This window comes from Hippoglossus stenolepis, chromosome 11 (genome assembly GCF_022539355.2).
Source record: "Hippoglossus stenolepis isolate QCI-W04-F060 chromosome 11, HSTE1.2, whole genome shotgun sequence".
Lineage (NCBI taxonomy): Eukaryota > Metazoa > Chordata > Actinopteri > Pleuronectiformes > Pleuronectidae > Hippoglossus > Hippoglossus stenolepis.
Window position 1 is genome coordinate 16,871,960 of NC_061493.1, and position 250,665 is coordinate 17,122,624.

Consider the following 250,665-nt stretch of genomic DNA (forward strand, 5'->3'; position numbering starts at 1 on the left):
TTCAAAAGAAGGAAATTACAACAAATTATCCCCAGAATGAAAATAGCATGAGAGCAACAGCAAAATTACAGTAAAATAACAGTTAAAAATAATACATATATAAACATGCACATGTGCTGAATTGTGACGTAAAGTGGTATTTAAAGACTTAAATTTTGGGATTAGGGAGGACAAGCTCTTTAGGCTGGTGTCCTTTTACAAATTTGTCATCACAGTTGATGACAAATTAATGCAGGGATTTATGCTAATGCTGCAATCCTTCGTGTAATTAGAAGCTGCTCTTCAAACTGTCTGCAGCCAGATGAAGAATGAAGTTGAGTGCAACGTGAGATGGGAGGAGGAGGAGGAGGAGGAACCACTTGTTGCTGCACGGGCTCAGTATGAATGCTGATTGCTGTCTGGTGAAATTCTCCTGCTTAAGTGATATTTTTAACATCATCTCAAGGATCGACACAAGTACGTCATCACCGGGCTGCGTCTACCTATGCTTCACTGGTTTGTAGCCGGGACTTAGATATTTTATTCGCTTTTTAATACAGTGCATAGAAAAAAACTTATTTGAATGAGAAGATGAACTGGTTCATTTAGACAATTTCGTTGCCACTCTAATATCATCATGTTCCTACTACCAGCAAAGTGATCGTCTTTTTCATTCAAACAGTAAATTATAGGAGGTGAAGGCTACAAGCAATCCTGAAACCCACTTCCTTTTCTTCTTCTGTTGTTTAATGATGTCTCAACTTGCTGCAATTGGTCCAAAAATCGGTCCTATAAAAGAAAATGACTGTTTTCACACTGCTCCGATCTGAGCCATTGTTTTTATGATCCAGACCGAGACTTCCTCTCACACCTGTTACTTTGGTCTGGACCAAACTCAAAAGTCCAGATAAATGTGAATGTGCCCTCAGACAATAATGAATAGGAAGCTGGATGGAGGCCAATGTAAAACATGGTTGTGCTTCCAAGTTTATAATCGCAAAAAAGTGATGTCATAGATTTTCAATTTGGTGCTTAAAGGCTGCTGTGACTCTTTAGTTAATCCTTATCTACTGTTGATGCTGTATCATTAATAACATCTCTACATTTAATATCACTCTTGTTTTCATTACAACTATTAGTCTGTCAGTGCTGAAACATTCTCTCTCTCTCTCTCTCTCTCTAGGCCGCCCACACTGAGTCTCGTTCTGTTGGAGGTTTCTTCCAGTTAATGAGTCACCGTCGCCAAAGTGCTGCTCATTGTGGGAACCGTTGGGTTTCTCTATCATTACGGTCTCAACCTCACTATTTAAAGACCTTGAGGCTATACAAATAACATTTTATTTATTTTGTTTTTCACGTTTATTGATGTTTTATTTTTGTACTTGTCATTCATTTCCAATCAAGTCTATTATCCACTTCACTGTTGATTCTATTTGACACTTGCAGTAGTTGGAAAAACACTGGTGGATTCATGATTGAATGCTGCTGTCGAGCAATTACAGTTCTATTGTCATCGTGATCCCTGGAGACAATGCAGCTTTCATTGGATGCCGGTTTACGGAGCGTTTCATTATCCCCCATTTCAAATGAGATCACCGGGGGGGGCAATTACCTCTGGCCACCTATAATAAGTTTGCGTGTTTCCATTCTGTGATAATCAGGACTCGTGTTGAGCAATCAACACTTACACAAATGATCAATCAGCACATGGCTGCATATTATCTACAATACCCATGAGGGGGTTCGGCTCAGTGATCTGGCTCTGACTTTAAAGTGTACAGCTATTTGTTTATGCATCGGAGTGAACACAACATGTGCAGGAATGCGTGTCTGTGAAGATTAAATTGCAGGTGATGTAACCACTGTTCCTACAGTGGAAAGTTTACATACATTAGTCAGCAATAAACGACCACATGATTAAATGTTAACTTCATGAATCGTTTCATCATGTTGAGAATATAACAGCGGTCAGACAAGCATCTAGCTTATTGGTGTTAGATGATACCATGGATATAGTAGGTTATAATTAGTGTTGCATTATAGGAGATTTATTTTCACTCGTTCCTCTGATGTGTAATAGTTTTGTGTGTAAGCTCCTCTCTCCCACATAACAGTGATCCTAAAACACTCCCAGTGTCTGGTCTGAATAGAGCCAGAAAAGCGAGAGTGGAGACATTTTCTACATGTGCTAGAAGAAGACGCCACAGCTTTGGAGTTTGAATCAGTCCAAGGTTCGGTACACGGTACGTCAATCACACAGGCAGAGGTTTCCAAGATATGAGGCAAAAACAGGTCAAAAACACAGAAAAGCAGGTAATACACAAACTCTCACAGCAGGGGAGAAGCTGGTATGCTAGTCACGAGGGATCAAGAGGAACTGGCAACAGACACTGAGACTAAATACTCTTGAGGGCGGGCAGATAATGAGACACAGGTGAAACACGTGAGGGCGAAGCAGGTAATCAAACACAGGGGCAGGAAGTGAGCATCTGAAGTGAGACAGAATGTGATTATACAAAATAAATCAGGAGGACAAATAGAGAATAATATAAATAATATGAACATGACCCTAAACGCCAGGGCTGGATGTGACAGAAACATTCTGAGGAAAAGTTGCAGTGCAGACGGAGGTCAAGCTCATCTAATTGTCTTTATGAAAACGGAGCTGAGCGAGCTTTCATTTCCAGCAGGCACTGAGGATTCAGCTCAAGTCTTCCAACTTTTAAAAGCTGGCTTTGTGTCTTACTACTTTTCTAGGTTCCCTCCTCCCCTGTGTCTCCTGTGCTCCCTTTTGTCTGTCTCTCTGTCTCTCTGACTCTCCTGGTGCTGATTACATTCTGTCAACCTGGAGTATATCTCCTCCTGCTCTTACCCGGCCGTTGCCTCAGATAATGTGGTAATAAATGCTCCGGGCGACTGTAGAGAACCAGTGATCTGTTTCCTTGTGGTATCTTCCAAGTTAATTGTTATCTCTCTCTTTGCTCCAGGGTCATTACTCATCTGCCTCCTCGCCTTCCCGTTTGCTTACCGGTGTTCCACGACCGCCCGCTATACTTCCTATCTGCTGCGCCATTCTCCCTCCTTCAGCCGACCTACACCTGCCTGCGAAGCCATTCCTCACGGCCCCTCCGCCCTCTGCCTCAGCCGGCTCATTCCACCTCTATTCCCCTTTCAATTAATCCTCTTCATTCCCTCACCTTCTAAGTCTGCCCATCTCGGTCCACAATGCAAATAATTGCTAGGTAGAAAAAATAATTAAATTCATTGTGCCGCTAAGAGGCTGTACCGGCTGCTGCTGCTGCTGGCAAGATTCATGGAATATTTTTCCGTGTTGCTGAATGCATGAGTCGACTTTTTATGTCAATATAACATCTTTGGCCATTCCATTTGTTTTTAGCGGCTCTCTATAGACTCAAGTTGTGATTTGATCTTCAAGCACTTTACATGGATTTTAAGCTGATTATGCAAAGTGCGAATGCATCTATATCCTTGCTTGGAGAAAAAAGTGGCAGAGCGCTGGTCTGCTGTGCTCTGGCAGGGTCACATGTGTATTTGCTAAGGCAGCACCTGCAGTTTGAGTGTCTATATCCTGTGTGTAAGTGACGCATGATTCACAGAGCATCCAGTGTGGCACACTTCATGAGACAGTCAGCTGATTAGCTCTGCTGCACCAAGAACACACAATACGAGTGATAAAGTAGACCTAACAAATTATTATCGATGTGCTCTTTGGATGATTGGTAATTCTGGACTCATAATATTCATTGCTATCACTAGAACAGCACTCTATTCGGTGAATACCTCCGAACAAGAATATCCGATTTTTTTTTACATCAAGATTATTATTGAAGGATTATTTGCTGTGAAATTGATGAAAATGTAGAAAAAAATTTCGATCTTGTAATGTTGAGGGAAGTAATAAGAAAATCCACTTCCTTTTCCAGGATTGCTGCCAAAATGTGACAGGTTCTTCCTTAGCCAATGTCACATCCCAAGAATACAAATAAATGAAAAGAGTCAAAACATAACCTCCTTGGCAGAGGGAACAAAACTGGTTTTCCTCTACACCATTCAAATTAATGAGGGTATAGGATAAACAACAGAAACACCTCTCTGTACAATGTAATACATTTCTACAGCCTGTGAGATACACCCTTCAAAAGGATCATACAGTTGAATCTAAAACAATCACAGCGTTCATGGAGGTCGGCTTTTATGTGGGCCGGTTGTATTATTCTGCATTAGTTTCATTCAACTGAGAGCATAAGATGTAGCTGACAGTGAAAAATGACACTAATTATCCTGTGCTGTACCACAATGAAACTGCACTGACCCAGACTGTGTCATCATTATAGTGAGATGAAGTTATTTAATAGCAAAGATGATCACATTCGTGGAGCTGCTGAGGAAAAAAAAGGCTGATCAGGCTGTTAGATGTGTGATGATTATATTTTAATGACAAAAAGTCATCACATGGCCCATTTTAATAATTAATATTCCAATTTCCTCACGGTAAATAATGTCCATTCTTATAACTGATCAGATTAAGGTGGATGGAGCACATTTGGGGAGTTTTAGACAATTTTGATTTAAGATTACGGAGTAATTGGTCGCACAGTGTAATGCTAACAATCTGTAGCTTTGCAGAAATGGTGGATGGTGGAACAAATACAAACCTCTGCACCCAACGTCCATCACACAAACCATTAGAAAGTGATATACAGGCCTGTTTGAGGAGGACTCACTAATGACGAGCAATAGGCTGTTTGGAGTGGGCATTGCACTCGCTGTCTAAATTGTGACTGTGACTGTGAATGGTTGTGTGTGTCTGTGTGTTGTCTCAGTGATCGGCTGGTGACCTGTTCAGGCTGTAGCCCACCTCTCGCCCGATGTCAGCTGCGATTGGCTCCAGCTCAACCCCTGCGTCCCTCAACTGATGAGCGATGTAGATAATGAATGGATGGCTATTGAATGTCAATAGCCAATAGCCCCCCCCATATCACTTTTCAGAAAGACAACATATTCTCACTTGAGTTTGTTTTCATGGTCGGTCAGTGTTGTGTGCTGTATGTTGTCGGAGATAGTGTTATATGGGGGTGTATGTTGTATGGGCGTCTTTCTCTTTGTAGGTGTCAATAAACTTCCGGTCATCTTTTTCTCTTACCGTATAATTTTGCATGTGCTTATCATGTGTTTGACCTTTTTAAAGTACTTTACAAGTCCAATAACCAAGCCAAGGAGCTGACGTGAGATCTCGACAACAGCTGGAGTTTTACATAACAATAACACTTTTCACGACAATAACACTTCCACTGCCGCACTGGGAACCCACACTGCGTGATTATGAAAGGTGTGATATTTTCATTAATCATGCACGCCACTCTTGTGTTCTGACGTCATCTCCCCGCAGTTGTAAGTGAAGAGCCTCTTGTGCATATATTTAGTGCCACTGAGTCCACACTCACTGACTGTGAAGTGGCTTTCTAGAGCTTTTTTAATGCATTATAAACAATCCCTAAAGAGAAATGACAAACATGGAGCCCTGCAGTGTAGCGTCAAATGGAACAAGTGGCAGACTGTTGTGCAGAATGGACAAAAGCCTTTTTTTCCAGTTATTTGTTTATTCAGTAGCATCATATTGCATTAGTCCTGTGGTGAAACACTTGCTCTGTTACCAAGCTTTTACCTTATTCTCATGAGAACAGTAATGTCGGCTAAATAAAAGAATAATGATCAACATAATTCCTGTAAATCAACAAGTTCTGTTTGATGCACCACTCACTACAGACTAAAATATCTCATCAACTCTGTCGTGATCCCCAGAGGATTAACTGTACTGACTTGTCTCCCAGTGACACCATGAAGTTGACATTTTTGTACATTTGTAAAAAATCTCTCAACAGCTCATCAGGTGGATGATTCAATTTCATACAGATGTAACATTCCCATCAACCTCAACTGTACCTTGTGTAGGGTGCTGATCAGTAAATGTATCAGCAGTTAGCGTCGACATTAGCATTTAATTTAATGCATTGCTGTTCCTATAAGTAAAATCTCACAAATAATGTTTTTATATTATTGTGACTATTGCCTGAAACCTCTCAGTAAAAGATTTAACCATCATTAAGCTATTTATATATTAAACATTTCACAATATAAACTGCAGGAAAACACAATATCAATATGGGTAAGTAGGGTTTAATTAAATTAATTATTAATAATATAATGTGTTATAATGTCACAGTAATATAACATTAATATGATATTTTTTTTATTAGAAAATGCCTGATTACAAAAAATATAATGTTAGGACATCACCTTAGAAATTATTTGAGGTATATTTCTCAAAATGTTCCTTATGTATTTATTTATTTATTCAACATGTACTGTACAAACATCATGTATTGTACATCTGTGACAGACAGTGACGAATTCAAAACGTTGCTTTTTGTACAGATATGTGTCTCCGTTGTGTGACCATGGAAAGTTGCTGGGTGGTGAATCATGTCTGCAGTGAGACAGAGAGTGTGAACGATTCCCTGCTGTTCCATCAAGAGAATTGCTGTCCATGTATTTCTCCTTCACGTCCTCCAGACACTGCGACACATCAGCTTTTGTATTTGCCTGTGCATGCATGGCGAAAGTGTGTGTGTGTGTAATTGCAGTAATCTGCCCAGTGTAGAAGAAATTCATCTTTTTTCGCCTGTGCTTTACAATTCTTTAGGTTTGTCAAATTGGATTGATTCAGACCGTGCAGTCTTCGCTGGTGTGAAAGTTGTCGACACACAGAACGAGAGACGCCAACAGGAGGATTTAGCAGAATCCAACATATTTCAAACTGATTAGAGGTTCAAGAAAACCAGAGCTGAACTCCAACAAACTACTGAGTGTGGGATTGAACTTTAAAGCTCGGCTAAGTCCCAGAAACGCTGAGAGAGTCAAAGAGGGAGGAAGGCGGATCCGTTGAAGTTGGAAGTTTGCCTCTGGTGTCAAACAGAGTTAGGGATCAGATCTGCAATCCAGCGTCTGCATCACATCACACACACACACACACACACCTTGTATCATTATAAAATGCAGAATTTAAATGCTCAACAGCTGTATGCAAAGAAAACAGTTGTAATTTTCCGTGTTGCGTTCTACAGCAGCAACCGAAACCAGCAACGATGGTTGTTTTCTTCTGGAAGAGGGTCATGTGATTTGACCCTGAGGGTCAGCGAAGGCTACGTCGTGACTGAAAAGACTCAATCAGCAAGCGGTTACACGTCATCGTTTCCAAACATGTCTGTTTCAGCCCATCCAGACTCAAATGCTGCCCCAGAGTTTTCAAACTAAAGCCAACCACATTTCCAAACTTCTTTTTTCAGCTCCAATACTCTGGAGTAGTGTGGATGCCAGATGTGTCCACGGCTTCCTCTACAGAGCTTTGTGCAGCCCCTGAAGATACCATGACCTGGGTGGAAGATGTATCTCTGTGATGGATGGATGGACACACACAGGGGTCACAGGTTATACGTTCTTAATTATCATAATATTAATATTTAGTCATTTCCAGCACCTCTGCCAAACCACCTCTGATCTCAGACAACCTACTGAATAAAAATGATTTCCCACCTGAGGTCGTCGTGCTTGTGCATTTTATAATAATTCACACGGGTATTCATATCAACTAGTTAAAAGGAATCTAATTTTCTGAATTGCACTTCCCCATGAGGAGGGTAAAATGATGAATCTACCCTCTATTATAAAAAGTCAATTAAAGACAGAATTTTGAATTGGTCACACTGAAGGTTCAGAAAGAATAGAAATGGGAAATCATGGTGGAGGGTATACATGAATATATAAAGGATACATTAAAATATGTAACAGAAAATATGCAAACATGTGAAGATCACGTGAAAATAAGGCAACATTTTGTATGTAAATGCCTCGCTGTGATGATGTGAGACATTTTCCAAAGAAAATATTAATCCATTGTTGCCCTCTGCTGGACACTGGTCACAACCTCTGTGAGGCAACAACACAGACTCTGAGTAACGTTGCACATTAATCACACACACACACACACACACAGACAGATTTTTTTTTATGCAATAGTATAGAAATGTCAAAGGGAGTTCTTATGAAATTGGGAGTCATAAATCCCAGTCAAACTCAATACTCATACTCTGTCATCTTTAGGTCATCAAATAATGCAATGTTGTAAGAAAAATATAGACTAGAACTGAACAGCTGTAAAATGACATATATAGTCTGATGCTTTTTAATAATCACGACGATTTCTTCGCCTTCAGGTGTTTGTTCATGTTCCTCTGCTTCCGGCTTTCAGGCTCACTTCTGCCTCATTACAGCTCTCAGTGACGTGGAAGCCCGTCACTTAGAATCTATGCAGACAGAGAGAAGTCAAGAGAGATACATTTCACAGTGAAGCCCATACAAAACGATGCTGTTGGAACCAGTCAGCTCAACTGGCGGCAGGGAAATAAACTCCGATGGAGAGCTGTGCAGGGACACGTGATGACATAATCAATTTACTGCATTACGCTGGTTTGTTTGTATTATTTTGGAGCAATGATGTATGAATAACATCAGCTGTTTAGGTTAAATATACTGTGGTAGTAAAAATAAAAATGTCATAAAAAAATGAAATGACAGATTTGATTGCCCATTCAAGAATAATCTCTGGGTTTTAATGTTTGTAAAAAAAAACAGTGGGCTGGTGGGGAACTTGTGTGCTCAACAGCGGTAATGTCGTCTTCTGCTGCAGCACTATTTCCTTATGAGTTTTTAAAGGGTTAATCCATATCCATAGCACACACTGAACGCTACTTGTTGGTCAGTTCCAATGCTTTGCCATTTTTAATCTGAATAACTTTCCAACCCAGAAGAACAAAGTGGCCAAATTTATAACTGGTTTCATCAACAGCTAGGGTGAGTTTACAGAATTAGTGGTCTGTGTGGCCTGGCTTGAGTTATCATTTCAGTTCACGGCTGATTAATACCAACTGTCCTGCCCTATTTATGAAATAAATTTGTTTTAATTTAATAAAAACATAAATATAAAGAACATAAATAATACTTTTTCAGGCCAGGGGGCACTTAGGGCATCCATATGTGTCAACTATAAAGAAAAATAAATAATGAATTAAAAATGCGACTGACAGATGTATAACAGGGTTAATTTGACCTGAACACTGCAACAGAGCAGCCCTTTCGATTCTTCTGCAGCTAAAAATGCTAAAAACTCCACTTACCTTAACCAACAGCCTACAGACTACTTAAAAGTGTCTCATTTAGTGTTCACTAGAGGGCAATGATGGGGCTGGGAGACGAGATTCAGAGCAGACACCCAGAGGTTGTTTAAAAGTGCTGATCCTTTATCTCATGTTGCAGGAACATGGTGCATATTTTGCATCTCACGGTGGATCTGGAATGAGTGGAACTCGGATGGAAATGAAGGCGTCTTGATTGCTGTGCTTACCAAATGAAAAAAAGAAAAAGAAAGAAACGCCTGTTAGGAAACAGCCATGCACATGTTTTGCAATCAATTGGTATAATGCAGAGGAAGTTCAAGCTCTCTGCTATTTAAAGTTTTTGCACAGCGGTAAACAATAGATCTATTCAGGGGGGAAATTGTTTGGGGCATTATGTTGATTTCAGTGGAGATGGGAGTCAATCTGGCCTGTGTCACGCGGAGCGAGCACTGTGTGTGTGTGTGTGTGTGTGTGTGTGTGTGTGTGTGTGTGAGTATTGTATCGCAACAGTCTCCAACCTCGGTCACACACGGGACCCCACCCTGTTGCTATAAATGACTCCCTGAACTCCAATGGCTACACCATCTGGTGGAGGTGGGGGCGCAAATCCCTTCTGCTTATTCCCCCGTGTGTCGTTTCCCAAGGTCAAGGGACAGTCCCTCGGACGGCAACAAATAAAACATAATTTCACTTACTTTGTTTCTTTTCTACAAGGGTGGATGCGTGGGCATGTGTGGACGAAGGTCGGGACAGAACACACAGTAACTCCCACAGGATCACAGTCAAGCACAGTCTGCGGCTTCTCCCAGCTCCTGAATTACCAGATGATGATTAAACACTTGGGAGTCGTCAGCCCATGCAACTCAAACCAGCGGATATTATTCAACAACATGGCAGTTTTGTCAGGTTGGTCTGACCACCCCGGAGAGATACTCAGAGCTGGTGTTTGACCTCATGGAGGTACTGTATCTTCGGAGGCGTAAATAATAAACACACTAGTTTCATTGGCGCGTTATGGAGCCATACTCCCACAGGCAGTGTGTGATAGACCATACCCAGCAATGTGTGGAATTTAGGAGGTCCAATGAGTTATACAACAAAATTGTAAATACAGAAAAACCTCTGTCATTTGTCATTGGGAATCTTATCCAGGATGTTCTCAGGAAAACTTGCAGTTAAAGTTACATCTGTCTCTCTTGAACTGAAACTGCGTGTGATCTCGTGTGGTCTAACTTCTATCAGCATTACTTAGAACGATGAAAGATTTCTGTCCGTTTTCCTTGGTCAGCGTATCGTGGACGTGATCTATTCAATGACTGCAGACAAGTTAACAGCCTTGTCATTCAAAACTAAAACTAAAAACCAAGCATTGGTGAACTGACAGAACATTCTCTCTGTCTCACCCCGAAAATAACAAGGGGGTGATGACTGAGCTTTTCCATTTCACTTTACACTGATAAATAATCAAACATCATTCATGCGATGCAGCTTCTTTTCACTGACGGTGGAGAAAGAAAAAAACACTGAGGTGAACTTTATGCGTGGGGGCCTTACGGAGTTATGGTGGATGCGAGGTATGTCCTGATAGCTGCAGAGATAAAGAGTTCTCTATGTGGCCCTCCTGACCTGTGAGGCAATCTGCAAAGGCTCCTCTGAACGGCTGAGTCGTATACAAAGATAAGTTCCTCCCCTCAAATGATCACAGGTTCATCAAAGTTTTCAAACCACCGTTTCTTATGTACATGACCTAATGGAAATCTTGTAATGAGCTAATTCTAAGTATTTACATGCGATTGGTAATTCTAACAGTGCTCTCCCCCCATCCCATTTTACAATGGCAGGATACTGAGCTGAAATAACATGCAGCCCATACCTTCCTTATTTTGAGTTCAGCAGAGTGTTATCCTAATATTTGTACAAATACTTTGTCAATAGTGCCGTTTCCTGTCCTCCCATTTGACTTTCCCTGAATTAACCTTATCACGAGAAAGCTTGTAGCAAATTATGAATACTGCAGTTCTGCACCATTCGAAGGACCTCATGTCAGGGGGGCATCAACAGGAGCAGAAAATCAGGAGTTTGGTTGATTGGTTAATCTTTACTTTTGTTAGAATGTGCGTTTCTTTGCAAAGCCGGGGGAAAAGGGAGGCGAGTGTGGAATCAGCAGTTTAAAACACTTAGCTACACACCTTTTTAATTAAAAGAGCTCAGAGCATGTGCCTCATATAATATTATCACTATATAAGTCTATAATTGCTTATTCCACATCAGAGTAGGCACAGTGAGCATATTATTATAGTCACACTTACACATGCCGAGTTTATCTAGTTATTCAATATTCAGTGTTATTTCATGTTCCTTTCTAGACTACGCATGTGCGAAGGGTCCAGAAACTGCCAAGGGTCCACACACCCCAGACCTTTGTATTATTCATGATATAAAATGTGTATAATGAATTAAATAATCGCCTAAAATAAATGTTCTTTAGTACTGAAGATGTTCTGGTATTAAGTGTCAAAATCAGATTTTCTCCTATCACTGGCATTAATATTTAATCTTTACCCTGCATGGTGGCTCTGAAAGTGAAGCAAAGTTGAAAAGCACGTTAAAACAAGTACCACGGATATTTAAAAGCCTTTGTTATATCCATAGGGGTAAACCAGTAATATTTGTATATGCAGACAAAAAATAATGAAAAGACTCAGCTTTGAGGAAGTAAGATGAGGGACAAGATGAGAAGGAAAAGAAAGAGAGAAGGTGATGGAGATGAGAGCAGGTTCAGCCCACTGAGCCAAATGGAAACTGACTGAACTGATCATGATCAGAAGAACTTAAAGGATCAATCTAACCACAATAGAAACCTCACATTACTATGGTGTCTAAGTGCAGTATCATTATATAAATAAATGATATTATCAAGTAACCAATTAGGCCTAAAAAATTAGTTATCTAAAGTATTATATTTTGGTCTCTGGTATATGGGCTGTATATGGAGTATGATGCAGGTTTGTTCATGGGTGCTTGAAACAGGGAGGGGTGCCCTAGTATCCTAGTAACAGCACTGAGCAGAGATCAGCTGCTCTGTGCGAAACTTGCCACTTTATCTGATGCGAGGGGTTTGGATTGTTTCAGGTCTGTTGTGCTTGGCCTGGTCCAATGGAGTTATTTTAAGAAAACATGTTTTATCTGTTGCCTGGTGACAAAAGAATAAGTTCAGTGACACAAAGCCTATAGTTTGTGAGAGAATGTCGGACTGCATTTCTGTTTTAAAGACCTCAAATATGCTTCCGGTTCGATTTCGCGATGAATTTAGTGATATCATTAGGCCGCTTATATTTAGCTGAATAAGTTAACTTATTTTTTCTTTTGACGGTACAATTTTGTGTTTCTGCGGAGGATCAAAAACTCATCCGTAAAATATACAAGTGACACATACTCATGCTGGTGGATGGAGCTCATTAAGCTGCCCACTGAGACAGGATGCAACGGACCTATCAGACTCTGTATGAGAAAACAAGCCGCGCCAGTCCAGCCTCGCAGGCGTGTTTTGAACTTGGCGAATGGTTGTCACAATGACTGGCCCCATGCCTGATAGACTTGGATTTGAAGACAACATCTGCTCAATTCTTACTGTAATCCACTGTGCAAAATGTTCCATGGAAAAGAAATTGCCTAAGAAAGTCTGTCACATGGTTCAGGATTCAGATTTTTTTTTCTTTCGCTTTCTGGTCTCTACAGACGTAGTGTGTAACTGGAAGTGACCCTTGAACCGCCTCAGTGAGCTAATGGGATGGGATCTCTAATCAAAGCAGTGGTGTTATGTGTGCTTGCGTAGATGGAAGGATCGGCAAGGAAATATGACAAAGAAAGGTATTTTTAAATACCAGGAAGGTGGGTCAATTGCAAAAGCCCTTTTCATGTCCAGTACGTCAATGCTGAAGAACTGCATCCATTAATGACGTGTATGAATTATATAGTGGTATGATTTCCTCAAACTAAGTGACAAAGAAGAATGGAATGAGCTGCTGCAGAAACAGCCTCTTGGCAGTGCCCTCTCATTAACATACAGGTCCGAAAGCAGCCTTCTGCACACACATTTGATCCCTTTGTAACTAAGGGGCCTTACACCCAAGTTGCCTCAATAGCTTTTATTCCTCTCTATGGGGGTTTGGTCAGAAACCAATGCTTTAAAAAAAAACGGTCACAGGTCCTTTCACTTCTGTGGCGCAAGAAAAAGAGCCAGCAGCGGTTTCGATAACAAAGAAGAAAATTACCTTTTCAAATACAAAGGACTTTATGATTACGCTTTGTGATGTTTCTCATTCAAAAAGGTAAAGGCTGACCAAAGTGGTCACAGTTCTTTATACCCATGCCAATTGCAGTTTCCAACCTTGTTCTCTGCAACTTTAAATTATCTCTTATCATTTGCCAAATTAGTGCTGTGGTTACCAGAGGCTTCACATCTGAGGGTGTTGATCAGTCGCTGTGACATTCAAAGTAATGGCTTGACAAGTGCGCCTCTGTGACACCATTTAGCCTGTGGGCAGAGACAGAGACTATTGTGACTATTTGTTCAAACTATCCGGAGGGAGCGGTAAGGCGTGAGAATGTGTTTTCTCGTTTTTTAAGGGTGACATCTTTAATTGATCCCGTACGAAGCCTGTCAAGCTTCCATAGCAGCACGGCACAGATATGCCTCCAAAATATAACAGTGGCTGAGTCACCACCAGGAACTTTTGAGTCAGTGGGTCTTAAATGTCACATGAAGTTAACAATGAAGGCCGAGGAGTTTGACAGCTGAAACGCCACAAGGAGATATTATTCACTCCCATTGCACAAGTTTGAAGAACTGACTTTTCTAAATCAACAGATGATTTGGTTAAAGATTTGTACATGATATAATCATAAAAGACTGAAGCTCAAGCTACATATACTGCTAAGCTTTGAAAATCACAGTATTAGGTAGTGAGCCTCATAGCCTCTAATGTAAATGGTCTCCATTCAAACAGTGCTTTTCTAGTCTTGATCACCACTCAAAGCGCTTTTCAGCTTTTCAGACTGGGATCAAACTGCTGACCCTCTGGCTAGAGGACAACCGCTCTTCCCCCTCAGCCACAGCCATCCATTTTCTGTTCAGAGCTAATAGTAACTGAAGTTAGAGCAGATAAACACAGTTGTTCTGTAGTTGTTGCTACAAAGGCTGTGTTATACTAAGCCAATGGATTTGATTGAGTCCAATTGGCTCACTGACATATTACTAGAGAATAACTTGGAGAGCAGCAGATATAAATCCTGGCGTGTTGGTAGGACTATTAGCAATAGCCATAGAGTGGCTTTAAATATGTACCACCAATTTGAGAATATATCTGTAAGTATGTTCCTCCTTCTGAGAAGTTGCACCACTCCCGAGAGAGGAACTCCCAAAACGTCTTCTTTGTGGTTGATCAAATTTGGGTAAAGTATCAAGCTTTCAAAGTCTTGTAACTGGACCCACACGGTCCAATTACAAGACTGAATTTGAACTCCTTGGCCCGAGCTGCTCAATAGCAGGATGCCATTAACCAGAGAACACTAATACAGCTTTCACTATTCAACCTTTCAACAGCTCTCCTAAGCCCTTTGCAAAGTGTGGTGCTCCGCTCCAAACATTGAATCCTCTGTCTTTTCTCTTTTGCTTTAAAATATGGATAACAGTATGACTATAACTGGAGGATATCATCTGATGTCAGCGGTAGTTGAAAGTGTCAGTGATAATAAAAAAAGGCCAACTGGGTAGTTATCCGTCCAAAAAATGGAAAAGGACGTCCTCTGTTCCTCTACCAAGTTGGCATAGTGGGTTTTCTGGCACAACCGATTGCCAGAGGAAATGAAAGAACAGGCCTCTTGCTATGCAGCTACACAACTCGGCTGTTAAATGGCTATCAGGTGGAGAGACAGTCGCTTATAGTGCCGGATAAAAAAAAAATATCACCCTGGGTTTTTTAAAAGCACCAAATGTGGAAACTGTGTCTCAAGGAGCTTTTTGGGAAGATTCATGTGAAAGGGGCCTGTGAGGTCCCCCCATATTTCATCAGGGAGAAAGCTGCAATGTGCATCGGCAATGTGTTTCCTCTTTAATCAGCAGTCTGATATAAAGTATATACATCCACAGCAGCTACTTTATAATCTCACAGTTTCCTCTTTGTTTGTTTCCTATGAGTCGAAACAATTGATATTCCTCAAAAGCACAAACCTTAAACAAACTTACTTAAAGCCTCCCCTAACTGTTATCTTACTCCTGCTGACTAATGCAGCCTCCTCTCACTAGGGGGAACAGTAACACAATGTAGGGAAGCAGCTCCCAGATTACTTCCTTCCCTTGATAAGGCAGTGGCTACTACAGAATGGGAGACAGGAGAGTCCTTTTTGCACCCTGGGGAGCAGCACTGTGTGAGAAGATCCTGTGCCTTTGGAGCCAACACCTGCCCCGTTGCCACCCATGCACTCCCACTTCATTTCCCAGTTGACCTACGCTGATTATCAGTCCACGGTGATTTCCACCTCTGTGCGCACAATGCTTTGTATGTAAGATTTAAGGCTGACACTCGGGCTTCTAGGGAAATGCTTCCACTGTGATGTAATTGTCTCTCCTTGCTTTTGGGTGGAATGCAGAGGACATACATGTACTTAGTTTTTTGTTTGTTTAGACAGACTGGTCAGTTGGTAATCCCCCAGGTTGCATAAGGGTCAAATGGACAATATACAAATAACATCCTCATACTGAGAGCAATGTAGATTCTTTTTAAAGACTTCTTGAGATGAATTGGTCGATATTTTGTATAAATGCACACAGCTGTACTTAAAGATGATGCAGACCAACCAACATCAATTCAGAAGGTTTCATCATTGAACAACAACAAAAAAGACAAGAGATTTAAAAAATAAAATATGAAAAAAAGCCCAGAACTTCTCTCGCCTCTCTTGCAAACAAAACCAATCTCTTCATCCAACTGTATCTTCACTTTGCTGAATGCACTCACTTTGCAGAAGTATGGATGCATATAATTTCCTCTGGATCTGAAGCGCTTTGAGCAGGGCGACAACACGACACGCGTGAGTATTTTTACATCATAAAAATACAATGGAGTCACTGCACATAATGGCTCACTGTAATATTTTATGAATCCCTATAGGGCAGCTTTGTATGCACTTACGTCAGGTCAGGAGCTGGCAGGGATGTGCTGCCTTGTTTAAAGCCACATGAGGATGTCAGACACCGATTAACACACATGATTCCGCCACTTTCCCCATGTGGTTCAAGGACAGTTCCTTTGACCGCAAGGCCACTAAGAGGAACCCGACTCCCTGATGTGACTCTCTTCCTCACCGAGGGGGCTTCTACTCAGAATGAAGCCATTGATCATTGCTAAGACCTGGCAGACAGCATGGGACACTGTCCAACACGCCAGTCGCCTAGCATCCCCCCCACGCTGCTCTAGCTGCTGATTTGTATCACATCAAAGGCTTTGACATCCGTCACATTTGAGGACTTGAGAACCTGTTCGGCATGGGAAGGGAAAGAGGGGTGCTTTCTCATTTTGCAACTGGCAGAATTGTCTGTGTAAGTAGGAAGAGGTGGATGGAGTCATGCAGACAATGGCTGATATTATTACATTTGGTGTAAACAACAACTAAAGATGAAGGGTCATTTAGATCATACGATATGTCGGCTTAATGTTGCCTGTTATTCTCTATCATGATTTAAATGTACAGGCTCAAAATCATCTGACAAATCATCTTAGTCATTGAGCATATTTCAGCAGTGACTGACAGAGAGTCGGTCGGTTTGGTAAATCCGAAGGGGAAACCACAGCGTTGTCAAAACATCAACATCAACAAGACAAAATACAGCTGTAGTTATACTTTAAACGTATACAATTACTGTAATACAAGCAGTGGCACCTGAGGAGTTCATTGATTCGTACTTGTTTCCTTGAACTGCTTGTCCCACGGCCATGTAGCACCTTCCACTTCCCGGTTTGATTTGTTCTGTGCGTGCACTGGCAGCAATCCCCAATTCCCTTCATAGGAAAACAGACACCGATTTGACGTATTTCGCCATTGTGCTATCTGATCTCTCGCTGTAACAAAGAGCTCATTTCAGATCAGATACATCTGCATCCCAATTCCTTGTATTGTCTTTTAATCAGGGCGGCAAAGTCCCCTTCCATAGTCACACCAACAATGGTCAAACAGCCTTAAAGCTGCAACGAATTGTACCAGCTTCCTCTTCAAGTCCGAAAACATTGACATGATTCTTCATTTTTTCATGGGCACTTGTGCACAGTCAACGAAAAGCATAAAAATATGCATCTTGCAAAATGAGAAACTTGACAAATGTTTTGAAACAAGTATTTAAAGACGTGAATACTTTGTAATGATGTACTATAGATTAAGTAGACAGACAGACAGACAGACAGACAGACAGACAGACAGTGTCTATCTGTCTGTCTGTCTGTCAGATAGATAGATAGATAGAGAAAGAAAAGTATTGTCACATAAATAAAACTGAGCCTTTACATGCAACAATGAACATCAAGTAAATTATCAATACATAGTGGCGACCGGCTCCTCCATCACTTAGGCCAATGCAATACACATATTGATGCATTGCTATCAATGCAATACCTTAAAGAGACATTAGCAGATACTAAGGAGTTGACACAGTACGATACAATTCACCACTGTTGTGATATAATGCAATTCCACAGTCTGATCTGATCTCTTTTGGCTCTTCTTAAGCAGACAACAAACTATAAATCAACTTTTTCATATGCTTGTTTGTCTAATAGTGTAACTCAGTAATTTATGTTGTGTATTTTGTCACTTCTATGAAGCACTTGGCTCTTTCACAAACTTTTCCTCACAAGCCTTTTCCAAGTCCTCTGTAGTTCACAAAAAAGCGTCTCTCACAAGAGATAAAGCAAAACCAGGTCTGGTGTTCAACTAACCATTCTCTTCTTCCCTGTGTGTCTCGGGTTACATTTTCATAACCTCACACGAAAACATTTTGGGATTTAAAATTAAGCACAGTGCAATAAACTGTAAGTGCTGCCAGCAGAGCGATGTGACAAAAACACTTTCAGGGGTAAACAGCGTTGCAGCTAAATCCAATACAATGGAAGTTAATGGTAATTGATTCTTTAAACGTAAAAGAAACAACAGGGAAAAAAACTTTAAATTCCTCCATACCGCTCCTATCAAAGTGTCCGTAAGCAGATATCGTCCGAAAGCTGTTCTGTGGACTCAAACACAATCTGCCATTCTTATGAACCCACAAGATGTTTGACTACTCTTGGTCTTTTTGGGTCAGTTTCATCACGCAGCCACAACTGCAACACAACTGTTCCCATCTTGGGAACCACAAGGAATGACAATTTATGGATCTGTTGTGTTGGGTGGGAATGACGGATTGAGCTTCAGCAACAAATGCAAATTAACAAATATTTGAGGACACATTCCTAAGTATTGCAGACAAATTGTCCTCCAACCACTCACTAGATAGAGACAGAGTTGTATCCCAAGCACAATGTCTCTCCCAGTAGCATGCGTGGTATATTGAGAACTACTATATGGTAAAGAAGTCAACGTTATTTTCATTGTCTCTGGCCCCCATTTAAATGTGTTAGGACAGTGTCTAATTGCGTTTCATTGTTCCCCTCAATGTGAAAACAGATGGCCCCACACACCCCTACATGCACACACGCCCACTGATAAGATATGCTGCACGTCTAGTGAAGCTGGACCTAGTGACCCATCATCCATCCAGACACGGGCTTGAATTTGTCTCTTCACACTGAGCTGAGGTCATCCAGATGTGGTATCTCCTGTTTTTAATGAACCATAGTAGAGTATAAGGGCCAGGCATGAGAAACAAAAAGAGAAGAGGGAGAAATTATTTTCTTTTCCAGTTTGCATTGCGAGAAAAAGGGTAATAAAGTCAAACTAAATCAAAGGAGATTTTTTTAACATGGCATATTGAGATTTCATGATATAAGTCGAAATTTTTTGAATATGCCTAATATTTTTGGCATATAGGGTTAGGGTTAAATATGTGTTATAGATGGAAAATTGTTGAAAAGGTTTATCAGAATCTGTCCATTCTCTTTTAGTACCCTAAACCTTCTGAAATGAACAATTTAACCATTCAATCCCAGGATGCACCGTTCCGGCAGCTTGCATAGTTGCCAGTCGCTCCTCTAGCTGGTTTTGATGGACCAGAGGTGTTGACTTAATCCGAACATTTCAACTTCATTCACGAAAATTGTGATTCAAGTTTATTATGAGCAACTTTAATTCTCAAAAATCTTCCTCTGATTTAGGTCAACTTCATTCTCAACATTTCGACTAAATTCTTGAACATTTGACTTTATTCTTGAATCTCTTGTTTTATGCTAGGCCCTCGTACTGTTACGTAAAATATATAGCGTGAGCGTAATCATATTTAATTTAGCACGATGGGGCGGAGAAACCCAGATGACTGTCTCACAACAACTTCAGAGGTAATTTCCTAAGAGGCATTTTTGTACAGTGGCTAAGCTGCAGGAGTGTCAGTAAGACGGGAACCTTCATCACAAAGCCCAGAGTGAAAACCTCCCATGACTCCCTCATGTTGAGTCATTGCTCTATTGCTGACACAAGGCTTCGACCAGTGACCAAACCAAGATTACAGATTACAGGGTGGCTGTGGCTGAGGCGTAGAGTGGACGTCCTACAACCAGAAGGTCAGCAGTTCAACCCTCAGTCTTCCCCACCTGCCCGCATGCCGAAGTGTCCCTGGGCAACATACTGAACCCCTAAATGGTCCCTCATCGATCTTGAATGCACTAATTGCAAGTTGCTTTGGATAAAAACGTCTGCTTGTAATGTAATTGCACCATCACTGTTGTTATCACAACTGTTGTTATCACAAAAGCTAAATTCCATTTGAGTAGAATGACGGCTGAAGCAATAATAAGCAAAAGTTTCAGTTGAGCAACCTCTGACAGAGCAGATAATAGCCCACTCACAACGTTTGAGACTGTGGCCACAAATGCAGACAGAGAAATTCTTTCTGGTATCGAGTATGACTCTGATGCAACACTATTGATTGCTTTGTTCAGCTCAACAATATTCAATTATTTCTCATATTGACATTTGTGTGAAATGTTCATCGAGATTAGGAGGGAGTGATAAGTACTATTCTGTTGCAAAAACATACCTGAGCATCTCTGCAGTTTCATTTTTATTTTGTTATGATGCGATACAGCACGATACGGTATATTACGAAAAAATACAATACGATATGGTAGGGTACGGTACAATATGTTACAGTATAGTATGACACAATACAGTACGATACAACACTGTACGATACGGTACGAAACAATCCAGTAGATTACAAAACAGTGCGATATGAAACGATACAGTACGATACGATAAAGTTAGATACAATACTGTATATTACGAAAAAATGCTATACAATATAATAGGGTACGGTACAGTATGACACAATAGAGTACGATGCAATACGGTACGAAACAATACAGTAGAATACGATACAGTGCGATAGGATACGATACATTACGCTACGATACATCGGGATACGATACAATATGATACCTTAGATGACACTCAGACACACTCATGATCTCGCTCTGCAATCATCATTCAGTTTAGTTGTGATGAAATGTCTCGGTGTTTCATTCAGATTATTTCTGCCGTGTGATGCTTTTACCATTGAGCTTTTATTAGGAAGCACTCAGATTTATTTATAGTTATCACAGAATAGTTTTTATCTCAGTGAGTATGTCTGTAAAATGCAGATACGTGAAGGATAATTATTTGATGCCGCCTTAATAGGATGAAATAACTCGGCTCATGCACTGGTACCATCGGTATCTCTAATCTCTTATCTCAAGCACTTACAGTTTTGGCTTGTTGTAATAAATGGTGAAGAAATCATCCCCTATGCCACTGCTAAGATTTAGTGCACGCAGTAAATACAGAATGTTACTGTGACAAGGGAGAGGCCTTTTCCACAATTTACAATGTACTAACTAATACTTACCTAAAGTATTATCTTAGTATTTACATTTCGCTGCTCTTTTATATGACATCAATCACTGCAGGCAAACTTTTAGCAAGCTCGTACTTAATCAGTTGTCCCTGCCCAAGCTCGGTGCCAGGCCCAATGCAGATGAGATTTCAGTTGGCATGAGAACAGGAGGTGTGAGGATTTTTAAATTTCCGTCTATGAAAAAATTCATAAAAAGATTGAATCCGTGATAATAATTCAAACTGAAATATTCTTTCCATATAATGTTAATTAAATAAAACCATTACATTAAAACTGCAAGATTTCTTGTTGGGAGTATCAGTTTTTTTCCTGTGTGTGCAGACTGTTACCATGTCTGTACAGTGTGGTTTTCAGGGTTGGTGTGGCCTGTGATGGTGGAGTCCATGTAATATCTTATCAAGGTGCTCAACATGAGGTATAAATTATGATTTTTATACAAGTCAGGGTTCTGTTATTGTGTAAGTATCAAGACAGCAAGTAACTTAAACTAATCAATGTTTCAATATGAATTATGAATCAAATAAAATGTGAAAACAACTAATTCCCAGATCATTTTCTACTCATTTCAATTTTGAGTTGTGAAATGCAATGCGTTATAAATCAACCTTATAGATAAATTAAAACAAATCTCCTCCTTCAGCCCTTAATCTGACTGTCACATGACAAGGAATGTAAATAAACACAAAGGCATCCTACCCATTTACTATCATGAGGCAGTTTGGGGCTAATGGTTTATCACTATCTCTATTGGGACATGCAGGGATGAGCCTGACAACAGTATGAAGTCCATCCTTATCAGCCGCAACTTTGCATTTTATTATTTTATTAACTTGTTTCGAGACAGTTAATGTTGTCCCAACGCATCCAGAGTGTCAGCTCGTCATAAAGACACAATAAAGTTCAGTGTTATCTAGGGGAGAGAAATGTGTAAAGTCATTTCAAAGGAATTCTTTTATTTTGTGTTCCACAGTAAAATTCCATCATTTGTGCCATCGGTTCATCACATAGTCGGTTTATTTAAAGACGTGAGCTTTCATGATATATGGCTTCTCATTTCAGAAATCTATAGTGATCGACTTTACGTCACGGTTTTCCTGTTGGCAACCTGCCGCTGTTCAGCATTGAGCCTCTGAACTCCCCCAAAATCCTAATGTGGTTAGTCAGCAGGGTCTCCTTGGTGATCTCGCCACAGAGATGCGTAGAAAACATGATATGGTTCACGAAGCGGGAAGAAGTCTATGATGTCGGAGCTGTTGTCATGGCATCGCGGACCCCTGACTAGGCCTTTCAGAGATGTTTTTGTATTGGTTTTGTAGAGGTGGGGGACACAGGCAAGGGGCTTTACAATGGTAATAAATAGGCAAAGTGCCAGGAGTCACACGTAACAATTGAGGGGAACTGATCCCCTCTAATAAAAGGCCCCTGATGGGTTTGCAAGTCTGCCAGTCTCAAGAGAACTCACTGAGTGGAAATATAAATCTCTTTTGAGATGGACAGATAGAAGCATCAACCTATTAATGCAACCAATCTCCAAAAATAACCAAACAAGTATCTGTATTTCATCCAGCGATCCTCCCAAAGACTAATCAGTTAATGGTTATAAGTTATATGAACCCACCACAGATAAGACACTTTGAAGCTGTTGCAACTATTGTAACACGTGGGAGCTAGAAAAAACTCATTTTGTGCACTGGAGCGGTTCAGATGCCTCTGCTTTGCACAGATAAAGACGATAAACGCCCAACCCAGGTGTTAGAATGAGTTATAATGTGTTTATTTCTCCACACAGATGTTGCACCAAAACAGCAGATCTCCCCAGTGGACCCAAACGAAGCCACGCAATGAAGACCTGCCAAAAACCGGTGATCAATGGTGTGGATTGGCCGTACAAATAACTGTTCCTCAGCCACGAGACACTTGCAGAATAAGAGGATATCCCATCGTGGCTGCCGCAAAAAATAAACACTTTCACCTTATAACTCACTAATTACGCTCTCACTGGGGAAGTCAGATAAGCCAAAAACCATTAAAGCGGCATTAGACCTGCTAATGTTTCCTATCCTGAAAGAGCCACCCCAGAGGTTACACCTTGGATATTTTATAAACAAATAAAAGACACGCGGGTGGCGACAGGAAATGTCTGGGGTGTCATAAGTCACCTGTCCCTGCAAACAACCTCTGGACTCAAGGCTGTTTCGCCCACATTGACAAAATCTGATCAGTCACGTAGACAAAAAAAGCCGATGTTAAAAATAGCTCATTGAACGCAGCACGCCTGAGAAACCTGCAGGAATTTGTTGGTGTTTATCTTTTTTCGGGTGATTCTTTTGTTTAAAGCACCAACAATGGGGAACAGTGAGTGGATAATAGGCTAATTCCAGCCTCTTTATTTTGAGATGCTTCATTTTCGTTACATAACCAAACAAACTGAGGCTCAACAGCTCGCCGACCCGAACTCTTTAGGCAGAATTCGTCTCATGACTGTGATTTTTTTCTAGCTAATGCTACTGTCTCCTGGGGTTGAATGGAAGCCTTTGAAGGAAGCTGCTCACCGGTGATAATTTCAGTATGCAGGGGTGTGATGATCGGTGTGTGTGTGTGTGTGTGTGTATCTGGGTTTTTTCAGGGCAATGCACAATGACGGCCGCACACATGGTGAGGAATCTGAGCCGTGGCAAACCCTTTGATTGGTCGTTTGGCTCTTTTGTCGCTGTCCGCTTTCACACGCCTGTCGCTGAATTCCTCTTCTTGTCAGTGTGGAGAATGACCTCTCTGTGTCCCGCCAATCCAAACATCTGGTCAGGAAAAAAATTGATCAACCTCATCCGCTGCTGTGCTCTTAACAAAAAAAAAAAAGCGGTATAATTTTGAAGACATGCGGGCGATGATGTGTAATGTGCCATATCTGTTTTTGCTGTGGGGATTTTTCCTTTGGACACAAAATACCTTGTGATCAAACTGCAATTAGCTAAGTTTGAGCAATTAGTAAAATGAGTTCCTAACTGTCACAGGCGGTTTTGCGGGTCACCGGATTTCTGTGTTTTTTCCACGTTCCACCACCTTTTAACCTTTCGGTCTGTTTGTTCAACCACCAGCCCACAGTATTCCCGACAAACACCCTCAGCACGTTTACACTTTGATTCCCGTTTTCCCTGCATCGGAGCACTTTGAATCACTTTGGGAGTGTGGCAGGAAAGCGAGATTGTCGATGAAATGATGACTATTACGTTGGGGCTTAGAGTTATTCATCAATGTCTTTGGATTGTGGGAGGAAGCTGGAGGACCCATAGAAACCCACGAAGAAGACATTTATTCCACGTTCTCAGTCATGACTTTTTCGCATTTGCTGAGCCACCCGCACTAGGATTTGAACCAGGAACCTTCGCGATTGCTACTCACAGCAGATCAAATTAATCTAAACAAACACACAATTTATCTGTCATTCACTGTTTTATGTTGCACTTTTCCAATCCTCCCTTCTTTTCCATTTCCACAACATTTTTTCATGACTTTTCTATGTTTTCTCTTTTCTTTTCTAAATGAACTTTTTATCAAAAAGACAGGAACTAGATCTCCTCACATCCACCCAATGGTAAATGTTTACTGCTGTCAAAATGTGTAGTACTGAAACAAGAGTCTCAGAAGATTAAGCAGATCTACGCAACAATTTAGGGTTTGAATAGTTCCTCTTGAATACACACACATACCTTTGTGAGGGAGAAAAAAATGATTTGACCCGACGTTAGAGAGGGTTTCACTTTTGCATGGATGGTTGTTCTGCATGCATGGTTGCATTATGGGGTAATAACAGCAACCTCTGCCTATGGTTCTTCTCACCTTTGAACTCAAATACCAAACAAACGTGTCATGTGATTATCAAGCCCACCATGACCTTCCCCTCCCCTTGACATCTACCTTCTGCTCTTGATATAGCGGGGGGGCTCCATTAGCTGGAGATTTTTAAAGGTTTTTTTTCACCTCTTACATAAATCACGCCCACAAGTGTTTATACTTTTATGTGTTTTTAAGCATTCTCCACATTCCTTTTAATAGTAGTCCCAGCTCCTCACAATTCAATCTGATGTGTCGTCCCCTTCGGAGGTTTGTTTTGGAGAAAGTCTAAGCAGAGGCAACGCAGGAGTGGTTTCAAAGTCTGATAAGATGTAGAGATATCAATAAGAACTGTAAACTGTGAAAGATTTGTGAATCGTTTACCGTAACCGAGGTGAAAACAGGCCACTGCTGACGGTTATTGATGTTCATCTTCCACTAGGATGCGATGCCACAAAATTTAGAGAATTTGATTTTTCTGAATATGGTAGATCGTTGTATTTATTTCTTTTTTCTTTTTGTTTCAAATGACTTCAAATTGGGAGGATGTCTAATAAAAGTATAGTAAAGTATATTTATATGGATATGTAATCAGGCCTTTTAAAATAATATAAAGATTTAGTCAACAATACTTTGCTTCATTATCCACTGAAATAAGTGCCTTTTGTTGCTGCATCTTTACGTCCATACATTTCAATTTTTCATAATAATAGTCGGCAGAATCTTTAGTTCTTTAACTGATGTGATCTCTGTGGCACACGACGGTGCCATCGAGGTCGCCCACACACAGCCAGAGACAAAGATGTTTCTTTTCAGCATCTTTTATTCTGTCCACACAGGTTAAAACATAAATGGAACCCTACTTAAACTTGCCAGCTATTTCAGCTCAGTGTCTCTCACCATGTGTGTCCCTCCTCTGTCTCCCCTGGCCGCTCTGCTGCTGCCTTTTGAATCCAGGCAGAGCTCTTTGGTCAACTACTCTCAGCTGTGCCACTCAACTCTCCCTGGTTCACCTGGAGCTGCTCACCGAGCCAACTCCACCATCTCCTTTGGAAATACTAGAAATTGTGCAATGCTCATTTTGTATCTGTGCAATTCAGTTAGATTAGATACATTCTGTTTACATTGTATATATTATTTATATTTTATTCTTTTTCCTTTTGTTTATATTGAATGTTTACTTATTTATTACCTCTACTGATCATTCAGTCATTCTCCGTTGTAAATTTCCCTTAAATGGGACCAATAAAGGAGAATCTTATCTTATCTGATCTTATCTTTATCTTATCTTCATACCTTTGAATGATCAGTGTTGGCAACTTGTCCCTGTTTGTTGTTTCTCTGTTTCTAAGGCAGAGTATATATTTGAATGATCTGCCAGATTAGTTCTTTTATCAACCAACAAATCAATTTTTAACACTTATAAGTCATTTTTAATGTTAATAGGTCACCACTCTGTTGCGAAGCTGTCAGATCTCAGACAGTGAGCTGCTCTTAAAAGGACTGAGCTGAGTTTATATGATTGAGTGCGAGTGTTGCCAGTCTTGACAGTTTACTCTTTTTTCCAAAACCCTCAACTTATTTCTGACTGGGCTGATTGTGCCGTGTACTCCTCATGCACCATGAGCATACCAGACTTTCACCACTCCTGCACACCCACACTTTATCATGTGTTTCCGTTATGATACCAACCCTTGACTTAGTCCTCAGGGCAGACCTGTCCTGGAACTTATTGCTCCTGCTACTCTTTAACTTCAGATCCAAAGAGTCAATAATAGGCATTTCACTTCAACACATCAGGTAAACAGGAGCAGACCAGGAACAAAATCTGCACTGAACAATTATAGCTTGAGAACTGATCTGAAAGAGGTTCCCCGATTTACCGCTCAACGTTCATGAATCCAGTTTGTGTCACTGCAAGTTAGAGATTAGAGGTGTTGCATCAGTCCTCACTAGTTGGTTCCATTCTAACAACTTAACTGAGTTAGTTACTTAAGGTCTAAAACAGGGTGAACCTGGATAATCTGGCACCTTGTTCTAACCTCGCAGTCTTTGATTTGGAGCATGCTCTGGTTAGGGTTTAAACGATGACATGCAGGAAATAATATTTATATTTTAATCAAAGTCATCAATGCCACAAAAATAGAATTACATTTCCTTATAGTGTTGTACCACTTCATCTTCTCGAGATTAAACATGTTGACGTTTAAGCACCAGCACTAATAACCTCGTAATACCTCTGCAGGGACAATCCTGCTGGAAACAAATAACTTTTAATAGTTTTATTACACTTTTGCTGATAATACTTTAATATATTTACTTTATTAACCACTTTACTTTATTATCAACTTTATAATAATAAATAAATAAATATAAACCCATGCACTTAACTTCTAATGAAGTGTTTTTGCTGGATGTCAAGTATGTTTGAATGAAACTGTATATTGTGCAGGAGTGCGGAGGATATGCCATTATTCCTTCTGACATATGATCCTTATCTACGTCCTGTTCCTGAGCAGCAACACACACTCAAGGAACGTACACAAATAACTGAGCTTGAAATAATCCCAGGACTCAGAACAGGTATCATTTCATTTTTCTATGGTCTAAGATACAACATATAATATAATTTAAAGTTTATTGAAGGATAAAATAAAAGTATACATGCACAATAAGGGGAAAAAAAGGCATATGTTGAATTTTGGATGATGTGCAGTTAGAGGAAAGGACTTAATGGCGTCAGTTTAATCACAAAGAAATACGTCCTCATGCTCCGAACACGTCAGAGAACAATATTGTGTTGAGCTAATATGAATTGATGTTAAAAAAAAAAAAGCTCATGTTACACATTTATTTTCTGATGACACAGTGCTGAGCTCAGTAGATTCACGTAGCGTAACACGTATTTGAGCGTTAGTCATTGTACATTAGAATTTTGCTCCATGTCGACACCCCTGTCACCGGCAGGAATGTTCCAAATATGAGCCCAATAAGCTCATAAAGTACAAACTGGCACAGTTAATTATTAAAAGGTCATAACGTTTCTTTAAGGACTGAACACTTTGTCTCATGATGCAACTTAAAAACCCTTTGATAAATATGTGTTCCAATGACACAATCAAAACTTTAATTTATTTTGATTTTATTGTATATAACTTTGATCAACACCAAAGGGAATCACGCGTTTGGCTATCCGTGTTTTATTTGAGTTGACTCAGACACTTGAGTTAAAAAATAACCTGACTCCTGTGAGAAAAGATCACAGAAGTAATTCCAGGACATGTTCTGCTGTTTGTTGGCACACCCCCTCGAGCCGCGGGCCAGGTGGAGCAGGCAGCTCATTTCTCAGAGTTGATGTTTTACTCCGCTGCCAATTTGTCACTCACTAGAACATCTTAATAATTATTTAGCAAACATCCCTTCAGGTAATAAGTTATTGTTACACTATAGGAAATGTGTCCCATTTCTAAAACATACTCTTTTTGCACATTAGAGAATAATGGTGTTTTCCTATTTGTCACATTCTACACATTTTATTATAGGTTTCTAAAATGTTGCTATCTAGTCTCCATTTACCTTCTTTGAAAGTTACAAATTTCATTTTATTACAATTCAAAATACAGATTTTTACACTGCATTTTTATACTTTCAACCCTTTTCTTTGTGCCGAAGTGTGTCCCCGACATGTGAGATGTCAGTTGGGTGGTCTTGTAAAACCTTTTCAGTGTAAGGAAGGGTGAGACCCTGAAATGATTACTTGGGAGTTGTCTGACTTCTTTCTGGCTCTCCTTTATGTGCTGTCAGCGATCCGTGGTGTAATTAGGTCCACGGCAGCAAAAGAATTTTTTTTACTGCAAGTTGTTTTAATTCTAAAAAATTTTTTTACAGCTAAACCACAAACATAAAAAGGACAAATTAGATCCAAAATGCTTCACTTGGAGTGGAAACATATTTTCCAACTGAAAACTCGATTAAATAAAGGTTACTGCAGTAATACTGAGTGGGAAATGTACCTTTGGTTGCAGCTATTTTAGGACCCAGTTCTTTAACTAACAAAAGTCCAAAGACCAGAAAGTGGTGCACATGGAGTTAGTGGGAGAGGGGCCGGAGGACAGAGAGAGGAGGAGGGAGGGTGAGGGAACAGAGGGAGGGAAGCAAGAGACCAGTCTTTTGGATTTCTCATTAATTCAGTGTGGCCCTCTCTTTCAGTTTTTCTAAAAGCCCGCCCACTGACCATTATCAGCCCAGGCCTTATATATGCAGCCTGTTGCTGTTGTTTGTGAGTACAAGACACTTTAGAGAGGACCAGCTCAAACCCACGGCCACACAACCACCATCATGAGGGAGATCAAGAGCAAAGACTTCTGGAGGGCCGTTCTGGCCGAGCTGGTCGGCATGACCCTTTTCATTTTCCTCAGCATCGCCTCGGCCATCGGGAACAAGAACAACACCAGCCCGGACCAGGAGGTGAAGGTGTCGCTGGCCTTTGGACTGGCCATCGCCACGCTGGCCCAGAGTTTAGGCCACATCAGCGGAGCCCACCTGAATCCTGCGGTCACTCTCGGGATGCTCGCCAGCTGCCAGATCAGCGTGTTCAAGGCCGTCATGTACATTGTGGCCCAGTTGCTGGGCTCGTCCCTGGCCTGTGGCATCGTGTTCGGAGCACGTCCAAGCGACACTGCGGCACTGGGGCTCAACACTGTGAGTAAAAGCTTTCATGATGTTGCTGCTGACAGAACATGTGATCACGTGTGGATCACTGCTCAAAAAATGTGATGTAGAAACATGTAAGCGTCCTGTTTTTGGCTAAAGTTGAAACTTTTGTCAGCGCTTTAATTAACACAATTGGTTTGTGTTGTTCTTTGTACATTCTGTCATTGCTTGTTATTGGATAGTGATGACACACCACACAGTACCACACTGCAGCTTTAAGAATTTGCAAGAAAAAAAAATGCAGTGTCAACAGAGTGACATTGCTCCTCAGCTGTTTTGGTAAATTTGATGTGTTGCACACAAAATCCTGGAGATGCATTAGTTTTGTGTTAAGTTATATCAGTCATCTTCTTACCGAAAAAGCTAAATTCTGTTGAGAAATGATATCCTCCCTCTGTGGTTAAACTGCTCCACCCCACACACACACTCACACACACTCACTCACACACACACACACACATACACAAGGTGCACTAGAGCTAATTTATACTGAATAACAGTGTTGCACAAATGAAAAATTAATGAGCTGTCTCGCCCTCTCTGCCAAATTACTGTCAGACGTCCGGGGCAATGCCAGTGGCCGCTGTAAGTGGGAAGTGGCTGTGGTGGGAAACGATCAATCTAAACTGACACGCACTGACAGACCCTTGTTGTTTTGGATTCCTCTCTGACTCTCGCAGCTCAACGGCGTTACCCCCAGCCAAGGCGTGGGCATCGAGCTGCTGGCAACCTTCCAGCTGGTGCTGTGTGTCATTGCAGTCACTGATAAAAGGCGGCGTGATGTCACCGGCTCTGCACCCCTGGCCATTGGCCTCTCGGTCTGCCTGGGACACTTGGCAGCTGTAAGTTGCACCTCACATTCACCGCGACTGAGGCAGTGTATTATTTATCCAGGTTCAGCTTGAGCCATGTAAGCCAGCAGCAGACATGATAGTGCTCTGTGTGGTTTGAGATAATGCCCCCTCACGCCTGCCAGTCTCGATCACAACACCAGAGCGGTTGACTGGACATATCCGCTCATGTCATCTCTTTGTTGTTAATTACAGATCAGCTACACAGGCTGCGGAATCAATCCCGCTCGCTCCTTTGGTCCGGCTTTGATCCTGAACAATTTTGAGAACCACTGGGTAAGTCAAAAAGGAGAGCACACAAGCATTTTACGCATGCCTCACATTTTTCTGTACGCACATCAGACCATGTCAAGCTTAAATAACACCAAAAATTCCATAACAGACCGATGATTCCTTTACCTTCTTCCCCAAGTTAATCAGTTATAGTCAATATTTCTATTGTTGTTTCAGCTGAGGTATTGAAAAAAGTAAAACTTTCAAAATGGCCTGGAAAGGAATTCATTGATAAGAACGGTTTGTCCATGACTCAACTGTTGGCAAATACCGACCCGGAGATTGATCCAACTTTCTCAATCCAGGTCTACTGGGTGGGGCCGATGTGCGGCGGCGTCGCAGCAGCTCTCATCTACGACTTCCTGCTCTCCCCCAAGTATGACGACTTCCCCGAGCGCATGAAGGTCCTGGTCAGCGGCCCCGTGGGCGACTACGACGTTAATGGAGGCAACGAAACCACAAACGTGGAGATGACGTCAAAGTAGCGCCGCGCCACCACTCGGTGCCGCTGCACGTGTCCATACTCCTGTAAAAAGCTCTTGAATTTAGTGTAGGAAGCCGGTGTTGTTGTGCTCTATTTGTTTGAAATACCAATGAGGATTGTGGTCAGGGGTCAGTTGGCGTCTCATTGTCATTCACTCCTTTGTTTGACCCAGCACACAATTTGTATTCAAACTGATGATCAAACATACGAGACAAGGTGGCGAACGTCTTGACGGAGCAGTGTGTTGAATTTATTTCCCATATCAGTATTCTATGTTGAGCCAAGTTTGTTTTTTTTGTATACTTATTTCTATTTTCTTGTATCACTTTTGGTTTCTGATGGATGATGTATTGTGTGTGCACTCTTGAAATGTCCCTCACTTTTTTAAGTAAATAAAACACTTGCTGTTAACTATTGTTGAGCTGTTAACTATTGTTGTTCTTATATCAAAGATAAAGAGATATTAGAATCAGTCATTATAGAGTAGATGGTTTTTTACCTCTATGCAAACTAAAGCCTTAATAATATATATATATATATATATAGATACAAATATCAGCAATACCAGATAAGTTTGATCTTGTTAAAAGACGCAAAATCTAATTGAAAATGTACAGATTCATTCAAGGTCAGACAAACATTTCAGGGCTTCAAGGCAAAGCAAAAAATGCTAATGTCCCCACCACCCACCATGTTCAGTCCTTTGTGCTTTGTGTGTGCACCCTGCTGCTTCCAAGTTCAAGGCCCAAGGTCAACAACAAACTAGTAATGGCCCCACGTTTACTGAATGTAAACTGGTTTGATAAAACTTAAATTGTAAAAAAAGCACCAAGTTAAGTTTGATACAGAACCCCCGAATGAAACCGAATAATTCACAGCCTACATTAGTTGATATTGTGCTTTAATTTGATTTAAATTACCACAACAGGTTTGCAGGTCATGGAATAACTATGACCCTCTTGTTTCTGGCATACCTGTAAAGTAAACCTGTGATCTTTAGACCCCATCCAGGTCTCAAGGTCTGAGGCCCCTGAGAGTTCATCGTCTGGTAATCTAGCCTCGGATTTATCTGATAAAAGTGAATAGAGGTCTCCTGAAGTCGTCTGACATATTGGTCAACATGTTTCATCTGTGGGCTTTTCTCAACTAAACTAAACTCAATAGTGATAATAATAATAATAGTAATAACAATTTTAATTTGAAGCTGTTTTCCAATATTTTAAAACCGCTTTTTATATGAACATCTTCAATTTGTATTTTGTTTATTTTAATCTTATGTGTGCATATATAAATGTATATATAGTTGTAAATATGGTGTCTTGTACCTGATCCAAACCTTTCTGTTATTTTTGTGAATAAACCTACAATTTATAGCTTGGAAATTACTGGTTTGGGCCTAATTAAAGTTTAATTCTAGTGTATATCTACTACTAAATATGGTTTAATGTGAAATAAGAGCTTATATTTTGGTCCTGGGTGCAGTAAAGCATCCAGTGCCAGGTTGCCAGGTTGGTGAGTGTGTCCTTATTCCAGCAGCCAAGAAACTGTTCATGCACAAGATTTCTCTGACTCACAATCTCACTCTCTCTCTCTCTCTCTCTCTCTTCTCCTCCCTCACTCCCCTGCGGATTAACATGGTTGGCTCGAGGCATCGTGCCATCGGAGAAAGACAGAAAAAGACTGAACCGTTTTTTGGGGGTTCAACCCTGCAGCCTTTTTCTCATCCTTTGATGAAGTGTGCTGGTATTAAGCCTCCATCACGTTCCCCCGCTCAGGAGCAGAGTGTTCTCACCCGTGAACTTTAGGAACTGCTGCACAAAGGGGAGCAGGCTCAGAAAGAGCAGCCGTAATAATTAAAAAGGAGGCCACGTCCCCCACATGCAGGGTACGGACAGGAGACAGACTCATGGTGAGGCTTATGAGAAAGACACCAGGTGCTATCATGTTTTTTTGGAGGACGATGAGTCATATTTGCAAATATACATCTTCGTTATGACATTAGGGCAAAAGGGAAGATGGAAGTGTCCTTTTAAGACAGGTTTCCTCAGAGGGAAGTTGTTTTGGATTCATTAAAGCAGAATGGCCAAGGTCATTTGGCCATTTAACACATTTTAGCACATTTTAGCAAATTTTACATGCTGATACTTCAACAGCTATATTGGAATCACTGGATCACCAAAGAAGAATCCCAGCAAAACGGTCTCTAGAAGTGACTGGTAAAGACTTTGGATCGGAAAATTTCTACCTTGTAATCGTCTCTAAGATAAATTAGATGGCACCATAATAACTTCCCAGGATTATAAACCCTGATTGTAAAGTGTTGTAACCCACTGCACGTGTGTTTTAGTATCTGGTAAATCTTCAAACTCGTGAATCTGTTTTCCAAACTGGACATCATGGACCACACTTCATCCAGGATTTCCACAGAATGACATATTTAACAACTTGTTCTCGATACTGTCACATTATAACAGGATTTGTCACTTTATTTTGCTGTTTTTTATTATGTCTGTACAAACACATTTATGTTTTTTTGATTTTTTTTTGTTGATATTTTTATCCAATTTTTACAGTCTTTTCTTATTTTAACTTTTTACTGTTAATTCCATGTTTTTTGTGTTAATTTTATACTTTATGGTCTTAATTCGTGTGTTTTACCAATTCTTCCACACAAACTGTCATTGTACTTGTACAGTGACAATAAAGATTTCTCTTTGTTTAAAGACGCTCACTCAACCTGAATTTTTACATATTATCTATTCTCCCTCTCACTTGTTTTGTCTTGTTCTTCATCCACCTTCCATGTAGTGTAAAACTGAAAATCTCCCCAATTCTGCAGGGTGAGAACAGAGACACTTGTTTTCCAAAAAGAAAGGAGCAACGGTTTTCTGTGACTCTCGGTATCATGAGGTATTTCAAAGTTTGCGTTGGCGCTCAGCCTGTTTTTCAAGATAGCAGCAGCAGTTTTCCAAGAATTTCATGTCCTTATTTCATGGTGTTTTAAATGGTTTGCTTCAGCTTCTCCTCCCTGTCTTACGCCTGTTAGATCCCAACATATTTCATATTAATGCCAAGTTATTTTAGAAAATATAGAACCTGTGTGAATCAGCTCTGGTCTTTCAAATAAAAGTAGAGCAAAAGTAGAGTATTTATATCTGCTGTGTTGATCCATCTTTCTTTGCCTACAGGTTATAATATTTGTACTGTTTCTAAACAGACTCAGGATGAAGAGCTTGTGAAAAGACTAATTCAACGTGGACTCAGTGAAAAACTCATTTACCACCATTCAGACAATCTGTGATGTTTTTCTGGGGTCATGCTTTCTGTTTTTCACCGTGATATGATTTCATGTTTTCACTCTTCTCCAGCAACTGGAAGGGAACAACCTTTGAAGCTGTGAGTACCATTTTACTGGGCTTAACAGAGCAGCAAACTTATTGATTATATACTTGACTTGCTTCCATTTCTGCGTGAATAAACGCTCAGGGTTCATCCTATAATTTTTCTGGAGTTGAGTTAAAGTCCAATACTCTCACGACACCTGCATCACCGGGTTATTTGTGTCTCTGCAGGAAGACGAGATTTGGGGGATGAGTCATGTCTGTGTCGTATTTACATGTGAAAGACAGGAGGTGGGGGTGAGCGTCATGGGTGAGCGGAGGCCACTCACGTGAGGAGGTGGTCTTACTGAACAAGGGGAACAAGGGGGGGTTGCTGCTATCTATAAGACTTTCCTCAACCAGAATCGAAAGCCTTTTCTTTATCTCTGACTAATCTTCTGTTCTAAAATAAGTCCACCTGCCTGGTGAAATGTTGTGACTAACCTGACCACATGTAAACATTCTAACAAAGATACAAACCTTGGTTCAGACCATCGTCCAGACTATCATGTGTCAAAACGCCCCTTAGTTGAATTACATTTTTTATTAATGCAACTTCTGAACAGCATTTACGTTTTCTCAGGCTGCTGAGAGCAAGTGGACTTGGAGTCTGTGCTGTGGTGGAGCCGAGGCTGATGAATGATGTCGTCAATGGAGGATTACAGTATCTGATATGCATGTGTCAATTAAAAAGAAAGAGTGATTTTCTTTTCAACAAATGTTGCCCTGTACTGGTGAGTTGTAAGGTCAACAGAGCGGCTCCTGCTCACAGGGTTAGAAAACGTGACCTTTGTCCTTCCTGTCTGTTCTCTGCATCATTACTCCTCCTCCATCCTGCTCTCCTGACATGACGAATCCTGTCCTCACAGTTATACTGTCATCTCTGTCTTGTAAATGGTTTCTATACTCCTACAATACTGTAGTGGGACTTTCAGATACGTGACAGAAAAAGCACTGAATTAAATAAATCAGGGAATATTTGGCAAAAAGGTCCAAGAAGATATAAGGAGAAATGCAGGTGTGTTTAGTATGAAGCGCTGTGGCCCCGGTCGAATGTGAACCTTTGACAAGTCTCTTTTCTCTATTTCTGACAAGAAGAGAAGAAGCACCGGAGCCCTTTCACCTGTCAGCTCTTTCACGGAGAAAATACCCGTTTCCATGTTGTGAATTCAAAAAGTCCCATTTCCTTCCTACAGTGGCAGATGACTGATGTTCACTTGAATGCAGCCGACCCTGTGTGACACATGCTCAGGATGGGATAAGTAGAGGGAAAGTTAAGGAAACCGTTTACAAAGACTTGGGCTACAAGCTGCAGGGCCGTGAGTGTCCTTCACACATCTGACGGACATCCTTCCAGCAGCTTTTCTGCCTCGATTCCTTTATATATATTTTCGAGCCCATGTTAGAGCAATAATATTTAAATATAAATGAATAATTTTGAAGTAGATTATATTCCATATATAACTAGAATGGCAACAGCCCCTTTATTAAACTATTTCTCTTTTGGATTTACTGCACATCATCCTTTTTCATCAAGATCCATGAATAATTCTCTGAGAAATCACAGAAAATGTTGGAAATAACCTCTCATCAGTTCTTCCCTGACTCCCCCTTCAAACAAGTTTGGTGGTGATCATTCCAGTAGTTTTTGTGTGGTCCTACTAACTATCCGATGCAGATGAAAACATAACCTCCTTGGCATCAGAGGCCTTTTCAGGGTTCAGAGTCCAGGGAACTTTCTGGAGCTGGGGATGGAACCAGCTGTTTAGATCCACTGAGCTGCAGCCACCCTCCTGTTAAAGGTTCAGTGTGTAGAATTTAGTGACATCTAGTGGTGAAGTTGCATGTTGCAGCTGAATACCCCCTCACCTCACCCTCCCTTTCCAAACATGAAAGAGAACCTGTGGCTGCCTTCAGTTCAAAACACAAAAGGTGTTTAGTTTGTCCAGTCTGGGCTACTGTAAAAAACATGGCGGCCTCCGTAGAGGAGACCTGCTCCAGATGTAAATATAAAGTATTTAAATATAAAGGGCCGACTCGAGGGTAAAGAAAACAATAATTCGCACAATTTAGATGATCACACACTAGTGAAAACATCACTAGGATTACTTTATATTCAATTTCTGCCAATAGATCCCTTTCACCTGCATTTTACACACTGAACCTTTAATTGTCTGAATTTATGCACTAACACCTTAACCTGCTCTGTTTGTTTTATTTCTAAAAGCACACTTCCATCATTTAACACATTTCAATGGGACATGTTTTCTAAATTATTGAGTTGACACTTCATCTGACACAAACCAGCAGTTTGTTGTGGTCTCCCATGAGAGTGAGTGCGAGTATCAGCACCAGGGTTTTGTGTTGCAGCAGAGGAGCAGAGGAGCAGAGGAGGCGGCGTGGTGGAGGTCGTTCTCACTGGTTGAAACACGCATCTCTCAGCTGCTTCTAATCAGGCCTGATTCTTTAAAGCCTGCACTCACTCTGTGAGCGTCACTCACTACGTTTTCAATTTGGCTGCTTGTGCAGCCAAATTGAATTTTGTACCGTTTAAACAGACTCCCCCAAAACAACCTGCTGGCTAGCATGAGGTTATGTGAGTAGCCATGTCGGACATTAAAACATGGGTGTTCTGGAGGGCCATCCTCGCAGAGTCTCTGGGAATGATAATCTACGTCTTTATCGGCCTCTCGTCTGTGATAGGGGACAAGAATAATCCGTCCCCTGACCAGGAGCTGAAAGTGGCATTTGCCTTTGGCCTGGCCATTGCCGCCATAGCACAGTGTATAGGTCACATTAGCGGTGCCCACCTGAATCCTGCCGTCACCCTGGGCCTCCTGGTCAGCTGTCAGATGAGTATCCTCAGGGCCTTTTTCTACGTGATAGCTCAGGTTTTGGGAGCAGTGGCCGGCAGTGCTGTTGTGTACGGTATCGGGCCGGAAACCACAGATTCCGTCGGGGTTAACAAGGTGAGGAGGAACCTTGTGTGCTATCAATTTTCCTGTGTAATGCTCCTGTGACATTTGGTGCTCTACTTGAGTGGCGTTCGGGGAATTGCCTGCAGCCTAATCTAGATTGTCTGTGAAAGCCAGACACTCATTGTCTGACGTTTTCTCTTCTTATCTCAAAGACTTCCTCATTTGCAAACTGCCAGTGACGGGTTGTTCAATTTGAATGTCAGATTTTAATTAGATGTTTTTAATCCTCATCAATACTTATGTTTTATTTTGCATGATTAGCACCAGTTTTATGATTTTAAGTGTTTTTTTTTTTTATAATGCTAGAGTTTCATAAATGTAAGCAAAATAATCTCCCAAGCAAAGCTGTTTACTTGTGGACAGCGGAGGCCCGTGACTAGCGGTGTGGTTCCTCTTTGCAGCTAAATGCCATCACCCCATGTCAAGGCTTGGCCATTGAATTCCTGCTCACGCTCCAGCTGGTCCTGTGCGTGCTTGCAGTCACCGACAAAAGACGCAACGTCGGCGGGTTTGCACCTCTGGCCATCGGACTCTCCGTGGGGCTGGGACACCTCGCTGGGGTGAGTGCATCAAAACATTCCCCTTCCTCATTTGTTAGATGGGTTTCTCAGTCTTCCTGTGGCCCGATACAATGGATGTGCGTAGGATGAACTGGCTGTAAATCAGGCTTGTGTGTAATCTGCTGATGTACAGCCAGAGAGGCAAGCAGTGTTTTCCTCTGATATGGGTTTACAGGTCCGCTACACAGGATGCGGTATGAATCCAGCTCGATCCTTTGGGCCTGCGGTTATACTGGAGTCTTTTGATGATCATTGGGTATGTGTTGGGAAGCTTTAAAACAAAAAGTGGCTTGTTTTCACCAGTTACGGAAACGGGTCGTGCTCGTCCTGCTCTTCCTTTTCTCAGGTATTCTGGGTGGGACCGATGAGTGCTGGTGTGGTGGCAGCTCTTCTGTACAATCATCTCCTGACCCCCAGAGACGAGCCCTTCAGTGAGAAAACAAGAGGCCTGTTCTGCATCAGCTCCTCAGCGGACACTGACACTCTGGAGCCGCTTCTGGACGACGTTGAGGATGTGAAATGGTCAAAGAGTTCGGCAGAAGTCTGAAGTGGACTTTATTGCTGTGTACTGCTTATTTGTGTCACATAAAATCTATTTCTGTCCAACTTCTAGTGCATCTTTTTCCTGGTTCATCTCTTCTCTCCTCCCCCCTCTGCACACAAACCTCTTCACTATAAATACTGAAGTAGGTGACATGTTGGGGTTTTCACAACAGACGCGTTAGGAGCAGACATGAGGGAACTGAGAACCTGGGTGTTCTGGCGGGCCGTGGCTGCAGAGTTTCTCGGTATGTTGCTGTTCATATTCGTTGGCTTGTCTGCCATCATCGGGAAGACCAAGAGCGGCATTAAGGAGGAGAACATCGCTCAGGAGCTGAAGGTCTCTCTGGCCTTCGCGCTGGCCATCGCCACTCTGGTTCAGAGTTTGGGGCACGTCAGTGGAGCTCACCTGAACCCTGCAGTCACGCTGGGCCTGCTGGTCAGCTGCCAGATCAGCGCCCTCAGGTCTGTGTTCTACGTCCTGGCACAGATGCTCGGGGCAGTTACAGCGAGCGCTATAGTGAATGGATACAGCCATAAAGATTCTCTTGGGGTTAACGAGGTAAACACCTGACTTTCATTTGACCGAACAGCAGAGTTTTATGTAAACCAATGATTTCATTCAGATTGGGTCCTAACTTTTTGCCTTCAGCTGTAGTTGACTGTCTTTTTCAGCTAAACAAGGTGACTGCAGGACAAGGCTTTGTCATAGAGTTCCTCGCCACCTTTCAGCTGGTGCTGTGTGTGATCGCTGTGACTGATAAGCGACAAGCGAGTCATGTCAAGGGCTTTGCACCGCTGGCTATCGGGCTGTCCGTGGGGCTCGGCCACTTTGCAGCTGTAAGAAGTCACACTCCTATAATTCTGTTAAATCTGTAGAATTTTTTTTTTTGTTGCAGCAATTTTGACCAAGTGCAGGTTAATCCTGAAATATCTAATTTCAAGAACAGTGTCGATGAGGGTTCATAAGAATAACAATTTTGAGAAATGATTTTTTTCAAAGTTTTCTAGAAAACCTTTTTCAATGTTGTAAACAAAATATCCCCTTCAGTCTAAATATTATTGAGGACACTGTTTTCCTGTGTTTAGAAATAGTTGGTAATGATTCAAGACTTTTTTTTTTTTCCTCCCTCAGGGCTACATTATATAATTTCGCTGTGTGTGTGTGCGAGTGCATGCAGCTGATGTGCCAGCAGTTCAGTAAGCGAGTACAACAAATCACAAGTTCAACGGCAGCTACACAAGTGTCATAAAGTTAAATGCGAATTAGCAGCTTCAACTTTGATAAATGTCTGGCAGCTGCTCTCCTGGCAAAATATGAAAAGTTGCACTGAGTAGATGACTGGTGCCAAAACTTACTTAAACAAAGGTCACGATAGACAACTGTACTAAGGGGTTACTGTATTTTATGCATTTATTTTTCCTCTGAGTTACTTTTTTGAATAATGTTATTTACAGATAAGTTTCACTGGATGTGGCATCAACCCTGCTCGCTCCTTTGGTCCGGCTGTAATCCGAGGTCGCATGGAGAACCACTGGGTAATGCCAGAAAACACTTAAGAAGCATTTTGTGGTTTTCCTTTCTTTTTTTTTTACATTTTTTTTACATTTTTTTTACCGCAGTTTATTTTGTCAAAAGACAAATGTGACTTCCTTCATTCTAGGTTTACTGGCTGGGCCCGATGTGCGGAGGAATGGCAGCATCTCTTATCTACGATTTCCTCCTGTACCCACGAACGCCGAACTTGAGAACTCGTGGCCAAGTCCTGCTTCATGGTCCGCAAGAGGAAAACCGTGCAGCTGAACTAACTGGGGAGGACAACGGCAGCCCGGGGCCGAGTCAGTGGCCGAAACAATGAAGAGCATGAAGCATTTTAACTTTTCTGGCTGTCGGCACATTAATAAACAACAAAGATGCTTTTCACATTACAGCTGGTTTCCTATTTAACTGTGCAGTGTGCATTTTCTTATCAGTGCATTTCATATAATAAAGCTCCATCCTTTTCATCCAATGTCTGTGTTTTCTTATTAAACTATTTCCTAAATGGCGTAGGTCAAATCAGAGTTGACACATCCACACCAGAATATATTTAGAACTGAATGACCTTGACATGGGTTTCTTTACAACGTATTACCTACTGTGTCCAGTATCGTTCTATTCAAGGTGTTTGGCACCGGTCCCAAACCTCTCGACTGTAAAACAACACGAGGATGTGGATCAGCTAATTACACAAGAACCTTTTAGATTCTTTTTAAGAAAATGCATGATTAGACAAGATGAGGCCATCATGGAGATTTCCTGTTTGGCTGTGTCACAAGAATGTCCCTCCAATCTACGCACACGGCCCGTCTGACATCCCGTTTTATGGCTTATGAGCATTTGATGGTCCCCCTAACCCTGGGCTAATCATTGAATAACCATCAAATGACTTCAAACCCGGCAACCAAACATTTCCCAACCGAGAGGCTGCAGGTCCGAGGGCAATCCAGCCAAGGTTGTGAAAGTATACTTGCAAGTTATTGTGACCTAATCAGAGGCTGCATGGCCGCCGCGGTTGGATGCACATCCCCTTGTTGTGCATCGACCGTTATTGTCCTGGGCGTGAGATGATCATTAACAAAATGTCAGTGTCCCAAATAATTTTATGATGGCCTGTGAGGGAGGGAGTAAAGGTGTATTGTTATATTGTCAAGTCCAACTTCCACTTGCTGCCCAACAGCTGAAGGCAGGTGAGATCCACGATGGATAATCGCTCTGATTTACTGAAGCACAACACAAGAGTCCATGGTAAATGGTCTGTATTTATTTAGTGCTTTTCTGTTTATGGGCAGCACTTTTTCTATCAGGGGCAATTTGGGGTTCAGTATCTTGCCCAAGGACACGTCGGAATGCAAATGGGGAAGACTGGGATCGAACAGCTGTTCCATTATGAAACCAGGTCTAAATTCACTACACCTGGATTCTTTTTGGATTTGCATCAAAATGCACATACTGATAAATATCAGTTCCCTAAACTTGACTGAGAAAATCAACGAATTATTCGGCGAGAAATCAACAAAAATGCCTCATCCAGAGTTAATATAATATAAACCATATGTATGAATTGTTCTCAGTCGAGCTCATGCCTCCATCAAGGCCCAACACATAAAGCTGCACCAGTTTGCACAAACTAAGATTTGTGCTTTCATCAAGATCCATGAATTATTATCTGAGAAATCAATGAAAGTGTTGAAACACGCCCTATCTCACAATTTGAAAAACAATCCTGGATCCGCCCCGTGATCTGGAACCGCAACAAACTGTGATGGGTTCCTCTTTGGGTCATGCCCCACCCCTCCGCAAAATTACATGGAAATGGTTTAAGTCCTTTTTAAGTAATTATGCTGACAAACACACAAACGCAGATGAAAACATCAGCTGATTGGCAGAGGTAATAAATTCAACAGGCTGAAATGGGGATGGTGTGAGCAAAGGGAAGCCGCTGTATGAACCTAGAGCCTGAAATAAATCAACAAAGTATTTCTTTAATTGCAAATGACTGGATCAGATTAAAACATTCATCTACACTCAGTCTGTACGTCTTTCTCTAAGTCTCTCCTCCCTTCAAGGAGGAATATTGCTTTGCTCTGGTTTAAGTTACCTCAGCTCGGTTAGTGTGGTTCGTCAGGTGCACGTTTAAATGTATCCACGAGTTATATAGCTGATGGGATGATCTCACTTATACGACTCGACACTTCTTCACATGATATTTTTTTTATGGTGGAATCTCAGAGGTCGGTCTAACAGTCTCCCTCCTTTGTGTGCTTAACCTCAGAGGGCAGAGCATTGTGTTTCGCCTCTTGTTTTGAAGTTTGTCCTCGACAACACAGACAATGCTCTTTTTGTTGCCACTCACTCATTTTGTCTGCGAGTGGCCTCCATCAAATTATTTGGCTCTCGTGCTGAGGCTTGATTATTCCATGATTTGGCACAGGAGCGTTGTGCTCTCATTATATTTATTTAGACAAAATAAACAGCTATGGTCCCATTAGATTTTCAAGTGATTTCAGAGTGACATGTAATTTTCATCTCAACAAAATGTTCTATTCAATGCGACTTCTGAAGAGTCAGGTTCTGTCATTAAGTTTCACTTTAGAAGTTATAGAACCACGATGAGGAAGGCAATATTCAAAATATTTTGACTGTCAACAATTCTCATCAAAAGACCAAAATCATTAATGACTCCTGTCAAATATTGTCTCTCCAGCCAAAGCCCAATATGAAGTTTTTCTGAGCAACAGATGTTTGTTGAAAACAGTTTATGCTGCGTTCCATTAAACCTCGGAGCTGTGCCCTCAGAATGACATCACAACCGATCAATCTGCAGTGAATACAGATTCAATTAGTAGGAATAGGGTTTTCATCGAACGGAGCAAAACATGTGACAGATGAAGTTCAGAAGCACCATGAAATAATTCAGCCTTTTTTCGAAAAATACAACCAGAGGCCTGTTCTTGAAGGTTAATGTAATTAGTAGGAATAAATTAGGTCACACTCCCAGTTTCATTGTAAGAAGCAAAGCATGTGAGGAACATCTCCAACTGGAAGACTAATTGCCTTTAACCGTAATCTTAACCCCGCCGCTGGCCCTCTTCACCCCGTCTGCACATGCTGACTGATACTGGGGGCCCCTATCTGCAACCCGAGAGCGAGCCACCACGCTCACTCCCTGTCTGCTTTTCGTCAGTTTTTGGCAAATGTTCAGCGAGTGCTGTGTCAGAAGAGGGAAGCTGCGGGGGGGGGCAGGGGCGCGGGGGGCAGCACAGTTAGATATCTGGTTGAACAGTGCGTACGAGAACCGAGTTGCCAGTCAAAACTGCAGAGTAAAACACTTCTCGCTTCCCCTTTTTAAAACCGCAGGGATCACACCGACGTGACGAAAACGACCCCTCAGCTCTTTCTACGTGACAGCACTGGCCTGTATTTTCACAGGTTTAATGTTTTTCTCCAAACATCAGCACGACACCCTAAGGTTCAGTTAACAGCCGTCGTAAGTGCGCGGCTATAAACGCTTGTCACAGGGTGCAGAGGCTGAAGGATCCCACTGGTGCAAACTATACTTCAGAGGTCCTGACCCGTGAAACTGCCTCTAAACATGGGTCAAACTGGGCCAAAGTGTTCACACTGGTTCTGTCAAAGGTCCATGATTCATATGTAAACCAAAGGGTCAACACCAAAATCCCAAACAACTAAATTAACACTATAAACCCTATCCATGTTTTTTAAAGGTTTGTTTACATAAGTAATGTTTGGAAATACATCATTAGCACGGGGTCCTATTTTCATATTGGCCCACTAAATGATAATGAAATCAATCACATAGTGCAGAGACCTTGAACCCACGTCAAAAAATAATTCACCGCTTGGACCTTTAATGATTGATGTCACATTGTTACGCCTCATTGGTTTTTATGGGCTATGTGACATTGTTGAACAGTAGATCCCATCTGTAAATTCAGCTCTGCAGCTCAGTGGTTGTACACTGGTTGTGTCATCATAACCACGAAGGACACACACAGAGTAACACGATCGGACCAATAATTCAGAAGTAAAATAAATATTCTCCTCAATTGTGAAAACAAAATTGAAAACAAATCTATCAAATGAGTGAGAGAAGTGAGACAGACGGTCGTCTTGTCTCGTACATATTCATAGGTTTATTTACTGTATTTTTATACAGTGTGAAATGCTACAGGGTTTAATATAAGGAAAGGGTGGATTTCTGGTTTGTCCTGCCATGGTACAGAACTCTCTCTCTCTCTCTCTCTCTCTCTCTCTCTCTCTCTCTCTCTCTCTCTCTCTCTCTCTCTCTCTCTCTCTCTCTCTCTCTCTCTCTCTCACACACACACACACACACACACACACACACACACACATCTTTTCACTATAGTAGGCAAACATTGTGCAACACTGACGCCCTCTGGTCTAAACTGGCTTGAGGCCTGTTAGTTCACAGTCACTTTTAATGGTCACATCTGCAGTTATAGCATCAACAAACGTTAAATACAAAACATTAATTCTTAAAAATGAATCTTGATGAAGTGTGGAATAGCAGATTGTATTGAAGGACATTATTTCACTTTTTTGCTCCAAAGTACCTGAAGAACTAAGTTTTGCAGTTTTGCAACAACAGGCTAAATGGTGCAAGAACAGTTTGTATAGGCTTAAAAACTTTTTTCTGAAGAAACATGCGATCAGCTTCTGTTTATATATAACACAGGGTCTCATAACACATTCATGTTCTCACTGTTTCTAAATATTTAACGCTCTTGAATTCTCCTGAATGCCCCTAAACGCACCTACTTTCTCCTGACTGCTCCTGAACGCACCCGTCCCAACCGGAAAAGGTCCAGTGGCACTTCCGGTTGTAAATGTGCAAAGATGTCGACGTCTTTATTTAATTTTGTCGAAGCTAAAGACAAATTCACGGTGAGAAATCGTCTGACATGTCGTTGTTGTTATTTCATAATGAATCCGGTGGTTTAAATCACAGCTGGAAGACAAACACGTCGCCACAGCTTCATGCTAGCTCCTGCTGTGTTTAGCAGATGCTAAGCTAAGCTATAGCCTCGCTCGTTTACAATGGACTTTCCGTCTTAAACGTGTTTCTTCTTCTCTCTCTCTCTCCTTCAGGCTTCTGCCGGATTTGCTCTGACTGGTAAAACCAGCAAACCGCTAATAACCGCGTTCAACCAGATCCCCGGCAGGTAGGCGACGCGTAGCTAGCATCTGTATCAACGTGTAATGAAAACAGCTCTTTAAACTTCATGGATTAAAGTCATGTTTATTTAACAACCACGTGTTTTTTGTATCTGTTATGTTTCAGTGAGACGGAGAAGAAAACCACACTGGACCAGGCGCTGAGGGGAGTCCTCGGGGATCAGATTGTAAGAACATCAGGGTTTGTTTACTTCAGTTAATCTGACTTGGTGTGGAACATTAGAGCCTGAATGGAGTCTCTGTCTGCAGGTGGAGCGGAAGGCGATCTGCGATAACTACCTGTCCCTCATCTACCTGAGCATCGATGGAGTCAAGGAGGGTAGGTTCCTCCTCCAGGGTCACACTGGAGCCCCAAGTGTGAATGAAGCCTTGAAGCAGCTGACGTTCGTGTTCCAAAGAAAGATAAATCCTCGCTGCATGTCCTGTACTCTGCAACGCTCTCTACACTAAATCAGAACTGGAGATAGATACTTTAGTGACCCAGAGGGAAATGTAGGCATCCAGTAGCTCACAAAACAGTCAAATACAAGAGCATAAGAATAATGAAAGGTCAAAATGAGTCAAGAATAAGTTCACTGCAGTGAGATGAAAGTCCAGCCACCAGAACTACTACAAAGCTGTCGCTGTAAAGAAGTGTGTGCTAATGGAGATATTGACAATACAGATATTTTAAGTATAAGGTGATTTGAAAGACACAAGTAACCGAGGCAGAGTATTGAAGCCAAATTATAGTAAAACTAGCTTTACCAAGCTTTGGTGTCCCTCCGTTTTGCAGGTATCTGCTCTGCTACAACACCCTTCATTCTTCTGGGAGACGTATTGGATTGTCTCCCTCTCGACCAGTGTGACAAAATCTTCTCCTTTGTGGAGGATAATGTCTCCACCTGGAAATCGGTAAATGAGCTACATCCTCTCAGTTGTTTTCCAAACATAAACCAGATCATTTGATCATGACCGTCTCTCCTTCCTCCTAGAACTCCTTCTATTCGGCTGGGAAGAACTACTTGTTGAGGATGTGCAATGGTAAAGATCACATGAAACTCTTGTTCATTAAAAAGACGTGTATATTTAAATGATGTAACTATTCGTGACACGCCTCTCCCCCTGTGCAGATCTTTTGAGGAGGCTGTCCAAATCTCAGAATACTGTGTTTTGTGGGCGGATCCAGCTTTTCCTGGCACGCCTCTTCCCTCTGTCTGAGAAATCAGGTAAAAACAGCAACATCTGTATGTTGTGTTTGAATAAATACAACAAACACAACAATGAATAGTTAATTATGTTGGGTGACCGTGTTTTCAGCTTCTCTTATGTGCATGTTTGTGTTTTTTTTCAGGTCTCAATCTACAGAGCCAGTTTAATCTGGAAAATGTGACTGTTTTTAATAAAAACGAACAAGAAAGCACTCTCGGCCAGAAGGTAAAGTGTCAATATGTGACAGTGATTGTAAACGTTGTGAAACTAATCTTGAAAATCACTTTAATCATATTTAATGGCTCCATGTTTGTAGCCCTCTGAAGAAAAGGAGGATGGCATGGAGGTGGAGGAAGGAGAAATGGGAGAGGATGATGCTCCTGCACCATGGTAACTTCAAGTCTCTAAATTACACCCTAAAATGTATCTGTGTTTTAAGTCAATTAAAACTGAATCTAATTTTGTTTTCAGTTCCATTCCGATCGACTACAACTTGTACAGGAAGTTCTGGACGCTGCAGGACAACTTCAGAAACCCTCTGCAGTGCTATGAAAAATTCTCGTGGATGACATTCCTCAAGGTAAACAACCTGATCACGAAAGCAGAGAGGGTTTTATATCACTGAAGCAATCACAACTCACTGCCGATGTCAACTTCTGTGTGTCCTGCTCAGTACTCAGATGAGACCTTGGCAGTATTCAAGAGCTTCAAGCTGGATGACATGCAGGCGTCTAAGAGGAAACTGGAGGAGCTCAGAGCGTCTGGAGGAGAACACGTCTACTTTGCCAAGTTCCTCACCAGCGAGAAGGTGAGAAAACAGTTTTTACCCTTGGTCATAACTTAAGAACCCATTCACTAATGATGACAAAATATCACACAAATGTCAAACAGGATAAAATGATGACATTTTATATCGAAGAGATTGAAGGTCAATGTAACTATGACATCATCATAATGTTCTGTAAAAACACTCATTCACTCAACAGCATCACTCTGACACAGAAGGGGAGGTAGTGACCATTTCTTGCGACTTGAAAAAAACATTCTAGTTATTTAAGTTGGGTACAAATTGATGTTGAATTTGTGAATCCCAAATATTAATATCAACAACAGAAACTTAATCAAATGAATACATGCACATTAGAGTTTATTCATTGTAAGAGCAAACTAACCAAGCCCGACCCGAACCCAATAGACATTGTGTTTTCCCCGATTACAAAAACCAAGTAGTTGTCCCAGTGAACGTGACTGAACCCAAATATCATTGTGTTAAAATCCAATGGCCACTATTTAGTATTGCAGCAGTATTTAGTATGTTCACCTGTATTTACAAGTAAAGAAGGAAGATCTCACACTAACATGGGTCCTGTCTTCTCAGCTGATGGACTTGCAGCTCAGTGACAGTAACTTCAGACGACACATTCTGCTTCAGTACCTCATTCTCTTCCAGTACTTGAAGGGTCAGGTCAAGTTCAAAAGGTGAGAAATTAACCTCTGTTAACGTTGGACATTAAACACACGTTAGTTTGTGTGTTTAACAAAAGAAGAAACGTGGATTCACATTCTGTGTCTCTGTGGCCGTGCAGCTCCAGCTGTATGCTGAATGATGACCAGGCCGCGTGGATAGAGGAGACAACTAAACTGGTTTATCAGGTCAGTCCTGAATCTCATTGACATAGATCATACCCACAATTAGCTCTTGTAATCCATAAACAAACAAGCCTCCCTGTCTTTCATGTACCTGTTTCTGTTAAGATTAACCTGGATGTTTATAGACTTACTGTAGAAACTTAGAGCAGTATAACTCAGCAGTACTTAGCCATGCTGATAGAATATTTTGGATTCAGGGAAGGTTCTGCAATATCTGGTATTTAGTCCGTTCTGCTTTTTCTACTGGCATAATGTCGAGAGAGAGGAAAGCAAACCTGTATCAATCTGTTGACTGATAAATTATTAACTCTGTTTGTAGCTGCTAAAAGAGATCCCTCCTGATGGAGACAAGTTTGCCACCATGTTGGAGGTAAGTCACGTTCTGAGATAAGAGATACATTAAATGATGCGTTCTCTTACAGGAGTGATTCTATAAATGTGTCTCGTGTTTTCACAGCACATCCTCAACACAGAGGAGAACTGGAACGCCTGGAAAAATGAGGGATGCCCAAGCTTTGTGAAAGAAAGGTACGAAAACATAATTATTATATTTTATAATAAGACACGGTGGACACATTTTCAGATTGGAAATTGAGTTGCAGTATGTTTCTGGTTAGGTTTAGTAACTAATGCCTTTTCAACTTCCTAGTGGAAATAAATATGTATAATTTGACTTTTGTTGTGTATTTCCATCGCAAGTTTCATTACTGTGTCTTATACATATTTGGTCCCACTTGTCTCCTATTGAACAGGGTAGTAGATGACAAACCCAAAAGACCCACCAGGAAAAGACAAGCACCAGAAGACTTCCTTGGAAAAGGACCCGACCGCAAGATCTTCATGGGAAAGTATGTTTTAAAAACAGAGCTGAGTAGAGCAGAAGGAAGAAAAGTGTTATTATATAAAGTCTCATGTTTACTTCATTAACTAAAGCTCTTCTGTGTTTTGTCAGTGACGAGTTGACTCGACTGTGGAACTTGAACCAGGACAACATGGAAGCCTGCAAGTCAGACAGCAGGTCAGTGGTTTATAAAACAAGGTGGAACTTCTCCTCTACATCTGCATTCACCCTTCAGTTTGAATGAAATGTTTTGTTCTTTCAGGGAGTTCATGCCATCGCTGGATGAATTCTTTGCAGAAGCCATTGAACAGGCCGACCCCACTAACATGGTGGAGGAAGAGTACAAGTACGTTCGCTTAGTCACAAGTTGTGGGAACTTGAGAAACAGTCCATTGTGTTAGGGGCTTTATTTTCAGCTTCCTCACGTGTTACTTTTCTTCTGGTAAATCTTTGCAGGGTTGTTCGGAACTCCAACTACGGCTGGCGCGCTCTGAGGCTGCTGTCCAGGAGAAGTCCGCACTTCTTCCAACCGACCAACCAGAAGTTCAAGAGCCAGGCGGACTACCTGGACACCATGGTCAGCAAACTGGCCAAAGAGCTGCCGGTGAGGATTTATTTACTAACCAAAAAAACAGTATTTATTACTATACAAACACTGTGTAATGCCCAGAATTACTGTTGACTAATATCCTGACTTGTGTTCATGCAGAAGGACATCCCTTCTGAAGAGATCAAGACAGGAGAAGAGGATGACGATGATAATGGAGACAATCTCCTCAAGGACAGCAACGACAGTGAGTTCCAATTGTCGCTCATTAACATGATAAATCACAACCGCTAATCAATCCCAACATGCATCTACAGCTAATTGACCTTGTTTTTGAGGACGTAGTTATAATCAAATCACCTCATCCACTTGTATTAATTTCCTTTTTACATCCAATCAAGTTTCAGCCGTCTTTCTTCCAGGTCCGAGCATACAGACCAAGATTGTGAGCAACCAGCAGATGGACGACATCGCAGCCAAACTCGGCGCTCAGTGGAAGTCGCTGGCTTCTCATCTGGAGATGAAGGCAGCAGAGTTGCGGGAGATTGAGACAGACAGCGAAGACGTGGACATGCAGGCCAAGCTGCTGCTGGTCGCCTGGCAGGACAGAGAGGGAGGACAAGCTACTGTGGAGAACCTGAGCTCCGCTCTGAATGCGGCCGGGTTCTCTCAGATTGCAGACAACCTCAATGAGGCTTAAAGTAGATCATAGGTAAATGAATTAATACTTGAGTTTTACTGTTGCAGCTGTTTTGTACCAAAAATAATCAGAGATGGGAATTTTTGTATGCAGCCGAAGACTGTTTTTTCACTGTAGAAAAGCCAATAAATGTTTTTTTTAAATAAAAACTTTGACTATTTGGTCCATTCTCACATAAAACAGTCACATGTTTTGGTATAACAGTTTATTTTCATCACCTCTGGAAAGCAATCAGTCAATAACTTATTACAGAGTGCTGATGGTTGGGTCTTACACACTGTGGCGGGATACGGAGAAACAAAGTGAAGCACAGCGTTTTCAGAGAATGTCAAAGTCTAATCAGTGTCAGCGAGAACAATGTTCAAGGCTCGTTGAGTGAAACCATCACGGTTAAATCTCAAATCTTTAAATGCACACAGTTCTCCACTAGGGCAACCTCTCCCCGCCCCCCCCAAACACACACTCTTTTGGCAGAAATAATCTCATCTGTCGAAACATCTGCAAACGACTCCGGCAGATGATACGAGCGAAGCACTTGAGAAAAGATGTTAGACCGCATATTTTATAAGGGCCGATTACATCTGAGAAGAGGAGAGAAGCCAGAATGACAAGTACAGCTCGCCGAGGCATTTTTTTTTTGTACATGTTGATTAAATGACTAAAGAGAATATTTTTGCATTATGACATGAGCAGCTCATCAAAGGCTTTAAAAAATATACAATGTGTATAAAACATTTAATGAAACGGCAGAGCTCGACTTCAAAACCTCTTTCAAGGATCCAGGCCAGGGATTGGCTCTCGTCAATCTCCATTTTCAAAGCTCGCCATGGTTGAATATTTAACACCAGTTAACAGAATTTGTTTTACAAGCATCTGTGTTGGTTACGAAAAAGAAAAAGAAAAATTAACATATCTTTAAAGACACCTGTTTTATTGCACATCTATGCAGACAGTGCGTGGAAATGGCAATTTGTGTGTGTGTTGGATGTCGTCTTTGTCTTCTAGGAAAAATCTTCCACAGCTACTGATCCTCTTCAAGTATTTCCAGCCGCCGTGGGCCGTACAGTAGAACATATGCTATATGCCAGTCTCCGCCTCCAGACAGTCGCAGGATGTCATCCGGAGACACCACACTCACCTTGTCGTCATCGAACTTCACCCACTCATCTGTCAGAGGAAACAGGTCCAACTGAACATCTGAACTTGAGTCACAGCAGAAACATGGCGACTGTGCAGCAGTGAGAAACAAACTGTGGTTACCTTCTTTCCTCTTGACCCATCCCAGGTAGTGACCTGATGAGCTGGAGCGGCCTTGGTGTGTCAGCACAGCCTGCAGGTCGTAGTAGCCGCTGTTGTTGGACCCAAGGTCTAGAACAACATCAGATACAATCAAATGTATAGAGCTTGAATGGAGAAAATTTACATTTCAGTTGTTAATGAAAGATATAAACATTAATGCAAATCTTTCCAGCATTGTTTCTTCTGTAAAGTACAAGTTTTAATAAAAGGCACACATCAGAAAACAAAGCGCAGAGACCAATAGTGAAAGTGTTCTGCTAGATAACAAAGTTTAATACTTGGCATTGTATGAATGTTTTGTTACAGTAATCATGACCTTTGTAAAGTGAAGGTTCAAAACTGTTTTGGCAGTAAAAGAAAATTGTCTATTAATTTACAAAATGTGTGTTTATTACTCCATGCTTGAATAGAAAACATGTTTCACCTCATATGTGCTGAAAATTTCACTTAAATGTCTTTGAGTGAACAGAGGCCGTCAGTGTTGTGTCTCAACTTACCGTCAGTGAACGAGAAGGGATCGTACTTCACTTCCTTTACTGCATCTGGCTTCTTCACCACCTGTTGTAAAAAAGTATTGTGAGACACTGTATTGACCCGTCAATACCACTAAAGCAGGAAATATTCTGCTCCCTAGTCAACTAGTTAATAAGCTACAAAGCTGTAGATTGTCCTTTACCTTTTGCTGCTGTTTCTCTGTCTTCTTGTCCTCAACTTCCTTAAACTTTGACCTGATTGGCAGCATCTTCTCCTGGACCTCCGCAGTGCACAGCTCATACACATCCAGCATCAGTGGGAACTTGACATCCTTTAGAAGAAGAGACAATGTGGCGTTGATTCAGAGTCACACTGCTAATTACTGTGAACTCTGTTGCAAGAGATTTTAGAGACAAACCTTGAGGACTTTTGCATTGACAGACTCTTTCTCTTTGTAGTAAAACCGGACCATTTGAACAGTCAAGTAGGCAGGGAGGCGGCTGAGTTTTGACTAGAGGGAGAGGGAAAAACCAAGAAGGTTAAAAACACAAAAGGACACAGGATCACAGTTTTTAAAATTTCCACATGGAAGAAGCACTTACAGATTTTATATAAAGGGCATTTCTTTCCAAGGATGGAGACATTTTTGTGATTTCTTCCTGCAGTCTCTGCAAAGTTAAAACACAGACTAATTAGACATTACCCAAAAAGACACATGTTCCACTTGGTGTTTACATTTCTTTCTAATTGGCAAACACAACATCCATAGATTTAAATATCAAACACACAAAAGGTGCATGGCAATGTGTAATTCATGAACAACACATTAGTCTGGACACATACCAGCCTGAGTCCGGTTGCCAGGTATTTAACCTCTTGATTGATGAAGCAACTGAGCTGGAGCTGATTTTCCTTGCCCTTAATCGGCTCCTCCTCCTCAGCCTCTGTACATTTCATGCTGATCAAGAGAGTTAAAGGAAAAATCTGACAGAGTGATGGTGATAGTGTTTTTCACACAACTACGATCCTACAAATTGATCTCAATTATTCATAATTAAAAAAGGTCAAAACTCTACTGAATCGTTACAACTGCAAGGATACGAAGTTTCAAATTCTACGCCAAAATACTGGTCGATGAAGTTCTTCTTCGAAGAGGCGGAAGCGGCTCCGCTCTCAGTGTCGGTCTTCAGATGAAAGAAGCGTGGTAATTATTAGTAGTCATTTCTTTTCAACACATCAGTTACACCTAGTGTTTCATTATAAAGAAACACTAGGTTGAAAAAAAAAAAAAAAACACCTGTTTACCTCCATGGAAGTCTCTGGCTCTAGTGGCTCCAACTTCTGTTGAAGCACTCTCATCATCTGCAGCCAGCACTCGTTCGCATCCTGAGAACACACACACACACACACACACACACACACACACACACACACACACACACACACACACACACACACACACACACACACACACAAAGGGCATTAATTGTTTTACAACAACAAAAACTTAATCAGACATCATGGGTGACGGTGAAGCCGTGTGCCAATCAGGACAAAGTTCTGTCCCCACAGACGTGGTTCCCTGTCGTTAGTAGCTCAGAGAGCAACGGCAACGCTTGGCTCCCGTTGACTGGCTGCCATGTTTTAATGTTATGTGACCTGGTGACATTCTGTAGCTCTCCAGCGAAACTTACAAACATCATGCATTCTTTTAAGTCCAGCATGCATTAAATTTCAGCACCACATTAAGTTGAATTTGAGTTACTGCATGTGACAGTTCATCGGATGTTGTGGAAGGTAGATCTCCCCTCTGTTTTAGCCAAAACAAGTGCATGTGTGTGTGTTTGTCACCGGAGTCACAGTACTGCAAAATCCAGGTCATGGGAGAACATGACACCAGTGACAGAACCAGTAAACTCACCACCCCTCATAAGCAGAGGAGACGTGTAATGAGTTCCTCACCTGCTGGAGGTACTGTCCCTGGTCCCCCTTCTCAGCAAACTGTGGAAAGGCCATATGAAGGAACTGCAGCAAAATAATAGGCGGGAGGCTGGAGGAGGTCTTTTCCATGGTCTCATACAGGTCACGAAGGGCTGAGGAGGCAAATATATATTTTAGGTGCATTAGTAAATTTAAGACATAAATGTTAACATGTGATTTCACACGGTGAACAATTCCCCACGGCTCATACCTGCTGTGATATACTGTGATGGTGCATTTGCCCCGGAGGATCGCAGAGCACCTGAATACCTGCAGAGGGAGACAGATGAGTTCAGCAGGAGAACAATTGCAAAATAACAACAACACAAAAAGAAAAGTCACTAAGGAGACAGAAAGCTAAATTCAAACATCTCAAACTCCTGAATAAATTGCTGATGAACACAATTAGAAAACCCACCTTCTGAGGGCAGTTTTCAGCTCTGGCACAGAACGCAAACACTGCACGGTGGCGTTCATGTAACAGGTGTTGCCCAAGTTCGTCAGCCCACAAGGCAGCTCCATCTGAAAATAACAGTTGGATATGTGATAATAATAAGTTCCACTGTAAAATACAGAGAGAAAAACACATAATATAAAACCAAGCTTCATTGCGCACAGACTAGTTTGTCTCAGTGATGAAGATACACGTCACTTGTTTCTTTTACAAAGACATGAACACACCCTTAATGTGTTCATACTGCAAAATCATCCCACGCCACAGCAATTAAAAAAATGTTTATTAGTTCACTTAGGTTTTTAAAATAGATCCTTAATTAACAGATTTATTTCCAGTGTCCCAGAGCTCGCATTAGCACTGAGTAGCAACAGTGAGTCATTCGGCTAAAAGGACTGGTTAATAAATCAAACCATTACATTTGTGCAGCTTTCATTGAAGCTGCTTTAGATGCCGGCATTGTTACAGGTAATCAAATCAGTGACTCTCATTCCATTTCAGCTCAGAGGAACATTTTAGAACTTGATATTGGGTAGAATAGAAATAGAAAATCATCAAGCACGCAGCCAAAATCATAGACACCACTCAAACCCAAACACAGCTTTACTGTCAAGCAGTATATATTAAAAGGTAGACTCCATTACTTAAGATTTTTCGGTTACTCCCATCAAGCAGAGGCCAAAAAGAGGATCCTCCCCACCACAACATCCATCATAAACAAGGCTGAACAGACGGCCACTACTTTTGTATGAAGCTTATTCGTGGAATGGTTGCCAATTGCAGTCTTAAATTGGTGCATTTTTATAGGATATATGGCTGTTTCTGATATGACATTTGACAATGCTTAAAAAAAAAATGTAATCTAACAGATGAGACTGTTGGTGATTAATACTCCACTTGTTTCTTCAGTAAAATATTCTGTAAACAATGCAAAGTGTAATGACGACTGGAAGCACACAAATGCTTAGGTGATGGAACATACAGAAGTATATATCTTTAATATTATGTTCTCTACTTGGTAAAAATTATATTGAGGAAAACACACTTTAAAAGCTATGTTAGCGCAGAAAGCAACAATCAACCATATTTGTTTTAGGCGTACTGGTCATCTTGGGGCTTACTCACCGCTGAGGCCAGCTGCTCCTCAGTCATGTCCTCCACAAACATGGGCCTGACAGCAGGCTCCTCAGGCAGAGCCTCGGCTGAGCCCATCATCAGCAGAGTCATTCCCTGTAAACATTAGAAACACACTGAAACTTGCTGATGCATTTGTTAAAATGCTTTACCTACAAAAAACATCTTTTTACATTATATTCTTCCAAAACTAAGCTTAAATACTCACATTTTTCAGTTTGATGTTTCCCCACTCATCATCCTGGAATTGAGATAACACATAGATTAGCTCCTGAAAAACTAATATTAATGTCATTTCATTATTTGTTAAAGAACAAAACCAACAATGTGTTAATGCGTACCTCAATAATTTCCAACTTCCCTAACCAGTCCGTAGCAATCAGCTCCATTCGTTAGTACTGATACGTAAATCTGTTTTCATTTGTTTACTTTTTAAGTTGTCAAAAATTAACAGTTACATTTTTCCAAAAGGCTCAATCAATTCCAACAGCAGCTCCGCACCATAGTTTTTAAACAAACACTATTCAACTGAGATCAAATTGTGCATTTGAAAGGGACTATTTTCATCTGGGACTTAATAAACATTTGGTGCTTATTGTGTCATTTGTGGGATGACGACACCAGAGCTGTTTGCAGGGGACTCATAAAAGGGATGAACCCGCCTGTGTCTGTATTTGCATGTGTTGTGACTTTTTGCAGCGCATGTGTCGTCAAATTGATAAAGTAGTTTTCTTAATTTGCACACGTCTGTTCTATTTGCACGTGTTTTATTAATTTGTAGTGCGTCGAGTTCTCTCGGCCACCGGAATTTTGCTATAACAACCTTCCTCTCTCGGTAGGATCAGTTCATTATTAGAATGATTGTTGATTTGGGTGTTTTCACAGCATTTGTTGACATTAGTATAATATGTGTATGGCCGCCCTTATCCTTCACTGTGAGTGAAAGTGAGGCGCAGTGTTTGATCCCTTCAGGACCGGCGTCCTGTGTGTTGTTTGGGTGGATACCTTCAGGGTGCCTCCCTTCACCATGACCTTCTGTCTGTCTGGCTGAACTCCTGTCAGGGCGAAGAGCTGAGCCTTGAACACCATGGGAGGCTCCTCGGTGTTCAGCTCGACTGCGTCAAACTTCTCTTTGCCCCATTTCACATTGACTGGAAGCCGAGACGGTGGAAACAGAAACACACACATGTCACTTCCAACTCCGTCAACCTGCTGCCATGTACGACACAGCAGCTAACGCACTGACAGGCTAATAAAGTGAAAGCTAACAAACACACACAGCTTTTAAAACTGAATATTTAGGACCCGATGGGACGTGACTTTCAAAAACACACATAAGCTGTAATTAAAAAAAAGTCAAACTCGTATCTTTTCAGCATTGTTTCCCATCTGGCTACATTGAAAAGCTCACGAACTGTAAACTCATGATTCAGCGAGCTAGCTTTGTTAGCAACGCTACCCGAGCTAAAAGGCGTGAGTCGGTTATTTTCACTCTGCTCTAAAAAAAAAATTGACATAATCGAATTGAAATGACGAGGGAAACAATCCGAGTAGCTTCGCTGTGGCAGGAAACGACGACTTTCCACAACTATTAAAAACCACCGTAGCTAGTTCTGCTCTCCTCGGCTAACACGGCTAGCTGACAGTTAGCTAGCTGTTTTCTGGGCTGTGTCAGATTAGCAGTTAGCATAGCCGGCTTCACGCAACACGTCCCGTAAACCCGCTAATAAACAGCAACACGGTCCAGACAGTGTTGCGGTGTTTTATGTATCTGCTCCGGCAACATGTTCTTTGTTATTAACTCCACATGTGGCCCAAAGAAGCTCGCTGCATGTTACTGTTAGCATGCTAAGTGCACATCACGCTACAGCTAGCTAAGCTAATGTAATGTACGCTGCGGCTGCACTAAACAACACGTGTAAGGATTCGTGTTTTTCTCCTGTTTTCCCGTGGCAGTGCGCGTGTCGCGTGGCAGTGAGGTCCTACCTGTAAACACCGGCATGTTTGGCAACGTTTCACTTCCTCGACTCCTTGTTTGTTTTGTCCCTGCTTCGATCCACCGGGGCGCGAATGGAGAGTTTGGCTAATTCTCGGTCTGAACTTCATTCAAACACAATGACGCTGCAACAACACGCTGGGAACTTATCGACGCGCTCTGACATCGACCCTCCGCCCTGCTGCAGACTGCGCACCCACACTAAACCAGACTAAACACACCCAGAGAGAGTTCGTCCGGATCATCCAGGAAACCATCACAACCATAGACTGTGTATTTAAATTATAACATAACACAAAGTTAAAAGTTAAAGTTGCCTTAACAAGTGTGTTCTGTCTTTGATGTTCCCTTGATGGGTCAATCTGCTGGACCCACATAAACATATAAGCAAAAAGCTGAAATAACCGAATTCAAACTCATATATTTTCTCTAAATGTGCCTGATTTTAATTCCACCAAGATCTGTAAATTATTCCCTGGGGAAAATGGGGAAAAAGATTAAAACCCTATCTGGCAGTGTTAAAGGAAAGGGGAATTTGAATGTTGGGGGCTTTCGGACACTCTGATGACACCACAGGAGCAGCAGGAGGCTTTTTATGTTTTATTCAGCTGATTTTATACGTTTGAAGAAGTGGTCGCCATTTACTTCAACTGTATTGGATTTGGCTGCAAAGCCGTTTACCCCTGAAACTCCAAGTGTTTTATGGACTCAAACACTTCACCCACCACCTCCATCGTTATAGTTCGGAGTAGATAATGAGTCAATTTTCATTTTTGTGATTAAAACAAACCAAAAGATTAATGGGTTCTTCCCTGACCCACACTTCATCCTTCCACCAAGTTTTGAAACGTTTGCTGTGTAAAGTTGCTTACTATGAAACTAACCAGCAAATAAATGGACGGGTGAAAACACAACTTCCTTGGTGGAGGTAATTCAAAGATCCTAATAGTAAATTTGGGCCAATAGAGCCTCTTTCAGACCTGGCTTTAACATTTTAAAATGTTTTTATAAAGATAATCCACATTAGGGCCCCTGAAGTCAGATACTGCACATCTACACAACATATCCCCAGTTCTCAAGTTATATAAATACAAACCAGATGGCACGTAGTATGTCTGGAGTCCCTGGGGCAGTGAACCTCTTTGCTTATTTAGTGATCTACTATTAAAATGGTTCCATGTATTAGCCTCCTAATAAAAAACAAGCCATTAATGGGTAGCTGCAGTGAAAACTAGAAAACAATGAATGATAAAGATATGTTTATTGACATATCCATCAGTGCGGACTCCAATGCAATTAACCATGCAAATTATCCAAGACAAGAGTAGATCATAGTTCCAGTGCTTTTTTTTTTTTTTAACTGAACAAAACGTTACAGATGAAAAGATTGTGGCAGTATTCCATAATCCTCATGTCTCTCTTATTATATACACTGTGGGGGTCTGCATTAACGGGACATTACCGTGCTAGAGACACAACTTGTACTTGTAACAAGGACAATCATTGACACAGGTAGAATCGCTTTGAGTACACCATCCCAAAATTTGTCATGTGATATGAACCCAGTCTGGGGGACTTCGTTTTGACACACTAGCTCTATTGCAGTGTGTCCATAAAGAGGTAATCTAATATATATATATATCATATACTTAAACCAGAGAAAGTGAATTCTGATAAAACCACAAATGTGTGGCGATTTCTTAAAAAAACAGATGGTGGAAGAGTTAAGATTTGTCTTGTTTTTTGGAGAAAGAAAATGAACAAACAAACAGATATGGCAGTAAAATCAATATCCAAACGTTAAGGCACTAGGTGGGCCAAATGCTACACCTGTTTAGTCTTCTACAAATAATTTACAATTCAAACAGTGCAGTTTTACATTTGTTAACTTAATGTTTTCCTTTTGAACCATGTATCTATGAATCAATGTAAGGCAATACATTACAAAAAAAAAAAAAAAAATGAAAAATATTACAATGTACCAAATAAACAAAAGAAAATCAATTAAGTTTCAGGACTCCTATATGCCATTACAATGGAATATTCCTTATGGCTTGGAGCAATAAAAATAATTATAATAAAAATAATGCATAGATTTAAATGATGATCTTGCATGCTCCTCACTCAATACTCAAAACATCTAATACTTGTGTCCCAATACTCCCTCCCAAACCTGATAAGTGACTCGCAGAGTGATAAGAATAAAGGCAAAAAGGGCCAGAGACGTTAGATGAAGGCATCGGTCATTTTTCTTTTCTTTTCTTTTTTCTTGAAGCTGAAAACAGATGTATGCTTGCATGTAGCTCGAGTATCCGTCAGGTGGGGAAAGAAATTACAAAATAAGATATTTATTTTCCACCCCTGAGACACAAACCACTCACTGCAGATCTGAAATCCCTGTATGACAGTACCTTAAACCAAACACACAACCACAGGAGTCCCAGCAAAACCCCCAGTTTACCTTCCTGTTTCCATCAGAACTGTCATATGATATGAAACACAGAATGGCTCCAATGACATGAGTCTATATATCGCTGCACAGTCCACGTTTAGTTCCAGACAAGTGTGCCATCTTCTGGTAGAAATGGAGAGCTGCAAGTTTGCTGAGTTGGATGATGGTGTTTCTCTTGAAGAAAGGCCTCTTTATGTCCACGATGCCTTGTGTCTGACATGTGTTGCAATTCTCCAGCGCTGTTTTTTTTTTTTTATTGATATACTTTTTTTCCTTTTAATGAATTTTCTACGTAATACAGGTTTCTCCGTTTTTGAGGATGAGGAACGGTTCAGATGGTTAGCTGAAAGAAAGAATAGAGACAGGTGTCCAGTGAAAGGAAGAAGGAAACATCTCAAAGTCGGTTAGTAACCCAATCTGAGTCAACATACAGCAGGAAAGCTTGTTTACAGACACAGCTACACCGTTAACACCTTTGCATCATGTTCGACAGGTATTTTAAAAAATCCTTAATGTGGATCATTCTAACCAGAACTGTACAGTAAGTCTATAAAGTTAGTTACTGAACCCAACAACACATTAGTGCCAATTAGAAAAACAAGAATCCACAGTGTCAACTGGAAAGAGCCCAGGAGTCCAACCAACCAACCAACCAACCAATCAGGAAGTGTCTCGTGTTAGAAGCACCCGGTAACACAATTAATAAATAGACAAGTTTAATGCTGGAGACAAAAGTCTTAAAAAAAAAAAAAAAATCAACACTTTCTGAAGATGTTCCTGTCAACAAGTGCTGGATGTTGTGTCTGCTGCTTGGAGGCTGGACTGCGCTCTGCTACAACACAGGAGACAAACAGCAGGTCATGTGACTGACTCGACCACATCTCAGCCCTCCAGACGGGATAAAATAAGATTTCTGACCTCAGCACACCCTCACTTTACGGCCAATATAACAGTGCTTGTATGTAGGTCATGCAGTTAGCTATAACTATTTGAACATAGTGACTGAAAAAAAAAAACAGAATGAAAAAATTATTAGAGACAGTTCAAAAGCACAGAATTTGTCAAGTTACCTCAGCTTTCCTGTATTGCTTTTAGGGTTCCTGCGGAAGGACTGGTTTGGTCCAGAGCGAGTGGACATGGAACGAGGAGAGGCTCTTGAAAAGGTAGATGGCGGGGTCTTGGGAATCTTCTTTCCCAGGTGACCAATCCATTTCTTCTGCTCGTCTTGTGTCAGGGCGAGCAGAAGCATGTCCCGGGCAGAGGTCACATCGTAGTTTACTGTAGGGCACGGGGAAAGGTGACGTGAAGGAGAAATGTCAAAGCACAAACATCAAAGGTTTAACAAACAAAACTGACACATTTCAGTGGTTTGGTTTGTCCAATCTATAGTTTAAAACATTTAAAGAACCAGTATATATTTTTTTCCATGTGAAGAATGGCTCAAATTATTAATTTCCTATCAGGATATATTGAATTATATAAGAGCTTATTGACAATTTGTTGGATTTGTACTTCATGTTTAAGTTAAATAGAATTTCAAAAACATAACACATCGGAAGATAAATGCATAATGCATACATCTTACAATTTAAAACTATTCACAAAGACTCTTAATGAGTTTGGTTTAATCTAGGCAGATTTCTTGCAGCTTTCAACATTGCTTAAATAAGAGTCTTTGTGAATCTTATCAACACTTATACAGCCATGTCTACTTTATGGCTTCAACATCAACTGGACAAGTACCTTAAACATTAATATTCAATGACAACTCTTTAGCTATAACTATAAAGTAACTATATGTATAATATATAAAAGCTATTAAGAGTAAAACTGTGTTTATCACAACTTAAGACCAACACAAACCAGAGTGCTGGCTGTTTACCTTTGCAAGGAGCAATAACATCCTCCTTTTTGTCGAGATGGTCCTTGTGGCACTTGACGTGGCAGCGGCGACACTCCAGGGCCGGAGGCGGCTTGAAGACGTGCCACAGAGGCTTGGAGCAGGCCTCACAGTTTGAAGGGAAGTGATATAGCGTAGGGATGAACTCGTGACCTTTGTGTGGGAGGCAGTTGGTCTTGTCGCCTTGAGGGACCGTCTCCATTTCCGCATCCTTCCTGCACTCCCCCTCGTTGGCATACAGAATCTGCAAACAAGAGAAAAAGGAGCGTCTCGTCAGAAACCCTGACTTTAAATATGCCTTTCTGAGGCTGAGTGGAATGTAAATCGGACATCAGATGTAGTAGCGGAAGAGACATGACAGAGAGACGACTACAGGACAGGAAAGAGCCTCGTACCTGGAATATCCTTGGAATCTCTTCTGTCTCAGCCCGGTACACGTCTCCTTGAGTGACTGGTCTCACATGAAATAGTTTACTGCACAAGAAGACACAGAATTAGCAATTACACATCAGTAAATCTGTCAGAACTTCTGACCTGTAAGCACAAGCCGTGCAACATTACCTCTGTTTTGTAGAAGTACGCATGTGACAAGGACAGGAACAAAGAATACTTACTCTATATCTAGTACCATTGAAGGGTTGGACTGCTCCTTATCCTGCTCGTCATTGTAGAACAGAATCTTCTTACTGCTCACCACCACATACTGCAAATGTTAAAACACATTAAAATAAAGGCTGACATTGTCCAAGGCGATAGCAACATAACATAACACATGAACTGTCAAATCAGCACAATATACCTGTTTCTTCCATCCGTATCTTTTGATATTAGCACGATTAGGAATGGACAGCCAACCCTCCAATCTGGATTCTGAAAAGCAGCCCAGATGTAGAAAAAGTTATAAATCAATGCGATGTGCTTAAAAAACACTGGCCATGCAGTGATTCAATCCAAACTCAACTGGGGGGGGAAAAAGTAGACAAAAGTAATTGTTGCATAACACCAGGCGAATCCCTGATGGAGTTCTGCCAGCGTTAAGGTAACGGCACTGGAGTAGGTGACAAGAGAGGAATTTAGATGCTGCTACTACACACTCCCCATGCTGGAGGAAAATATTAGAGAATATTAGACATCGATCCAACTTCTTGCAGCATGTTAACAGAGCATGGAAAATCTTATCATTCATAATCATGTTAAAAGTGTTATAATAATAGTTTTGCAGCAGGAATTTGTGCTAATTATCTTCAGATAAGCTTGATCACGCACTCCTTCAATAGAAACAAACAGATTATTTGGTGTTAAATTATAATTCCAAATGCATGCAGCTGGAACAACACAAGCTAAACAGGAGCAGTGAACTAACAGGGGCTTGTCTGCTAAATGTGACGCTGTGAGGGAGGTCTCCAAAACGAGCAGCACTTCTGGGTGAACATGCTGACAGATATATAAAAACAACAAGAGTGTTAAGTGTTTGAAGCACACAGTGCCGTGAATTCAAAAAGAAAAAAACACTTTCATTTTCAAGACACGTTTTGAAAGGCGCTGAGAGTGATGTGCTTTAAACCTCACACAGGGTGGAGTCAGCAACCGCTCATCTACTGTGGTTACTTCACCATTAGGGCTGACGTTGTCATGGCACGAAGCAAATTCACTGCCAGCATTTGTCATTTAACATCCTGTTAACGTTAGTGGATAAATTTGGTTGATCAGAATGCTTCGACAGCTTATAGATATCATTTACGAGGCACTCTGTAAGACTTCTTTCAAAAGTGTTTCATGAATTCCCCCCATCAGAGATGCTTCTATCACCTCTGGCAAAAAAGAGTACTAAGGAAAGTCAGGGGCAAAAAAAGGACAAACACACGACAGCTGCAGCACAGGCCAGGCAAACGGAGCTCGTCCACTCAGTTACTCACAGAGGGAAAGGAATAGAAGTTACAAAGATAAGAAGAGCAAGGAGAACCAACTGGACATGAGGGGAATAAAGAGAGAATTGTTTAACCACAGACACCAGCAAAACATGAAAATAGACCTAGAACAAGGTACCTTCATATTCAGTTAGATTTTGTTTCAGGAAAAGATGGAATTACCAAACATGGGTTTTGTGCATATGGCAGTAAGTAGATCAGCTGGGCTTGAATAAATCTATGATCATCTCAGCTTTCTACACGTGAAAATCTACCAAATTTAAAGCCCAAAGCATTTTCTGAGGGTAAGAATGTCTTTAACTCACTCAAAGTTTAAATGAAACACACAAAGAGGGGGACAACAGGTTTTACATGAAGGAACATTTAAGAGCCAAAAGTACCAAAAGGAAGAATCTTAAAAATGTATTTGTCTTTGATTTATTCACATTAATCTTTTATCCTGTCTGCATATAGTACTACCTGCATTGACCAAGACTCAATACATCAAGATCTAACAAAAGAAAACTTTACCAGACTATATAACTGGCATATGAAGTATGTTATTTTAAAAACACAAGCGGAGGAAGATGAAAACAACAATTTCTTAACTCTATAGTAATCAAAAATGAATATTAAATATTTCTACATTAAGGGGAATCCTGTCTTTGGTGTTAATACCAGAAGCAGTTCGCGTCAACTGTGACCTTACCTGCGATGTTGCTGTCCGTCTCATCTGTCTGCAAACTGGTGACACTTGAATTATCCATGCGCAGTTGCAGGTCGTTCAGTTTCTCCCTAAGCTGCTCGATATCGCTCTCCTTGCTGTCCAACTGCATCTGGAGCTCGTTGCGATACGTACATTCTTCTACAAGTTGCTGTTGGTGCGAGATGAAGATATTTTGGTTGTAAACAAGGTAAAAAGCACCGACAGGAGCCACCAGCAACCTGAGATGTTAACTTACCCCCTGCATCTCGCTCAACTCCTTCTGATACTTGATGGCCATGTGGTTGAACTTCTCCTTCTCCTGGTTAAGCTCCAGCTGAAGTTTGCGGTGCTCTTTCTCCTTCTTCCGCAGGTCGGCAGTACTGGCCTTTTTCTTGTGGTCCAGCTTCATGTCCTTGCGATTCATGATCTCTGCCAGCTTGTTTACCGCCTGATGGATTCAAGTAGATATATCAGTCACCATTCTCCACTTGCGTTACCAGTGTTCACCGTCTGAATTGAAACGGTTCATCTTTACCTGAGTCTTCAGTGTGCGCTCTGTGGTGAGGACCTTGTCGTAGTTGGCCTTGATTGTATTTGTAATCTCCTCCTTCTGGGCTTCATACTCTGTGAAGGAAAAGGGAGTCAGCTAAGTACAATATGGCAGGGAGACGTAAAAGGTAATCACGGGGATCCCACTACTTCTTTAACATCAAATTCCAGTACTTGTCAGGGAATATCTCTGAACAATTCCCTCTAATTCAAGAAGCAAACATCATGAAAATTCAGACCGTGGCATTTAACCACTAAGTAAAAAAGTAAAAAATTGAATTTTTAATTGTAGAATCAAGCATTTTCTGTGTGTGTTCTGTGTATCAAAGGGAAAGTACCTTCTTCCTGAGTACTAAGCTTCTCATTCAAATCAGTCTTCTCTTTGCTGAGGTGCTCCACATCTTTGGTCAGAGTTTTATTGGATTCCTCAAGCTGCGCAGAAACATGAAAGTAGAAACAAAAAATGTATTAATATTTCATCTGACCTCAAAAGAACAAAATACTGTTGTCATGGCGGAGGGGGACGATAAACTACTTCAGGTTTTGCTCACCCGTGTTATGGTACCCTCCCTTTCCACAATCTCCTGTTTATGTCTGGTCATCGCCTTCTTGTTCTCCTGACTGAGCTCAAAGTACTGTTCCTCCTGAAGGGCCCGGGCAAGCTGCTCTGACTCGGCCTTGGTCACTGTCAGATCCAGCTGGGCAGACAGGGAGTCCCTTTGTCCAAGATAAAAGAGATTTATATTGTTATATAAAACAGGACATATTAGACATGAACAAAACATGACATTAACACATTAGCTGGTCAATAATCAATACTGGGATACTTGAATTTATGAAAGCAGCGAGCATAAGGAGAATTCAGTTTCTTACCTTTCACCACACAAATCCTGCACCTTTTTGTGAGCTTCTTGTACCTGCCGGTTCCTTTCATCAATCTCCTCTTTGAGTTCCTTGACCTGAGTTTTGTAAAGCGTCTGAAAGAGGACAGAGATGAATAAGACCATGGATTTCACACTGAATAAGTGTAGGTTTCATAACTGAAAAGGGCAGATGTGGGGTTTTATACTCACAGAAAAATACTGTTCGGCCTCCAGTTGGTCCTGAAGTTCCCTCATCTGTCCCTCGTTGCCTCTGTATTGTCTGTATCGACAAAAACATGAGGTGCATAATTTCCATTTCTTCATTAAATCCATGTTTCTGGATGTTACACACTCATAAGTCGGACCACTTCCAAAACAAGACTCTTATCTGGGCAAACAGAGCTGGCTTCTAAGTCAGCCTCTGTAGTAAATGCAACAAGCAGCACAACAAGCAGCACTGGCTGCTGTGCTCGCCAGGGGATTAGCCACAGAGTGGACTCAAAAACCTTAATCCTGCGGTGTAAACGCAGTCACAGACCAGCTTTGGCATAGTCACCCCCTAAGCTGGAATAATAGCACTTATTTGAAAATAACACGCAATTGTAGGGCAATTTACACCTTGACTTCCAAAGAGCATTACCGGGCAGTGCAACGATAACAAAACGTAATAATTCCTGGCTGCAGATACTGTTAGTTTGTTTGAGAGTAAAAATAAGAAGCACAACTGCCTCAAATGTTCCTATTTTCCAAGAAAACATGCCTATTTTTTGCTTCATTGAACACACATTAGACAATGTCTTGAGTGATGTAAGTAGTGGATGGCCAATAAATATGCAGTATTTAATGGGAAAATAAGATATAATTCAATCTAACTAGAATTTGTTTTATCTATTTAATGCATAAAGATCACTCACTTGGTCAGCTGTGCCAGCTGGAACTCCAGCGAGCGTTTACTCTCTAGGGCTGTGTTGATCTCCTGTTTGAGCTGCTTCTCTGAACACCTAAGGCGATCCACCTCTTGCGTGCGGCTCTTCAAGTCGTTCTGAGCTAGGACACGTTTGCTCGACTCCTGCTCTACCTGTATCCGCAGATTCTTCACCTGGAGAAACACGACAAAACAGAGGTAAGATATCACATGCAAACAAAAGCTGCACACATCACACATCTTTATTTATTTAGCTGAATATTAAAAAAGGACTGATAGGGTGAGAAGGAGTACTCACATCATCTTCCAGCCTTTCCTTTTGCTTCATCAGCTGCTCCATCTTCTGCACAGACTGCTTAAGGTCAAACTCAAGCATTGAGCACTGCTTCTCCACCTCCACTACCCGGCTCTCAGCTCTCATTCTCGCTCCATTCTCCTCAGACATCTTCACCTGAACAGCTAGAGAAGCAAAATGAAAAACAAAGAGTCAACTCTTTCCTGCTGTCAGCTGAAAGAATATCAGGCAAACTTAACACCTCGTGTGATGATTTAAATCTTCTTTACGCTTGGTAACCCAGAGTTCACACCTAAAAATGCATCTTTCCAATATGTAACACATCTGACACCGAACAATGAAGAACAAGAAAGGGCAAGAACACTATGTGACAATTTCTAACAATTGTCACAATTTCTTTTTTTTCCACCAAGTGCATATTCCGAGCTCTGTTTCAAAAGAACCTGGTTTAAACATTTTACTAATTCCAGATTTACTGATGAAATCTGTACACAGACAAAGATGAGCCAAGGAGAGGCTGGACTCCTGGATTCCATCGAACATTAAGTGGAAAGTAAAAAATCGCCTGGACAGATCATCATTATATTGTCAAAAAGAGTCCAGCATTAATATGCAATGAGGCAGTGTCCTGACATGCTGACTGACTACTTGAATTCCTCGCATCTTTACCACCCCTGGAGGGGAATCTGATGCAAGTGCAGGAAAGAAAAACAAGACAGGAAGAGGCTGATGGTGTGAGGAAGAAGTTGAATAAACTAAGGGTGGAAAGTAAAATATAAAAGAGAGAGAAGATAAAACAGGATGGTAGAAAGAAAAGAGCAAGTTGGAAAAACAGCGAGTAGGGCATGCTCTGACATAGGACTGGCATACCATTCATGGCAGCTGATTTGGCTTCTTCGATAGACTCATATTTGTCAGTGAGCTGAGCTCGCGTCACCCTGTGCTCAGTCTGTTCCTGCTCCAGACGCTGCTGCAAGGTCTTGAGTTTATAGTTCAGGTCGATCTCCAGGTTGTTCTTCTCCTGCAGGGCAGGGTGAGAACCAGGCAAACAACATGAAGCAAACGCAGCTCACCACTTTTCATATATATCTTGTTCAAAACACACAAGAGTAATTCTTATTATTCTACAGGGTAGAAGCATGTACATAAAATGCATAAATACTAATACTTTTAGTGTAGTAAAGTATACCTTCTCCAGGTTATTGGTTCTCTCCTGGGCCTGTTTACGTTCTGCCTCCACTTTAGAGAGGCTGAGCTTCAAGTTTTTGTTATCCTCTTGCATTCCTGCCATCCTCGCTGTGAATGAAAGATAAAGACAAACAATCAGAATTATGGTCTTCATTGAATGAAAATCTATTTTTCTTAACCAGCTATTCAGATGTTTCAATTTGATACTTCTTTCACATACTGTTTGAAAAAGAAAATTACTCCAGTATCCTTAGATCTCTTCTATATTATAGGACTTTCAAATTCTTGTTTCCCATTAGAAGATGAATGGCCGACAGATAAATCAGAGATGGGTTTGGCTGCGGTGGGTGTTGTCAGTGCTTGTCTGACAAGCGTTGGAGATTGAAATCTGGTTTATTTTCAATATACGGAATTTGTTCAGCTTTCTCAAATGTCTGAATGAGGGTGAGGTTATTAGTCTTAAAGAGGGATTTGGAACAAGACTGAAATGGTTTAAAATATGAATATTTTTCCTGAAGGTTGATACATATTTTCTTTCCTCGAGTCTGGGTTTTACACTTTCCCATGCAGCACTTTAAAGTAAACTTTTCACTCTGTTGTGATCAACATTAAATCAAATTTTACAATATAAACTCTACAAATGTTAGCAAGCTGTCATGGTTTTTAGCCAATGTTTTTGACATGTTGGGATCACATATGTCAGTGTCACCTTGCAGCTCCCTGATCTCCTCAGACCCCTGGCTGTAGTTCCTCCTCTCAGAGTCCAGCGTGCTCTGAAGAAGCAGAAGCTCTTTCTCCAGCTGCGCCTTCTCTCCGTCTGCTGCACGGCTCCTCTCCTGCAGATCACGGTTCAAACTCTCCAGCTGGCTCATCGACTTTGCCACCTCAGTGTGGCTTTTCCTCAGCCTCGCCGCCGTGTCCGACTCCACACGCAGCAGGTCGTTGGCCCCCTCCAGCTGCCAATCAAAAACAAAGAGTCAGAGGAAATACAGTTTTGTGCTTCACTACTCCAGGATATGCTTGTGCGTGTGCGTAATGTACCTGATTCTGCAACTGGACGATCTTGTCATTCGAGGCCTGCGAGTTCTGGCTGATCTTCCTCATATCTTCAAGCTGCTCCTTCAAAGTTGACACTATTAAAAAACACACAGGAAATGAATAAGACAGAGAAAGCCACAAATTCCTGATATCATGTGCACAGTATATCAAGTCTTCAATTCTAACAGCTTATAGTCTGTTATTCCACTTAGTGCCACCTTCTGTAGCAAGTCAATGGGAAATCTAATCACATCAGGATACCCAGTAATCCATGTGGGGCAAATGTCTTGGCCACATCAAATGGTGGATGACCATGTAAAACAAACTATGTTCAAACATGGACTGAACCACCGCTTCACTCTGCAATTACACTTTAATTGCAAAGTGTCTGAATCATACATCAGCGGCACCTCATTATCTTTACCCTCATTCTCCAAATTGCGTCTCTTCTCTGCGTCCTGGTCAGCTTTTCTTTGGTACTCTGTGAATCTGTGCTGCAGCATGATCTTGTCCTTCTCCAGCAGAGAAATGCTGGTCTCTGAACTCTTCCTCTGGTTTGCCTGTGGTGAAGAACGACAGAGCAGTTGTCATATGACAGGAACAAACCACTTCTCAATCCAGCCTCTGATTCGTAACGTATTCAACTTAATTTCATTACTAAAACGTAAAAACTGGAGCCTCTGTGTGTTTCTTAATATGTATATAACTGTAAAGCAGCCAACATCATGAAATTATAATCTAGCCATAAAAAAGAGAAATGTTGTCAAATTAACCTCTTCATCCAGTTCTTTCATGATCTTGTCGATCTTGGTGTTCGATGACCTAGGAAGAGCAGAGTTAGAGACAAACATTTAAATACATGTAATGTCTCTTCACACACACACCACAGACTGTAGAGGTTACATGGAAATGAAATAATGTACATAGCTGCGTGCAGAAGTCTGGTTTTAACTTGTCTCTGAGTCGAAGAATATGCATCAAATTTCCTGTTTGTTTATGTAATCAGCAGCGGTTTTTTGTGTATGAATAAATGACGCGTTTCATACCTGCACTTCTGCTCCAACTCATCCTTCAGCTGCATCTCACTGTGGAGCTGCTCCTCCAGATGGTAGATTCGTTTCTGCAGGTTTTCCAGCTAAACAGAAACATGTCATTTGAATGCATGAGATGAGATGGAAAATTGGCAGATTTTCTGTATCTTGAGATTTGTTTCCCAAAAAAAATTGTGGTCTTCTACTCACATGAGCCTTGTCTTCCTTTGTGGAGCTGCTACGCTTATCACCGGTCTTTGTGGCGGTGCCGCGCAAAAGGCTGAAAAAATAACACTTTTTATGGGCATCAAACTAAAAACCTTTGTCAAAGTAAAAACCTCAAACTGACACTATTTCTACAATAAGTTAAAAAGTATAAGTATCGTAATCATGAACACAGAGTGCAGTGTGGCAGACTTACTGCTGATTGCTGTAGTAGGTGAAGCCTACAAAGGGGAGCTGGTTGCCCACAAAGGCCTTTGGTATTGGAAAGGTCTCCTCCTCGCCTCTATCCTCCTCAATGTCGTCAAAGTTACTGGTGTCAACGTCACTGCTCAGTTCAGGCACCACTGGAGCAGCCGCTGCACGTGGCAAAAGGAAATGGTAGATTCATGATGATGCAGGAAAAAAGGGCCATCACATTTCATCATGTTACTATGTGGTGAAGACGCAGTCCATAATTCAAAGGGCTCAAATGAGTGAAAACAGCAGTAGAATGAGACTTTAATATAAATCAGATCAATTAACTATCAAAATGTATCATTCTCAACCTTTTAAAAATCATAGATTTAAACTTATATGATCATATTAGGCCATTAAATGCTTTGGTTTTCTTATTTTTCTCTCACACCAACACACATCTTCTCTTTGTTATCTGTGCTATATTTTAAGGTTCATACCTGGGAGAAATAAAAGACAGAATCCAGGGAGTTATTCTGGATCACAGATTTCTTTTGAAACTCTCTTTAAAGCAAAGCAAGGCAGCCAGCTCGCAGAGCTGATCAGCCAGTGGAACAACAGGAGGAGGGCGAACACCAAAGTGCTGACTTCAGCCTAGTAGAGTATTAAATATAAAGCCACTAAAGGACGGACTCCTGCTACTGGATTTAGCCCTACATTTCTAATCGCTCTCTCTGCTCCAGTGTCAATCCCAGCGCATTAACATTTGCATTGAGCTACTTCCCCTCTTGTTGGCCCCAAAAATGCTGCACTGCCAGGAATCACTTTTAGTCTTGGATAGGATGCTGAATGAATGGCTCGTCTACAAGAATTTCCTGCAACTGTCTGCAGTAGGTCAAATGGAAAACATGGTCGCTGGCTACACAGTTGCAATAACAAAGAGCAGACTGCCAACTGAAAAGGAAGGTGTGAAATTAATCTGTTATCTCAGCAGTGAAAAGGTTCTTACTCTCTCTGATGTTCTCCCATGTCCATTGGTCATTCTTGAAGAAAGGATGCCTCTTGATCTCATCTACACCGTTACGGCCAAGCCGGACTTCCCTAAAGGGGTTAAGAGGAAAAATTGAAAAAAGGAGCAGCTTCTATGGTATGAATATTTCTTTCAAGATTCTTTCCACAGACACTCCTCTACACCAGAAAACACTTGACAAGAGAGGGTTTACAGATAAGGACCCTCTTCATGATCCAGTTCTGGTTTTGTAGTTCTCTGACCTGTCAGTCAGGAAAGCGCAGATGAGATTCTTGGCATCGTTGGAGATGTCGCTGACATCAGGGAAGGTCAGGGCATTCTTGTGGTTCATAATTTTGCTGTAGGTCCCGACCAGTGAGTCTGCATAGAAAGGCGTGTCGCCTGTGCACAGCATGAGACAAACAAGAGCCGGTGGTTACTGATGTTTCTACAGGAAATTCAATAAAGCACACACTCTGGAAACATGTGTGAAAATAATGTTTTGTGTTTCATATTCAAAATAGTTTTTGTTATCATTTATAAAGAGCAAATTTTCATATTGTGGGTAAGATGTATGATTGGTATAATAACTACAGCTTGGGCAATGATTTTAAGGGTTAAAAGATTTCCACTAACGGTATATATGTTTTTTAAAAATTGCCAATGCTTCTTAAGATGTTGTTATCAAACCCTTATGACAAAGAAATGTAATTGAGGCTTGATATTTTACAGTTTAACCATTAACTTTACTAAAATAACTAAAAAGAAAACAAATACAACCAAATGTATTGTACTTGAATTTGGACAATATGTTTTTTTTCATGACGTAGTAAACTTTTCGGCAAATTGTTCATTCTATAAAATAAAACTTTTCATATTGCTGCATATCATCAAACATCAACAGCGATACTGATATGACTGAGAAAGGCTCATATCAAACGATAATTCAGTGGAGCTCTAATAATAACCTCAAATCGTTGAATTTTTCGGGAAATACTTACCAACCAGCATTTCGTACAGGAACACTCCCACCGACCACCAGTCGCACTCTCTGCCGTAATATCCATCTCCTCCTTGGGATTTCAGTACCTCGGGTGAAATGTAGTCTGGAGTTCCCACTGCTGTGTCACATCGTACCATACCATCCTGAGGACAGAGAAGAGATTCAAATCGATCTTTATACAAGTCTCTCAATGTTATCATTCAAAAAGATGAAAAATATGAATGATAAGCAACCTAATCATAATGACTTGAATTGATGTACTTTAAATATATTTCGTCAATGTAACGTGAGGGAAACTGATCGTGATACCTTGTTCATTTTCATGCAGGTCCCAAAGTCCGCCAGTTTCAAGTGGCCTGCTTTGTCGAGCAACATGTTATCAGGCTTCACGTCCCTGCAGAGGCAAAAAGAAAGTGATAAACGAATATTAATACATCAAACTCAAGCATATCACAAGAAAACTGAAGTACTATGCAGGTTTGTATGTGTGCAGTTAAGAAGGACTTGAGGGAACCATTAAACGAAAACAGCTCTCCAAATCATGACTGTGTGAAGGTGCTACACTGCAGCGATAGGTCACATGTAATGAGGTATGAAGGGAGTTGGGAATTGAGCGAGGGGAATTTATGTCTTTGTGAAATTTCTTTTCGCAACAACTTTCGGCAAGCTAATGGGAAAACAGCAGAGAACTGTTTAATACATCTGTCACGGTGAGAGTTTTCCACCGCTGCAGCTGTGCAAAGAACTCAGTGTGAAGAATAATATTAGTAACCATTTAATAAAAGGGAAATAAAATATTGTATCCCTGTTGTATATTGAAATTAAGTGGCGTCATCCAGTGCAGAGAGATTTATTCCCCTAGTAGTTCAGAGATATTAAAGATCTAGAGGCAGCATCATGGAAATAAATTGAACAGAAACAACTCTAATAGACCATTTAAATCTTATAAATCATTGTCGAAAGAAAACAACATTTACAGGAACTACAACTCATTTTAAAGCCTACGACTGGTTTGAGATTCAAATGGAGAAGTGTTACATTTTTTTTTAGTTCACATCAAATTCTGAGAAAATGGCTCAAGTCGATGGAGTCTCCGTTTTGAAAAGTAGAAGTGTATCATACAAAAGATGTAATGTAGAGAACAATAATCAGTAGACCACCAGCTAGCATTAATGCTACAAACTTGTCTTTGTCCCAGGACTACTTCCTGTTTTTAAAATAGGTTAACACCAAACCCACATCCTACTACATATCTCACAGTTGTCAAGGACCAAAACAGATAAATGATCCCAGACATTTGCTTTGGACAAGGTTTCAGGAGCTCTTCCAAACAGACAATAAAAACTGAAGAACTGCCTCACAGAGGTAAGACACATCTGCTCCAGTAGAAATTTATCACATCAATGTGTTTGATTGCAGCCAATTTAAAGAACTAACCAACAAATAGTTTCGATTATTATATTTTTCAGCGGCAGCCAGGGGCAAGAGAAAGGTAGACTAGCAAACTCTTTCTCAAATTCTTTAATATTCAGCTCAACTCCTGGCGTACAAGTGTGCACCACCCAGGTATAAAAACAAACATCCTACAGGACACACTTACAGATAAGGAGAAGTTGAATTATTACCTGTGAATAAAGCCCATTGAGTGGATTCCATCGAGAGCCAGCACCACCTCAGCTGTGTAAAAGCGGGCCCACTTCTCGGGGACATCATAGTTGCTCATCAAGTTAACCAAATCGCCACCGGGCATGTACTCCATTACCATGTAGAGGTAGCGATCATCTTGGAAAGCAAAAAAGAGCTGTGGAATAAAAAAAGAGAAATTATTAGAGAAAAACCAATTCATACCTCAAACAAGCATTTAATTGTAAACTCGCACGGAACTGGATTTGTGTGTGTTCTCTGCATCACATTAAACAACGGTGAAATAGGTTTGAGATACTTTTTGTCTGACAAATCATACCTGCACTACCCATCCGCTGCTGGCGAAAGCCATGATGTCCCTCTCCTCCCAGAAGAAAGCAGAATCCGATCTCTTGATCATCTCAAACTTGCTCAGCAGCTTCATGGCGTATACTTTGCATGTGGCTCTGTGTCTTACCTGTAAAAAGAGCACAAATCAAGTCAGAGTTACTCAAGATGTTCTCACAAACTTAAGGTGAGCAGAGAATAAGAAATATATTATTTTTCAGAAAGTAAAATCTATTGAGTGCATTGGAAGTTCATAGATAGTTGAAAAACAACCAAAATCAAAAAATGGCTTACTTACCAATTGCACCTCTCCAAACGCACCTCTCCCAATAACTTTAACTACCTCATAGTCTTCAGCTTTCATGCGTAGATCACGGATTTTACTTATAGTTTCCTTATCTGACAAAGGGCAGAAAAAACAAGCAAAGGCAGATGTTAAAAGAAAATTGAATTTATGTACGGAACAACGCTGTGACCTCTAAGAGAAGTCTTGTGCACTGAAGCATCACAGCCACAGTTATAGTTCGCAATAATCAATGACATCAAGTTGATACAGAATAATATGCCTGAGGGAGCTTGCAGATTGTTCTTATTTATATTTTAACAGTGTGTAGGGGTTATCTGTTAAATGCAATATCACTCTCCCACTCACTGCCACCCTGTTTTCATTATCTAACATTAGGTGTCATGCTAACATGTGGCAGAGGCTGACTTTCATAAGAACTTCCAGTATTCTGGAAAACAGAACAGAAAAAGCTGACAGAGCCTCTGCACAGCTGAGAAATGTCGCTCAAGCAAAGTTTGTTTCTTGCTGAGAGTAGGCCTCTCCCTGATTTAACAATGTTGGTTCCCTGAGGGGAGACAGTATTCAGTGTTCACCCAAATTTGGTCATAGCTGGATGAGAGGGATAATTTTTCGATTCACATGGGTCACAACTGGCACAGGAAAACATGGAAAAGGGGAGTTGTGCGGGGGCATCCAAGTTCAATTGATCTAAAAATAAAAAGCGAGCCATGTGCTATTAGGATAAGAACATTGGAGAGTGAGTCATTTCCACTGTGTGCAGAGGTTCCCGGGATCATAATCCTTCCTGAAATCATGCCAGAGGACCGAAAAGACACACAACCCATGTTTACAAATGGTACAAATAGGATTTCATGTTGCTTTTGCAGATAACATACTGTATGTACATGTATTAGTGTGTGTGGGGGGGTGGAGGAGGATTATTTCTAGCAGGTCTCAGCAGATATACAGTAGAGCAATCAGCTGATACATTCAGGGTGCAAAGCCTGTATGGAGTAAAGAATTGAGACAGAAGAGCCCCTCAGGCTGTGCATGCAACTGAGGTCCAGTGTCTCACAAGACAAGCCAGTCCATTAGTCCATATCCATCAATGCATTTATAACACGCTGGTGCTACACACAAAAGTCCAGTAACCAGAAAATTGAGGAGATGCCTAATGGCAGTTTTTGCCCAAGGGTTTAGGAGCTTGCGATCATATTTCAAATACAGCTCTCTGGTGTTTAGTTTTTTCCTCAAACTGATAAAATGCTGATAATAAGATCAAAATAAATAAAATCTAAATAAAATGTTATTATCATATTACAATCTGGATTGTATCATAAATAAATACATGTTATACGACCCCCACAGATTCATATTAATGTCGTAGTGGCAGTTTAGTTTATTCAAATTTTCTATGTGGAATTTGGGAAATCAAATACATACATCATCGAGATATAACACTAGCTCTTTGCTGCCACCTCAGGCATGCAGAGAATGTTTCAAATATAAAAGATCTGTAATGGAAAGATAGATTCCCCCTCACTCTGTCGTCGATTGATACTTTTTGTTTCGTCTAAAACATAGTTATGGGGGTTCCCCAGTCTGTGGACACTGAAAAAGAGAAGCCATAGCGATAGGCACCATGTGGGTCACCAGCCATTTATGAAAGCCCCTTTGTTGGGGACACTAAGCAGCAGACACCTATTGTGTCCAAGCCTACATAGAGGCAGTGACCCAAAACGGCCTTCTTTTCTGAGCCTAGCCTTACACCCACATGTAACAGGGGTCTGCAAACACAAATGGTTATAAAGTGAAAGACACGGCGAGATCAGGACGTAAGGAGAAAGCATGATGTGAGCTACTTACATCTATTCAAGAAGTTGTCAATGCTCTTGTTTTTCCTCAGGGCAGGAAAGTCAAGGTCATACACCAGTGCATCCAAGCCGTCCTGAGGGGAGAGGAGAAAGGTTAATAAACAAAGCTGCTCCAGCTTCATCCCACACTACATGTAAAATGAACAGTGCCCTGTAGAACCGCTCTGAGTGTAGACTTTCAAACAAATGGAGCTGTGGGATTCCAGCCTGGATTAAATTACTAAAGACTAGGAGGGTTTTAGCTTATTACAAATACCCAGATTTTAGTCCTAATGTAAGCATGCCTTTTTTTTAAAAAAGTGATTAATAACAGATCTACTGAAGGATTTGTCAAAACCTGGTTGTTTATTGAAAGGAGCTTCAAATTATGTCTAGCATGACATCTGACATGGACAGTACTAAGATTTATTTACAATAACATTTGAAAAAGCTTAAATAAACTGAAGGGATATCTGAAGCACTCTTCTGTGTTTCTACAAGAAAACTTAAGCATCTACTATAACAATAATAGAAATACACATCTGAACTCTGAAGAGACATTTTAAGACATGAATATGTCCAAAGATTTGGGTCAGAACATTCTCCAGACGAAGGCAATACGTATCATATAAAATCCGCTACGGAAAGTTTGTGTTTACAACACATTGCCACCTGCCCTTATCACCAAAAGCTCTCCAATCTCATTGTCATCAAGTTGACACCTTCATCTGTGTTCTATGTGTATGGCACCTCTTTTTCATCCTGAAATATTTGTGTTATTTTTGTTTTAGCAGTTTTGCATATGTCACGAGTTAGAAACGTCATCAACACACCCACTTCTCCAGAAATGTTCCTGCTGTATATTCTCACATGGGCTCACTCGGACATTCTACAAGGGGGGCTGAGAGGTTATACTGCAGAGAATGACATTTGTGTTCTCACATATAGCCCCTCCAGATAATTTCAGGAAAATATCCATAGTATGTCTGAAAGCAGCAAAAGTCGGCTCATGTAGCACATGTATGCTGAGAAAGATCGATATTTCAGTGCTTGAGTCAGATAATGAGATGCATTCCATCAGCAACACTACTACAAACCCATGAATCCAGAAGGAAAGCTTGGACACTGTAAAAAAGGAGGGTGCTTCACATTAGTGCTCCAGTTTTTTTCCTGTCCCTGGAAGATTATAAACACCCACCAGTCATTCTGGCTGGATGACGAGAAGCTGCGTTTCCCACCCTGGTCTCAAAGTTTCTAATAAAAGCAGCTGGTGAAACTAAGTAGCTTTTGATGACTGAGGCATCAGGGTGGTGCCTTAGAATAACCATACAGTGAGCTCAACTGTGTGACTTTACAATACATAGCTGCAACACCCACTGGAGTTACAGGAGCTACTCCCGTCTTGACAATGTCTGACCCTCATTTGAATCCCTTTCATGACTGGGCCAGTACCTCCTCTGTAAACTGTAAGAACAGGGTTAAGGATGAGGTGTTGTTGAATGAAACTGAAAAAGGGACAATGCATAAATACCCATATGATAGTTACATTACTGGCATTTCAAGAGTTGTAAACAAACACACACACAGTATAGGCTATCTTGCCTCAGGCTAGGCAGGAGCATAAGTGCCACTGGCAGGATTTAATCTAATCTTCCATAATCCAGAATGGCTGAAACAAGACAGGCACACAAGCACTTGAATTTAAAATACTGTTATGGATTCAAGTGGGAGTGAGCTAGGTGTTGAAAATTAGCATTTCTGACTCTGTACCAAGTCAACTAGCCTACATGTTTCTCCAAAACTCATACTATGGCTGAGTTACCAAACAAATGACTCAAATTACCCATAAATTACATAAGAAAAGTTGATTTCATTTGTTGACATAAACTATCATGTGTGGCGTCACTATTATTGCAATCCTGTCAGTCCTGTAGTGTGAACGATCAATGAAATAATCTCGTGTTTCTTTTTGCATCTCTGAGCAAAACAATGATGACACATGGTGAATCAGCAGCTCAGACGAGGCGAGGAATCCTCTTAAGTAACTCTGCTGCTTCTGCTCAGCAGAGGTCAGGGCCATACCCCCCCATGAGACATGAAAGAAGCACACGCCCTCTGGGATGGGTGGAACTAGGGGGGGAGGCAGGTGGGAGGGAAAGAAGTAAAAATTGGAGGTGAAGAATAGCTGGTGGGACAACAAGAGCGATATAGACATTCAAGCAGAATTAAATTCTAAATTAATGAGAGGATTGCTGAGCTGAGAGCCATCATCTGCTCAGCTTAAAAGAAAAAAAAAAACTAACTTTAAATTGAGTTTCAGGAGGGAGCATTTACACAAGACAGACCATGTGCAGGGAGAGAAAAGGGGCCTTGTTGGCCACACAGTATCCAGCCAGCCTGCACTGGAAAAAAAAAACGCTGAAGAACCGAGTCCTTCAGGACCCTAATCACAAGGCTCTGTGCTCAGCAATGCACGTTTGCATAACTTCCTGCCGCAGAGAACTCTGGACAGCCACAGCAACATTCCTTAACAGGACTGTACACGTCAGAGAGCTATTTTAGGTATGTGGCCAAACAAGTTCTCAACAAAAAGTGAAGGAAGGGAGAGGAAAAAAAAACTATCCCTAGTACAGAGTCACACATAGTGAGACTTATTTTCAATCAGTACCAGTGCTTAACACTGACGGAAAGGAGCGGGGAGTGGAGGGCTGGTGCATGTGGGGCTGGCTAGTCCAAAAGTAGAACAAATGAAGGAAAAAACAAAGAAACTCGGAAGGCACGCATGCTGAAACAGTAGTGTGACAAAACAGTAAGGTGTAAAAAAAAACACATTGTTGCATAAAAGAGGACATAGCTGACAGAAGAAGTTAACAGAAATAAGACATAGAAGACTATATCAGTAATTTAAAGCAGTAACAGCGCAGCTCTGTTGTGGTGTCTAGCAGCTATCCTTTTAGAAACAGGGGTCACGTGAAAATATCAGGGGCATTTGTGTTCAGCGATACAGAGGTGGTAGGAGTGGAAAATACAGATACGATCCTCTGATTGAGATACTGTATATAATGTTTGTGATATGGTAAAATATACAAAAAGAATCAAGCGAGAAACTGCTAATGGATAAAATGATCAGGTTCAAGAGTCTGTTTTGGCCAAATCGAGCACATACAATACCTGACCACGATTCATGCAAAAACACAATGTTGCCATAGTTTTGCTCAAATTGCAAAACCTCTATCTTTACAAAAAATGATATGTCAAATTATAGCTCATTAAATTCAGACAACTGTAAAGTGTACCTGAATGCCTCACAGATATGTATCTGCAATATCAAGAGTCTCCTTTATTTGTTTGTACATCTGCTTTGTTTAAATCACTATATGCACACACAGAAGCAGGATCATCAGATTATATATAAGAGACATACAGTACCTCTGGTGACGGATTTATGATCATTGCGGCTGTTTGGGTTTAGCTATCAAACTACTCTCAGCCCCAGGCTATGCTAACAAATATGTAAGTAACTGACACTGGCAAAGTTCTTTCTCAGCAAGTAATTGAGATATATTTCCAGAGGTGAAACTGTTCCTTAATGTGTATTTCTACTGCAGCTCTGAAATTTCCAATGGCTCAGGGGTTTGTTTGAGTCTGTTTTCCACACAAACAGTAGAAAAAAAAAATGCATCAATGATTAAAATGTGCAGAAGAAAATGGAAAAATGCAATAATAGTGCAGATAACCACCAATGATCTAAATCTGAATGCATGTGGCTCTAATCTTTGGGCAATGAGATAACCTCTTCCAATTTAAATTTGCCTTGAATCAATGAGGCGAGAGCATATGACAATCTATCAAATTTAAAAGAGTCAGCATAACCAAGGAACGCACACAATAGTCTCACAACTTACGAGAGACGGAGTAAAACCATGCATATGATTCACTCATTGCAACAAGCACTGGGCGGTAGCAGTCCACAGGCTATGTTTCATTATGTGGCAGTCTTGGGGGAAAAAAATAGCTGTGAAAACAAACCAGAGCTCGCAGGGCTCCATGTTATCCTATTTCTGCTGATGCTGCTTCAAGCAGAGGGCGACACATCCCAGGGATTACTAAATAATAACATGAAAAACCATCTCATCGCCCTGTTAATGAAATGTGGTCAATATTTTTTTTTTTAATGTATAGTTACACAACACACACAAAGCCAGTGGTTGACATTACATACGGCAATTATTTCTTTAAACTTTAGGGGAGAGAAATCCACACAACACACAAGCTCTTTTCCAGACATTAAAGGTCTGAGTTAAAATTTCCATGGGAGTCTCAGCCACATCATCCCTTTCTGCATGCCAGCACAAGGCATGTGGACTGGCCTGAGTCGAGCCCCACTTCTCACTTCCTCTTCTGCCACCTCTTCAAGACAATATGCTTTCCACATGTGAGCAAATGCGCAGACAGCCATTCAGTTCACCATGCAAATAAAGGCAGGTCCATGGCAGGCTGCAAATGTGATCATACAATCCAATGAAGCCATTCAAAGCATGAAATACCACATTGCTTCCTCGCTACTAACTTCCATGGACGACTTTAGGTACAAGAAGAAATCTAGGGGGAATACATATCCATGTGCTCTGGAATTTATTTATGTGGTACATTCTGGAAGCCACCAGTGATATTTTCACTTGTCTATCTGTAACTAAGCAATCGGTCCAAACTCCTTTTGCACACTCCTGCTGTGCTACATAATATCTACTGACAGGAAATCCCACTTACCTAGAAGGACTTCATAACTAACAACTCCACTGGATAAGCGGCAGTGACAGTGAACCCAGGGGTGGCAAAACAAGGGCATTCCATTGAGTCCCAGTGAGTGAGAGCCACTGTCACAAACGCTTTCATGTCAGAATATAATTGAGTTATTTCAACAGCGGAGAGCCCTCACGTGTTTCCACTGACTGAGCTCTGGCTTCTCAAGTTTAGAAAAAAAAAAAAACTCTTGCTGTCCTGCCTGTGCTGCCCACGATTTATGACCTCACCCCGGCAAATGAGCATCTTATTAAAACTTCGACTCCAGTTCACTTCTACCATCTTCACTGGACAGGGGTCGCAGAGTCGACTGTAATTGGGACAAAACTAACTGGCATTGTAGCCCTTAAGAAATTAAACGGAAAAAGGGCAGGAGACTGGAAAGGTCAATTGGTGAATCAAAGAAAAAAGCATTCAGCTATTAAAAGACTGGATCATTTTTAGTATGCATTCCTGCACATAATCAGTCAGTTGAGGGAACGCAGAGCTACAAATGGCTCGGCCAATTGTTGTTCTCAAAGCTGAATAGCTGAGGAGAGCAGTTTAACGACTGGCAGCCCCAAACCTTTTTGACAATAGGGAATGACTACATGCCGACTACGACAGCTACTACAAACACATGCATTTCCCCTCAAGATGCTATTCGTCATTCAATGAACCAAGCTTGGGGAGTTCCATATTTAAGACAGTTAACGACAGATTATACATAGCTTGTATAACTAATGATGATTTTCTTAAGCATATGACAAGTTATTAGCATTGTTGTTGCTTCCGGGCAGTATGTCATGAAAATCAACTTGCAGAGACTTACAACACATTTCGAGAAGATGATCCACCACAATGAATATACACTTGTCAGTTACTTTAGTCTTGCGGGATGTAGCTGTGAGAAATAGCCATTGGTGCATCCAAGATTCCACTGAGCTTTCAAGTCAGTGTCACCTGGCATTATTACAAAGGCTATTTATCTCAGTTATCATAAATGTGTCTCTGTGCACAAGCAGAGTGAATAACTACATATGCTAAACCCTAACGTAGCATTTAGGTCATGTACATTTTCATTAAGAACAAATAGAGAAGGAGATGACTGGACTGCAGTGACATTACTCCCTTGAAGGTAAATCCACCTAAAATCTTATGGCATGCTTTATTAAAAGATCACACGACTAAGGTAGACAAATTGTATGCAGTACACAACTGTACAAGTTTTAACATAAAACCCACCCGTATGGTCTTTCAAAGAATAATACTTTCACATCTCATGGTAACTTAATGACCAAATATGTCTAAATGAGATTATATGATATGACTTTACTAAATCTTTGCAGTTTTACACATAGGTTATATATGAAAACTACTGCATGCATGATGTAAAAATATGATGTAGTGTCTACACTCCTGACTGACTGAGATAACTCGCTCTAGCAGAGGGATATATACACACATATATGTGCAGACAACACCTTGCAGGTAAGGCTTGTCCAGTAAAGGCAAAGGTCACTGAGACAAGGGCAGGGACTCAACAAAGGCAAAACGAGGATTGATTGTACTCTGACTGTTCGCACACTGAATATGAATATGAAAGGCAAATAGGAATCGATCAATCTCAAGGCTGAATTCTAGGCAGTAGTGACTGAAGACTGCCCTTCTACCTGTCAGTCACATTTATAGGCTCTGGTTTTGCTGTATGATAGTTTCCTTTGAATATCGAAACTCTGAGAATTGAGCTAAATTTGCTTCTTATGACTGTAACTGTAAAATGCAACCTCAACAGCTTTTTTATGCCACTCAGCACCATTAATTGGTTACAAACACATGGACACTGTGATGTGCTGCAATGAACTTCAATCAATCACCACAGACACTGTGTGATGAAATCTAATCTGAGTGGTAATGACTGGCATGTGTTGACCTACAAAACATGCATTAATAGAACAGTTGTTTCCACTCATAACTTTAAAACCGTAATAACTAATTTAGCCTTTTTGCAATTTCGGCAATAATAAGACTACACACCCTAACATGTAAATGCAGCATTCACAGTCAATCACTGTCTACAAATGTGGTTTACTGGCCTTGCAGTTTCCTGTAATTACCCTTATTACAGATTTGGAGTCCAAATAGCAGATGAAAGAGGGATCAAAACGCAGAGAGACTAATGTCCCCCAAGTGTCAAAGTAAGAACAAAGACTGTGCCAGGAAGCCTTTATATTTCTCAAATAGGAGGCAAAGCCCTTGCAAAACAAGTTCAAACATATCAACTCAAACATGCTAATTTACCAAATGATAAACAGACTGTGCCACATTAGGATCAAGTGCAAACGCAACTGGGAAATTCTGTTCTGTGTTTTCGCAAGCGCACCATTTCCACCATGCTCACTCCAGACACATCAATCGGTAGAATTATTTGATGGAAGTTACTGACGGCTGCCAACAGTAAGACATACATGGGCAATGCTCAGTCCCCTTATGTCAGTGAGCATTCACATCACAATGTCAGGAATTCTGTCTGTTCAGATTGGCTCTTAGAAGCATGTCTAGAGGATAATGATTGGAGAAGGGTCAGCCCATCCAGATAAGGCACTCTTCTCTACTAGCAGGATTTATTCTCTGGGTGCAGATAAGGGCGACAGGGCTGGAATACGCTGCTCGATAGGCCAGCTCAGAGCTGAGTGGTAAGGTGCAGGCCATGTGTCGCCGTCACACAACACAGGCCGGGGTTCTGTGGGAAAAAGTGCAAACCCAACAGTGCTTCACTTAAGACACAAAGGATTGGCAGCTCAGGACCCAGGTACAGAAACATGGCCAGTAAAAGGGTTGTATTGTGCTTTCTGATGGAACCTATTACTCATAGCCAAGCATGCTGGCTGCTTTATGAGTTAAATGTCCTGATTCATAGACTTCAGAAACATGAGTCTTCAGTCCACATAATTTTGGTTTATGGGTAGAGAGCAGAGCCCACACCCAGCTACCTCAGAGATGCCTGCCTGCTCTCAACTCTCTCCAGACGTGCAGAATGGCTTTGGGACACACATGGAACTCCAGGCCAGTCAAAGACAAGAGGTTATTTGATTAGCATGGAATTTTATTAAGCTGTGGGTGGGGTTGCATGGTGGCAGAGAGAGCCTCAGCAAAAGGCCTCCATTCATTGATCAGGGGGAGATTGCAGAGAGGGGTGGGGGTGGGGGGGAGAGAGAGAGAGAGAGAGGAACAACACCCTTGTGTGTGTGGCTGCCAACAGGAACAGTCCCCACAGCTTTTTGCCATTAAAAATGCAGAACGTGTGCACTTTTAGGTGAGTTTAATTGGTCTTTTCTGCAACAGGATGGGAGGTCATGGAGACTAAGCAAGTTTTGCTTTTCAAAAGACAGCTATCTCCAGCAAGCTAAACACAAACACTCCAAGTTGGGTGGGTGGGTGGGGGTTTAGGACAAGCCCCCTTCCCAAAACAGACTGCTATCCCAATATCACTTTGCCTGCTAATATGTCCCATACCATACATTAAGATAGAGGAATTAATAATCAAGTTATGACCTTATGTGCACAACACCAAACAATTACAGTGAAACTACTGTACACAGAGATCATCCCTTGCTTGTTTGAGCATTGAACCTTAGGTGAAAACTTAGTCATACCTGCAAACGTAAAAGGTAAATGCCAAAGATAATTTCCTATCCATCCATTAACGGTACGACTTTTGGCTTAATCACCCATTCATCAGCAAGCAAACCGCACCGATGAGTCACTTAGAGCCCAATCCTTGAGAAAACACACAGTGGCAGTGTCACCCAAGCTGAGAGGCTCATGATATCAACAAACACTTGACACAACAACATTCCCCTTGGCATCCACTCCATAGTGAGTCAGTTCCTGGGATTGCCTCCGCGTAAAATAAAACCCATGGAGGTGTTGCTGTCCGGTTTAGCACGTGGCAGGAGCAGCCCTCCTCCCTCAGACAGGAGAGTCACTTGAGAGTTCTTCCGCCTGTAGACAGGAAGCAGACTCCAGCCAACAGGTGTACTGATGCAGCTGGGGTGGGGGTGGGGGGGACACAGGCTACAACAGGCTCGCATGGCAGCCCTTCGTTTTAAATGAGGCTTCAATAAGTGAATGTAGACATAACAACACACCTAACCACCCACTTCCTTATATCTGCAAGCCACATCAGTGACGACACAAGCCATCATCAGTGTGTGGGGGTGGCAGGGGAAGCTGATCAGAAGTTGATCAGACTTCATGGCACGATTTGTTTTACCTGGACTGAACCAAAGTGTGTGTGTGTGTGTGTGTGTGAAGGGATGCACGGCTGCCATCTGTCCGTCATATTCAGTTACCACTGCTTCTACATGTGTTAATCTCCTAAAGTGCAGCCAGGTTATCAAGAGGTGACAGCACAGTGTTGTTGAATAACAATCCCTTTGCTGGCAATTACAGTTTCATTGTTTATGGCTGTGAGTGGATCTGACTGTATGAAAAATGGGTTTTTTCAAAGTGATGCTTGTGTTCTGTTCTTATAACCTTACATGATATACACACATACATGTATCTGGAGTTAAGCATGCGAGCCAAAATGGCCTGTTGGAGTCTACACACTTCTTCAGTGACAACGACTTGTTGGTCTCGGAAAGAATCTCTGCTCCAAGGAGTAGACTGACCCCGAATGGCTGACTCGCTAGCTACCTAGCCGGCTAGCAAGCTACAAACTTACCAGAAGACAATCCGTGTTTATTTCCGACTTGGGGTCCTTCAACATGGCATCGATTTTTTCGAATCGAGCCTCCACACTGTCCCCGGCAGACATTTTCGCTGTCATACTGAGTCCCGGTGTTTCTGGGGGGCTTGCGAACAAAAACAGCTCGGTGGCGAGGCAGAGGGCTGGCTAGCTAGCTTTAGCAGCCAGCGGTAGCTAGCTAGCCAAAATGTTCCTTTCTTCGCGTGAACTTCACTCCGCCGCTTCACAGAAAAGACATTGTTCTCCCGGAGCTTCCACACACGATGAAACGCTTGAGGTTGCGCTGAATATACAAAAGCCACATGTTGGGCGTCGAAAGAGGGTTTTTCCTCCACCTCCCCCCCCCGGTATGAGTGACAAAACAACTTCAGAAGCAAAACGATAAACGCGGCGACAGATTAGTCAGCCTCCGCAGGATGCCACCGGGGATAAGAGCTTAAAATGTTGGTGCATCCAAACAAAAGCCAGTTAAAAAGTTAGTCCCCCCCGAGGAGCGGCGTCTGTGTCAGTCCGGGCCGGTTCCCATCCCGGAGCCAGGCCGCTGCACACGGTCGAATCTGACAGCTCAAAAGTAGAAGTGCTGCGGGGGAAAAAACTTCTGCTTCTTCCAAATTGCGATCAGTTTAACCGAGGACTCGTAACGGCGCTTTGACGGCTGTCCCCCCGCTGCTTCCCGGGCACTGTCACCGGCTGTCGGCTGGTTCCCCTCCGAGCTGCTCCGTCCCTCGGATCGAAGACTCACAGGTCAGGTTCTGATTTTTTTCGGAGAAGAGAAAAAAAAAACAGCAGACGGTGCCCGATTCTCTCCCACAGCCCGACCAACATGTCCGCCTTCCTGTTCAAACACCCCGGAGAAGCGACTTGAAAATGTCACGCAGTGCGCATGCTCCGCGTGGAGGCGCATTCTCCGAGCTCAGCGGCTGAAGGAGGAGGAACCACGGACTGAGTATGAGGAACATCTACATACTGAGTATGAGGAACATCTACAGACTGAATATGAGGAACATCTACAGACTGAGTATGAGGAACATCTACAGACTGAATATGAGGTGAATCTACTGACTGAGTATGAGGAACATCTACAGACCGAGTATGAGGTGAATCTACTGACTGAGTATGAGGAACATCTACAGACTGAATATGAGGTGAATCTACTGACTGAATATGACGAATATCTACAGACTGAGTATGAAGAACATCCACAGACTGAGTATGAGGAAGATCTACAGACTGAGTATGAAGAACATCCACAGACTGAGTATGAGGAAGATCTACAGACTGAATATGAAGAACATCTACAGACTGAGTATGAGGAAGATCTACAGACTGAATATGAAGAACATCTACAGACTGAGTATGAGGAAGATCTACAGACTGAATATGAAGAACATCTACAGACTAAATATGAGGAACATCCACAGACTGAGTAAGAAGAACATCCACAGACTGAATATGAGGAAAATCTCACTGCACTTATCAAATGTTACAGCTCAACTAGAAGAGATGACAACTATTTATATTTAAGACTTACAAATATATCATATATCACCATAATCAGTTCCCGATAGTATCAATTATAATGTAATTAAAGTACTATTCCATTCAGCTATACCCTAGTAAAGGTAATTATGATTTCATAAAATAACCTGTTCTGTTCTTTTCAGCTTTTCTAATAACAATAAACCACAATACAATTATAGTTTTATTAGGTGTTCTATTCTATTCTGCTTTGAGTCCTTGACAGCATTTTACTATAACATCATTAAATAGCCATTTTTCTATTCAATTATGTTACAATCTATTATCTCGATTACTGATCTTCTTGTTTTTTGACCATTAGTAATATATTCTTCTCTATTCTGGTAGTTAATGATGGTCATGACTAGATATCACACTCTAATCTATTCTTTTCCTTTGAGAAATGAAAATTATTGATATAGATATTAGTTCTCTTGGTTATTCTACTGGTACTGTTCATGGTTGGGTAAAGGACCAGTATTCTATTCCATTCTATTCTATTCTATTCTATTGCTGGGGTGTACTTGCAGCAGTGCTGTTCCATGCATCACCCAAGAGGACAGCTGTCTTCTGTGAGTTACCAGAAAAGGTCAGATGGTCATCAGTGACACTTAGAAGGCCTCAGTGTGCCTGTGTTTTCATTTAGCGCTTTGATATTTAACATCCTTGGTTGAGTTCCAAGTGATCAATCATGACACCAGGTTACAGGATCATTTAACCTTTCACATTCCTCACCCAACTTTTAACCGGGGAAAAATATCCATTAGACTAAAGCCAGATATAAAAATTCTCTCTGGGAAACTCATGATATTCCTACTGATAATTTCATAGTATGTATATTGGCTTATCAGATGGTTGCTGTCCATATCCTATAGCCTGCATTGGCTTTTATTTAAAGTAGAATGGAATCAAATCATATTCAGTATTCAGATATGACATGTGACAGGTTTAACACCAGCACTACTGAGGTCACTGTAACTCACTTGAGCCCCTGCTTTATCAATCAGGGTCTGTAGGAGACTGGGAGTAAATATTAAACTTCATTCACCCCCTTTTCTACTTTAACTGCAGTATAAGGTTAATCCTCAGGTCACATAGATTTATACCTTAATAGCCCACAGTTGGTTGTTTTCCTTTGTTTTATTTCCTTTTCAATGAGCTTCGGGAGTGAAACGCTCGTCTTAACTCAACTTTTAAATCTGTCTATAAACTATTTCTCCCATGTGATCACACGTGCAGTTCTGCCAATGAACAAATGATGAACAGGAAATGCTTCGGACTTGCAGTCATTTGCTCCCTGGAGAACAGCAACTGGACACATGCATGTTTAGTTTTTTTGACTATGATTTCCAGAAGATTTATATTCATTTATTTTATATAGATAATATGTATCTTTGTTTTAAAAGCATTTTTAGAACACATGCCATGAACACATCTTTTTTTTTTACATATGAGTGGTACAACTACCTCTAATGTAATCATTTTTAATACAACCTTATGACCGCAAGGCCTTTCCAGAGACTTTGATCATCCTCAGTCATTGTTTAAAAAATATTTTTAGCATGGATCCTCTTTATTGTGTCCGTCTGTTCATCATATCAACCAACAGAGGGCAGTCTTGCATATGCTCAGGAACTTGAACAAGGCCTGTGATCTTGACAATAATGGCTCTATACTAAAGTGTTTAATGAGCCTGCTGTCACCTGCATCAGTTTCTGTCTATGTGATTTATTTTTCATTTTGCTGATAGTTGCAGTGATCGTAGTGTTTGGGTAACAGGTCACAGAACGTTCCCCACAGCTTCTCTCAAGGTTACAGCTGCAAACAGAAGGTTATACTACAGAGAACATTCAGGACCAGGACGCACGGCCTTCCACAGATTGGCCCATGTGATCACGCTGTATTTTCCAATAGAGCAGACGCACACCCTGCATAGATACCTCATCAACACCTCCACAGCTCACGACACACATCCATGCGTTGCCCCAATGGCGAACGTTACTGATTTTCACACCCCCTTGTTCATTTGTGCAACTGTCAGTTTTAATAAATCCCATTTCAGTGCATCGTTTGTCTAGACACCCTCGGTTTCACAGTCCCAGCTCAGTAGTTATATCATCAATTCCAACTGATGTATGCATATTATTCATTTTAATCAATTTTTGTATAATCTGTTCTTTCCTTCTGCCAATTTGTGTGACATAAATGATTACCCACAACAGTTGGTTGTTTTGATTTCAGTTGTTACTTTTAATGTGCAAACTCAAAAGCCTGCAAACCAAAAACTGTAGAAGATGAAGTGATTCATTTGTCAAAGCGACATTGTGTTTTAATTACTTTCATCAATTTTAGTCTTTCATTTGTGAAACGGGTTGGTCACTATCAATTTATATTTCCACATTTATTTTCAAATAAATGATGATTAAAATAAAATTATGTTCTGAGGAATTCAATTTTGTGTGTAACATTACACAGTACATTCTAATGAATAATATAAAAAAATCAACAAAGTAAATAATCAAATGTCCCGACAATACCTGAGTCACGTAACTTGTGTTATGGGATCCAAGGAACGTCCCCTCACCTTGAACTGAGTGTAGCATGAAACCATTTACATTATAACCTGTTGAATCAGTGCATCAATTCAGTATTTCTACCAATAGAGGGGGATGATCTCCTAAAAAACCAATGACTGTATGATTAAAAACACAAAGCTGGAGAAATACATTTGCTGCTTTAATGACACAGTTTAATGTAGCCTATTCTTGAATGCTTATATGCACTATATAGTATTTGGACATTGTATGTACAATTGTGTTTTATACCTATGTATGTATACTGAATAGTGTATGTAGGAGTTTGTATAAACGTGAGCACACATAATTGCTTGTATGTATGTATGTATGTATGTATGTATGTATGTATGTATGTATATGTATCATTCAATGAGTTATTACAATGTTTGCATGTATTCATTTCATATTTAGTCCTGCAGTTTTTTCACCATTTGTTAGTTAATCTAATTTCTAATATTTATATTTTTGCTCTTGACATCAGTGAATCAGTAATTGATCCTTTATTTTGTAGCAGTGCTCTGTCCATTGACCCCTCTCATTGTGACTCAGCCTGTGGATCTTATCTTAAACATCACAGTATATAAAGTTACACTGGGGGGGTGCACTGAACTAGAGGGGGTTCTCTCCAGTTTACTTTTAAACTTCTATTTGGATGATTTGATATTTAGCTGGTGAACATTAGGCCCCCTGTGTGATATTTTGATGTATTTATTAAGTGTCTCTCTCCTCCCATCACATCAGACTGAACTGTACGTGCAGTAAGTCCCTGACGTCAGTTGGCGGCTCCCTCGCCGTGCGCAAGTCAGCTGTGGCGGAGCGGAGCGCACGGAGAGCGGACACAGAACCGACACAGAGCCGAGGAGGCGGCGGTGCATGGAGCTGGTGTCGACAATCCGACATGGACATGGCTTAAATACGCGTTTCAGTCCGGATAAAGGTAGGCGCTCAGGAGGCTGCTCCTTCTTCACCTTCTCCCCCGAACACCTCTTCATTCTCTCATGTCACATTGAGGAGCCTGGGTCATTGTGATGAGCTGTGTGCTGGTGACTCTCTGTGGGTGATGGTCTCACTTCAGCCTGTAGCTCCGCCATGACCAAGACGTTCAACTCCACAAGTTTATTTCATCCTCAAGTGATGCCTCGATGAATGTACTTTTATTTTGAAGGGGAAGTTTAAATGTGACATGAGGTGATTGGGTCATTTATTGCATGCAAAGTCAACAAAAATGCAATTTAAAGCAGTTTTTCTTATTTATTTGCCTGAATAAACGAGCCTTGTTTTATGCCAAGGGCGGTCTGCTGCAAATGTGTGCAACAGACATACATGTATTTGCCTAATTCGTGTTTTAATGAACACATTTTGCAGTGACATATGTCAGTGGGGCCTTTCTAAAGCTGTGGCAGTAAAATAAGTCTGCTCACACTTTATTCTTCATGAGCACACAACCAGTGTATTTATGATTCTTCAAATATGCTGTTCTGCTTTCATTCCTGAACATGTCCCTCCCGCTGATGAATCATTGTTAACAAAGTCATGTCAGGTACAAAGTATAAATCTTGGACAGGGCCGTGAGTTTACACGTTTGTCTGTTGAATTCAGTTACAACTGCCCAAGGCTCGGTGTTGAAACAGGCTTCAGCAGCTCTCAGATAGTCAGAGATCAGATAAGCTCGGCCAGGAGATGCCTTTGGTGGTTTGTCATTGTAATCACAGGCAAACCGGTCCGTCTTGACAACGTCTTATCTTTCCATTCTTCCATGTTTGATGTCCCAAAGGTTGCGTTGCACGCCTCCTCAATAACCCCCAGCCCCCCTCCTCCAAAGTGTCATTAGAGCTAATGACAGTTGCATGCAAAAAAGACAAGAAAGAGGAGATGTTGATTTTACCAGATGCAAACTGGCCCTTCATATGTCAACATCATTCCCGGTCATGCTGTACTTTCTGAACTGCTACGTTTCATGTAAAAGCAGCATTTCAATCCTGCTGTTTCTGGTCTCCTGTTTCTACAGAATTGACACATAATTAGAAATACTGCCTTCTATCTCAAGTGTTTGCTTTTGACTGTACTGTCATATCAGACAGCCATGTTTGTTTTCTGCATCGTATGGAAAGAGAAGCATCCCTCGAAGTCAGCCAGGTAGTATCTTGTAAGTGTGCACACTGTACGAGCAGCGTGTGTCACGAGTTCGCTGGGTGGCCTGTCTCGCCCTTAGAGCACGAGCAGCCAATGACAGAGAGGGCTGGAGGGGTCAGGGGGCTCTGAACGCTGACCATCTGGCCGTTGGGGGGGCTGGTTTCCTCATTGGCTGTCTTTGTTCCCAGCAAACAATTGGGACTTAATCTGGGAGGAGATAAGTAAGGCCCCCGTGACACCACTCCTGTGCTCGGACAGGTTTCGCTCTTTAGCCTTTAAGGAGATGTCTCTCTCCCATGTTGCTTTGTGAAGGCCTCAGGTTTTAGTGCTGGGAATTTGTGTGTGCGATTTCTGCAGCATCTTTTTTTTTTTTTACCAGCAGGAGTGATGCATGTGATTGGAATTTGAGTAGGATACAGTTTGGATACAACTTGCTTCAAACAAAAATGCTTTATGTCATTAATGAGGAATAAACACATCAGGTTCTCTCCTCGCTGGGAAAAACATGCAGTTTTTGTGACCTATTTTACAAGATGTCTCTTTAACTCTCAAAATACAGTTTCATAAACCTTCTATCTTGTTATGATAATGGAGCCTCCTCCATTTCTTTGCCCCAGCTCTCATTCACAGTTGTTTGATTTTGATAAAAACCTGCTCTTAGGCTCAGAGATTCTCCCAAAAAAACATGCACCATAACATTTCTCCTCTAAAAAGCTGGACCACGCTGTGGATAGATGACTGTTTCATAACCATTTGTACATAAAGTGAGTGTCACCAGGGTAACAGATTAATTTATTTTCTCTCATTCTTGGCTCACTGTAATTTGGAGCACACCAGGGCTCCAGTTTTTACATCATATGTTTATTTCTTTATTTAGAAAATGTAGCAGCCTGTTTCAGCCAGTCCAAGAAAAAAAGATAGGGTTAAGGTTAAAGGGAAAAAGGTAGTAAAAAAGATAATAAGTCATTACTTTTAGATATTAAGTAATTTTTTTAGATCCTACTCCATTATTTTGGGATATTAACTCTGTATTTTAAGATACTAAGTCATTATTTTGAGGCATGAAGTCAATATTTGGAGATATTAAGTCATTATCTTGAGATATTAAATCATTATTTTATGATACTAAGTCATTATCTTGAGGTATTACGCCATTATGGTGAGAAAGTTTGTCATTATAATGGGGCTTCCTCAATAGGATGTGTGTTAATTTGAACATTAATCTTATTATGTTATGACCAGTGTGTGATAGATCACTCTTAACTTGTGTTCAGTGTCATAACAAAAAGGTTTACATCGCCATTGATTACCAATCCAGTCAGTGACTCAGGGGTTTCACTTTCTGCTGTGGCCTCAGCCAGATCCTGAAACATTTCATTTAAAAAAATTGATCTACGAGACAAAATCTCAGATCATTGGGAAATTCCGGTTTAGATCATTAACACATCACCGCTCTGGACGAGTCAGCAGTGCAGGCAGATGCTTCTCTTGATCCTTTCAGTGGTTCCTCGCAGTGAATGTGGGCTTTTCTGATCCAGGTTGCAGATGGTCAAAGGGACAAAATCCCAACTAGAGAAGGGATCAGTGCTTTTGTTTGAAACTTTGGTTTTTGACTGGGATGTGACAGGACCCAGAAAACAGGTGGTCCTCAAAACAGCCGCCATTCACCAAACTGCTGAGGCAGCAGTCAGGAGCCTCTTTTCAAAATGTCCCTGGTTATGCCCCATGTTTATGACACATGTCATTAAAACACAGCTAATCAAATGGCACATGAAGGAGGAAGTTTTCAAATCTTTAAAAATATCACAAAATACATTAAAATACTGTGTATTCATTAAGTTAAACATGGTCTCTGTGCCTGTTTTAGTATATACTCTATTATTTGATTAATATCACATCTGCATTAAGCTATTGGAAGTGATGCTAACAGTTTTATATATTACTGGTTGATTTAATCTGTTAGGCATCATGTTTTATATGCAGATAATATTTCTGTGAAAAATATATTCTGCAAAGTGAATGATATATAAATATATATTTTTCGTTTGTCCTGTCAGTGTATTTGGCCCATCCATTCTTGGGATTATAAAATGCCCTTAATTTACACATATATCTTCTATCTTGTATTACAAATACAAAACATGTGGAACAAGGAGGAAAAAACACACAAATGAAATCAAATTCAAAATGAATACAGCTCAAAGAACTATTACATATACATTTTAATTTTCTCCCAGGCTTTCTGCAGATAACAGGGTAATTCATACGTTTTATATATAAACAGTCAACTCAAATGACGTTTCGTAAAAAGTTCATTATTTCCCAATGAAAAGATGTATGAAGAGGCATGAAATGGAAAAACTCGAGTGAAGGCCATAGTGAGTACAGGAGTATTACACTTGAGCTGGTACTTGAGTTGATGTAGCCACTGATCCACTTTCAAACGAAACAGGATTGAAATTTTTTTTTTTTGTCAAACACAAATCAAACAGATAGAAATCACAGATTCAATCATTTCAGTTCCTGTTTCGTGATTCTTAACAGCATCTGTATTTCTTTAGCAGTTACACTGTCGGCTGTAAGAACCATTCTGGTAAGTAATGCTTAGAATCAGAGTAGGACAGACACAAATAGTTAATTCCCACAGCGAGGTCTGTCATTACATATCAGATATAGTGACCGTTTGTCCGTCTCAGTTAAACATCAGGATTAAATGTTTAAAAGAGCGTCTCGGTGCTGATAAAGCCAAAGAGTGTAATGGCACTGTCAGCGTGGGATGTTGCAAGTAAAGGAATACAGTTAAATAATGTTTCTATAACTGAATAGTTTAATTGTTTGCTGTAATTGAACGGTTCTGTCAGTTTCCATAGAAACACATGCATCAGAGTACCTTAGAAAATGGCCGTGTTCTCCTGCCTGGCCTTTGGATTGACCAGATCTCTCCTCAAAAATGCAGCATGAAAGAAGAGGGAGGGAAAGCACAGATAAGGCCTGCAGAGGAGAGGGAGAGGGAGGAGGCTGAGGAGGGGAAGAGATGGGAGAAGAGGTTAAAACAGATGTGGGAGTGATGAAGAGCGAAACGAGGCAGCTGGATGCAGACAGCGAGCGAGACACAGGGCGATGCTGTCGATCCAGACCTCGCTCTCGTGGCCCGCCAGGTTCAAGACGACGAAACGGACGCCGGGAGTGTGGCGTGTGGCGTGTGTGCCGCACGGCAGAGCAAAACCTGAGTCCAACTGTATCTACTGTATGAGTGTGTATGACAGAGTCGACAATTGGATCATTAAAGCCATTCTCACAAAGGTCCCCGCCCCTCCCCCGGCTGAAAGGAGATGTCAAAGGTCTGTGACCTCTTGCATTTATGTGCATTGATCCCTCTGGTGGGGGAGGGGCTTCCTCCTCAAAGCCTTCCACCATCAGCTGTTACATCTTAGCTTCACCTGCAGGAAGTGGATGTCACATTTTATTTTATTTTATTGTGGCAAATGTGCACACTAACAATGACCAGTGCTTGAGGATATTGTTCCTTTACACTGGACTGGAAAGTGACAAGAGGCTGTTTATACGCAAACATCTCATTTTTAGATTCAGTTCTATGTCGACTAAGATTTAGCTGTGATGTGTGTGTGATGTTGTTTAGAGGGTAAAACAGTCAATCAATTAAAATATACAGAATGAGGCAGCTCAGGCTCTGAGAGCATGTGACACACACTTACACTGTTTTCAGTCATTTTATTAACGGAATACTTCATTGAGAAATTTGTAGATTAATGGAAAATGACAATAATTAGCAGTTGCGGTGCTGCTATTGTTTTTCCGTAAGGCAGGACAGGCACACAAGCTTTATTTATGTGGTAACTTTCATTCCACGTTGAAGCACAATGTGCAGCACAAAGCACGAGCTAGCATGGAAGCTGTGGAAAGTGTAAAGATAAGAAAAAACAAAGGAATAAAATCTGATTAATTACAATGATAGCTTTACCAATAAATTATTCGACACATGAAATCAAAAAGGGATAAAAAGCTGAGGAAATATTTTGGAACGTTGTCTCCTCTTTGTCACGTCCTGGCAGCTGCAGTGTTTTCAAAAACTCAGTTTGATCAGTGAGCAAACATCTTGTATCGTGTCCTTCCATCACAAAACAGTGACAACCCAGTGACAATAAACTTAAGTTGTTATTGATAAGGAATTGTAGTGCTGTGTGTTTATCGTCGATTATTGTGTGTGGAACAAATCACTCCTGGCTCGATGTCTTGACCATGAATTTGTGAGTCCACTTCGTGCCTCAGTGTTTACAGCCGACTCACAGTGAAGTGAGGGAAAGGTTGAATGACATTCTAAGCAAAACAAAACAAAAATACGTGTTGCTTTCTCACAGTCCTAGAATGTGACTTTTAGTGATGGATGGAAGGAACTAACAGCCAGGAAAGTGGGACACGCAGTACAGCCAAAAAGACTGGCCTAAACATCCTGCTCTTTTGTTACAAGGGAGGCTCCTGATGCTAATTGTGTGTCTGTGTGTGTGTGTGTGTGTGGGTGTTATGCATGAGTGGAACGTGACCCTAAGTAGATGGCACTTCCTGTTGTCCTGTTAGTTATCACTGATTGTGACATGCAGGACAGGTTCTTATCCGTCACCACTGAATCTCCTGGTTGACCCGGTCCCCAGTTTATTTTAGCCCCCTGTCTCTACAACATAAATAATACTTCCCCCTATTCATGCAACAATTTTTTTATGGCTGTCCTATGGAATATTTTTGTGAAAATGTCGAAATAAAAGAAGCATAAAAATATTTTGCGTTTCCCAAACTTCCTCCATTGCCCTAATGTCTCTGTGCCCCTCACCCCCAGATCAAAGTTGAAATAGCTCCCTGGCAGAAATGAATGGAACTTATCTGTACGTGCCCCCAAGTCGTCCATCAGGAAGCGTGTCCGAAGCAAAGTCAAAGGGTCACCATTAACCGCACGCGTGTGTGTGTGTGTGTGTGTGGGGGTGGTATGTCAAGGTGAAGGAGGAGTTTCAGTCCTGTGTTCCTCCAGTTGAACGCTTTCAATTGCAGCCGCAATAAACAAATGAGGTCAATAACCCTGACACCTGAGTAACCTTGCCTCGCACATCACATCCCAGCAGGACGGAGGCATGAAGAACTCATATCTACACTGTTCCTCCTTCGTTTTCTTGTATTTTTTCCGTGGCCTCCATTACACCGACGTGAGCTCATGAAGAGCAAAGTATGCGTGCGGCTCTGTGGAGAGCACTTAGTAATAATATATCATCATTCTGGCCATTGAAACCTGGAAAGCACTAAACCGAGAATTCCTCCTTGCACAGCGCTGTTATGGAACAGTGTGTTCTCACGGAGTGTACCTCTGTATTCCCTTCCCCCTGTGCACAGATGCCAACCCCAGTGGAACAGTACCTGCAGCCAGAAATCACTGCATGCAGCTTAGGTGTTCTTTTTAAAGAGTACAGTGTGTGCCATGGCACGGGAGAGGTCATGTTACTATGGTCTGCAGGAAAGTTAATGGTTGTTTTTTTTTAGGTTGAGGTTCATTGTTTTGGCCTTTGCATCAAGTGTCAGATTGTTTTTTTTTATCGATGTGGACATCAGACACAACTGAATATTTTCACAAGTGCTCTGCTTTTGATTACAGGCCACATCTAATATGCATGAGGCAGCTGTCAGAGACAATACACAGGGAAAATGATGTGTTTCAGAAAATCTTTGACTTGTCACATATTGGTCGATTGTAATATGAGTTCATACCCCCGTCTAGATTTAATAACTTTATTGATATCAACAATATTGATGATCCAATAATTAATAAAGTAAACATTTTTGCTTCATCCATTGTGATGATTCACTGTTTCTCTGAACTATCTTTAAGTTTTGGACTGTCACTCAGGCAAGACAACTTTTAAAAACTATTTTGGCACATTTTTTATACAAGATTATTATTGATTATTCCTACAAATCAGCTGTTTAATTGATAATCACTTTGACTTTATTGCAATTTTAGAATTTATAGGTAACACATCAGTTTTTTAGCAGCTACGAAAAGTTTGAACAGTCAGCGGTAGACAGGACATGTGCAAACAACAGCTGGAAACACTCAGGCTCGCAGCCAGATTTCTATGACAGCATCGTTAGCTTTTGCCCACATGTATTGTCCCAAATCTCCCTCCCTGCACACACACACACACACACACAAACACACGTGCGCGCACATCGAAACACAAGGTCACAGTTTGTTGATGTTGCCAGCCAGGGGTTGTGGGGGAGAGTGCTGTCTGTAGCAGAAGGCTTTTCCATATGCTGTCACAGCTTGTCCAAGGCTACGGTGACCAAGACCCAGCCCTCCGCTGCGAGGACTCAGCGTTCCTCTGTGGCAGGGGAGGTCATTCTCTCTCTCTCTCTCTCTCTCTCTCTCTCTCTATCTCATTCTCCCTTCATGAACATTTGCAATTCAAGAATAACCGGAAAACACATCAGACTTTAAATAGATAACGACTATAAAATGCAGAACTCTTTACAGATTTCAAAGTAAGATTTTTTTAGTGGAGATGATCCGATACCGTTTTCTTGTCCTGACACCGGATTTTGGCAGATAACGAGTACTGATCCGATACCAGTGCATTAAAATAAATACCAACTTATATCATGTATTTTAGCAGCTGTATGCTACTAACCCTGTATCGGAATGATGATACTATCATATGGCCTGGATCAGGTTAAACCCTGTGAAAAACAAATGCATACAGATAATTAATACCGTATATCTTCTTTTATCATCTAGTTTGACAGTCATAACTTAAAAAGAACAAAAATCTAGGAATACACACCAACAAACAACATGTTTGTCCGTTCTCTTTCTCTGCTTTGCTTTGTCTTTGATTTTATCGCATTGTTGGATTGTGGTTTCCAAAGTTTGCTGCTGCACTTTGTCCTTCTTCCCCTTCGCCTTGGTGAACTCCCCCTGTTCTTTCATGTGATGCTTCTCCACATGCTTTATGTGTTTGCTGTAGTTGTAGTTGGCAGAACTATAACGTCTTTCATACGGCACATGCCGCTGATTTACTTGGACTTTCCAGCCTGAAATACTGCTAAATTGCTGACATGTTGGCCTCGAGCTTCCTGTCTTTTCTGTCACATCTGCCAGTTGGTTCAGTGTCCATCTCTCACAGGGATCAGAGCGGGATGAAGTGGCACCGGTCCTGAATAGGTTTACTGTCACTTTTTCTCATCAGCAAGGTTTGTGTGTGGGGGTCAAGCCCACAACAAAGCTCGACTCTGCTTCCATTGTCCCGTTAAGACAAAAAAAAGAGTCCTGCTGATGCTGAGGCTCTTGCTGCAGTAAGGGGGACTGATGGGATTTAAGTGTGGGTCCGGTCACCGTGGGCAACCTGGTGCTTATTAATCGGGACGTTGGGGGATGACGGAGTGAGAGGGGCGAACGGGGGTGGGGTTGAAGTTGATGCAGCAGTGCCGCCTGGGGTCAGGAAGAAGGGCATGATGGATACAGTCGATCGCCCGGTAAGGAAGTTTGGAGATAAAAGGGGAGGAGGCTCTGTCGTCAGGACATTAAGGAGCCTCTTTGTCACCGTGTCACTCAAATGGATTCAAGGTGGCCGGGACTTTTTTTCAGGCAGGAAAAGAAAGGAGGGGTCCCATTGTGAAAGGTGGGTCTCTCTCTGGATGCCTGATAAACACAACAGACCCCTTTCTTATGTCCCCTCCATGAGCACTCAGTTCTCCTGCATGGCTAAATTAAGTTGGTGTGGCAGAGGTCGGATCTTTCCGGGGGAAGACTGTCGACTGGATCCTTTCTATTGTGTCAGCAACTTTAATCTACGTTACTTCTCTTTTAAAGCTTAACGCATCTAAAATGTTTAGTGAAGATCCTTAAACGCAGACAATGGATGTCTTAATCTCCAACTTGTCTCAGACATTTAGAATTAGTAAAACTGGGTATAGAGCTACAACCTATACGACGACTCTTTTATCCATTAATGTGCTAATTACTTTCTTAATTAACTAATTAAAACCCCTATAGGAGAAAAACTGTGCATCCTTAATAGTGGAGAAGCTTGAACTTGGTTTTGTTTTCTATTTATTGTTACATCCATTTTATCTTACATACTTGAATATACATTTTCTATCCATCATTTAATTAATTGCATAATCTTTTGATCATTAAAGTATTAAAGGATTTTTTTTATAGCTACAGAGCAGCTATAGCATCAAAAGACTGTTAAAAGTGATCTCATACTGAAATATGGCACTAAATCCTTAGTTAGATCAATAATTAATACAATATTTTTGATTTAAAACATTTTTTTATGAGCTTTATAGCCTCCATGCAAACATATAATTCAACACATATATAGAATACAACTTCCAATGTATAATAAATGTGTAATGAATTTTTAAGTTTAAAACTTGAAATTAGATATTTAGAGAAATAACAGTTTACCTAATAATTTCTAGTTATTTAGTTTTGAGCCACTTCTATTTACTTATCAAGAGTAAGTACACAAAAAAAGGCTGATGCCAAAAAATCCAATCAGTGGATATTGATTTGAAGTTATTTCATCACACATACCTAATGTTTTGGTTTATGTTTGATGCTATTGAAAAACATAAAACAATACCAAGTGATGCATGAGTATTTATTTTTCCATCGGTGATCATCTCCTCATTGATATCACGTCCACCCCCCCGTCTGATGATGATGATGTGTATGCATGTTGCAGCTCAGGCTCCTGGAAGCAGAACCTGACCCCTGAGCTGGTCATGTCATCTGATAAGAGCCGATGTTTTGATAGTGCTGCCCCTCTCAACATGATCCATGGATCTCCTTTTACACCCCATAACAAATAGGGCTGTCTAAACAACAGTTTATGGCCAGGACAAGGCCTGGTCAACCATCATCAAAGATCTGCTCTGGGATGAGCCATTAGGTGTGGACCAGATGTTATAAGCTGTGGTGATGGAGGAATCACTTTCTTGCTTCGATTAGGACACAGTCAGGGAACTGGTTTCATGTGTCTTTGCAAAGGAGGTTAACGCATTTGTTTTGTTTGCAGGATTACGCAAAAACATGCAAAAATAACCCATTATATTTCGGTGCTTCTCCAGATCATATCAACAGTAATGCATGGATCCTGATGTTTAGGGAAATTGTAGTTTTGAGTGTGTGAAATTTGGTGCAGATCCTTAATACTTTTTCATGTAAGGTCAAACATAATTTTTGCATTTGCAGACAAAATTCCTTCAATCTACATTTTTTTTTTGAAGATCTCAGTTTTCCTTACCTCCTCTTGCCCTTTACCATTGACCAGCATTTGACCGCTGCCGCTGACAGTTTTACTGTATGAAATAGAACTCATTGTTGTCTTATTCAATATCGCTCCCCCTGAATAAGTCCATAAATGCATTAGGGTCCTGTGTCTCTCCCTGTTGTTCCGACTCAGGCTTGAACTGGTGTTCAACCCGGCAGCGTTGTAAAATGCAGATTGGGTTGACTGACAGGGCTTCCATTTTATTACACAGTCATGAACAGAGCTGTAAACTGTGACTCATCCTTCACGTTCATTCACTTATTCCATCAGGGTTAGGAGTCATGAGAGCAGATCCCTCTGAACGCCGCTCACATCGTTTGGTATTTTCTGGAGATGAGATGATGCTGTTTGAAAGTTTTTAAATGTTTTAAGTTGAAAATATTGGTCCTGTGATTTATGGCACAGACGCCCAAAGTAAAAGCATGAGTCTTTATTTGGCTTTCAAGTTTGCAAAGGATGAAATTGAGAGAAAAGTGTATGTTCAATTTCTTCAGCCGTACTTAAAGCATGGGTAATAGCTTACTCATTAGTATATCATTAGTTAACAATACACATAAGGACACGAAACCTTTTGTAGCTACTAGCCATGTCCAATGGCATTGTTGGGACCTGTCTTGTCGGCAACTGTTGTTTTGCATGATAAAAATACTTTAACTTTTCTTTTTTTTAAATTTAATGGAACTTAACGCTTGAACCAAAGACATCCTTTAAAAATGTATACTTAAAACTTACTGTACAACATAAATATCACAAACACATTATTCTGTATGTATAGGACGGACATTTACATGATTAAACAAACACTAACTTGTTCTTTTGGTTAAACAATAAATCCTTGAGTCAAAATGTCAGAATATAAGTAACAAAAAACTTGAAGTCTTAAAAAGAAAAATAGTCGTTCTATCATAAAGAACTGACAATTTACAGCAAACAATCTTAAAACCCCCAAATTATCAATTGACTCTCGACAATTTTGGGGGAATTTTCAAGCTTTAATCTTCAAAATATTATTTATGATATTTCTAATCATGTTGTTAACCAATATTTAGAGTCTGTGGTGTCATTCGGGTCAGAGCTGCGTTTAACAAGGTTTGATTTTCATTTGTGCTGCTTCAGTTATCCGCTCTGTGGACCTCTGCCATTAAATCATGCTGGCCTTTGTCCGCGGCTCAGATTCAGTTTAAGGTTAAATGCCTTGCCCTTAAACTCATCCGCCGGGCCAAAGTGTGTGGCAAGGTCACCGTTCCAATCAACTGAGTGTTAACACAAAGGCTGCTTGTCCCCTAATGGATTAGCTCTACAGTGACTCAATGAGTCCCTGCACCACCCCTCCAGCCCCTCGCGGGCCTTCCCAGCGCTGCTCTCCTTTCACACGCACCACCTAGCCCTTAATTTTGAAATGAGTTTTATAACTGGACAGTAAACTTCCAGTGGGTTAATGATGATGGCTTCTTCATCTGCCCAAATGCTCCTTTTGTCCGCCCCTCCTCAAGCCCCGCACCCTGCCCCCGTTGCCTCTGGTCACACCAGGCCTTAAACCTTGGTTCACCCCACTTTATAGTTCCACAGATAATCCCCTAGAACACACACACACACACACACACACACACATGCACGGACACGCACACACACCCACACACACAGCCTCAGGCCATTATCTCCACTGAGCCTTGCACTGGTGTCTTTCTCCCACTCTTTCTCTCCCGACTTCAGCAATGGCATTCAACTGGAATGTTTGCCTTTGTTTGTGTGGCCTACTGGAAACCCATGAATGGCCTTAGCTCATCTGCTATCCTCACTAGCGCCGATTTGCACTTCAGGGCCCAGCAGGGAGTCCCGAGCCGAGGGAGGAGGGAGGGACTCGAAGGAGGCCGTGGGGCTTTTATAAGGAAATTAGAGCCGTGGACTGCCACCCGGACAGTAAACAACGGTGCGAGTCCTCACACCCTTGGCGTCACGTAGCCCCGTATGAAACGAACAGCGAAGGGCGTCCTGTTTGCGGGAATTTTCACATGGTCGCCATTTCGGTTTGTTGTTTTGCTTTTTTGACAGTTGTGCTGCGGGATTGTTTTCTTATTATAAGAGTGTGACGTGTTAAGTGGCACCTCGGCCGCTGTACTTCCTCCCCACCTGATACTCTCAGTTTGTCGCTGGAACCTCATCCTCATGTGCTAGTTGGGTCGATCAGAGGAGCAGTTTAAGTTGAGCTAGGTGATTCTCTTGTAGCTCTAGGCCGCCTCGAACAGCCATCCGGTGTTCGGCATCTGCTGAGTCAGCTAAAGACAAAGCTGTGGCACTCATCTGGGAATCCTAAGAGAGCGAGAGGAAGACCCCCCCCTCCCCTCTTTCTCTGAATCTAGAACAAGATCTCCCCCCACGGCTGATCACGTGACTCGTCTTTCCTCAGGTGGCAGGGACACTTCCCCTTTGTCAGGGATTTTAGCAGGAGCTCAATGCAGAGGTGAAGGATGGGCTCGGGGGGCGGGCAAGCATTCAATCCACACTCTTTTGTTTTCTTTCCCTTTTTTGAACTGTGTCTTTTGAGGCCAAACAAAAAAAATGCCGGGGTTTACTCATTATCTCCGTTTTAAATGGGGCCATTTAAGACGGGCCATGTCAAAGTCAGGGGCTGAGGCATAAATCACGCTGACAGCTCTTTTCCCTCAGTTGAACTTGTGTCTTAACGGACGACCGGAGAGATTTCCCTTTTGCTTACACCTGATAAAAAACTCTCCATTAACAGCATCTCCGCCACGTACCGTCACACAGAGTCCGATGTGAGGCCCGAGACCCGGTTATTTGTCTTGTCTGTGTGGTCTAAATCAGCAAGAGCCGGACAAATTTCACAGTCAAACTCAAGCCCAATGTTTGGACAAATGTGGCTGATTGGGAGAAATGGGTGCGTGAATGCGCCGTAAGGACTAATGGGGGCCCTGATTGGCTGGTGCGGTGGTTTACAGCCGCCCTCACACTGACTGTGGCCTCATATAACCATTGGAGGGGAGGTGAGAAGAGCTGCACACGACTTGATTAAAACAACTGTTGACTGTGTCTGTGGTAATGAACTGGAACATGGGTCACGCGGCCCGGTGAAGCAGGGGATGTGGATAACGAGAGAGTTCGTGACAACGGAAATATAGAAACTGTTTATTTCAGACATTATTTTTACATTATTTAGTTTATTTATCAGGTCATTTGTGTGTTCAAGTTGGTATTTAAAAAAATCCACCATAGTGTTTCTCTCATCTCAAGAGTTTGAATCAATCAAATCAGTGTGTTTGGTGGAAGATATCGGCAAAATGTAGAGACTCCGGTGATTTGTAAATATACCCTTCTATCAAGTAGACGTGAGTTTACTCAGACTTACTGTTTACCTGACAAATTCTTGCTGACTTTACTGGACATTAAGTAGTCTGCAAGAAACCAGACAAAGCAGCTTAAGTATATTTCATAGTGCAAATTTAGTTTGTTATATCGGCAAAAATTATTAAATCACTTTTTTCCCTTAATAAATTTGGTAGTTTTTCCTTATTGTAGTTGAGGGTTAAGGGCAGAGGATGTCACACCTTGTTAAGCCCTTTAGTCAAATGCTATTTGTGAATACGGGTTATAAGAATAAAGTTTGATTGATTGATTGAAGAACAAGAGGTTCAATTTCCTCAAACCTGCAGAAAAAACAAACACTTAAAAATTATGCTTTGCAAATGCAATCACTGACTATGGATTGTGAACTGGAAGAATGAATGGAAACGGACTCAAAGGGGAAAAGGCGATTTCTTACATTTCAGTAACATTCAAGTTAAACTTAAGAAAATATAACATTCAACCGAAAAGTGGTAGATGTGTGTTTCCCATCACTGATGCGACACATTCCTAACTTCACTCAACCCACATTTACAGTGTCATCAATCTTGATCCTTGGTTATTTCCTCAGAATTTGTCCCCTCTCTTCCTGGCAAAGTCCTGATAAGGTGCTAGCGCTGATCACTGAGCTATAATGACACATAATCCCCCAACATCTGCCAGCGCCTGTTGATTTGCGGTGCATTCCCGTTTATTTATTTTGACCAGATGAGCCTCTGGTATTTACAGCCGGAGTAAAAGCCCTAGTGTGGGGTCAATCCTGGGCACGGCTTCCAAGACAAAATGCTCAGGCTGACCTGAGACGAATTCTGCTGTTGTGAATTGGCCCCCAATAAAAAAAAAAAAAACCTAAAAAAAAGAAGTTGGGTTCGGCAGCGAGAGGCTGAGTTTTTGGTGTGAGAGCGAAAGTTTAGAGATGACCTCGCTTCCTCGAATGCATCCACATGACAAGGTGCCCTCGGACAGATGTCGTTGGCGTGCTGGGGGTCACGCGTGGCAGGGCGCCGTGGCTGTGTGGCGGCGGGGAGATGTCGCTCCCCTCCTTTGTTTCCCCCCCCTCCTCGACTCTGCAGGCCTCCAAGAGCATCTGTCACCACAGGGGGTCAGCAGGGCCAAGATGAATGAGCCCCCGGTGGATTCCCCCCCCCCCTCCTCCTTGGCAAATGGCACAGGACAGAGGAGGGCATAGGGGACTTGGGGGAGGGGTCTGTGTTTGTGTGTGTGTGTTTGTTTGCATGCCAGTGAGAGAGAGCGAGAGAGGGAGAGAGGGAGAGAGAGAGAGAGAGGGAGGGTGTCTGCTGTACTGAGGGGAAGGAGTGGGATTCCCATTTCTCTCCATAGAGGATCATGACAAAGGTGACCCACCACAGAAGAGTGAAACTCCATATGCTGCCTGGATATTAGGAAATTCCTCCCACCAGGATTTATTATCTAACATGGACTGCATTTGAAAAAAAAAAGGAAAAGGCTGCCGTCACATTTTGGATTTACTGCATTTGAATTGGATTTGATGGGTTTCCTGTGCTGCTCCGAGGCGTCATGGAAGGTACAGGAGAAGTTTTCTTGTGTGTCACGTCACGTAGCATTAATGAGATGGGCTTTTAGCACCTAATTTAGAGAACATGCAGAGATGTTTGTCTTTTTTTCCACCCCCCCCCCCCCCCCCATCCACTCTCTCTCTCACGTCTGATGGGCATGGGTTGTCTTTTCTGATGTGAAGAGTGTGCTGAGGTCTTTCCCGCATTTCAACCACTGGTATGGACTTTAACACGTCGAAGCATAACAATGAGGTGAAAATGACCTGAGATATTTATCAGATTTCCATTAACATCTTATCTGCTGCTCCACCGGGGACTGGAATGCTTCAGCCCACAGCCAGTTTTAATTAAGTTCTAGGTAAATCCTGGATAAACCCTTGTTTAGTGGCCTGCAGTTTCTTAATCAGCTAAATGTTAAACCGGGATCAAATGTCAAGTTAAACAGTTTGGAGGGAATGTAACTGCAGGTAGAGATTTCTTCACATTTCTGTGGCCTTTTACGTGAAGAATCTGCTGATTCAGAGTGAGATCAAAACTAGGTTAAGTCAATTTAATCCTGCTCCTCACACCACTGTAAACACTGTAATGTTATTATGCAGCTGAGGGAGAAACAAAGGGACCAGAGAGAAAGAAAAGGCAGATTTGAAAGTAAAATCAACTCAGTAGAATAGAGATAAATAAAAAAATGAATTAGGTTAAATGTCTTGAGATTTAATCTACAACATGTGATATTGGGAAGACTTTTATTTGCTTTACACATTCTAAAATTGTGTCCTTAAACAACCAAACCAATTCCAGATGTTTTAAAATGTAATTTCATGCTTCATTAGTTTTATCAACTTTTATATGCAACAATTATGTCGACAAGTTAAACAAACTGCTATAGATTACTATTATTTTACCTCATGGACTAATTTTACTATCTCAAATTAAGGTCTCATCTTTCTTGTTACAATCTTAAATATAAAATGTAAAAAATGAAATATAAGATATCACTACAGATGGAGGAACACAAACAATGTTGCACACGTGGAACAGTGTATAAACAGATGTTCCTTTTGAGTTTGATTAAATTCCATTCTGAATGGAGCTGTCTATTTTCTGGCATCAAATAAATCTTTTTACATACATTTTTGCACCATACTTATTAAACACACTCAGTCATATGATTGTGTTTATTATAGGAGTGTGTGTCCATGCACATGTATTTGCACTTGCAGTGAGAAAGACTATACGCTGTAAATCTATTTGTCTTTCTCCGTCGCCTTGAATCCTGTCTCAACAAAACAGCACATCAGCCCCAACATGTCCTCAAATGTCATCCCTGGAAAACCAGAACCTGACCAAGCGCCTCAGGGCCAGGCTCGTGCATGCGACTAGATTTACGGCACCTTTCGCCCTCATCTCACGAGACATCTGCGTCTCCTTTCGGTGTCGTCTACCCCCTCGCGACCTGATAAGCATCCAAATATTTCAGGACTGTGCTGCCTGGCTAATTAACAGAATGTGAAACCTCAGGTGGAGATTCATATCCTCTGTGGGAACACCCAGTGGAAGAGGAAGCCCGAACCTGTGCTACTTCATACTTAAGCTGGAACAAATTTCATGTCATCAATGCTATTTTATGTCAAAGTAAATTTGCCGTCAGCTTTTCAGTTCCCCCTTTTTTTTTTCTCTTTCGTTTTCTGACATATTGACATTTTTGCTTTAACTCTTCAGTTTGATAATCTGTATCCAGCCGGCTAATCATTCACCAAATAAGTTCCAGTCAGTAAATGCAAGTTGAACCAGCTTGTGTACACTTGCTATTCGAAGGACTTGGACCCCAGAGCGGCGTCGCTCTTACAGAACGGCAGCACACAGTCAGAAGTGATGACGGTCGGTGTTGAACAGAGAACTTTGCTTCGGCTATATCAGACACTGAGTGGCTAAACAATACTTTGTCTAGGGGTCAAAGTAACTGACGAATCCATTCAGAGAGTGACTGCGTCCAGTGAGTGCTGCTGCAAAGTAAAGCACCCAATTGTGTTTCATGAAAATAGCCCCGGGGGCTGTGGTATCACGTAACAGCCTTTTAGCCTCGCAATAGTGAGTACATATGTCACGGTGTGAGTTTGAGAAGCCATAAGTGTAACTATTCCCTTTGTGGAAGTGTTCCTCGGACTGTGGTGACCTTTAGTACAATGTCAAAAGAAGATTGTTTCACCAACGTAGTCATTGGGGAAATAAAATAATCAAGAATTTTGTTCAAATTAAAGTTATATTAACGCAATTCAACTTTAATTTGAAGAAACTGAATTAATTTGAGTGTTGCATATGTGTTTCAGAAAAAAAAAATTGTATATGTTCTTGAACTCTATAATTACATTTTCTATGATAAAAGTTAAAACTGAACGTGGACACTATTATTTGACCTCTTTGCGAAGCACTAAAATACCATAATAACAGAAATACTTTGATAAAAATGTCCATTATTGTCCAGAGTAATAAAACTTCAAGAAAAGACAGATTTCTTAAAATGTGTAAAACTCTTAAAAGCAGGATAGGAACTAGAATACGACTCACTGGAGTGTAAACCTCCACCAAGGCCCAACAGTCCCCTTCAATTCAAACAAGCTGCATCAAAATAGATCAGTCCCCTAAATATGTTATATATTTCATTTAGATTTGTGCATTGTTCCCTGCAACTGGCAAAGAAAGCAATTCTTTTGCCTGCATGTCCCGTCCTTCCACCGTGTTTTGTTTAAATCTGCAGTTGTTTTTGCGTAATCCTGTTGAAAAACAAACTACCTAACTAAACAACAAACACATGTGCGTTGCTCAAAACACAACATAAGAGGTAACAAGTACAATTTTGTTAGTAGACTCGTTTTATGAAAAAGAAAATACTGTAACCTATTGATAGCATTATTGATTTTTGGGGATTTCAGTCCTGAATCTCTTGCTTTTAATTTCAGTTCAAAACCTCAGCGTGCTACAGTGTCCATATCTTTCAGCACAGGTCCAAAATGATTCATCTGTGTTTCTCTGTGTCACTGATAGAGTCGCTGTGTGAACTAATCAGAAATCTCTCTGCTCTCCCCCAGGTCTGGAAGCTCTGAGAGAAACTTCTTCTCTGAAAGTTTCTGCTGAGTGTTAGTGACCCAGCATGTAGCAGAGGTGAACAAGTCCCTTCACGCCTGGGAACGATCTGACAACGTAAGTCCCCTTGTTTTTATTTTAATAAGCTGCTTCATGTGTTGTTGGTAGAAATTCAGCTTCCTTATATTCTCCTCTTTGCTGGTCGTCCCAGTCCAGTGAGTGGAGATTAGTGTAGCTTATTCTGACCCGGGGTCAGATTCATGCAATCTGTTGATGCCACCCAGGAGGAGAGGACTGGCCTTGACTGAACATCTGACTGTTGCAGAGTCACCACTCGCTCACATGAACACTCCCCTTTTTTAACCATTAGCCACCTTGAGCATTGCGTCTCCCCCCCGCTCATGTTTGACCATCTATCATGCAAACAGCCGCTGCTGACTCACCACCTTCCCCCCTCGCCACCACAGCTGACCTTAGCAACCACCTGAGTCACACCCCAGAAACATCCGCTAGGCGACCTCTGCCACAGTCACGCTTTGTTTTACGTTGTGCAGGTGATAAAAGGTCATTCTCTGTGTTCACCTCCGGTCTGCGCAGGGTTAATGACAAACCAGTCCTCTGAGGCTCGAGGGTCAGTCGGCTAAAGAGGCCTCCGGAGCCTCCTTTAACTTCACAATCGAACAGGCAGCGGCTGCTTTAAAAAACGCCCTCAGGCAATCATTTTCTTTTTTGTCTTTAACCCCTTCTGTCATTGTTTCTCAATGCAGCCCCGGCCACCTTCCTCCCATCAGTTAAGCAAGAAATACTGTAGCTTCATTCTGTTAAGCTGCTTATCTCTTCAACAGCACAGTCAGGCACTGTTAATCTTGTCTTTTGTCTGGGTTGGTCGGATTCCTCCCCAGGAAGGTTGTTAGGTAAACACGGGGTCTGGAACCTGCCCATGCGTGGGCAAGGTCAGGACCAGAAAGACGACTGCAACCGCATTCCCACCCGGCCTAATAAAAATACAGAGTCAGGGGAAAAGAAACAATAGATGATTCTTAACTGAGTGACGGAAAAGGTTGATTGAATCCCTGCAATGTCTATTTTAAAACAAGCCTCTGCCTCCATGTTCATGTTTTTAGATCATGTATAAATTAAGACATTAAGACAACTCAAAGTTTTTGACAGCAAAATATGTTTATTGATTAGTTGGATTAGGTCAATGACTGTGTTAAATCCTTTACCAAGCAAAAAGTCCTATAAAATATTGACTCTTACTGAAGAATCTTTGGGTTTTGGGACAAATCAACACATTTATAAACACCTTTGGCATCTTGAATGGATATTTTACTACTTGATGATCCTTTGTAGACAAAGTGACTATATGTTAGGAGTTAAATAGCTTCATTTATTCTGTTATCTGAGCCATGCAAGGAGTTTTTGTTTTCATCTCCATTTGCTTGTCTCGGATTTGGATTTCCACCAAACTTGCCGGAGGGATGTTTTTAACGTTTTGTGACAGTCTTGTTGATTTCTCATTTCTATTTTAAATTATTAAAATTTCTGTATTTTGTGTCATGTTTTCATTTGGCAAATTTGCTGCTGTTACATTTCACATTCAGCCCATTTGCCCTGAACAAAACGAACACGGTTTAAAAGCTGATCCAGTGTTGATGCTGTGCGTCCTGTGAAAGGACAGCCTGGCGTGTGTTAAAACATAACTAAATTATGAGTTTAGGTAACTTGTGAAACCGAACACAGTCAAAGTTAACTTGTGACCTTCTCCTGTTGTCCTGCTCAGCAGCTACAGACGATTTGTCTACGTTAGGACAGATCGAGGAGTTTGAGCTTTTTCCAAACAGCTGAAGTCTGTAACCTGCATCTCTCCACTTGACGGTTGTAATGTTTATTAACCACAACACTGGTCTGCACCTGTCAAATGTTTTCCAAGGACAAGCATGGAAGGCGTTTCAGGCTAAACGTCAGGAAAGCAGCCAAAACCCTCCCTTTATTTTTCTCTTTCAGATTTCCATCCTTTGAAAACTCTTGATAGTGGGTTCGGTATTAAAAACAGATCTGGTGACATGTTATGACAAATTTAAAAGTGGGAGTTTGAGTTGGAAGATGTTTTAATGAACTGACCCACTGAAAGGAGCTTTTCTCCTCACGCTCTGTCTTCCCCTCTTTCTTCTATCTATCCTCTTTGAGAGTCCATGCTCGGCCCTGTGTCCAGCTGCCACCTGCCACCGGAGAGTCAGCCCGGTGCCCACACAGCTGACCCCGGCAGATGTCCCACAGTGGACACTGGGGTGGGGGGTGGGGGGGGCACGGGGGCAGAGCAGGCAGAGTAAAACATGGACAGACGGAGTAAAAAAAAAACAGACAGGGAAAAGCCATTGGCCTTGGCTGTTATGTTTCTGTGTGTGGTCTAGATGTTACTCATTTAGTGGGGACCTACATCTGTTTTGGGAATTATTTATTACAAACTAAAGGGCTGCGGCTAATGTCTATTATTATTATTAATTAACCAAACTTTTGTTTCTAAATAATCCAACCAAGGAGGCAATTCTTTAATAATAAGTATAAGTATAAGTATAAGTCCAACCATTCTGTTCATTAGACACTGCAAGTAGAACCTGACCGATTCAGGTGTATCGGGGGTTATTCCAATACCGATTTTAAAACATTTCCAAAACAGAAATGCAAACCTTTAGTGTTCTGCATTGTTTATTCTGTAAAAAATGATTTCGTATCAGCAAACATAAACACAGATACCTACACGTGTGTGAAAGGCTCATATCAGCTGATTCTGTTAGTTAACTGATGCATCGTTGTGCTTCTGGTAAACTTTGGACAGATTTACATTTTGTAGCAGATCCATTTCCAGAGTAAAACCTCTCCTCACCATGATCGTTGTCCCTTTTCACAAAGTATAAAACAGGATTATAATGTCAGGTCTCTCTCATGTGAACAGGTCATTTGCTTGAGACACCTGTTGCTGTCGTGCGGTGTGTACGGCCTCTCAGGATCTAATCAGTGAAGAGAGACGAACAGCATCATGACCGTGCATGTCTTCTCCACAGATAATGGGGAATTCATATGCCGGGCAGCTGAAGTCTGCTCGATTTGAAGAGGTTCTCCACAACTCGATTGAGGCTTCACTGCGCTCGAGCAGCGGAGATCCACAGCCCATCTTCACACAGCTCTACCTGGAGCCGGAGCCGTATCCTGGAAACATGGAAGGTAGGACCCTCACAGTGAGGGCCAAGTAGGCCAGTGCTTCAAATCAAATTAGTTTCAGGTTCACTCAAACTTTCTAAATGTTGTGTTTCTGTGTCTGAACGGCTGCAGTACAATTAAATGATCAAATTTCCTGAATTATTCCATTAAATTGCCTCATGTTTATTTTGTCAGTCATCTCTGCTGATACATGACTGATACATTATCAATATTGAAATATCAAGTCAAAGCCCTGGTCACGACTTTATGGGTCTTTATTTCATAATAAACATATTTGAAAATGATTTCGAATCTGTCAAATACATTGTTGCCCATTGTTGGGATCAGGCTCTAACGTGATTTAAAATCTACTTCAGACATTAAGCCAAAAGTCGACCTCCATGCCGGGGAGCCCCCGGGCCAAGACCTCATGAACGGTCACTCATCCAACGATCTTGAGGAGCTGGAGGAAGAAGACGACTCAGACAGCAGCAGCCCCCCGCTCCCCTACCTGCAGGCACCTGCACCAGACGGCTGCTGCACACTGGACGGTAACCACCCCCCCAACCTGCACGCCTTAATCCTGACTCTAAAATATAAATACGTTCACAGAAAAGTACTAAAATCCTTACAGAACATGTCATATTTTTACTGATTAATAGACAAACTGAAAGCTTGGCCCCTTTTTCTTTCTTCAAATCACTCATTTGCTTCCTCCTCCTCTCTCAGGGTTCTGTCAGGCAGGCAAAGACCTCCGCCTGGACTCCATAGCAACAGAGCCCATCGAAGTCCCAGCAGGCTTCGAGCTGGTGGGCGCCAAGTCCCCCAGTGTCCCCGAGCACATACTGGTGTGTGCCGTGGACCGCCGCTTTTTGCCTGACGACAACGGGAAAAATGCACTTTTAGGTCAGTCTGTTCCCCCTGTGGTCTGAGATCAGATCGTTTTTATGAATTCGGCCAATCACTGGATTAGTAATAACTATTTCTAAACTAATGCAATAATCTTATTATGTGGCCTCCAGGTTTTTCAGGAAACTGTGTGGGCTGTGGTGAAAAGGGCTTCAGATACTTCACTGAGTTTTCCAACCACATCAACCTGAAGTTGTCCACCCAGCCCAAGAAGCAGAAGCACTTAAAGAACTACCTGGTGAAGAATTCTCAGGGTGCTCTGTGCAAAGGACCCCTCATCTGCTGGAAAGGTACAAAACATAATATGCTGTCTGAGCTTTTCAAGTCTGTGTGATGCTGATTTATTCTCTGACGATGAGCTTGTGCACACAGTGACTCACGGTTGTTGTTGTCCCTCTCAGACTGTAAAACACGTCAGTTGTCCAGCAACGCGTCCACCTCCAAACCCAGCTCGTCCTCCTCGCTCAGCAGTAAAGAAAATGGAGGCACCAGCGGACACAGCTCATCTCCCTTTTCCCTCTCAGGTGAGACAGTACAACAACAACAACAACAACAACACAGATGCACATGATTCAAGCTCAAACAATTTATCGTCAAATGACGATCTGAATATATATTCCACCAAAAAGTTGTCGTTTTGTCTGTTGGTATAGCTGACGGGTTTATGTTGTTGCCATAGAGACAGGTTGTGGCGCCTGAGCCCTGAAAGGTGAGCACAGTCTGACATGTGAATAAAGATGTTCATGACTTAGGTTGTGACAAACAAAGGCTCTTTGCTTGGTTTCATTCCATTTTGTTAGAATTATGGTTTGATGCATTATTCTAGTATCTTAAAATATCTTATCTCAATGCAAAATAAGATTTGCGGTTTATGTTCATATTGTTATTGCTATTATCAGAAACTGTTATTAGCACCATCTGCTTTCTGTTGCAATTTCAGACTAAAAAGCCAATTTAATACATTTCAGTTGCACAATTCTGTACAGAAAACGACATTTCACTACACTTTTTGTCACAAGAGGATGAATCTTAAACAGCAATGTGATGAATTTAAGCCTGAATAATACGACCAGGAGAAAAATATTCTGCCTCTCTTCAAGTAGATGTTCTTCCCTGACTTGTCACAACAGCAGGGCCTCCTTCCCTCTTTGATTGAAAAAGGGCTCCTGGGCTTCTGGTATTGATTTGTTCTGAACCTGGAAGCAGCCTGTCAGCAGAGATCTCACACATTAGTGTGTTAGGTTGCTGACCCGCAGGGCTCGTTGTTGGGATACTCTTTTTTCCTGGAATCTCCTGACTGCGACCTTCAGGTACATCCTGCTCCCAGATTAGGTCACCGAAACTCGCCCAGGAGGAGAGAGGTTGTGCACCGTAGCATGCAGCCTCGCAACCTCCGTGCCAAATTATCCTGGAATCATTAATGAAAAGCAGAGCAGGGGCCTGTTTGTACTGTGCAACCGACGTGGAGTCTGAAGAGCGTGTGCTCATTTGACATGAGTTTGATACAAGCAGCATGAAGTCCAAAGGTGACCGATTGGTCCAAATTGACCCCTCAGAGGAATGGTGGATGTTAGGGCTTTAGTTTTAAGCAATCCATAACGTTTGTAACCGGTCTGGTGCAAAGAAACACCACGCCACGGACAGTGAGAGTGTTTTTAAGTGTTATATGTGTTTTTACACCGTTACACGTCTGTTTTCATTTCTAGATTCCCCCCCCACCAGAACGACGCAAGCATCCTCTGTGTTTTTCGGGGGTCAGGACCTCAGCCGAGACTCCAGCTTCCTCAAACCTCTGGCCTCCACACCTGGAAACAAGACTCTCCCAATAGGTGAGGCTCTTTTCCAGCACGGCAGTAGCTTTTGCATGGTTTCATCGGGGAATATTATTGCCAATTAGATTGAATTCTGCATTTGAATCCATCATATGAAAAACAAAGTATAAATTTTAGTCACACTCCTACGCTCCCAGTTGCATCCGGGCCTCGAAAGTGACATATGTCCAGATTTAGATGCTAATGAGCCTTTGCCTTCTCGTGAGTGACACTTCACTGGCCTTGCCCTTACACTGAAAGAGGTTGCTTAGCTACAGGTTGTTTTCTACGTGGTTCAGCACAAGGGAGATGGATCTGTGGCTGACCGTGGAGCAAAGATTAAGCTCTGCTACGTCCTCTTTAGACGCACACACACAACATGTACACACAACACGCGACTGTGTGTGTGTTTGTGTGTGTGTGTGTGCACTTATTTACGCACCAATCAATACGGAAAGAAGGAATGCTGTAATGACTTTTTAAGGCCTTGCTATCCATTAGCCCCTTTACAAGGTTGTGATATTGACAAGCAAAGACTACACATACGGATCAATGTTTTAGTGAATTGCATACACAGTGAATATGAGATTGGAAAAAGTCCAGTGGGGTCACCGGCGATAGACGATCATATATAGGAAATCAGTACGCAGCTGTCAGTACTGACACATTTATGTATTGTTCCCTCTCTGTTACAGCTGTGAGTATATTTAAAATTAATGTATTGAGTAAAATATTAGACATAAATATTTCAGATTAGCAATTAGGGTCTGTCAGTTTGTCAGTTTGTCAGTTGGTCAGTTGGTCAGTTTGTCAGTTTGTCCACCACATTGACTGGTCAACAACAACTGGATGAGTTTTCTTTTACATTTTCTTTATTTATTGTCATCAAAGGATGCAATCTTTATTACGACTGTGTTTAAATAAAACTTCCTCTAGCGCCCTCATCAGGTCAAAATCTAAATTATATTTTCCAAGGTTGTTTTTTTTGAGTCAGCTTCATCCGTCAATCAGGATGTTTCACCCCGTTTTATAACATCAAATAATCAATTAAAACCAAACTTAACTTAACAAAAATAGCACTGGGTGAAACATCAGTGTGATGAGAGCTAACTAAAATGAATCATCTATTTATTTTATTATATTATTATTCATTTTTTTGTCTGACTTATGATCAATCCACTGCACTTTACTGCAGCCAGCCACCAGGTGGCGATTGAGACGTTTTGGCTTCACTTTTGGAGAGATTCCATGTCGTCCATCTTTAAATACAATCTGTGGGTTAAGTGTATGTTCTATCTGTCTCTAGTGTGTTAACGTGTGCATGTGTGTGTGTCCAGTACCCACAGCTCTGAGGGTGAACGGGCCCACTAACGGTCTGGGTGTCGATGGGCGTCCTCCCTTACTGAGCCCGTCCCAGGTGTCCTTAGGGCCTCAGGCTCAGGGGTATCGCTCTGCCGACATAGGAGACATTCCATGTAAGCCTTTCTCTCTTCTCTGAGAAAACTAGAGTATCTGTCGAAACACAACATGTTGTACATTCATTTGGCTCCATTTTCTTTTTTAACGTAGTTCTCTGTGTCTGTTTGTGATCCTCAGTATCTTCTGTCATGACCTCGGGTCCGCCAAAGAAACGCCACCGGAGCTGGCATCCCACCACGTTAGTTCCTGTCCCACCAACAGCCGTCCCCGTTCCAGCCATCCGACCAATCGTTTGTTCCCCAGGTCAGTTCCTGAACCTCGTCAGGACTTGTCTTTGAGCTGTAATGTATTCTACATGAGTCAGTGGGAGCCGGATTTTAAATTGCCCTTAATATGTCACATGTTTCCTTTTTAGTTCATTTCCCTCTGTGTGTGTGTGTGTGCGTGTGTGTGCGTGCGTGTGCGTGCGTGTGCGTGCGTGTGCGTGCGTGTGCGTGTAGTGTGTTCCTGTGCCTTTCGGAGCAGAGACTGTGTTGTTTTGCTTCCTCTGGTTTGGGGACAGAGTACGCACAGCCCTGGTTTTCTCTGGTCGTTAGGGATGATTCACCGAACATCTCCATGGAGATACAGATGGAGAGTTTTGTAGCAGAAATGTTTTTTAAAATTGCAGGATTGAAGAAGGTTTCTGCCGCATCATGTAATTGCGGTTATATATAAACCAGCACTATTCCAAATAAATTAGATTAGAACATATTAGCACATTAGCAGAACAGCCACAACTATTAATGCAGGGTTTATATGAAAATGATTATGGTCTAACAGATTAGCTGTTCTTATCCAAATATTAACATGTTCATTTCCATGCAGGTGCTGTGTTAGGAGTGTCCTCTCCCCAGCCGCAGGTAGCTGCAGTCATTCAGCCCCAACCTGTCACGGTCGGAGAGACGGTCATCGTCCCCGACAACCTGCTCAACTCTTCGGGTGTTCGCCCTGTCATCCTCATCGGTACGATTCTTTATTCAGAGATCTGTCCTGCAGCAACGTAACCTCATTCAATCAGTGTCAGGAAAACAGAATCAAATTCTGTTTCACCCCTAGAGTAGGACAAAGCAAAATGAAAATTCAGTTATCCAGCTGATGATAATCTGCCATTTTTAGAGGTCAGACAGTGTATTGGTGTAGGTATGAGTAGTTTTTTTTAACTCTAGGCTCATCCCTGCACTTTATCCCATTATTTAGTTTGTAGCCACATATCACACTCATGCAGGATTAAAATGTTTATCTTTTTTTTCAGACCATATTCGGGTGTCCACTTTACTTTGAATAAATTGTCATGTTTCTCATATTTTGACTCCAAAATTGAGACTTTCTAAAAATCGACTTTATATTATAACTAGTTTAAAATTTGTGTTAAATTTCTTTACGGTAAACTTAATATTATCATTGCTTGATATCGTTTCAGGTTTGTCTAATGAAGGCTTCCTCTCTTTTTCAGGACATGGCACTTTACCTTACTTCTATGGGAATGTTGGGGATATAGTGGTGAGCCCCCTGCTGGTCAGCTGCTACAAGAGCAGCCAGCTGACAGAGAAAACCCTGGAGACATTGGGCCTGAACCGGAATCAGCTGCTCAGTGTGGAGACCATGATCCTGCTCACTTTACAGTATCTTGCACGTTTAAGTAAGCAGCAAACACAAAAGCTCACATCTCTATCTATCCCTCCTCTTTGTGTTTTTACTCATCATGTTGCTTGTGAGCTCAGCAGTGGGGTCGATGGCCGTGAGTTGCTCAAGTCTTGTTTAAACAATTAAACGCTCCTGCGAAAACAAATATCTAACTTCGACCATTTATGACCTTTTCTACATCCCGACTGAGGTCAGCTGAGGTGTATCAGGTGTATATGTGAGATTTCATATTCCAAATTTTCCCCTCAGGCTCCAATCAGATTCCACTGCGGGAGGAGCTGGAGCAGATCGTCCTGAAGGCCATGCTGTGCTGTCCTGGGGGTCCCGCCATCTCCCTGTCCCAGCTGCCCTGGTTGGCTCGGCTGGAGGCCAGCGTCTCCGGGGGAAGCGTCCAAGTCGTGGTCACCCACAACTCTTTGGGAGAGGGCATCTCGGAGTCACTGCGCACTCTCAGCGAGGGCCCCCACCCCCAGCAGTGCCTGCCCACCTATGTGGTCATCATATGTGCCTCGAAAATGAGCACCAGTGAGTTCTGTGTGCTCGTTTTGGGTGAGTTCTGCTGCTACTTCCTTATGATCTCGACTAAGTTCTGCAATGTTTTTTACATTTTCAATAACTAAATCTAAAACTATCTGTTGAACGCAGGAAAGTACCAAGCACGGGCCTTAGCTGAAGGAATGCTGACGACTAACGAGTTCCTGAAGGAAATCAGCTATGAGCTCATCACAGGGAAAGTCAGCGTCCTGGCGTCTCACTTCAAAACCACATCATTAGGTGAGTTCTGCACATAATAAACATCATTGTGCGTTTTTTTATTTTATGCAGTGAAACCTTGTGTAACAGTCTGTTGTCATGACACACCTTTAAAACTGTAGATATTTTAATAAAAGGGCTAAATAGAATAAACTAAAACCAATGTGTGTTGAATGTACAATGAATAAGGAAAAAGGGAATATCTGGTTGCAGCCGTACCTTGCATCCCCGCCTGCGTGTCTTTGTGTAACTATGGTGACCGGTTGTTTTCAGGGGACAATCTGGACAAGCAGCTGGTGCGATACCAGCGTCGACGGAAGGGACAGGTCATCCAGCCCTTTCAGGGGGATGTCACTGACCACATCCACTCGCAGGAGGCTGCCAGCATGTCACCGCCCTCAGACAGAGGTAAACTCAACTAATCAGCCCAGTAGCCAGGGACTCCAAAACAATCTGTTTATATTGGACATCGGTTATATCCCTCAGTCCATAGTTATGGTTCATTCTGCAAATATGTCCTCTGTGCAACAGAGGAAACTAAATTATGAGGCAAAGACCAAACACTAAGTAAACACCTTGCTCCAAAGCACCTCTAACGCCTGTTATTTTGATTCAGACTAAACTAAAAAGTCTGGTACAAACTATGCTGCTTTTCGTCATTGAGATAAATATACTCCTCATGTTAAATATCTGTATCACTCTTGTTTTGACAATAAGAGTAATTCTTATTGTAATTCTGTCACATTCGATCGACAACTATTGTGATTCTGTTAACGTTTTCCTCTGTGTTTCCCAGCAGCAGAGCTCCTGGGTAAGGTGTTCCAGATCTACCCGACCCAGCTGACTGTGGCTCGCAGCCTCCTCTCTCAAGTCTGCTCCATCGCAGACTCGGGGACCCAGAACCTCGACCTGGGTCGCTTCTGTAAAGTGGACTTCCTGGTTTTGGTCCCGCCCTCTCACATTCTGGTGCACCAGACGGCACAGCGCATCCGACAATCAGGTCCGTGTTAAGAACTTTCAATTCCAGTGTTGTCTCATGAGGTTGTGAGTACACTTTAATGTTCAAAAGATGAGTTGTGTCGTCATTCGTGGTTCGTTGTGTGTTTTTCCTCAGGAGTGCTTGTGGACCTGGGAATCGAGGACACCTCCTCAGCCTTTCAGAAGTCAGACAAGTACGTGGTGCGTCTGGACAATGACGTTCACGCCAAGATGGAGGCCTTCATGAGGAAAGTCAAACAGAACCCCTACACGCTGTTTGTCCTCATTCACGACAACTCGCACGTCGACCTCACAAGGTACGCCGACCCCAGACCGACCTTGTTTTGCTCCGTTGATAATCTGCGGCTGTTTGAAAATATGAACTGTTGTGGCTGCGAACATGAACCTTGTTCCGTTCATAGTGGAGAGAGGAGAACAGCTGCAAGCAAGTGAAAACAAACACAGGAAATCTTTGAATTGTGGAGAAATGTAGGCCACCTCATTTGAGACCCCTGTGCATTTACGGTTGATGCAGTTTGACAATTGTGAGCTTTTGTTTCTCCGTTCAAAGATGGAAGCTGTTGCTGCTCCTGCCAAGATCTTCTGTGTATTTTATGAGCAAACTGATGTTTTTTCTGGCAGAAGCATAAAATAGATCACTTCCTGTTTTCAAGAGCATTTTCCTCAAGAATGAACCAAAAAACCAAACATTTTATTAAAATGGTAGAATATGTGCAGGAGCCTAAAATATCCAACAATCACCCCCCTCTCTCTATCTGCAGTGCTCTGTCTGGGTCTGTGTGCCATGGCGAGCTGCAAGGTCTGGCTGACCGGGTGGTGAACTGCCAGGAAGTCCTCGATGCCATGAACCTGTTGGTCCTGCAGGTCAGCTGCTTCCCACACACGCAGCAGACGCGTCAGTCCCGCATCAGCATCCACAACGAGGTCCACTGGCCGTCCAGCAGAAGTCTGGTGAGCGTTTTCACTTTACACAGAAGAAACCTCCTGACTTATGAAGTTAAAGGGTTTCAGTGGAATTAGAAATATGACTGAAAAATCAAACAACTGTAAAAAGTTTTGTTGGTATAAAAGCTTTTTTTGGCATATTGTTATTGTAAATGTCGTCAAATCATAACTTCGTCATATCTCACAGAGGCTCATTCGTAACTGAAGTGGTGTAGCTACTCCACCTGGTGGAACAAAATGCACTCACATCAACAGGAAGAGGGGCTGGATCTTCACTTTAACATCAGATAATAAATGAGAGATGTTATGTTATGCTGATAATACATCTGTCACATTACAACCACATGGAGCCATAGAGTCTTTAAAACCATATAAGTGATGGCTTCAATTAATTGAACATTATATTTAGTACTATAATAAGAAGAAGAATACGAATAAGAATAATAATAACAATATAATCAAACAAATTATTAGTGTTTACATTCAACACATAATATTGTCATCAACAATGTCCATTATTAAAAGTATAAAACATTATTTACTTACATGTACATTCTGGTTTCACAGCAACAAAACATGTTATTATATAAGAATAAATCCATGAATCACACTATTTACAAAATTAATAGTAATTAAATGGTAATAATACGAGAAAGCTAAAAAAATCTGGACAGAATTTGGTTTGTTTCTTTTAATTTTTTACTTTTTTTTGTGAATTATTGGAAAATTATATCCCTTCAGTGATATAAAAAAATACTCAAATACGTACTTTTACTTCTGACCTGCTCCCAACACATGAACATTACCATTGACACTTTAAGCGGTCACAAGCCGATTAGGTTTGTAACCAGTGATTTTGATGACAACTTGAATTGACAACATTTAAATTAAGAAGTTTAAACTATGGGCACTTTGGGCCTCGTTCTTCTGGATGCATTCTACCACAAACACTCAGCCATGTACACTTTTCCTCCAGCAGGGAGAGCAGTCGGCCCACGAGCTGGTCTACTTTGGTCTGAGGGACTACAGCAGCTCCCTGCAGTGGGGCGTGGCCAGTCCCATTCTGCGCTGTGATGATGCATTTGAGAAGATGGTCCACACTCTGCTGGAAAGGTCAGTGTGAGGTCAACAGTGCAGAGAAGCTTTCGTCATCCAGCAGTAGATCTTTCACACAGCTACAAAAAACGTTTGCACAGCTTCTCTTTTGTCAAATGCCTCATTTTCAGAAACTTAAAAATATCTGAATTGTATTGTTGATTATGAGAAACAACATAAACACCTGAAAAGCTCTAAAATAAAAACAACAATCCCATTTGTTGTCCCAGACATCCGCACCTACACAGCATGGTGATCCGCAGCTACCTGCTGATTCAGCAGTACACCGAGGCCATGATGGCTCTGACCTCCTCCCCGTCCCTGAGGGACCACATCACCCCGGAGACTCTGGCCATGGTGGAGGACCTGATCAACGCCCCGAGCAGAGAGGGCTCCCAGGGGCGGGGCCACATGCTGCTGGTCCGCGTCCCCTCGCTGCAGCTGGCGATGCTGGCCCGGGAACGACTGGAGGACGTGAGGGATAAGCTGGGGCTCCAGCTGTGCTTCGCCGTGCTGCTGGGGAGTCCGGCCTCCGAACTCAACCTGCACCGAAACTTCACCAGTCGTCTCAGGGTGAGAATGTTTTAATTGTGTTTTCTATTAAATAATATAGGGACTCTGGCTTATTCGAGCAAGATGATATTTAGGAAATCCCATCCATGTGAAAAGAGATTTTAAATAGAAGTATGAAGTAATTATCAGGGAATTGACGTTTTCCTTTGAATTTATTTATTTAGATAATTTTTTTCAGAATATTGACATCAGTATCCAACCTTATTTTAACCACCACGATCAACTGAAACCCTGCAGATATATGTTTAGACTTTATTCTTTCCTTCACCAATACATCAAAATGAGGATATTGGATTATTTTGGCATTATTGGGCTAGTTTTAAATGGCTGGCTATTAAAATGACATTGTAGTAAGTGATAAGGCAATGTACTTGTAAATCAAAGAACATGGGTTCAATCCCCATCCATGCCATTAAAATGTATTTAAACTGCATTTCGTTGTACTTGTACTTTGTGCATTGATAATAAAGTTGAATCTAAACTAAACACTACGTAATCTTTGTGTTTTGCTGCAGGCGTGGCGAGGCTGTGAGAACGAGGACTGGGTTCCTCACACCTACGAGGATCTGGAAGGGCTGCCCTGCATCGTCATCCTCACAGGGAAAGACCCTCTTGGAGAGACGTTCCCCAGGTAGAGTCAGACTTCACAATAACCCCACAGCTCATCAAACATGGCCACAAGATTTACAAATTTTTATTCATTTTCTCAGTAACAATCTTCTTCTCCATGCTCTCCCAGGTCTCTGAAATACAGTGACCTTCGTCTGATAGACTCCAGCTACCTGACCCGTACGGCCCTGGAGCAGGAGGTGGGTCTGGCCTGCACTCATGTGTCCATGGGTGTTGTCCAGGAGCCCAAGAAGGTCAAAGCCCCCCGGGAGTCCGACGTAGAAAAGGCCGCCACCAGCCTGAATGACGGAGATGAGCTGGAAAGACCTCAGAGCAACGGCAGCGCGGCAACCAGAACTTCAGGTGAGTCTCTAACCTCACGAGATACTGAATATTAGCATTTTAACTTTTTACAATGTTTCACGTCTTATTCTTTCCATGTCTTCACTCAGGTTCTTTGGCAGAGAACGGAGTCAGTTCATCTGATGTTGCCGACTCATTCCAGAAACCCTCCACCTGCCTCCCTGAAGGTCCTGCTATCTCAGACATCGGCACCATGACACAAGGGTTTAAGCAGGAGTGCGATTCCCTGGGAAGCCAGTTCTCTACGAACCCCACCAAAGCCTCCAAGGCCCCTCCTTCCCTTTGCTCCAGCTCCTCTTCTTCCTCCCCCTCCCCATCGTCCTCCTCCACCCAGAGGCCCAGCCAATCCACGCAGTGCAGCCGAGAACCCAAGCCCACTCGAGTGTCACCACGGACCGTCATCATGTCCCGGGCGGCGTACAACCTGCTGGCGGGCGAGTTGGGGAGTCAGCTGAGCTCCTACTCCCTGCTGCCTCACGCAGATGTGGCGTGGAGCAGCCCACTGAGGCCCCTTATTACTCAAAACCTGCAGGGGGCAGAGCAGAGCACGTACTACCGCCAGTGGACCATCACCAGGCAGCATCATGCCGATTATGAAGCTCCGACTGTGCCGCATCCACGACGTTTGTTACTCAGTGGACCCCCTCAGGTAAAGTACTACTTCCCCCGAATCATGTGACAGATTGAATCAGTGAATTAATGTAATTACTAGACAATTGACAGACAAACTCTAGATGTGTGTATACAGGCAATTCATACTTACTTTTTTGTCCTTTGCTAGGTGGGTAAAACCGGAGCCTACCTGCAGTTTCTCCGCATCCTGTTTCGGATGCTCATCAGACTGTTGGAGGTTGATGTGTATGATGAGGAAGAGGACGAAGAGGAGGGTAAGGATCATTTTGATAGCAGATAATGACAGATGTGTCTTTTCAATAGTTCTGATTTAGTTTTAATCGTCATCCGCTCACCTTTTTCTCATGTTCAGAAACCTCAGAGGTCACGACTCCAGGAAACACCCAGTGGCCCGACATTGAGGAGGTTCGAAAGCTGCCCTTTGACCCTTACCCCCGAGACCCTAAGTTCAAGGAGGCCAGCCCTGTATTCTCTCATAAGATGCCAAAGGTCTTACAAGGTCAACAGAAATATGCAAACACTCAACAGCAGCACTTCAAATCAACTTTACAATCTACCATTGCAGATATAAATACTGACGATGCATGTTGGGTTATTTATATGTGCGCCTGCAGATTTTAATCAGGAAGGCGAGAGCCAAACGCCAGCCAAGCGAGAGACCAAGTCCATACGTCTGAGCAGGTTCGCCGCCCACAATGCATTTCACCACTGCGAACAGTGTCACCACTACTGTGAAGCGGGCCCCGCCATGCAGGTGAGTGACGTCCTCAGACCAAACATCTGAGGCACTCAACTGCTTATACAATATATCCAGACCTGTCAAAATGCTTTGACACTCGAAAGCTTTTTACTCTTTTGGGCTCTGATGGTAATCACTCTGTGTTAATAATGCATATGTTTGGGTGTGTGTGTGTTTGTGTTGTAGCTGTCGGAGTGCACCTTTCATGCCTTCACCTTCTGCTCGTCCATGCTCGGGGAGGAGGTCCAGCTCCAGTTCGTCATTCCCAAAGCCAAGGAGCAGCACTTTGTCTTCAGTCAGCAGGGCAGCCACCTGGAGAGCATGTGCCTGCCTCTGGTCTCCGGCAAGGTCAGTTCACCTCCCCATGTATGAGCCCACTGTAAATACAAACATCCAAACAGAGAGGGTGGGCCTGTGTTTTCTCTTCATGCTTGAAGTTTAAGGTTCCTCTCAAATTTTCCGTGCGTAGAATCCCGATCTGCTGAAGAGTCCGATCTTCACGCCGACCACTGGAAACCAAGAGCACGGCCTGCTCAACATCTTTCACGCCATGGAGGGCGCCACCCATGTGCACATCCTGGTGGTGAAGCAGTGCGAGATGCCGCACTACAGGAAGTACTGGCCCAACCACATCCTGCTCGTCCTGCCGGCCATGTTCAACCACGCTGGAGTTGGTGAGCAACTTACTGGGAAATCCTAACTATGTGCAGGAAGGTTAAGCACAAACAACAAGCGTATACCATCAGGATTATTAGACAGATCCTATAGTACAAGTAGTGGCTTTAATAAACTTAATTTAACACTTTACACAACCACAATAAATGACATGTCCAGTGTTTTACTGCTATTTAAAAGTCGACTTGAATAAAGTAAAATGTTTCATTTAAAATTGTACATCTAAATAGTTTAAATGCTTCTCATCAAAATACATGAATATTGTCAATCTTCCCGACCTGCATTTCCTTGTTCTCGCATTATAAAGATATTGCTCAATAGCGCTACTAGTGGTCAAAAACTCCTCTCTGTTCCTTAAAGTCTACATCACCATACAACTTATCTCCCTGCTGATAACTAACTGTAAAGTTTTACAGTTAGTAGGTGAGAAGTCCATTTTTCTTCTAACCAACTGGAGAGAGGCATCACACATGAAAACATGTGGCAGAGCAATAGTCTGATTTGTGAATCAGCCAATCAGGTGTCAAGAGGGCCATTAAACTGCTCTATGATCGACAGCAAAGGGTTCAGTGGGTTTCATGGACCCTTGTTCTTTGTGTTGACCCTCAGTGTCAACGTGGCCGCATGAAATATATGTTGGTAGAATAGATCCATTTCTGCACAGCCCTGACTTGCAGCAACTGAAAGAGTTCACTTGTAAACTTGTAAAATGTACACACACGTTGAAATGTCAGAATTCAGCTTTTATATTTGGTTATTCACAGTTTATTGCCTCCTGTAGCTCCGGCTTCTGGTCGAGGGACAAAGTGGGAATTAAAAAGAATACATTGAGAAAGTGCTGTTGTTGATGTTGATGCATGAGATCCCGTCTGTTTTCAGGTGCTGCTCGCTTTATGATCAAAGAGCTGTCGTACCACAACCTGGAGCTGGAGAGAAACCGACTAGAGGAGCAAGGTGTCAAGAGGCAAGATGTGTGGCCGTTCATCGTCATGATGGACGACTCCTGCGTGCTGTGGAACGTCCACCAGTCAGCGGACTGCAGGTACTGATTGTTTGTGATTTTAATATATGGATAAAACCCAGATTTTTATGCCTCCGTTTCTGTCCCTCCCATTGTTGTGAACATGATTTCACAACAATGAGGGATTTCTTCAAATTTGGCACAAACATTTAATTGGACTCAAGGATGAACTGATTGGATTTTGGTGGACGAAGGTTAAAGGACAAAAGTCACGGTGACACGCGAGAGACCCAAAAACTGGCAGAGGCACCCAACCATAGTGCAGTGTTTCTAATTAAACGGTTTTATCCTACAATACATTCTCAAGTTTGTGTACCCTCTCTCGTAGTGAGTCATCCGATGGAAGTTCCGCCCTCATCAACGTGTCTCTGAAGACGGTGCTGCAGCACATGGAGGGCACGCCGAAGATCTCCCTGTACGCCATGTGCGGCACTCGCAAGTGGAGCAGCAGCCTGGCTCGCAGGTCTCCCAGCCACCCCTTCAGTCGGTGTCATCTCCACGACTTTGTCATGCTCAACGTGGACCTGACGCAGAATGTCCAGTATGACCTTAATCGGTAAGTTAGCAACAGAGAGTCTCACCTGCGCCTCCACCGATGTGTGCGGTGTCTTGATGTTTTTGGTGTTGCTGTTTTTCATGCAGGTATAGCTGTGAGGAGGTGGACTTTAATCTAAGGGTGAACAGCAGTGGGCTGCTGCTGTGTCGCTTCAACTACTTCAGCCTGATGAAGAAACACATTCCAACTGGCAGGAACAAAGACTTCCTGGTCAAACCTAAACTCATGGTACGTGATGCAACATTTCTCAGGTTTTATTTTATCTTCTAACAAAATGAAACAACAATCCGATCACTGAACTACTTTCTCCCTCTCTCCAGGAAATAGAAAACCCCGCCCCAATCAGCCCGTCCCAGTACGTCTGCGCCCCAGACAGCGAACAGACCCTCCTAGATGCCCCGGCCCAGTTCCTGCTGGAAAGGTTCCTGCAGAGCTGCAGCCACAGACTGTTTCCAAAGGCTGTTCAAAACAGAAGCAACCCAGTTCTGTCCATCGACAGCTACCTCAACATCAGCCCGGAGGTAAGAGCTCACAGGAGGTCGCAGTTTGAAGGGAAGAGAAAAGACTGTCAGCATCATCCCTTCAACTTAAACCTACAGGAAGTGTTAACAGCCAGAACACATGCTGAATTTGATTTATTTGAACAAACTGTTTCTGGGGTTAACACTAAACCTGCTGAGTTTGTTTTCGAATGATCTCACAGGCCGGAAGAATTCTCTTAACACCCAGAAGCATTTTGCCTGATTTCACCATCTGTTCTGCTTAAGGACATTGTGACCTGCATCCAGGCACATGTGCAAACAGGGAATGCAGACGATGCACATTTGTACTCTACATTAGTACAGATGACGTGTTCACACTCTGCACACCTATGCACATTTCCTTTGTTTCTCCTGTAATGGGAATAAATCATGAGGCCCAGTTCCACATCACACAATCTTTAAATTAGCTCATAAAGATGCACCTAAAAACTCCAAACAGGCATTGTTAGGGTTTCATGAAGATTATTTCATTAATTCTGACCTAAAAAATGGATACAGTTCAAGTTTCATTAGTTGCTTTTGTCTTATCTTTTGTCGCAGATTTCCGTGTGCTACTTCAACTCTCGTCCACACTCCACCAACCTGAACCATCAGGGCCTGGTGTTCAGTGGCCTTCTGCTTTACCTCTGTGACTCCTTCGTCGTCTCGGGATTTCTCAGGAAATTCCGCTTCCTCAAAGGTGAGCCCTTAGTTCACACCAGTTCCTCTGCAGTCTGTTGGTATTGAGATGGCCCCTGGTGGGTTTAACAAGCAACTAGCATTCTAGTTTGATCTGCACATTCTACTATCGGACGTTTCTGACCCTACTCTATGTCCACAGGTGCCACCCTCTGTGTGATCTGTCAGGACCGGAATTCCCTGCGTCAGACCATCGTCCGGCTCGAGCTGGAGGACGAGTGGCAGTTCCGGCTGCGCGACGAGTTTCAGACAGCCAACTGCAGCGAGGACCGGCCGCTCTACTTCCTGACCGGCCGCCATGTTTGAGCCTGTGAACATGCTCGAGTCAGCTGCAGAAGCACAATCAGAGATGAGGGTAGATTTGATTCCCAACCAGCAGTCCGATTGGAGGATTTGCTGTAGCACGAGACCTGAGGTTGTGGACGCATTGGCGGCCTGATGTGGCTTTTCTTCATCTGTGCTCCCACAGTGCACTATGCCTGGCTCTGGAGAGGGGCCGGTACATGTTTTTAACTCTTGCTTGTAGCTGAACTTGTCTCGACTTGAGCTTGTGTTTCACTGACTTTGCTGTGGGCGGAAAAAACCCACAGCTGAAACTGAACTTGATTTGTTTTTCGTTGTTGTATTTGGCAAAAATGGACGCTGTTCGATGGATAATGTGACTATTTGAAGATTGTATGTGTACATGGACTGTGACTACAGTGCGTCCCGTCCAGGACATAAAGTGTTTATCTCAGGGTTTTTAAGGGAGATCCAAGGGTGGTTGCCAAAAAAGGGGTTGAAGCTTTTTCTCCTTGTTCACAGTGTATTTTTGGCATTAACGTATGTATGCTGGCACCAAAGAAATCCTCCACTGCACCTTGTCCTTGTCCCTTCTCACCTGCTCTGCCTCTCAAACTCCACGAAGATCATCTCATATTGAAAAATCAGCCCAAACACAGGTTGGCCTGCTTTGGATTTTGATCATCTTGAGTATCAGATCCTACCATCCCACCAGTGTAATGCAAACAGAAAATCTATTTAAGCCAAGTGCAAACTCTTAATCTCGTGTGCCTCTAAAATGTGTCCATGGCACCAATAACCCTCTGACAAGGAGCTATGGCAGAGTGAGTGTGACGGTATTTTCCAAATGATTTCCTCCAATAGAATAAATTCACAACAGAAGAATACAAGTTGTGTCCTTTCAAGGAGGCAGGGCAGTAATGTTACCTTAGGGATCACTCACAAAGCAGGTCTGCTCTCCAAAACAGAGTCAATCAGATGGTGCAGCATGAAGCTTTATTCCATATGTCACATATTTTGCATTAAAAAGTATTTACTGGCTTTAATATTGGGTATTTTAAGCATAATCAGATAAAGTCAGCAAATGCAATATAAAAAGCCTCTTCACTGCCAAAAACCTGCTACTGTCTGCTGGGGATTTCACCTTGTGTTGTCATTCATGTACCTTAAAATGGTAACCCCCCCCCCTCCCAGGCAGAGACAAAGGGTAATGGCATACCTCCGCCAAGGCCCAACAGTCCCCTTAAATACAATCAAGCTGCACCAAATATCACACACTCATAGATATCAGTCCCCTGAATGTGCCAGATCCTTGATTTATTACCTGGGAAAAGGTTGTAAATGTTTAAAAATACTGCAATGTCAAAGAAAGAAAGTGAAAACGCCACCTGATTCGAATGCGCAATAAAATATTATGGGTTCTTCTCTGACCCTGCATCCTTTCACCAAGTTTCATGGTGAATCCGTTCAGTTTCTGTAATCTTGTTTACAATCAAACATAACGTCCGTGGCGGAGGTATAATCAAAGAAAAGGGTACACACTGTCAAAAGCACCCGACCAGGTCAATTATACATATATACTTGAAAGTCGAATGTTTAAAGAGAAAAGAGTATTTTTCTGCACAGGGTTGTCCAAAGAATATGCCTTAAGTGACGTCTCGCACCGTCGCTGCTCAGTTTTACGCATTTTTTTCGGATCAATGAGAATGAAGAAACCATTGAGCTGTGAGGAGAAGAGATGTCAGAGTGAACGAAAGACTTGGATTTCAGACTACTGTACTGTTTAAAGCTTTGTTTACATTATTAATATATTGTGGCACCCCCTTAACCGCTGAGGGTTACTGATGTTTTTTTTTTTAAGTCTCGTGTAACTTTTGCCAGTATATTTTGGTCAAAAATGTCTTTCTGCATTTTATGTTGTGTTGTAAAGGCAAGAATAATCTACCTAGATGTGTCCTGAACCATATGTCTGTATCCCTCCCTGTTCTTGTTGTTGGGTCGTTTTTTGTTTGAAAATGAAAGTCAAGTCCACGAGGGATTCTTATTTATTTGACGAGCATTTTGGACTGATAATCATATTGAAGTGTAATTTTTGATTGCATGCCGAGCTCGCTTGAACCGAGGGAGCGTGACCTCCTCAAGAAACCATCCACGTGAAGGCTTTGCACAAGACCCAAAGAATGATGCGTAGATTTACTGAATGTCAGAGGGGGGAGGGGGAGGAAATGTGAACTTGCACTATACAAGTTGCCAGCAGAAAAAAAAGAAAAAATCTCATATGAGCAAAACAATTAAATTAAGTTCCCCAATCCCTCAGAATTGCTTCTCGAAATATGAGACTGGTGATCAAAACCTTTTGTCAAACTGCAATGGTCCATAGAATGTATCTTTTCTCTTCTTTTTGATAATTTAACACTTAATATGCAACTTGCTCTCACAATCTTCACTGAAATACGTTTAATGACCGTGTACAGCCCATCAGTAGTTTTGGTGTCCGGGTGATCTACCTCATGTTTACCATCGTTGTTGTGGGTTGTGAACATATGACGTTAGAGCCATGCGATTGTTGTTGGAAATTTATGAATGTAATAAAAATGACTTCTAAATTTATTTGTGCTTTCTTTAAAGAGTAATAATATACATTCAAACTTCCATGTTTTTTTCATCCCATTATGTCTTGTAATGCAGGCTCCAGAAGTAGTACATCCTAGAATTCCCACAATGCAACTTGCTTTCATCTTTTAAGACAGCTCCCTGTTGCCTGCTTCCATCCATTTCCAGGAATCCTCTTTGTAATACAAGCTTTCTGTTTGACATTTTAACACTGAACTACAACCTAGATCACCCTGAAAACACCAGCAGGTTATTTATTTGTTTATATTCATTTGTTACATCACAGGCTTAACTCTTAAGTACGTTTACTTAACGGATGATGAAAAAAAATCGTACATGTTTAAGGGACTGACATTTTTGCGTGTGTGCAACTCAGTGCAGATCCAAATCCAGATCAAGTGAATTCTAATGTAGTGTCTTGGGCCTATGTTTGTTTGTTGGTTAGCAGGAATACACAAAAGTTACTCAACCGATTTACATGAAAGTTTGTGGAGGTGTGGGATATGACCCAAGGAAGAACCCATGGAATTTTGGTGTGGATCCAGTATTCTTATGAGAATAATTTCCAACATTTTCACTGCCTTGTAAATTTCTCATAGAGGAAAGTGTAGAGTGCTAGATGTCTTTGCAATATATGGTGATTAAGTGTCGAGTTAGCCTTGGCGGTCATATGCGTTCTCTGAGTGCCCTGCTAGTTGATTTTATTTTAGCGTCCTTCCCATGTATCCGCTCAGTAAAGAAGTGCTGCAAGTGCATTAACACAGAACTCAGGCAGTGTTGTTGAGATGCATGCACTGCCCTGTCCCCAGCCTGTGATTAATAATCCTCTCACTCTCTCCTCTGCATTCAATCCCAGGTGTTTTATTCAGCTGCAGAGTAAATCTCAGGCTCATTTCCTACCAGCCGTCTCTCCTCTCCTCAACGCCCTGGTAAACTCTGCTGTGGCCATGCACAATGACCCTTATCACTGTATAGCTCCCTAATGGATGCTGGGATCTTCTCTGGCCTGGCTGTGAGGGTTCAGGGGCACTGTTGGTGCAGGGGCAACCCTGTTTCAGCTCCTGCAAGGTAATATTAGAGCACGCTCTCCATCAACCTACGACACTCGTGTGATATAACACAAGGCTATTTTCAGCTAGCTGCAGGCAGGATATGATGAGGAAGAGAGGGCAAAGTGGCCGGCATTCTGATTCATGCACCTCATAATTGCTCTTTTGGGAAAAAGTACAAAGATATTGTGCAGGATGATCGAAGGGGTCTTGTCTCTAAGGATTTCAGATTTCCCATTGGATTCATTTGTCCGAGGGCAAAGGGTTAATTGCCTGCTTCATGACCACAAACCTTGCCATATGTACACATTGGCTTTCTTTGGCTTCTCTTAATTTTTTTTGTTGTGGTGCGCATATTCTGAGATTGATTTCATAGATATTTTAGCAAATGATTTGAAGGAAAGAGAGCAAATGTCTCCTGGTAATTCCCTCTGACCGATTTCTCTCAGTTATTGAGTCCTCAGGCGATGCAGTGCTTAATATTAAACAACTTTTAAGCACATGATTAAAAATATCACAGATCATTATGGCACATAAAACACTTATCCCACTAATCTATAACTATGTAATCACATGGTTCAGATTGTGAAATGAGCAGAGATATCAGCAATATCTTTAATGAAGGGATTCCTGCAGCATAATATCAATTTTCATGGATGGTAACCGAGAGTAAGTCATTTATCCCTCCTGGCAGCCTACTCTAATTACTCTCGGGCTTCCATAAACCATCTCGCTAAAACCAAAGCTCATCTGTCTGTGTGCTCATTGGTGTGGAGGGGGTTGGGGGTGAAGGTAAGTGGAGTGCCAGGGGATTACAGTTCCTCTTTGGTGGATCACATCCACAACTGCAGCAGCAATGCATATCCTATCAGCGGCTAAGCTGATGCGAGCGTGGAACGAGTCAATTCCACGGGACCGAAACCCAATGCTGTGACGTGGGAGGAGCGGGGAGCGTGACCCCGTAGTGACACGCCGGTCATGCAGTTATATGACAGTTCCAGTAGTAGACTGTTGGATCTGTCTCGCCAAGAGTGAGGTCCTGCATGAGCTGGGACTCCTCATGTAACCGGCGAGCTTCTCTAAACCGGGCAAGTTGGATTTTATATGTACTTAGATGTGAATCCCCATTGAAAGAAAGCCCACAATACACAGTCAGTCAAACAAACCAATACACCACATTGAGGAAATGCATTGCAAGCAGAAGCACATGGGACAGCGGACAAATGGATCTAGACTCCACACTTTAATAATTTATTAAATTCAGCATATTACACTTGTGTTGATAATGTGCATATACTAGTACTTATACTATAGAGACACTTCTTCAATTTCAAATCTTATTGCTGCATATTCTTTTTTTAATGTAGTGTACAAAATGAAATGCAGCATCCTAAGGGGAAAAAAACATGTCCTTTGTGCTACAGATTACGACATGATGTTAAGTTTCAGGACACGATGACGCCGATGAGACACATGCTACTGCATGGACAATTGGCAGAACAGACACACACCGACAAATTCCACAGGAACAGGAAGTAAAAATCCCTCATGCAGTGCAGCACTGAAAGCCCGGCTGCCAGTCAGATCTGCGCGTCTCGCCGCTGCCAACTCATACACGGTAGCCAGCCGCTTGATCATTGTTGGCAAAACCAAAACACAAAAGGAAAAAAAAGACTGACAACCAGGATCCATCAACGATACCATGCGTCTCGTAAAGCAGCGCCCACCACCACTTACACTGTGTCTTCCTATGTGCGTTACTTCATCCACATCACTGCATCTGGCACCCTCAAGACTTTCTGACACAACGATACCACCAACATCTTCACACAGAAAACGTCACAGGATTCATACACGTTTCTGTTCAGTCTTTGGGACACATTTCATATATCGAATAAAATGAAGTGCCTTGCGTTAATGAATTAAGAGGCATGGTAGTTTGAACTAAAATATAGTGCAATTTAACATTCGTCGTCATTAATGAGTTACTCTCTGTATTATACATTTGTAGAACTATTTGGTGTGCATAAAGGTAGAATGTGTGAAAATAAAAGTGCATGCAGACGGTTAAGGAAAGTTAAGAAGTTAAGAAGATTGATAGCGCTCGTATGGCTCAAGTAGCTAATTAGCTTAGCTTATGTTAGCATGCGCAAGATTCTGATCATCTTATCTTAGTATAAAATGCTGGAATCAAAGGAAAACAGAGAAGCTAACTTTATCCAACACTCACAAAGCCATGCTAGCTGTTTCCCCCTGGTTCCAATCTTTATGCTAGGCTAAGCTAGCTACAATGCTGCTAGCTAACAGCCATACAAGTATAATCTTCAGCTATTTCTTAGCAAGAAAAAAAAATAATTTGCAAACTAGTCTTTTAAAGAAAATAAACTATTGTATGTCAACTGGTGAAAAATCGACCTCTAAATTAGAAAATGCAAACTAACAAAACAATGCTCAAAGGAAAGAAAGCGGTATGAGTAAATAAAGGAAATCCCTGAGGGCTAAAATCCTACTAATGGAGGCGCTAAAAGATGCTTCATGCATAAAGATGATTTGATTTTCATGTACAGTACTTGTGTTAGCCACAGTTTTTTTTTTTTAGCTAGCTACTGCAACTACAGGCTTTTCAACAGCGACATGAACAGCTATGCTTGTTTTTTTAATTAGCATACCACTCAGAGTAGGATTACATACAATGACTTGTTAACTAAGGAATAAATATACAAATGTTGAATGCAACACAAATGCTGCATTCAAGACGATGTGCCCTTCAGATAAGAAAGAATCATTTATTTGCTTGTGGAGCAAGAATGGGACGGAGGGAGGGAGGGCAAAGATAGAAGAAAGTCAATGGAGGGAAGGAAAAAGGCAGAATTGGATGAAGTAGAGAAGGGGAGGGAAGGAACAATGGATGGAATGCAGTATGGAGGGATGGAAGGCAAGAGCGACAGAGGAAAAAAGGTCAAGGGAAGGGACGAAGGAACGCATGGTGAAATGGGAAATGGAGGGAATAAAGGATGGAATGCAGCAAGGAAAAATGTGTGACAAAGACGAAAGGAAAGAAAGAGGAATTAATTAAAAAGCTAGAGGAAGTAAAACTAGAGGAACACTGTTATTAGTTCTCTTATCAGGAGAGGTCTTTGAGCCGGCCGCCTTGTTCGATGACTGCCTTGGCAAACTGCTTGAAGACCCGGTCCATGTAAGTGCTCTGTCGAGGCCACAGGCCCTCCAGGAAGCCAATATGGCCGCCATGACAGGTAATGAGTAGGGCCAGGTTGGGATTCTGCTTCACTGCCTCCACTGGAATGGCTGCAGGACACAAAGCATTTGCATACTTTACACAAAGCATTCGCATATACAAATTTCTCAAGGAATAATTAATGGATCTTGATAAAAAAATGAAAAATCAGCCATATTTAGGGCACTGATAACTATGAGTGTGTTTTCGTGGCTTGATTGTATTTAGGGTGGCTGTGGGGCCTATGCAGTGGTATGCGCTCTAATGACTGACCCTCTAGTTATGAATACATTTACAGCATTGATCACAGTTTAAGAAAACAAATAACAGCCTGATTGTGAGGCCAGGATTTTACAGGAAGTCTTGTTTTGCCGAACGCGGCTGGGACTCACCATGAGACGGAGAGAAGACATCATCAGCAGCGTTCAGACACAGCATTGGCACCTGCACAGATTTCAGCCTGTGGACAGGACTGGCATCGTGGTAGTAGTCGTCATTGGTAGGGTAACCGAACATTATGGAGGTGAACCGCTCGTCGAACTCCCGGATGGTCTTTGCCTGCGGGAGCCGGGTAATATGATTAACTTCTAGCCATCTCATTTAACGAGATTAGCATGTGCAGCCAAGTGTCAGTGAAAATAATCCCTACCTTCATGACATGATCGATGTCGTAACAATTTTCGAGCACTGGTCTGTGTCTGGGGCGGGGGGGATTAAAGTGGAATTGAAAATGCTGAAAAGTCCTACTGCAAAAGCATTACTGTGCATTTATATCATGCCCATATTAATACACAGATTGGAATATATTGACAATATTATAGTTGTTAAACAGCAGTTTTTGACTAAAACTGTACAAAACAGAATACAAAAGAGAAACACTTCAAACCCAAGATAGTCAAGCTCATAAAATGTTTAGCCCCTAGCATTAGCAGTGAGCTAACGACCATGTTAAACCCGCTCTGGCCTTGGCTGACCTGTGCACGGAGGCTTGTAGGCAGCTGGTGAGGTAGGAGTTGAAGAGGAAACGGTCAAGGGGTTTTTCCAGGGAAGCGGTGCACTCAAATACGTCCCAGCCTGCTGAGAAGACTACGACACCTTTCAGGCAGGTTTCCCGGCCCTTTCGCCCGAGATAATTGGCCAGCATCATCCTGAAGAGGAATCAGGGGTGAGAGGAGAGGGCAGACGGGGGGAAAGGAGAGGGACCGAGAGATGCTTCATTTCTGACCAATCCTTCAATTCATGGGGTTAGAGGTATGCGGTAAAAAATCTCCTTCCATGGCACACTGCACTGAAGAACTGAAGTCATACCACAGCTTCTTCACCTCATACTTTTGCTGTTATTAACAATATATTTCAGTCTCAGATGAATTTATCACTGAGTTACCAACAAATGTGTGCCGTTGTCTTTTGCACCTAAAACATTTGTTCGCATCGTTGTCTGTACTGAAATGTCCAGTTAGGTTGGCAGTGAGTGGCTTCATTACCCGCCCATGGACACGCCAGCAGCCATGATAGGAGCATCTTCATTGGACCTCTGGATGTGCTCGATGACAGTCTCCAGATCCTCTGTGTTGGCTGCACAGTACGTCCTTGGGGTCTAGGTTGAACACAAAATTGTTAAATTAATAATTTCATACATCCCAGTTACGTATTTTCTTTTTGGGCTATCTTGGAAATAGGGGAACTCAAACTCAACTTCTGTATAAAAATATTCCACCTACAGTTTCTTACCGCTTTCCCAAGATATGAGGTAAAATGAGGAAAATAAATAGCGAAAACTATTAAGCGTCATTTGATTTTTAACTTACACTACTACTGACACTGCTACTGTCAGAAAATTAGACAAAGATAAAACAGAAAAGTAGCCGTATCGTTTTCTGTGACAACTATGACAGGTGTGCATTTTGGAAATATGATAATATTTCCATGTGTTCAGACCCAGTGGCCTAATGGATAACTCTGGCCCCCTAAACCAGGGATTGTGGGTCTGAAGTGTTTGACAAGTAAACTAATGTCTGCCACTTCAACACTTTCACATAATAAAGGAGACTAAACACAGTTGACTATGTCATAAATGTCAAATTAACAAACTAATCGGCAAACACTGAAATAAAATAACATTACACAACCATCCAGGTTTAACTTGACTGAGCCATTATTCTCAGGAGGCTGTTGACTCTTAAGCTATTCAAGGTCCTTCATTAAGATTCAACCAGAAACTCAGAGCAAAGTAAATTCCAGTGTTTCTGCTCTTTCTGTGGGTGGACAAGTTTTAGTAGACAAGCACTCGGGACAGCTTTTGAGGCTGGGGGCACCTTTCACACAGCGTTTCGTTCAAGAGAGCTGGCCTATTTAAACAATAGGCAATATTCACACTAAGTGGACAGAGAGAAAACACTCACAGGAGCGTACAATTGCTAAATTGTTTGTATAGAATTGAGAAAAGGGAGAAAACTCCCTCCTCACCATCACCTCTTCATACAGTGCCAACATTACACTGTCCAACCCGGGGTTTTTTATATCTTAGCACAGCCAATCAGACCAACCATTGTCAACCTTATACTGGTTTAAATTAAACTGAGTGTCACAGTTTCTCTTTCACAGCTGAGACGGAACACGACGAACAGAGCAGCAGGACACAGATCAGCCTGTGATTCTGATTCACGCCCACAAAGAGGAACATTAGATTGATTGTGGGCAATTCCTGCCTGTAATGAAACACCATTTGTGCTTTGGATGAGATCTCTGTGTGGTATAGTGATGAGATGATTAGATCAGGGTGAAACAGTCGTTCATGAAGAACGTGCCTCTGTTCCAAAGCACAGACATACCGAGGGGGAGGCATTAAACACAGTGGGGACGCTGAGCGCTATCAGAGCTCGGGCCCATTCTGTTGGCTAAATATACCCGGGTGTAAGAGGACAGATTAAGCCAGGTGTCAGAACAGCACGTGCTCGACGAGGTCATATTTCTGCGGATCAGCATTAAAATACAGTATCTGCCTGCAATTTAATCCCTGCTGTGCAACAACATTGTCTGTACAGCGTCTGCCCTGGCTCTTGTGACACGTGTGCGGCAGACATGCTCTGGACTGGCTGAAGCCGAGAAAAGGACAACTCTACTGGGAGGCTGTCAGACTGACCAATGAGAGAAACTGTTTGTCCTTAACAGTGCTTTTCATGCTGTGTACATGTCTGTCTTCATGGGAAAGAAAGTTACATAACATAGAACAACAGGGTAAAAACTATGGTTTGATCCTCACCAGTAGCGTTTCTCCAGAAACCCCTCTGTTGTTGAATACCACACACCTGAAATACAAAAAAAACCATATTCTCTTAAATGATCAAAGTCTCATAAATGACTCTTTTAATTGCGCCAATCTACTGATTTTATTTGAAACAAGTTCAAGCAGAGCGGAAACAGACAGAACATTAACCAGTTTTTTGACATTTAATAGATCTTAATTACTTTTTAAGCATAAATGGACAAAATAAATCACTTTAAACAAAATATCTGTTGACTGTTGGTCATGTGAGGACATGTGAAGAGGTCACCTTGGGCTCTGGGAGCATGGGGATGGCATTTGGTGGAAGGATGTGTTATGGGTCAGGAAAGAACCCATTAACGTTTAGTATGGACCCGGCTCGGGGGGATGATCCTGGAATTTTTGTCACTTTCTTTAACTTTGTCCAATTTTCCCCAATAATTAATGAATTTTGATTAATAAAATATCAAAAAATATTTTAGGGGAATAATATCTGAGTGTTTGAATCAATACTTTATCATGACTGGTAATAAGGTTGATGGTTGCTTAATTTAAGAGAATAGAGGCAGTGAGAATGTGCAGAGAGGCACAGCTGTGTGAGGACCGCTCTGTTTACACTGTCGAGCATCAGCATCCTCCTCTCTCCGCACCTCTCACGAGTCATCGTTTATCTGATGGGACTCAGACCCACTGTTTCTATCTGTGTAGCTCAGCAGCGGGGTGGGGCCAGATTGGGAGTTGGGAAAGGGGAGGGGGTAAGGTGGTGGTGGTGGTCCGGTGCTTACACACACACACACACACACACACACACACACACACACACACACACACACACACACACACACACACACACACACACACACACACACACACACACACACACACACTGCAGCATAGACTTGGAAGCGGGTCTGGGCTAAGCTGCAAAGCTTGTTCAGGGATAAGCTGTAATTCATTAAGCTACACAGACAGGGGTGAGGGGTGGAAGATGCTGAGTTTGCCGGCTCCATTCCCATGCCTTCCCAATTCTGGGTGAAAGAATGAGTGCAGAGAATACAGAAAGGACTGAGTGGAGGGAGAGAAAGGAGAGGGGGGGGGGGAGAAAACTGCCTTCCTCTGCATCTCTTCACGCTTGTGCTACGTTTGGCTATTTAAAAAAGGACACAGAGCTCAGCTCCACTTTTTCTGTGCACCTCACCTGAAATGACTCAAAGCCCCCTCTCTCAAGCACCTATTACATTAAAGTTACAGATGCACAACAAAAGTGGACATGAGGTTTCACATTTCAATCAACATTGATATGACTGTGGATGTATTTTTACTTTCATTGGACATGAAATCTGTATTCTAGATGAATAGTAAATTAGAACATAAGGCACAGGGAAGGTCCTTTTTGTGATTCAGTGCCCTGGATTGTGTGCCGAGTGCTGGACCTCGATCAGGTTATCCAGCCAAGACCACCCACCTATAGCCCAGATCCCGGCTCTGCTGGACCATGTGCAGAATGTAGGACTCGCGGCTGGTGCCGGTCAGACCGGGGAGAAGGAGCACCGTGGGCCTGGTTGCAGGGTCGGGATGAGTGAGGCTGTCATCGTTATCAAACCAATCCAAAGAGATCTGTCCTCCATCTGCTGCCTGAATAAGCTCACTGCAGAGACCATCGGGACACGCAACTCAGCAACGCGGGTCTTTCTGAACATTATCATGCATCTGTGTCTCTATGTATCCATTCATTTGTCACATTCAAATGCATGCATACACTCAAACACACACCAACAGGAAAATGTGGATTAAAAAAAGTATTAAAACCAATATTAGATTTGGGTTTAAGTGCATATCTGCTCATGGAACAGTCATTAAAAGCTAAAGATAAAACACATTCGGTTCAGTTCCAGGTAAACACTGTCATTGTATCCATCACACACACACTGCTAAAGGGAATCAGATATGTGAGTGGAACCTTCACTAACAGTTGCCTCAGTTCCCTGGAGATTATCTTGATGGTGTGCGGTGCGACACACAGCGAGTAAAGATAAGGAGGAAGGCTCTGCACCAGTGGGCTCTTATGGTCAATCAATTTCTGGGCTGTACAACCCAGAGCCTAGCAGATGAGGTCATCCATTCACAGTGCCAGTGCATTTTAAAACCTGCAATGCACTTAAACAACAGGCAGCAGCCCACGAGCCAATTTGGCCGGCCGGCGGTAAAGACATCAGCTTGAAATTACAGAACCGCCATGAAATATGCACCTGGGGCGGGCCTTTAACGTCAGGGAGCGGCCGACCAATGATGAGTGTCCATCACACAGGGGTGGGAGGAAAACCTGCTGCCTGTTGTTTACTCAGCACAACAAGATGAGTGAAATTTCACCCAGACAGAGAGACGCACGACAAATAGGACGGTTTTCACTGTGTCTGTCCTTGGATCGACCTTGGGTCACGTCATTATGAGGGGGGGGGGATGTCTTGTTGTCCCCGTAGGCAATGTGATAATAAATTCAGCGAATGTGACCATCAGTCACGTTTTGATAACAGAGAGTTGGAGTAGGACGGATAGAGTCGCAGTGCATTATGGGAATATTTATCTCCTTGACTTGGGGACAGCAGCGTATCAAAGGCATAGATCGCATTAATGTCCTTGGGACGGACAAATGACGAGCAATAAAACTGCCACAAAAACAGGAAACTATTATAAATAACTAATAATAACGATCAAATGGGTCAACTTTTGAAAATCCCAGTTAAAAAATCTAGGACAGGTTTCCTTCAGTAATCACCAATATTGGTGATAAACAGTAGTTTAGTTTTAATTGATTTTAAATAAATAATTTTAATTTCTTGTAGCGGTTATGGTTAAGGTTTAGTTTTAATGCGAAAGCTAAAAAAAAATGCAAAAAACGACATTTACAGAATCATATTTATTTTTCTTTCAATCCAACCCTAAGTACCTAGTACAAGACGTGATCACACCACATAATACATGTTGGCCTTTATACTTCGTACACACTCGTATAACTAAACAAAAAGCACGGCCATGGAAAATAGGTAATGTCCTAACACATGAAACAAGTTGTGTGAGAATGTAACACGGATAAATAAGTAATAAATAGTAGTAATGAAAATCAAGGCTGTGTTAATTCGTTTTAATCTCCTTTACACGCGGGGGCCAATACGCAGTTGCAATTAATCTTCAACAGAATGTATGTTATCGAGCAGCAGGCAGAGCGGCCCTACAAAAGATCCTTTCTCCTCTGAGCTTTTGGGTCTTGGTCAAGAACAAGACTGGCATTTGTTCCCAGTTGTGAAAGTGGAAAGAAAGGAATTAGAAAACAGACAATAGCATTTTCTCAGTGACCAAGCTACTTTTGGACGGTTCTCAGTACAGCTGTGCACAGAAGAGTTCTGTGTGTTTTCTCTGCTAATTAATTACACAAACTGACAGAGCAAGACAACTGTCGCTTTAAACGCACATTTGTCAAAGGTGAACTTTTTAGCTTGCACGCTCAACACCTGTCTCTCAGTGGTTATGACTCCTTTGACTGCTTTATGAGTTAAAATGCACATTTGAACCATGTGAAACTTGTCTGCTTGCGAAGTGAAACACATGTTCAACTTGTGTAATGGATGATTAGCGTGTCAGTCATGATGAGGACTTACTTTCTGTAAACAACCCCAGGTTTGGCTGTGACGAAGGGTCTGAGCAGAGTCTGGATGCGGCTCTCCCAGCACCAAAAGGTGGGGTAGTAGGTCTCCGACACCACCGGACATTGTTCCTTCAGGAACTGGTAGAACTTCTTACCCCCCGAGATGAGTTGTGGCTTCTGAAAAATACAAGTAAATGAAGTGTGGCACAGTCAGTGAGTCAAAAATGGACTTTTGCAACCTTGAGGATTACTCCTTGCGTTGTTATATAACATGACATCTGCTCTATGACTTTTTTTTTTTTAACTTGTTGTCTTATTCTCTCTGGACTTAACTTCGAACAGGCTGATTCATATATTAAACTTGTTTAACATTAAAACATAACACTTAACATAGAGGATATTATTAGGTTATTACTGAGAACAGCCTACTGACCATGGAGTAAGAGGAACATGAGATAAACATGTGACATTGGCATGAACCTGCCAATTGGGCCTTTATACAATTGGCCAGACTGATGATTAACATTAGGCATCCATTAACTTTGCATATATATACACACACAAGTATATATATATTTGTATTAGGGCTGGGCAATAAAACACTATCAATAATTATCATATATCATTTTCATCAATACAAATACAACAAGGGTTCAATATATATCAATGTAGAGGATATGCATTATGTAAGCACAGTAGAACACATCATTGATTGACCTCAGATTTGTGTTTTGTTGTTTATTAAGTGTTTGTCATTCTCTGTCCAGTTAAGTAAAGACGAGTTTAAATCCACAACCTTCACTCAGGAGCAAAGCTTTATTATTACATATATACACATTACATATACTGTACAAGGGGGCTTATTGATGTATATATAATCTAATATAGTCATTTTACTGCTCGTTTTAGAGATAGTATTGGTCTTGATTGTAATATAGCATGAAGTCCAGGTCATTTCATTCGAGTTTAATTCCAACATTTATCATTTTAATGTAAGTAGGTATTTTAATGTATTTATGTACAAACTATTTTTTTCTCTACTTGCTCGTGTTATCATCCTGTGCCACTGCACTTTACTTTATAACACTTCTATACAAACCACTACAGTGAGAGGTTTGCATGTATTGTTTTGTATTGTATTGTACTGGACTTGTTTTTATCATGAGCTCTTTCTACCTTGCTTTTATTTTAACTTAACTATTGCACTGCTGAGCTGAACTGTCATTGTACTGTTGACCCTGTGTTAACTGCATATGACAAATACAAATTTAAACTTGAAAAATATTATACATAATATTATGTACATGTTTTTTTTTATTTTTCAATTTTTATTATCTTGTCTATTCTCTTGTAGATCAATGAGGTTTTATCTTATCTTATCTTTAACTAACTACATGCATTGTCTGTATTAATATCTTGTAAATATTAGTTATAAAGTTACAATTATGTAATATGCTCAGTCTCTCGGGGTCATCCAGTGACTGATAGCGGTTAAACACCAGCACATCATCCCACCTTTACCCTCCTACCTACCGGAATCTCTGCTGCTGTCATGTTAGCCTAGCTTAGCCGGTGCTGACATCTGACTTTAACCGTGAGGCTAATCGTTCATAAAGCGCAGTTACATAAGGGCTGCATGGAGGAGAATATGGCCCCCGGGTACAGATGCTGCCTTAAAGAAGCGTGTCATGCAGCCTGATGTGATCCATCCATCCCCACATGTGCAGACATGAGCCCACCACCACCTCCACCTCCTCCTCCTCACCACCGGCGGAGCGGAGCGATGCAGCCCGGGCATCATCACCCTCCATCCGCCAAACCGACCGCAGCAGCGCCGCCTCCCCCCGGTCATTACCCGGCGAGGAGCGCACAGACCCCCGGTGCAGCAGCAGCAGCAGCTCGGCTCGTATAAAACATGATCTCACTCGGTGCTTACCTTCGCTACTGAGATCAGGTAGTAGCAGGTGTACGCTGCGCTGAAGCCCAGCACCAGGGACAGTCCCACTCCCGAGCCGAGCAGCCCCACTCTCACTTGGTTCTCCAGATAATGCGACAGGTCCCGGGTCAAGATGTTGAAGTTGAAGTCCAGCGAGATCATTGCAAGCTGCCGGTGTTCCCCCCCCCTGCAGAGTAACGGCGGCTCGGCTGGTGTCCAGCGGCTTGTGTGTGCCTGAGAGCCCGCTGTGAAGGAGACAGTCAAGAGGACCTGATGTGCAGGAGATATATAAGTGTAATGCCGAGTGGGGGCGCTCTTTGGCCAGATCTCTACACGCACACACATACACAAATACACACACACACTGTCGCCTCCTGCCGGCTGTAGAGGTGATGTGAGGCCTCTGCAGTCAGTGGGATCACCATGTATAAGTCTAGACAAGTGAGTGGTGAATGAAATATGTATTTTACACCTGAACACTTTCAGCTTTTAAACATTATTGTAACTATTGATAAAGATGATTATTTACTGCTGTGGTAGAGGACGAGGCCACTATCCCAGGGGCCACACACAGACCCACTGGGGCCAATGTACGGTGGCCGAGAGAGCTCAATGCACTGCAGATAGAAACAAAGTTCAACTTCATCAATTTGACGACAAAAAGTCACAACACATGCAAATACAGAAACTGTATGCAGTTTGTCGACACAAGAACTGTTCCAGGGGACCCAAAAAAGTGATGAACCTGGCTGTAGTTCAACGCTTTGTGAAGTTCCATCACCACTAACGAGTAGTAGACTTCAATAACTTTATTTGCAGCGCGTTTCTGTATCTTTCTGTTCTTTTTGCAGCGCATCGGTCATCAAATTGATCTTAATTTGCAGGTGTTTTTCCTTTTTGCAATGCGTTAAGCTCTCTCGGCCAATGGCCTCCAAGTTAGCAGTGTGGTAATTTAATCAACAGATATTTTATAGTATGTATGCAGTGAACCACTAAACATCCACATAGTATTTTAATAGTATTGATACAGTAAAGGCTAGTGTGAGTTGTGATTATTTAATAAATAAATAATAAAATAGTAAATACATATTATTACTTTATAAACTAAAAAGGCAAATCAACAAAAGCGTTAAATTTCCAGCAGCTGGTGACCTTTGACCCATTCATGAAACAGTTTCTTCTCTGTGGGTTGGATCTCATGTAATTATGAATTATTGAATTAATGTCAGCTTCCAATACCTTCAGCACTTTATATTCCTATAATAATTAGAAGAAGAAGAAGAAGAAGAAGAAGAAGAAGAAGAAGAAGAAGAAGTTTTGTTTGTATAACACAGTTATTACAAAGTGTTTTACAAAGAGGACAAATTAAAACAAGAAAACAAAACATCAAACATAAAAAAATACAAAAAAAACAATAAGATATACACAATAGAAATTGCATGGTTATATACACATTTAAGTATATTAGGCTTATAAAGGTACTTTTTACATTTGACTTATATCTTTATGTCATTAGTGTATTTGCTAAATACTTTTTTCTCTCTGAAATCAACCACACTTCACAAGTTCTGACTTATTGTTTCATCGTGTTTATTTATAAATATTTGTACTTGTCTGCTAACTATTATAAACATTTACAAAGAGCGAGCTATTATCTGAAAACATCACATTGATAAATATCTTCTTGTATCTGCTCCGTTATTTTTTTAATGCTGACAAAAAAAGAAGAAAAAAACCGGGTTTTGCATCACGCAGATGCGCACGCGCGCCGTGGGCCGAAGCGTCGCTTGTTTTCCAGCCTCTCGTCTTCGGGCTTTGTCGGTCGCCTCCGGAGCGAGTTGTTGCTGGGTCTCAACGATGATTGACAATAATGGCGACGCGTTCATTCTGAGTTGACTCCCGGGAACCGTGTCTGGCCGACAAAGGGAGCGTCTCGGGCGGATCGCGGGCACCGCACTCAGCGCCATTCGGGACAAACAAGCACAAAGAGGAGCACATCCACCTCAGCGGGGAAACCCGGGCAGCTTTATCCTGCTAGCACCGCGACAGCTAGCAACTCGTACCGCCAGCTAGCCAAGTTGAGGAGGTGGTGGTGTTGGTGTGTGTGGAGTGGAGGAGAGGCACAGGGAGCCTGGGAGATCCTGCTCAGTTAGCTATGTGGCGACTTGAGGGGCTTTTATGGTAACTAGTTTCGGATTCTCGGAGGCCACACGCAGGAGACCCAGTTAGCTTGTTCCAGTAGTTTGTTGTCTAAACAGCCTCCACAGGCAGCTAACTTAGCTACCCAGCTAGCAGGGCTAGCTTTGTGGATTGTTCCAGTCTCGTCGCCACTCGGCGTTTGGAAACGGACCCCCCCTCCCCGGTAGCTGGCTAGCTAAGGCTGCTTAGCCCTCTAACTTGTACGAATCGCTGGGGAACAGCGAGCCCTCTTTCGGAAATGACTACCGGCAGGAATAACCGGGCGATGATGGAAGGAGTCGGGGCGAGGGTGGTCCGCGGACCCGACTGGAAGTGGGGGAAGCAGGACGGCGGAGAGGGACATGTTGGCACCGTCAGGAGTTTTGAAAGTCCAGAGGAGGTGGTGGTTGTCTGGGATAACGGGACGGCGGCGAACTACCGTTGTTCCGGAGCCTACGACGTGAGGATACTGGACAGTGCACCAACAGGTAACTTTACACCAGCTGGCTTTGTTTGTGTTTGTTTCGATCCGAGGACCAGCGACCTCCGGTGCGTCCTGAGCTCGTCCCTAGCCTCTCCTAGCTTCACTTTTTGGGGGCTACTGGGTTGATCAGACAACCACACAGCGAAATCAACATTAAAAGATTAGATTACGACAGTGTCTTAAAGTCTCTGCCCTTTAAAATGGTTGTTTTGGAGGCAGCAGATGAGTTGTGTGTAGTTTCCTCTGTGATGGACGCACCCTAACCCAGTTTGCATAAAACCAAGACCTATTGTCTGAAAAGAGGTCAACAGTGTAGCTCTGACCACATCCTTGCCGATCATATAAATAATGTTTATAGTTTGTCCGCGGTTTGTGTGAGGAAATGAGTTGAATTGTTTTTGGTTCTATAGATTCTGAAGTATAAAAACCCTGTTTTGGAAAGCGACATCAAGAGGTCTTGAATTTGTCAGAATGAGTCTCAAAGTATTTATATCATCAAGTGTAGGATTTGGTGGGAATTAACATAGCCATCCTAAAAAAGTGAAGATAATTTAAACAACTCTCATTGTGCACAAATCATGTATCTCAAATCCAATAACTTGTATACATAGTGATTACAAAGCGTTGTAAAGTTATTCTCGTACACTATTACATGACACAACCCTGGTTTATTTACTTACACTATCCACCCCCCCAGGCATCAAGCATGATGGAACCATGTGTGACACCTGCCGTCAACAGCCTATCATAGGCATTCGCTGGAAATGTGCTGAATGCACCAACTACGACCTCTGCACAACCTGTTACCATGGAGACAAACATCACCTGAGACACCGGTTCTACAGGATCACCACCCCAGGCAGTGAGAGGTTAGTTAACCCTGCAAAGTTTCCTATTGGGCTGCAACTTACACCCACCAATGACAAAGTGGACACAAGGTAGCCAGGTAGTCCCTGCACTCCACAGTGACATAGTTTAGCTTTATACTGCTGTGTGTGTGTGTGTGTGTGTGTGTGTGTGTCTTTCTGTGCACCCTGGCTCTCAGGCAGACAGAATCTACTGTACCCCTGTGCTCCCAGCCCTCAGTTGCCAGGCAACAATTCAGCCTCATTTTAAGATTAAGTCAGACCAATAGAGTAACAGGCTCTAAATTTCCAAGATCATTTTTGTTTTGATGTCCATGGGTGTAGATTGAAGTATAGGCAGTTATGACATCTCCCTACCTGTGTCAAGGTGTCGCCAAATTGTCCCAACTAATGATCCTGCCAAACGTCTTAACTGAGCAAAATGAACATCAGTTGATATTACACTTACATTTCAGTTGCTAGGCATTGGCTAAGTTGTGAGGCGAAAAATCTGCTCCTTTTTAAGAACCAAAGTGCAAGCAACAGCTGAGCTCAGTGTACAAGAATGTTGTGTAATAAATCCAGACATGTATCTTCCTTGAAATTAGCTGGAGAAATATTGAATACCACCCTCCCTCTTCCTTGAGAGGATCAAGGATATTGTTCTTTCTGCATGTTGGTTATTAAGACATGAACATTCTTATGTAGTAAATTGTCCAACTTATTTGTTTGTTTATGTCAGTCATGATTTTATTCTCCGGTGTCCTAGTGAAAGATATTCTTTTACGTTCAGGGGCTTAATTGACAATAATCCAAGATAATGTTTTTCGTTAATATTAAGCGATCGATGTGGCTCTATTATGAAATCCTGGACTTGTGTCCAAAATAAACAATATGAAATGAATACAGAATGTCAGAGTAGATTTTAAAATGCCTCACAACAAAAAGTTGCTTCAAACCGACTAGCCTGTCTTACATAGTCTAAACCTAAAAGTCTAAAATATCAAGATTTATTGTCATTAAAAACTTGAAATACAGGTATTGAAAATGTTTGCACCAAAGTAAAAACAAACAAAATACAGATGGTTTTAAAAGTGACTTCATATGATAAACAGAGAGAGTAAATATGTTTGAACACATCACCATGTAAGACAGCTTCCTGTAAAAATACTCATTATTGTGTAATAACTGTCTTAGAAGATAGTAATTACATCACAACAATACAAAAGAATAACACTCTGTAAGTACAACCCAGTGTTTTCACTTCATTCGGTCTCAGTCATTCATTGTGCTCATTATTATTATTTATCCAATGTCAGTCTGTCATTTTGTCACAGTGGAATTCCCCTTGTTGTCTCTTTCGCTCTGTATTTGCTGCTGGAAACTATGTGTAAAATTACCACTTGTGTGAACTCAGCCCTTCCCTACTTGTTAACAACCATAACTACACTTCAGCTTTTACAATTTTTTTAGCTGTTGTACTGTGTCACCTTCAAAAGTGTTGACATTATCAGCATAATTTGTTTTCATTGCTAAAAGCAGACTCTGCAAAAGTCTAACCCCTTTTTTTTATGATCGAATTAGACAGTTTGAAGTTTTTTTTAGTGAGGACATTGGAGGTTGGTGCAGAAGCTTTTACAGTTTGGGCAAACTTCAAACTGGGGCATGATCTGTGGCAATCAGAGCAAGGCACGTGTGCACAATAATGGCCCTGTATGGGTTTATTTTTTAAGTTTTCAAAATAAATTCAAAGGCATTTTGAAAAATTAACTCCTATGCCCTTGAAAAAATGTCTAGTGGAAATGATGATTCAGGGTGGGTGTGTGGAAATGTGCATGTACGGACAGATCAAATTCTTAATGGCAGCTTTAGTCTGTGCCCTCAGAGATGCTCTGATATCATGATCACGGATATTAAGGACGCTAATGTGGAGCGATCAGATCCACTACCAATTTAATTGTAAATGCTTAAACTACATTATTTGGACTAGTGTGTATACATACCAACTAAATTCCACAACCTTCATTTGATTATGTTGTTCCAGACACGCTTAGTACTGCGATGACACTTAATCCATTTCAGACCCGTCTCACCCAAACACCATATTTTAGTAAATGAACACATGGCCCAACAGCTGGCAGCCTTTTCAACTAAGTGCGAGTTCAGTTCCCTAGAGAATGACGTTACATAATGCACAATGGGTGCTGGAGGTCTCCCCAGCTCGCACCGCTCTGGCAGCACGGTGGGCTGTTTTGTTACACCACATTAGATTCTTTCACTAACTGCCGAAGAGGGAGTGGTTTGAAGCCACAAGCTGTTAAGGCTGGTTAGACCTACACCGTCCAGCTGCCGCGTCTCCCACCAGGGCTCACATTGTTGTTTGATGGTTAGAGCTCAGCTGGATGTTTTATTTCCTATTTACCTTATTGGTCAGGAGTTCAAGTATAGGGATTCAAAAAATGTCCAAATTCAGCATTTGATTACAGTGTTATTTAATGGTTGTGGGTCATGGTTGAAAAGGGAAGTAATTGTCAGTAAGGTGTTAATGCTGTACCGCCACAAAGATGACTGTTATTCGTAATGTTACGACATGGCACCTACAACTTAATGACACACAAAGTGTTCCTTGCCTTTACAATGGCATTATAAAAGCAGCAGAAAGTCATGATTAACTGTGACCTTTCAGAAAGCTCTTCTCTGCCCACTGTGAAATGTGAATTCAAAGAACTGAAGAGATTGGTCACTAGTGATGTGTCCATTGTTTCCCCTAGAATTTTTTTTTGGTGCTTGGTACTTCTGACCACAAAAAACACAAATCAAGAAACAGAGAGTGGAAAAATAAAGGTGCTCAGAAATGCAAAAACTGTGAGCCAAAGACCTCTCTAATTTAAAACTATGCCCAAAGACTAGTGACGACTGAGTCCCGTCCCCCCCCCCCCATGTTGTGTTTTGTTTGCGTTATTTTTTTGCTCCCTTTACAATGGGGGTTCTCATCCTCTGTAGCATTATAGAGGAAATCCTGCGGAAATTGTGTTTCTGCTTTGATTTATTTTCCAGTCCTCACGCATCTGTTGCTCAATGCTCAGACAGTTATAATGGTTGTCAGGGACTGCGTGGTTGATACAGCAGTTTAGATGCTGGTGCTTTGTCTGTAGCCATGTTACATTTGAAACTAATTCACACCAAAACTTCAGAAAAAGTTTGCACACTTGCAAAGGCAGTTAGGGACACAAAGTGGAAGGAGGGAGGGTGACAAGGGGATCATTTTAAATCTGTTTTATTTAACAATTGTTGTGGAGCAGGCACTGGAATCCCTTCTGCAATTTATATTTGCGAGTAATTGAAAAACAGTGAATCGATCCGTGTAAACAGAGCCTCTGCAAACACCTGCTGTTGACTGCTCTGTTTGACTCTGTCATATTAGCGATTAAAGCATAGACCAATTGAAACTAATCATCTCTGTGTATAAACTTTTTCAATCTGAGCAGAGTCCTTTTGGAGTCGCGTCGCAAGTCGAAGAAAATCACGGCCAGAGGGATCTTCACTGGCGGCCGGGTGGTGCGAGGTGTGGACTGGCAGTGGGAGGACCAGGATGGAGGCAATGGGAGGAGAGGAAAGGTAGGGTCCCAGACAAGGAGGTAGAGCCTGTTACTCTATTCCACTCCATTTGTTTTGACCGACAAGACAAAGTTGTGACCTATAAATATGTGCAACACAGAGATGTTGTGTGTGATCTTTAATATGTGAATGGATAGTTGAACACACATTTCAACCAGGGAAAATTATCTTTATTAATCTGCCACTTTCAAAATGATTTATTATTGTTATATATTAAAAGCAATCATTGTACTCGATGCTAAGACCAATGCTACAAAAGAGGAAGAAAAATTTGTCTCCAATAAATCCTTACAATAAATCTGTAAAGTGAGCTTCAAGTGTGCAGATAGATGTCTACATTTTGCCGAACGTACAGCGCTGCTAAAAGGTGAAAGGCACCGTTAAGAAATATGACCAAAACTCAACTCTATGTCAAAGCTGCACACTTAAAGTGGTTAATAAATCCCTGGAGGTAAGGCAGACTTTGCCAGAAGCAATTAGAACCACGTGTGTTACAGAGCAGAGCATGACCCCCTCCTGAGGGCTGTGCACACGTAAAAGAAACACGGTTTGCTTACCTCAAACAGTCTTAGGGTGGAAAAAAGAAACGTGCATCTTGTAGTATGGATATATGTATATCAATCATCCAACCATCATCCAGTGTAATTTATACATAAACCAAAATACGAGTAAGCATCTTTTCCTCCATCAATTTGTCAACTACATACTGATATATCACTATACTGTAACTGAAGTGAAGCTTTAAATAGTAGTTGATTGAAAATGAATGCTTTTATTGGGGTTTACATCAGCAAACACTTAAGAATAAAGATTTAAGATTATTTATATATGTGGAAAAAGACTTAAAAAGCTCAACTTTAACAGCTTGTGATATGTTCATCCACAGAAGCATCCCAAATATTGTACAGTGTTTTAAAAAGGGATCAAAATGTTGTAAGATCTTTTATAATAGAGTGATAGTAAGAACAGGTCGAACATGCCGCTGAAAAGCCTTTAATTCACTGATTCTTCTTCATCTTTCCTGAGGCTATGAACAGATTTCCTTGCTGCAGGTTGTTCCTGGCTTAAATACCTCATTATCAAGTAATGCGATGTGTGATGAGGTTGCATTTGTTTTGCACCCTCTATGTAGATTAATACTGTAACCGTGCTGTAAAGTGCTTCTATTTTGACTCGGGTCCAGACCCCAGAATATTCCATTTAAGAGTCCCTCCAGGCAATTTAAGACTTCATTTTGCCGTGTTATTTAATGGCATATCTCATTACTGTTTTATGATGCTGTAAGCAATATGCTCTCCAGAATACCGCTATTACATGTCCTGCAGCTCAGATGTTGTGTTAGTTTAGCATGAATATTATCTCCTAAGGCCCATTAATCAATTACCTCTGGACGTGGGCCAGAAAATAATTTAACAGTTTGATTTCTGTTTTAACTTAAGGCACAGCTTTTAATTAAAGAATTCATTTACTCCACTACAGCTCTTCTCTTTACACTTACTCAATGTTATGACACTGTTGCGCTGCTCGTGATGGACAGAGAGTTATCTAATGTAAAAATCCCAACCTTGTCTTCTAAATGTGAATAGATTTTGTAGAGACTTCCATTTATAGCTCATTTCTTATTTATGCCTATAACTCCTAATCTTCAGCAGTTTACAGTACCTTGCAGAAGTTGTTAGATAAAAGCTGTGAGCTGCTCCTCACCACAGAAGTCATGCACAGCTACTAAATCCAGCTTTTCTAAATCTATGCTTTACTGCCCCATCCCACCATAAAAAGACAAAGGAGAATACGTTATGAGAGCAGCGTTTTCCCTTTCCCTTTCCCTTTTCTAAATTATCATTTAAAAATACAGAGAGCAGTTTGGAAAGTGTTGATTGAACATCAGTATATTCTAAATATATGTCGTTGATAGCCGCCAAATTAGCGTGACGGTGAAGAGAAGATGATTTGTAGATTTACTTAAGTAAACAACGCAACTACAACCACAATTTGTAATTGATAGAAAATAATATCCAAGATGATTACAGGCCAGTTCTGGATCCCCTGATTAAAAAAACAAACAAATTTAGTTAATTTATGAATAATTAAAAAAACAACCGCATCTATCGCCCATAAAATAAAGAGTCAGAGAGACAGCTGGTAGAATACACTTGTAATATGTCTCTAAGAAATGCTTCTCGCAGGATCTTTCTGTGGTCTGGCTGAACCCGGCGGGCTTGTGTCTCGTTTCTTGTTTTCCTTTGCAAGCAAACCCAGTAGTGCTACTACACAGAAGTGCTTGCATATGTTTAATTAAAACATTCCTGTGGTTTGCACAAGTTTTCCAAATTCGCGAATAAAAGCAAAACAATAACATTTTTATCATTGACTGTAAAAATACAATGCTGTGAGAATTAAACCCTTGGTAACTTTCCCACTGCTGATATTTCGAGTGCAACTGGTGACCTTTACAAGGCGAAAGCAGAGTGGATGCATCAACTAGAGGAACCCAAGTTCAACTCTTTGTGTCAGCAGACGCCTCCTTGTCCTTGCTGTGCTGGAGTTCAACCTTCTGTTTGAAGGCAGCCAGTGAGAGATAAAAGATAGTTTCCAACAGGGATCAATGAAGAATCATATTTTACTTCATTATCAGGTTTGAAGATGAAAGTCACCTGCTGAGAAAACAACCCCCTTTGTTCAATATTTTATTTAACCAAGGCCTTGAGTTTCATGTCATGTAAATGTGATGTAAATCTCAAAGCACTTTGCTGTGTCCTCTTTTCACTGTGGGGGATATAGTGAGTGATCAGTGCTGTTCATCCACCTATTTTTTTCCCATTGAAACTTGGTCAGATAGTGAAGTGGTTTATGTTTCTATTTAAAATTTCAATAAGCTTAAAAATGTTCTTTAGTTCCATGTCAACGAGTTTGATTTGGCCAAATTGAGAATAGGTTTTAATTCCGGGTGTAAAACACAGAATCCACGTGGAATTTTTTTTTCAGGAAACGTAACAGTAACTTTAGTGGTAGATTTATTTATTTCTGTATTTTTTATATTAATTTATTTTTGGTGTATTTCCATGACAATATGATTTGTCATGTATGTGAATCAATATGTGATTTCCTGATGACTCGTTGTGTTTCTCATCTCGTGTCTCCTCCTCAACAGGTGACAGAGATCCAGGACTGGAGTGCGGCCAGCCCTCACAGCGCCGCCTACGTTCTGTGGGACAACGGGGCCAAGAACCTGTACCGCGTTGGCTTTGAGGGAATGGTGAGCAAACTTCCAGTCTGACCCTCGCACACAGCCACTCACACACACACACTGATTCTCACAAAAGATCAGCTGTCAGGAGGCTTTTGTGTTTGGCCGCAGGGCTGAGGCTCTTTCTTTCGCTGCCAGGCCTTTGTGAGGGCCACGCAGCCAGCATGAGTAAGGCGCCATTGTACAGGCAGCTGGAAGAGGAAGGTATCTGCATGATAAAGGCAATCTGTTCTTCCTGCTTTTTAGGGGGGAGTGAACATGGAGGTCAACTTTAGAGGAGGGTGCGGACGCAGCTACACACGCGTCTCAAATGAAAAGCATCCTCCTCATTGGTGGAGACTGCCCTCGTCTTTTTATGAAAGAGGCCAATCGGGTTTCTCGGTTGCATAACAGATTTGGTCGTTGTTATTCTAATCGGTTGAAAGAAAGGTATGTGGCATCTGCCTCTGGATCAAATAAATCATGCGTTAGGCCCCCCATCTCGGCTGTTTTAAGTTGGCTTCGTTTCTTATGAAGACCTTGAACAAATCCTTAAAACAAAATCCTGAGGGAATCCAGCTTGCTTTACTGTATTTTCCAAATGCAGCATGAGAGCTCACCACCTATCTTTTTGTCATGTCAGCTTTTTGCTTCAGGCGTCCTAAGATTAAAACATGTCCTACGGACTGGGTGCAGTTGTATAGACCTGAGTTATTAAACCTGTTGGGACTTGTACTCAGGATTTAAGTTTTCCATCAGTTCAGAGAGATGTTTCCGCTGCCACACGTTCATCTTTGCCCTCTAAATCTGCCACGGTGGCCGCATATCTGAGTCATCACAAACGATATGACGCTGTCTCTCTAGTAGTGTAGCATTTCATTGTCCTGCCTTACCCCCGGGGCTCGGGTGCTGTTGGTATTCCAGACAACGACACTGTCGCCGGAGCCTGAAGTGTGTAAATTCTCTGTTTCATTATTCATGATGGTGCCCCCTCTTCTATTGGAATCACCCTGGATAATTATCTAACCCCTTCCCTCATTTCTCTCTCAGTCGGATCTGAAATGTGTCCAGGATGCCAAAGGAGGCTCGTTTTACAGAGACCACTGTCCTGTTTTGGGTAAGTAAGCCACCGTCATTGTTGCACCAATTCTCTCACCTACCATTCTGGTGCAGTGGATTCAAGGACATTAGGGGGAGTTTCACTTGTAGTTTGTCTTGTGTGGCCACTAGATGGCAGCACTACCTAGTTGCCTGGCTCCTGAATCCAGTTACAGGCTCAGGGCATGTTGCAGTTACAGTATTCCAAGAATCCCAGGAATTAATTGTCTCTCTCTGGATTTAGCACTGCAGTGGAAGTCTCTTATTAGATCTTATAGTGTCATTATTCATAGATTGCAGCACTTTTGATAGGTAATTCAGGTAGCAATGCCTTTTCTGTGTATTGTTGTTACAAAATTCTTACTGCATTAAAAAGTGTTAAAGTATTGTATCTTTTTTACAGATTTATCAGACGGCCTTTATCTGAAATGTGTTTTTTTTATTTGTCTAGCTATACCTTAGTTTGTAGACTCTAAATCTTAATTTGCAAAAACACACTTACACTAAATCAGTTTTATTTCTCATAGAGTTAACTTTACCTTTATCTCCCAGGTGAGCAGAACGGCAACAGAAATCCTGGCGGTCTCCAGATTGGAGATCTGGTCAACATTGACTTAGACCTAGAGATTGTCCAGTCCCTCCAACACGGCCACGGTGGGTGGACCGACGGCATGTTCGAGACCCTCACCACCACTGGCACAGTGTGCGGCATCGATGAGGATCATGACATTGTGGTGCAGTACCCCAGTGGAAACAGGTGAGTCCTGAGATGGACTGAACTATGGGTTAAGAGGCCTTAGGGTTGCTTTAATGCTGGTCTTGCATAGTTTCCACAGCAGTGTGTCAGCATTGGAAAACTGTCTGGCTGCACCCATTGTCATTCTGCTTTAGGAGAAAATGATCTTACTATTTTTTTTATTTATTTAAACCAATCGCAGTCGTCTTGGGCAACGCTAAGCCAAGGAATTAGTGACGTGCCCCTGCAACGTAGTATCGATGGGAATTTTCTTTTTTCCAAAGAAAAGGGGTCTGGATATTGCGCAATCCAAATCATTGGTAAAACTTTGTGGTTTACCACATTGGTTGCTAGCTTAGATGTGGTTGCTGCTTACACCCACAGTCTATATTCATTGAGTCAGACTACTTTAATGCATTAATTTCTCTATTCTCAGATGGACATTCAATCCAGCTGTGCTGACAAAGGCCAATGTAGTGCGCAGCGGAGACGCTGCAGCCGGGGCAGAGGGAGGCACTTCCCAGTTCGTCGTGGGAGACCTGGTCCAGATTTGCTACGACATCGACCGCATCAAGCTGCTGCAGAGAGGCCATGGAGAGTGGGCTGAAGCGATGCTGCCTGTAAGACTCTGAAATATGTTCTCACTGATTTGTGGAACTGTAACCACAACGGGTCTTATTTATTTAAACGCCAATTCAAATTTAATTTTAACAAAGAAATCTGCATATATAATGCTCAGTAAGTCTCCTTCAACAACATGTTGGTTTTATTATTGATTTCCAAGAAAATCAAAGTAGGATACTCTTAGAAATGTGTCTACTAGAAGTCTACATTCCAGTCAGTGATTGTATTTTAATCTGAAGCGTGATATTTGTATTATTTGGTAACTGTACCACTGAGAAAATAAGAGCTGTTATATTGGATATTTTTAAAAAAACACAATTTTGTCCCCATCACATGGGCATCATTTATATGCAATCTATTAATTAGGCTCAATGAGTCTGTAATTGTGTAATTTTCTGTTCCTCTCACACTATAGTGACTAGTCCCTCTTCTCTTCTACAGAAAAGTCGCAGTACTATTATCATGCACAGCCACAGCTTCAGCCCTCAAATCTGTCTATAGCTGTTTTGCTGTCGCTTTTATTTATCTTTTTATTCTCTCACAACAAGACGTTGTTCTTTTTTTATGATGTTTATTCACTGCTGCCCAGCGTGCCTTAGGTTATGTAATGCCAGTCTACTCCAATATGCCACTTGTCCCTGCTAAACTTCCCCCCTCACCAGCTAATGAGCCTTAAAACCCCGAGATGGGCTGTGGCTCTGATCACTAACCACGGCTGTTTGCCGCCCGCTGTTGCTTCTTCTGCAGCAGTCCCCATTATTGATGGCATCCTCCAGGATAGCCCCAGACCCGGCTCGACAGATAAAAGTGCCTCTTTCTCATAGAGCCAGGATCAAGATGATATGATTCAAAATTGGAAACCATTTTGCTCTGTCCTCTCTGTATTGCCTGTATAGATGAGGTATGGTCCAGCAAGTAGGTTCCCTCTCTTTTGAATCCATCTTGTTTTTTGAGCAAGTGAATCTCTGAATAATGAAATGCAGCTTTAATTTATAATAGTTAGTTTTTTCTGCCAGTTTTTATTTTAGCAACAAGCTTTGTTTCTTTTCCATCCCGGACAGTTGCTTTGTTCAGGTGCTGTTCTTTTTCCACTTCTTCCAATTCTTTCTTTCCATCTGTGCTTTTTTGCTCCTTCTCACAATCTTTCCATTTTTCCTCTGCCACTTAAAGACTCACACAAGTAAAAAAAAAAAACATTGCTCAAAGACAACAACCCTCCATATACTAATGTTGTATGTTGCAACATTTATCAACAGACCTTAGGCAAGGTGGGGCGCGTCCAGCAAATCTACTCTGACAGTGACCTGAAGGTCGAGGTATGTGGAACTTCGTGGACGTACAATCCTGCTGCTGTCACCAAGATCGCCCCCTCTGGCTCTGCTGTCAGCAACGCCTCTGGAGGTATGTATGAAAATGGAAGACTGACAAGAGGGTTATCTTAGTTCTTTCTCCTCACTGCTCCCTTTTTTGTCTGACTCCTGCACTCAGACACTGATGTTTTCGTCTTTCTTTTTTTTTTCTTCTTCTTTTTTCAGAGCGTCTGTCTCAGCTGCTGAAGAAACTATTTGAGACACAGGAGTCCGGAGACATCAATGAGGAGCTTGTCAAGGCAGCAGCCAATGGAGACCTGGCAAAGGTGGAGGACATTCTGAAGAGACCGGATGTGGACGTAAGTGACCAAACATTTTCTTATTCTTGCATGAACTGCTGCTAGATTTCTAGATGATTCTGATGAACACCACATGACTTTGCCAATAAACATTGACAGACTGTCTGAGTACATTGATAATTGGAGCTGGGTGTTGTTCAATTTCCCTACTAATACCAAAACTATCCATTTCAACAAAAACTCCATTGCATATTACAATACAAATCGCTAGTTTTATTTTTTCACTCCATTCAATCAAAGGACTTTCACAACATACAAATTATAAACCTATTTACCACAATGTGGTTTTACTTTAAGTAAGTGCCTGTTTTCTACAGGTTTATAGTTTTTAATTTAGGGGTTGACTAGAATAGGCTTACATACTATAATGTTTAAAATATACATTATTTGTCTAAAGGAGCATGCGTTGAATATTTCACACCCGTCACCCAGAGGCGTCCAAATGAGTTGTAAACACCACTTTTCCACAGTATTGAGGGCGTTGAAAAGTAGCCAGTAGCTGCATGTTGCATGTTACATGTTACTTGGTGATGTGGACTCCTTATGAAAAAAAGCCAGGAATTCAATGTAGGCATTTCAGGGACTTCAGCAGCTGTGTTTTCTGTGGGAGAGGATTCTGTAACTGCAGTAACTTTGCAGACTGTCTACATGCACAGAAAGCTGTAGGACACACAGAAGGAAGAGAGTAAAAACAGAAAAAGCAGAATATAAACGCTATGAGATCTGTTTTCAACTCCTTAGTTTTTCTCAGCTCACCAGTTACCAGCATTATTTTATCTTGACATGACAAGGGATAGTATCGAAGCAGTTTAATCTGTGCCATGAAAGTATCGAAGTTCACCACTCAACCCAAGGAATACAGCTAACTCTGCTCCGCTCTCAGTATATTGAGGAGGCTGAGAGTCTCTTAGGAAAGGGCTATGAGATCCTCCCACTCCTGCACCTCTCAATCTGAAAAGCATTAAGGCTGGGCCCAGAGGAGGCACCGAGGAACATTGGTGTGCACTGCAGCACAGACCCAATTCACTTTCAGAATGAAGTGGAGATCCACAAACCCCATATGGTTGGATGCTGTGTTCTGACACATGCTATAGGCCAGGGAAAACACCCTTTCAGGTTATGAGTTATAAGTCTGCAATACTGTCTTCACTCAAAGAGCAGGAGAGAGGGTGTGTGTGTGTGTGTGGCGCAAATGCTGGCCAGATGCCCTACTGCCTTTCAGTGGAATTATTTGCTTAAAGCTGAGCACACTGAGCCTGGCCAAGTGATCCGCCTGCCAGGACAAGAGATGTCTCGAGACTCCCAAAGGATTCCACATTAATATTTATGCTCTGAGTTTTTGCAGTGCTGCAGTTGGTGATGAAACATGCACACACAGCCGCACATCCACACATACAAAAGCTTACTCACATCCTCACCATCATCTCTCAGCCCCTCAGGTGATCTGCACATTCAGTATGTGCAGATCTAAACATAAAACATGACATTGTCGTACACCTGTATTCTCATTCCGACTCTTGATCTGTTCGCAGGTGAACGGTCAGTGTGCCGGACACACTGCGATGCAGGCAGCCAGTCAGAACGGTCACGTGGATGTCCTGAAGTTGCTGCTCAAACACAACGTGGACCTTGAGGCTGAGGTTGGTATAATGTCTTCCTAATCACAAATGCATCTCGTATTATTGTGAATGTCACACAATATGGCAAAAGGGGGGAAATCCAGTAGCAGACACAACACTTAGTCATTATGTGGGTGTGTACTGTACTCAGGACAAAGATGGAGACCGGGCGGTGCACCACGCATCCTTTGGCGACGAGGGCTCCGTCATTGAGGTGCTGCAGAGGGGCGGTGCCGATTTGAACGCCAGGAACAAGCGAAGGCAGACTCCATTACACATCGCTGTCAATAAAGGCCACCTGCAAGTGGTCAAAACCCTGCTGGACTTTGGCTGCCACCCGAGCCTCCAGGTAACTGTGTTTTGTTTAGCCCCGGAGAATAGTTTTGAGACGTGAAGTGATATTTCAGTAAAGTAAAACAGAGACGAGCACATACAACAGCACTGTCAGAGGTCAGACTGTTCAGACTACATTAAGTGTTCTACACGTTATGGTCTACTGTCTGCTACTGAGGCCATTTTAGACAGAATTCACAGTCCAGTTAAAAAGTGGTAAGTGACACAAGGTTTCCCATTCAGGATTCGGAGGGGGACACACCCCTGCATGATGCCATAAGCAAGAAGAGAGACGACATGCTGTCAGTGCTGCTGGAGGCCGGTGCGGACGTTACCATCACCAACAATAACGGGTTCAATGCCTTGCATCACGCTGCCCTGCGAGGAAACCCCAGGTATGAGACTTCACTTACTTTCCCACTCACTCGCCCCCACTAGCTCTCACACTTATGCAGCATCTGCATGAGACCGGAGCATGTTTGAGTGGAATCTGTGGAAGCTGTGTCCTCAAATGTCTGCCAAGTGCTCTCAGTAAAGATTTTACATTAGATACACTCCTGCTGAATACAAAAAACAATTATAATTTCATTGATGCAGTCTGACTCAAATGATTTAGCATCAAAACTCAGTAATAGCAACAAAAGTATAGAAATTTGAAAATTTTAGCCGCAATGAAAATCTCACCACCCTGAATCAAAAATAATTATAGATACCTAGATAATAGTGAATGGGCACCAGACATATTCAGAAATATTCCACAACTTTGTTCAGTACTCGTCTTGGTTGCCTTATTGAAACTTAAGTATATTTACTATTTTGAAAAGTCACTGCAGCACAACTGAAACAACATTAAGGGAGCGTCAGAGCATGAATATAATTGAGCCTTATATAACTTTAAAATAATTTGTCAAACTAGAACCCCTCAGGTTTATAGTCTGCTTCTTAGCTGCTAAAGGACAGAGGCCGTGGCAGAAGCCCTAATCTGCTACTACTAATCCATTACTTAATCATCCTCCGTTGGAATGAAAGAGGTCGACTCACCACCTACAGGTCTAAACCAGAAAAACAGACGAGCTTCATTCATCCACACACACAAAAATAGAACCTTTTTAAATAACTGACACAGGATAAAATGAACTCACCACCTGGTGTGGATATTTCTTCCTACAGATTCCACTCAAACTTAGAAGTAGTTAAAACTAAAATAAGATTAAATCCACTACCTCGCCGAGCACATTTTCTTCATCTGTAAGCTCTTTTTCTCGCATCTCAAGGTAGTTTGACATTGATTGAAGTCTGAAACAGGCCTATAGGCTTCATCTCCCCAGCAGATGGTATGGTCCCAAACTGACATTAGACTACCTTTGAGGCCCTGACAGCATCTGTCTTATGTTGACTATTTTTTTTTATTGGTGTGGCTAATAGTCCTTGAAGTTCATTTGATGTTTCCTTTTACTGTTATGCTTGTCCATCGCTGTGTGCTGCGAGCAGAGGCTGGCCTGAAGCGGCTGGCCCATGCTCCAGCAGCAGCAGCACGCCTTGTCCTTGGTCATTGCTATTTCTGGCTGCAGGAGTATGCTGCTCTGCTCTTTGGCTGTTTTATTCTCGTCTCTCAACCACGAGCATATTAAGGATGGCTCAGGGAGACGGCTGTCTGTATCAGGTTGATCATGTAAGGTCTCCTAAGGTGATGGAAATAGACGTTAGAGGGTCAGATTTATGGACTCGGGCGATTTTTGAGAAAAGTTAACAGCTGCTTTCCTTGCTGAGCGATTTGGGGCGTGTATGTGTATGTTTGCACATGAGCGTGGTTATCACAGGCTTAATGTCATTCCCCTTCACTGGCTTTCATTCCTTTGGCGTGTGGACAAATGAAATTGAGGTCGGAGGGCTCTGAAACACCTGCCACCTACCACCAGCCGGGCCAGACCCAGCCCTCCACCTTTGGCTCCACTGCGGAACAGAACAGGCCCTGTTTTCTGTGTTTTCCTGTTTTCATTTGCTCAGCCACACTGAGCAAATGTTTTTCACATTGACGTAGACATAAAGAACAACTCATAGAAACACAAAATAATGTTTATTTAGGCTAAAACAAGTTGTCAAGTAATTAATTTACATTATAATGTACATGCAAATATAGTAAATTCAAGTAACATACAGATTGTGGGTCATTGGTTTATTATCATATTGATGGTATTACTAATAGTATTTAGTTAGGACTTTAAAAAATGAAAAACATTACACATGACAAGAAATCCAGCGTTTTACAAAAAGATCAGAAAAGGAATAAACCAGGTGGGTCAATAGTACAAAATTAACAAATTAAGACAAAGTATGAACAGCAATAAATGGGCAGAAAATACCCAGAATTTAAAATAAATACATTTGTTTAATAAGTAGTTTGTCTGAGGCCCTTTGGCAGCGATTTCATGTTGATGATCCCTGAAATCCCTATAATTAAACCTAATTGTATAGATGTACATCTACCTGATTTCAAATTATATGCATTCAATTATATAAATAAATCTAAATCACATCACACACCAACACACACACTTACATACTTACACATATACACACAACCATATGGTCAGCAGTCCCAGCCTGACTCGGTCGTCCGATAGGAAAACAATATTACAAAGCTGCTGTGTTGTCTTTTATTACACAGCTTTTAAACTTTAATGAATAATAGTAAATCTATGTCGGGTAGGTCACAAACTGGCAGAGTTTAAACAAAGCTGTTATTGTAAATATCATCAATTATAATTATTCATATTAAAATTCAATGGGTGTGTAATTTAAAGACCAGGATTGAGAAAATAAAAGAGAAGATAGCAACTGTGCTGTACGCCTCAATGTTTCGGAGGCAAAAAGTGCTTGAGCTGTATGTATGTGTGTCTGTGTATGTGTGTGTGTGTGTGTGTTCATACATATATATATATATTTATAATTTGCTGTCATTTGCCTGCAGCCCCTGAATCACTAAATCAACTCCTGCTCTGAGCGATGTGAAACTGTGAATGACAGTTCAGACGATGCTCTGACCATTTCAGATTGAGTTTATGAACGCAACCATAACAATCAGCTGGCTAATGGTTACTTTTAATCATCAGCCATGTTTGTATAATTACGTTAACTCAGTGTGTTGGCTCCAGGCTGTTGGTATGCGTAACATACCTGAGGCGACAACAGACGAACTACGAGCTATAGGAAGTCGAAAAACTGTTAATAGCTCCACCTGCATGCGACAGACATATTGCTCATGTTTCCACCCTCACATGCCAAAGACTTGTAGGACTTGATGCAATGATAATCTTCGACTCTGGTTAAATGTAACCACACTTTTGAACGTTAAGTTCTCACTGTGTGTGTGTGTGTGTGTGTGTGTGTGCGTGCATGCGTGCGTGCTGCAGTGGGAAATCTTATTTTAGCATTTCTTCTTTCTTTATTGCAATAGCAAATAGGACATTTATTTTCTTAATTTCTCCAGTACTGAGAGCCGAAGCGACGACACCACAGCATAATAATTTAGCCCCAGCACTGGGTTTCTGTGCCCATCTCTACCTGGAGTACAGTATTTTATCAGGGCCTCTGTCATGTAGTGTGTGTGCTGCTCTCTTTGGTCCACGCTCTGTCCCCTTGCCTTCACAGAAACGAAGATATATGTCGCCTTCACCAGTCTGCCCATTTACTTTTATTTCACGCTCGAGCTCCTGCAATATCAGGGAGACAGTCCACAAGTCCTAAAGCCCTCGAAATCTCTCCCTAGGTTGAAGTGGTGTATTTTGCAGTGGAGAGGCCGTTGTTTCGATCGAGTGCTTTAGAGGAATTCCGACTTCTTCTTCTTCAAAAAAAGGTTGATTGTCATGAAGAAGTGCGTGGAGTTGGAAGCTAATCAGAAACCCTTCAGACAAAAGAATATAACATGAAGCCTTTCTGGTTAATGATTAATGTTACTATTGTTTCCTGATAGTAATTTAAAAAAATTGGCTCTGCTCTGTCTCGGCTTGTTTAGATTGAGCACCAGCGCAGGATGCTCTGGCAGTTGGAGCTTAAACAAGTGTAATCTATAGTTTCTCATCAACACTCTGACAATACAACAAGAAAAAATTGCTCCCGCTTTGTGTTGTTTTACGCTCTCTCTTTGTAAGTGATGCAAGTTATCATATGTCAAACGCTAGCTTTTGGGTTCAAGTTTGTCAGAGTCCCTGTTGTGTGTGTGTGTGTGTGTGTGTGTGTGTGTGTGTGTGTGTGTGTGTGTGTGTGTGGTGTGTGATGTGATGTGTGATATGTGTCTGGGTGTTTTAAGAGTGTGGGTGGGTCTTCCAGCAGTGGAGGGAAGATTGAGGGAGATACACAGGAAGAACCCTGTGGGTGACAGATGAATCTTTCAACTTGGAGTCCTGAGACAAATCAACTCTACCAACAGGGGTGCGGCAGGAACCGGGGAGTTTTACTATCTCACCTTGTTCATTACTCACACACTCGTCCACTACAGAGTGTAAAAGGCATTCCCCTTATAAATTAGACCTTGTTGTTAAATTTTACAATTGCTAGTAAATTGAAAGTGCCAGTATAACCAGCAGTAACGCGTCTGGTAAAAGGATTTCCTCGGACATCCACATTGTGCGCTCTCCTTGTGTGTGCTTACTGCAACCTCTGCCTGCAAGGAGAGCCTGGCTCGTCTCTTGTGTCTTTCCCTCAGGCTGCTGGAAGCCAGTAGCTGCTACAGTACTGTAAACAATACGATTAATAGCCCATGACTCACAAACGATCTCCAAACAAGCCCTGCAGCGGCGGTCTGCACCCTTTTACGTGTCACCTCCCTGTATTATTTGCCCTCCTGCCTCTCTCTTATTGCTTTTATTTCAATATGGCGACATATAGAGAAACCCCAAAATGCTAATCGTCACACCTGAGGAGACGGAGGGCTCTGCAAGCAATCACCTTGTGCTCCAAAATGCAGAACAAGTATTCCCAGTAGTCGGAACTAATAGGCTGCACCATAATAGTAGTGGTATTGTCAGCGGAGATTACTATTAGACAGACAAAAGTGTTGTAGGTCCATGGAGATAAATTTACAAAATTGATCAAAGGTTTGCATGTTCGTCTGGGCTCCCATTGATTCAATTTTCACCCTCTCTCTTGCTCATTTAAGACTAGACTAATCGAGTTAGACTTCTGCGTTTGACTGAGCTAGTGCTTCTTATGTTACCCAAATAGATTTCATGGTTATTGGTCCAATGAAAACACTTTAAAAACTGTCGAAAATTGAGAATAGAAAAAAGCTATTTACAATCAATTTGATCGTCAATCTCTGTGAGTAATTAGACAAATTAGATAAGCTTCCAGCTTTTAGATCAATTTTGGAGCAAATGATTCAGGAGCTTTTCTGTGGCTGTGTTGTATATTGTCGGAGTTTGAGAACACTTCAGTTTGAAGTAGCATTAAGCACCAAATTAGGAAGGTATAAAAGGAGAGAATAGAGAAGGAGGGGGAGGGAGACCGTGCGCAGGAAGTTTTTTCCCTGGCTGCTTGTTCTGCAGTAACAACGAGTGAATGTGTGTGGCTGTAACTGTTTGCGAATGTCTGCTCCTGTGATTTGTGCGTTGGGCTCCTGTCCTCCAGAGTGTCTGGCTCTCATCTCGCTCAGCCTCGTCCAACATCATTGCAGGAGGCTTCAGGGGAACGAGACCAAAGAGTGTGTGCCTCTGTGTGTACTCTAACAACTATATCCTGCCCCCTTCGTTGTTTCCATCACTCTTATTGTCATATTTATTTTTTTACTGTCCCATCATATCCCTGCTGAGCTACATCCACCATGTCCTTTATGTTAGATTTTTTTTCCTTTTGCCTATTCCCACCCACAGTGTAATTGACTGTTAGCATCTAGTGACATGAGCTTAGGAGGTGTCTCAGCAAGACAGCCGCACATTCTCACACAGACATGTGAGTGCTCTGCTTCTGAAATAGCGCATACAGTCTACCCCCTGCTATTTTTGAAACAGCCATTGATAGTGTGGTCAGAATATCAATCCCTCTAGAGTCAGAGAGGCAACACTCAGGAGTCAGGAAACGGGACCAGGGCAAAGTTTTTAAAGCTGGGATTGCTTTTCTTTATTAGTCAAAACAACATAAACAGGTTTAACATTGAACATGACAACCTCTGACCACACCACAGATGTTGTAGGTAGAGGAATAGGCCATAATAAGCCAGTGCTCATCAAGACGTGGCCTCGCTGCTGCTGGAGTGATTGTGTCGAAGGTCCTTGTAGTCATCAATGCATAGCTACAGCTGGTTGAAGGGGACCAAATCCATTCAAGAGGTGATTTGGTTCCATTTTACCAGCTTTAGCAAAGCATTTTGGAATCACAGGTTTCAGAGACCAACATGGAAACCGCTGAAGTCAAGTGAACTCTCAAAATGTTTGGTCTGCCGTTAGGTTTCATCCCAAAAGAGCCAGAGCGAGGCCGTGTTGCATTTGAACATCTTGTTAAAAATCAAAGTTGTGGCTCCCACTCGTTGAAATGGACAGTGCTGTAGTCTCTTCCTCTCTTCTGCTTTTTCTCTCGCCTGTCCACTTTCACCCACTCTGCGTGACACACACACTCACACACAGGCACATTTACCACCACACCAATAACACATGGGTACAGTTGATCAACCTTACCTAACTTTCTCCTTTGCTGCCTCCCAGGCAGCCTATTTATCCTGCTCGCTATCTTTTTAAGTTTAATGCTTGCCCCCTCCCAGAGAGTGAGAAAAATTGTTCCCTGAGAAAAGGATAATAATAATCTGTGGCAGTGCACTTGAGTCAAATGTCCTGGAGTCATGAAGCAATTACAGACTCTGACAGATGGGTCCTGCTGCAAGCACGCCGCTACTCCGGTCACCGAGACGGCCAACAGACAAATGCAGAGGCATAACCGCATACACAAGCTCTTTCACTCACACGCCTACTGTAGCACTCTGGGGCGTCAAGTCACAACATTAATTTAAACAGTCATTTAAGACCTAGAGACTGATTTCTAGTGTAGAGGGTAGTGTTTGAACAGTGACTGAGGGCAGATTATATTATGTCTCTTTCAGGGCTCTGCAGTGCACTGCTGTTGTAACAGTTTGTACTAAAAATCCATCCTGTGCTAATACAAAAAGAATTGTCACAGTAACACCCACATAAAGAACATTGTGATTATGTTTTTGTGGTTTTTTTGTACCTAAGTTTATGGTAGTTGTAGTCATTTATAAGATCACTAAACATTTCAGCTATTCGGGCAACATCAAACCTCCTTTTCCATATTTTAACCATGCTGCACAAACTGCTTTGCAGTTTTTCTTTTTAATTTTACTGCTGCAATATTTTATTATTGCCACAAAACATTGAACTTCTCAAACACCTGTCAAACCCCGAAAAATAAGCTCTACTTTTGAGTTAAGATATGTTTAAGCAGTATTTATTTGGCAAATTTTTAGCCTTCATTCTTTTTTTTAATTGAACTTTATAAATTTTCCTTTAACGCTATTTTTAAAGATGAATTTGAAATAGTCAGCTGTTATAATTATTAAATTTTTTCCTGCCAAGGCTCAAGAGAGGTTCTCAGGAGTGGCCAGCGACAGCTGAGGGATATACAGCACTGCTTGTAGACAGGATAGAGGTCAACATAGGGCTAGGCTGATATGGCACACCAGAGGCAGGTCTATTTGTAACAAACACATGCACATTCATGCTTGCTCACTTACACACGTGCACACACTCACACAGTCCCTCCGTCACTCAGAGTCAGGTGGCCGGGCTGCTCACCTCGTCTAAGGGCCATAACAGGGCAAAAGCAGAGGGGGACGACAGGCACTGAGTATTTGATAATGTCAGCATCTGCTGCGTTTGTCACTCAGACAGCAGGTCAGAGCTATTGAGGGCCTGGTAGAAACATGCAGTGCAAGCCGTTCACTCCTTCACGCCTCTTATGTCCTGGCAGATAGAATATCATGCAGGGTCTGAATGGTTAGAAGCATGGAAATTAAGCTTTATTATGTTGTTCCTACCGCAAAAAATAAGAAAAGATTTTTCTGTTTTACCTGTGGACTGAGGTGACCTTTTCTCTAGCGTCTCTTTATAATGTTGAATTATTATAAATTGATCTGACCCTTTTTAGCCGCCGTTAAAGAATCAGCAACTAGTCAGCTTTGTGTAAAATGTTGAACATTTTATTCAAACCCTGCCTTCAAGTATTTCCCTGAGAACATTTGAGCAGGACTTTTGTTTTATTCTTCATAGATCAAATGTTACTTCTTCAGCGAAATTGAAAATCTTTGGGCTAAAATCTCATTTCTATTGTTGCTTTTTTCCGCTTAAATGTTTTCAACTAGAGTGGGTCAACTCAGTTAAAATACGTTTTGATTTTCAGTGTCTTTGTCACGGATGCCACCTCTGGTTAGATAGTTCTTTTACTTAAGGGAAATAGATTAAGTCAGCCGTAACCTTGGCTAATTAATCAGTTCAGAATAAAGTGTCCTGTATTTCAGAAGCAAACCGTTGTACTAGAGTGGCATGGGTTTGCTTTTTCGCTGCTCTACTGCAGGATAAATTTTGATGGCATGGATACACTCCAGCCTGCAGCTACAAACAAAATTCATTTAAAATTAAAATAAATCTAATTTAATGAAGGAACTTTTGATATGAGCATATATAAGATCATCCTTATAAGGCGAACTGTAGTAATAGTTGAATTGCCGTTGTAGATTTTTGATTAGGATTGTTAACCTTCTGATTAGTTTATTTCTTGGTTAGAACTATTGAAATATTACATTTTTCTATCTTTATTATCTCTTCCATTAGATTTTTCAAGCTGGAGTCAAACTGCAGTGGAGGAATTACCTTTAGCAGAGCAGTGATTCTACATTAAAGGGGTTTGAATAGAGGTAAACCTGTGCTAAAACTGGTGCAGGCCTCGTCTGTGATCCAGGCACGGGCCATACAGAGGGTCAGAATAGGTGAAAGTGCTAGATATGAATAGCCCGCTGTGCAAACCGCCTCCCCACCGCCTCCCCCCTGGCTTCATTTCTCTCCGCACCTCTGTCCATATTCTGTTGCCTTTTATTTGTTTGAAGCAGTTGACAATCGGAATCAGCTGACGGGCCAGAGTTGACCCTGATCCTGCATTGTCACTTTTTGATGGTCTAATCTTACTGCCATGCGGCCCCGGCAAAGCATTTGGCAAGCATAGCAAACGTGAACAATGAGAGCAGGAATCAGGGGGAGAGGAGGGGAGCCACGGGGGCAGCCGGGTTGATGTGGGGTGGGGTGCAGATAAGGGCAGCAACATAAAGGGACGGGCAGTCGTAGTTAAACACACAAGATTGTTAACACGGAAGCCATATGATACAGCAGTAGGACAGAGCCAGTGTGTGGCAGCAGCGACAGTGCCTCTTCATTCTGCCTACTCAGCAACTATTTCCTGCTCTTTCAGTTGCATGTTAAAAAAAAAAAAATGCAGCAACAAAGGCAGAGTTTATGGTCCCTTTCCCCCTTGCTTTGTGGAAGTACTGGAAAAGATTATGGTATTAATGGTCAGGAGCACCATTCTCTGTTTGCTGAAGTTAGGGCTAAGTTGCTACTGGCTGAATTTCAAGGGCTGTAATGCAGTAAAATCACATGAGGGAAAGAGACCATGTGCATATGGCGTTGTAACAAGGCGACTTTTTGCTCATAGTTGGTGCCGATGGCTAAAACTCAAAGCAAGCCCGAAACACGATTGCTATCTAACTTACATAATTGTTCAATGAATTGTGGGATTCAATTGTTGGCCTATCTTGGATGAGAGATTTTTATTGGCCAACTCAGCCAAATTGAGAAAGCAGTAAGTTCCCTACAGCGATTATTGCTGCAGTGAGACTGCCCAGAGACAGTATAGCTAATGTATGAGCCCTACCACTCACATTCATGCTCTCTTTCTCTCGCTTTCTTCCTCCCTCTCGCTCTCTTTTTACCTCGCCTGCTATTTTCTCTCACACCACGATCACAGCCATATTAACAGTTTGCAAAGCACAAACACGTCCTCAGACAGCGCTGTGCAACATCATTTTTCCAGAACGAGGACTCGCACCTCACCAGGAATACATACTTCTTTACATTCCATAGCTATCATATGTTCATATGGGTACATAAAGAAGTATGTGCACCAAGGAGGTAATCTTAGGTATGACATTTTCTCACCTTTCGCCAAGGTCAGGAAGTTATGAGCAGAACATTTTTCCTCACCGCTCTCCCTCCCAAGTATGGTAGTCTGCACCGTAAGGTGACTTTGAGTGTAAATTCAGGTCCACGCTCAAGGCTTTCCTTTGGTTGCCATGTAAGGCTGAACAGCCAGTCCCCCCGCCCCTGAACATAACAAAAGTTTTGCAGTCCATACCATAGTCGACTAACAGTGACCCCCACTGTCCTCCAAAAAAACTGGGAGAAACCAGGAGGGTCAGGGGGAGGAAGACAGCTCTCTCTCTTTTTTTTTTTAAGTAGTTAGAAAGTGGAAGTCTTTTTGTCTTTCCAGGAAAAAAATGTTGATGAGGTAGATTAAAGGGTTGGACAAAAAAATTCTGCAGCGAAGAAGAAGAGTTTTCTCCTTGAAGGAAAGTCCTTGGTAAGAGGCGCCTCTGTGTGCACCTCATCTTGTATGACGACCATTTGCTGTGTCCTGGGAGCAGTGGTGCACCTATAAGCTGCATGGCCCCGCTGACATACTAAAACATTTTCTCTTCTCTCCTCCCACTCCTGTCTCCCTCACCGTCATCTGGTTCTCTTGTTTCACCCCCACCTTCTGTGTCCTCTCTTCTTTCCCACCTCTCACATTTGCCCATACGTACCCCTCTCTTGCCTGTCTCTCTGGCGTCAGCGGTGTCCCCAGTGGCGAGCTGGAGCAGTTGCTGATGCTTGAAAACGAGGGTGATCCAAGTGGAACAGGAAGCTATTGTGAGCAGGATTTGGGCTTTAGGCGCAGAGGCAGGCCATAGGTCACATGAAGGCGCTAATGCCCACTCAGCACTTGTGGATTGGTCCTGTTTAGCCCCCCCCTCCCCATAATTCCGTCTCTCTCCCTCTCCCTCTCTCTCTCCCCCTCTCCCCCAGCACTGTTTTTATGGTCAACTTCTCTCACTTCCTCTTCCCTCTGATCAAACGTCACCTGTCTGTGCTCACAGCCAAACCAGCTGTCGTGTTGCAGAGTGGGTGGAACAGATCAATAACCATTTGCATGGTAGCGAGAATTGTTCAGCAAGCCTCTAATGAATCTTTGCCCCACACCAACACATTCCACAAGTCCACACTGCCTCCCAACCGGGCTAAGCTAGCCAGCAGACTGAATGCTGAGGCTATGGGTGTAAATCGAAAAAATGGATTAGGGAGGAGGGGGCAGCAGCTTAGGTTTGAATTGGGAGACTGGGTGGAATAGAGCTGAATAAATGGGGAAAGTGGTGCAATGTTTTTGCAGTGGTAGGGCTTGGAATAGTAATGAAGGAAGGTTGAAGTGGCGGTGACAGTTGTTCTCTGCACAAAGACAGGGCTGGGCAGGTGGGTGAGCCTGGTCCGAAAGGTGTGACGTCCTGTTTAGGAAATGTCACAGCCACCCGAGAGGGTGAGCAAAGAGGAGAGAGGGGGGTTTGAAATTCCTTCCTACGCTTAGCAGGACGGAGGTTGGGGAACATGAACCAGCAAATTAGCCCCGTGGTTGTTGGGTCTTTTCTGGTTTAGGCGATAACACTGCAGCACTGTGTGCCCTGCACGCCCTGCCTAGCCTATAGCAATCCTTTACAGATAGAGAAATAGAGAAGAAACTGGGTTACTACCTCAAGTGCTAGCGGTTCAGCCAGTGACACACATCTACACAGCCAACTATTGCTGCCCAATAACCCCCCCCCCCACATCTGTGTTAATACACTTGTCCCAGCTTTGTGCCATCAATCCTCTTTTCCCCCTGTTCCGAACTCCGGACCTGCCCCGCTGTTCATTATTCTGATGCTTCGTCATCCCCCTGGTCGCCACAATCCATCCTTCCGCCCCAATCGGCCAGCCTCGGGTTTAAAAGTGTGACGTGTCCTCAAACTTACCTCCCATCAATTAAGAATGGCAGCGACCTCCCCCGCCCCTCAATCTAACTGATAAAGTGGTCTGGTAGGACCAAAAAACTAAAAGAAAAAAGAGATTAAAAAATACATTAAAAAAATACATTAAAAGTCCAAATAATTATAGTATCCTTGGTCATGGAGACAAAAACACCTTGGAAGGAGTCGGATGCAGAGGGCGAATTGTGCATAAGGGAATGTCTCTCCACACCAGTGCAGGTCTGAGTTAACGAGTCCGTCATTAGATAGCGGCAGGGCTGCAACCATGAAGCCTAATGAGCCAAAGAGCTCTGCTGCTGCAGCATGTCCGGCCAGTGCCAGGAACACGGGAGAGAGAGAGAGACGGGGAGAGAGAGAGAGAGATGGAGAGAGAGCAATACAAGAGAGGGAGGGAGGGAGAGAGAAAGAACAAGATGAGAGAGATAGAGTGGAGAGTGCAAAAAACAGGGCTAAATTCCATGTGGACCATAGCAACTCCCCATCCTCCCTTTCCCCTGTTCCACCTCCTCCTGCATCCTCTTCCACTCCATACTTTTTTCTTTTCATAAAGCCTTTATTTCTTCCCTTCTTCTAAGACGAGAGGAACAAGAGCAGAAAAAAAAAGCCCAAGGTGTTCTCTGGTTAAGTTCTGTCCCAGTGCTGCTGCTGCTGCTGCTGCTGCTGCAGCTGCAGAACATTCCACTCCCCCTTCCGACTACGCGACTCACAGGCACACCATGCAGTTAATAACTGATCGCATCCGAAGAAGAGAGAGTGAAGAGACAGGACAGGAGACGTCAAAGGCCCTTCAGGGGTTAACTCCGTCCAAAAAGCCAAGCAAGAGCATATATTACCTGTCAGATCAGTTTTCTTATCTGAGCTGCTCCTCCTCTCCTCCCCTCCTCTCCTCCTCTTCCCGTAGTGAAGAGAGCCATAATGACCTAGAGAGCGCTCCAGCTGCTGCAGCCATCGTGTGTGCCGGGTGCACGCCTGACTCGCTGAATCAGCTTCTATGATTGGGGGAGGAGGGGTGGTGGCGGGCGGGTTGAGTGCCAGAGTCAGGGAGGGGAGGATGGGGGAAAAGGAGAGAAAGGGAGCACACGCGCACACACACACACACACACACACACACACACACACACACACACACACACACACACACACACACACACACACACACACACACACACACACACACATCCACTCACACACACATCCACACATCGTCCCACACAAACACAAGTCATACCTTCAGAAAAGGAAGACGTAGAGCTGGCATGAAGAACTGCCTTTTGAAAAAAAAAGGGAGGGGGGTGCAGGGAGAGAAGGAGGGGTAAAAAAAAATTCTGCAGCACTCTCCTCTCCATCATGTGCATTCTGAGGGGGAGAGCTGGGAGGATGCCCTGGTCGGTGGAGGAGGCAGAAAGTATACCAACCGTCCTCCCACCCTGCCTTTTTCTTATTCCATCGACACACACACACGCAGCCCCAGAGCTTTATGCTGCTCCTAAAATGCGCTTTTATTATTCAGTGGAACTTTATACAGCAGCTTAGAACAGGGAGTTTACTGAATGTTTGAGAGCAGAATTGTGATAGAGGTATTTAGTAAGTGTATCTGCCACTGCGGTAGAAGACAGCTGTACTTTTAATTGTCCCTCACATTCCATGCTAATGTGATTCCTATTGTCAGGGGCTACACATGAAGGAAATTGCAATATCTTTATGGTGTATTGGCTGTTTTTAGATTTTTTTTATCTGCCCATGTATAAGTCATCAATATGCAGCCTATGCGTTCCTGAAAGTGCACTACGAGGGTCACCTTTTTATGAGGAAGAGATTAAGCAGAGATGCTGCTGCGATCGGGAGGGCAGAGAGCACAGGAAGAACACAGTGGCAACAAATTAGGGACAAGAGGCCGACCAGCCAGCAGCTTCCTACCCCACAGTGCGAGGACCAAGCTGAATGGTTAGCACTTTGTGGGAAGCCAAGCATGTGAAACACGCCTAGGCCCCTGTTGCCGGGGTGCTCCTGTGTCTTGTCTCACCACCCAACCTGACCATATTTAGTCAAGCAGTGCAAAAAATAGTTCCCGCTCCGCTCCGTTCCACTCTGCTCCTCTCCTTGTCTCACCCCACCTCCCCTCGTTCATACACCCCCACCCCAGCAACTGTTGGTCACAGGCTCCGGGAAGCCTTCCCTACAGCTCCCTGCCTATTGATTCCACCAGCCTGGAAGGAGAGAGCAGCGTTAGGCCAGCTAGCCGCTGCTACCATTTGCTGCGCTATTTTTAGGAGCACCAAATAAAGTGGTCTCTCGTGCTCCCACTTGTATATTCTTGATTCTGTCCCCCCTCCCCTGTTTTACATCCTTCACCACCGATTCCACCGCCTCCTCTGATACCAACCCCTCAATCTCTGTCCTTTTGACCCCCCCCCCCACCACTCTCTATGGTTCTCCTTTTTAAATAGAGCTGCAATACTCTGCTTATGGTCGAGCTTCGTCCGCTAGCCGCTATACTTAGAATAACTGCATATTCGGGAAATGGAGTGGAGAGTAATGCTGAATGTGAAGTGCAGGGAAGCGTGGAGGATTTTAGACCCTGGGATAGGTTGTTGTGTTTCCCCCATTTATTAATTTTTTCATATACGGTTTCTGGCAATGCAGGGGGACAAGTGGCAGCCGCACCTCGGAGGCACTGAAAAGTTTGGGCTGCCTTCTCTCCTTTTTGAGCTCTCATTAATTTTCAAGTGTCTTTTTCAAGCTTTCCCGAGGCGCGGCCACTGAAGAATCTGTTTAATTAGTTGGGCTCATCACGGGGCACATCTATACTGTACGGAAGCAATGTCCTCTATGCCCTCCTCTCTTTTTTTTTTTTTTCACTCTCTCCTCCACTTTCCTCTTTTACCTCTTATACCTCAATGACAGCACGCAAGTCCTCGCACTTACCCCACCTGCATTTTAACTGCAGAGAGCCCCAGGATGTGTAAGTCTGTGGTTGTGCACACCAAATGCTCTCTTCAACAAGGTGATCGCACGGGTATTAGACTGTGGCATTTCACTTATAATAAACTCACAAACACCTCGAATACACCATGAACATTTCTTAAAAAGCGTATTTTTCCACAAGCCAAAAAAAATGTCATGCGATTGTCTGGTCCTCGATTTGATAAGCCTTTTAAGAAGCTTACAGTCACTCTGTCCTCACTCACTTATCTCTCAAGTCGTCATGGCTGAGATAATTCTGCATAGATTTAAGCGAGCAATTTAATTAATATATCGTCACTGCGATTTACAGCTTTTTCGATTACATTATCTTTACGGCTGTTGCAAGAATTGACCGTTTGCGAGATAAAATGGATTCCCTGTTAATGTGCCCACTCAAAACTTGACCTTACATGGCCAATCAAAAGTGCCGAATTGCTGCTGCATAAATGGCAACTGGAAATGTCCACCTGTTATTGCACTACAGTATCTACGTGTGCACACTGCTTAAATTTTAACCGGGAGCAACTGTCCAGAGCAGCCTTTTCATGAATTATGTGTAGATCTACACACACAGTAACTATGCCTGCACGTGCACATTTTTTAACCTGCCGCGTGTTAAGTTTTTTGTGGCCTGTAACCCATTCCCACAGAAGAAGCCCTAGTGCGCTTTGTGGATCCCCTCTGCGGGTCTCCACCCTCACTGTTCCAGCCACCCAACCCACCAGTTTAATCTCAGTTACAGCCAGACATCCCATCTTCCCCTGAAACTCAGCAGCGTGGCTTACATCTTCCCCCCCATGATGAATAGCTCGGGGGCCGAATGTTTAGCTGAGCAGTCAATCGATCAATAAGAAAAGGGTCTACTAATGGATGTGCTTTGTTTCACTGGATGAAGGCGTAGAATGTGTGTTTCTCCTTTTGAATACCACTTTAAGGTGCATCTCCATTCATATTAAAAAACTAATAACTAAAACAGATTAATGTGAAATCACCCCATCACCCATATTATTCAGGGGATTCAGTATGGGTGGAAACAAATGCAATGTTAATCAGCTGATTACAAGTTCTTTGTAGAAACTTCGATAATTTAAGTTTTTCTTTTCCTCTTGTTATTCAGGAATTGTGACTGAACACCATTGAGAATTTTAATGCTAATAAGCAGACAAAGATTGAGTAGAATACTCAAATTGATCTAAATTAAGTACAAATATAAAACCACTGATTGCATGAGGATTCATTCTGGGGGCATAGCCGACAACAGCGCCTATAATTGCTGCCAAAGGTGCCTCTGCTATCGACTTGAATAAGGGGAAAACAATTATTTAGTATTTTTTATTTGTTCTTAATTAAAATTAATTTGTAGTCGTTTGTTTTCATTTTAACATTACTTAGTCTTTTTTTGCATCTGCTTTGATTCAAAGTTATAACACTAAAAGTCCAGGAGTGGTGCGGTGAATAGCTTTTAAGAATCATCCCTCCGAGTTTACTGAAAAGAGGTGGAGGAAGTCTCCTCTCTGATTGAGAAGGTTTTGTTGAGGGAATTCTGGTTCTCTTCAGATTCCCCCCAGCTGCTGGTAAAATTATTTTGCCGGTTTCACAGTTTGTCTTAATTCCTCATTTTTGTGTGTCTACCCACCAATCTACATCATAGGAGGATTAGAGCTACTTCTAAATCCAGTTTGTGCTTCTTTATTTTCATAGAAAATCTGCATGTCCCTCTCTGTCCCGCACTTCCTCGTCTATACTTTGTCTCTCTCGTCACTTCCATTCCTCACCCTGCGTCCCACTCTCCTGTCCCATGCCCCCCCCCCCCTCACGCACACCAGCCACCCCTCCCACCCCTCCCACCCCTCCCTCCTCTTCCCTTTACACAGTGCATCATTCGAAGAGGTGAGGCTGTTGAGCACTTGGAGGAATAAAAGTGATTTATGAATGGGCCAGCCTACCTTGGTGCTGGAGGGGGAAGCCAGTGGCAGTGAGGCTCTGTGATCCAGCAGCCCATTGTTCCCTGTAGCCTCACTGCAGGGGAAGCTCCTCTGCCTCACCTGCTTCTGATCTCTTACCGTGCCTTACTGGCACAGCATGTTACCATTAAGTGACTCACAAGCTGCACAAATTCCCATGCACTGCAGTAGAGCCCGGCCGATATGTTGGTCGACTGATAAATCGGTATCTGTGCATTTGAAACCTGATATACATTGATGTGAAACGTTATATATAGGAATATCAGGCAGAAAAAGATGCTTGGGGTAATTTAGAAATTGAAAAAATATAAATAGACAAATGCTTTGTACCAAATTTAGCTACATGCTCATTTCCAAATCTAGCTCAGATACGGGTGTTGAGGTTGATCGTTGTACATTCACTATATAATTTTTTTTTTTTTTCACAACATAAAGTGATATCAATGACATTCACAAAAATACAGTATCGGTCATGCTCAACACTGCAGGGGTGCATGTGTGTGCAGGACCATTTTCTCAGACGCACACACACCTGTCCCACACACCAGGACATTTTGTTATGTATAATCTGAATTTAACTTCTACGATGGGACATTTGACTTTTTTCAGAATTTAGAAATTAACACAGACAATGAACAAGAAAAGTGACGGGAAAGGGATTGTAGCTTCTAAGGACAGTGTATGATTTTATGCAACACATTCACACAATACATTTCTCTACTGCATTAAACTCAGCCCTCCTGTAACTCTTTAAAAGAAAAGTGATGACAGAGATATGTAAAAATAATATCCTTATATTGGATAGTTATTATAAAGCGTAGCCTCGAGAGATCGATCCAATCTGCCTATTTTTTTTTTGTAATTACATATGTCTCCTCAGTATTATCTGTTGGTTTAATCTTCAGTTGTTCAATTAGTCTCTGCATTACGTTGCTGTAGCTTATTAAATTTAAATTATTCTCTGACGAGTGCACCCATTGAAGATGCAGTGCAGGGACTGGTTCATTCAGCGAGCCTGGGCACCAGTTTGCTGCAGCATGCGCTGTGACTTAATTTAAGAGTCCCCCAATCCTAGAATCCCTCCCAGTGTCCACCTCTCTATGAGCTGGGACCAGTCCAACAGATCAGCCAGAGGACAAGCTGATACAAGCTCCAATCCTCCTGTGGCCAATCAGAACGCCCACACTTCTTCCTAGGGCTGGGCCAACTGTGGCGCCGAGCCAATAGATAAGCTCAACCATGCTGTAATGCTCTGTCTGTCCTGTGGCATGCTGAAACATTGAGTCCTGGCTGCTATGTTGCTATAGCACATGTTGGGAGAGGGAGGGGTGGGGGAAGCAGAGGGAGGCAAGGATGGATGGATAGAGGGGAAAAGAGGGAACGAGGGATGGGTGGATAGAGAGGGAGAGGGAGGGGTGCATCCCTTACTGTTGGGACTCAAGGACATAAAGAGCTTTTGGGAAAGTGACTATAGAATGCAAAGAGAAAAGCTTGCATTGTGAAGCTGCCATAAGCGCTGATGGTATGTTTTTTTGCCCACTTGCCAAACCTAGAAAGAGCAGGATTTATTTGTGGCACTTTAAGTGCCTCAGCAATGCAGGTAATAAATATGACAGAGCAAGGTGATGTACTTCCACAGCACAGCTGTCAGGCATGTTTAATATTTTCTCCTCCCATTTAAAAACAAATGTAGTTTATCTATTTACTTGATGTATTGGAATAATCTATTTGGCCTATAGACTGTATTTTAACTTCAGTGATGGTTCTTTGGTTTGTGTGCTGCATTTTTCTTAAAGTGCACTCATGTAAATCATCATTAGAAAACCATCTTTTTCAACCAGCTGGTTACTCAGTGCGTTGTACCACATATTGCTTGCTATTTTATCAATGTAACACTGATAGGCGGATACTATATTACAATTAATGTCATTCTGGGTTTTAGTTGGAGATGTTTCAATCAGGCATTTAATATTGATTATCAGTCATGAACATGTAAAAGTCAGATGTTCTAGATTTTAGACCAAACAATGTTCAGAGAAAGCTCAGATATGGATCCGTCTTTATTTATCAAGTAGGTAAACAAATTTTGAATGCAGTAAAAACTAACGTAAGGAATAAGTGGTCAAAATGCAATCGACCAGGGGATCTTGGAATTAAACCTGTGATGTAAACGATGGATCAAATATGGCAGAACCCGTGGTCTCTGACAAAAATTGTAAATGACTGTATATGGACAGAGGGTTTTCTTGTAGATGGTCTTTGTAACCTTAATGAACTTTGAGGGACACATTCAGGCCAACGTTCACATCTTAACCACGCTTGGCTGTTGAATAATGCAGCCCATGTTACCCCGGTAACCTGTGCGGACAACATAGTCAATGGCTCCCATGTAAATGCATTTTGACAGGTCAGAGAGGATGAAGGATTTGCCTGTGCCTGTGTGTGTAAATTCCTGCTTACAAACATTCAAAGAATACTCAGGAAAATGGGGAAACAGAAAAAGCACTTGCCTTTAAAAAAAAAACCACATTACTATATTGAGATGTAAAATTGCACGAGAAAACCTCTAGAATCATGAATCTGTGTGTAATATCTTCAAGTTGCAATGGAGCCTTATCTGTGTAATGTACAGTACAGTCATTCAAGCTCCATTAACAAGTTGGCTGATAGAGATGTTCTCCTCTGGTCTGGGGCACGTGGCTTGTTGTCTCAGTGCTTCGAGGAGGCGGTAGCGGATTCAAGGCCTTTTGATCCCCATTATTTCCGAGTGCAAACAATGGATTTTAATTACCAAATCACTCCTTCAGCCACTGCCTCCTCCTCTGCATATGTGCCCAGAACTGCCAAAGATGTCAGACTCATCAGCGGCAAGACAGCAGCTTGTTTGTGTCACTTTGGATCCAGTCGGCCAATTACTGTGGAAGGGAATTTGATGATGCGTTATCTTAGTCTTTTTTACAGTGCGTTTAAAGGGCGACACTGTCACTGCTGTCGTTCCGTATAAAGAGACCCTCCACAGGTTACAACGTGCAGGGATGAACTCTAATGGAGCGGTGTGAGGGCAAGGAAAGGTAGCAGGCAGGCCGGGGCAGTGAGGGGTGATTTAAAGTGGTGGATTTGCCGTGAGACTGTAGATCACGGCAGCCTCTCAGACTCTCTGCCCATACGGTGACAGTGTGGCAGGCTGCTGCTGAGTGGCTGTCGATCGAAAGACCTTCAGAGCGCCCGTATTCTCCACTGCTCTGCAAAGCCCAGAGTCAATCCCTCGGTTCTATTTACCACTCTGCAGTTAATTTCACCAGGCAGGACTGAGTCTAGTTTTGCTCCAAAAGAAGCTGCAAAAGGAACTGGCTAAAACCTTGAAAAAGAAGTAAGAGAATATTTGCATGTTATAGGTTCTATGCAGGATATTCCTGAAAAAATAAAACTATACAAAAGTAATCCCTCTCCATCACCAGTTATGAGTCACTAGATGTGTGTGGCAGTGTGCTTGTCTGCAGAGAAACCGTCCTCCCTCAATTTCTTATTTTCCACTCATCTTTCTGTGTTCGGGACGCTTTCTTGGTTACAACCTTTGGGTAGCGATGGTTTAGCCCAGGGCCAATAATGGCGTGGAGGGTGTGAGGGCAGGACTCGTAGCAACCAGGTTACACCGCTTCCTCTGTCTCTCTCCTTCACTGTGTCATGGATGTATAAAGAGCTGTATGTCTGTTGTGTTTGGCAGAGGGAAGGGTTGAGTTACAAAGACATACACACAGTAGAAAGACCACTGCGGATAGAAAGAAGACTTTGGTTGCATTCATACAAAATGCTGCACGCTCCCGCAGAGTTGTCTGGAGGTGTGGGCGAGCCATAACCGCAGTGAACAATCTGAAAACAATTTCTCGCTGCTTTATTATCATTCACGCCACTCACTGCCTCACTTCATTCACTCTCTAGCTCGCTTGACCACCACTGCTTTCCCTCACTGATTGAGCTGATGAGGAGGAGACCAACTTTGAATAGTGTTAACAAACTGCAACCCACAAATCCTGCTGCTTATACATATTTAAAGTTTAAATTCTGGGTTTTCTGTAGCTCAACCTGATGCCAAACAGAGTAGACGTTTGGGCAAGTAAGAGAAAGTCCACTTGAATTAAAAGTATCTCTGCACTGTGGATAAACACAGATGGAGCATGCGTGATGTTACCCATTAGCCTCTTAAGCCTCCATTTGTGTTTGTCGCATATATCTTAACAGTTATAGGGGCCATAAAATCAAAATATCGACAAAAGCCCAGATTTGCATTAAGCACAGCAAATTAATGACCTCAGTGTCTCACCGCAGACACCACATGAGCGAAAAAACACACCGTGCTTATCAATAAAAAAAATATTACATATCCATACAATAAGCTACGTATTTGATTTCTGTATCCCAGACAAATAAAAGTTTTTATTTGTAGCTGGCTGTGTGAGGGGGGTCACTGATCTGTATCATCCACCAGTGGGCTGTTTGTTGAAAAGTTAGAGAGCAGGGTGAAGGGGCCAAAGATGATTTTCTTTGCTCTGTTAGCAGCGTGTCTGGGGTGCAACGACTGTTGTGAAAAAGTAATGTGAAAAAGAGGCCAGTGCGTTTTTGGATGCTCTGGTTAAAGTGTATTTGAGTCTATTTGTGTTTTGGCTGACAAGTGATTTGAGGTTCAACTGTTACTGTCTGTGCTTTGGATTGATTTGCACACAAGCGTATTCACCATATTAACTTTTTGTCATTAGAATAATTTTTTTCAGGCTTTGCATTGGTTATCAGAATCATTTAATTCCGGTGCAACATGGAATAGACAAAAAACGAATAGAAAACCTATTAGGTTATGATGCATGTCTATTCGAGCCATTTTGCGAAAAGTGATGTTCAATAATTATATGGTTGTTTTATAGGTAATAAGCAATTCTTGTATGGAGTGCACTTGATTTATTCTGATATAACCTGCATGTCCTTGCTTCTTTTACATCTCTTCTCACTTTTTGAGTAGAAGGATGTACATTACACCTCTTATGGCCAGTGTCTGAAATGAGAATGACACTTTCAAGGATCTGAGGAGAATAAAGTGCAAAGGAAGACTAGCATGGGGAAATAATTGGGTCATCTCGAACCAATGGGACATTAACGCGCCATTGGGCTTCTCCGACTGTCTTGCTGCGTCTTTCTTCATAAATTGCTTTGAATCAGGACACCCCATAACACCGGGTGATTTAAGGCTAATTAAAGCTAAGCCTTCATAGTCTCCCCACCTACTTCCCCAAATGGACGGAAAACCATACGTGAGAATGTTTGAAAATGCACCCGGCGTCTCCTAAACAACCTTCAAGGCAGCAGCCATTGCTACAGTGATAACCAAAACATCATCAGAAATGCACCCCCTTTCCCGTCTTCCCCTTCCCAGTTTATGCAAATAGCCCTTAATAAAAGCATGCTCACTCAGGGGCCTCAGGTATAGGCGAGCAGGGGAAGGTCACATTGTAGGGGAAATTATTCTCCTCACGGCATGGTAATGAAAGCCTTTTTTTATCGAGCGGTGCCAGTTAGGTTCTTGTCCTCAGCTTTCTGCTGCACTGCCGGCCCGGACGCTACATGTGTTTATTTACTCTGTCCACAGCAGGACGACCAGTAGATGTCGGACACACATGACTAAAACAAACTGGTAACTAATTACTTCAAGGGGCGGCGCGATGGCCAGGATGAAGTATGAGGGATCTGAGTTCCAACCAGTTACATTTACTAAGCTGATTTAATTATTTTTTCCAATATCTGGTGTGTAGTTTCAGTTACAGCAGTGGAATTGACAGTTCAAGTTGTTCCTGTTTCATTTTAAAACACACATAAACATTTTTCAAAAGAAATAAATGCAATATGAACGCCACCATTCCCATCCAGAGCTGCATGTTTTAAGATCAATGAAATGCTGAACAGTTTTATGACTCAAAGTCTCTCAGCTGCCTCTGAGTTAGGGACTCTGCCTTCCAAACCTCTCACACATGATGGAGAGCGCCTCCCTGCCCTGAGTGGAGAAGGAGGGGGGGGGGGCTCCATTTAGACTGTGTGTGTTAGTGTGTTGCATTTATGAATGATTTGTTGGGAACGGTGTTCACTATTTCAGAGGACCTGAAAGTATTGATCCTGTCCCCGATGAGCAGACACCTCATTTATTGTCTGAAGTCGTAGCATCTGGAGAGGCTGTTTCAACAAGGACTCTGCATCAGAGAGGAACATGCCACCAGTTTGTGCAAAGCAATATGTTGTAATTCATTTCATGGATAAAGTTTCCACCTTAACACATTTTTGACAAAAGATAGTTTGTTCAGTTGCCATGGAGATCAATTCTATTTCCTACGCCTGCTAAGTAGCAGAAGTTGATTCACTCTTAGGACTTGTGATCTTTTGTTTATACGTTAAACACTTTTCCCTTAAATCCTGAAAATGTAGATAAAGTTTTATCTTCATCTATGGACGGAGAATGTGCGACACAAAGCTCCAATGAAAGTTATTGAGAAGACCTTGAGTTTTTTTATCTTCCCCCAAGGTCAAGAAATAACTTTTAGGTTAAGATATCCAAGTACAAAGTGTTTGCAACCACTCGTACAGTTCTGATCTCTCTATTTTACACTTAACTACGCTCACAGTTGCAACACTAATCAATTTCATCATTAGTTTTATAAAGGCTTTTATTTTCCCGAGACAGGTGGCACCTTTGGCGACTAATCTCCGATGCAGAATTTGGATCTCCTTTCTTGAGCTTGAAGCCTTAGTTAATGGACGATGTTATGCCAAACACGTCTCCTACATCAGAGTAACCATATGTTTGTGCACAGCCATTAATCTCAGGCTGGATGTTGACTGTTCCCGTTTTGCCCTGTCCTACGCAAGTTATTGTCCCCCGACTCTCACTTCCTGTTGTAATAACGGCCACTGACCACCACACAGATGGCTGTCAGCCAGGTGAGGGCAGCAGAAGGGCCCTGTCGACCCCTACACACACAAACACACACACACACGCATGCACGCATACACTTTTAGTTCACTGTCTTACATACAATGACAAACGCCAACACACACAGAGCTGAGGGCATCAGAGAGCGTCCTGGTCAATGACAAATTGCAGCCGAAGACAACGGGCCCCGGTGTAGCTCTCCTGGGGGACTCTTGAGATCTCTCACAGGGTGACCCAGTTCCATCATGTCTCCCCTTCTCCCTCTCTCCTCTACCATTCTCCTTTCTCGGCTGCGCGTCTTCCCGCATCCACAGACACCATGGCATTGGTTTTCATGTTCTGCTGTCATAAGAAAATCCTCACCTCACTTTAAATATGTTTCCCTCTCGGAGCACATCTTAGTTTGTCCTGTTCAAGTCAGTGAGAACTCTGCAGCCTGAGCTGGACTCACTCTCTACCTCTGTCTCCCTCTCGCTCTACATTCTACCTGAAGAGCCAACACACAGCTTCTCTCATACCCCCCTCAGTCACAGCTAACATCACTTACCAAGGAGATAAAAAAAAAAAGAAAACATGGAGCATTTATTTCTTGCTCCTAATTCACTCTCTTTTTTTCTGCCTTTACAGCAAATAGCTTAACTGCAATGCAGCAGTGCCAGTATGGGGCATTAATATTAATGTCTGCCCATTTCTCCCAGCGTGGCAGGGAGCCTGTCAATCTAGACTTCTATTGGAGGGGCTCCCTACAACAGTGAACACCTGCCCAGCACTCAAGAGCCTGGTTTTGACACTGTAAGGTGCCAGTCTGCCCCCTATAGTGAGGAGGCAGGCGCTCATTGGCCAGTTGCTCTACGTATAGGAGACGTTTCCAGCCAATCCAGATCGCACAAATCTTATACATTGCACCAATAGGAGAGAAAAAACGGGGCACAAAAGGAACAAAGGCTTTGTGTAGGACAAATGCCCTTGATTCTGGTGGTAGTTTATCAGTTTTTCACTGTCAGTTTTTGTTTTAACTTATTTTCTTGAAAGAAAGCTTAAAGAGTGTGATGTATAACCGCTGGGAATAAGTTTTATGTTGTAGCTTGAGGCAAGAATCTGATGTGGCAAGGTCTTTTCCTGCATAATTTGCTTGTTTAAGTCTCAACTCCTGCCCGGTGGGAGCAGCATGGATGAAATTACTCAAAAGTCCCCCCACGAGATGGTAAATCCACAATACGCAAGCAAATAGTACTTTGTATCAAAGGCATTATATTATGAATGTGAGATTAGGTAGAGTGGGCGCGGTTGCTATATCATTTAAGAAGTGCTCCTCTGCATTAAGTGGTTGAAGATGGCTGCAAGCAATGCAGGTGTGTGTGTGTGTGCGTAAGCCTCTGTGCAATGAGAGGTAGAGAAAGAGAGAGAGAGAGAGAGAGAGAGAGAGAGAGAGAGAGCTCTGGATCCTGGGATCAGTGTGCTGCGCTGTTCATCACTGCAGCAGTAGACCAGCCCTGAATCTCTCTGTCCGTGCAGAGGTGCTGACTGCCTGCCCCCCCCCGCCTCTCTGCCCCTCTTTTCTCCGCTTTCCTCAAGAGAGCGTGCTAATGATGCTCTCTTTCATTACTCCAGGAGGGAGGGAGGGAAGCTGTAGATTTAGCAAAAAAACCTGCGGGGAACCAGCCATCCTGATTACCTTCCGTCTGAAAGCCTGCCAGCGCGTTGGTTTGCACTGGTTTGCTTTCTTGTCTCTGTCTTAATAGTTAACGGTTTTTCATTGATTGTGCAGGATGTGGCTTTTTCTGTCCTGTGCCTGAGCCCATTTCCTCCCTGTAATGTTTCAACCCGTATTTACCCTTCTACCGTGTACATAAATACCCCAGTGCCTGCATGGCGGCTGTTGAGTCATATCAAAGTCAGAGTGAAATGTGCTGTGTCCTTTTGTCGCAGTTCAAAGATGTGCCCTGTGAGATTATTCAGGGTTAATCAAGGCCAGAAGCGCTCCCTCCAGCACTGCTGCCTTAATACCTATTGAAGGTACATTGTGTACCTAACTACGGATGAGAGAGGAGAGCAGCGATACAGTTCAGGCTTCCTAGTGTCTTGTTTCTGATTCTGTAGAATTTGTAAAGAAGAATAAAAAAAAAGAATTCCTGCAATTATTTCTCAATCAGATATTTTTGTCTGATGCACTGCTCAGATATTAAATAAGGATTAGTCTCATTTCAGTTTGCTCTTGTACCATATGCCAGGGTGTGTGCCCATGAGCTAAAGCAAGAAGAGTGCACGGAGAGATAGGAGTTGGGGGGCAAAGAAATGATGTGATGAGTTCAAACGCTGAACTCAAGCTGACTTCACACGAAGAATTATTCTGACTCACATGTATTTCCTTCTAATTACAGTCAATCTACCTATTATGGAGATTTTTCTTTCTTTTTTCCCCTGCAGTGTTTTTCTTTATCTTTGTTTTTAATAAGTAATAGAAACACGAGTTTGGCTTCTAGTGAAAAGAGGTCTCTTGTCTTCAGTGACAGTGGGGGAGTGACAGTCAGGCTCCCTCTTTATCCCCACTGTGACACTCTGACTCCTTCCTCTTGTACAGCTGCCTTTGCAGCCTCGTCTCTCTGTGCCACACATCCTCTAAATGACCTTCAATCGCACAGGACTGACTCGCTCTTCTCTACCACACCAGGCCACTTCTGTTAAACAGCGCTGTTTAAACAATGGATGTTTTCCCTTCCCATCCTGTCTTTTTCTTCCCCAGGAGTCCTGAGTGAATGCGGTGGAATCTCGTGTAATTACCATTTTGCCTCCCAATGATAGGCGCTTTTTGCGCATCATCAAGGGAGAAGTGGCTTCCCTTTTTAACCAAAGTGACGGTGGAGGGACGGGCACTCTAAAATAACCCACAGCACTTGCACTGCTCTAAGCTTGATGTAAATAACACTCTGCCTGGGAAAGCAACTCCTCCCTAAGTTGATTTAGTATTCTTGTCCCCGTGTGTGAAAATGGGATCTGCTCTGCTGTAAAAATGGGGGAAAAAAGTGTATTGGAATACGCTGTGTATCAGCAGTGCAGACACTGTGATGTGTTTGCTTTCAACAGATTGTGTCTAACCCCACGCTATCACGTAGTGCATGAAACATTTATTCACAGAAATATGAATTTGAGCTTTTAATATCACAAATGTATGCATTTCATCACTTTAACTAGATTCTCTTGTCTTTCTTTCGGGGTTTTCTCCTGTCAAACACTCACTTCTCCCACTTCTTCTTCTTTCTCCTCTCTGTGCAGTGCCATGCGTGTGCTGTTATCCAAACTGCCAAGGCCTTGGATCGTGGACGAGAAGAAGGACGACGGTTACACCGCACTGCACCTGGCTGCCCTCAACAACCATGTGGAGGTGGCTGAGCTGCTGGTGCACCAGGTAACAACAGATTCTTAATGCACGCTTCAGCACTCAACCTGACAACAAATGCAGTCATTCATGCTCTGTGAGAGACTTTTTCCATTTGCAATTATTAGCTCAGAGCACAGCTGCATCGGCTTCGCCCGCACTCGTGGCTTTTCCCTCACTCCAGAGCCTCCACTGCACTCCCCTGCAGCCAGCAAGCTGTAGACCAGTTGAAGCTGCTATAACTGCCATTTTTTTTTATTGAATCCATACGGTTCACACGGCCTCCAGGGGTAATGTTTAGTGCTGCTGGGCCCTCATATCATTCTCTTCTTGCAATCATAGGTTTGTACTCTTTTTCCCTTTTGAGATTGCAGTTTTAACTCCCTGTAGACTAACACATACAGGGGTTTATGAAAAAAAAAGTCACCTGACCATGCAGGAACTGGGTTAATTAGGACATGGTGCAAGGCAGCAATGTTGCTGCAGCATACCAACGCATGAGCGTTCGCTGTGCAAGCTACCTTTCAGCGGGGACGGCCTTTTTCCCAAGTCCCTGCAATGGGCTGGTTCGCAGTGATGGCTCAGCTTTCTATTCAGAAATTGCAGCACACTACAAGGTGCACTGCAGATTCCCTGCCAGCCAGCCAGCCAGTCAGTCTTATTACTTGGGGATTTCACACACTGCCTGATCACAATGCTTATCTTCCCTCCACATCTCCTCAGCTGAGGTATTCGCAATTGGAAATGACAATCACATGCAGCGTTATTGTAGGATGCGGTTTTTTTCCCACCCCCTTGGTGATACTTTGGTCTGCAGGGTTAAAGGAAGAAATGTTCTGTGAGGCACATAAACCAAGAGAAGTTGTTACAGTCTTCCATGTGCTAAACATTTATTTTATTTTATATAATTTTATTTAGTTTAATTTAGTTTAATTTAGTTTTATTTTATTTTATTTTCATTGTTGGTTGTTCATGTTAAATCACACATGTTTGAGTGTTTGCCTCTCTCTTCTTCCCGTCTCCCAGGGCAGCGCCAGCTTAGACATCCAGAATGTCAACCAGCAGACAGCGTTGCACCTGGCTGTGGAACGCCAACACACCCAGATAGTCCGGGTTAGTGTCACCTCTTCTCTCTTATCCTCCTTTTTTCTTATTTGTTCTCCTTCCTTCCAATTTCACATCCACCACAAAGCTAAGATCCTGTCCCCGGTTATCTCTCTATCAGTCCCTCAATCTGGACGTTACACAAAAGGGAGTAAAGTAATATCAGTGCCACCCCACATTTAATTTACACAGTTGGACGTCCTGCAGTGGAATGAAGTCCTCCTCCTGAGTGATGCTCTGAGACCGTGTCTTGGTCAGAGTCATTTGGTGTAGTATTGGATTGAGATTGCCACGTTGCCATCTTGTGGACTCGAGAAAAAATGCACTCTATAATTGGGTGACTACAATACTGAGGCAGTTCATTGTAAGCAAGCAACCTTATAAATCAGCACGGTGGCATTTGCATTGTAGCAACAAAAGAAAAGAAAGTTGTTTTATGGTTGTTGCTGGCGATTCTGTTTGACGGCCTGCTCGTGTAACTCTTTGTTTGTACGCTCCTCTTTATAACAGCTGTTGGTGCGGGCAGAGGCCAAGCTCGACGTGCAGGACAAGGATGGGGACACACCACTTCACGAGGCGCTGCGTCACCACACGCTGTCCCAACTGCGACAACTCCAAGATATGCAGGATGTCAGCAAAGTGGAGCCTTGGGAACCCTCCAAGAACACAGTAAGTCTTCACAGCATTAAGATGTTCAACAACCAGCAGCGGCCCAAAGATGAGAAAAACATCAACATTGGAAAATGTGACTTACATAAGGGGTTTCATTTTCATTGACCTGTCATCACTTATTGCTCTTTAGAATCATTACTCAATGCATATTTCTATTAAGGGCCTCTCAAGTCTTATTAGCCTATACATACTCAGCAGAACACTGGGAAGACAGGATGCTACTGGATCAACACAGAGTTGATGCACAGACTCACTGACTGTTATCTTTTGCAACTGAATTTTTATTATACTAGTGCAGTGCCCGTTCTGTTTGGAATGGACTGTTTGCGTTTACCCAGTGGTGATGCTGGTTGCAGCTTTCTTTCTGAAACTGCAAAGGTAACCTGCAGTAATTGAGCCTCAGTGAGTAAAGACCTGCTGAAGGACTCAGTCCACAGGGACCTGAAGCCTCAACACCATTGCTGCTCAAAGAACTGTTCTCCTGTTTAACGTTCAGTGAACCTCAAGTCACAACTGGAGAATCGGTCACCGTGATTGACAATGTCACTTGCGTTAATGAATTCTAGCCGCCGCTGCTACAGAGCGCCGGTCACCTGTTCACTCACAGCTTATTCATTTTGAACTTATCACATGTCCAAATCTCACCAAATTTGGCAAAGCACTTCCTCTCTCTAGATAAACGTTCCAGATACAGACAGACAGAAATATTATATTACCAATAGCTACCATGGATCTAGTAAGCCTATAACAACTCTGTAGTAACCATGTGGGGATGTGACATTGTTTAGTGTGAGACCCACTCACCAAACATGCACCAATCACTGACATTGTTATCTCCACTCATATGATTTGCATGTCACCAGATGCTTCCAGTGAAAACCTGTGTGAACATGAAGAGAACACACAAACCATTAGGAAAAACAGACAGTTTGCGTGCAGAGTGTTCAGTCACCTTCATAAACACGTGGCATGTTTGCTCTGTCAGCAGTTAGCGACGAGTATAATCTCGTCATAGCTCTGTGCATCTTTAGTTATAGGAGATTGTGATGAGGTTCCTTCAGTGGCAGTGTTCTGCAGGACCTGTATACACACACACACACACACACACACACACACACACACACACCTGTTTGACAACCTGCGTGTGGTTCACCGCCCAGTGTGTGAAAAATTATGATGGATCACACCTAGACAGGAAGCTCAGTGCTCCTCAGTCCCCCCCGTCACCTGCATCACTGGACAGCTTAGTCTGCAGCGGCCCATCATTCAGACAGCTGTCCTGACGTGAGCGGGGGGGCAGTCAACCAGCTCGCCGCCGCCTCTTGACCAGCCTGAAAGAGTTTTTCCCTCTGTAGAGGCCAACATGTCGCACCTGAACCATTTCCGTGTTAACACCACATCACTAATCCCTACAGGGATGCGTTTAAGGCTAGAGTGCTGGAGCGACAGGCTTACTTTACCTGTCACCTCCCCCACCACTTCTGTCTTCTCTGCTCCACCTCTTCCCAGTCTTCTTGCTCTCCCTGGTTCCCTAGCAGAGTAGCGGAACAGACAGACAGTGGGGCCTAATTGTGATGTGTGCAGTTAGGTCACTCTCCCACACCCCCTACCCCTGTCTTCAAAATCAGAATTAAATTAGTCGGCCCGGTGGCTCCATCAGCAGAGATTCAAACGCTACTGGTTGAAGACAATTAGACATGGAAGACCCAAATTGCTGGAGTGAGAGAGAGAGAGAGACTTTGAGTTGGGGGCAGACCGAGTGAGGCGATGAGCTCTCGGAAGGACAGAGACGGGACAGTTAATAGGATTTTGGGTCAGGGTTGAGGAAGTTCCACCGCCTGACAGCAATCGTAAGGCATGTCTTTGATTGGCTAATTAAGGATGATGTGATCGCACTTTGACATGGTTAATCTGAATCTAACTGTGAAACCTTCTGAGTAAAATCAGGACTCCTTGTTCTTCTTCACTCTGTGCATTAATGGTCCGAATTCCCGTGTGTCATCCGACTGCTGTGTGTCTCCGATTCTGATCTGTTTTTTCTCTGTCTGTCTTCCTCTCCGCAGTTAATCATGGGCCTGGGCACCCAGGGGGCAGAGAAAAAGAGTGCAGCATCCATCGCCTGTTTCCTGGCAGCTAATGGAGCAGACTTGACCATTCGTAACAAGAAGGGCCAGTCCCCCCTGGACCTGTGTCCCGACCCCAGCCTCTGCAAGGCCCTGGCCAAATGTCATAAAGAAAAGAGCAGGTAAACATCGCTTAAAGGGAAACACACTTTCTTGCCAAGAGTTTCATGTTAACATCAACACCACTCATGTATGTACGGTAAATATAAAGCTACAACCTGGAGATGGTTAACTGTGATCTCATATCTCACTTTTTAAGTGAAGAAAAAATCTGTGTGGATTTATGAGAGGTTATGTTTAACGTTTTTTGTATGGATTAAACAAACAAATCAAAAAGTCCTTGCCAATTTATCAAATGCACAGTACAGTGCTTCTGTAAAAACACCAGAAAGTGAAGAAAGAACCTTCCTCTTCTTGCCTTTCCCCCCTCTGTCCCTTTTTAAGTCTCTCCTTGTCTCCACCTCTTTTCTTTGTTCGCTGTCAGCCCCTCGTGCTTGTGGTCCCTGCTGGTCTCACACACTGTCTTGTTTTTCTCCCGTCGTTCCAGTGGACAGGTGGGCACCCGCAGCCCGTCTCTGAACAGCAACATCGAGTCGCTGGAGGAGTGTATGGTGTGTTCGGACATGAAGAGAGACACTCTGTTCGGGCCCTGCGGACACATCGCCACCTGCTCCCTCTGCTCGCCGCGCGTCAAAAAGTGTCTCATCTGCAAGGACCAGGTCCAGTCTAGAACCAAGGTATCACCCTCTGAAATCTGTCCTACACAAAATAACAGAAATATATCGATGAAAAGTGGGAAAATACTTTTACTCTCCTGTTTTTGTGCGTTGAATTTTGCCTTTCAACAGATCGAGGAGTGCGTAGTCTGCTCTGACAAAAAAGCAGCCGTGCTGTTCCAGCCCTGTGGCCACATGTGCGCTTGTGAGAGTAAGTTACACACATTTCCGCATCATATTCGACTCTTACTTCTGAAATCTGGCTTCTCTTTCTGTATGAATTCAGCTCTGACCGTCGCATGTTTCGTTTCCACCAGACTGTGCCAGCCTCATGAAGAAGTGCGTACAGTGTCGGGCTGTAGTAGAACGCCGCACTCCTTTCGTTCTCTGCTGTGGAGGGAAAGGTATGGAGGATGATGATGATGCCGCTGATGATGATGATGATGATGATGATGATGATGGTGATGATGATGATGATGATGATGATGATGATGATGATGATGATGATGACCTTAGTGAGTGAATCTTCCACACGTTCCCTTTTAATACCCCCACTATCTTTTGTAGTTTTCTTTTCTTCTTCTCTTCTTCCTTCACTGTTCTTAAAAAAATTCAGCTTTAGCCCTTTTTTATCTTTTGTTTAGTTGTTGCCTTGCTTATGCATTTTACTCGTACGTTTACATCACTGATATGTTGTTTTATTGTTTTTTTCATCCTATTGAACACATATAGATGTAGTCAGACATTTTAATCTGTCAAAATTACTTTCCAAACTTTCCTGACATCTTGTTATCATTGCATCCATTTAGATCATCTCATATGTTCTAGCTTCTATGAAGACATTCACTGTAGAAGACAGTGGCCTCAGTAATGCTCAACAGTCTCCTTATATTGAATCAAACTGCACCACCTTCTATCCGGATTCACGCCAACATTTAATTGGTACATTCAGGGAACATGTTCCATTCTTCTATTAAGTTTCGTTGTTGCATAATCCTGCTGAAAAACGAATGAAGCGGGGTGAAAACATAACCTCAGAAAACCTGATCAACTTATTTATGTTCCTGCGGCCTCCAAAAGTTTGACTAGTCACATTCACATAAAACGGATGAACTGAATTGTAGGCAGATGCTAAAACACCTGTAGTCCTAATGACATATGCATATTAATAATAGTAACCAACCTGGATTTCATCACTTTTGCCCAAAATATGATTTGTCACATATCAGCATGCAAGTGTCTGATGAATCATGATGAAATGTTGTGTGTAAATGTGTTTATTTTTTCCGTTGGCTCCACAATCCATCTTCTCGTCTCTAAATGAAGCAGTGTTATACTGGCCATGTCTTTATTTTAGTGCTGTTATCTCACTGGTGGTCGTTTCTATCGTGTTTTTCCACATTTTTTACGTTGAGTTAAAAGGGAAACTGTTGCAAGTTCACTAACCTCATTTTTTTACCCCCCGTATTAATTATTTACCACGTCTTTCGGGTTTGTTGGCAAATCTTACACGCGGTCACAAGCCAGACGTGCGAAATCGAATGCAGACCCAAACACACTCATGCAAGGGGCAGCATCCCAGTTCATGTCTGTAACCAAAGCAAATCTAGTGAACAAAGTTAAATCTGTCACTCTGATAATTCCCACCACTTACCAGTTGGGTACCTGGTTTAATAATGTACCTCTAACCCAGTGAGCATTAGTCTCATGCTGAAGCATTGGCTGAAGCCAGAAACACAAAGAATCACTTGTTGCTGCGTTTTTTACAGTTGTACAGCTATTTCCCTTTCCTCTTCTGTTTCAAACTTTCAAGCTTCCTCTTTAGATTTTTTCTCTGAACCTCCCCCTTGAGGCTGTAGTGAGTAGCTCTCCGGCCAACTGTTGAGCTGGTGAGGGCAGCTCCTGCTATAACAATGTGACTGGTTATTCCCAGCAGGGAGCTCTAACACTATGGCAGGGGGATCGCAGGATCTTCTCCAGCCCAACAATCTGGCTCTAAGTTGGTGTAAGTATGACCTCCATGAATCCCCTCCCTTATCAGAAGCCTTGCTTTTAAAGAAGCTCCCCCCACAGTGCTGCCCTGGCCCCTACCCCTTCCCTGAAACCCCCTCCTCCCTGTCTCTTTCAGTCACACACACACACACACACGCTGAACAGTAGATGATGATGACGATCCACATGCCAAGAATCACAGTGCTGATCACTGCTTCTGGCAGATGTTTGCCAGTCTGGAACGGAGTCCCCAGCAGGGCCTCAGTCCAGCTCGTTCTTGTCGAGCGCTCAAATAATATACCCAGACAGTTCCACACCAGCGTTACACAATGCATCCGGTGGAATCGCACAGTGCCAAAAACTCTGCATGATGTTTTTGTCCTTTGCCAGTTTATTTTTCAGATAATTACAAAGTACTCATTTCTGAAAAATGCAGACATTTTAAAAGTGAGTGCGATGCCAACACAGACTGAGTTTGATTTGCCAAGCAGTAAAAAATCTGAGTGCATGTTGTTTGTGATCTTTGCTCGTTTACAGCGCTCATGTCTTTAAAATACAATTGAGCTTCCGGCTTGTTCCAGAACTCGATTGTTGGTGTGGCTGCAGTTCGGTTTTATTGGCAATATAGTTTATCATTATGAGGAAGTGCAGTTTGATGGTGCCGCTGGTGCAAACTGTTACACTGTTTAGTCTGTAGAATGGTAAGAACATTTTTTTTCAACTTTATGTGGCTTTATTGTGTTCACACAGCCAGTGGAAACATCCCGGCCCTGCAGAGAGACAAGGACAACACCAACGTCAACGCTGATGTTCAGAAGCTCCAGCAACAGCTCCAAGACATCAAGGAACAGGTGAGGTGAAGTGTACTGAAGGGACAGAGCCACCAGATGTGATACTTCGCCTCCATTAGACAGTTAGTTTATAAAGTTGGATGACCAGCTCCACCTACACCTGCTACCCAGGAATTAGCAAAAATGTCCCGCTTACGAAAAGTCTCATTTTGCACATTTGGAGCCAGAGTCTGCACAGTAGTGATGATGCCATTTTTTATAACATCAATTCATTAAAGCCAAACTTACTAGAAAAATGATTTACACTTTGTGGCTCATGAACTACCAAGAAATCATAAACCTGATCTGAGCTGGGAGGTGATCACTGATCAATAACGAACATCTGTATCCAGGTTTGTTGAAATAAGTGACTGTCAGTTTGTTTCTTTTGAAAGTTCAAATTACTTTTCAAATGACTTTTTCCGCAACAAAACAACAACCTGCGATTGTTTCTCTTCACCTCTCCGCAGACCATGTGTCCGGTTTGTCTGGACCGGCTCAAGAACATGATTTTCATGTGCGGCCACGGCACCTGCCAGCTGTGCGGGGACCGAATGAGCGAGTGCCCCATCTGCCGCAAGGCCATCGAGCGCCGCATCCTCCTCTACTAGACCTCCCCACGGACTCTGTCGCTTCTCTTAAAGTTCACACCAACCACGCCTGCAAGGCCACAACCACACCAGCTGCTGCCGCTGCTACTGCTACTGCTGCCGCCGCTGCCGCTCTACCATCCTCACAGCACCCAACTCAGCCAGCCAAGGGCGTCCTCAAAATGTCTTAGTCCACACAACAAACGCTCTCTTAATGGTCTGACTGTGTTCATGTGGAGTTTCTGTTACAAAACCAGGAAAAATTACGAGTCGACTTCATCAGTTCTGCTGTCGTCTCCTAAATGCAGCCGGAAAGATGGTTGCTTTTACGCACATCGCCTTTTCTTCTCTTTGTCGCTCTCTTTTCCTCTTTCTTACCACCCCCTCCTCATCCCTTTCTCTGTTTTTACTTCTTATGTGAAACTTCTTTTCTCTCTTGGAGTCTATGGCGGCACCCTCAGACTTTACATCTTGAAAATGAACTTAAAGGGGTCGGACCTGTGCCTGGATTTCCCCCCTGGAACAGCTTCGAGTACCAGAGCGAATCCACGAGTGTAGAGGAGGCGAGGCCGGGCCGTTACCTTCGGTGTAAAGTTCCCAAGCATCTGTCGCAGTCAAGTTTTATTGTATCTGTAAATCTTAATTCCAGTGTATTGCTATCTGAAGCTCCTGATGTGGATTTTTTCAGTAATTAAGTTTTCATTACAGTATGGCAAGTTTGTGACGCATCACTGTTTGCACCATTTTACAGGCTCCTGTGAGTGTTTTTGGCTTCGTGTCTGTGTTTGGCCGTCGTGACACACGCCGTATGCCGACTGTCCTCGCCGTCGAAGACCACATGTTGGCGGTTTTGCACTAGAAAAAGCTGAGTCAGGGTTTTAAAGCTCGTATCCACACTCACTGTGGCGGCCCCGCTGCCGCTCAGTGATTAACAAACGCGGAGCAGTCGGACTGCCAGGTAGCACACCACACCCGTACTTTGTTTACCGAGCTGCACCGAGAACGACGGCGGTGTTGCGACACGAGAGCCGGCCGTGTTGGGTTTCAAGACAAACACGCGAAACTTCTGCAGCTTCTGTCCAGTGACCAGCCCTTGTCGTACCTGTTTGTTGTACACACAGACCCACGAGATGCAAACGAGTCTCCTGTCACAACGTTTTGTTAAAACTCTAATGAGACCTGGTGGTATTGTACAATTCAATGAGCATTGCTAATTTACCATTGATTACTATGTGCCATTTTGCTTCCAAAAATCTACCGGTTTAATAACTTGTATGGGGGATAAGGTGCTCTTTATCTTGTATTACTGTTTTTCCTTCTTTTTATTTAAAGTGTATTTCCCTTTCTTCTCAAAAAATCTACATTTATTGAGCTGGAGAGTACAATCTATTAGAACACTAAGATGAAAATGTAGAATAAATTATTTTGTATTGCTGCCCAAAAATAGGATTTATAGGTCTCACTGCCTTCCTAATATGTAGCCTCAAAATCTCTCAAACATTCTGCTTTGATATTAATGTTGAGATATGTCGTGATGTTTCTTTTTTTCTGTTTGCTTTCTGTTGGCTGTAGCTTTCTAGATGGAAAGATAGAAGCTTTTCTCCCCCTCTCTGAATTAGGTCTCTGTAAACCTAACTCATTTGTGTGAAACAGAAAAAAAAAAGGAGACTTTTGTTGTCATAAAAATGTCAAGTATCTTCTCACCAGTATTTTTCTTTTGGGAGGAAAAGCTAATGATTTTATTTTTTAAAAAGACAGAACTTGCCTTACCTCTCTTAAAAAGGCAGTTGCCCATGTGGAGACTCAGCGACGTGGCCGGCTTGCTCCGCTATGTGGGAATTTGCAACCGCATACAAGCATTATTTTATTCCCCCACTTCTTCTCTTTGTAGGACTGAAAACGTTTTTCCCCCAGTACAGTTTTGATTCTTTCCACTGATAACACTTTAAGCTAGAAGCACTAATACGCTTTATGGTAGTGTTGTCTTGTTACGGTTGTCATGAAAAAGCCTATTTTGTACTTTATTTTCAATCCCTGTAATTGTCCTGTTGGAAATGTATCCGTGGTATTATTATTATTTTTTTTCTTTTCTTTGGCATGAATGTTTGACATATGCAGTACGACATGTATCATGAAAACAGTTCGGTCTGTATTGCTGATAAGTGCTTTTAAAAACAACAGTATAGCTGGAATAAAGATCTAAATGAACCATGGGGACATTAAAAACAAGGCGCTGTTTGTTTTTTCAAACTTCAAAACCTGACTCCTTCTTTTAGCTTTTGTTTTTCCAGTCGAGCTCAGGTGTAGTTTGTTGCTCTTCCCCTGCTGTGCAGCGTCTGCCTCGCGGAGGAGACAGGGTGGCGGTGATGGGAGGTGTGGGGTAATTGAAAATGCTAACACCTAATAATGAGTCGGCGCCGGCGTGCGATAGGTCAACTATGCTAATCGGAGAAAGAAGAGAAGAGCAGGAATATAAAGGAAAAAACCCCAGAGAGGAGAGAGAGAACAGGGTGATGCATGTTGTAAAGTGAGCGGTGTGACACGGGGGACATCTCACCAGGCATCTCCACACTGCTGACAAATTATCACCAAAGGCCATTTATGTTCTAGCTCATTGACTGGTCCATTCATAACCTGGACGTCTTCGGGCCCGGCTCACGCTCCGCGGCAGCTCATAACAGGACATCCATCATGCTGTCAGCTGCTCACTTCATGCACACTGACTGGAGAGGACACTCTTTATTTTTTCTGATCTCTGGGACTTGGCACCGGGCCCGAGACGGTGGACGTACAGTCTGGTGTCATGTCGCTGGTGCTTTGTCACTCTAGACTCGAGTACCTGTCTTTGAAAATGGCGCTCTCTCTCGTGTGGTTTACCTGTTACAGTGGAAACGCGGGGAGGAAATGGCAGCTTCCGCTTCTGGACACTTTGTCAGTGGGTCCATGTGTGAAAAAGACAAATTGCTTGTTTTATTTATCCTTTTGTTCAACCAGGAAGGTTCCATCTCTTCTGCCAGGGAGTCCTGCTCATGATGTGCAGCAAGGACGTGAAGAAAATATGAATACAAGCAGGGTCACATAACACAAACAACCTAAAACACAGCAAACTAATTAAAAACTAAGAACACATAGAAACATATGGGAATCAGTGGCTAAAATTACTTCCTGTATAGAAAATAAAAGGCACATGTTAGAAATAATGATATTGTTGTATAAAAACTGATTTTAAAGGACTTAAGTAATAAGTAAGTATGTGGACAACTTCAGATTAGAACAAAGATACAGATATGTAATTATTAAGCTGCACAACAAACTGTATCAGTGGGGTCCAAAGGTCTAAGCCCACCCTCTCATTCACTTGAATGGGATCTTTGGACCCTCCTGCTGAACTCATGTTGTTTTGTTAATGTTGTGTTTTCACGCCTGTTTGTTTGCTTGTTGGTTTGAGAGCAGGATTACGAAAAACCGCTGGATTACCATGAAACCTGGTGGAAGGACGCTGTGTGCGTCAGGGAAGAGAAAAGTACATTTCTGTGTGGATCCAGGATAAATTTTGTTCACTTTCTTTAATATTCCGAGATTTCAACATTCTCCTTGATTTTTTCATAGAAGAAAATCAGGTTTAGGGGACTGATATTTATGAGTGTGAGCAATCTGGTGCATATCAAAATGAAAAAATCTGCATCTAGTGGATTTAGATGTGGTTTCCTCAGGGGAACGTTGGGCCTTGGTGGAGTTTGCAGCAGTTTAGGGAACGCTGTCGTTTTGGTGTGGAGGAACTTGACCTGTCCAGAGCCGTGACCTCAACATATTCATCCACATCTCTGCAGCCAGGTCCTAAAATCCAAAGGAAAAGCCGTCTCAGAATAGTGGAGGCTATTTGAGCTGCAGATTGTTTAATTCAGCGATGACTAATGGGTGTAAAGTTCATGTGTCCACATTCTCCAAGTACTTAAGGTTAGAATGACGAAGCCATGACATCAGACAGTACTGAGGTGAATGACTGGACCCAGACCCCTCGCTGCCCTGCTGGCTGACTGTCAGGGTGCCGGAGACGACACTATCTCCCCCCCCGGCCTGTGGCCTGATCCTGGGGAGCATCCCCTGACGGCCACGCCTGCCACACTCAGCCACTTGAAGGCTGCAGCATTGCTGACTGGACCGCAGGGGTTGTTAACTCCCACGCCAGGGGGTGGGGTCAGCTAATTCTCTGGCTGCTCCTGCGGAGTGTGAGTGATGGTGGGCCGGGCACTCATAGGCTTGACTGAGCCAGCAGATAGAGATGAATTGAAGTCCCCCCACCCCCCCGGAGAGGAGAGAGCATGAGGCAAAACACGATCAGGAAAATGCCTCTGACTCTGCTTCAAGTCTGTGCTGTGATCATTGAGCCGGGTCAGTGGCATCCATCTGCCGGTGGAGTCAGCACGCCGCAGGGGGAGGACGGTCCGTGCCCCCCCCTCAGGCTCTGCCGCTGGCACTTTAGTTTTAAAGTCATGACCTGACCGACATGATCATATTCTTTCCACTTTTACTACGAGGTGACAGCCTGATGAGAGGGTCTTGACATGCAGGTTTCAAAGCGCATCACAAGGTGGCAGTGCATGCAGCGACTAAATCCTGGCTCTCCTACGCCTGCATTTGTGCTGCAGAGGACAAATCAAGAGTGTTCAGAAGAAGATGCTCACTCGTGCATGAGATTTCTGTTTGACAGGTAGTTATAGACTCCATCTTTCATCTAGGGCAGTGGGGGTCAGGACCTCTGGGGGGCCAGGAGCCACAGGAGGAGGGTCACAAGAGTAATTACATGAATCAAATACAGTTTAAAACCAACTCAAACTAGCATATTGTGACCGTAATTGTTAAAAAAGCTAACAAATACTACTTTCTTCATGTGCACGTCTGTGAACTTTTTGGTGAACTAGCTCAAGTCCGTATCATTTGGGAAAGCGGGGGTCACGAATCTGTGGCCCAGTTATTTTGGGGGTCAGAGCAACATGCTCACTTTGAGACAGAGTTGTTCATCATGTCAGAAAGAAATACACAAAAAAAAAGAACTTGATCTTATAGCCTGTTGGGATGAGATCTGTTCTTGTTAGAGACGACACAAAGGATATTTCAGGTAACTGTCAAAATGAAACTCCAGAAGTATTAAAGATCGTTCAGGGCCTCGTCATCAAGATATGAAATATCTATATAAATTTTACTTCATGTAGATAAAATGCAGTTTTATGAATTGTGTACATTGGTTTATGAGGTTTAAATAGAAAACAAGTCCTAGGTTTGTCATACATTTACCAACAGAAGAAGATAGAGTTTATTATTAACACATTTTTATTGTTTGAAATTTCCAGGCTTCAAATGATCTGCTTCTGAAGTTGTAGGAATCAAATCAGACTACAACTGTGAAGAAAAAGGTTCTGAAATCGTTCTCTCCCGTCGTGTTTGTCCACCAGTTTCCCTTCCAAGTTGGAAGAATTGATCGCCGCCTGTCTGAAGGTCTCCCTTCTCCCACATGTCATCCAGTTCAGAACGCCGCTCCAATTTATTGTCTCCGTTTATGGAGCAGCTGAGCAAAGTGCGATGTTGGATGTCTGGACAGACTCTGCGAGGACCACAGGAGCGGGGGAGGGTGAGGGTGGGGTGTTTTTGCCTGAGGATTTTTTGATCATGTCTCATTTAGGGACAGATTTGAGGAATTAGAGGCAGTTAACTGTGGGTATTTGTCAAACCGAGGACCAACACCAGCTCGTTTTTATTCAGCAGACGAGTTGTGGATTGATTCAAAGTTACTCTGTGAATTTGAGCTCATGAGACTCATTGGTAAAACACATGTAAGACATTAATCTCTAAACATGGTGTAACCATGTGTCTCTGTGTGTTGGTGGATGTACCTGGGAGCCGCAGCCCCACCTCCCACAGTAAAGCCATAAACTCAGCCGGCCTCTCTCACAGATTTTCTCCTCAAAACACGCAGGGCCCCCTGACATGCTGATTGCTTTATTGATATTGATCAGGGCAAAGTGTCAAACCACTCGTCCATCACCCTCTCAGTGGTGGGTGATTGTTATTTATGCATTTATGCATGTGGAGGGAGAGTGTTAACACAAACAGCAGGGTGATCGAAGCCGACTGCAGCCGGTCTGTGTAAGACGAGCATTTTAGAAGAGAAAGCCAAAAAACAACCTTTATTGTATTTTTTTACTATTTTAATTTGTTTTGTCACATCCTTTATTTTTTTTTGTCATTTAATAATAATTTATTGTGTTTTATCATTTTATGATATTGTATATTTTTATTGTGCAAACATAAAGCCATGTGCATGTGTTGTGCAAGTCATCCACTGCTCCTTACACAACTAATCCCAGTTCAACGTTTAAGGTTTTATTGCATCAACTACATGTTGTTGTTTCTGCAGATCTACACTTATTATCACCACAGTTAAGTGACCGTTTGGTTTGAGACGCCCACGGACCTTTATCCTTCCTTAAATTTAATTTAATTATGTTTGTTTTTTAAGGATTTTAACAGTAAAACTCAACTTTTTTCGCCGTCTCCGGGCCAAACAGTTTTGTGACTTTTGACCTATTAGCTGTATCCCAGTCAGTGCCGTCCTTATCACCCCGGCATGATTGGAGGCTGGAGCCTGCGAGCCACATTTACAGTGCAAATGTTATCGTTCCAATGACACTTTAAACAGCCTTTATCAATATATAGTCATTCAAGGTTTATGAGCTTTGATAAAATGCCTCCAGCCACGCAGGGTCATTGCAGCGTGTGGATGCAGGAGGTTCACTCTTACGATATAATTATCACTGCTTTCTATGGATCTTTGAAACGCTCGACAGGAAGAATAAACACCTGGGGAGGACAAAGTGGCCCGAAGTGTAAAAAACAGATATTGATTTTCTCCTCAGGAAGAGCAGCGTCAGGGCAAACTACAGAGCGAGTCTGGCAGAACCTTATCATCCTATTATCTTTAAAACAGTGGGTTATCATAATTGCTTACTTAATAATTCTATAAAGCTGTAGAGATGCAACCTTTGCCTGGGCCGTAAACTTGTCAAGTGCTTTTGATGCAGAGATTGAACAGATTCCTGACGGGGCTAAGAAACACAGCAGCCTATTCATTTTATTAGGCTGATTGCGAACACAAACACAGCAGTGAGCTCCAGTTGAGAAAAGACGTGTTGAAATGCGTAAGTAAGTTGTAATTACATGGGGTGAAATCACACAAAAAGCTAAGTATTTTCACATTTTAGGAGCATTTCTGTGAGACTAAAGCTTTAATCGCTGCCGGAGCTGCGTCGGAGCCACTGGTGAATTCTTCAAATAATTAACCAATAGCACTGGAGGTCTTTTTCGACGTGATTGGTTTCACACCACGACAAGTATGCAGGACAATGAGGTAGACGTACTTAATCAACGAGTGTAAACTTCATCACATTCACCACACTCAGCAAAGCAAACAAGGCGACGTTGATGATTGTGTCGTCCTGCGTTCTGCCAGGTCAGGATTTTTTTAAACAAGGCCTCTTTTGGGGGATCAGTGTATGAGAGTTCAACAGTTTGTAATCCTTGTAAACCCGGAGAGGGAGATAACAAGGAATCTCCCCCCGGAGCCAGAGTTTTTTGAACCCCCCCCTGAGTGCTCCTTTTTTATTTTTGTTTCTTTTCCTCAATTTCTTTCCATCACGGGGGAAGAAAAAGTGTGTTCTGTGGAGACAGCGAACGCCACAAAGACACCTTGTGTAACAAAACAAGCGTACATCTGACAGGTGCTGGCCTCCGCTGAGCAGGCAGTAACCTTGGAGGGAGTAGACGGGAATGTCGCAGCCCTATCTGAGCTCAGAGGGAAACACTGACTGCAAAGGCCCTTTTTTTTTTTTGTTCCGAGAGGAAAATCAATATTCCAGAGTCCATCACACGGGCAGGCATTTTTTTTTTCCAGGTGTGTTCCATCCAGGCTATGTGAAATAGGCTCAGAGTGACCCCTGGAAAAAATAGTTAATGCCTAACTTATTTATCTTTGGTTTACAGCCAAGGGTTGTACCTCCAAATCAATACGTGATACACAAATATCCCAGGGCTCCATGTTCTAGACAGAGGGGATGACAAGGGCTTGAGAGTTAGACAGCTTCACACCACCTGGCAGAGGGAGAGATGTTCTTTTAAAGCTCCGGGTCCAGTGGAAACATTGAGGCCGGAATTTAAAAAAGCAGTGCTCCAATAGAAAGCAAAAGGCAAATCTACCAACATGCAACAGTTTCCAGTCCAGTTTTGACTATTCCCAGGCTGAGTTGCCTGGTGGTCGAATGTTTAAAAAATAGTTTGACTTTCTTGAAAATATATTTTCTCTTTTGCTGAGACAGTGATAACACTTTTTATACATTTTGCTAGTTATCTTAGCGTTGGCCTAAAAACTGCCAACTTCATAGTAAAACTCCAATTTGTCAAACTATGCCTTCAAAGGACCAGAAGCTTCTAAAAGATCCATTTTAAAGAGCACCGCTAACTTGTTGAATGAGCAAAAACTTCTTCAACAGCTCAAAGTCATGTTTTGACAATGTGAGATCGTAGCTGGGTCTAAAAAATGTAAGAATAGTTTGACATTTTGCAAAAAACATTTATTTGCTTTCTTGCCAAGAATTATGAAGATCCGCCATTTAAAACACCTTTTAAATAAAACTTTTGTTGCTACGGTAATTCTGTCATAAATTCCCAATATCTCACATTTTCTCACTCAGCCTTTAATAAAATGCCATGAAATCGACGTTAGCATAAAGTGAGAAAGAAATTGTTCAGCACGTAACATCCTTTAACCACAACTTGTCTACACTTTGCTCTTTGTATGGATTAAGAAAACAAGATTTATGGTCCTGACCAGGTAGACCCATTTGGTTCAGCTGTTTTCAGTCTTTATGCTATGCCATGCTATGCTAAGCTACGCTAAATCGCTGTAACTTCATTATTTATTTCACGGGGTGATAATTAATCTTCTCGTTTAACCCTTGGCAAAAAAGGTGAATTCCTTCAATCAATAACTAAAATTAAATATATATATTTTTTATTTGCTTTTTGCTTTGAGTCTCAGTCAGAGAGAGAAGTGAAAATATAGATTTTCATGGAGTATTTTCAACCTGTGCTAGAGGAATTTTTTCACAAAGAAAAAAACCCAACACTCAGTTCAAACTCCTGAAGGTCTCGGCCTGCAGCCTGGGAAAGCAGCATCTGGTACTTGATAGCATACCTGCACTTTTCTGTGCTGTTGTTCCAAACCCCTTGTTTGGGCCGAAACTAGCTTCGTGTTTACAGCAACAAGCTTCAAGTTCTCTCTCCTCTGGGTTTTTTGCTCGGCCAGGATAGCTGATATTTGTCTGGTGCACCGTCCCTGCAAACCTTGCAGCGAATCAACAGGGAACGCTACCAGACAGATAAAATGTCCCATCAGGGTTTCGTTATGTTGAGAGAAAGGAGCGTCCACTTAAAATGCCCCCCGCCCCCCCTCTCCCCGATAGAAGCTAGTAATCTCTGTCGCCCACGTCCTGGAGACTGATGACGTGAGGCCCCTGATAGGCTGTCTCCAGCGCAGGAGACAGCAGTCGGGCCGACCGAGGCTGCTGGGACAGGGAGCAGGACTCAAGGCAACGCATACAGGGCGGGCGGGGAGGGGGGGAAGGGGCAGGATGGATGAAGAGAAAGGTGGGTCGGGGAGGTGGTGTGTCGGAGGAATGCCAAGGCGGAGAGGTGGGGGTCATGGAGAAGGTCTCCTGATGAGCAGAGAGACATTTCTCTGCTGGAGACTGTTGCATGGCCGACAAAGTTTACTTAACACCAACCCCTGGGATCCCGGGTCAGCGGGGAGGGGAGGGGAGGAGGACCCTTCTCGTCTCCAGCTCGGCGAGTTGGATTGTTGTCACAGCAAAAGATCAGGAAGACACTGAGAAGGTGGAGGGGTTGACTGATCCAATTGACTGGTTCTTTAACATGCCACCATCTAAGCAGCCATTGTCTTATAATTAAGTCAGTATAGCAAATTAACTTGCAACGATTCCCATTTAGTTCAATGGTCGTGGTTCTAGCTGATGATTTGTTGCTAAACGTCTAGAAACTCCAACGTCTGTCGCTAAAGACATTTGCAGGATGTGCGTGTACATTTTCTGAGGCCTAGTAAAGAAGTTGTTTATCATCCAGGTTTGATTTCCTGTCACCGTCGCTCATAAACGTGACTTTTAAATCCCAGATGTTGCAGTTTCCTCGCAGTAAAATAGAAAAACAAGGAAGCGTTTTTTTTAAAACTGCTCCTCAACCTAACAACAATGGTAGCACATGAAAAGAGAAGCAGGCTCAAAGCCGACTGGAGAAGTCGTCTAAAGTCTGATTTAGATTCTGAGCTGATGTAGTTAATAGCTTTCACACAGTAATGGGAGTTTGGAACAAAACAATTAATAAAAGTACCGAAAACATTGAGGTTGAAGTCAAAGACTCTGAGGTTTGAATGAGTCTGGTTGTGGAAATGAAAAAACAGACTACAGAGAATTAGGTCTAAGTAAAGTTAAAAGAAAAATTTTGAAAAAATAGAAACAGATTAAAATAGAATAAATAGGTAAATTCCAAAAGCTTTCAATATTTAATATTTAATATTTAATATGTAATAAGTCTCCAACATCATCACGGTGGATAAAAAAGAAACTTTTAGGAGTTATAAAATTAACTTTATTGGTCGCTCAATTACTAAAAATTAGTATCTGATCTTGTCAGCTTGTGTCAGTGGCCATCATAAAAGTATTTGCTATTATATTTTATATTTTCACCCGCAAGAGAAGTCAACACTTTAACCCCAGAATACATAGTATTCCACTGTGTTCCACCTGCTGTGACACAGATATAGAGCCACTACTGGCAGAGGCTATCAGGATCACTTCGATATGTCAACAAATCCAAAGTAATCCTGAACGAGCGGCGATAGTCATTTGTTTAATGTAAAGATCTAATCAATTTCTACAAGTTGACAGAGTTGGCTAATGTCTCCCCTGGTTCTTTAATAGGACTGGATCTTCCCCCCGGCTCAGTGCAGCAGACGGTATTCCCTCGATCGCAGCCGCTGCCCAGGACTCCCATTAGATTACAGAGGAGATTTATCGAGCTGGCTTCCGCTTTGCAGATAGGACGGTGACAACACTTATCTCCTGATATTCACTTATCAAAAAACAATTTCGAGGGAGAAAGAGACATTAGCCTAGATTTTTTTTTTTCTTTTTTTGGCACTGCCGACTGCTCCAGGTTCGTCTCCTCAGTACAAGGGTCTGTTTGCACTGTGCACACACACCTCCATCTGCCTGGATAGAGAAGCATTAACATTGCCTTAGTGCTCTGTTGATGTCACTACATTCGCATCAGGCTCTTGGACTTTGAGACTGGAGATCAATGCCGCTCGGACGTGGAATACTAAAATAAAAAAATTAAAAAGAGGCTATCTCGAACCGATGGGAGGAGAAGGGAACCTGAAAGCTGTAACGTCTCAGGGCGTTCTGGGCTTTCTGTGGCTTTAGGTGTTGGTGAGCGTGGTGTGGTGTGGTTGGCCTGGCAGCAGGGATGGGCCATAGCAGGTGCTGGGAGAGGTCACTACAGGAGATGGAGCCGGTGGGTCACCACAAGGTTATCCTGACCCGAGTTCGCCGGTATCTATCAAAAGCAGAGGGAGGCATGTGTTTGTGTGTGTCGCTGTTTTTTCTTTTTTTGTACAGATATGGGGCCTGCCAGTGCACGTTTGCATGTGTGTCTAAGTGTGGAGAAAGAGGGAGGGGGCAGGAGCTGATCCAGAAGCAGCTACAAGACTTTTTTTTTTTACAACAGTGTTTGTCAAAGATACATTTGTTCTAGAGTGTGAAGCCAGAAGGCCATGTGTGGGAGTTAGAGAGGGAGAGGGAGAGAGAGAGAGAGAGAGAGAAGAGAAGAGAAGAGAAGAGAATAATAAAGTTAGCAGTAAAGTTGCACACGCCAACTCTTTATGGAGCTAATGACAAAGTTTGAACTTGAGTTATTAACCTCGTAAACCCGAGATCTCTCTTTTCCTGCAGACTTTTCTCACCAGCCACCTGCTGACGGAGGCCTGAAACGATGGTTTGTGTAAAAGCGATGTGCCCAACAAGCATTCAGACTATTTGTTCTCTCTGTGGATGATGCCTGTAAAAGGGGCTGCAGGTGCTTGAGCCAGGGGCACAGTGTCTAGGGGCCACGTTAACTATTAACACAGCCATATAATACTGTTACTGATTACCGCCTCTCACTCATGAGACTCCCACTGACCTGAGTCACAGGTAGGAAACCCGCAAAAGGTGTGTATTTGTGTGTGCATGCTCCTACAGTGCGGCTTTCACACACACCAGCCTTCACCGTGAGTGGTGTTGGAAAGCAGCCTCCCTTCCAGTCGTAATTCTTTCTTCTTCTCCTTCCTCTCCCTCCCTCTATTCATCCCTCTCTGCTTCCTTCGCTCCTACGCAGACTCTGTGCGCAGTTTCGTCCTCTCCCTCCCTGGATCTTTTCAAACGACCTTCGTGATGACCTTTATCCTTCCTGCCATAAAACGCAGAGACGTAAAGATGTCTTGTACGAAGTTAAGAGGAACCCTGTTCGACATGTAGTTCTCCAGGTACTTTACTCTGGGGCGAAAGTCCGAGGTGTAGGGGACTCTGATGAATGACTCACACGGCACATGTACAGCAGCACATGCTGCTACAAGATGAGGTAATGTCAAGGTGTTGTTCTGCAGTACGAACACGCTGCGTGATAAGAACTCTGCTCACGCTACATTACACCTTAATCTGTTTAACATAGCGTAGTAAGATGCGTCTTACTTGGCAGCTGGAGTCATTAACCACAACATCCTCACATCATCATAGACAATGTATGCCCTTAAAAAAAATTGTCCAACATTTTGTGAAATAAATTAATTCAATTTCTCTTTGAGAGTACAATGAAAAGAGTGATTCCTCTTTTTGACATCCTGCCGTTAAGTTCAGCGCTCGAGTCAGGAGGGGATTAGCTTAGCTTAGCAAAAAGACTGGAAGCAGAGGGAAACAGCTAGCCTCTCCACAAACAAGACCTTCCTACCAAGCCCTCTAAAGCTCAGCAATAAACATGTTGTCTTTGTTGAATATGGAGTTAAATGGGAAGTGGCATTACGTGCCATGTATCATGAGCCTCCCAGTAAAGTGACATGTGGAGAAAAGTGTTTTAATTATCACAGTTACAGTCATCAATCACTTGAATGGGTCAAAAAGCTTGTGAGGGAAGTTTTTCCCACTCAAATAAATGTTTAAATAGTTTGCTTATAGTAATCAAGTAGTCTGCTTACTGTGTTCACGTGACAATATATGGAAAATCTATTTAAATTGTCACATGCTCCATTCTCACCCATAGGACGTTCAAGGCCTAGAACAGTGTATAACCACCATCCCAGAAATCATTGTGTGTGTGTGTGTGTGTGTGCGTGCGTGTGTGTGTGCGTGTGTGTGTGTGTGTGTGTGTGTGTGTGTGTGTGTGTGTGTGTGTGTGTGTAACAGCAGCAGGTGGCCGATATTACACGAGTTTGATGCCTTCACACTTACCATTCAGACGGAGCAGGAGAGGAGCACAGTGCAGTATCCACCTCTCTTGTCACGATGCTAAGCTCAACACTAATTGCCTTCTATAGCACCAGTTCCATATTTAACACACAAGTAAGAGTCGTATCAATCATCTTTTCTAAAAGCAATAATGCAAACATGCATTTTGCCCCAAAAAGATTCTGCTTCTTCCTGTGATACGTCAATAAAGATAACACACCCAACATAACCATATCAATCTTTCAAACGTCAGTAAACTGTAAATAAAGACGTGGTTCTACATTTTCCTTTGTGACGGATTATGACTCATGTCATGTTTAAAGTATATTTGTATTTTATATGTTTGCTTAATATATTTGCTGGAAGAAATTCAAATCTGTAAGTTAAGAGGTTATTTCACTGAAGTTACAAGTTCCAGTAAAACATTTCTAACCCTAACCCTTCTACTCAATGAAAACTTGACGATCTGTGAATTTCAGAATAATGAAAACAGTAATTCTCGAAAAAGACATTTCTGTTAATATTTCTGAAATGCAATTTTTCAAAACTCAGTTCCTACAAAGGAAATTGCATTCACCTCCTAGTAAGAGATTTCAAACCCTGGTCAGTAGGTTGTTAATCTTCTGCAGCAGATAAACACAAAAGTCAAAAGAATATAAAAGACAAAAGCTGAGTATCATCATACTCAAACCTTTTTGTTTGAATAATGTCACGTAGTTGTGCTTTAGATAGCAGCTGTCGCTTCAGCGGCTTTATCATGTTGTGTTAATCATGTTGGAAGGATAATATCCCTCAGTCCAGACCTCAAACCTCAGCGATGTCTGGCTGCCTGGATGCAACATCAAGAGGCTACAAGGTTGTGTTCCTGCAGATCTGTAAACACTGGACTTAGTGGAGCCTAAGCACCTATAGCTGCTGACTGGCTTCTATCACAACACACACACACACACACACACACACACACACACACACACACACACACACACACACACACACACACACACACACACACACACACACACACACACACACACACACACACACTCTGGCCAGGGTTCGTCTTTGTGTCAGTGGGGATAACGGCGGGGGTCAAGCTAGGTGGCCGTCTTGTTTTGAAAAAAAAGATTTGATTGGATCTTGTTTTGTTTGGGACAGAATCAAATTTGATTTTTTAAGATTTAAATTTATAGATTGATAAAATTGTCCCTTAACATTTACAGGTGCGCCACAGTCTTTACAAATTAAATCGGGTTACACAACTTCAGTCGTGATAACAGCATTCTTGAGAAATAACTGCCAATGTGGACGTGACTTTGTCGCTGAACGGAAGTGGTGCCGGTTTGAGAGCTGAGCCAATGGTCAGTCAGATCGGCCGTGTCTGTCCTGGACTCTTTTGTTGAAGCGCACGGTGCGAGTCACAATGAGGGATTTGACTGTACGTGCTGCAGATCACCCTGATATGGCCTCTCTCTTTATTCAAATAGGAGACCCAGTGGTGGCGGTCAGGGCTGAAACTGGGCATGTTTGTCAGATACCAGCAGAAGGCCAACACTGCTCCTGTTTAATTTTGCTGCAATATTCACACAAGGAAGTTCTGCATTTGAAACCAATCTGTTACCGTCAGCCAGGAGGGATTGTGACACATTGTTTTTCGACCAAGCCACGTGTTTTCTGCCAACAGGGACACAAACCAGTCTGGGATATTATACTCCCACCATGGGCAAACACGCAAACACAGCGAGCCACTGCTCCGCATGGTACAGTACACACCGTTAGAGAGGGCACAAAGGAAGGCGCATGATTGGTGTGTTTGACAGCGATCTGATAAAACCATAATTGGAGCATGTAGAATGCATATGTTTTTCAGGCAAACAAAAGCCCTGGTCACGCCATAGAAACTGCCTCTCAATGTTTTCATTGTCTGGCAACTGACTAAAGCGAAGGAGAGGGCGACAGAAACCTCTAAGTCAGACTGAGAGTGTGTTTAATGTGTGCGGAAGGGGAGCTGTGCTGTGCGAGCGCGGGCTTGTGGGTGTGTGCGTGTGTGTGTGTTGAGTGTGCGCGGCTGAGACAAGGGGAGGTTGTACGGTCATGGAAGGACAAACGCCGCGCAAAGTCGGCCATGTCTGCTGGCGCTCCAGACCCATTTGAGTGAAGCTCGAATCTTATCAGATCTCAGAGGGCTTATTTGTTCTTCTAACTGAAAAGCTATAGACGCATTGGAACACATTTTCCCTGTAGAAAGAAACTTTAACCGTAGCTATAGAAGGTCACGGCCGAACTTTGGCACTTCCTAATTGGAGAAACTGTTATTTTGACACATACATATCTCGTTACTACCTCTGCGTATGGGTTTATGAGCAGTTAACCGTCTGTTCTGTCCATACAATGAGTCTCAGGCCACAGTGTCACCACCACCACCTCCAAACCTGTCTCTGTTTTGCTATCAGTGACGTCGCCGCGGCCCCAAGGCTGTTTTCTCTCGGCCTGCGGCTCCACACAGCTGATTCAGGGAAAATCACAAAGTGTACTGGAGGCCTGACCTTCTCCCCTGAGACAAAACACTTAGAGAGGGGCTGGCTCCACAGGATGGAGACATTGGTGTGGAAACAATAACACGGCAGCTGAATCTACGCGAGTGATGAGGCACTGTTTTCCAGAGACGCAGAGACAGGGAGACGGGCGGCCAGACGTCTTCGACTTGTCGAATCTCACGCTTTGTGTTTGATCTCAAATCAATTGTTGGGTGGTGGTGGACGTCAAACTTCAGGACGCAAGCCAGACATGGGATGAAAAAATCTGAAACCAAAAAAAAGTACAAAACGAAAACATTTAGAGAAATATCTATTTAGTTTTTTCTTTCAAAATAGTCAATTTGGGAGTTTTGCTCATTTGCTTTCTTTCCAAATAGTTAACTTAGTATACATCTACATACGTTTGTTTTAAAATGCACCAATACTGCTTTGTTTCTGTTTTTGCTTTTTACAGTACTCAAGAGTTTCTGAGGGCCTGAAACTGAGAAGTTTGGTAACGCTGCTGGCGCCGTTTTGGTTTGAAAACTCCGGAGTTGAATTTTAGTCCTAACAGGCAGAAACGGAGAAGCTTGGAAACAATGACGTTCACTTCGGACGGATGTTCACTTCCTGGTTGGTTCTTATCAGCCGCGACTCAGCTACTCAGTAACAGTTCCAAATCATCGTCAGTCCAAGAAAAGAAATCCCTGCTCGTACTTTTCACCATTGCTGTTTCTTGTATTCGTAGTATTTTCTGTAACTACGCAAACGAACGCAAAGTTGAACATCAACATAAACTTCCTGTTTACACCGTCACACACATGCCCGGTGTACATGAATGGTCATGTGCTAAGCTATTTCATGTCGGCTATGTTAGTATGAAGGGGGACTATTACTGATAAGGAGCTAAAACGCTTGTGTGGACGATGATAGCAGAAGCCTATGAAGAATTAGCTTCGTACAAAGACTGGAGATGAGGGAATCAGCTATTGTGAATCTATCCAAAGGTAACAACCAGCTCACCAACTAGCATGTTCTACCTTTTTTTTCTAATCCATTCAGAGGCAAATTAGCTGCCTGTCTTTATGTTGAGATAACCAAATGAACGGTTGGTTCGAGCTTTATATTTGGCAGCGAGACATGAGAGTGTCAATGTGTTATTCATTCTGTGTGGCAGCGAATGATCCATCACGACAAACAGTGCAAAGAAAGAAACTCCTGACTGGTGAACAGTTTGTTTTTCATTCGTAAAGCAGATGTGATGGAATCCAAAGGCGACCAAATTGAAACGTCCTTGAGTAAAGTTTGGGATTTCTCTGAGATTGTTGGAAACATTTTGGTTTTCACAAGTCAAAAAAAATATATAACGTAAAAATATATCTTTAATTGATTTCATGAGCCCTCAGATTTAGCTTGTGAGCTGCACATTTTTTAAGAGAACAGACAAGTCACCCAAAATAAACCTGCAGCTATAGACTGGACTGTTTCTTTTTGTTTTTATTTTATTACATCTCTCATTACTGTTACACTGTAGTGGTCCCACCGTAAATGGAATTAGTGGCTAAGTGTGTTGAATTGTGCACCTCCGCCTTATCTTGTTTTAATAGCTTTTTAAACACTTGAGTTTTATAGGTGATGGATGTAGACCTTATCTGACTACTGGCTTTTTCCAGGCGGGGTTTCTTTGACGTGAAACCAAAAGTGGCAGAAGTTATCACCACTTCTTGAAATCCCCCAAATACTCAGGAGATTCGGCACCTGACTTAAAGTAAACTACATAGTTACATTTTGAAACATTTGAAAGCTCCTGCTCTATACTTAAATTTGGAAATACTACAAATTTGTTTTCGTATATGTGTCATAAAAAGAAGTCACATTTCTTTAATGGAAAAATAACAACACCAGTGGAGCTGTATGTCAAGAAGTCATCATGGGATATATAATAAAAGTAAATGGACTTAGGTCTTTGATAAATAACTTTAATTCTTCATCAAAATCGAAGCACAGCTTGAAAAGTGTACAAGTTAATTTCATTAATCCAATGCGGAAAGAGACTCTCCTGCTTATCCGCTTAATCCCACATCCAATAAGACTAAGCACAACCTGAAAAAGTGTGTAAATGAATATGATAATTACACACAGCGAGGCTTTGCTCTGCTAATCCACCTAATCCCTGACATTACACAGCACCGAGCGCTGCCTCGGTTTGTCCTATCAAAGCTGCCGTGTTTGAATTCGAACTCAACGTGATATCAGAACAAATTGCATCTTGTATCAAATCTTAAAGTGTGTTCAACAACACTTTTATTTTTTTTATCTTGGTGCCACTGGGATAGTCCTGCTCATATCAAGGCTCCTTCAAGGGAGAAGACACGGCCGAGACAAGAGCGGCACAAAATGATAACCGCCGAGCGTAATACAACAATATATGTTATAGCTGATGCGTGATTGGAGTTAAGAGAATAGGTCAAATGAACCCCGAGTCCTGTGTCAAGTTGATATGACAGCATGGCACCAGGCAGTGATAAACTGGAGCTGCTGGAGACACAAATAATAACCCGGTGTGACACGTGCTTGTGCCTCCATCTTTCTCAAGGCACAGCCGAGCCTGTATCTGTGGAGCAGGAGTGGGATTTGTGGAAATTCACCTTCTTGATCTTTATGCCACAAACGTACAGACTTCACCTTTCATTCATCACATGCAGCTGACAGGGAGTGGGGTGGTGGTGCAGCCTCAAGGCGCCTCCACAAACTCTGCTTCCAGCATTGTCGTTTACACACACACACACACACACTCACACACACACTCAGTGTAAGCAGGCAGGTGAGCAGGGCGTTCCGTGCAGTGGGCGAGCCGAGGAAGCAAGGACGCCGCATGTCCAAAATGACAAAGGTTGCTTTTACACCTGTCATGGCCCCGTTTAATCATCTACCACTTCAAACAGGAGAGTCTGACGCTCGAGGCCTCCCAGCAGCCTTTGCTCCAGCAGCTCTGGACAGGCTGCCAGTCAGCAGAGGACGAGGAGACACAGAGCCGTGCAGGTATAAAACTTAACTGGGTCTTCCATAAAAAATGAAGGCAAATAGGTCAACGATCTAAATCCTCCAGCAGCAGGAACGTGGAAGTAATACACAGGACATTCAAGGATTAGGACAAACTCATACTATTTCCTCAAACTGATAAATTAGGTTCATAAGTACATTTTTATTACATTTAGACCAAAGCAAGGAATTAGTGCAATGAGCCTCGTGCTTTATTCATAAGTTGTGTTTCCTTTTTTTTGTGGGGACTAAACTGTTCAAGATTCAACCTGTATTTTCTTTGAGACCGTGCTGTATATGGGGATATGGAAATGCCCAATTGTTATACCTAAGTTACATAATACTTGAATAAATGGGCCCACATATAATACGTAATATTCCATAATCCATTATGATAAGAGGCAGTCTATTATCCATGCATTCCTGTACAAAATGAATACCTTATTTAGAAAGTAAGATTTTTTTTTGCTTTTAGAAAATAACTATAGTCCTGTTAATATATATTGTATTTACAGCTACCACATTAAACTACCGAAATGTTTTATAATGTATTTTTAAAGCCCTGTTAAGTAAATTAAGTATTTTTTGTTTTATTGGATACAGGCCCTGGATTTTTTATGTAATAAACATAAAAAATCTTTATCATTCCTAAAATAGACAAAACTAACTATTGTGTCACTATATAATAAATATTTAATTCAGCTGCAGTATTAAGTTTTTGAATAGTACTGTAAAAAAATCATTTGTAGACAGTTACTGGAAATGTATTAACAAGTAAAAGCAATGGAATTTCGCTATAAATATGTCATAACAGTACAAGCTTTTCTCTCATAAGAATCAAATATGTCCTCAAATCAACATTTAAATGTGAATAAACATTATAATTAAAACTGTTTTATAAAACGCACTGATCTGTTAAAATTGTAATGAAATAGTGAAAATAAAGTGGTAATTTAAGAGATGAACTGTGTCTCTTCCCTGCGTTTTACATGCATGTAGCTCCAGTCACTTCTCATGAATCATAACGGAGACATGTGCAGTTAAACTTTTTTTATTAAGCAGCAGATAAGAGAAATGAAACCTGCATCTCAGAGGCTTCTCCGCAGATTCACAGAGACACTGAGGAGACTTCTGAAATGACAAAGTCACGCATCGATCGCATGCGTCACACGTAAAACGATGTGACGTTAGTCCTTGTTTCAGGTGACGAGTTTGTAAAAACTGCTGTTCCATGTTATCTCCATGTACCATCATGCATGTCGCAGCAGTGTTGGCTCATCAGGAGCAAGCTGCTGGAGTGCTGGAGATAATCATTATCAAGTCGGTACATAAGGCACTGACACCTGAAGAGGGTCCATCACCAGTCTGTAGCTGCACCTCCTGAAAGAAACAAACAGTGTCCAGATAAAACTACTGAGGCCATGAGGGGGAAATCAATTCACCAATAAGACTGAGACAGTTCAAGTTATTATTATTTATTCAAATGCGATAAGCACAAACTAATTTGACCTGAAACTTGTTTATTTTGCACCTTGTTGCTGCTGACGAGTGAATGTGTATGGTGGCTGATGTTGTTTTAACATTTTAAATGCACTAAACTTGAGAACGATCTATCTATCTATCTATCTATCTATCTATCTATCTATCTATCTATCTATCTATCTATCTATCTATCATTATTATTAACTACTAACAACGACCACAATAATAGGCCAATTTTATTGTAACACAATGTATATTGCTATAATATTTTTTGTATATTATTCAAACAATATTGTGAATGGGACTAAAGTCAACATTTGAATGTGTCATAAATATTAGTATTATTACTGTTATTATTATTAACAACAACAACAAAAATATTAACAAAAGGCTAATTTTATTGTAACACAACGAATATTGCTATAATATTATTCTCATATTATTTTAACAATATCGGGAATGGGACTAAGGACTTTATTATTATTATTATTATTGGTGATTTGATGGTTCATTACTATTATTATGACTATACAACAACAACGATAACAATAGGCGAATCTATTCTAACGAAAATATTGCTATAGTATAATATTTTATAATATTGGGACCAAGTGCTCTATATCATTATTATTATTGTTATTGATTCATGATTTATAAGTATTACTGTTATTATTATTACTGTTATTGTTATTGTTATTGTTATTATATTCTACTGTTATTATTATTATTGTGCTATCAGTCGTGTTAGTGGACAATTAGACGGGAAACAGCTCCGTCTGAATGGGTCTTTCCCAGTTAATCCTGTGATAAAGATAATTAGATTATCGCCCTGCGTCTCTTCACCGGGACGGACAGTCCCGCGGGCCCGCGCTCACTTTGACCGAGCCTGGATAAATGTGGAGACAGGGCGGCGTCCTGCCACTTCTCCTCTCAGGCTCCGTGTGTCACAGCCGCAACACTTTGACACGACTGAGAAAACACCTCATTCATCAACCCGGCCAGAGATAGAGGGGAGGAGGGGAGGAAGGGGGGGGTGCAGAAAAACAACTGGATTCTTCTTTTTTTTTTTTTATCCCTGACAACTGCTCAGTGAGAGGATGGCATGTGGAACAGTAGCGCACGCTTTGGTTACTCCCTCTGATTTAACAAGAAAAAAAACACACATCTGCAAAACGTCCTTGGTTTTCGTGGCAGCCAGATGTTGATCCTGAGTAACACCTGACAACAAGCACAGGGCTGAACCCGGAGTTTCATGAGAAGAGACTTTAAATGCGAAATTGAAACTTCTCAGACTTGCATCCATTGCCGTACCCAGGATAGACTCACATGTTCCCTGCTCAGCAGATCAGAGTTGTACTGCAGACGTCTGGTCGAGCAGCAGCAGCAGCAGTGATAATATGAGAACAAGGCCTGACTGTGCAGCTGGAGCACAATTACGCATAAAAGTATTTTACGCATAAACAACACAAAAACCTAAACAGGCACAGTTACATTTACACCGAAAGAGATTACTAAATAAAGTAAGTGTTAACAGCACAGTTGTAGCGCTGCAACAGCAGTTTTACTTTCAATTACAAATATTGGAATATATTCATATATATAGGCTATAGAGTAATATATTAGCTATTGATATCAAATCGTGGAATCTAACTAGGCAGCTTCAGGTACAGAATAAAACGTAGTATTCATAATATCAATAGTAGTAATATTAGTAATCTCAGTAATTTATTAAGACGAAATACAGGTGTTTTTTGCATTAAATCTCGGAATAGTGGTCTGTCTGCAGCTTCCTGTGCAGACTGTAGTGTTAGTACTGGTATTAGATTTGCAGTAGTGGTATTATTATTGAAAGTAGCAGTAAGAATAATAGAAGTAGGAGTATTAGTCGAAAATGGTGCAGTTCTCAGGTCTCCCTTCACTTCAGTCTGTATTATGGAGACCTGGAAGCAATACTATTATAAATATTAGAAGGTAGTACTTGCCAGCATGTGCAGTATTAACACAATGAACCGAAGAAGCAGAAGACGCAGTATTAACAGTAATTACAATACAGTTACAGTAGTAGTAGTAGTACCAGTAGTAGTAGTGGTTAGTTGTGGCCTAATAACAGTGGTGCTGTGCAGTCCAGTGCTCTGCAGTGCTCAGCTATCTCTACTCCAGACCCAGTGTAAACACACACACACACACACACACACACACACACACACACACACACACACACACGCACACGCACACACGCACACGCACACGCACGCACACACAGATACCTGTCTAATGGTTGTGAGTGTGATGAACCGGGAACTATTAGTCCACCTCTGTGAACGCGCACGAGAGAAGAGCTGCGAACGAGTGAATGATTCAATTGACACCTCTGGTGACTTTTGATCACTTCACCGAGCGCACATGTATATTCAGGCTGAACCAATCATCCGAGCTTCAAAGCGACGCTGCTCAACGTTTAACGTTAAATCCTGAATGAAAAGCGTCTGACTTAAATAAACTAATTTGGAGGAGATTCATGGATCAGTGCGCATGAGTCGAGTGAATAAACAAAGAGGAAGAAATCAAGACTTTACATCAGGGCCTTAAATAAACACAAATGAAGCCTATGTTTTGGTTCATTTTGTACTATCTATTAAAAATATATGTTATTAGTTGTTTAATATCCTAACATCAAAACATGTACTGATCCATATCCATGCAACACTGCAAACTGATTATAAGCTACACATCAAAATACATTTAAATAGTTTAGAGATAACACTTAGAAACACTGTCAGAAAAGCCTAATATTAATTGAAATTATCAGACAGAAATGGAGGAAGTATTCAGAAAATCCACCATAATAAAAGCAGCGATACAATAGTGTAAATATAGAGAACTATTTTAAAGGTTACTGCTTTTGAAATCTGGGGCATGAGCGTTTACAAGAAAACTATATCGAAAGTAAAAGTACATTTCATGCAACAATAATTAGTTATATCATATTATTGTTGTTATTGATGTATTAACTTGGAATTTGCGTTGTGTATCTGAGCTGGAGAAATAACACTTTGGATTTAATTGAGTAACAACTGATGAATGATGTTTATTTTTTAACTCTCAGCTGCAATATCACGAAATAGTCACCAAAGTCTATATATTAATAATAATGATAATACTACTAATAATAATACTGCCATGTATATACAAAATATAGTACAATATTATTAGAAGCTTGTATTATTATTACTATTATTATCATTAGTTGTAACAGCCTATAATCATTTAAAAAAAATGATATAAGGCCGAAACAATAGAAGGTAGAAAATGAAATTGAATAAAATAATTTATAGGCTTAATTTTGAGTCATGGGACATTTTATATGTAATTAAACATTAGAAAAGAGGTGGAGCTCCATCTCTGTCCAGAGTCACAGAAACATGATGACATTTGCATGTTAATAAAACTCTCAGACGTGATCAGGTCTCTCTCTCTCGCTCTCTCTCTCTTTCTTTCTTCTTTTCTTCCTCTTTCTTCCCCTCTTTCTCTCTGTTCCTCCGTGTGATTGATTGGAGGAGTTCATCAACAGACTCGCACCCCCATCGCGTCTCCGGCCGCTCGCGCTCCTCGTGATTGGTCCGCCTCCTGCAGCCGCGGCTCCAAGCGCCTCCTCTCATAAACGGAGTTGGAGCGCACGGACGTTTCCCCGTTACTTCCAGCCAGGAGACGCAGCGACTCACCACTGAGGACTCACACTGCGACCTATGGCACACAACTAGCAGGTATGTGGCGAGAAGAGACAAGTTTTTCTTTCTGTGCCTCCTCTGTTTCTATATTCCCCCCTCATGGCGCACAGTCGGGTTAAATGTGCGTAATGTGGGGCCGAGCGCAGCGGGACTTTACGCGTCAATTCGGGGTGTCGTTTTTCTTTATCGCTCGAGTCTGCCCCTCGGTCCTTATCTGTTTTTGGGTCTTATCAAATGGTTATCTCTTTTTTGCTGTGAAGACATATTGCGTTTTGTTTCCAATCTCTTATGTGTGTGCGTGCGTGTGTGGGAGGACAGGGATTTGACACGGATGGATCCATGCGCTCTCGTGCGCTCTTAATGGGAATATGACAGCCACTGTGGACTGAATGGTGTTTGACTGGAGTTAGAGATGATCAAGCTTTAGTTTAGTAGATTCTTGATTTATTCTTTTTTTTTATTTTTTAATTTCAGCCTCTCCTCTAAAGATGAAATCACACTGTCTTCCCGAAGTGGACTTGCGTTTTTCCACAACTTTGGCGAGTTTCTGTCTGGATGCATTTTGTGGCACATTTTGAACTCGCTCAACACGAGTGTATTTTCCTCTAATTTCCCAAGTGTTAACATTCATGTTATTATGTTCTTACAGGGTAGACAACTCCCTGAGCATTTTTTATTAACCCCTACGGTGTATGGAAAGTGCTCCTGGATGGAGCTGGGCGAAAACAGCTGGTCAATGGTCAAGCGAGAAGTATCCAGCAGCCCAGGGTCACCGGCTGAGCAGACCTACCTGCCAGGTGACAGCAGGAGGAACGGCCCCACCTCGGAGGAGCTGAGGACGGCTCCGAGCGAGCTCGACGCGCTGGGGCACCGCCGCTCCGACGGCAGATCACTGCACTCCTACGTTCACTTCGGACACCATAACAACACCCTGACCGCCGCCGAGGACATCCCGCTGTTTACGGATTTAGACCAGGGCAGCAAGCTCGTCCTCTCCAGCGGAGCGCACAAGGCCAGCCTGCTGGTGGACTCGGCCGACATGTACCAAACGCTGGCCATCGCCGCAGCCCAAAGCCAGACTGGATATGATTCCTCCTCTGGTGGTTACATGCACTCCAACCCCAACTCTCCCGTGTACGTGCCCAGCTCCCGGGTGGGCCCCATGATACCCAGCCTGTCTTACCTGCAGGCCAGCGGCTCTGCGCAGTCCAGCCACGCCGTCTCCAGTCACTCGGTCTGGTCGCAGTCCACCCCGGAGAGCCCCTCGTACAGCACCGGGAGCCCGCACACCTCCAGCCGGTTCCACTACCCTCCAAGTCCGCCCATGAATAACGGAACCCCGAGAGACCCCGGTTACACTAACACGCTGAACATGAGCAACAGGGACCAGTACGGCCTCTCTCGGCCCCTCAGTGGCACCTACGCGAGTCCATACTCTCCTTACGTCGCGCCGCAGCTCTCCCAGCTGCCCTCGCCCTGGACCGGGGGACCTTTCGACAACACCATGCTGCACACCTTGCAGAGCCGAGGCGCGCCCTTGATCCGAGCACCGAACGGAGGTAAGAACAAAAACAAAACGGCAAATTAGTGGAGGTCATGGCGATGGAAACGTTTTCATTCTCACAGTCTGAGATGGAGAAATGTTTTGGTAACAGAACCTGATGGAGGCCAAAGTTTAGAAATTCAAAATGACTCTGTTTGACAAAGTAGTCAACCGCAAATGTGTTCCTTTGTAGAACTTTGGCAGGAGGCAGCATGTTTGTGTCAGAGCTGCGAGAAAAATCAGGCCTGTTTCTGCGCGTAAACCTACGACGACTGGCCAAAACATGACCATTCAATATAAAAATAAACCCCCATAGGTATTAAAGCAGCAGGATAAATATATGGAATGTTTGTCAGATTTATTTAAGTCTTTATTTGAATACAATGATACAATATGTGTGCTTTAAACAATATTTTCTCTAGACATACATGGAGTCTATGGGATCAGATTTAATTCCCTTCACTTTGAAAAGGATTTAGAAAATACTACTTGCAAAATGAGGCATATTTCAACGCATTGAGATTTAACATTGGTCTGATTTAAGTTTGTTTTGATAAATTGCAGATATTCTCGACGACATGGGGGAGAGCAGGGAGTGCGTCAACTGCGGCTCCATCTCCACGCCGCTGTGGAGGCGCGACGGCACGGGCCACTTTCTCTGCAACGCCTGCGGCCTGTACAGCAAAATGAATGGGCTGAGCAGGCCATTAATTAAACCACAGAAACGGACGGTAAGCATGGGACCACTTAAACGCTCAATTTCCTGCCTAATGGCTGAAGGTTATCAGCCATGATATCCGTGGTCAGCCATTAAATATTACAGCTCCAGACGATTTGAATCAAATAGATGTTATCCCACTTTATCTGTGGTGTATCTTGTAAAATACGCAGAAATGAGCTTGTAAAATAAATCACTCATTATGTAATAAATGTGAGTTAATGACATCATTCAGCACATGAACCAATTGATTTAAAAGAATCAGTCAACAATCGTGGAAATTAAGTTGATACGGGACAAGAAGAAAATGTGTTAATTTCTTAAAATTTGGTTTGAATGGAATCGATGGCGCTGGTTTAATTGGATTAAAACCACATATGCATACACACAGAGGACAATTGTTAGCGTAATTAATCGGGCACTTAATCAGCCACTCGGGGCCTTTTCATCTTGGGTAATTTAATCTTAACGGGCGACAGAGACAAATCTGTTCCTGGTGCCATTACGCAGCATTACGCACGGCTTTAACCAGGAAAACCAAACGTCACGCATGGACACTCCTTGCAAAGTTACATCCTGTAAAAAGCCGTGCGTAAAAGCCAGTAACATTGAGATCATAATGGAGCCTTTATTGTTGTTAGGAAATAGGGTGTGAATGGTCGGACTGTAATGCAATTGGTGGAGTGTGGCTTTCACTTGAAAAACACTCCCAAATGACTTCGGTTTGACAAATATATGAATATCATTTTTTATTCAAAAGCTTGAATTTGACTTTGATACTTATGTTTTATGTTTTTTATCTCCAGTCGACGTCAAGAAGAATCGGCCTCTCCTGCGCCAACTGTCAGACCAGCACGACAACTCTGTGGCGCAGAAATGCAGAGGGAGAGCCAGTGTGCAACGCATGTGGCCTTTACACTAAATTACACGGGGTGAGTGGAGGTTTAATTTCACATTGCTTGCTAATTTTATCAAACAGTAATATCCATTAATAACCACAGCGTTACAGAAAACTAATACATCTTTGTGTCCAAATGATCCAATCTGCAGGTACCTCGGCCGCTCGCCATGAAGAAAGAGGGAATTCAGACGAGAAAAAGAAAACCCAAGACAATGAATAAAACAAAGGGATCCTCTGGTGAGTGTCTGCTTATTTCTTATTTCTCTGCCTGTAAATAAATAGTATCAACACTTTGCTTTTCCTGAAAAAAACTGATCTTAATAACGTACTTTATGTTTTATAGGAAATAACAACTCAATCTCTATGACTCCCACATCCACCTCCTCATCCAATTCTGAAGATTGCTCAAAAAACAGCTCTCCCTCCGGACAGGTGTCAGGGGTAAGACTTTAATTTATGCTTTTCTAATTTATATATTCAATTTGTTCTTTGTTTATTAGGGTCAATTATAATTGGACATCTGTTTCATAAATCATATAAAATATAATTATAATAAAAACATGAAATACATTTTATGGCACTCAATAATTTGAACTTAACTTGACTTAAATTTATTTCAAATGTGGAACACGATGCATCCTCAGGGTTAAATGTTGTGTAATGAAATCACTGTGGCCTCTGATTCTGCAGTTTTTGAGGTCAAATGGTCACATGCAGCTGACTGACGAAACACGTGTCACCATAATATTGCTGTAAAATTCACATTTCTTGGGATGTGATGCTATTCTCCCTCATTTGTGCAAGTAGCATCTCAATTTAAATTAAATGTGTATCACACTCCTCAAACAGCAGCAGGTGCATTTAGAAGAACTTGTTGTATTTTTCAGTCAGACTAATGCAGTTTTTATTTTGCTCTGTTGCTGCAGGTCAGTTCGTCTGTGCTGTCCAGCTCAGGGGAGGGAACAGGCTCGGCCTCAGCGCTGAAGTACCCGGCACAGGACGGCCTGTACACCAGCGTGGGCTTGACCCAGCCATCAGATGTAGCTTCAGTGCGGGGTGAACCCTGGTGCGCCATGGCTCTAGCTTGAACACCTAAATCTGTTTTTGGGAGGACAGCAATCCCTGGCCCCTTCTGTCTGGATGCTATGTGTTGTGGAAGTATTCCGGGGGCATTGTTTGTTTCCTTCCTCGCAGCTGATGCAAGAAAGAGTCGGACGTTGGGGAAAAAGAATCGTGAGACCACTTCAGGTCATGCTGCGAGCTTGAAGATTGGAGTATCTGGGATTTGTTTCCAGATCGGTGTGGGGATCTTGTTGCCTTAAAGAAAAATAAAAAGCAAAAGGGAGACTCCAGGCCTATGATCAACCAGGTGGCCTGCTGCGGATGGTTTCTGGACCTGCCGTGCACTCGATATCTCACCCGTCCGTGGCACAGAACCAGACCCGGGGTTCACGAAGCAAGGCCATCGTGTACATAACGGATTTCCTCTCTGAAGAAAAAAGCTGTTGATTGGATATCAGTGCTTCATAAAGCGCTGAGCTCTTTTTAAGTACATTTAGATTTTCCTTTTCTTTCCACAACTGGAATCATGCCACACGTGCCGAGACAACTTTAATGAATCAAAAGAAGAAAGAATATTTATAAATCTTCCAATGTTGAAAACATGGCTATGATTGTTAATAAAGATATCAATATAGAGTAGAAGTTAAACCATTCTGATGTCTTCTTTTCCTATTTTTATTTCTTTACAAGTGGTTGTTAGTAGCAGTAGTGTTGAATCTGCACATGTTTTCCACTGAAAGCTCTTACTGTATTTGACTGAAACTTGTTTGGTTTAAACAGGGTATAAATGACTGTGTCATCTAGTGTGTTTGTTTAATTCATTGCAAATATCGACTCCTTCAGACTAATTTTTTGATACTTGTCGGCTGTTGGCTGTAGCGTGATGGTACTTCTCTCAAAGCAGGGCTTCAAAAACACTATTTCACATGTGAAGAGGTCGGACGGCTCGCTGGAACAAAGCACACCCAGAATAGCTGTGAGCCAACTGACATTTATGTTACACGACTGTTGGCTTTGCAACCTGATTCATTATAGACTGTGTAACTTTCACAATGCAAGTATGTACTGTTGCATCAATTTTATACCACAATCAGAGCAATGTGGAGAGTGAGGTCACCTCTGAACAAATTCATGTTACTCTTGATGACTAGACCCAGGGAGGATCCAAAGGAATGTAACGACCCAGTAGCTTAACGTGGCGAGATGTTTAATGAGACAAATAAATAAAGATGCAAACAGTTCATATCACAGTTTATTATTTTTTATTTCCAAATGCAACCCCATTTGAATTCACCGCAGAATGGGTGGCATGCAGAATCCCAAACAATTTGAGAGGTATGTTTGATTCGACACCCTCCACGCCTCCCCCGGTCGTGGTGTGGGTGGAGTCTCAAAAAGCCATTCCAGGCCCCAAAACAACCACAAGGAGATTTTTAAAGATGAAGACAATCTGTTGAGTGAGATATTGTGTAAAAAGGGTTATTTCTTTTTTTTATTTCTTATTTTATTCTTCCAAAATTCACTACATCCAAAAAGGGCATGCCATTCATTTTGATGGAGTTTATTTATTTTTCTGAAATATAATGTTTTTCTTTTTTGTTTGTTTGCTCTATGTTTTTTTTTCTCCTGGAAATAATTTTTATTTAAATTCCGTCCAATAAATTGTTCTGGTGATGCAAAATGAATTTCTGTGTTTGAAACAGAGCATGAGTGTATGTCATTTTCTATGAGGCGATCACAGCCATGATTTAACACCCAGAAGAGAAACGTTTTCAATCATTAGATTTGTCAGTTCAGCTCATTCAAAGCAAATATTTCCTGGAAACACTGCGACAAAAAATAAAATCCATGCCTCATTTTCACTTTTCAAACATATTTCACCTAAATTTGAAAACACAACATCAGGACTCAATCATCTCCTGTGTTTTCATGCTGGTTTGCCTCCAAACTTTTTTATTGAAGCAAACTTTATTCTTCTTTTTTAAAATTTTCCTTCAGAGTTTTTTCTTCCCTACCATTTAGCCCCGGTGGGTCTCAGTGCATGGCCCACTTTCCTCTGTCCTCTTGAACCAGCAGCTCAAAGTACCTGTCACAATGTTTACTGTACTTGAGCGAGAATGGCCTGTGAGTAGCAGCACATGAAAAGATTTTTTGGAGATGGTGGAGATTTATGTCTCGGCTTAGCGTTATCTGTCTGCTCTTTGACGTATTGATTTAGCCGGGTTTATTGAGTGTGGAGGAATGTGCTGCTCTCTGCACAACGGCCACATCCACACTTCTGACGTGAACACTTATTGTTGTTGCTTTTGTTTTTTTGCGGAGGATCACACGTCTGCATTTAACTGGAATCAGGCAGACGGTGCTATTCGTTTCAGCCAGTGAGTCTTCAGCGTTACTGGTGCAGAAATGGAAAGGTTCTTCATGCTTTCGTTTTGCACTAGGTGTTATATAAAACTCAATCTGTGCCCTCAGACCACCGGGCGTTCAGTGCTCCGGCTTCCCGGCAGATAAACGACAAAACCCCCTGTTGGATTTGTAAATGAAAACTAGTGTTCAACTCAGAACAGGGCTAAATATTTATAGGTTTCTTAATTTATGATGTGGTCCCACCTTGGCACTGTCTGACTGGTATCCATGGTGCAGCGAGGGAGGACATGTAAACACAACAGAAATCCTCCCTGCACGCATTGGCTCTCATCTGGAGAGATGTTCACAAAGCTGAGGGTCGCAACAACCACCACATGCACCAGGGACGTACCCCCGTGCTAGTGCAAGTTAAACCTGTAGTGCAGATAGGTGAAAGTTTCCTGTAAACTAGCTTAAGCAGGGATATGATTTTGTATCGTGAGCCGATTGCAAACCGCAATATTCAATTGTCGAAAATAAAATTTCAATAAATAAATTCCAATCATTATGAGTGGACATTGTGTGGGAACTGTTGGGGTTTCTCTATAATTTTATAAACTATGTAAAGTGCCTTGAGATAATGTATATTATGATTTGGCGCTGTACAAATAAAATTGAATTGAATTGAATTGTGTTCATCGTGTAAAACAACATTTTTAGAATATTACATTTTTCAAATTCAGACTGACACAACGTTAGCGTCAGATTGGACAGTGTCACATTTTAAGGAGCATCGCTTTGCATCATTTAAAAAAATCTTTTGTGACTTGATGATATTTACATTGCGATTTAATTTGGTCAAACTTTAGCGGCTATTGCGTTTCTCATATTAATGCAGCCACGATGATAATAAAACTTTTTTCTCCAGAGGAGCAGCTCAGTCAAAGAACGTAAATGGGCAGTTGCAGGCAGCTTCAGCCCCACGCTGTGCACGTCCATGATGTTCACACAAAGAGATGCAAGCCACAAGGCGACACCAATAATCTGTGAGAGTGATGGAGGTGCAGCTATGGAACATAAAAGGGATTCTGTCCACATTAGCTGGAGAAGTTGGGCCGAGCAGATAGGACGGCTGACACAGACGCAGACAGCCAGAGAGGGAGAAAGATCTTGATGGCAGCCCAGGGTTGAAAGTCCTCCCAAAGTAAACAGCGCGGGGCTAACCCAACAGCAGCAGCAGACTCCAGGGCCCTGGGCTGTTTGACCACGGGGCCGCGGCGCAGTATGGCCCAGTGGCTCCCTCAGGAGATGCCTGTTGATCTTTCCATGCTGCCTTTCAAAGGAGAGCACCGCTGGCCCTGCCTCCGGAAGAGATGCCATCTCTGACTCAGCCCTTTTGGGTTTCCTCGACAGACACGGGGGCACATTCTGGGAGAAAAAAACAGAACAGTTGTAAACAACATGTAACTGTGCGGCTTTAATATTTGGAGTCTCACCCAAAGATCTCTGATGGAGAGTGCGTTTGTGAATTTAAACCATTAATTGCTCTGGAATATGATTGACTCTCCTCGTCTGATTCATAGAAAGCCAAACTGTGCTTTCAAAGCTGTGTCCACAGAACGTAGTCAGCTTTGGTAAACACAGCCACAAGTGTAAAGGAAAGAATAAAGGCGCCTCCTCCTCCACCCTTGTCAAACTCTCAGCCTCTTACTCACAGGAAGTTTGTTACACACCAGGGAAACATTGAGTTAAAAAATAATGACTAATGATAAGAAACTCAACCCTTCCTCTTCTCTAATAATTAAACATCAGCACTGTTGTAAAGAACTAAGTGACAGAGAAAACGGCTCCACGCAGCAGAGATGACATCATAAAGCAAGTCTTACTTATTACACAAACAGTGGGAGTGTGTTCGAGGAAAAGACACTTCTCGTGAAGAAGAGTGAAAATGTCAGGGTGGGACAGAATATCACTTGGCCTGACTCTGAGTGTACGTGAGTGTAGGCTGCGTGCATGTGTGTGTGCATGTGTGTGTGTGTGTGTGTGTGTGTGTGTGTGTGTGTGTGTGTGTGTGTGTGTGTGTGTGTGTGTGTGTGTGTGTGTGTGTGTGTGTGCGCACACGTGTGCGAGTGTGTCGTAAAAAGATTTGCCAGGAAGTTGTCAGCCCTGAGGATTAATGGGGAGGAAATATTGAACGCTGGAAGTGCAGGAAAAGACGAAAGCAAAACGCTTTGTTTGGACGAAAAAGGAAAAAAAAGTTCCTTGACAAGTGACAACCCTTTAACCTGAGAGTGAAGCTGCACCAGTTCTACCTGGGAGAGATTCAAAACGTCTAAATCAAAACTTTATTTACTGTCTTTCTTATTGAAATGAAAGAAATGACATGATTGATTTGTCATTGCTGTTCTCATAAAATTCAGCTACAACAGACTAGTAACAACAGACAGACAGACAAAATGTATACCACACTTTCGCAATTCTAAATTGTAGTTATTAATTTAATATCTGAATAAAAAAGCCAAATGTGTCACAATGATAATATCTCATTTATGTTCATGTTTTTTTTACATCAGAGTGATAAAATATAATTTTTTGGGGAAATGTGGACATTCCTGCTCTTCTGTCTCAACCATTAAAAGTTTCTCAATGGATTTCCTGCATGAATTCTGCAGCCCATAGCTTCCATCATCAAACATTAAAAACTTGATTCTGTAGAGAAATGACACACACGTATTTAAAAATATTTCTTATATCTGCTACTGCTGCACACGTTCAAGACAAATGAAACAGTGTTGGGACTGAATGTTGGTCGTGCTTGGAAAACAAGCTGCTCCCATTTTGTGTTTGTCCAAACTGTTGTTCCCCAGCGAAGGTGCGAGCTGCTGGGAACTTTTCTGCAGTGCACAGTGAGCCAAACGTGCACTTACACAAGTTCCTGTGTTAATCAGCTGGTGACAGAGAGCTGCAAAACGTGTATTACGACTATTGTTAGTGCAACAAACGCAGAAGAAAGAAACATGTGGGCTGAGGTACGGCTGTGTTTAAAAAGACACCTGCAAATTATCATTGCCACTGTGGCCATGAAGCCACATGTCGCTGCTTCTCTGGTCTTGATACTCGTCAGCTCTTCAGTAAAGTCCCCCCCCGTCAACTGTAGAAACTGTATTTGCAGGATGAAGTTAACTGTGACCAGCCCAGAACAATTTGACTATCAAATCACCCCCTGTTTCCACACAATGCGTCGCTGCTTTGGTCCGGCGAGAGTTCTGCTTCTCTCTACTCGGAAAAGTTAGCTGCAGCCCCCCTGTCTGAAGGAGTCTGAGCTTTGAAACTCAGCCACTAAATCATGTAACATCGTGTAAGTTTTCTCTGCCGCCTCCATCCAAATAGTATGCTGAGATTCCTGTGAGTTCAATTTAAGGTTACAGCTATCTCTCCCCTCCTCTACCCGCCCGGCAGTCAGCCTTGCGTCCAAGGCGTTTTGAATTAAGCTCAGCGCGCTCTCGTATGGGAACCAGAGCTCGCCGCCAAATGCAATACTTCCCCGAGTATTTCTGTCTGAAGCCTGGCCTTTTAAAACAAAACACGGTGAAATCACAGCGGGCCTGTTTTAATCAATTAAACATGTGTCAACAAGCAACATGCTAATCATTGTCTCGACAGGGAGAGCGCATTCTCTCCTGGTGATGCATGGTCAGGAGTCGATCATGATTGTGAGAGGACGCGCAGACAAAACCGAACCCTAACCCTGAGCGGGTCCGGTTTCACTGTTTTCGACAGATGAGAAATATACTGCGTTGATTACACTTTGTGAAAATAAGTGGCATAAATCTCTCCAGATCTGTCTCGGCTCGTCACTGCCGCTATCTTTATTGCGCAGGTCTGGTGTGAAACAGACAAAACAATGCAGTGACTCAGAGACGGGCGATTCCCAGGCTCGATCACGCAGAGCATGTTGCATGTTTGTGTTTTTGTTTCTGTGTTTGGCTTGGATGAGGAGGGAGGAAGAAGCCATTCTTCCAACCAGGCATCAGAATCTCCAGCCTTCCAGAGAATCCTGCACGGAGCCGTTGCCTTAGTCATTCGGGTCAACCGGGGGGGGATATAAATTTCGACAGGATTTTACCAGCCCCTCCTACCCAGAATTCAATGCGGCTTCTCAGACCTCAGCACCCACACTCTCTCAGAAACGAGGTATGCTTGTGTAAACACCATTTGGCTCACCGAAGTCTTGAAGCGTAATAAATTTTCATCTAGAGCTCGAGATAGCAGCGGAGCCTCATAGTGAAGACGGGGGGGATGCACTGCAGGATGCAGCGGCCCGTCGGAGGAGACCAGCGAGGCTCCTGGCTCGTCTGATTGGGCGGCTCTCCGCTGAGGCCTCTGACGAATGCTCCTGATAACCAAATGAGCATCTCAGATAAATAACAGGCTGTCAGGGCAGGCTCCCAAACAGAAGATACAGGCAGCCATTCAACTCTCAATTCATTTCTGTTCTTGTTTTTTTTTACTTTTTATGAATTAACAAAAATACTAGGCTACCCAAAGACCTAAAACATCAAGATCAGTCATAATCCCGACCTCCTCCATGTTAGCAGATTAGCGATGGGAGTTTTAGCTCTTTGATGGAAGCTTGTCGACCATTTTTTAGGGGACGAGGGGTTACAATGTGTGCAGTTGGAAACATCCCAATTGTATTTTTCTGCATGTGTTGACCAGGACTAATCCCTCGCATTGCTCGACCTAATGTCAATCATCTGCATTGTAAACATTAGACAAGGTGAAGCCATATCAATTTAATGATCTTGCCCGAAATCCCGATTCTTCCTGCTCAAGTGAAAGTGGATTGGTTTGCAACTAAACTAAAAAGTCACAGCAAATAAGTTTTTTACCAAAGGTTTCTGTCATTTGAGTTCATTCTTATCACACTGATGTTTGTTAGTTAGTTTGGTTTTAATTGTTTTTTTTTACGCTATAAAGATGGGTTGAAAAGTCTGATCAAGCTCGTTGATACCTGAAAGTGTTGAAATTACATTTTTTATGCTGCACACGCCTGTATCAGTGGACTTACATCAGGTTGGGTTTGGGTCGGGCTCAGCTAATTTTCTCTCGGGAAAGAAAATTCTATTACTCTAGTTTACTCTATACTTCCCAAGTGGCTCCGAATGACAGCACCAGCATCAGAGATATTTTGGGTTCATGTTTTGTACAGCGGGAGGAAGTGGAAGTGGTCCATATTTATTTACAGCCCACTGTCCCAACGCTTGTGTTTGTATCCATGTTCTTATTTTATCTATGTTCTTATTGGTGTGAGTTCACTGTCATCATCAGAACTGATAGCTACTAAAATAACGCCCAGGTTGTAACATGCTGTATTTTTCCTTCTTCAGAAGCACAGTCTGTATTGAGTCTGAACCCAGTGACTGAGCACAACAACAGAGCCGCTTCCTTGTGCTCCCCTGACCAGGCAGACCCTTTGGCTGAGGCGTCCAATTAATTATAGACATGACTTTAAAACTTCCTGTTTTTCCCCCCTTAATTAAGCCAATCTGCCCCGCTGCTCTGAAGAGAGGAAATACCTCAAAATAGTTCCCGATTTCAGCACATTCAATTACTCCATGCCCAGGACAGATTGCATCAGGCGTGTTAACGCACGGATCAACAGTGTTTGATCACGGGGAAATGATGTCTGTCATTTCTTCCTGCTTCGCCCCCGAATAATGTGGGAATTTGCGAGGAGAGCCGGTGCCTGAGATGGGCACCGCTCGCGCACGGATTAGCAACTACGTGCCCCGAGTCAGGCCCATCCAGCATCAATCTCTGCCTGACATGTTTATTATTACACTCATGTGGTCACTTATTCTGAGGAGGGAGAAAGAAAAAATTCCTGATTTATGCGTCCACTGTTACCCTTTCCTGTCCTCATTTGTGAAAACAAAATTCCAGTGAATTCGCAGTTATGAGGTCAAGCTTTCACTTACACTGCAAAAATTCAACTGGCCGGCCTGGGAGCGCTGGATGTTGTGCTTCTTGGTGCAGCTATGGCTTTGCTATTGTTAGCAGAGCGAGGGAGTCTGCACACAAACGGACAAACTGACCTTGACGGCAGACACACTCCATATCTGTCTCTGCCTCTTTTTTTTTCACTGAATCTACAGGCGCTTTTCAAGAGCACCCAGTCGACTCGGCCGTTATCACAAACGCTGCGCACTTGTTGAATACCTACCAGTGCCCTTTTCAACTCTGAACTGAAACTCACCTCCAGGCCTCACCCTCTGTTTCACTGGGAAACAGGAAGAAGGAGAAAGTGAAGACATAACGTGCAATGGGGAGGAATTTATGTAAAGTATTTCTGTAGAAAAACTTGGAGTTACCCGAAATCATGAACAGAGCACAGCGGGAAGTGACCGGTTATTTGAACAGGTTAATACCCTCTATTGTTCTCTGCTCTGGAATCTCTGTGTCAGCTTATGGTGAGTAATAATAAAAGTAACACGCTTTATTTATATAGTACTTCCCTACCAAAGTGCTTTTCATATGAATGAATCATCGGTCAAATTCATTAAAATTCACACATAACTGAAAGAATCAGTGTGTGTATATATAACAAGTTCTGTGAGTATTTCTGAATGTGACCTGATATAAGATTAAAATATTTTCTATTATTATTATTATTATTATTATTATTATTATTATTATTATTATATTGTGGTAATACTGACACATTTACCTGTCCGATATGTATACATGCAGTAAATATGACACATTCCTGTGTAATAATGTGTGTGAGGCGTGTGACTGAGCAACAGCTTTTAAACAATAAGTCCAATAAATAAACAACCATGTGGCTTTTAATCAACCCATCTAAACACAAGTTACATGGATGAGTGAAGTTGAATGAGCTGGTTGGTTTCCTCGGCCAAGGAGGTTGTATTTTTATCAGCGTTTGTGTGATTGTCCGTTAGTTAGCAGGATTATGCAAAAACTACTGGATGGTTTATCATGAAACCGGTTGGAAGGAAATGGTATGAATATAGAACCCATTTCATTTTACTGTTGAATCAGATTAGGGGGGCGGATCCAGGAGTTAATTTCCATTTGCTTCAACATTGTGAGATTGGACTCACGGTTTAATTGATTTAAAAAGATCTCTACTGACTTCCGTAGTTTACAAGGGGGCATGACCTTTTCTTAAAGTGGCTCAGTTCGTGTTTCTGTGTGGTGTTTGCATGTTCTCCCCGTGTTCGTGTGTATTTTGTGTTGGTACCCAAACTTCCTCCCACAGTTCAAAGACATACAGGTTAGGTTGATTTACCACTCTGCCCATAGGTGTGAATATCTGTATAAATCAGCCCTGTCCAGGGTTAGGGTTAGTGAACTCCGCCTCCTGCCCATCTCCAATGAATGGACCACCTGACTTCCACAGAGGAGAGTCCATGTCTGTGCTCTAAAAGCTGCACATTTGCAATTGTAATTAAATACATCACGGATGAAGAAAAAGAAATATCGCAGCTAAAACGTGTTGGTTTCACATTGTTCCTCAAGTGGCTGAATTCCTGTCATTCATCGCAGCCTGAAGAGAATGAAAACACACTTGTTGTAATGTGTTAGTTTAAACAAAAGGGAAACACGCTCGCTGACTTCTGACTTATTTGGCAGCACAGAGATAATCCTGGCCTTGAATTCAGAGTCAATCCAGGGTTGAGTTACAGTCACTTTACATCAGCTGTCATAATGTATGTTTCTGCACATCGGGACCCGTCACAGCTGTAAGGAGCAAGAGCTGTGACACCCGCGCTGAAGATCGTTTGTGTTCATTTCTTGCATTAGCATCTATGCATTGCCATACAAGTAAAACCTGTCAAAAAAGTTCCTCTCACAATGTCAAGCTTTTTATTTTATTCATTCAGCGTCGCTCTTCTGAATTCAGACATGTCAGAGCACTGATGTAAAGCGGACTTTTGGTGGACTCGCCGTATGACATCATCAAAGTGGAAACCCGGGCAGGCCAACTCGCTGTCCCTCTGGAGGCCCCTCAATAAACAGGCTGGTTATCACATCACTAACATTTGTTTAACCCCTCTGCAGAAGGTGTTCTGCTGGAGAGCGTGCAGGAAGAGGGAGCTGTTCCGAAACCTCTCCGACTGTCTCGTTACCAGACCTAACTGATGTCCTACGTCCTTTCAAACCCACGTAACAAAGCCCGCGAAGACTCATATATTAAAAAACGCAGTATAGACGCAGCGTTTCTGTCTTCTCTCCGCCATAAAGGGTTTCAGACTGCTCTCAAGACGCCCCCCCCCCCCTTTTACTCCCTCGAACTCCTCTACTCCCCGTCTCCCGCTTCATCCAAGTGCTCCCAAGTTTGGCCGTCTCTCTGGGACAGAGGACTGAAAACATGACTTCAGCAGAGAGGAAGAGGTTGTGGGGTCAAAAAAGAAAAAAGAAAAGAAAAAAGAAAGGATGAGAGCATGAAAGGATGAGGGAACGCTCCTATCCTTGGATACCTCGCACCCACCCCCAACCCCCCTCCCCGACTCCATTCCTTTCCCGTTTGCAGTGAGACGGTGCATGCAGCACTCTCCCACACATCTCCACATCCCAGCGCCAGGGCCCTGTGTTTTCTTAATTCATTACTTAAAGGAAAGAAATGTAGCCCATACCAAAATAAATACGGCTCTGCTGGATCAGACCATGTGCGATAGCTCCTCTGGAAAGGCTGTTGTTTTAACCGGAGGAGGATGGAACATTCTGGCTCTGCGGAGCGTCTGTCACTCTGCTCTCTGTCTTCGTCACACAGCACAGAGCAGCAGCGCGCAGCCTTATCGCATGATTTAGACCTAAATACATTGTTTTAAAGTGGGGCTGGCTGCAGCCGCGGCACTCAGGGGTGAAACCAGATTCACTCAGTGCCACTGTGAGGTTAATGACCCCAGACTGAGCTTTTGCTTTGTATATTTATGTGTTATATATTTAGTGGCATGGCTCTAGGGATGGCACAGTCAGCTTGGTGATCGGTCAGCTGGTCGGTCAATCCAATTCCATCCGGACTAGTTTCTCTTAAAAACTATTGGATAGATTGCCAAGACATTATATTCGGGGATTCATGGTCTCCTGAGGATGAGGCCTAATGACTTTTTCGATCTCCTGACCCAACATCTAGTGCCACCATGAGGTAGATATTTGTGGTTTGTGTGAGCAATTTGATGCAGATCCAAATAACAATTTGGATCTAGTGAATTTAAATGTGGTTTCATAAGGGTACTGTTGGACCTTGGAGAGCCATCCCAGTATTTTATATAATTTGGAGGAGATTTGGGAAATTTGTATATTCAGGGGTAGTCGTCCCTGGCACCTAAAAAGTTAGTCCTTCTTTATGTCTTCATGAATATGACACAAACTTGAACTCACTCCTAAATGATCTTCAAAATCTTAACTCTCACTTTACTTAAAATTGGCTAAAATGCATTAAGATCAGATCAGAGCTTGATAAATTATTTTCTGCTATTAACAATTTCTTGCTGTTTGTTCGGGTGAAGCCCAAAGCACTTGTCATGAGGAGGCCGTAGGTGTCTCCACACAGCGTTCACTTCGGGTGAGGTCTGTTACACGGCCAATTGAATGCTCTGTCAAGCAGAACCTTCCTGTGACCCTTACACACACACACACACACACACACACACACATGCATGCACGCACGCACAAACATTTTCTGCTCTGGCAAAGTCGAGCACAATCCTTTGCTAGAACATCAATAGTTTGTTTATAATTAGCCCTGGCACCTCTTGACTACTTAGAGAGAGTGATTGTTTTTGAAAATGGCCCCTGGGGTCCTGTTGACTGATTGGCCTGAGGTGGTTAAGGAGTGGGGGGGGCGGGGTGTTGAGGGTCTGCAGTTGCAGTGCGGGGTCTGTTGCTGGCCCACAGTTGTAAGCTGCATTCCTCCCAAGCTGCTCTGGACCCTGGTCTGACAGCCACTCTGATAATATCCCAGTCAGATAGAGTCGCAGGGCCGGCGTGTCTGAGCCCTGTTCTGAATCACTCAATTAGAGCAGCAGCAGCAGCAGGAGGAGGAGGAGGAGGAAGAGGAGGAGGAGGAGGAGGAGGAAGATCTGAAATCTCTTTGTTCTCATACTAGCAACACAGAGTCGTACACAAACAGCGTGAGCTCAATTAATAGCGGCAGTGTTTATGTAGAGAGATGCAAGGTGTAAATAGAGTTTGTGTGGTCTTGTGTCGGACTCTGAGTTGGTGGGAAGAGATGTATGTGTGTGTGTGTGTGTGTGTTTGTGTGTGCGTGTGTTTGTGCTGAGTCTCCTGCTGTTTATAGAGAGTAACATCACCTCCTCACTTCACTGCACATTGGTGCCAACACCTACAGTGAACTATCTCCCAAATATGAAATTAAAAAATACCAGAACCTGCATCTGCGTGACGGGAATAGATTGAAAAGATGCTTTTTACAGTGGAACCTTATTCGTTAAAATGATTTTATAATGATGTAAAACCTTCCATCCAAACATTGTAATAATATTTTGTCAGAAAATGAACCCATAACAATATTTACCTAGAAATTATTCACTAAATAAATACAGTAGCGTAGTAGTATGTTTTTCAGTAATTCACTTTTTTACTTTCCCTCTTTTTCCAATTTTGTCATTTCTATTTTTCATGGCAAAATTGCGCTGTGTCTTGAAAAACAGTGACATCACTCCAGTTAAGTTCAAATGTTTAAACTAAGTTCAAAAGTTCACTTCCAAAGGGTTTAACCAGATGAACTTTAACCGTTAGATAATCTGCCCGATATTTCAGGTTAAACTGAATTAAACTGAAAATTAAGTTGGATGACCTGAGCTTTGTGCTTTTAACTTGATTTGGAAACTAAACTCTTAATACTACCTGAATGAATACAAACAAATATAGTAGGAATCATGTTTACCCGTCTTTAATTTCTCCAAGAGGTATTTATGTGTATTTCTTTGTCATTGTCTCATCGTGTGCTTGTGTTTTATTCCTCAGCAGCTTTATTTCCTACATTCTTTCGTCTGTTATCTTTAGTTGCAGAAGCACAGAACTCTCATGGCCACTGTAAAAAAGTCCCAAGTTGTATTAAGTTGTAATTTTTATTTACATGTAGATTTTAACTGAGGCATGGAAGTTTAAAAGAAAGATTTTATAAAGAACAGTTTGAAGAGAAACCAAAGAGTTAAGAATAAACAAAAAAACTAGAATGGCACTAGAACCCTTACCTCTCCCAAGGCCTTAAACTAAGTCAAGTCAAGCTGCACCAAATTTCACACACTCAGTATAGATATCAGTTCCCTGTGTGTGCCAGATTTTTTTCAGTGACGTCCACGTATTATCAAAATTTGATAGGAAAAAAAAAACACCCTATCTCTATCTAAAAACCCCCTCGATGGAGGTAAAAAAAGTGCAGGAGAGCTACGGGAGCAAAAGGCTGTTACATGTCTGTTGCATTAGTCTGTGCATTGTTGTATTGTTGACATCACAGGCAACTCAAATGGACTTAAATGCAGTTTACAGGCTTTCCCGTACAATGTGTATAAGTGACTATAAGTGGAGACTTTCTTTTTTTCTTGCACGCTAGACAAACATGTTCCAGGAACAGCGTCTCCGACTCGCAGCCAAACCTGTGATGAATATGTTTTGTCCACTTCATCGGATAATGAGACGCGGCAGTTTGCGCTGGGTCATTTGTCATCGGGCACATTGGGACTATTTGGTTTTAAAGGCCAACGGTTGAATTTCAGCTGGGGCGAAAGAGGTTGCACGGCATAAGTGAAAACTCCAACCATCTCTTTTCTTCACGGCTGCTCCGGTCGCCTGTGACCGACCCCTCACCTCCCGCCGACCCCGTTACCTGCAGACACCCTGTGTGACGGCCCTTTGATCTGCTGTTGACTCTCCTGTACAGTAGGGGTTAATCACACACCTTGAGAGAGCAGCCAGGAATTCCATACAATGGCTCCGCTGGCCTGTGTTGTCTGAGGGCTGGAGGAGGGATTAGGGATTAAAAGGCAGCGAGTGTGCGAGGTAAACAGCAGAGAACAATATTTTACCTGCTCCACGTTTAGTCAGCGGATGTCGTTGTCAGTCGACTCTCTTTCTACTTGATATTGAGTTGTGACTGAAAGGCCGCAGCCTGCCAGCACCGGGTGTTATCACTTTGTTCTCTCCCTGGTTTCACTTTTGACCTGGAATCTCCTCCAGTTACATATAAAGTGGAGGAAAAATGGAGGCTCTGCAGAGAAGGAATTAAGAATACACACGACCTATAGCCTGTTACAGAATGTTCTTCATCACTGTTGGCATCGTAACAGCTGCAGGAGTTAGAGTAGAAAACCATAATTACAAATATCAATATATGAGGCACTGGAGTTTTTTTAATACAAGTGTAGTATTTGTATCTTTTGCAGGTGAGGCCTGGCGGCTCAGATAAGGTAGTTTTCACCAGGGGGTGTTGATCGAACATGAAGGAGGCAGAGCTTCCTTCAGTTTATTGGAGGATGGCGGTGTTTTATTTCTCTTAAATCACACACACAGGTGATACAGTAACTGGTTGTTAAACTGGTAAAGTTAGACATCTACTGTCTCTACTAACTGTCTCTCAATAGTCTCATTCCTTCAACTTCCAGGTTTCCTTCACCTACTAGTTTCTTCAGGAAAACAGTTCTTTCTTTCTTTCTTTCTTTCTTTCTTTCTTTCTTTCTTTCTTTCTTTCTTTCTTTCTTTCTTTCTTTGTTTTATTGTTTGTTTGTTTCTCTCTGTCTTGTCTGTGTCTTTGTCTGATGATTTTAAATGAACAATTACAATTATTTTGCTTCTATAAATTAAGGTTATTCTAAGAGTCCGAATGAACAGTATCAGAAATAAGTTTGTTATTCCAGAGAATACAAACATTTTATAAAATATATTTTGTGAAAATATGTGCATTTTTCATATTATACAATTATTTGGTGGAATTTTTTTTAAAGGAAAATTATCTCATTAATTATTAATGAGATTTAAAAAAAAACTATTCTGCTCGATTTTTCTCAATCAGCAAAAAGGTCGAGGCTCTTACTTTCATGGAAGCAAACATGTCCCGTTTGGGGATACTTGTGTCTTACCTCTGTTGACACCGTGCTTGTAACCACACAGCCCTGTTAGAGGGTTGCTTATCGGGGTCAGGCTGATATGCAGCAACAACCGTAGCTTCCTGTTTATCTCGTTAATTCAAAAATCTTCCCTAAAAAGAAAAAAATCGGCTCTGTTTAACTGAATTTACAAGATTATTAAGTCCTTAATTCAGAAAAACAGAGCAGATTTATTTTTTCTCAAGTGAATGCAATATGCTTCCATAGGTCAGGTTTGTTCTGCAGCCACCCAGTTGTACTGCCTTACAGTTTTGTATGTTTTTAAGGTCGTCGGCCTTTAATGGGATTCTTTTATCCATATGAAATGAAATCGTGTTTCAGTGCAACAAAGCAAAGCTCAACCTTAACCACAGTAAATATCTCCCACACTAATGTTCCTCTCTCAGTCTCAGCAGAGCTTTGGGGGGAAAATAACTTCAACATCATTGATCTTCTAATCTGGGAAGTGACCCAACATTTCTGTAATATTCATTCAATCTCTTTGTTTTGCTGCAAAGACTCGGTTCTGCTGAAAGACAAACTTTTGCAGAGGAGAAAACATATTCCCCGGACCAATGAGCGCCGTGCGTTAGTGGTAACGAGACACCCCCCCAAAGAACATGGTCATTCACATGCTAATTGAAACTGAAGCGCGTGAGTTATGGCATAGCATATTCTCATAAAAAGCACCATTCATTTTTGTGACAGCAGAAAACAAACCCAACGAACAGTAGACGTCTCACGGGAAGATATCTGCAACACACAGTGGATGCACGGGGAATGTAGAACCTCACAGAATGGCGGATGAAAGAAGGTTCACAGTGCTCTCCTTGATACAAAATAAAAAAGTAAGGCATACAAGCGAGTGAAAACAAGTGAAGGCCGTTGATCTTCTCAGGGAGACTCTTACGCCCAGGTTGTTGACTAGCACAATGTTAATTTGTCACGTGATGCCATTTAGCTAAATGGTGAAGACCTCTGTGCCCAAACACTTGAGAGACCGAAGACTGAAGGCGCTACCTCTACCCAGACACCCCCCCCCCGAGACCCCTACCCCTTAACATTGTGGATTGGACCAGAAGGAACTTTGCCACATCACAAGCTCTCTCAAAAGCGATGGAAATGATTGGTGCTCAGTTCCTCAGTGAAGTGTGCCTACAACCTTGGCAGGATACAGGATCAATAACAAAAATAAGAAGTATAGTGATGATAAAGCTTTGCTCAGGTGCTCGACACTGGCAGTGAACATTATAATTTTAGGGAGAATCATGTTAAGACAATATTTTCCCTTTCACAGCTTCTTTCATGTGTTGCAATGCAGCAGGAGGAAGCGATTTATCAATAAATGCAGCTTTTCAGTGAGTTAAAACCATTTTTTTTTTTGCACACGGATAAAATGTTGCTGTATAATTCGGGAATTTCCCTTTTACACTCATGTGTATGAATTGTATGTATGGTGCCATTTCCTGCCTTGCGAATCCCTTTGGAGATTTCTAAGGCTGCGTGGGATAAGACTACACATTACTTCTGTCTTTTGAGATGTTGACTGTCTCCGATTACATGATCACAGAGGTATAAATTCTTGACACTCTTGACCAATAGCAGCTCTCTGTCCATCACGACTTGTGTGACTTATTAAAGTTACTGCACGGGAGGGAGGGAGGGGCCGGGAACAGCTTTCCCTGTTCCACCTCACAGCAACAACAATGAATCTTTACAAATGTAAACACGGGTTTATGAATCAATCGTTGGTGAACTTTACACCCTGGCTTGTTGGATGTTACCAGTTGGTGGGAGGCAGTTCAGTTGGAATCATTAAAACATGCAGCCAGACATTCGGAAAAGTGGGAGGCTGTTTCTTCAAGTCACTGTAAAATCTTCAAGCCCTGCTGAGAAATTAGGTCACGATTTAGATTAGAGCTCACAAAGCAGGAAGGGACTTTAGACCAGTTGTTCTGTTCTAATTTAATTCTTTTTACTTTCTGGAAATCACACTTTTTTAAAAATACAGTTGTTTGTAAGTAAGTGAGGTGAATATTTTTATTTTCTTTTGTCTGTTATCTCTGCTAGAAACAAACCACAGGAAGTCAAGGACCATGTTTTCTGGACTTGAAGTAACATTTAGGGAAACACAGTTATTCCCTTTCTGTCCCGGAGTTACATGAGGAGATTAATGCCACTTTCACTATCTGTTCATTCCGTAGACATAGACTGTCACTGTACCAAAATGAAGCCACAATAAATCAGATACGTGTGCTGCTATCTTGCGCTGGTGATGTCATTAGGAGTCACAATCTGCCAGAATAGTGATGGAGCCACATTATCGACGTCCTGTCTATACACTCACTCCACCAATCAAGAGTCAGTCTCGGCTGTCAATCATGTTGTTTCACCTCGTTTTTATAGCAGCAAATAATTAACGAAACTTACTTAAAGTCACTATGATAAACATTACAAAAAATAACAGTAACCATCTCCGGGAAAAACATATTTAACGTGTACCCAAGTCCCATCTGCTAACATGGATGGAGGCAGAGTTTATGACCGATACTCCCGCCAGCCACCAGGGGGTGATCAAAATGTTTTGGCTTCACTTTTGGGAGCTGACATGTCGTCCATCTTTGTAATACAGTGCATGCTCCATTCAATATGAGGCTAAGGTGAGGAGAGCTTTGCTTGAAAACTAGAAACGCGGTAACAGTCTTACATCTGCACTTCAAAGCCTCTTTCAGTAACATATTATATCCCATAATGCTATGTGGGTTTATGAAGATTCAGATCTTATGTTAAGTTAAGCCAACTAGCTTCTGGCCCCTTCATTTGACTGATATATCGACAGTGGCATCAATCGTCTCATCTCACTGACAAGAAAGTGAATACATCCCATTACCTTTGAAATTGGTGTTTCAATCAATCGCTCACCTTAAACCAGCAACAGCTTAATATTTTCCAGATAAATTATGGGTGAAGACAGACGATGCTCTTCACCAGCCGCACCATGTGTTTATTTCAAGCAACAAGAAGAGGAGTAAGTGTAGCAAGATACATGAGGCCTCTGGTTTCAAAGGGGTTTTCTGATGCGATTTCCTAGAAGAGGTGTCAGTAGGAGTCAGATGTTGCCTGTGAACGGGCCGGGTTGCTCTTTGCACAACGTCTCCATCCCTCCCTCCCACTGGAATCTGATGACAAACTAGGTTTAACCTTCCAGCTATGAGGAGCTGGGTTCAGCTTCTTATTGCTCTGTGCGGAGGAGTCGCTTGTCTGTTGAGAGATGGATGCCGGTGGTAGGATATGATTCAGGACAGAAAGAGGTATGCGTTGCTCCTTCCAACGCGCTGTGGTTGGAGCACCTTTAGTCATCCGAACAAATGGGGACATATAAATGACTGCAATTTTTTAAAATGTGACTAAAATTAAAATTATTAGATCCTGCACTGATTTTTGAAGTTAAACCTGCATGTTTTTCTTTTTCACTCGGCGGCAGCAGAAGAGGTTCTAAACAAAACACTAAGGCCCAATCCCATTTCCGCCCTTGGCCCTACCTCTACCCCTTGTTTTCGAGGGTTATCTTGCCCCTTGAAACGGAGTCACAAGGGGTAGTGGTTGAAATCTTCCCCTACGAATTGGGACAGCCCTTCAAGAAGCCGTTACATCATCAGTAGTCGTGACACGCCATCAGTAGTCGATGTCGAAATTACGAGATTATCATGCAAAAAAGATCGCTAGCATGCTAACACTAGTATGCTAACACTAGAGCGATCGCAATCTTTTTTTTTAGGGTTGTTGTGAAAAAAGTGATCATAATGCATTGAAATGATATTAAACTAAGATATTACAATCATTATCGGAATTATTAAATCCTTATTAATGGAGAAAATTACAAAAGGCAGTAAGACAGTTGGACAGTGAGACAGGCTTTAAGGGAGCACAACAGTGTATTTGTAAGTTTTTGTTCCTTAAAGGGGAATTCCAGTATTTTTCCATCTGGGCCCTATGTTCTTGGAATCAGAATCAGTCCAGTAGATCACTTCCGTTGGCAGCTGCAACACAAAGGCAGTGACTGTAATCTCATGGGGCAACCGCGACAACCCATGAAATGTCCTTTAAAAAAGCTTTTTTTTCACCAATATAAAGTCAAAATTGTTATTAATTGTTAACAATTGAGTCAATTTATACGTTCACATTTAAAGGCATAGGGTCCAGGTTGAAAAATACCAGAATTTCCCTACATACCATATATTCTTTACATTTATATTTTCAAACGCATGTCATGCACTTATTTAATGAATGTATTTTCCCAGACTTCCTGGCAAATTCTTAATGATACAAAATGTTTGTTAGCAGATAAGTTATTTCTAATCATGTAGAAATATCATGATCATGTGTAATTCATTAGTATTTTAAGTTTTCTTTTCCAATGTTGTACCATCAACATTGTGTGGTTGTGCAGTTTAAGCACAAAATGTATTGAGAAGTCTTCCGTGAGTTTCCTCTCAACAATAATGCAAATTGAATCTGGATTTTTTCATACCATTGAAATATGAATAGAAAGCGAATGGCTGAATTGGACATATGATGATAAAATAAATTCAAAATTCAAAACACAATGCAGACTGCAACAAGCTGTGTTCTGAGGTAATTTGGTTTAAATAGGCTAAAAGATACAAAACCTGTTATGGACCTTTAAAATGCTCTATACATGATCTTTGTTTACACAGATCTGGCCACTGGTTTGTTGGAGAGACCTAAATGACGCTGTCCAGTGCAAACTGGTTTAAATATAGTCTGAGCCGCAGATAAAAAAACAGTGAAAGCTCACTTATCTGCACTTCAAAGCAGCTAAATTATCAATACTTCCCTGTGGCATTTTAAGTTGTGCCAGTTCTTTCATCTCGTGGTCCTTGAGGGCCCGGCACTTAGACGGAGTCAGGAAGTCATTGGTACTGCTTGGCATTCTGGGATGTTGGGGGACCGGCAGAGCGCTGCATGATGCACAGAAACAATCCTACTGGTTGGGGCTTATATTCAGCGAGACGCTGTGTCGGTACTTTATGATCCAGTGGTGTGTCTTTGTCAGAGGTACATTTCCTCTCAGCGTCGCTGATCCCCTGAATTAATGGATTTTGACAAGATGAAATCCTGTTGTATATTATTCCCAGCCGGGGGAAAAGCTCTGACTATTCAAAAATGTAAGCATCTTTCTCTTGTAGTCGCCGCTCGGTGCCTCCAGCTACGCTCTCACATGACAAATCATCCACATTTCCAGTCTAGGTGTTTCCTCCGAATCCAATTCACGGACAAAAGAAAGTAAAAAGTGCTGATGTAGCATGAAGGATGGTGTTTTCATAAGTGTTTCAGCATCTCTGTCACACAGCCTTCCACACACAGCTATCCATTATCTTTCCATGGGACAGGGGAAGTTATCTTGGGGACCTATTGTGTGCTTGGTGGAGTTTTGACTGTGTGTGTGTGTGTGTGTGTGTGTGTGTGTGTGTTTGTGGCACCTCCATGGCGCATACAGGAGGTGTCGAGGAGCCTGTGGCTGGAGCCTGGGATCCCAGAGGAAAGTCTTGGCTCCAGGGGGCCTGTCCTCACCTCTGGCCCCTGCTGGGCTGCTGGGGAAGCCACGCATGGAGACAGTAGGATGGGGAGGGAGGGGGGGCGGGCAGCATGGAAGCAAATGAGCAGAGGAGGTGCTGGGCCGGCTCTTGCCCTCTCACTGACAGGATCTGGTCAATGTCCTGCCGCGTAGGGTCGCGGCCCAGCTTACGCACACAAACTTATCTCCAGTGCATCTGCCGGGCCGCCTGCGCAGTCAGGCTGTCTCCACTGCGGGCCACAAGCGTTTTCCTGCTGGGGGTGAGAGGAGGATGGTGGGAGGACAGAGGGAGGAAGGGATAAGGGTGGGGGAGATGCAAGGGGGAGAGAGAGAGAGAGAGAGGAGCATGAAGCAGGGAGGGATGGGAGGGGGCTCAATGTGAAACTGCCCCTGCGGAGGCCTGCCAAGTCACTGAACTATATGGAAAACACAAGCCGCCTCCAGGGTAACGGGACCACTTTTAAATTTCTACAAACAAAAATAGCTCTGATGTCTGGCTGCGACCTCGCTGTTCTCCTGCCCTCATCGCTCTCTGCGTGTCTGTCACGTTCAAATTCCCACACGAAGACTAAGCTCATGTTCAAACCTAAACAAACGTCGAGAACAACTTCATTTACTATTGGTCAGAGAGAGAGAAAAAAAAAAAAGAACACAGAAATTTAATAATTGTGTGGAGCCGAGTGTATTTATCATTCCTTCTCTTCTCTCGGATGGAGATGACCTCGTGGTGACCAATTGTGTGCAGCTCAGCCGAAGTCCCTTTGGTGAGCCATTTCATCATTTACACAGCACCAGTTCCAATTCTCATGACCTAATGCGTTGTAGAATGCCTGAAATCTGCCGCTTGTGTTTTCTCTTCTCTCCCTCAACCCCTTTTTTCATCAACAGCAGCGAGGATCCATAACAGGAAGAAGCAGTTTTAAGTTCTCAGCTGTTAAGACGACGTGGCGAGCTCGCTTTTAAATACAGAACTTAAATTTGTGGATAAAGAGGGCATCATGTGCATGTTTTACCATTTTAGCCTTTCTTCTTGATAGATGACAGAATAGAAAGAGACAGGAAACAAGAGACAGGAGATTCCTCAGCAGAAATCAAACATTGCATGAACATTATATAGTTTGCATATAAACCCATGTAGGTCACCAGAACAAAGTTGGGGTAAGAATAGATGATTAGTCTGTAAACGGGTCACCAGATAAAACCAGAGGTAGAATGAAAGTTAGTCATTATCTGTAATAATCCCTCTCAGTTCACAACTACGACGAGTACACAAGGTCAAAGTTGAAACAGGAAGTTGATCTGTAAAATGTGATGGATATTTTACGACAATGTGGAAAACCACTTTAGCATTGGTCTTTGTTTCCTCTTGCAAATACGTGTCCAACAACACAAAGTAATTCTGCAAAATCCCACATTACATGCAAACTTTTTGAATCTGTTTAGTTTTAAATGTGCAATGCCAACATTTTTTAAATTTTCGCTTTTTACAAGATTTCTAGAATAGGAATAGCTCACCATTTTAGGAAAGAGACGGATGTTCTTTTGGCATTGAGTTATAGATGTGAAGACTGACACCATTCCACAATCTGTTTCTAAGAATTGACGACATGACTGCTCCCCAAAAGGGAAGCCATAACATTTTGATCGCCACCTGGTGGCTGGCTGCATGTTTGTTGGTGGGACATTGAGCAAATTAAAAAGTCAAAGTCAACGTCAAATAATTTTTTCTCCAAGGTGGTTTCTGTCATTTAGGGTAGTTCTTATCACGCTGATGTATGTGCAAGTGATATTTTTTCTGATAGGTTTGGTTTTAATTACTAATTTGATGCTAACGCTACTGCACAGACTCTGGCTCCAGAGGCACAAGATGGCAGCGTTAGTATCTGGGATATTTTGGCTTCATTTCTGGATAGTGGGAATAAGTGGAGATGCTTTGTCCATCTTCTACTGAATATAAAGCTCGAGGCAGAAGATGATTGAAATGGCTAATCTGGCTTTGTTACTTGCCATGTAAGTAACACCATCCATTGATCAACACCTTAAGTGACGTGATATAACCCATAACCATGATGTTGGACTATTCACGCTAAGGTGAATGAAAAGGTGAAAGTTATTTGCTGGACTGTTATAGGATTCAACCTCCAGTCTCCTGCATGAAGGTCAGTCTGGCTATGTGCCACAGACTGTATTGAAGAAGTGCACAGAGAAGACCCAATGTGTCTGTTCGCAAGGCTAAAAAAATTACATATCATAGCTTGCTTGGATTTCGATGCGGTATTTTACCTACAGGGCTAATGTTACACATTTTGGCTGTAAAACTGAGCCTGTAGTAAAGTCCCAAAACCTGCAATAGATCCTCCAAGTCCGACATGACAGCCCACCTGACATCGACACATGCACACCTATAAACCTTATACCCACACAACTCCCCTCATCTGCTACTCATTGGGTGCGCTGTTAAAGCAGAACCTTTAACACAAAGGTAAAACCCAGCGATGGGTGTTTACAAGGCAAAGTTTAGCCATGTGACCTCCAACGCTAAAACAGTTTGACACTGAGTGAAGGAGGAAGGGAGCAGCAGGGCGAGGGCTTGATTACATGCTCTTCAACCTTTAAACGCTCTCCACGCGAAGACGCAAACATTGCAGTAAAATAGTGGAGGCGTGAGTTCGGACGCATTTCATTTCAGATGAAAACCCGCTCTGATTTTACAGAGTGTATTGTGAGGCGAATGGGAAGTAATAGAAATGAGGAAGAGCTGGAACAATTAGTTCTTCAGTTTTTAGAGTTTAGGGAACTTTTTTTTTTTTGCCTCAATATGTAGTTAGAAAAGAGGGAGAGAAATACGAAGAAGAGGAGAAGAGAGACGACCTTCTTAATGTACATTCTGTTCTGCTTTGGCTGTGATTCACAAGGTTGCCTGTCTACTGTGTGTGTGTGTGTGTGTGTGTGTGTGTGTGTGTGTGTGTGTGTGTGTGTGTGTGTGTGTGTGTGTGTGTGTGCGTGTGTGTGTGTGTGTGTGTGGCGGTGCCAGGCACAGGGTCTCTTCTGGCTCACACAGTGTTGACCCTGCCCTGTACTCTCCTCCTACTATGGGCGAGGCTTGGTGGTGCAGCACGTAGCAACACTGTGCTAATACTGATATGTGTCTACACAGAGAGGCGTGTACACCCGTAAGCCAGCAGACAGACACACACACACACACACACACACACACACACACACACACACACACACCACACAAACATACACACCTACACACACTCAGGGAATAAATACTGGGATAATAAACTGCAAAGTTCAGAATTTTGCACAAATGAATTCTGGTTACAAATGTTTTTAGCGAGCAGCAACAGTCTTTCATCATGCTCACAGTTATCTATGAACTTGACAATGGGAGCCTGCTGCCAATCAAAACAGTGTAGTAGGTTATTAATAATGAGGTGTAAAAAGATAGCACAGGTCACATTTGTTTTTATTTTACAGTTAGTA

General features: G+C 42.3%; 10 protein-coding genes and 1 long non-coding RNA gene across 25 annotated transcripts; 7 read left to right on the forward strand and 4 right to left on the reverse strand.

Moving 5' to 3' along the window:
* The first annotated feature begins 29,379 nt into the window (after window positions 1–29,379).
* On the forward strand, window positions 29,380–31,898 carry LOC118118119 (aquaporin-1). The gene is made up of 4 exons (XM_035170980.2): window positions 29,380–29,862; window positions 30,555–30,716; window positions 30,921–31,001; window positions 31,304–31,898. Exons 1-4 carry the CDS (start codon window positions 29,500–29,502, stop codon window positions 31,481–31,483), a joined length of 786 nt encoding a protein of 261 aa, XP_035026871.1. The 5' UTR covers window positions 29,380–29,499; the 3' UTR covers window positions 31,484–31,898.
* A 5,441-nt stretch (window positions 31,899–37,339) lies between these two features.
* On the forward strand, window positions 37,340–39,006 carry LOC118118372 (aquaporin-1). Its single transcript, XM_035171548.2, has 4 exons — window positions 37,340–37,831; window positions 38,242–38,400; window positions 38,576–38,656; window positions 38,747–39,006. The coding sequence occupies exons 1-4, from the start codon at window positions 37,469–37,471 to the stop codon at window positions 38,945–38,947; spliced, it is 804 nt and encodes a 267-aa protein (XP_035027439.1). The 5' UTR covers window positions 37,340–37,468; the 3' UTR covers window positions 38,948–39,006.
* On the forward strand, window positions 38,950–40,947 carry LOC118118370 (aquaporin FA-CHIP). 2 transcript variants are annotated; one of them, XM_047342132.1, is made up of 5 exons: window positions 38,950–38,965; window positions 39,088–39,502; window positions 39,616–39,780; window positions 40,399–40,479; window positions 40,605–40,947. In XM_047342132.1, the coding sequence occupies exons 2-5, from the start codon at window positions 39,134–39,136 to the stop codon at window positions 40,797–40,799; spliced, it is 810 nt and encodes a 269-aa protein (XP_047198088.1). In that variant the 5' UTR covers window positions 38,950–38,965; window positions 39,088–39,133; the 3' UTR covers window positions 40,800–40,947. The 2 variants fall into 2 exon arrangements, with proteins under 2 accessions (XP_047198088.1, XP_035027438.2); XM_035171547.2 differs by lacking the exon at window positions 38,950–38,965 and having other exon boundaries at window positions 39,012–39,502.
* Window positions 40,948–45,287: 4,340 nt separating this feature from the next.
* Window positions 45,288–50,778, forward strand: thoc1 (THO complex 1). Its single transcript, XM_035170350.1, has 21 exons — window positions 45,288–45,409; window positions 45,614–45,687; window positions 45,807–45,867; window positions 45,950–46,019; window positions 46,476–46,594; window positions 46,675–46,723; window positions 46,813–46,908; window positions 47,034–47,116; window positions 47,208–47,281; window positions 47,363–47,471; window positions 47,565–47,699; window positions 48,270–48,370; window positions 48,478–48,544; window positions 48,861–48,911; window positions 48,999–49,069; window positions 49,294–49,389; window positions 49,494–49,559; window positions 49,645–49,728; window positions 49,839–49,986; window positions 50,092–50,176; window positions 50,352–50,778. Exons 1-21 carry the CDS (start codon window positions 45,362–45,364, stop codon window positions 50,627–50,629), a joined length of 1,965 nt encoding a protein of 654 aa, XP_035026241.1. The 5' UTR covers window positions 45,288–45,361; the 3' UTR covers window positions 50,630–50,778.
* A 41-nt stretch (window positions 50,779–50,819) lies between these two features.
* usp14 (ubiquitin specific peptidase 14 (tRNA-guanine transglycosylase)) lies at window positions 50,820–58,182 on the reverse strand. Its single transcript, XM_035170351.2, has 16 exons — window positions 57,957–58,182; window positions 56,976–57,121; window positions 56,179–56,211; window positions 55,962–56,066; window positions 54,801–54,904; window positions 54,594–54,652; window positions 54,365–54,495; window positions 53,708–53,788; window positions 53,504–53,586; window positions 53,246–53,360; window positions 53,005–53,070; window positions 52,821–52,913; window positions 52,605–52,733; window positions 52,426–52,486; window positions 51,890–51,997; window positions 50,820–51,796 (listed from the first exon to the last, which is right to left on the reverse strand). The coding sequence occupies exons 1-16, from the start codon at window positions 57,970–57,972 to the stop codon at window positions 51,651–51,653; spliced, it is 1,476 nt and encodes a 491-aa protein (XP_035026242.2). The 5' UTR covers window positions 57,973–58,182; the 3' UTR covers window positions 50,820–51,650.
* Window positions 58,183–59,210: 1,028 nt separating this feature from the next.
* Window positions 59,211–87,724, reverse strand: rock1 (Rho-associated, coiled-coil containing protein kinase 1). 3 transcript variants are annotated; one of them, XM_035169995.2, is made up of 33 exons: window positions 86,853–87,723; window positions 77,355–77,436; window positions 75,501–75,601; window positions 75,195–75,332; window positions 74,857–75,032; window positions 73,541–73,625; window positions 73,230–73,374; window positions 72,492–72,630; window positions 72,229–72,320; window positions 71,242–71,401; window positions 71,031–71,100; window positions 70,836–70,924; window positions 70,563–70,611; window positions 70,214–70,349; window positions 69,793–69,884; window positions 69,461–69,707; window positions 68,753–68,859; window positions 68,434–68,584; window positions 67,567–67,727; window positions 67,258–67,442; window positions 66,554–66,623; window positions 66,354–66,457; window positions 66,032–66,197; window positions 65,819–65,912; window positions 65,467–65,555; window positions 65,188–65,379; window positions 64,935–65,100; window positions 63,118–63,188; window positions 62,933–63,021; window positions 62,714–62,792; window positions 62,301–62,562; window positions 61,489–61,696; window positions 59,211–61,250 (listed from the first exon to the last, which is right to left on the reverse strand). In XM_035169995.2, the coding sequence occupies exons 1-33, from the start codon at window positions 86,955–86,957 to the stop codon at window positions 61,199–61,201; spliced, it is 4,152 nt and encodes a 1,383-aa protein (XP_035025886.1). In that variant the 5' UTR covers window positions 86,958–87,723; the 3' UTR covers window positions 59,211–61,198. The 3 variants fall into 3 exon arrangements, 2 of the variants coding, with proteins under 2 accessions (XP_035025886.1, XP_035025887.1); XM_035169996.2 differs by having other exon boundaries at window positions 59,211–60,761; window positions 86,853–87,722; XR_004697817.2 differs by lacking the exons at window positions 59,211–61,250; window positions 61,489–61,696; window positions 62,301–62,562 and adding an exon at window positions 64,235–64,284 and having other exon boundaries at window positions 86,853–87,724.
* A 4,019-nt stretch (window positions 87,725–91,743) lies between these two features.
* On the forward strand, window positions 91,744–132,528 carry greb1l (GREB1 like retinoic acid receptor coactivator). 4 transcript variants are annotated; one of them, XM_035171485.2, is made up of 34 exons: window positions 91,744–91,907; window positions 110,435–110,546; window positions 113,495–113,654; window positions 114,008–114,181; window positions 114,360–114,536; window positions 114,653–114,829; window positions 114,941–115,063; window positions 116,246–116,368; window positions 117,688–117,825; window positions 117,947–118,072; window positions 118,637–118,774; window positions 119,265–119,450; window positions 119,705–120,004; window positions 120,101–120,229; window positions 120,482–120,616; window positions 121,005–121,208; window positions 121,323–121,503; window positions 121,969–122,158; window positions 123,129–123,265; window positions 123,478–123,820; window positions 124,336–124,451; window positions 124,560–124,792; window positions 124,882–125,441; window positions 125,574–125,679; window positions 125,778–125,924; window positions 126,040–126,179; window positions 126,351–126,512; window positions 126,634–126,838; window positions 127,719–127,881; window positions 128,189–128,416; window positions 128,503–128,644; window positions 128,737–128,937; window positions 129,499–129,637; window positions 129,779–132,528. In XM_035171485.2, exons 3-34 carry the CDS (start codon window positions 113,498–113,500, stop codon window positions 129,940–129,942), a joined length of 5,844 nt encoding a protein of 1,947 aa, XP_035027376.1. In that variant the 5' UTR covers window positions 91,744–91,907; window positions 110,435–110,546; window positions 113,495–113,497; the 3' UTR covers window positions 129,943–132,528. The 4 variants fall into 4 exon arrangements, with proteins under 4 accessions (XP_035027376.1, XP_035027379.1, XP_035027378.1 ...); XM_035171488.2 differs by having other exon boundaries at window positions 123,132–123,265; XM_035171487.2 differs by having other exon boundaries at window positions 121,008–121,208.
* Window positions 132,529–134,808: 2,280 nt separating this feature from the next.
* Window positions 134,809–145,959, reverse strand: abhd3 (abhydrolase domain containing 3, phospholipase). Of its 2 annotated transcripts, XM_035170950.2 has the most exons (9): window positions 145,660–145,959; window positions 143,737–143,900; window positions 141,546–141,728; window positions 140,078–140,123; window positions 138,300–138,412; window positions 137,790–137,963; window positions 137,465–137,513; window positions 137,208–137,373; window positions 134,809–136,886 (listed from the first exon to the last, which is right to left on the reverse strand). In XM_035170950.2, exons 1-9 carry the CDS (start codon window positions 145,819–145,821, stop codon window positions 136,705–136,707), a joined length of 1,239 nt encoding a protein of 412 aa, XP_035026841.1. In that variant the 5' UTR covers window positions 145,822–145,959; the 3' UTR covers window positions 134,809–136,704. The 2 variants fall into 2 exon arrangements, with proteins under 2 accessions (XP_035026841.1, XP_035026842.1); XM_035170951.2 differs by lacking the exon at window positions 141,546–141,728.
* A 1,463-nt stretch (window positions 145,960–147,422) lies between these two features.
* mib1 (MIB E3 ubiquitin protein ligase 1) lies at window positions 147,423–199,728 on the forward strand. 7 transcript variants are annotated; one of them, XM_035170941.2, is made up of 22 exons: window positions 147,423–148,325; window positions 149,019–149,190; window positions 152,655–152,784; window positions 155,936–156,040; window positions 157,061–157,127; window positions 157,661–157,865; window positions 158,281–158,464; window positions 159,725–159,869; window positions 160,004–160,137; window positions 161,670–161,777; window positions 161,908–162,105; window positions 162,333–162,484; window positions 189,370–189,502; window positions 190,499–190,585; window positions 191,087–191,245; window positions 193,312–193,493; window positions 193,919–194,108; window positions 194,202–194,298; window positions 194,405–194,602; window positions 196,021–196,092; window positions 196,830–196,930; window positions 197,380–199,728. In XM_035170941.2, exons 1-22 carry the CDS (start codon window positions 148,097–148,099, stop codon window positions 197,518–197,520), a joined length of 3,189 nt encoding a protein of 1,062 aa, XP_035026832.2. In that variant the 5' UTR covers window positions 147,423–148,096; the 3' UTR covers window positions 197,521–199,728. The 7 variants fall into 7 exon arrangements, with proteins under 7 accessions (XP_035026832.2, XP_035026833.2, XP_035026836.1 ...); XM_035170942.2 differs by having other exon boundaries at window positions 196,024–196,092; XM_035170945.2 differs by having other exon boundaries at window positions 194,405–194,491.
* On the reverse strand, window positions 168,179–175,197 carry LOC118118103. The gene is made up of 2 exons (XR_004697866.2): window positions 175,035–175,197; window positions 168,179–174,497 (listed from the first exon to the last, which is right to left on the reverse strand). It is a non-coding gene; the product is annotated as an uncharacterized LOC118118103 (long non-coding RNA).
* A 22,085-nt stretch (window positions 199,729–221,813) lies between the features above and the next one.
* Window positions 221,814–229,127, forward strand: gata6 (GATA binding protein 6). Of its 2 annotated transcripts, XM_035169246.2 has the most exons (8): window positions 221,814–221,904; window positions 222,343–222,407; window positions 222,518–223,427; window positions 223,976–224,142; window positions 224,936–225,061; window positions 225,180–225,267; window positions 225,374–225,471; window positions 225,957–229,127. In XM_035169246.2, the coding sequence occupies exons 2-8, from the start codon at window positions 222,357–222,359 to the stop codon at window positions 226,116–226,118; spliced, it is 1,602 nt and encodes a 533-aa protein (XP_035025137.1). In that variant the 5' UTR covers window positions 221,814–221,904; window positions 222,343–222,356; the 3' UTR covers window positions 226,119–229,127. The 2 variants fall into 2 exon arrangements, with proteins under 2 accessions (XP_035025137.1, XP_035025138.1); XM_035169247.2 differs by lacking the exon at window positions 222,343–222,407.
* The last annotated feature ends 21,538 nt before the right edge of the window (window positions 229,128–250,665 follow it).

What these genes read in the sequence shown, in the direction of transcription:
- LOC118118119 (XM_035170980.2), top strand. Translation starts at nt 29,500, where the DNA reads ATGAGGGAGATCAAGAGCAAAGACTTCTGGAGGGCCGTTCTGGCCGAG. An exon ending in GCCTGGGACACTTGGCAGCT is followed by an intron (nt 30,717 to 30,920) that starts GTAAGTTGCACC and finishes TGTTAATTACAG; the next exon opens with ATCAGCTACACAGGCTGCGG. An exon ending in ACAATTTTGAGAACCACTGG is followed by an intron (nt 31,002 to 31,303) that starts GTAAGTCAAAAA and finishes TTCTCAATCCAG; the next exon opens with GTCTACTGGGTGGGGCCGAT.
- LOC118118372 (XM_035171548.2), top strand. Translation starts at nt 37,469, where the DNA reads ATGTCGGACATTAAAACATGGGTGTTCTGGAGGGCCATCCTCGCAGAG. An exon ending in ATTCCGTCGGGGTTAACAAG is followed by an intron (nt 37,832 to 38,241) that starts GTGAGGAGGAAC and finishes TCCTCTTTGCAG; the next exon opens with CTAAATGCCATCACCCCATG. An exon ending in GGCTGGGACACCTCGCTGGG is followed by an intron (nt 38,401 to 38,575) that starts GTGAGTGCATCA and finishes ATGGGTTTACAG; the next exon opens with GTCCGCTACACAGGATGCGG.
- LOC118118370 (XM_047342132.1), top strand. Translation starts at nt 39,134, where the DNA reads ATGAGGGAACTGAGAACCTGGGTGTTCTGGCGGGCCGTGGCTGCAGAG. An exon ending in GGCTCGGCCACTTTGCAGCT is followed by an intron (nt 39,781 to 40,398) that starts GTAAGAAGTCAC and finishes TGTTATTTACAG; the next exon opens with ATAAGTTTCACTGGATGTGG. An exon ending in GTCGCATGGAGAACCACTGG is followed by an intron (nt 40,480 to 40,604) that starts GTAATGCCAGAA and finishes CCTTCATTCTAG; the next exon opens with GTTTACTGGCTGGGCCCGAT.
- thoc1 (XM_035170350.1), top strand. Translation starts at nt 45,362, where the DNA reads ATGTCGACGTCTTTATTTAATTTTGTCGAAGCTAAAGACAAATTCACG. An exon ending in AAGCTAAAGACAAATTCACG is followed by an intron (nt 45,410 to 45,613) that starts GTGAGAAATCGT and finishes TCTCTCCTTCAG; the next exon opens with GCTTCTGCCGGATTTGCTCT. An exon ending in GAGTCCTCGGGGATCAGATT is followed by an intron (nt 45,868 to 45,949) that starts GTAAGAACATCA and finishes CTCTGTCTGCAG; the next exon opens with GTGGAGCGGAAGGCGATCTG.
- usp14 (XM_035170351.2), bottom strand. An exon ending in TGAAGGGAGGCACCCTGAAG is followed by an intron (nt 56,212 to 56,975) that starts GTATCCACCCAA and finishes TCTCAATTCCAG; the next exon opens with GATGATGAGTGGGGAAACAT. An exon ending in ATGGGTCAAGAGGAAAGAAG is followed by an intron (nt 51,797 to 51,889) that starts GTAACCACAGTT and finishes TTCCTCTGACAG; the next exon opens with ATGAGTGGGTGAAGTTCGAT.
- rock1 (XM_035169995.2), bottom strand. Translation starts at nt 86,957, where the DNA reads ATGACAGCGAAAATGTCTGCCGGGGACAGTGTGGAGGCTCGATTCGAA. An exon ending in GAGTTGGAGCAGAAGTGCAG is followed by an intron (nt 70,612 to 70,835) that starts GTATGAAACGCG and finishes TGCTCTTCCTAG; the next exon opens with GTCATCGAACACCAAGATCG. An exon ending in ACGCAATTTGGAGAATGAGG is followed by an intron (nt 69,885 to 70,213) that starts GTAAAGATAATG and finishes GTTTTTTAATAG; the next exon opens with TGTCAACTTTGAAGGAGCAG.
- greb1l (XM_035171485.2), top strand. Translation starts at nt 113,498, where the DNA reads ATGGGGAATTCATATGCCGGGCAGCTGAAGTCTGCTCGATTTGAAGAG. An exon ending in ATCTCCCTTTTCCCTCTCAG is followed by an intron (nt 115,064 to 116,245) that starts GTGAGACAGTAC and finishes TTTCATTTCTAG; the next exon opens with ATTCCCCCCCCACCAGAACG. An exon ending in GTTCTGTGTGCTCGTTTTGG is followed by an intron (nt 120,005 to 120,100) that starts GTGAGTTCTGCT and finishes TGTTGAACGCAG; the next exon opens with GAAAGTACCAAGCACGGGCC.
- abhd3 (XM_035170950.2), bottom strand. Translation starts at nt 145,821, where the DNA reads ATGATCTCGCTGGACTTCAACTTCAACATCTTGACCCGGGACCTGTCG. An exon ending in TTTCTGGAGAAACGCTACTG is followed by an intron (nt 138,413 to 140,077) that starts GTGAGGATCAAA and finishes TGTTCAACCTAG; the next exon opens with ACCCCAAGGACGTACTGTGC. An exon ending in TGTCTTCTCTCCGTCTCATG is followed by an intron (nt 136,887 to 137,207) that starts GTGAGTCCCAGC and finishes TGTGTCCTGCAG; the next exon opens with CCATTCCAGTGGAGGCAGTG.
- mib1 (XM_035170941.2), top strand. Translation starts at nt 148,097, where the DNA reads ATGACTACCGGCAGGAATAACCGGGCGATGATGGAAGGAGTCGGGGCG. An exon ending in GCGTTGGCTTTGAGGGAATG is followed by an intron (nt 156,041 to 157,060) that starts GTGAGCAAACTT and finishes TTTCTCTCTCAG; the next exon opens with TCGGATCTGAAATGTGTCCA. An exon ending in AACACACCCAGATAGTCCGG is followed by an intron (nt 190,586 to 191,086) that starts GTTAGTGTCACC and finishes TCTTTATAACAG; the next exon opens with CTGTTGGTGCGGGCAGAGGC.
- gata6 (XM_035169246.2), top strand. Translation starts at nt 222,357, where the DNA reads ATGAAATCACACTGTCTTCCCGAAGTGGACTTGCGTTTTTCCACAACT. An exon ending in TTTACACTAAATTACACGGG is followed by an intron (nt 225,062 to 225,179) that starts GTGAGTGGAGGT and finishes TCCAATCTGCAG; the next exon opens with GTACCTCGGCCGCTCGCCAT. An exon ending in TAAAACAAAGGGATCCTCTG is followed by an intron (nt 225,268 to 225,373) that starts GTGAGTGTCTGC and finishes TATGTTTTATAG; the next exon opens with GAAATAACAACTCAATCTCT.